The following is a 225,648-nucleotide window of genomic DNA, read 5'->3' on the forward strand; positions in this document are numbered from 1 at the left end:
GACAGGCAGTGTGGTGTACTGGATACAACATGGGTCTCCTAGCAAGTTATTCAGCTTTCTGTAGGAATATTGGGTGAAAGTCTCTGGCCTGTGCTATGTTTGATGATCAGAATGTTCCTTTCTAGCCTTAAATCTGTAGCAGGATTCTGTCCCCAGCCTTATCCAAAACTTCTTATGTACTTCTTTTCCAAGGAATTTATATTTTCATAGAATATCAGGGTTGGAAGGGACCTCAGGAGGTCATCTAGTCCAACCCTCTGCTCAAAGCAGGACCAATCCCCAATTTTTGCCCCAGATCCCTAAATGGCCCCCTCAAGGATTGAACTCACAACCCTGAGTTTACCAGGCCAATGCTCAAACCACTGAGTTATCCCTACCCCCAAAAAAGTTCCCCAGTACGTATTACCCATAGGTGAAGGGGGCACTTTGGCCAGAAAGGCAGGAAGAGTTGCCCTAGGGTGCAGTCCTGGCCCCACCTTAGTCAAGGGAAAAATCTCTATTGATCTCAAAAAGGCCAGAATTTTCCCATTGATGTTTCCTCTCACTTTTGAGGAGTAACCTGGGCTAGTTCAGAGGTTGACAGTGAAAATTCTCAATCACGAAGTTTTTTCTCCTTGGTTTCACTGACAGACACTAATGTCTAGTTTTCAAATAATGGCAATTTTGTAAACATTTACTATTCCTAACATTGAAAACTGCCTCTTGCTTCAGCCCCTGTCAAGATCTACTTATGTTTCACACTCGCGGTACATTGTCCCTCTCTTGGCCCAGCATGATTACACAGACACAACAGACACGCTCCACACATTACAAAAAGGAGGCACTTCAAATTACGTAAATCTCAAGAAGCCCTTACTCAGTTTACTCAAAAACTTTAGAAAATATTCTATTGTCACTGACATTCCACCCTATAAATGTGAAAACAAGATGGTTTGTCTTTTTAACCCCCTTCTTTCTTGTCTAACAAAAGGGATCAAAGTCAGCTTTCTAATGCGTTGTAACCTTACCTATGAAGAGGCTGTATCAGGGGTGGGCAAACTACGGCCCAGGGATCGTATCCAGCCCTCCAGACGTTTTAATCCAGCCCTCAAGTTCCTGCCGGGGAGAGGGGTCCAGGGCTTGCCCCGCTCAGCTCCCAGAAGCAGCGGCATGTCCCTCCTCCAGCTCCTACACGGAGGGGCAGCCAGAGAGCTCCACACGGGACACGCAGACAATGGGAGCTGCAGGGGTGGCGCCTGTGGACAGGGCAGCGTACAGAACTGCCTGGGCGTGCCTCCACATAGGATCCGGAGAAGGAACATGCCACTGCTTCTGGGAGCTGCTTGAGGTAAGCGCTGCCCAGAACTTGCACCCCTCATCCCCTCATCCGCTCCTGCACCCCAACCCCCTGCCCCAGCCCTGATCCCCCCTGCCCTCCGAACCCCTCCGTCCCAGCCCGGAGCAACTTCCTGCACCCCCAACCCCTCATCCCCAGCCCCACCCCAGAGCCCACACCTCCAGCCAGAGCCCTCACCCCCACCCCCAATTTCGTGAGCATTCATGGCCTACCATACATACCCAGATGTGGCCCAAAAAAAAGTTTGCCCACCCCTGGGCTATATCCTCACAGTTACAAACCACACAGGGTGCAGAAGGTGGATCCAGAACCCTGATCTTGAAGCTCTAAACTCAGTCCAAACTTGAAGTCAAAGAAAGCTATGCTTAGCTCTCAGATATAGAAGGAACCTTATATTCTTTCTAAACTGTAACCCACCAATGGAGATCAACTTACTCACACACACACCTATAGTATCTGGTCCTGTTCCCACGGCAGTCAATAACCAAAAACAAACAAACAAACAAACAAAAAAACCCAATGCTTAGGAATGGGAACATACTTAGGAATGGGAACAGAACTGGGTCCCAGCAAAAAACATTAATAAAGTTTGCTTAATTACATCTATTTTCTCCCAACAGAGCCAAGGCATGTGTTTTCCAGGAAATTTAACTCTATGAAAATTTGAAGGATAACAAACAAGTCTTTTTGTGAGCTAAAGGGACCCAAAGAAAATGTTAGACATGCCTAGTTTCACATGGGGTATTTTTTTAAATGATCTGTATCTCAAAAACTGTTTTATTCATTTTCTTCAAACTTTGCAGAAATATTTTCCTTTGCCTTCAGAGCAAATCTGGTAACTTTCATACCAAATCAATTTTCAAAGCCAAAATTCTTGGTGGATTAACATAGGACTTTATAATAGAAGCTCGTTGCAACAACCTTAATTTTGGAGCTCTGTATTAACACAAACACAAAACAGTAACAGGTGCTGATGTTTTTTATTTTGGATGACAGGTGAGATCCAGGTGGACAGAGGATCTGGAAAAAAATGAAAATACATACATCAGGTTAGGAGATAGCAGCAGTGTGTTCTAGGTAACATCCATATAATGAAAAGGAGGACTTGTGGCACCTTAGAGACTAACAAATTTATTTGAGCATAAGCTTTTGTGAGCTACAGCTCACTTCATCGGATGGGACAGGGGCTGTCATTTACTAGGTTTACACAGTGCGACAAGATCCTGACCTGGTTGGCCTCTAGATGCTATAGCAATATAGGGTCCCTATATGCCTTGAGCCAGCTGCGAATCAGTGTAGCATGGACATGCTCCACCCTGGGCACCACCCCACACCAGGGCAGGGTGGGGAGTATTTGGTGTCTGCGTTAACTATGCTATGCTGGGAAAATCCTGAGGGCCAGATTCAGCTTCTCTGTGCCAACTGGGTGGTGCAAAGGGGCTGGAACCGGGGCAGAAAAATCGGGCCCAAGGTACTTAGAACAGGAAGAAGGGACATCCTCTCTTGGACTGAAACAGAGTTTTACTTAGAGCGCCTCCTGAAGGGCTGGGAGATCCACAGATAAAAGGCCCTGGCCAGAGACCATATAAACTATTATCGCCACGAACAGGCCCTGAGTTGGGGCAGTGTCCCTGTGACATTAGCGTATTGCAGTGTAAGAGCCCCTGCCTTATAAGCATCAGAGGGGTAGCCGTGTTAGTCTGGATCTGTAAAAGCGGCAAAGAGTCCTGTGGCACCTGATAGGATAAGGAGGTTAGTTCAATCAGGGAGGATGAGGCCTTCTTCTAGCAGTTGAGGTGTGAACACCAAGCGAGGAGAAACTGGTGTTCACCTCCCTTGGTGTTCACACTTCAACTGCTAGGAGAGGGCCTCATCCTCCCTGATTGAACTAACCTAGTTATCCCTAGCCTGATTCTTGCTTGCATATTTATACCTGCCCCAGCACCTCCTGCCCGCCGGAAGCCCTGCTGATCAGCTCCTCCCCCTCCCTTCCAGTGCCTCCCACGCACCGCAATCAGCTGTTCCAGGGTGTGCAGGAGGCTCTGGGGGAGAGGGAGCAGGAAGAGGCGGGGTGGGGGAGGCAGTGGCAGGAAGAGCCAAGGCAGAGGTGGGGGCTTGTGGAAAGGGGTGGAGAAGGGGCGGGGCCCAGAGCAGTGTGAGGTCAAACACCCCCTGGGAACCAAAAAGTCGGTGCCTATGAGTGATGCTACAAATGCAATTAGTTATGGATGCCAAAGTCTAATGAACTGCTAAGCATATTTTACTTAGAATACAGTGTGAGTCACTTAACCAGCTTCCATCTGGCATACAGACTATGTTAGACAAATGGGTTTACTAATGAGACATCGCTGTGGACAGATTCGTTTTCTAATGGCTAAATGTAACTTGGCAGAGTAGAGTCAAAGGACACCCACCTGTGGGCAGGGAGCAGGCTCGATGGGACCCCAGTCTCAGGTGTGAGTATTCATGTACTGGCTTCCAATAATACCAGCGCACGCCACACAGAGCGCCCCCAGGACTTTGAAGAGGGTGGCTCGTGAAACCCAAACAGCATCTTCTGGCAAAGAAAATGTTATGAAAAACTGTAAAAAGGTTACATATTTAGGAGCCTAAGTTCCAGTTTTAGGTGCTACGGCAATGCACAAAACCCCTGCTCAGCTGCCACCTAACCCCATAGGTGTCTAAAATCACTCAGTGCCTACATTTCTGCTGTACAAGTTCCCTAGGCACCTAAATTCCTGCCTCTGGGCATGAACACTGCTGCCTCCCTCTGGGGGTTAAGGTGCCTATCTCCCACCTGATTCCCCACAGCAACCCCCGACCTGACAGAAGACAGGCGTAGGAGCACCCAACTCATCTGTGGGGCCCAATCTAGCAGGCATGCTCAGAGACCGCTTACTGGATCATGTCCCACTCGAAAGCTGGCCAGAGGAAGAGGCTTCAACAAGAGAGATTCAGGGAGCCCCACATCAGAATATCCCAAAGCCCAGTAGTTAGCACATCTCCTGAGAGGTGGTAGACACTTGTTCAAATCTTTTCTCTGCATCAAGCATGGGGGGAATGGAACCCAGGTCTCCCACATCCCAGGTGAGTGCTCTTACCACTGGGCTAAAAGTGATAAGGGTAGAACTCCCACTGCTTCCTCCTTTTCTGGCCATTGTGTGTGGAGTCAGGCAGGTGACTAATTAATTCTCACATGAAACAACTTGCGTCCTTGAGTCGCTGGACTCCAGAGAGGGGTTCCCAGTGGCGGATCACAAGCAGAGATAGGTAGTTCCCTACAGCCTGGATGCCAGGTGCTCCCTGAGAGGGCTTAGAACACACCCTCTCCTCAGTATCTTCCCCTAGCTAGCTTATGCAAGTCCCTGCACAGTGTGCTGGCTTTTGGGGATCCCAGTCTTAGATGTCTAACCCTCCCCACTCATTGTATAGGGAGCCTAGGTGCCTAATTCAGACTCTGGGAATCTCTATGTATTCCTGTGATTTTCTAGGTTCTTAAGTCCTTTGTGGAGCCAGGCCCTAGAGCAGGGATTCTCAAACTGGGGGTTGGGACCCTTGAGGGAGTCGCGAGGTTATTACATGGGGGGTCACGAGCGTCAGCCGCCACCCCAAACTCCACTTTGCATCCAGCATTTATAAAGATGTTAAATATATTAAAAAGTGTTTTTAATTTATAAGGGGAGTTGCACTCAAAGGCTTGCTATGTGAAAGGGGTCATTAGTACAAAAGTTTGAGAACTACTGCCCTAGAGCTTTATAGTTTAAAACAAACTCCACAAGTAAAGAATAAAACACTCAGTGAAGAGCCAGGACTCCCGATATGAAGCTCCACCAAAAATCCAGGCAGCCAAATTCAGCACCAGTTTCATTTTCCAGGTTTCCTTAGGAGACAGCCCCACGAAGACCATGTTACAGCAGCCTGGTGCAGATGCAAGCAGCAAGTTCCCTTCATCCAAAAGAAATGGTCACACTCATCTTGCCAGGCGTAGTTGGAAGAAACACTCTTAGCACAGGTTTCAGAGGGGTAGCTGTATTAGTCTGTATCAGCAAAAACAACGAGGAGTCCTTGTGGCACCTTAGAGACTAACAAATGTATCTGGGAATAAGCTTTCGTGGGCTAGTACCCACTTCATCAGATGCATGGAGTGGAAAATACAGGAGCAGGTATAAATACATGAAAAGATGTGAATTGCCTTACCAAGTCCTCCGTGGATCACTATATTCCTCTGGCCCAATGGAGCTCTCTACAATAAGGGTAAAGCTTGCCTGAGTGGGAGATGGAGCTTTCTCAGGGCTGGTCCGAGGCTGTGGAATTAACTTTTCCAGGAACTAAGGACCATCCCAGCCCTCCCCACCTTCTGCTCACAGTACAAGGAAAATGTCTTTGACTTTGCCTTCTCTAACATCAATGTCTAGCCACACGGGTATATATTTAGTAATACAAAAACTCAAAACTAAAATCCACTAGTGCACACCCTTCTCCCTGTCAGGGGATGACAGAATGGACATGTGATAGATGTAGGTCATGTAATTTAATGTGCAATTCGAAGGTGCTCAGATACTACTGTGATAAGTGACTAGCCCTCGTCCCAAACCCCAGCCTCCTGCACACATGGGGCCTTTTGTTCTACGGCTCCACTGGGATTCAAAGTTACATTCAATTTATCAACTAGTCAGCGCATCTTGCTCTGAACACTTATGGTGTCAAGCACAAGGACAGCAGAATGCTTCCCACTCTACGAGGCTTGGCATTATTAGTTATTTGTACTGCGATAACACCTAGGGGCTAGAATTAAAGACCAAGGTCCCACTGGGCTGGTAGGTGCCAAACCCAGAACGGAATGACAGACCTGCCCCAAGGAGTGAACCCTTTATATACCCATGTGAACACAAAGATGACACTGTACAACGCCAGGCAGTTCGCTCATGTCAGGCAGCCACAAAATGTTAAAGCCAGCAACGTTTCCGTGGCTCAGGGCTCATGGGACAGCTCATCCTCCTTGCTGCAGTCAGGCAGGTTATGAAGAGATCAGCCTTCATTGGTACTATCAGCTCCACCCCTTCCTGCCTCCAGTCAGTTTCCTTTCTGCCTCTGCAGCTGGAGGTGGCTGCCTGTACTGCAGTGAACATTGTCCTCTGAGCAATAGACTTCTAGCACCTAAATCATTGTGGAACTTGGGCTCCTAAGTCACATGGATACTTCTGAAAACGTTACCACAGATTAACGACAGGAGTTGTTCTCAAAAACTTTTCAGGTCTAGCCCCTGACCTTCCCTCCTCCATCTGCTAACCTCCCTGAAAGCACAAACAGCCCAGAGACAGATTCCTCATTCGTTTCCTTCCTCAGGCCTATCAGTCTGACAGAAACATCCCTGTCTCCCACATTTTCCACTTCTGAACCAGCCTCTCCCAATTCTAAGCAGGGCACTCAGAGGACCAAGAGTTTCCTTTTTCAGCAAACGTGGGCAGCCACGACACAGGGCAAATGGGTTACTCAATTGTCTCACGGACTCTGGCGCCTCCTCCTTCTCCCAAACTAATATTTTCTTCCCTTTCTTCCTGTGCTGAGCAGCAGCTTTCTCAGCTGCAGTAAAGGCCATAGGCCACGTGCCAGGGCAGCGGCTGCGTACAGGAACATGTTCAAGAGAATTCTCAGGGGCCATGTAGCCATGAGGATGCATTCAGCACTAGACCTAAAATGCCAACTTCTTTAGCTAATACAGTGTATCGGACATGTGCTGATGCAGAGCTCAGAATCTGGTTTCATGTCCAGCAGTGAGCAGTCTGGGTGACCTTTCAGCCTGGACAGATTTAAAGGAGGTCTGTTTACATATCCATGACATCCTACGATTCACCCGACAGCTCCATCCTTTTTTACCCAATCTGGTTATGGCTCTCCAGCCTTCGGAAGGCGATGGTGACGGTGGCAGTGGCTGTTTCCATGCCGCTGTTCCTATTAGAAACTTGACGCTCTCCCAACCATCCAGAAGTGGAGCTGTCCCCTCCTTCAGGCATCCAAATGCATAAGGCAGAAAGAACATGCTGAAGAGTTATCTCCTGATGGCTTAATATCACTAAGGACTCATCTTCTGGAATGGGGATTCCTATACACAACCTACAGCTCAAGCAATGTGATTGTCTGTGGACAGCCTCTCTGGCACTAAGGGCTGTCAGAAGCCATCAAGCCAAAGGTCCCCTCAAATTCATGGTCAATACGTCCTGGTAAGATTGGACAATCCAGCCGTAGTGCTGGATCTCAACTGGCGCAAACCTCAAAGAAGCCACAAAATCCTTTGTGTGGGTAGAATGCACTTTGTGGGCTGAAGGAACCTTTTTCATCCCACAATCCAAAGGCAGGCTAGCTAAGCAGGTCATTGGGGAGGAGTCACTCAGCCTCCAAATTAAAGCCTCGTACTTTGCCCGTGTGGGCTCCATCCAGCCCGCTGCCCTCCTCACAAATTCAAAGTCAGTGTGTAAAATCTGCAACTGTTACCCTGAACCCACCAGGCCTGGGCACACAAGTCCAAGGGAACTTTCCCCATGTGTCTTCAATGCTCCTCCAATACCTCACTGCAGACAAGTTCTAAAAAAGGCAGGGCAGAGCGAAGGAGGTCCTGCAGGCCGGAAGCGGTCTCAGAAGGTCCTGCTACAAAGCAGCTCCAGTTTGCACTGGCACGTCCAATCAGGTTGCTTGTGTTTCCAGGCCTTCTGAGCGCAACACACCATCTCCCACCCAGACCCCAAGACAGCTCAGTCAGTCAGCCCACCCCGCAAACTGCTCCTCAGGCAGGGTTATCACCACACCCTTGGTCTCCTGGAGAGCAGGCACCACGATGCCTATTACAGTGGGGATTCTTTACATCATGGCTCAGGGAGAGGAAAATAAGGCTAGGGGGCTCTTCGGTTCCTGCCTTCTTCAATCTGGATGTGATAAATGCTTATCCCCAGGTTCTTTCAGGGTGCAAGTGGCCACGTTAGGGTCTCTCAGGGATCTGTAAATGGGATCACCCAGGAGTTCCCCCCCCAGTTTCTCGGTCTTTTCTCAGGCCTGTGGCAGGATCTCCTGTTTCTCCCTGGAAACTTAACATGGTGCTTCACTAGCTTTCATCTCACTCCATCTGAAATCCTGCTAACAGCTGTCCCACCTTTACCCTGCAGTTTGGAAGGTGGCCTTGTTGGAGTCCTTTACATTCCTGAGCCTGAAGGAAGAATCTGCTGCCCTTGCATCTCTTTTCCTACCGAATTTTCTATCCAGTCTAAGTAGCTTGTAGTCTTGGGGCATTTTCCCAAGGCCATTTCCAGTTTCCACAAGAATCAAGCCAGTTTCCTCCCCAGCAGTTTTGTCCTTGACTCAAACTGAGGACATGCTGTCACTCCCTTGGCATGAGCAGAGCTTTCAAAGTGTACTTAACTCAAACCGTCCTCTCAAGGAACATCAAACACGATACAGTTCTGCGGTGATCTGGAAGCCTACTTTTGCCCTCTCCAACTCAAAGAATACTTTCAAGATAACACTGAACAGCACACTGATACACAGATACCCTCCCACAAACAGCACAAGAAGAACTCCACATGGACTCCTCCTGAGGGTCAAAATGACAGTCTTGACCTACACATAGGATGCTTCCGCCGACGTGCACAGGCAGAAATTGCAGAAAAACAACATAACTTGCCTCATAACCTAAGTCGTGCAGAACACAATGCCATCCACAGCCTCAGAAACAACCCTGACATTATAATCAAAGAGGCTGATAAAGGAGGTGCTGTTATCATCATGAACAGGTCTGACTACCAAAAGGAGACTGCCAGACAACTCTCCAATACCAAATTCTACAGGCCACTTTCCTCAGATCCCACTGAGGAATACACTAAGAAACTGCACCATCTACTCAGGACAATCACTACACTAACACAGGAACAAATGAACATACCCTTAGAGCCCTGACCGGGGTTATTTTATCTACTACCCAAGATCCGAAATCCTGGACGCCCCATCATCTTGGGCATTGGCACTCTCACTGAAGGACTGTCTGGATATGTGGACTCTCTACTCAGACCCTATGCCACCAGCACTCCCAGCTATCTCTGTGACATCACTGATTTCCTGAGAAAACTACAGTGCATTGGTGATCTTCCAGAAAACTACAAGATCTTCACCAAGCATTCTCAAAACTACGATACCCACACAAGGAAATAAGGAAACAGATCAACAGAGCCAGACGTGTACCCAGAAGCCTCCTGATGCAAGACAAGCCCAAGAAACAAACCAACAGAACTCCACTGGCCATCACATACAGTCCTCAGCTAAAACCTCTCCAACGCATCATCAGTGATCTACAACCCATCCTGGATAACGATCCCTCACTTTCACAGGTGTTGGGGACACTAGGCATGGCCACTAGGTAACTCGAGGGGATGGAAGACCATGAGTGTCGATGAAGCCCCCTCACACTAGGCCCAAGTGTCCTTGGTGCCCCCGCCTGGAGGCACTCGCAGCAGTTATGCGTACTAGGCCCAAGTGTCCTTGGCCCCCCCGCCTGGAGGCACTCGCAGCAGTTATACTGAGGATCTGCAACAAGATGTTGCAAAGTCAGACTGCCTGAAACTAAACAAGGCCAAACAGGGCAGATATGGAAGAACAATGCTGAATAAAGCAGCTTTATGTATGGTTTAACAGATGGTACAGAGAACAAGGGAACTAGCTGGTAACTGGATTGGCTGGCTATATGGATACTTAGCGCAGCTTGCTATTGGATAAGTATGCTGAAGAAAGGATGTATAAAAGCCTGTGTAACTTCCTGCTCTGTGTGCAGGATTTGAGATTCTATTCTCCCTGTACCTTGTTGCAGCTGCAAATAAACTTTTCTGCTTCTCCACCCCATTGTGACTATTGGGTGACGCACACCGGGCAACGAACCTTGCTGTTGTTCGCCTCTGGCACTGGGTGCCGGCAACAGCTTTTGGCGTCCCTGGGTGAGCGATGAGGCTGCTATTTAGTCTTGGTCGGACCCCTCCTGGAGGTCGAGGATTGCGGCGAGAACCGACACCCAGCGCGCACCGGTGAGTTCATCGGGGCCCTCGGAGGAGACGCGATTTGATCGACCCCGGAGGGCACAACGGTGCAACGCACTCATATTGTGGAGAAGCAGCTGTGGGCAACGGTGAGGAACCGGTCCCTTGGACATAGGGGAGGAGCAGCTGCGGGCGACGGTGGAGAACCGGTCCCTTGGATAAGGTAGGGACCTTTTGAAATCCGGATTGTATGCTCTGTTGGAAACTGGGGACGCCCAGAGTTACCCTGTAGGTATGGGACAGGGACAGAGCTCGGGGGATAGGGCACGGTGTACGCCCCTAGAATGCATTCTAGCAAACTGGAAGGTATTTGGTGCGGATCCGCTGACTAAGAGTCAATTAAAACGATTCTGTACAGTTGACTGGCCTCAATATCAACTAGAGGACCAGGAGTGGTGGCCACCAGGAGGATCAATTAATTACAACACGATCTTCCAGTTACTCCTGTTCTGTCAGAAAACAAGGAAATGGAATGAACATATGTATGCGCATTTGTTTTTGGCTTTCTGTACTCGACTAGATATTTTACAGCAATGTAATCTGCCTCCGACTGGTTCGGTAACAGCTAATGTTAGTCCCCAGACCCCCACCCCCACTGTAATGGCAGAGCCGGTGTCCCCTTCAGCCCCTACACCCACACCTTGTAAGTCCGCAATGGTTGGCTTATACCCCTTAATCACCGAAACTAAAGTCGCCCGGTCTGGATCGGACAGGCGTCCGGCCACGACTATGCAGATCTATACTCATGTGCCCTTTAACCCTGTGGATTTGGCTGCTTTCAAAGCACAGGCAGGAGAGTTTTCCACCAACCCAAGCAGGTTTATTTCAGTTTTTGAGGGATGTCTTAGCAGCCACAAGCCGGACTGGGATGATTGTAAGATCCTCCTGCGAACCTTATTGTCTGAGGTTGAAAGACAACAGGTTGTGTCCAAGGCAAGGGAGGAGGTGCAGAAATGGTACGACCGGGATCGTATTAATGTCCCTGACCCGGATGCACAAGTCCCCCAAGCAGACCGCAAATAATCCTGGGGATATGACCCGCCTTACCTCCTATAAGGAGTTGCTTTTGCATGGACTCCGTCACTCGGCTGTCCGACATAATAATTGGGCAAAGCCATATGAAGTAACGCAGGATTTAAAAGAAAGCCCAGGGGCCTTTCTACAGCGTATTCGGGACACGATTCGACAGAACACTAATGCAGACCCCGATGATCAGGCAACTGAGTCAATTATTAAGGGAATTTTTACGAGCAGAGCAGCCCCTGATATTAAGAGAAAGTTACAAAAAAAGGAGGATTTAATGGGCATGACCATGGCACAAATCTTAGAGACTGCAAACCGAGCTTATAGTCTGAGAGAGACAGAGAAGGAGAGAAAGCAAGTGAGACTGATGGTAACAGTGGTACAGGCCGGCACTAAGGGAAGTGGCCGGAGAGGAAGGGGCCGTGGACGCGAACGTCCGGGCTCGCAGGAAAGACGACTGGGTCGCAACCAGTGTGCCCTGTGTCGACAGGAGGGACACTGGAAAAATGAGTGCCCAAAGAGGAAAGAAAAGGGGGGCACCTCTATGATGGCGATGGCGGAGCAGGAATAGGGATGTCAGGGAAGACGGACCACCCTACCCTCAGAACCCCGAGTAAAGATGCGGGTGGGAAGCTCAGAAATAGATTTTTCAGTGGACTCTGGAGCGGCATGAACTGCCGTAAATCGACCTCTTCAGTTGCCAGTAGCAGATTCCCTTACCGTGGTGGGAGCCACAGGCAGAGACACCAAGTGCCCAGTGTATGCCCCAGTGGAATGCGCTTTGGGAAACAGGACTATATCCCACAAGCTGGTATACCTCCCTGAGTGTCCAACACCTCTGCTGGGACGGGATCTGCTTTGTCGCCCCGGTGCCACCCTGCATTTTACTGAGGATGAAATAACCCTTACCTTACCCCCTGAGAATGCATGGATCATGACCCTTGCAGTTGAGCCCTCAGCTATGCAAGCCCCAGAATGGAGCCCGTGGGAAGACCAGGTGTACCCCCTCGTGTTGGCATCAGGGATTCCAGGAAAGGCCACCCACCAGACCCCCATTACTATTCAGCTCATACCAGGGAAAGGCCCAGTGCAAGTAAAACAGTATCCAATCAAGAGGGAAGCCAGAGAAGGTTTACAGGAAACTACAGATCGATTCCTAATGTATGGTATTCTCCAGGAATGTCAGTCAGCCTGGAACACTCCCATTCTACCCGTACAGAAGCCTGATGGCACGTATCGGCTGGTACAGGACCTAAGGGCAGTCAATGAACGGGTTAAGGCTCTGCACCCTCTTGTCCCTAACCCGTATACCTTATTGGCTTCTATAGGGGGACAGTATACCCATTTTTCAGTCCTCGATCTGAAAGATGCTTTCTTTACCATCCCAGTTGCCACCCCGTCACAGGAGATCTTCTCCTTCGAGTGGGAGGACCGAAATAGGGTTAAAAAGCAACTTTGCTGGAGAGTGTTGGCCCAGGGATTTAAAAACTCCCCCACCCTCTTTGGCCAGGCTCTGGCCAGGGACCTAGAGGAGTGGGATAATGAGGAGGCCCTCCTTCTGCAGTATGTAGATGATCTGTTAATTGCCACTGTGGGCCAAACCCCCTGCTTTAAAGCCACCGTGAGCCTCCTGAATTTCATCGGACTCCGGGGATATCGGGTAGCACGAAGTAAGGCTCAAATCGCCCTCCCAGAGGTACGGAACCTCAGGTTTCACTTACGGCAAGGGGAGCGTCAGCTTTCAAACGAAAGGAAGGAAGCTATATGCCAGGTTCCTACCGCAAGTAATCGTAAATGGCTCAGGGCATTTCTGGGTATGGCAGGCTTTTCCAGGATATGGATCCCAGAGTTTGGACTGTGGGCTAAACCCCTGTACGACTGTGTAAAAGGAGCAGATCGTGACCCCTTCTATTGGACCCCAGAGGCTGACAGGGCATTTAAAATCTTGAAAAGGAAGTTGATGGAAGCTGGCTCTGGGCCTGCCGGATCTCTCTAAGCCGTTTCAGTTGTATGTACATGAACAAAAGGGGGTGGCCCTAGGAGTGCTCACACAGCTGTTAGGAGCATGGAGACGTCCCGTGGCGTATTTTTCTAAGCAATTGGATCAGGTTGCAAAGGGTTGGCCGGCATGTTTACGGGAGGTCGCAGCGACTGCCCTAGCACTTCAGGAAGCTGAGAAGCTAACATTGGGAGGGGTTATGCAAATCTATACTCCCCATATGGTCCGAGCCTTATTGGATGCAAAGGGAGGGCTCTGGCTCACCCAGGGTCGGATTGCTCGGTACCAGGCTAAGCTGTTAGAGAACTCTGAAGTCACCTTACAGCCTTGCCCCTCCCTTAACCCAGCCACCCTCTTGGCAGAAACAGAGGAACAGGAACATGACTGTTTAGAGATCATAGATGCCCAGTACTCCAGCCGTCGGGATTTAAAGGATGTACCCCTCCCAAATGCAGATTATGAGTGGTACACTGATGGTAGCAGTACTGTAATAGATGGGCAAAGGAGGGCGGGTTATGCTGTTGTGACCTTCCATGACACTGTGGAAGCTGAAGGTTTGCCTGCTGGGACCTCTGCCCAGCTGGCCGAACTAATAGCCCTGACCCGTGCATTTGAATTGTCAAAAGGAAAACGGGTCAACATTTTTACTGATTCAGAGTATGCTTTTGGGGTGCTGCATGCTCATGCTGGCCTATGGAAGCAAAGGGGAATGCTGACAGCCCAAGGCTCCCCAGTCAAGTACGGGCCCCAAATCCTCCGGCTCCTAGAAGCCGTACAACTTCCCTCGGAAGTGGCGGTGGTACACTGTAAAGCCCATCAAAGGGAAGATCAAGACGTGGCCAGAGGTAACGCCCGGGCAGATAGAGAGGCTAAGCATGCTGCCACCCTGCCATCCCCTCAGACTGAGAACGCCCATATGCATGCCCCTATCCCATCAGTAGGGGAGCTTCCAACCCCTCAGTACTCTTGGGAGGAGAGACAGCTAATTGACAAACTTGGTCTCCGGGAAAAGGAGGGATGGCTCCATTCCCCGCAAGGGAAGGTCCTCCTACCAAAGGGCCTGATCCGGCCGGTGCTGCAGAAACTACATCAAACCACTCATGCTGGCAGGGAAGCACTTATCCAACTAATGGAAAAATACTTTATCACATCCGGACTCCGATCCCTGGCTGCCCAGGTACAAGTGGACTGCTTAATCTGCCAAAAGAATAACCCCCGACCGGGACATCCTGTGCCACCAACTGCCCTAGAGCCCACTCCGGGCCCCGGACGGGTGTGGCAAATAGACTTTAATGAATTTTCCCGGACCCAAGGGTTCAAATATCTCCTTGTCATAGTGGATCGGTTCAGCGGATGGCCAGAAGCCTTCCCATGCCGTAATTGCACTGCCAGAACAGTGGCCCTCAAGTTTGTTAAGGAGATCATTCCTCGCTTTGGACTCCCCCAGTGGATGGAATCTGACAACGGGACACACTTCACGTCAAAAATCATTCAAAGCATCTCACATGCCTTACAGATCCCCTGGAAACTCCATACGCCCTGGAGACCGCAAGCCAGTGGTGTAGTGGAGCGTACCAATCAGACCCTTAAACGGCATCTCTCAAAAGTGTGCCAAGAAGGCTCACTGCGATGGCCTGATGCTTTGCCCCTCGTCCTGCTCCGTATCCGCGTTCTCCCAAAGGGTAGATTAGGGCTTAGTCCCTTTGAAATTATGTTTGGAAGGGCATGGCCTATGAATGGCACCCTGGTTCTGTCAGGGGAATGGGAGTTGGGTAATGGTTTTTTATCTCAGTATATGTGTTCCCTGTCTGCTGTTCTCTTGTCTCTTCACAGGTATACCAAGGATTCCCAGCCTCTCCCCTTGGACTCTCCCGTCCACTCCTTACAGCCCGGCGACTCTGTGCTTGTTCGTACCTGGAAAGACGAGCCCCTCCAGGAAAAGTGGAAAGGACCCTATACCGTCCTGCTGATCTCCCATACAGCGGCAAAGATCGAGGGACACAAGAACTGGATCCATCACTCTCGTCTGAAGGCAGGACCCGCCCCCTCGTCAGCAGAACAGTGGACCGTCCAACCTGCTGACTCCTCATCTAGTGACGATCTCGGGCTAAAGCTACTGTTTAAGAGACACAAATAGTGGGCACCTTAACGCCAAAATGGGCCCACCCAGGTACTGGAGACCCTGGGTTAAAAAGACTCTGGTAATAATTAATTGGGTAACATTGTTATTCTCTGTATTGGTATTTCCAAATTGTGCATATCGGGAGCATAACTCCTTTGTTTCGCTTGCGCACCATGTTGCTACTTTAACAAACCAGACTGATTGCTGGGTATGTGCTCCGACTCCACGGTTCCCCAAAACAGGAAAGCCCCTTGACATGCTGCCCCTGACCCTAGCAGAATTAGCTGCCACCAAAGAGCAGGAAAGAACGGACTCGCCGTTCTGGAACAAGACCTCTTTACAGCAGGCCACCTATCAGGACCAGGAGTATTCAGTTGCAGTACTCACTGAGGGAGTGTTATGTTTTACCTGAAACCAATCTGATCACTATGGGCGTCCTGTGAGGAAAAGCTCCTGTGTTATTACACAGTGGGCTGATGGGTATTGGATAAAGACCAAGAGGGGAGGTCAGCAGTGTGGGTGTAATGGTTCCTCCCCTTCTGGGGAAACTCTTACGGATAATCTTACTACAAAAGGAGGGTTTGGAAATATAACTTGCCGTCCAGTTAATATCTCCCATGTAGCAGGCCAATGGTGGGTTTCCAGTTGTCCCTATGGCGAATGTAATTTGAACGGCACAATTAGAAACACCCCCACTTGTACCCAATCAGTAGGATGGGATGCCCCCTTAGGGGCATATGAACTGTTTGGAAAAGCAGCCTTAAATATCCCAGGAATCCCCTTAAGAAACAGTCCTTACGGGGCCCCACAGGGTCACTATTTTGTATGTGGCCGAAAGGCTTACAAGGTGCTGCCAGCCAACTGGACAGGTAGCTGTTATATAGCTCATGGATCAGAGTAACAGCCGTGTTAGTCTGTATTCGCAAAAAGAAAAGGAGTACTTGTGGCACCTTAGAGACTAACCAATTTATTTGAGCATGAGCTTTCGTGAGCTACAGCTCAGTTCATCGGATGCAACCGATGAAGTGAGCTGTAGCTCACGAAAGCTCATGCTCAAATAAATTGGTTAGTCTCTAAGGTGCCACAAGTACTCCTTTTCTTATAGCTCATGGAGTTCCTCATCTATCAATAACTGCCACACTGCCCAAAGGAAAGATTAGAAATGCCTGAGATACCTCTGTTGAGTCACAAGAAAAGACCCTGCGGCGACTGACTACGGCATTGGAGGGCAATATAAAGAATTCCCTCACAACCGAGAAGGTTGTAGGGTGCTCTGTACTGGGAATAGCGCCACTGTTCACCGGGCCAGCCATGGCATGCATAGGCCGCTATACTGTAAGGCTGCAAATGGTACTTGAGAAAGTTGCCTTAGAGTTAGAGGACTCGGTTAGTGATTTAGGGTCAGCAGTAAAAACATTAAATAAAGCGGTACAGCAGCTCAGGACCTTTTCCCTCCAAAACAGGCTGGCTTTGGACTTTGGCATCCCAAGGGGGCGTTTGTGCCCTCTTCGGGCCCCGATGTTGTGTATATGTAAATAAGAGCAGTTATGAGAGCTATGAAAAGGTGATACAGGCTGAGGCCCATGCCCGAGCCGGAGCACAGGTTGCCTATACTGCCCCTGAGAGCGATTGGTTGCAAACCTTGTTTTCAGGCTGGGGTTTGTCGTCTTGGCTTGCTGGTTTATTTAGCCTGTTATTGAAACTTCTCTTTCCTGTATTGCTTGTATTAATGGTATTATGCTGTGCAGTATCATGTGTCAGGACCCTTTTGCAAAAGTTAATAAGTCATTCTTTTCAAGGCTATCACAAAGTGCTTATGCAAAGTCCTATTGTAAAGAAATAAGTAGCCCAAGTGAGAAAACTCAGAGCCAAGGCTGTTGAGTGTTCTCAAAGGAGGGAGTTCTTGGGGACACTGGGCATGGCCACTAGGTAACTCGAGGGGATGGAAGACCACGAGTGTCGATGAAGCCCCCTCGCACTAGGCCCAGGTGTCCTTGGCGCTCCCCCCCCACCTGGAGGCACTCGCAGCAGTTATGCGTACTAGGCCCAAGTGTCCTTGGCCCCCCCGCCTGGAGGCACTCGCAGCAGTTATACTGAGGATCTGCAACAAGATGTTGCAAAGTCAGACTGCCTGAAACTAAACAAGGCCAAACAGGGCAGATATGGAAGAACAATGCTGAATAAAGCAGCTTTATGTATGGTTTAACAGATGGTACAGAGAACAAGGGAACTAGCTGGTAACTGGATTGGCTGGCTATATGGACACTTACGGCAGCTTGCTATTGGATAAGTATGCTGAAGAAAGGATGTATAAAAGCCTGTGTAACTTCCTGCTCTGTGTGCAGGATTTGAGATTCTATTCTCCCTGTACCTTGTTGCAGCTGCAAATAAACTTTTCTGCTTCTCCACCCCGTTGTGATTATTGGGTGACGCACACCAGGCAACGAACCTTGCTGTTTTTCGCCTCTGGCACTGGGTGCCGGCAACACAGGCTTGGGAGGCAGGCCAGTCCTTGCCCACAGACAACCCGCCAACCTGAAGCATATTCTCACCAGCAACTACACACCGCACCATAGTAACTCTAACGCTAACTCTAACACCATGCAACAAACCTCGATGCCAACTCTGCCCACATATCTACACCAGCGACACCATCACAGGACCTAGCCAGATCCGCCACACCATCACCGGTTCATTCACCTGCACGTCCACCAATGTAATCTACGCCATCATGTGCCAGCAATGCCCCTCTGCTATGTACATCGGCCAAACTGGACAGTCCCTACGTAAAAGGACAAATGGACACAAATCAGATATTAGGAATGGCAATATACAAAAACCTGTAGGAGAACACTTCAACCTCCCTGGACACACAATAGCAGATGTAAAGGCAGCTGTCCTGCAGCAGAAAAACTTCAGGACCAGACTTCAAAGAGAAACTGCTGAGCTTCAGTTCATTTGCAAATTGGACACCATCAGCTCACGATAAAACACAGACTGTGACTGGCTCACCAACGACAAAAACAGCGTCTCCTCCCGTGGTGTTCACACCTCAACTGCTAGAAGAGGGCCTCATCCTCCCTGATTGAACTAACCTCGTTATCCTCAGCCTGATTCTTGCTTGCATATTTATACCTGCCTCTGGAAATTTCCACTACCTGCATCCGACGAAGTGGGTATTCACTCACGAAAGCTTATGCTCCAATACGTCTGTTAGTCTATAAAGTGCCACAGGACTCTGCCGCTTTTACAAATCCAGACTAACACGCCTACCCCTCTGATAATTGATCTCTTTATCCTTCCTGAAAGACAAAAAAGGGGCATGGCAGCCTGTAGATGTGTCACCACTAAATCTCCCAGGTCCTGCATTGCACTGTCTATATGGGTACCAGTCCCCCACCTGCTTAAAATGAAATCTCTTCCCACCTGAGCTGGGACAGCCTCCTGCACAGGAAGAGGACAGAGCCTTCTACACATGCATGTCCTTAGCGAACACTGATGGGTCAGGAGTAGCAGGGCACAAAGCAGCTTTTAGATGCCAGTACTTAGGGCCATACAACTTGACACTACTGCTCAAGAAGGGGCTGTTCCGCAGTTAGCACTTGCTCCTCCACACTGTTCTTAGTGTAACTGAGAACTGCTACGTGAGACCCCATGAGTCTACCCCAAGGTTGATGGGCCACAGATAGAAATGAACTGGTGGGCAACTCTCCTTCGTAAGAAGAGAGAACAACCTGGAACAGTCCCTCTTCCCCCTTTTGAGCCACCCGCCGGGCCCTGAATGTCCCTCCCAAGGCAGAAAACGCAATAATAATGGGGGATTTCAACCATCCCCATACTGACTGGGCATATGTCATTTTAGGAATGGATGCAGAGATAAAATTTCTAGACATCATTTCTTGGAGCAGCTAGTCCTGGACCCCACAATATGATAGACAATTCTTCATTTAGTCCTAAGTGGCACACGGTATCTGGTCCAAGAGGTGATATAGCTCAGTAATAGTGACTATAATGTAATTAAATTTAACATCCTTGTAGGGGGAAAAATGCCAAAGAAACCCATTGCAGCAGCATTTAATTTCACAAAGGGGAACTACACAAAAATGAGGAAGCCAGTTAAACGGAAATTAAAAGGTACAGTCACAAGGGTGCAAAGCCTGCAAACTGCATGGAGATTATTTTAAAATAGCATAATAGAGGTTCAAACTAAATGTATACCCCACATCAAAAAAAGCAGTAAGAGGACCAAAAAAATGCCACCATGGCTAAACAGTAGAGTAAAAGAGGCAGTTAGAGACAAAAAGACATGCCTCCTTTAAAAACTGGAAGTCAAATCCTAGTGAGGAAAATAGAAAGGAGCATAAACTCTGGCATGTCAAGTGTAAAAGTATAATAAGGCAGGCCAAGAGAGAATCTAAGAGCAACTAGCTAAATACACAAACACTAACAGCAAAAAAATGTAAGGACATCAGAAATAGACAAGCCAATGTGGAGATGCTAAATGAATTGTTTGCATCGATCTTCACTGCACATGATATGGAGGGGATCCTCACATGTGAGCCATTATTTTTCAGTGACAAATCTGAGGAACTGGCCCAGACTGAGGTATGAATAGAGGAGGTTTGGGAACAAACTGATAAATTAAAAAGTAGTAGGTCACCAGGACCAGATAGTATTCACCCAAGAGTTCTGAAGGAGTTTAAATATGAAATTGCAGAATTACTAACTGTGTTATAAGAAAAGGAGGACTTGTGGCACCTTAGAGACGAACAAATTTGAGCATAAGCTTTCATGAGCTAGAGCTCACTTCATCGGATGCAAATTAAATTAGGCTTGAATGAAGACTGGGAGTGGATGTGTCATTACACAAAATAAAACTATTTCCCCATGTTTTTTCCCCCCTTCTGTTCCTCGCACGTTCTTGTCAACTGCCGGAAATGGCCCACCTTGATTATCACCACAAAAGGTTTTTTTTTCCTTTTTCTTTTCTCTCCTGCTGGTAATAGCTCATCTTACCTGATCACTCTCGTTACAGTGTGTATGGTAACACCCATTGTTTCATGTTCTCTGTGTATATAAAATCCTCCTATTGTATTTTTCACTGCATGCATCCGATGAAGTGAGCTGTAGCTCACGAAAGCTTATGCTCAAATATATTTGTTAGTCTCTAAGGTGCCACAAGTCCTCCTTTTCTAATTGTGTTATATAACCTTTTGCTTAAATCAGCTTCTGTATCAGATGATTGGAGGGTAACTAATGGAATGCCAATTTCTAAAAAATGCTCCAGAGCAATCCTGACAATTACAGGCCAGTAAACCTAACATTGGTACCAAGCAAATGGGGTGTCAAAAAACATGGTCAAGGGTGATCCAGTGGATATAGTATACTTGGAGTTTCAGGAAGCCTTTTACAAGGTCCCTCACCAAAGACTCTTAAGCAAAGTAAGCAGTCATGAGATAGGAGGGGAGAGGGATAGCTCAGTGCTTTGAGCATTGGCCTGCCAAACCCAGGGTTGTCAGCTCAATCCTTGAGGGGGCCATTTAGGGATCTGGGCCAAAAACTGGGGATTGGTTCTGCTTTGAGCAGGGGGTTGAACTAGATGACTTCCTGAGATTTTATTATTCTCTCATGGATCAGTAACTGGTTAAAAAGTAGGAATAAATGGTCCATTTTCATAGTGAAGAGAGGTAAATAGTGGGGTCCCCTAAGGATCTGTACTGGGACTGTGCTATTCAACATATTCATAAATGATCTGGTAAAGGGGGTGTCAGGGTTCCCCCACACTCTGAACTCTAGGGTGCAGATGTGGGGACCCGAATGAAAAACCCCTTAAGTTTATATTCTACCAGTTTAGGTTAAAACTTCCCCAAGCTACAAATTCCTTTCCTTGTCCTTGGACAGTATTGCTATCACCACAAAGTGATTGACACAAAAATTCAGGGAAGGGAATCCCTATCCCCCCCAAGTCCCTTCAGGCTTGAGAATAATAACCAACCAGTTGCCTTAGCAATGTGAGCACAGACCAGACCCTTTGTCTTCAGGATACTGAAATCAATCAGGTTCTTAAAAGAAGAACTTTATTTATAAAGAAAAAAATAAAAGAATCACACCTGTAAAATCAGGATGGAAGGTAACTTTACAGGGTAATAAAAAGATTTAAAACACAGAGGATTCCCCTCTCTGCTCAGCTTCACAGTTACAAAAACGGGAAAAAAACTACCTCTGTAGCTTACAAAAATTCACAAGCCAAAACAAAAGATAACCTAACACATTTCCTTGCCTTACTCACAGTTTCTGTGATTTCAGATGGATTATTCCAGGTATATTTGCAGGAGATATTGTACCTGCTTGGCTTCTCCCTCTCTCCGGAGAGGGAACAACACACAGAACAAAAAAACAAATCCTTCCCCCACCCCAGATTTGAAAGTATCTTCTTTCTTCATTGGTCCTTCTGGTCAGGTGCCAACTAGGTTATTTGAACTGCTTAACCCCTTACAGATAAGGCAATCCAGTACAGCTGCCAAGGAGGGATTTTATGATACTGCATACATAAAGGTTGCTACCATTCTCCCCATAGTCATGACAGGGGGTGAACACAGAGGTGCCAAATTTGAGGTCAACATTAAATTACTGAATAGTTAAGTCCAAAGCTGACTGCAAAGAGTTACAAAAGAATCTCACTAAACTGGGTGACGGGGCAAGAAAATGGCAGATGAAATTCAATGTTGACAAGTAATGCACATTGACAAAAATAATTCCCACCATAGCTATAAAATAATGGGGTCAAGAAAGAGATATTGGAGAGATTGTGGATAGTTCTCTGAAAATATTTGGTCAGTGTGTAGCTGAAGTGAAAAAAAAAAAGCTAACAGGTTATTAGGTACCATCAGGAAAGGTGGAAAATATCATAACTCCATTATATAAATCCATGGTATGCCCACTCCTTGAATACTGCATGAAGTTCTGGTCGTCCCATCTCAAAAAGGATATATCAGAATTGGGAAAGGTAGAGAGAAGGGAACAAAAATGATCAGGGTCTGGAACAGCTTCCATATGACGAGAGATTAAAAAGAGTGGGACTGTTCAATTTAGAAAAGAGACAACTAAGGGGAGATATGATAGAGGTCAAAAAATCATGACTGGTGTAGAGAGCGTAACAAGGAAGTGTTATTTACCCCTTCACATAACAAAAGAACTCTGGGTCACCTGATGAAATTAATAGGCAGCAGGTTTAAAACAAACAAACGGAAGTACTTCAACAGACAATGCACAGTCAACCTGTGGAACTCTTTGCCAAGGGATGTTGTGAAGGCCAAAAGTATAACTGGGTTCAGAAAAAAATGAGATACGTTAATGGAGAATAGGTCCATTAACGGCTATTAACCAAGATGGCCAGGGACACAACCCCATGCTCCAGGCATTCCTAAATCTCCAACTGCCAGAAGCTGGGACTAGACAACAAGGGAAATTTCGAGTGATCATCCCCGTTCTGTTCATTCCCTCAGAAGCATCTGGCACTGGCCACTCTCAGAAGACAGGACACTGGGCCAGATGGACTATTGGTCTGACCCAATATGGCCGTTCTTATGTTCTCCATCCCTTGCTCAAACCCCAAACAGCCCCTCCTCATGCTCCAACCCAGCAGGCACCAAACAGCGTATTGCCAACAGCCCCGCACTCAGCAGCAAATCCTACATTAACAGAGCAGTGGACCTGTGAGGTGAGGGACTATATGACCCAGTTCCAGGGGCTTACAGCACATGCAGCAATGGTGGGGAGGGGAAGACAGGGAAGCTATGAAGGCTGCCTCAGCAGATACAGTAGAACCTCAGTTACGAACACCAGAGTTACAAACCAGAACTGGAAGTACACAATCAGGCAGCAGCAGAGACCAAAAAAAAAGGAAAAAAGGTGAATACAGTACAGTACCGTGTTAAACGTAAACTACTAAAAAAATAAAGGGACAGCAGCATTTTTCTTCTGCACAGTAAAATTTCAAAGCTGTATTAAGTCAATGTTCAGTTGTAAACTTTTGAAAGAACCAAAATGTTTTGTTCAGAGTTACGCACAACCTCCATTCCCGAGGTGTTTGTAACTCAGGGGTTCTACCGAACATTCAGAGCAATGAGAACTGACTTTAGAGCACCATGACAGGCCTGTGACGTTCTGTACCTCATGGGAACACCCATGTTCATCCTTATAAAATGATTTTGTGGTATCCAATGCAAAGTTTGTCATGTCGGGTGTCTTCAGAAGGCTCATGATGCACTGCGCATAGTTGTTATAGTAATTGTTGTTACAGTAATGTTACAGGTTATAATTTCATGTATATAGTTATGAAGCTGACAATGTGTCCTCATGGCTTAAAGCAAGCCCAGGCAAAAACTCTCTAAGAGCAGAGGGGCAGTTCACACCTCATCAAGGCATGTATGGAAGAAACCCAGCCCAGCCTCACCGGAACAAAGGACGCTGGCCTAGGCAGCAACAAAGGATCTCTTGGACTCTCGAGTGAGTCACTCCCCTTCCTTTGGTCAGTTTGGGACTGCGATGAGGTAATGTTCACCTGACTGTGAAGGGAGGGGGGGCAAAGCCAAGAGGGAAGAAAGAACATGATAAAAGGGAGAGACGTTTGCCATGCTCTTCCTCTCTCTTCCACCTCCATCTACAGACACCACCACCAAGCAACTGAAGCGCTGATCAAAGGGGAGGGCAGTCAGCCAGCCTGTGGTGAGAAGCATCTAAGTTTGTCAGGGCACTAGAAGTGTTAAGATCTGCTTAGAATGCGTTTTGCTTTTATTTCATTCAACCAAATCTGACTTCTTGTGTTTTGACTTATAATCACTTAAAATCTATCTTTGTCGTTAATAAATCTGTTTGTTTATTCTACCTGAAGCAGTGCGTTTGGTTTGAAGCGTGTCAGAGACTCCTCTTGGGATAACAAGCCTGGTACATATAAATTTCTTTGTTAAATTGACGAACTCATATAAGCTTGCAGCGTCCAGCAGGCATGACCGGACACTGCAAGACGGAGGTTTCTAGGGTTGTGTCTGGGAACAGAGATATTGGCTAGTGTCATTCGGTTGCACAATCCAAGCAGCAGCTGGCCAAAAGTGCTCACTCACGTAGCTGGGAGCAGCTTACATGCTAGAGGCTGTGCGTGAACAGCCCAGGAGTGGGGGTTCTCACAGCAGAGCAGGGTAAGGCTGGCTCCCAGAGTCAAGGATTGGAGTGACCTAGCAGATCTCCAGTCCAGATAACACCAGGGGAACGTCACAAGGCCCCAGCCTCCTGTTGCATTATCAATACCAAAGCAGCAGCAAGATGCCTTCTGAAGCAGAAGGTTCTTTGCCAGACCCACTGTTCTGGTCTAACCATGGCAGAATCCAGACTGTTCTCCCAAGGGAGAGTGGGAGTCCCGTCCCTTGAATCATTTCTCTCTGAGGGGGCACACAGCTCCCAAAGTGGCCTAGAGCCTAGGTGGTGTGGCAGGATCATTATTATTTACATGGCACCTGAAAATGTGCTGGGCGCTTTACAGACCCTGACCCAAGCAGCCCACAGTGGCATGCTGGGAACACCTACCCCACACATTAATCAGCTATAGAAGAGCTATAAAGAGCCCACATTTATTATTCACATAGCGCTCTCCCCCATCTTCAGTCAGTTAAAAAACAACAACAACAACCAACAATAAAATGGTCGTGACCTGAGGCCCCAAATGCCCAGCTTCCTCGTCCTGCCATCCAATGTCTCCCCACTTGCACACTATGTACTTCACTCCTCCATCCACTGCCCCCGCGTGCTCCCTGGCTTCCCCCCCATCCGTCCATACCATCCCGCTTCACATCTGCGGATGTGCGCTGCTGCAGGGCCTCAGAAGCTCGGCAGGCGGCTTTCATGATGGCCAGTTTCCCCCGTGGCCGGCCTGGAATGAAAACTTCCACCTCCACCTGCACCTCCTCCAGCTCCAGCGCCTGGCCCCGCTTCCTACCGCGCTTGTCCCGTTTATGCGGCTGTCTAGGAAAGGCACCCTGGAGCACGCTCTCCATCAGCTTCCGGGCCTCTGTCTCCTCTTCCTTCTTGGGCTGCACGATGACTCCCACCAAGGCAGCTGGGGCTCTGCGGCTAAACTTCTTCACTTCCTTCAAGATCTTCTGGACCTCGGCCTGCTTGCCCCGCAGGGAGGAAGCTCGGCACAGGAAGAAGATGAGCTGGGATTGACTGTTGCTAGCACCAGGCTTGGCCTCTGACTGTGTCTGTGTCACAGCCATTGCTGGACTGACTCCTGGTTTGCAGGCATCCGGGAACAATTCTTGGACAAAAGCTGCCATCAGAGCCCGAGTGTCTTTTCCCTCCTGAGACTCTCCAACCAGCAGCACCTCTGGCTTCCCCCCAACCTTCTCTATCAGAACCTGGAAATCCTTTAGGATCTGCTCGCCAGTGGCAGCAGCAGGGGAGTTCTCTGACATCTGCACCTCACTGTCCATGTCCTGTTAGCATGAACTCTCCTGCCCTCTGCTTGCCTAATACTGAAGGAATCACAAATTACACTTTCTTGCTATGTCACAATACACCACCTTGCCTCACCTCACCCTGGTGCACAGCCCCCCTCCATGGCCTAGAGCTGGGACACAGCCCATTATATTGTAAGGGAGTATACATATATTCAGTGGATGTTTCAGTACTCAGCTGTAATACAAATACACCAACAACTGGCAAGCATATGTAACATGCTTAAAAAGCACATATAGTTAAAAAGCCATTGCCAACTAGACAGAAGGCAGCCCTGCTTCACATCTATGCGGTCAACAAAGGAGTCTAAATTCCTCTGGTGCCAACATGCTTCTCCTACCAGTTGTGACACTCCTTTAAACTGTGTGCAAATTAACGACAGCCAAATCTGGGATGTCTCATTTACCCCAGTCACAGTCCCGCTCAGTAAGAATGAGAGTTGGTCACGACAGTGGTAAACCCCAATATAAAAGGTCTTGTGGGAAAATTAGAAATAAAACTCAGTAAAATTAGGGGGCTGCAAAGAGACGTTTCAGTTTCATCGTGAATTTCGGGCACAGGACTACATAATAATTTTGAATAATATGTATATTTGGAGTCTGGAAAAATCAAGGCTTGCCTGCAGTCTAGCAATCAAGCTTTTGATAGTATTCCTATGACCTCGCTCCAACCTTACTAACTGAGTGACCTCTAATGTCACAATCTCAGACTCCCCATCACTATCTTGAAATCAAACCAAACACTGCCTGAAAGACCATGAACAAAGAGCAATGATAAAAGGGACAGTATTCAGTTAGGAGTTGGGGTTTATGGCGGTGCCAGAGGCTTGGGTGTTTAACTTCTTCATTAATGACATGGGGAAAGGGGCAGAGCATAATAAATGGGGAGCTGGTAGGCCAGGACCACGTCCCGGTGGTGACATTCCTACACAAAGGACACAGCTTGAGTAAACAGGCTCTTGCTCAGCCATATTCTCATGGGTCCGAGGAACAGAATCCTCACATCCCAGTTCACAGCAGCCAGAACACATCTCCTGAGTAGTCACTACATCAGGGTATGGGGCAGGAGGAGAGGCCAAGGACCTGCTTCCCCTCATGGGCCAATAGATACGTGCAGTCCATGGACCCACTGGCCACACCCTTCTCCTCTACCCATCACACTCCCTCAGGGTTTGTCATCACTAGGAAGCGTCACTCGGTTCACACACCATTGTAGCAATCGAACTAGGTAAAATGCTGAGCATGGCAGTGGGCAGCACAGACAAGGAGGCCAAGTTGTGTTCAGCAGCTTGTCAGGTGGTGGGGGGTTAGTTAACCTAGCTCTTCGTGGAGTACAGCCACGACAAGATGGCAGGATACTCAACAACCTGTTCTAGTCTACACTGATCACTCAGCATCACGTCAGCTACCTTGGCGCTTAAGACTCAAGCCGAAATACGATTCGATTACCCAATGAAAACCGGCCCTTGTTCTAGGAATCGCAGCATCCCAGAGATTCAGCCTGGCTGAGCTCTTGGCTGTTACACGGTGGGGAAACAAACAAACAGCAGATCCTGCAAGGCAGCCCTACTGAGAGACTAGGGGGTGCCAGCAGAGAGCAGTGATGGGGTAGTAAGTCCAGTGGGATTTTCAGTTCCGTGTCCAGGTTCCACTGGCACAAGTCTCAAGCACTTCCCTCAGCCCGGGGTCACAGTCACTCTTCGTCACTAGGAAGGAGAGGTCTTGGGGGAATCAGGGCTTTCTCTGAAGACGAAATTGGCTACAGTGATAATACTCCGCCCTTCCCAGCACCTTCCACCGAAGGGCATGTCTACACTTCAGCTGCTACAGGGCCACAACTACCACGCTGCAGCTGGGCCACCGGGGCACCACAGCGTAGCTGCTTCCTCCGTCCCCTAAAGGCTTCTTCCATGGATGTCGATAATCCATCTCTCTGCGGAAGTAGGGAGTCGATGGGTGAACTCTTCCCTCCACCCAGCCCTGTCTACACTGGGTTGGGTCGACCCCAGGACCCCGCTCAGGGCATCTCATTTTTCACAGCCCTGAGCAACACGCGGCCACGCTGGTCTAGTTTTTATGTGTCCAGCTGGCCTGAGAGCGCGTCCCAAAGGGGCCTCAGAGCCGGGCTCGGGGGCACGACCAGGGAGAGGCCCCAGCCCCGCGCCCCAGGTCCCCGCCCCACCCTCTGCGCGCCAGCCCCGGCAGCGCCCCGGCCCCTGCCGCCCGAGCTCCCGCCGCACCTGGCTCTTCCCTCAGGGCCTCGCAAGCGGCTTTCTTGACCTCCAGGGCCCCCTCGGGCCGGCCGGGGCGGAACACGGCCGTGTGCACCTCGACCCGCGGCGCGGCGCCCGGCCCCGACTCCGGCGGCTGGAAGACCTCGAGGAGCAGCTCCTCCAGGCGGCGCCGCGCCTCCGCCTCCTCCTCCGGCCGGGGCTGCACGATCACCCCCACCAGGGCGGCGGGCGCGCCGCGGCTCTGCTCCCGCACGCCCCGCAGCACCTCCCGCAGCCGCGCGGCCCGGCCCCGCAGCGACGGGGCGCGGCACAGGAAGAAGACGAGCTGCCCGGCCGGCGGCGCGCTGGGCGGCGCGGGGCTGGCGGCGCGGCGGGCCACGGGCAGCACCTCGTGGGCGAAGGAGCTGAGCGCGGCCCGGGCGCGGTCCGCCTCCCACGTCTCGCCGGCCAGCAGCAGCACCTGCGTCCGCTGCACCACGGCCTGGAACTGCGCCTCCGGGCTCTCCCCGGGCTCGGCGGCGCCCGCCGGCCCCGACTGCTCCTGCCGCTCCATGGCCGCCCGCCGCTGGGCTGGGGCCGCGGGGCCACGAGCTGCGCCCCCGGCCATGTCACAATCGCACCCGGGAGGGGCGCGGCCGCTTGCCAAGGGCTCAGACTCTTCCCCTGGGGCCCCTCCATTCCCCGAGTGAAGAACACGGTCCCATTCTAACAGACAGCCCCTCTCCTACAACCCCCTTTCCCCCGTCGACCAGGTCATAGTCCCCTGCCAGTTACCTGCCCTTGGATCCCGCGGGATGGTGTGGAGCCCAGTAACTAGCCAGCTGGTGCTGCTCGGGAGCAACATAGGACAGGTCCCTCCCCATGTCCTCAGCGAGAGACTGACCTTGGATCCCCAGCTCATCACCAGGGCAGCCCCCTTTACAGTCCCTACCCTAGGAGTGATTTAACACCAGTCCCCTGTCCTACAGGCTCCGGCCTGTACAGCTTCCCAAGAGAAGACACATTTGGGCAAGAGGCTGTGACACGATTATTAAATGTGTTAAAAAGGAAAACTTTCCACCCTAGAGATTTTCTGTCGCACTGGAGCCTAAGCCCTGCACAAAACTAAAGTGGACAAAAACCCCAAAGAAACCGGGGATTTTCCTCTCTCCAGCTGGTGCTACCCCAAAGGTACTGCAGCTTTACCCCTTAGCTTCGGCTCAGTCTGATCTCTTTGGAGAATGAGCTCCTGCCACTGAGAATACTTTGTTCCCCAGCCTGACTCGGGAAGCACAGCTGTCCTGGGGAGTTGTGAAGCCTGAGGTGATCTCTGACGTAATCAAGCCCCTGTTCACGGGGAGCAGCAGCTGAGCTCTGCTCTGACATGAACAGGGACTGGAGTCCAGCCCAGTGTTCACCTCAGTCTTTGTTGCTAATGCTATAAGCAGCCTTGTTGCACAGGTAGGTGAGCTACAATGCTACCGGTTTTACCACAGAGCCCAAGAGCCCTAGTCAAGGAGCAGCCCCCCGTGCTAGGCCTGGTGCAAACACACAGCAAAAGAGCAGCTAAATCGGGGTTCTCAACCTTTTCCTTACCGAGCCCCCCCGCTATAAAAGCTCCCCAGCCCAGCTGTGCCACACCCTGTTTTTCTGCATATAAAAGCCAGGACCGGCGTTAAAGGGTAGCAAGCAGGGCAGTTGCCCGGAGCCTCATGACACAGGGGCCACCGCAAAGCTAAGTTGTTCAGGCTTCAGCTTCAACCTTCGGTGGAGGGGCTCAGGACCATGGGCTGCAGTCCTGCACCGTGGGGCTTTGGCTTTCTGCCCTGGGCCCTAGCAAGTCTAATGCCAGCCACGCTTGGCAGACCCCCTGAAACCTGCCCCCAGCCCCCTGGTTGAGATCCACTGAGCTAAATCATCCTGTGAAAGGATTGGGTGAAGCCCCTTGGCCAGGCGAAAATTATCTGTTCCCCTCTGCTGCAGCAATCTGCTTATCCGGGGGGGGGGCTTAGACTAGCAAGACTCCAAGGTTTTGCACCACCTTTACCATCTGTGGTCTGATGCCCTCAGTCATTGCCAATTTCCTCAAAATGTTTCCACTTTTCTACTATCAGCACCACTTCTGCCTTTCCCAGATTGAGCTGGCCACTGTGTTTTATCCATCAGCTGCTTTCTTCCCAGCACTGGGATAGCCTGCATTGGTGTAGACTGTATCAGCAGAGAAGAGGTGTCAATCTCTCCAATCTCTTATGTGGATCTTGGCTAGGATGGGAGAGAGCACTGCGTCATGTGGGACTCCCTGTGGTCAGGGTTTTGGTGGTAGGGAGTGTGGGTCCCCTCAGTATCAATGCCTGCAGTGGGGTCTAGCAGAATCAGCTGAGAGGCAGGTTTGCTGTCAGTAGCCAGAAGAAGGTTTTCCATCAGCAAGGCCAGTTGTGTGCTGTGTCCTGGCCTGAAACATGGTGATGTCTAGAATGTTGGCAGAGAACACCATGGCCCCAGTAACCACGGAGAAAGTGGTCTTTAGACCTGGAGCAGTAATTGGAAAGATCTTTGATGCGTGTAGGCTTCTAGGACTGCATTCTTGGTATCTGGTAACTCCTTTGATGGACATGGATCTCAATTATGAAGAGGACCAGCCAGGTGTCCTTTGCCGGACTTCGCCAGACATTCCTTCTTCAGGGTCTCCACAGACTCTGAATGGGTAACTGGCCCAAACACCACCAGAAAAGTCTTGGGCAACTTAAATACAAGGGGGTTGCTGCTCTTCCAATATTACATACATGTGATTCAACACACAGAGGTGCCTGTGTCTGCAGTTATCTAGAGACCACGACACACATTCATCAACCAGCAGACACAGACTTAGCTTCATTTATCCCTACACACTCACCTGCACGCCCACACCTCCGAAAGGGCATCCGCCTGTTCTCGGCCGCCCCCAGTCCGGCCTGCGGTGCAGACTCTGCCCTGGGCAGTGGGGGAACAACCCTTCCAGCAGGAGGCAGAGCGGCTCGGGGGCTGCCGCCGGCAGGAGGCACCAATAACCCCTGCGAGCCTGCAGCAGCTCGGAGCTATTGGGAGCCGACCCGGCCGGGCAGGAGCTGGCTGCCCTGGGCTCGCCCGCCGGAGGCAGCGCGGCCGGAGCCACCCTGCAGACTGGGGCCGCGCCCCTCCCGGGTGCGATTGTGACATGGCCGGGGGCGCAGCTCGTGGCCCCGCGGCCCCAGCCCAGCGGCGGGCGGCCATGGAGCGGCAGGAGCAGTCGGGGCCGGCGGGCGCCGCCGAGCCCGGGGAGAGCCCGGAGGCGCAGTTCCAGGCCGTGGTGCAGCGGACGCAGGTGCTGCTGCTGGCCGGCGAGACGTGGGAGGCGGACCGCGCCCGGGCCGCGCTCAGCTCCTTCGCCCACGAGGTGCTGCCCGTGGCCCGCCGCGCCGCCAGCCCCGCGCCGCCCAGCGCGCCGCCGGCCGGGCAGCTCGTCTTCTTCCTGTGCCGCGCCCCGTCGCTGCGGGGCCGGGCCGCGCGGCTGCGGGAGGTGCTGCGGGGCGTGCGGGAGCAGAGCCGCGGCGCGCCCGCCGCCCTGGTGGGGGTGATCGTGCAGCCCCGGCCGGAGGAGGAGGCGGAGGCGCGGCGCCGCCTGGAGGAGCTGCTCCTCGAGGTCTTCCAGCCGCCGGAGTCGGGGCCGGGCGCCGCGCCGCGGGTCGAGGTGCACACGGCCGTGTTCCGCCCCGGCCGGCCCGAGGGGGCCCTGGAGGTCAAGAAAGCCGCTTGCGAGGCCCTGAGGGAAGAGCCAGGTGCGGCGGGAGCTCGGGCGGCAGGGGCCGGGGCTGGGCCTGGCCTGGGCTGGGCTGGCGCGCAGAGGGTGGGGCGGGGACCTGGGGCGCGGGGCTGGGGCCTCTCCCTGGTCGTGCCCCCAAGCCCGGCTCTGAGGCCCCTTTGGGACGCGCTCTCAGGCCAGCTCGACACATAAAAACTAGACCAGCGTGGCCGCGTGTTGCTCAGGGCTGTGAAAAATGAGATGCCCTGAGCGGGGTCCTGGGGTCGACCCAACCCAGTGTAGACAGGGCTGGGTGGAGGGAAGAGTTCACCCATCGACTCCCTACTTCCGCAGAGAGATGGATTATCGACATCCATGGAAGAAGCCTTTAGGGGACGGAGGAAGCAGCTACGCTGTGGTGCCCCGGTGGCCCAGCTGCAGCGTGGTAGTTGTGGCCCTGTAGCAGCTGAAGTGTAGACATGCCCTTCGGTGGAAGGTGCTGGGAAGGGCGGAGTATTATCACTGTAGCCAATTTCGTCTTCAGAGAAAGCCCTGATTCCCCCAAGACCTCTCCTTCCTAGCGACGAAGAGTGACTGTGACCCCGGGCTGAGGGAAGTGCTTGAGACTTGTGCCAGTGGAACCTGGACACGGAACTGAAAATCCCCTGGACTTACTACCCCATCACTGCTCTCTGCTGGCACCCCCTCGTCTCTCAGTAGGGCTGCCTTGCAGGATCTGCTGTTTGTTTCTTTCCCCACTGTGTAACAGCCAAGAGCTCAGCCAGGCTGAATCTCTGGGATGCTGCGATTCCTAGAACAAGGGCCGGTTTTCATTGGGTAATCGAATCGTATTTCGGCTTGAGTCTTAAGCGCCAAGGTAGCTGACGTGATGCTGAGTGATCAGTGTAGACTAGAACAGGTTGTTGAGTATCCTGTCATCTTGTCGTGGCTGTACTCCACGAAGAGCTAGGTTAACTAACCCCCCACCACCTGACAAGCTGCTGAACACAACTTGGCCTCCTTGTCTGTGCTGCCCACTGCCACGCTCAGCATTTTACCTAGTTCGATTGCTACAATGGTGTGTGACCCGAGTGACGCTTCCTAGTGATGACAAACCCTGAGGGAGTGTGATGGGTAGAGGAGAAGGATGTGGCCAGTGGGTCCATGGACTGCATGTATCGGCCCATGAGGGGAAGCAGGTCCTTGGCTTCTACTCTTGCCCCATGCCCTGAGGTAGGGACCATTCAGGAGATGTATGAGGAGTCTGTTCCTGAGACCTGAAGAATGGCTCTGTGTAATCTTCAAAGCTTGTCTCGCTCCCCAGCACAAGTTGGTCCACTAAAAGCGATTCCCTTACCTTTCATTGTCTGTCTCAGACCATGAGAATATGGCTGCGCAAGAGCCTGTTTACTCAGACTGTGTCCTTTGTGTAGGAATGTCACCATTATTAGGAGGTGGCCCTGGCTTCTTCAGCTCCCTGTTTAATACGCTTTGCATGTTTAATAAATGGAGAGTTTACCCCTTTCCCTAGGTCATTAGTGAAGATGTCAAATAAATTGGGCAAAACACCTATGCCTCCTCCACTGCCATAAACAAGAACTCCTAACTGAATACTTTTCAGAGTGACAGCCGTGTTAGTCTGTATTCGCAAAAAGAAAAGGAGTACTTGTGGCACCTTAGAGACTAACCAATTTATTTGAGCATAAGCTTTCGTGAGCTACAGCTACTCACGAAAGCTTATGCTCAAATAAATTGGTTAGTCTCTAAGGTGCCACAAGTACTCCTTTTCTTTTAACTGAATACTGTCCCTTTTATTTGCACTCTGTCCACGATCCTTCAGGCAGTGTTTGGTTTGATTTCCAGACAGTGATGAGATTGTGGTGTTAGAGGTTACTCAGCCAGCCATTGTAAAGTTGGAGGAAGGTCATTGGACTATTCCCATGAACTTGATTTCAAGATTCAAGCCAAATTCTGCTTTTCCAGCCTCCAAATACATGAATTATTCAAGTTTGTGTAGAACTGTGCCTGAAATTTATGATGAAATTGCAATTTCTTTTTACAATTCTGTGATTTTTATTGATTTTTTTAGCCCAGTTATCCCACAATTATTGGGATTTACCAGTATTGTGACCAACTCTTATTCTTAGAGAGTGGGACTGCACAGACAATCCCCTTAATAATTAATTTGTGCAAATTAATGTGCAAAGGCTGCCTGCATGCTAGCATGCTGGGTCTGAAGATCTGCATCTTCCACTCACCGTGGAGTTGATCTTCCTCCTCCATCTGCCAGTCTCCCTGAAAGTACCTGCACCAGAGGCCGTTGTGGGTCCACAACAAGCAGTGCGCCCATGGCCGACTGTTGGCCATCGCCCTTGACCCTAGTGCGAATTTGTAAGTATGAAAGTGCTGCCCAAACCAATCACAAGGAAAGGACCTGTGAATAGGGTTGCCACATGTCCAGTGTTCGACTGGAACACCCAGTCAAAAAGGGACCCTGGTGGCTCTGGTCAGCACTGCTGACCAGGCTGTTAAAAGTCCAGTTGGCAGCGCAGGAGAGCTGGTAGGCTCCCTGTCCATCTCCGTGGGGCTCCTGGAAGCGGCCAGCATGTTCAGCTCCTAGGTGGAGAGGGGGCTATGGGGGCTTTGCGCGCTGCCCCTGCCCCAAGCATTGGCCGGGAACCACAAGTGATGGAGGGAGGGGGAATGAAGTCTGCGGGAGCGGGACCTAGTAGAAGGGGTGGAGCAGGTTTGAGGCCTTGGGGAAGGAGCAGGGGGAGGGACAAGGTTGTTCGGTTTTCTGCAATTAGAAAGTTGGCAACCCTACCTGTGAATAGGAGAATGTTCGGTGCAGTACAGACAGCCACCTCCTGCCCTCCTGCTGCAGAAGCAGGAAGGGGTGGAGCTGATAGTACCAATGAAGGCTGCTCTCTTCATAACCTGCCTGACTGCAGCAAGGAGGACGAGCTGCCCCATCAGCCCTGAGCCACGGAAACGTTGCTGGCTTTAACATTTTGTGGCTGACTGACACGAGCGAACTGCCTGGCGTTGTACAGTGTCATCTTTGTGTTCACATGGGTTTATAAAGGGTTCACTCCTTGGGGCAGGTCTGTCGTTCTGTTCTGGGTTTGGCAGCTACCAGCCCAGTGGGACTTGGGTCTTTAATTCTAGCCCCTAGGTGTTATTGCAATACAAATAACTAATAATGCCAAGCCTTGTAGAGTGGGAAGCATTTCTGCTGTCCTTGTGTTTGACACCATAAGTGTTCACAGCAAGATGCACTGACCGGTTGATAAATTGGATGTAACTTCGAATCCTAGTGGAGCCGAAGAACGAAAGGCCCCATGTGTGCAGGAGGTTGGGGTTTGGGACGAGGGCTAGTCACTTATCACAGTAGTATCTGAGCTCCTTCCAGTTGCACATTAAACCACATGACCTACATCTATCACATGTCCATTCTCTCATCCCCTGTCAGGGAGAAGGGTGTGTAGTAGTGGGCTTTAGTTTGGAGTTTTTGTATTACTGAATATATACCCATGTGGCTAGACGTTGACGTTAGAGAAGGCAAAGTCAAAGACATTTTCCTTGTACTGTGAGCAGAAGGTGGAGAGGGCTGGGGTGGTCCTTAGTTCCTGGAAAAGTTAATTCCACAGCCTCGGACCAGCCCTGAGAAAGCTCCATCTCCTGCTCAGGCAAGGTTTACCCTTATTGTAGAGAGCTCCATTGGGACAGAGGAGTACAGTGGTCCATGGAGGCTCTATTGGATGCTTGGGGAAGCAATAGGAGGAAGTGGAGAGGCTTATGTCAGCCCTGCTGATTGAGGGTGTGTGTCTGTCATTTGTGAAGTGAGGTCATAACTTAAGAGGCCATGTTAGAGCTTTGGCTGCTAATGGATTCCCAGGGAGCTGCTGTGCTAAGAGTGTTTCTTCCAACTATGCCTGGCAAGATGCGGGTGAGCATTTCTTTTGGATGAAGAGACCACGGCCATTATCTGTACCTTTGTGATCTCTAGATTAGGCTGCTGTAACATGCTCTTTGTGGGGCTGCCTCCTAAGGAAACGTGGAAGCTGAAACTGGTGCTAGACATTGCTGCCAGATTGTTTGTAGTGGAGCTTCATACCAAGGGGATAGAACACTAAGCTCTGGGTTCTCAACAGGCTGCTTGATGCTTTACACATGCAGATTGAGGAGCTGGTTTTCAGCTCTAAAGCTCTGAGTGGTTTTGGACCCAGTTACCTGAGGCTTCTTTCCTCATGTGATCATGATGGTGTTGCAGTCAACAGCCACGCTGCAGCAGGAGTTCCCTGGCTTTTGATGCGGGCAGGTGGCTGGCAGGGCATGCTCAGCAAGGGCTCCTTGACTCTGGAGATTGCTTCTCTCTTGCTGCACCAGATCCCGGCTTTGTTAATCTTCCCCACATGTTGCCAAGCCCCTTCTCTTTCCCCAGGCAGCGAGAAGAAGGGGTGAGCTGAGAGCTCCTGGTACTGAGACTTTGGGCAGGCTATTAGTTTGGGTGGCAATCTGTGTGGTTCTGTTTGTTGATTATATCTGAGAATGGGAATTGACTGTAAAGGTACAATGGACTTGAGGTGGGGCCTTTCCTTATACACTGAAAAAAATATATGTATAGAATTTTTTTTTTTTTACAATTTTTCATAACATTTTCTTTGCCAGAAGACGCTGTTTGGGTTTCACGAGCCACCCTCTTCAAAGCCCTGGGGGCGCTCTGTGTGGCGTGCGCTGGTATTATTGGAAGCCAGTACATGAATACTCACACCTGAGACTGGGGTCCCATCAGGCCTGCTCCCTGCCCACAGGTGGGTGTCCTTTGACTCTACACTGCCAAGTTACATTTAGCCATTAGCAAACGAATCTGTCCACAGCAACGTCCCATTAGTAAACCCATTTGTCTAATATAGTCTGTATGCCAGATGGAAGCTGGTTAAGTGACTCGCGCTGTATTCTAAGTAAAATATGCTTAGCAGTTCATTAGATTTTGGCATCCGTAACTAATTACATTTGTTGCATCACTCTTATGGCAGGGACTCTTATACTGCAATACGCTAATGTCACAGGGACACTGCCCCAATGCAGGGCCCATTCGTGGCGATAATAGTTTATATGGTCTCTGGCCAGTGCCTTTTATCTATGGATCTCCCAGCCCTTCACAGCATCCCTGTGGGGTGATAAAGTAAAACTTTGTTCCAGTCAGAGAGAGGATGTCTCTCTTCCTGTTCTAAGTACCTAGGGCCTGATTCAAGCCCCTTTGAACCACCCAGGTGGCACAAAGGAGCTGAATCTGGCCCTGAGGATTCCCTGGGCATAGCATAGCCAACTCAGACACCAAATACCCACAGTCTACTGTGCCCTAGAGGTGGTGCCCATGGTGGAGCATGCCCATGCGATACCCAGGTAGTGTAATGTCCTGTGTACCATTTATATTGCTGTAAGGGCTAGAGTCCAGTTGGGTCAGGGCCGCATTGTGCTCTTCACTGAACAAACATACAGTACGTGACAGTCCCTGCCCCAAAGACCTTACAAACCACACCTGGTCGGTGGGTCTAAGCTAGAGCAGTACACATGAATCATGAGATTCATGGAGGTGCAGTTTGCTCCCATAAGCAGTGCCAAGCATCTCTTGCTATAAGAGAAAGTTTGTCACTGGATTTCGAGGGAGGGAAGGTCTTAAATCCACATCGTCATTGCCCGGACACGCCAGCCCCCACATCTGTGGCTTGTAGAAGCAGCCTTGTTATGGGTTCACTCTGCTGCCCTCCAACGGGTGCCCCGACCTGTTTTTGCTGGAGCTGGGCTGACGTTCTCCAGGCCTCTGTACAAAGTTTGGGGCAGGGGGATTGTTTGTGCCAGATGGAAATGCTCACCCCTGCTTACCAAAGCCAAGAGAGAAATGACTCTCGGGTTGAAAGCAAGGAGGTGCGGGCCGGTACGGAGTACTGGTAAAAAGGAGCCGCCAGTATTGGCCCTACCGTTGACTTTAAAGCGCTTTAAGGGCCCTGCTTAAAGTGCTGCCGCAGCAGCACTTTAACATTCCTGCCCCTTTTGCGCCCCCCCATTGGCGGCCCTTACCGGCAGGGCCGCCGGTGAGGGGTGCAAAAGGGGCAGCGACGACCCAGCAGGGCCGCCGATGGGGGGTGCAAAAGGGGCAGCGACGACCCAGCAGGGCCGCCGATGGGGGGTGCAAAAGGGACAGCGACGTTAAAGCACTGCTGCGGCAGCGCTTTAATGTCGTTGCCCCTTTTGCCCCCCCGGCTGCCCACGGGGGGAAAGGGGGAAGGAGCAAAAGAAGTAGCTGCCCAGGGCCTCAATTTAAAAGGGCCCAAGGCTCCGGCCGCCGCTGCCGCAGCCCCAGGCCCTTTAAATTGCTGCTGGAGCCCTGGGCGACGCGGGCCAGGCAGCGCAGATGGGCTGGCTGGGGGATGCTGATCCCAGCCCCGCCTCTTCCGCCCGAGGCCCCGCCCCTTCCGGGGGAGCCAGAGCTGGCCCCGTACTGGTAAGAGCTCCATTTTACTTTCAACCCTGACAACTCTTATACTCAAGCTACGCGAGGGGTTTTCCATGGAGTGGAGAGTAAACCAGTTATAACCAAAATAAAACACGTACTGAAGTGCTTTTTCCCTTCAGGCAAAACATAAGAATTAACATTAGTGACTAGGCAGCTGGCTCCTCTGTAAACGTGTGATGTGTTTTTCTTTAATGGTGTGGTCTGAATCACTGTCACGTAGGGAGTGTACAACCATATGGTTACTAATATATGCATGTTACCTACAGTTCACGGCTGCTGTCTCCTAACTTGATGTTTGTGTCCCACCCCCCTTCTTTTTTCTTCAGGCCTCCTCCATCTGGATCTTAACTACCATCCAAAATAAACATCATCGTCATGTAATATTTGTGTGTCCATACCTTTACATTTAAAATTAAAACATTTTTCACACTTTAAAACTTGAATATGCAGCAGTCACGTTTTAGGTCTTACTCCTCGGAACAAATATGTTTGCTATCAGAAAAATGGAAACATGTTTCAGACTATTCTGATATTTCCACTATTTTTCACTTTTTAAATGTCAATTTTTAGTCCTGTGGTTTTCTCCAATTAGCACACTAGCCAATCTTGATACATGCCATTACCGGCTTCAACATAAAACAGGGCAGATCAACTAGACTGGTTCAGTAAGTGATCATCGTGTTGTCACTGCGGATCAGGACTGGGGTTACTATGAACGCATCACTGAAAGAAGTACAGCTTTATACTGTGAAGACTAGTTAGTGCAAAAATAAAGTGTGATTTATGCTCATGTGTAAAGATCCAGTTGAATTTTACAGGTGAATAACAAATGAATCTTAACATTTATTAAAATTAGTCTATCACTTCTGAGATCACTTCTGAATATTATTTTAACTAATTGACCTTTCTACCTCTGTTCAGACTCCTCCATCTGTTATTCCTTCATCAGACATCTCAACATGAGTCAACAGTGCAATGCTAGTAGCAAAAAAAGCAAATGCAGTCTTGGGTTGCATTAACAGAGGGATAGCATGCAACATAGACACTCTTTTGTTTTTGCCTGTGGGTGCTTTTGAAGAGGTGTGTGTGTGTTTCGGGGCGGGGGGGTGCTCTGCCAGTTTGGGGCAGTTTTCAGCATATTTATACACTTCTTTCATATTCTAGTGCTTGAATGTGTCTGTCATTGGTACCTTTATTTTAATAATGATTAAATTGTTATGAATTACGTAATTACATTATGAATTACAGTATATTAAAATAATTGCAATCACCTACAAGCTGTCTTCATTAACGTCCCAGTTTAAAAACATTGTCTCACTGTAGCTTTCTGGATGAAGCTATCAGCAATCTTATTTACATCTAGTTCCCGGGTATGATCTACATCAGGGGTGGGCAAACTTTTTGGCCCGAAGGCCACACTGGTGTGTGAAACTGTATGGAGGGCTGGGTAGAGAAGGCTGTGCCCCCCAAACAGCCTGGCCCCTGCCCCCTATTCACCCCCTTCCACTTCCCACCCCCTGATTGTCCCCCTCAGAACCCCCGACCCATCCAACCCCCCCTGCTCCTTGTCCCCTGACCGCCCCCTCCTGGGACCCCTCTGCCCCAAACTGTCCCCCCCGGAATCCCACCCCTTATCTAACCGCCCCCCCGCTCCCTGTACCCTGACTGCCCCAACCTATCCACACCCCCGCCCCCTGACAGGCCCCCCGGGTCTCCCACGCCCTATCCAACCCTCCCTGTTCCCCGACCCTGACTGCCCCAGAACCTCTGCCCCATCCAACCGCCCCCAGGCTCCCTGTCCCCTGACTGCCCCCCAGAACTCCCTGCCCCTAACAGCCCCCTGTCCCCTGAGTGCCCCCCAGGACCCTCCCCCACCGCCACCCCCTTACCATGCCGCTCAGAGCGGCAGGAGCTCGCAGTCCCGCTGCCCGCGTGGCAGCCTGACTGTGTGCGAGGAAGAACAGTGTGGGAGGGGCTGGGGGCAAGCCTCCTGGGCCAGGAGCTCAGGGGCTGGGCAGGATAGTCCTGCGGGCCAGATGTGGCCCACTGGCCATAGTTTGCCCACCTCTGGTCTAGATACATGTTAAGGACAGCTACACTATTCAGTTGTGTCTGTCCCATTGATGACTGGAGATCATTTTTAAGACTCCTGAAGCTGGAGAATCAGCATTCTGCAGTTCAGGATGATACAGGCACAGTGAGAAGGATTTTTATACATTTGCAGTACAGCTTCCAGAGTACTGCAAGTGACTCAAAGATCTCTTTCTTCATGGGTAACAGCTAATTTAGGCCCCATCATTTTGTATGTATAGTTGGGATTATATTTTGCCACGTGCATTTAACATTGAATTTCATCTGCCATTTTATTGCCCAGTCACCCAGTTTTGTGAGATCCCTTTGTAACTCTTCGCAATCTGGCTGGGACTTAACTATCTTGAGTAATTTTGTATCATCTGCAAATTTTGCCACCTCACTGTTTACCCCTTTTTCCAGATCATTTATGAATATGTTGAATAGGACTGGACCCAGTACAGACCCCTGGGGGACATTACCATTTACCTCTCTCCATTCTGAAAACGGACCATTTAGTCCTACCCTTTGTTTCCTGTCTTTTAACCAGTTACTGATCCATGAGGCGACCTTCCCTCTTATCCCATGACTGCTTACTTTGCCTAAGAGTCTTTGCTGACTTGCAATTGCTGCTGCTCCAGGTTGCTGCAGGCTGGGATATGGCTGCAGACGCTGGAACTGAGAGCAGGGTGACTGCTGGGCCAGGCATGGAGAAGGAAGCCACTATACTTAAATGCAGAGAAGACAAAAGCTGGACCTAGGGAGGGGAGGGATAGTTCAGTGGTTTGAGCATTGGCCTGCAAAACCCAGGGTTGTGCGTTCAATCCTTGAGGGGGCCATTTAGGGATCTGGGGCAAAAATGGGGATTGGTCCTGCTCTGAGCAGGGGGTTGGACTAGATGATCTCCTGAGGTCCCTTCCAACCCTGATATTCTATGATCTGGGGGGTGGATTGGGACAAGGAGCCTCTGGGGGATGGGAAAAAGACTGCAACTGGGAGTTGGGGGAGGGGAAGTGTAGGACTGGCAGTCCAAGGGAAATGGGGGGTACTGTGGGGGAGAGGATGCCAGTCTGATGAGTTTTTTGGGGAGAACTGGGGCTGGCTGGACAAAGAGACTGGGACAAGGAGGATGGAGTCTGAGATTTGAAGAGGAACCTGGGCAGGACCCTGGAATTGGAAGCCAGTGTGGTGTGGAAATGGGGGTGAAAGGGAAAGACGACTGGGAACGAGGAGCCAGGGATGGGGAGACTAAAACTGGCTGGGCAAGGAGACTGGGCCTGGGATGAGAAGCCTAAGGAGTGGAGACTGGGATGGTGTAGGCAAAAAGAATGGGACTGGAATGAAGACGTAGGAGACAGGGACAGGTTGGAGGGGATGGGGCAGAAGGGATCAAGCTTGAGGGGTCTGTTACCACAAGAACACTCTCATCCAGAGGCTGAAGTGGAACCCACCATTCCTCTGTTGCCGGCAGTATCTGTGAAACCCACTGCCAAAATCCCATACCCCTCTAGTGCTGGTCCACATAGAGGATGACAGCCTACTACTGCTACCAGTTACTCTGTTATCTCAAGTGGCAGAGGTCTTTGCAGTGGATCTAGAGGTCCCTGCTGATAACCCATGTGGGGGCTGGTATGATGGCACATGGTGGAATTTCTGTTTTTTCAGATTGCTTTTTAAAAAAACCTAGGAAATTACACACACAAACTACATTCAAAGCACATTAAGGTCACAAAGTCATGCACTCAAAAGTTAGGAAAGGCCAGAATTAAGGTTGCCAGTGCAACCTGAATTTGGTCCCCTTGTGTGTATGTACTTGTCACGGAGCCACAAGATCAGTGCTATGCCCCCAGCTTTTGAAGTCTCTTGGAGGAACTCCTTCAGTGTGCCAGACTCCCAAGGGATCTCACTCTTCCTTCAGGGTAGGCCCTGCAGTCTCACTGCCTCCTAGACTGAGCTACAGGGGCTTCAGCACTGCTGCTTCACGCTGAGAGCTCTGCCCAGTGAGTCCAACGGAGCCAGACCCTGGCAGACTTGTCCACTCTTCAGGAGCTAATGCTCCCCAGCCAGGATTTGTAGTGCTGCCGGTTTTCAAAGCCAAGTAGGATTTATTAGTCATAGAAGGGTAGGACTGGAAGGGACCCCAAGAGCTAGTCTAGTCCAGTCCCCTGCACTCAAAGCAGGATTAAGTATTATCTAGACCATCCCTGACAGGTGTTTGTCCCACCTGCTCTTAAAAATCTCCAATGATGGAGATTCCACAACCTCCCTAGGCAATTTATTCCAGTGCTTAGCCACTGTGATGGTTAGGAAGTTTTCCGGATGTCCAACCTAAACCTTCCTTGATGCAATTTAAACCCATTGCTTTTATCCTCAAAGGTTAAGAAGAACAATTTTTCTCCTTCCTCCTTGTAACAACATTTTATGTATTTGAAACTTATCATGTCGTCTCCCCTCTCCGCCCCCCTTCTCTTCTCCAGACTAAACAAACCCATTTTCTTTCAATCCTCCCTCATAGGTCATGTTTTCTAGACCTTTAATCATTTTTGTTGCTCTTCTCTGGACTCTCTCCAATTTGTCCACATCTTTCCTGAAATGTGGCACCCAGAACTGGACACAATACTCCAATTGAGGCCTAATCAGCATGGAGTAGAGCAGAAGAATTACTTTTTGTGTCTTGCTTACAACACTCCTGCTAATACATCCCAGAATTATGTTTGCTTTTTTTGCCACAGTGTTACACTGTTGACTCATATTTAGCTTGTGATCCCCTGTGACCCCCAGATTTCTTTCCACAGTACTCCTTCCTAGACAGTTATTTCCCATTTTGTATGTGTGGAACTGATTGTTCTTTCGTAAGCAGAGTACTTTGCATTTGTCCTTATTGAATGTCATCCTATTTACTTCAGATCATTTCTCCAGTTTGCCCAGATCATTTTGAATTTTAATCCTGTCCTCCAAAGCACTTGCAACCCCTCCCAGCACGGTATCATCTGCAAACTTTATAAGTGTACTTTCTATGCAATTATCCAAATCATTGAAGATACTGACCAGAACCAGACCCAGGACCAATCCCTGCAGGACCCCTCTCGATATGCCCTTCCAGCTTATCTGTGAACCACTCTCTGGGAACAGGTTTCAGAGTAACAGCCGTGTTAGTCTGTATTCGCAAAAAGAAAAGGAGTACTTGTGGCACCTTAGAGACTAACCAATTTATTTGAGCATAAGCTTTCGTGAGCTACAGCTCACTTCATCAGATGGGAACAGTTTTCTAACCAGTTATACACCCACATTATAGTAGGTCCATCTAGGCTATATTTCCCTAGTTTATTTATGAGAAGGGCATGCAAGACAGTAACAAAAGCCTTACTAAAGGCAAGATATACCACATCTATGGCTTCCCCCTATTCAGGAGGCTTGTTACCCTGTCAAAGAAAGTTATTAGGTTGGTTTGACATGATCTGTTCTTGACAAACCCATGCTGACGGTTACTTATCACCTTATTATCTTCTCGGAGTTTGAAAATTGATTTGATTATTTGCTCCATTATCTTTCCGGGTACAGAAGTTAAGCTGACTGGTCTGTAATTCCCCGGGTTGTCCTTATTCCCCTTTTTATAGATGGGCACTAGATTTGCCCTCTTCCATTCCCTTGGGATCTCTCCCATCTTCCGTGAGTTTTCAAAGATAATCACTAATGGCTCAGCTTTCTCCTCAGTCAGCTCCTTGAGTATTCTAGGATGTATTTAATCAGGCCCTGGTGACTTGAAGACCTCTAACTTGTCTCTTGTTCTTTCCCTATTTTAGCCTCAGAGCCTACCTCATTTTCATGGGCATTCACTCTGTTAGGTGTCTGATCGCTGCTAAACTTTTTGGTGAAAACTGAAACAAAAAAGTCATTTCGCACCTCTGCCATTTCCACATTTTCTGTTACTGTTTTCCCCCCACCCCTCATTTAGTAATTGGCCCACTCTGTCCTTAGTCTTCCTCTTGCTTCTAATGTAGTTGTAGAATGTTTTCTTGTTACCCTTAGCTTAATCTCATTTTGTGCCTTGGCCTTGCTAATTTTGTCTCTGTGTGCTTGTGTTGTTTGTTTATATTCATCCTTTGTAATTTGACCCATTTCCCCCTTTTTGTAGGACTCTTTTTTGAGCTTTAAATCATTGAAGATCGCCTGGTGGTCTCTTGCCAGACTTCCTATCTTTCCTACACAGTGAAATAGTTTGCTCTTGTGCCCTTCACAATCTGACCTGAACTGTTTCTATAACTCATCTGTATCATCATCATCACCACTAAAGCAGGGGGATCAAACTCATTCACTGATGAGGACCAGATGACCCTTTCACAGAGGGTTAGTAGACTGTATTTTCTGCCCACATTTCATGCTTGATCATTGTCTGTTCTCCACTGCAACCCCTTCCACATCTAAATCCCTTCTGCCCTTCATACAGAGGGATGTCAGTTAGGCTCGGCCTGTGTCCTGCTGCATTGATCCCTCTAGCCGGTTTCACATTGCAGCTGGCTCTGTGCAAGCTAGTGAGATGCTGGGATGTTGCTCTGGCCGCGGCTGTGCTTACCATAATTGAAAGAGACGGGGATATTTTCAAGTGTCCAAAGGTTTTATAAGCAACAGAATAAACAGGCTTTTAAAAATGCTAATTATTATTACATAGTGGCTCTTGTAAACAAGCCAGACCCTTAAACTTTGATCGTTAACTAGCAGATGTATCGGAAGCACAAAGTCTGTTTGTTTTTTATACTGCAATTTGCATGGATATCTGAGGCTATTGCTAGGAGCCGAACCATGGAGTCTCGGTGTTCTGGTCATGGGCAAGCACAGTCTTTTTATGATTAACTTTCATTAAACCGGCAGAGAGTCCGGTGGCACCTTAGAGACTAACAGACGTATGGGAGCAGGCGCTTCCATGGGTGAATACCCACTTCCTCGGATGCAGGTAGTGGAAATTTCCAGAGGCAGGTATAAGTATGCAAGCAAGAATCAGGCTGAGGATAACGAGGTTAGTTCAATCAGGGAGGATGAGGCCCTCTTCTAGCAGTTGTGGTGTGAACACCATGGGAGGAGACGCTGTTTTTGTCGTTGGTGAGCCAGTCACAGTCTGTGTTTAATCCTGAGCTGATGGTGTCCAATTTGCAAATGAACTGAAGCTCAGCAGTTTCTCTTTGAAGTCTGGTCCTGAAGTTTTTCTGCTGCAGGACGGCTGCCTTTACATCTGCTATTGTGTGTCCAGGGAGGCTGAAGTGTTCCCCTACAGGTTTTTGTATATTGCCATTCCTAATATCTGATTTGTGTCCATTTGTCCTTTTACGTAGGGACTGTCCAGTTTGGCCGATGTACATAGCAGAGGGGCATTGCTGGCACATGATGGCGTAGATTACATTGGTGGACGTGCAGGTGAATGAACCGGTGATGGTGTGGCGGATCTGGCTAGGTCCTGTGATGGTGTCGCTGGTGTAGATACGTGGGCAGAGTTGGCATCGAGGTTTGTTGCATGGTGTTAGAGTTAGCGTTAGAGTTACTATGGTGCGGTGTGTAGTTGCTGGTGAGAATATGCTTCAGGTTGGTGGGTTGTCTGTGGGCAAGGACTGGCCTGCCTCCCAAGGCCTGTGAAAGTGAGGGATCATTGTCCAGGATGGGTTGTAGATCACTGATGATGCGTTGGAGAGGTTTTAGCTGAGGACTGTATGTGATGGCCAGTGGAGTTCTGTTGGTTTCTTTCTTGGGCTTGTCTTGCAGCAGGAGGCTTCTGGGTACACGTCTGGCTCTGTTGATCTGTTTCCTTATTTCCTTGTGTGGGTATCATAGTTTTGAGAATGCTTGGTGAAGATCCTGTAGGTGTTGGTCTCTGTCTGAGGGGTTGGAGCAAATGCGGTTGTACCTCAGTGCTTGGCTGTAGACAATGGATCGTGTGGTGTGTCCGGGATGGAAGCTGGAGGCATGAAGGTAGGCAAAGCGGTAGGTGGGTTGTCACTAAACTGTGTCTGTTTCCTCTTAACATAATCTTTTGGCTTTCTTGTCATTCTACCAATTCTGCACCCAAGATCTAAATTCTGGAAAATAAAAAAGAAACATATTCAAGATCCTGGGAGGATCCTGGGAACTACAGGCTAGTCAGCCTCACCTCAGTCCCTGGAAAAATCATGGAGCAGGTCCTCAAGAAATCAATTCTGAAGCACTTAGAGGAGAGGAAAGTGATCAGGAACAGTCAGCATGGATTCACCAAGGGCAAGTCATGCCTGACTAATCTAATTGCCTTCTATGACGAGATAACTGTGGATGAGGGGAAAGCAGTGGATTTGTTGTTCCTTGACTTTAGCAAAGCTTTTGACACTGTCTACCACAGTATTCTTGCCAGCAAATTAAAGAAGTATAGGCTGGATGAATGGACTATAAGGTGGATAGAAAGTTGACTAGATTGTTGGGCTCAACGGGTAGTGATCAATGGCTCCATGTCTAGTTGGCAGCCGATATCAAGTGGAGTGCCCCAAGGGTCGGTCCTGGGGCCGGATTTGTTCAATATCTTCATAAATGATCTGGAGGATGGTGTGGATTGCACCCTCAGCAAGTTTGCAGATGACACTAAACTGGGAGGAGAGGTAGATACGCTGGAAGGTAGGGATAGGATACAGAGGGCCCTAGACAAATTAGAGGATTGGGCCAAAAGAAATCTGATGAGGTTCAACAAGGACAAGTGCAGAATCCTGCACTTAGGACGGAAGAATCCCATGCACCGCTACAGACTAGGGACCGAATGGCTCGGCAGCAGTTCTGCAGAAAAGGACCTAGGGGTTACAGTGGACGAGAAGCTGGATATGAGTCAACAGTGTGCCCTTGTTGCCAAGAAGGCCAATGGCATTTTGGGATGTATATGTCGGGGCATTGCCAGCAGATCGAGGGACGTGATCGTTCCCCTCTGTTCAACATTGGTGAGGCCTCATCTGGAGTAGTGTGTCCAGTTTTGGGCCCCACACTACAAGAAGGATGTGGAAAAATTGGAAAGAGTCCAGCGGAGGGCAACAAAAATGATTAGGGGACTGGAACACATGATTTATTAGGAGAGGCTGAGGGAACTGGGATTGTTTAGTCTGCGGAAGAGAAAAATGAGGAGGGATTTGATAGCTGCTTTCAACTACCTGAGAGGTGGTTCCAGAGAGGATGGTTCTAGACAGTTCTCAGTGGTAGCTGATGACAGAACAAGGAGTAATGGTCTCAAGTTGCAGTGGGGGAGATTTAGGTTGGATATTAGGAAAAACTTTTTCACGAGGAGGGTGGTGAAACACTGGAATGCGTTACCTAGGGAGGTGGTGGAATCTCCTTCCTTAGAAGTTTTTAAGGTCAGGCTTGACAAAGCCCTGGCTGGGATGATTTAGTTGGGGATTGGTCGTGCTTTGAGCAGGGAGTTGGACTAGATGACCTCCTGAGGTCCCTTCCAACCCTGATTCTTGGTTCTATGATTCTAAGATTCAGTCTATATTTTTGTGTATATCTATGGTAACAAAACAGTTGTTATTTCTTGTTATGACAAAATTAAATGATTGACCATATGCAGCTTTCACTCTTTAAATATTGCACAGTGATATGTCCTGTGTTAAAACACACTGTGACTTAGATATTGAATTTTAAACCACTTCATAGCAAATGTCTGTACTATGGGAAAAGGACTTACCGATATTTGGATATTTTAAAATTTGTTTAAACATAACTTGCTTCATTTTCAGAACAGAAAAAACAAATTCCGGTTTTGTTGATTCCAATGCCAATTTCCAGCAATGAGAAAAGTAGCAGATAAATATTTCAGACAAATGATACTGGTCCAGCCAACAGCACCAGAGTTCAGCGCATGAGCTAATGAGAACACAAGAGCAAAGAAAGTACAAAATTATGCCACAGAAGCAAAGGAGCAATGCAAACGGAAGCTCAAATTTGGGCTGGAGCAGTGAGGCTCCCGCGAGTCCCTTATCAGTAAGCAATAAACCAAGTCCCAAAGTGACTAAACTGGCCACTTTGTCCTCAGCTGGGACGACATCCACAGAGACCAGCAGAACCAGAGCCGGGAAAGGCTGCCCCTGCCTCATGCTTTGAGTGCGCCTGTCTCACACTCACAGCACATGCTGCAGCAATGAACTGCAGCCACTAGGGGTCAGCCTGTCACTGCAGGCAGCAATACAGACTGCTCTTCCAGGATGGGATCCCCAGTGCCCACGCTGAGCTCCTGGCAGGATCTGGGCTCAGGCTACTTTCCCTCCCACACGCCAGCTCCCCCATCCGGCACCGCATCCCAAGGTACAAGGCAAGGAGTTTTTCCAGAAAAGCACACAAAGAGAGTGGGAATTGCCAGCCTGGCTGTGACCAAGGTCCACCTGGGCCAGTGACCATCTCAGATAGCAACCAGCACTGCTTGCTGCACAGGAAGGGGTGAGAACCCCACAGGAGCAGATGTGGAATGATCTGCCCCACCCTAGGCCCTTTAATTAGAGCTGGGTAATGCCCTGACACAGGAGGAGCAGGGGAAAAGCCAGATCAGAGCTGAGCTGGGATCCTTCTCATGTCTGACCACAGCCAGTACCTGATGCTGCAAAGGAAGGTACAGGGAGGTCCTACCCAGTAGCTAGAGACCAGCTAACGCCCCGGAGCTGGCAGGTCAATGTCTCTTCCAGGACATGCAGCAGTAACGCCTCTAACCCTGGAGGTTCTGGCTGTGCACACAAAGGTCTAATCCCTTATTGAGCCTGGCTGTGTTCCTGGCCTCGGGGGCTCCTGCGGGTGATGAGTTCCACACAAATGCCACGAGAGGCTCAGATGAACAGTCCAAGGACCAGCTGCTGTGGTTGTCTGGATTGCAACAGTGAGCCAGGCTAGGACGTCGATCCCAGATTCTAGACGCTCTGGCCTTCAAGTGCAACACAAAACCCAGGGTAAATACCGAACTGCAGCACATCTGTCTGTATGTCCAGGCTTTGATCAGGGTGCCCACCAACCTATTATCTGATACTGCCTCCCCCGCTACAGTCCCCAGGCAGTGGAAGGAAGAAAGAAAACTGCAAATAAAGCACAACTCTGCCACCCCTAATCTCCCAAAATAGACTCCACCAACCACCCCCCACAACTCCCTCCTGCCTCAGACCTCCCTGAATGCTGTGCATATAGACAGGCTTCACAAAGGGCTGGGAAGGGCGACCCATCTGTGACCAAGAGGGGAGGGAGTTGCAAAGCAGAGGCACTTTACACTGTAAACTTTAATATCACCAGGACATACAAATCTCACGTTTGGCTGCTAGAGACCAGGCAGGTGATGAACCAGCTGGCACCCCATCTCTGGGACTCATTGGAGAGGATGAGCCTGAACGTGTCTGGGGCACTTGGTGGCTTTTCCTGACCATGCAGGGATCAGCTGTGGGCCAGGCAGAGAAACAGGGGCCTGGGGAAGCTGGCAGTGGCAGGGTGCATCTGCAGTAGGGACCTGGAGCCAAGCGTCCAGGGTGCTGGGAGCCCGTGGCTCATGCTGGGGCCTGACTGCGTGGGGCTTGTAACACACGACTTCTGGGGTCTGGAGGCCCATAGGGGATGGGCAGTGGCGCTTCTGTGGGCTGGACTGTGCAGCTCAAGTTTTGTTTTTAAACAAACGGCTTTATTTAAGGCACACAGCAAGACAACATCCTTCAGCCTGTTAGAACCTGTCAGCTACGGCCTGGGGAGCAACAAAACGCAGCTGTTTGCCGGCATTTGTCACACATGTGGCCTGTTCGAGTCACACATTGGCAGGATTCAGAGTAGCAGCCGTGTTAGTCTGTATTCGCAAAAAGAAAAGGAGTACTTTTGGCACCTTAGAGACTAACCAATTTATTTGAGCATAAGCTTTCGTGAGCTACTGCTCACTTCATCGAATGCATTCAGTGGAAAATACAGTGAGGAGATTTATGTACCCACAGAACATGAAAAAATGGGTATTTATCATGCACACTGTAAGGAGAGTGATCACTTAAGATGAGCTATTGCCAGCAGGAGAGTGGGGGGGGGGGCGGGAGAAAACCTTTTGTAGTGATAATCAAGGTGGGCCATTTCCAGCAGTTAACAAGAACACCTGAGGAACAGTGGGGGTGTGTGGGGGGAATGTGGTTGAAGGGAAAGCAGTGGACGTGTTGTTCCTTGACTTTAGCAAAGCTTTTGACACTGTCTCCCACAGTATTCTTGTCAGCAAGTTAAAGAAGTATGGGCTGGATGAATGGACTATAAGGTGGATAGAAAGCTGGCTAGATTGTCGGGCTCAACGGGTAGTGATCAATGGCTCCATATCTAGTTGGCAGCCGGTGTCAAGTGGAGTGCCCCAGGGGTTGGTCCTGGGGCCGGTTTTGTTCAATATCTTCATTAATGATCTGGAGGATGGTGTGGATTGCACCCTCAGCAAGTTTGCAGATGACACTAAACTGGGAGGAGTGGTAGATACGCTGGAGGGTAGGGATAGGATACAGAGGGCCCTAGACAAATTGGAGGATTGAGCCAAAAGAAATCTGATGAGATTCAACAAGGACAAGTGCAGAGTCCTGCACTTAGGACGGAAGAATCCAATGCACCGCTACAGACTAGGGACCGAATGGCTCGGCAGCAGTTCTTCAGAAAAGGACCTAGGGGTTACAGTGGATGAGAAGCTGAATATGAGTCAGCAGTGTGCCCTTGTTGCCAAGAAGGCCAATGGCATTTTGGGATGTATAAGTAGGGGCATTGCCAGCAGATCGAGGGACATGATCGTTCCCCTCTATTGTGAGGCCTCATCTGGAGTACTGTGTCCAGTTTTGGGCCCCACACTACAAGAAGGATGTGGAAAAATTGGAGAGAGTCCAGCGGAGGGCAAGAAAAATGATTAGGGGACTAGAACATATGAGTTATGAGAAGAGGCTGAGGGAACTGGGGATCTTTTGTCTATGGAAGAGAAGAATGAGGGGGGATTTGATAGCTGCTTTCAACTACCTGAAAGGGGGTTCCAAAGAGGATGGATCTAGACTGTTCTCAGTACGAGCTGATGACAGAACAATGAGTAATGGTCTCAAGTTGCAGTGGGAGATTTAGGTTGGATATTAGGAAAAACTTTTTCACGAGGAGGGTGGTGAAACACTGGAATGCATTACCTAGGGAGGTGGTGGAATCTTCTTCCTTAGAAGTTTTTAAGGTCAGGCTTGACAAAGCCCTGGCTGGGATGATTTAATTGGGGATCGGTCCTGCTTTGAGGAGGGGGTTGGACTAGATGACCTCCTGAAGTCCCTTCCAACCCTGATATTCTATGAATAAACAAGGGGAAATAGTTTTACTTTGTGTAATGACTCATCCACTCCCAGTCTCTATTCAAGCCTAAGTTAATTGTATCCAGTTTGCAAATTAATTCCAATTCAGCAGTCTCTCGTTGGAGTCTGTTTTTGAAGTCTCTTTGTTGAAGAATAGCCACTTTTAGGTCAGAAATCGAGTGACCAGAGAGATTGAAGTGTTCTCCGACTGGTTTATGAATGTTATAATTCTTGACATCTGATTTGTGTCCATTTATTCTTTTATGTAGAGACTGTCCAGTTTGACCAATGTACATGGCAGAGGGACATTGCTGGCACATGATGGCATATATCACATTGGTAGATGTGCAGGTGAACGAGCCTCTGATAGTGTGGCTGATGTGATTAGGCCCTATGATGGTGTCCCCTGAATAGATATGTGGACACAGTTGGCAACAGGCTTTGTTACAAGGATAGGTTCCTGGGTTAGTGGTTCTGTTGTGTGGTCTGTGGTTGCTGGTGAGTATTTGCTTCAGGTTGGGGGGCTGTCTGTAGGCAAGGACTGGCCTGTCTCCCAACGTTTGTGAGAGCGATGGGTCATCCTTCAAGATAAGTTGTAGATCCTTGATGATGCGTTGGAGAGGTTTTAGTTGGGGGCTGAAGGTGATGGCTAGTGGCGTTCTGTTATTTTCTTTGTTGGGCCTGTCCTATAGTAGGTGACTTCTGGGGACTCTTCTGGCTCTGTCAATCTGTTTCTTCACTTCAGCAGGTGGGTATTATGGTTGTAAGAATGCTTGATAGAGATCTTGTAGGCGTTTGTCTCTGTCTGAGGGGTTGGAGCAAATGCAGTTGTATCGTAGAGCTTGGTTGTAGACAAGGGATCGTGTGGTGTGGTCTGGGTGAAAGCTGGAGGCACGTAGGTAGGAATAGCGGTCAGTAGGTTTCCGGGATAGGTTTCTGCTTATGACCACCGTAGTGTCCAGGAAGTGGATCTCTTGTGTGGACTGGTCCAGGCTGAGGTTGATGGTGGGATGGAAATTGTTGAAATCATGGTGGAATTCCTCAAGGGCTTCTTTTCCATGGGTCCAGATGATGAAGATGTCATCAATATCGCGCAAGTAGAGTAGGAGCATTAGGGGACAAGAGCTGAGGAAGCGTTGTTCTAAGTCAGCCATAAAAATGTTGGCATACTGTGGGGCCATGTGGGTACCCATAGCAGTGCCGCTGACTTGAAGGTATATATTGTCCACAAATGTGAAATAGTTATGGGTGAGGACAAAGTCCAGCCACCAGGTTTTCCGTGACATTATTGGGGATAGTGTTCCTGACGGCTTGTAGTCCATCTTTGTGTGGAATGTTGGTGTAGAGGGCTTCTACATCCATAGTGGCCAGGATGGTGTTTTCAGGAAGATCACCGATGGATTGTAGTTTCCTCAGGAAGTCAGTGGTGTCTCGAAGATAGCTGGGAGTGCTGGTAGCGTAGGGCCTGAGGAGGGAGTCTACATAGCCAGACAATCCTGCTGTCAGGGTGCCAATGCCTGAGATGATGGGGCGCCCAGGATTTGCAGGTTTATGGATCTTGGGTAGCAGATAGAATACCCCAGGTCGGGGTTCCAGGGGTGTGTCTGTGCGGATTTGTTCTTGTGCTTTTTCAGGGAGTTTCTTGAGCAAATGCTGTAGTTTCTTTTGGTAACCCTCAGTGGGATCAGAGGGTAATGGCTTGTAGAAAGTGGTGTTGGAGAGCTGCCGAGCAGCCTCTTGTTCATATTCCGACCTATTCATGATGACAACAGCACCTCCTTTGTCAGACTTTTTGATTATGATGTCAGAGTTGTTTCTGAGGCTGTGGATGGCATTGTGTTCTGCACGACTGAGGTTATGGGGCAAGTGATGCTGCTTTTCCACAATTTCAGCCCGTGCATGTTGGCGGAAGCACTCTATGTAGAAGTCCAGTCTGTTGTTTCGACCTTCAGGAGGAGTCCACCTAGAATCCTTCTTTTTGTAGGGTTGGTAGGAAGGTCTCTGTGGATTAGTATGTTGTTCAGAGGTGTGTTGGAAATATTCCTTGAGTCGGAGACGTCGAAAATAGGATTCTAGGTCACCACAGAACTGTATCATGTTTGTGGGGGTGGAGGGGCAGAAGGAGAGGCCCCGAGATAGGACAGATTCTTCTGCTGGGCTAAGAGTATATAGTTGGATAGATTAACAATATTGCTGGGTGGGTTAAGGGAACCATTGCTGTGGCCTCTTGTGGCATGCAGTAGTTTAGATAGTTTAGTGTCCTTTTTCTTTTGTAGAGAAGCAAAGTGTGTGTTGTAAATGGCTTGTCTAGTTTTTGTAAAGTCCAGCCATGAGGAAGTTTGTGTGGAAGGTTGTTTTTTTATGAGAGTATCCATTTTTGAGAGCTCATTCTTAATCTTTCCCTGTTTGCTGTAGAGGATGTTGATCAGGTGATTCCGCAGTTTCTTTGAGAGCGTGTGCACAAGCTGTCAGCATAGTCTGAGTGGTATGTAGATTGTAATGGATTTTTTACCTTCAGTCCTTTTGGTACGATGTCCATCTGTTTGCATTTGGAAAGGAAGATGGTGTCTGTCTGTATCTGTACGAGTTTTTTCATGAAGTTGATAGATTTCCACTCCATGCGGCTAAATGCAGTGCCTTGCATAATGACAGGTTTCAGAGTAGCAGAATGGATTTTTTACTTCAGTCCTTTTGGTACACATTGGCAGGAATAATGGTTGAGTGGTAGGGCCTTGGCCTGGCCCAGACGCTACCCGCCCAGAGTTCTGCCCTGCCCTGGCTGCCCCGTGTGTTACCTCGGAGGGAATCGTTCCAGGTCCAGGGAAGAGCCTTATCTGGGGGGAGGCTGTACCAGACCCGCCCGACCAGGCAGGCTCCCAGGTACTCTCTGCTCGGGCTGATAAGGCTCCTTAGCACAGTTTCTCTCCAAACAAATTCCAGTTCAAGACACCTGACAGCTCCACAGCAGGGCAGCATCCCCAGCGCGCAGCAGGACAGGGGTTGGGGGAGCAGTCCGTAGCAGCGCCTGCCCCTCCTTCGGCAGGAGCTATAAGTGCCAGCCACGTGCTGCCTCCATCTAGACGGCCTATCTGCACAGAGCAGCAGCTTTCAGCCTGGGACAGCCGTGCTGCGGGGAGGCGATGGGTAAGAGTGGGCTCAGAGAGCCAGAGGGTCTGTGGGGCAGCACAGGGCCCTTCTGCTCCGCACTCGGGCTGAGTGGGCGTGTTCAGCTGGGATTGGAACCCACCAGCACTTGTGGGTCCGAATGTGGGGCTGGAACTCAACGCGGGGCGCTCCCACCTCGCCCGGGGGCGACTAGGGGGAAGGGCAGAGAGACACCTGGGCTGAGACTCAGAGGAGCAGAGACACCAGCTCCAGGGAGACAGAGTCTACGGCAGCTGGGTTAAACTCCCCGGCTGTGTGACAGGCCCCCCACCCCGGTATGTCACAGCAGGGCAATGTGGCCTACTGAACGGCAGGGGTTGCCAGAGACCAGCTGGGTTAGAGGCCTTTGGGGATGGAGGAAGCAGCACTAACGTCCATGCCAACCGCCCTATAGAGGAGGGGCCGTGCCCTGCAGGCGTGGGGCAGGGAGCTGGGACACTGCGCCGGGGGTCGTTGTCTGGCCCAGGCCCTTCCGAGCAGGAGGCAGAGGCCGAGGCATTTCCTGCAGGTCACCTTCCGCTGCAGCTTGGCCATGGGCCCCCCTAGCCACTAGCCCAGCCAGGGATCCCAACTGGCGAATGTCATGGGGGGCTCCTCCCTGCCGCCAACAGCTCTTCACTGCCAGGGAATTCCTGAAATCCTGTGCGCCCTTCCCCCACCCACCTCCTGGGGCTCTGAGTGCCCCTGGCCAGTCTCCCCCCCTCAGCCCCACCTCCCGGGGCGGTGAGTGTCCACCTAGCCCCTCCACCCCCATGATCCTCCTCCCTGGGACGCTCAGTGCCTCCCCAGTGCCCACCCTATAGGGCCCCCCTCCCCCGGAGTGCTCAGTGCCCCCCCCGGATATCCATTTTCCCTTTTTCTCACCTACTCTCCCGGTTATTTCCATGGTACAGGGGTGTCTCTGTGCGGCAAGCAGAGTGGGAACATTTCTCCAGGGCGAATCCCAAGCTCCCTTGGATCCGCCCCCCTCCTGGGTGTTTCTGTCCCAATGGGGCCAGTTCCTAGTGTCTCCTCTCTGCCCCGTGCATGCCTGGCCAATGGCCGGCTGCCCAGCCAGACTGACAGGCGAGGGCGGCGGTGCCAGTCTGCGCTGGGCGAGGCAGGAGGTTCCAGCAGTCCCAGCTCTGGGTTGTGCTGTTCCCTGGCAGAGGGAACTGGGAGTCACGGCTCCTAAATGGCGGGTTCGTGTTCCCAGCTTCTCGCCAGCTCTTCCCTTTTGCAGCTGCCCGGAGCCCTCGTCTCCTGCTCCTCACTGGCCTGCTGGCCCTGTCAGCCCCAGTTTTTACCCTGGAAATACACAATCTGAACATCTTAAAGGGACCCACCCGTGCAATCCGGAACATCTACCCAAAGGACCTGAAGGCAGGTGTGTCATGTGTCTGCTTTTAAAGCTCTCACCCCGGGCCCTAGGGGTCCTGCCAGCCCTGGGGCCCCAGAACGTCACTCACTGGCTACCTGGAGATTATGGAGGCCTGAAGCTACTGGGAGAAATTACATCCAACCGTAGCTCTATATTCAAACCACGCTGAGCATTTTGGCGGTTGGAGGAGGGAGGGAGGGAGGTTGGGGGGCGCGCAGGGGCTGGGCCATTGCAGTGCAGGGAGCAGCAGGACAAAGCCAGGAGGTGCTGGTTGCCTTGGGCAGCAGAGGGGCATGGAGGAGTGGAATTGGTGCAGCGCGGGCCCGAGCGGGGCAGGGGGCAGACGGGATGAGATGGGGGTGCTCAGGCAGCAGCGTGACTGGTGCAGTATTAACACAGAGCTCGAGCTAAGCAGGGCAGGGCTGTGCAGCGCTCGAAGGGAGGTGCAGGAGCTGGAAGCTGCTGCAGGAGGAGCTGTGCAGCCAGGGAAGGGACTGGAAGCCACAAGGTGGTGGGGGCAGAGCCACAGGAGCCGGCGGGGAGGTTGGTGGCTACATTTGGGCCAGACTGGAGGGGAGCAGACGGGAGCCAGGTAGAGCAGCCAGGGGGAGCCTGGGTTAGTCTAAGGTGTGACATCCTCACTAGACGGATCAGCTGGCTCTGCCTTTGTAGCCCTGATTAGCTACACAGGATGGGCACACAGGAGAAGCTGACCTCCCGCCCTGTCCCTTAGAGCCCTGGCTGGCTGGAGAGCTGGCAGGAAATCCTGCCTCTGCCGCCTGCTGCCAGCCCTTCTCCTGCCCTTCAAGAAGGGGTGATCGGAGAGACATGTGCTGCCCCGCAGGGACACGGGGAGCTGGGAGACGGGCTCAGGAACCAGGGAGCTGCACTGTGCATGTGCGTGTAACCCTTCTGCCCGTCAGAGTTGGCAGCAACAAGGGCCGGGTTCAATATCTAGGGGATCCATTCCAATAAGACAATGCAAACCGGCTCGAGCCCCCACCCAGTGACCTGGGACAAATATATACCACCCCCGCTGGGCGCCTCCAAGAGACACTACGTCCCCTCTCGCAAGCACAGAGTCTGAGTGTAGCAAAAAGCCTTTTAATAACAGAGAAACAATGTGGCATTATGTTGGGGAAACACCACCAACAGGATTCATAACACAACCCATGAGCAAAAAACCCACCCCAAGCAAATTGGGGCATGTCCTTTCCCTTTGGTTCTTGAGTCCAGTGACCCAAAATCACCCAAAGTCCCAAAAGTCCAACGACCCAAAAGTCTCTGTCCCTGGTCAGGGCAGCCCCAGAGTTCGAAAGTTTATCTGCAGAGCTTTACCTCCCAACCTGGGTGGAGATTCGGGGGCGGGGGAGGGTTTAAGAGGCACCTTATGTGGTCCAGAGCTGATTGCCCCACCTCTCCGTGGGGCTCCGCTCTGCCAGCCACCCCATGAGCTGCTCTAGGCATCCGACAAACTGCTCCGCTCCACCATCTATCTTCAGGCTCCCCCACTACTTAACGCAACACTCAAAGATTTCAGCTCTTAGTCAGTTTAGCTCCTTTGCAATTTCAGCTTGTAGTAGGGGAGCCTCAGGGCTGGTGCATTATTAGCCCAAAGTGAAATCAGCTCAGCAGCCTGTAACGAGACTCCTAATGGAATCAAAATTAGCTCTGACATTCCACAGTGGAGAGAGGAGGAAGTGCAATTAACATGTAAGGCACTCATCGGGGGGGGGGGGGGGGGGGGGGGGGGGCATGCCACCAAGTATTAATACCTGTCCCCAGCCTCTCTCAATTCACAGAGAATTGGAACCCATGTCCCTTGCCTAGCGATTGTTACGTAGTTGATGGCGAGTCCCTCCATCATAACAAAAGGCCAAGTACAGTTCCACTGTCCTTGATTCCCATAATCAGGGTAATAACAATTTATTCTTCCTGCCCCAATAACAGAGACACTGGGGATCCCACAGCAGCCAAAGTGACCATTTGGGCAGCTATGGGCGTATGCTAAGCGGGGTGGGTGTGCCTATGCAAATGAGATCAGCCCCTGAAGTTCTTTTCCACAGCTCGTCACACCTCACCACCAGGTCTCAGGTTGGAGCTCATCCTGACTCTGCTTACATGCAAATGGGCCCTGGCCCAAAGGGAAGGAGCCTGTTGGTGCCTGATGCAGGCAGAGCCTATCAGGCCTCTGGGATTGGTGCCCGGCCCCCACATGCTGATGGTTCTTGGCAGTGACGCGGGGCTGTGGCCAGGCTGAGGGGGGTACCAGGCTAGGTCTCTGCTCTGGAGGGATTCTGGGTGAATTCCTGCCTCTCTGCGGGTGTCAGAGTTTGGAGCAATCCAGCAGGGAGAGGAGCCCCAGTGCCCAGCATATAACTGAGGCCTACAGCTGGGCCAGCAGAGGGACAGGGAGGCGAATGCACTGAGAATACTCCCAGCTGTGGAGCTGGGAATATCCTCTGTAAACCCCTCACATCGCTTGAATTTCTCCTCCCCCCACAGATCAAGGGAAAGGGAGCCTCTGGTGTAGCAGAGCCAGTGACATGCAGGTAGCCCAGGGTAAGTTGTAAGTGTATCCCGCTCTGCATGGTTGCCTCTCACAGGGGTGAGAGCCAAGAACATGCCAGGGGTTGTTCACACAACTGCTGGCGCATGCAGGTAGCTTGGACACACACACACACACCCACCCACCCTCTGAGTGCCAGAGGTGAGACTTCCCACACACACACACACACACACACACACACACCTCTGAGTGCCAGAGGTGAGACTTCCCTCAGGCACAGCTATGGGGACATCAGTCTGGTGCGAGGCAGCCCAGAGCAGAAGAGGCTAGAGACCAGAGCTCACCTCCAGGACCCCTCCACCCAGCCTGATCTGGCCAAGATGCAGGCTGCTATTCCTCGGTGGAGGAGTTGGGAAGGAGGCCAAGGAAAGGTTTTATGGAAACTCCATTGTGATCATAACTCTGAGCTGAGTCTATGGGGTTTTGTTCTCTACAACTTGTCTCGTTTTGCCCACAGCCTGGCCCAAGGACTGCAGCGAGATAACCTGGAACAGGGTCAGTGGCGTCTTCGTCATCCAGCCCACAGGACTCCATCAATTCGAGGTCTACTGTGACTTGAACAGCACCAGCGAGGGCTGGACGGTCCTCCAGCGGAACCGGCATGACACACAGATCACCTGGGCTGAGTCCTGGAGCACCTACAAGTACGGCTTTGGCAACGTGCACAATGACTACTGGCTGGGGACGGAGTACATCTATCAGATCGCCAAGCAGAAGGTCTACCAGGTCAGGTTTGTCATCCATGATTCATCCGGCACCATGAAATACGCTGACTACAACCTCTTCGGTCTGGAAGACGAGTCCAAAGGCTACAGGCTGAGGCTGGGCTCTTACACTGGGACTGCAGGGGATGCCATGACTTCAAACAATCCTAGCACTGTGCATGACAACATGAAGTTCTCCACTAAAGACCTGGATCAGGACACTTACAGTGGGAACTGTGCATCTAGCTATGGTGGGGGCTGGTGGTACTCGGCTTGTTATTCTGCTCAACTGAACACTAAAGGGAGCATCACTTGGGGTAGTGTCTGTAGTGGGAACTGCCAAGCCTCCGCCATCCTCATCAAACCAGCAACTTACTGTTAGTGACCCCTTCCCCACCCTCCTGTCTGCAGTGAGGCCAACCCCTGCTCCATGAAGGGATGGAAAAGGGTCTGAGTGTGTCATGGCCAAACCTCCTGCCTGCCCTCACAGGCCTTGCTTGGGGGAAGTATCAGGGTTACCCAGGAAACGAGGCCACTTTCCTTCTCCTCTCCCTCCCTGCAGACTTTCCGAGCTCTTCTCCGCTGGGCTTTTCTCCGCTGGGCTGACTCCCGTGCACCAGCATTCAGCCTGGAGTGACTCTTCTGGGTCATTTTAGCTCAGTGATGCAATGAGCAGGCCTAGAGATCGCTGGAAAGGCAAAATCCCAAGCATGGCGGGAGCTTCACAAACACCCTCTGCATGGCCCTGCCTGGGGATCCAGGCTTTGGAATAAACACACACTTCTAAGCAGTGAGGTCTGCAGCTGGTAACTCTGTGCCCCACTGTCACTATCTCTCTGGGTGCTCCCATGGGCATCACACTGCTGGAGAACATGCCTGGCATTACCAGATTCACAGACAGGGCGTGCAGGGCTGCTGGGATGGGCCCTTTGCTCCCCGCTTCACCAAGAGTAAGTCTCCAGGCCACCAGCCCTTCTGTTTTGGGGGTGGGGGACGGAAGGAGAGACTGGGGCCAGAGGGATTTTTGGGGGGAGGAGAAAGAGATGTGAGGGGGAGGACAGACTTGGGCCCTTAGTTCTGGGAGAGAGGAGTCCTTGGGCCCCCTGCCCTCCGGACCACATCCAGAGAGCTTGTGGGGCAGAGGCAGCGTCCATCCCACTCCCACCGCAGGCGGAGCCGCTCCTCAGCCTGAGACTGAAGGCTCTGCCCGCAGCTCTGCCTGGCCAAGTGCAGACCCCTGGGCACTGGGACTGCTGGAGCAGGAGCACAGTGCTTGCCTCACACCAGGGCATCCCGTGGCAGCCCCCATCTATGGGGTATCACACTAGGCCTAAATGCTGTGGCCAGGTCCCTGGACTCTGCAGCACTTCGTTTAAATTAAAGAATGGTCCCCAGGGGCTGGTGCCGAGGGCATCTTCGTGGGGTAGGACCCTGCTGGCCGGAGCCATGTGGCAGCTGGGACTGGGTGGGGAGGCCCTAGACCACTGGGCTGGATGCACCCCATTGCTTGTGTGGTAAGATGCAGCCTATTTCCCCAGCTAGCACATGCTCCCATGGCAGCTTGCACACTAGTTAGCTAGGAGTCTGGCCGCACCCCTTGGCAGAGGACAATGCCCCTGTGATGGCCCGCAGGCTTGGTGCAAGGACTGGTCCTTTTCCCTAGTGCTGTCTGGGGCCCAACATAGGAACCCTGCCCCACTCCTGCACAGACAGGCGGAGGGGGGGAAGAGGCTCCTGGTGCTCCCATGCCACCTGGCACAGGGCCTGGCTCTTCATCTCTACATCTGTCCTGCCCCCGCAGTCAGCAGGGCCAGTTCTCTGAAGGGGTCGGTACCCCCTCCCTCGGCATCACCGTGGAGCTGCTCCATGTGACACCATCATTCAGCTTGTGCCGATCAATCATTTCACAGGAAACATTTGAAAATGCTCTGGTTTGAAGCTCCCCAGCTCACTTCCAGTGCAGGGCTCCTGGCTGGCCCCTGCCTGTTGCCACGGGCAGCTTCTCACACTCCCCTCAGCCCACAAGGGGGGGGATTGGGACCTGGGACGTTAGACATAGTGGTCTGGCCAGCGAAATCCCTGCTCTTTGTTCCCAAGCCGCACCCAGCACTGATGCCAGTCACATTCCCAGGCCGCGAGGTTACACGCAAGCTGCCAATGGAAAAGGGGCACGTTCATCTTCCCACTTCAGCAGCACTGTCTGATAACCTCTGTGTCCTGCAGAGCCACTGGGGCCAGGGGTGCTGGCTGGGCAGCACGGGGCCTGGGCTGGGCCCTGGGAGACAGGCCATGGGCGGAGCAGGGATGGGGGCAGACAGGGTTAAGCAGGGCTCTGGAAATCTGGGAGGAGGATGTCTGTGTGAGGGGGATGGATGGGGGTGCCTAACTGTGGGATTGGCCTGATCTGGGAGTCTGGGCTGGGCAACAGTGACTGTCTCCACAGCAAGGCAACTAGGGCTTCCCATGGGGCTGTGCCAGCAAACAGGCTGCAGCTTCAAGCACCCATGCACGGGGCTCCCCAGAACCACAGGCTGCCCCCACAGCCCTGGTCCAGTCCCCCAGACACCCCTCCTAATACTCTTCTCTTCCATAATCCCCCTTACCCTGATCACCACCTTGCCCCCACATTCCCGGTCACCCCGCCCAGCTCCCCAGCACCCCTGCTCCCCTCCCCTCTGTGCTGCTGTGACCGTGGCACAGCAGAGTGTGCTCTTAGCTGGCTGCTCCATGGGGTTGACATAACTATAAAGGGAGGGGTAACCACCTGTCTGCATACAGGGCTACAAAATCCCCCTGGCCAGAGGCAACACCCTTTCACCTGTAAAGGGTTAAGAAGCTAAGGTAACCCTGCTGGCACCTGACCCAAATGACCAATGAGAGGACAAGATACTTTCAAATCTGGAGGGGGGGGGGGAACAAAGGGTTCTTCCATCTGTGTGATGCTTTTGCCAGGAACAGATCAGGAATGCAGCCTTACAACTCCTGTTAACTTAGTAAGTAATCTAGCTAGAAATGCGTTAGATTTCCTTTTGTTTAATGGCTTGTACAATAAGCTGTGCTGGAGGGAATGTATATTCCTGTTTTTGTGTCTTTTTGTTACTTAAGGTTTTGTCTAGAGGGATTCTCTATGTTTTGAATCTGATTACCCTGTAAGGTATTTACCATCCTGATTTTACAGAGGTGATTCTTTTTACTTTTTCTTCTACTAAAATTCTTCTTTTAAGAAACTGAATTCTTTTTCATTATTCTTAAGATCCAAGGGTTTGGGTCTGTGTTCACCTGTACAAATTGGTGAGGATTCTTATCAAGCCTTCCCCAGGAAAGGGGGTGAAGGGCTTGGGGGGATATTTTGGGGGAAAAACATCTCCAAGTGGGCTCTTTCCCTGTTCTTTGTTTAAAACGCTTGGTGGTGGCAGCATACGGTTCAAGGACAAGGCAAAGTTTGTACCTTGAGGAAGTTTTTAACCTCAGCTGGTAAGAATAAGTTTAGGGGGTCTATCATGCAGGTCCCCACATCTCTATGCTAGAGTTCAGAGTGGGGAAGGAACCTTGACAGGGGCACTGTCCTGCAGGGAGCTTTGCCCAGCTGGCAGACGGTTTGTGGCTCCCACACGCTGTCTCTGTGTCTCACACGACATCATTCATCTAGCAGGGACGAGGAGCAGCTTGTGGCTGTGGTCAACATGTGATTATGCTTCAGTGCCCCATTGGCCTGTGGTTTGGGGTCCAGCCCTGCCAGCATCTCCTGAAAACTTACAGGAGCCAAACTCCCTCCAGGCCAACCATCTTTGTGGGGTCTGTCCCCTCGGGGGAGGGGGGGAAGGACAGGCCAGGATCGCTGGGCCATGAGGCTGGGGTCAAGTCAGAACATTGGTTATATGCCCAGTGCTCGTCCCTCGGCTGACAGATCCAGGGTGTGCCCAGAGCAGGGTGGGTCCAGGGATGGGCTCCATGGGGACAGGAGATCACATGCGCATGTGTCCCTGGCACTGGTCACACAGAAGCTGAACTTTCCGAGGATAACAAACTTGCAGGAGTCCAACCCTGGGCTCAGCAGAGGGGCCATTGGACCCTGTGGGACACAAGCAAATCCACAGCATGGACCCACCCAAAGGCCAGAGGGCAGATAATGATAACACGACTCAGACAGTAATAACAGCAATTCATGACATCTTCCTACTGCAGCATTACCCGGAGGCCCCAGTGTCACGGAGTGTGGAGGAGCCAGGGCCCTGCACCCGCCACTTCCTGCAATTCACGGTGACTCTCAACTAGCCAGTAAAACAGAAGGTTTATTGGATGACAGGAACACAATCCAAAACAGAGCTTGTAGGTACAGAAAACAGGACCCCCCAGTCAGGTCCATCTTGGGGGGTAGGGAGCCCAGACCCCGGTGCTGGGCCTCCCTCTGTTTCCCCAGTCAGATCCAAACTGAAACTCCCTCCGGTCCCTTCCTCTGGTCTTTGTCTCTTTCCTGGGCAAGGAGGCCACCTGATCTTTGTTCTCCAACACCTTCAGCTGTCACCTTGCAGGGGAGGGGCCCAGGCCATCAGTTGCCAGGAGACAGGGTATCGGCCATTCTCTGTGCAGACCCCTGCACACCCCTGCCCTCTAGGGCTCTGCAACAATCACACCCTTATCCCATCACCTAGATACTTAAGAAATGCATAGGTGTAAACTGAGGCACCCACACAGTATTCAGAGAAACCATGAAGAACATTCTCACTTTGTCACACCCAGTCTGGAGGCAGGGTGCCTAGGACTGGGCACTGCACCCCCAGGGACAAGAAGGGAACTCACGATCTAGGGGTCACAACACCCCACACCGGGCAGATGAAGCAGGTAAGAGGGGTGGGGATGGTGATGGGGTGCAGGGAAAGGTTAAGGAAGCTCATTTAGCACAGGAGGCTGGAGTCTTAGCTCACTCACAAATCAGGGCCTTTGAGACAGCGTTGCCAGGTGTCTGGTTTTCGACCAGAACGCCCACTCGAAAAGGGACCCTGGCAGCTCCAGTCAGCACCACCTACTGGGCCACTAAAAGTCCAGTCGATCGGTGGGGCAGCGGCACTAAGGCAGGCTCCCTGCCTGCCCTGGCTCTGCGCAGCTCCCAGGAGCGGCCAGCACGTCGCTGCAGCCCCTAAGGGCAGGGCTGATCAGGGAAGCTCGCGTGCTGACCTCACCCCAAGTGCTGGCTCTGCAGCTCCCATTGGCCGGGAACTGTGGCCAGTGGGAGCTGCAGGGGCAGGGCCTGCGGGCACAGGCAGCACACAATGCTGCCTGGCCATGCCTCCTCCTAGGGGCTGCAGGGACATGCCAGCCGCTTCCAGGAGCCACGCAGAGCCAGGGCAGGCAGGGAGCCTGCCTTAGCGCCGCTGCGCCATGGACCGGGAGCTGGCGGAGGTAAGTGCCGCCGGGCGAGAGCCCGCACCCAGAGACCCTGCCCCAGGTCGGAACCCCCTCCCGCACCCTACCTCCATCCCAGACCTCACACCCCCACCCGCACCCCAATCCCCTGTCCCAGCCCTGAGTTCCCGCCCATACCCTGAACCCCTCATTTGTGGCCCCACCCCAGAGCCAGCACCCCCCAGCTGGAGCCCTCACCCCCTCCCGCATTCCAACCCCCCGCCCCAGCCCAGTGAAAGTGAGTGAGGGGGTGAGAGAGCGAGTGACTGAGGGAGGTGGGCTGGAGTGAGTGGGGGCGGGGCCTCGGTGAAGGGGCAGGGCCTCGGTGAAGGGGAAGGGGCATGACAGGGGTTGGGTCAAGGGTGTTTGGTTTTGTGCGATTAGAAAGTGGGCAACCCTACTTAGAGACCTTTGAAAAGCCTCCTTAGCACCGCTCCTGATACCAAGGGCCAAGGTGCCCCTGGACATGATAACAACAATAGGCCAGAGGAAAACACTGCGTGAGAAATCAGAGCTCAGGCTGCCAAGTGAATGATAGCTGATAGACAAGAGATGCAAGAATTAAGGTTGTGCCTTCAGCCAGCAATTGGTGTTCCTCTGTTTGCACCACACACACAGCTGTAGCCAGGGCCACTGTTTCCTTGTCTGTCTGCCTGTTTAACTTCTCTAGGTCCTTACTGTGCCCATCGCCGTGGAATCTGAGTGGCAAACCAAGGGTTTGACGTGTGCATATGAAACTGCCTGACTGGAAGGACGTGGTTTGGTGTCGCTCAGTGACCGCTGGGGCGACTGGTGGCAGAAGTGGGTTTCACTTTTCCTCCTGAAGGATCTGAGGGCCTGGCTCATTCCAACCTGGCTCATTCTGACGGCTTCTACAGCTGAGAGCTGCCAGGTCTCCTGCCTGGGTGCGATACAAACCAGGAAGTACAGGACCACGGTTAAAAAGAGCAGCTAAGAAAACCATTTTCGCTGAGCCCAGCCCTGCACAGATTTCCAGCTCAGGTTTGCATTTTTAGCAAAAGTTCTTGCTGATTATTTTCTTCAACCACTTCGTGCCTCCGTAATAGGCAGCCATCCCGTCAGTTGCATCCTGGGGAGCTCCAGGGACAGTGTGTGCGCATCTGGGTGTACATGTGTAAGTATGTATGTGTACATGTGTGTGAATGTATATGTGTACGTGCGTGCGCACATGTGAGTGTGCACATGTGTGTGCACGTGTGAGTGTGCGCATGTGAGTGTACGTGTACCCCAGTCACATGTATACATCTGGATTTCCTTTGAAAGACATTTCCAAATTGAGCTGATCAAGTGCAATGGCCACAGCACCCAATTCCTCTGCCCCCCAACTTTCTTCGCTGCTTTAACGTACAACCACAACCTGCTCTGCTGGCACCTCTGACTCCTGAAAGCCCTAACGCTCCAGGGGAGCAGGCCGTGCCCTGCCCTGGCTGCCCCGTGTGTTACCTCGGAGGGAATCGTTCCAGGTCCAGGGAAGAGCCTTATCTGGGGGGAGGCTGTACCAGACCCGCCCGACCAGGCAGGCGCCCAGGTACATTCTGCTCGGGCTGATAAGGCTCCTTAGCACAGTTTCTCTCCAAACAAATTCCAGTTCAAGACACCTGACAGCTCCACAGCAGGGCAGCATCCCCAGCGCGCAGCAGGACAGGGGTTGGGGGAGCAGTCCGTAGCAGCTCCTGCCCCTCCTTCGGCAGGAGCTATAAGTGCCAGCCACGTGCTGCCTCCATCCCCAGAGGCCAGATGAGAGTGAATTCCCACGTCCCCGCACGGTTGGTTCCGGCGAGTGATGTCCCCTCACTCTTCTACACTTACATTTGATTTCCAATTTCAATGTTTCTAACATCAGCTTCACTAGCTCTCGTTACTCCTTTGTCTGCTAGAGCAAAAACCTGAAATGCAGGCTACCTCCTCCTGCTCGGTGATTACAGACCTCTGAACTGCTCTTAGTCAAGCTGACTAGCTGCAGCCCCTCCGGTCACCTGCTCGAAGGCGTGCTGGCCAGGCCACAAGTCATTTTCGTGCCTCTTCCCTGCTCCTTCTCAGTGTTTTAACATCATTTTACTAGTGTGAACAACAGCCTATGCTGGGGAGAGCCCAGGGTGAGAGATGGTCACTAGACCCTGGTTATACAGTGCTCTGTCATGGCTCTGAGGTGCAATTAATTTCATTTGCTGCAGAAGGAACCAGTCCCAGAATCTGAACCAATTGTCCATCAGTGAGAATTTGACGCCTTCTGTCCAGGATGGGGGAATTGGGATTCTTGGCCCCTGCATTTGTGTTTTCAGCTTCACTCTGGCTCATCCCTTTTCAGCTGCCCCGCGCGCTCATCTCCTGCTCCTCACCTGCCTGCTGGCCCTGACAGCCCCAGTTCTCACCACAGACACACGAAACCCACCCATCTGAACGGGACTCATACATGCAATCAGGAACGTCCACCCAAAGGACCTGAAGGCTGGTGTGTCATACATCTGCTCCTCTATCCCTCACTCCATCCCTGGAGCTCCCCAGGATGCGACTGACAGGATGGCTGGCTATTATGGAGGCACGAAGGGTTTGGGAGAAAATAATCAACATGAACTTTTGCTAAAAATTCAAACCTAAGCCGGAAATCTGTGCAGAGCTGGGCTCAGTGAAAATTATCTTTGGAGCTGCTCTTATGAACCGTGGTCCTGTACTTCCTGGTTCGTAGCATGGGGCTTTCTCCCAGGGTTTCCATTAAGGCCAAACTGCAGATACGCCAGGTTACAAGGGCTGACCTTACACAATTTCCAGCCCAACCACGCCTACTTATCTTGAAATAAGTATCAACGTTTTGGACGCCTGTCCTGGCTGAACCTCTGTGCTATGGAAATTCAGCATCAGCAGGGCTGGAGTGCTGGGCCACACTTATTGACTCGTGCCCAAAACAGTGCTGAGTGATTCCTGCAAGGAGCTGAGCACCCTCACCTCCCACCAAAGTCACTGAAGCTAGTAGGATTTAAGGGTGCTCAGCAATGCACAGGCTTGGTGCCATTGGGAGGAACATGCTGAGATGGCAGAGAAGGAATAAAGCAGGTGCAGGGGCCCTGGGGGTGTTGCAGAGGGGAGGGAAGATGCCCCATGGCAGGAGCAGCTGAAGAGTCTTTACCAGGTAGATTTTTGAAAATCCTGTTATTTGGCGTCATCTGGGGCATTCCAAAGGCAACAGCAACCCCCTTTGATGGGGTGTTTAAACCCCACCCTGGGCCAGACAGGCTTCAGGAGCAGTTCTGGGCCACATGAGCACCCTGCTGCACCAGCAGAGTTCATCTCTCGCTAACCACAAACTGCCACTCTGAGCCCTCTCTCTGCCCCCCCGCTGCTGTGTCCCATCCCCCCTGGAAAACCCTGAACAGGGCAGGGCTGGCCTGGAGCCTGAATGTTCACCCTGGTACTGGCAACGAAGCTCCTGTTCTGTCTCCGGCCTCAGGCGGCGTTGCTGGGTAACAACTTCCCCGCCGAGAATTGCTGTGGCTTTATAAACGAGCGTCAGAAGAAGGGGGGTGGGGGGGCAGGAAATAGTTCTGATGCTCAATCCCCTGGCTCCTGAAAGAGAAGTATAGACCTGTGGGGCTCGATGGGTCCTGGAGACGTCGTCTAGTCCAGTTCCCTGCACTGAGGCAGGCCCAAGTAAAGCTCAAGCGTCCAACCTGTCCTTAAACACCTCCAGCGACGGGGACTCCACCGCCTCCCTTGGCGACCTGTTTGACACGTCCCTGTCCTTAGAGTTACAGAGTTCCCCAATATCGAGCCTAAGCCTCCTCTGCTGCAGATTCAGCCCATTATTTCTTGTCCTGCCTTCTGTGGCCATGGAGAACACCCGGTCCCCCTCCTCCTTCCAACAGCCCTGACTGTGTCTGCAGATCGTTGTCGGGTTCCCCCTCAGCCTGCTTTTCTTGGGACTAAACATGTCCAGTCTTTTTAACCTTTCCTCACAGGGCCTTTGATCAGTTTTGTTGCTCTCCTCTGGACTCTCTCCACAGACCCCCGAATAACCCCCCTTCTCAGCCCAGAGCCAACCCCCAAAAACAGACCCCCCAACCCCTCCTCAGCCCACACCCAACCCCGCACAGACCCCCAATTAACCCCCCTCCTCAGTGCACACCCAACCCCCCACCATGGGCCCCCAAATGGCCCACTCCCTCCGCCCCCAGTCAACCCCTGCTATAGTCCCCCAACCCACCTGCCCAACTCCCACTCACCTCTGCTTAAACCCCCTCCCACCACCCCATCTAATCCCCAAAGAACCCCCCAGCCACCCACTTCAATCCATCCAACCCTGCCACCCCTCTCTAACTAAACTCACCCCAAAACCCCAAATAAATCCAACCCCCCCAAACCTCCTGTCAGACCCCCTCCCTCCCATCACATCTCCTCACCACTCCAACCCCAGCTCCCTGAAAAACCCACCCATTGCACAATCCCCCAAACACCCCCATAAAACATCACCTTGCCCAGACCCTCCCCCACTCACCAAAGTCTCACAGCCCCCCCTGCCCTATTCCCCAATAACCCCACCTCTTAACCCTCCCACTTCTTACCATCCCCAGCCACTTCCTTCCCCTCACCCCCTTCTTCACCCCTGCCCTGTGCCCCCTGCCACTCCACCACCCCTTGTGCCCCCAAGGCTCTTCTGCTGCCCCCAACACCCATGTCCATTTACGCTACTGAGCAGCCCAAAGGCTCCCAGCTCCACCAACCCCCTTCTTCCGTCCTCAATTGCTCCACTCCCCTATGGCTCCCCCAGGAACAAGCCCCCCTCCACCCCCCAGGGCCCCTCACCCCTTTGGCCCTGGCAGCAACATCCCATCTGCACTTTAGAGTGTTACTCAGGGCTGGGGACCCCCCAATGTCCCTTCCCCCTTGTCTTCTTGGAGTGATCGGATGGCTCCCCCCCCGCCCCGCCCATTCAGAGTAACCCACCACATCAACTCTTCAAGCCGCAAGCGCCAGCGGCTGGAGCGGGCCCATCCCTGCAGGACAGGAGCCGCTGCTTCAGGGTGCGAGGGGAGCTCACCCTCCGATCCCCCCACTCCTGAGGCCTCTCCTCCACCCCGGGCTGGGACAAAAACAGCGACCCATGCACACGGGGCAGCAGAGCCTGGCCGTTTCCTCCTTCCCGCCCCCAGTGTATTCACTGGCCACCTATGAGGGCTGAGGAGCCTGGAGCATATGGGGCGGGGGTGGGGGGAGGGAGAGGGCAGGTGGGGAAAGTCCCAGGCTGGGGCACTATACACTGTAGACCCACAGCCCTGCTCATCAGCCTGTTCTCCTCCAGGGGCTTACAAAGGGGCGTGTTCTCTACGTTGGGTCAGTATCTTCCGAGGCCTCGAAGTTGGGCTGACTGGTCTGTAATTCCCAGCACCTGTTCCCTTGCAGAGCCAGGGGCCACAAAAGCCCTGACCTCACCCCCCAGCTCGAGCCAAAGCAGGGGCACTGGGGGAGGTGGCTGAGGTCCCTTGGTGCTGCCCGTCCCCAGTGGCAGGAGCAGCACATTCCGCTCAGCCCTGGAATTGCCACAGCGCCAGGGCCTGGTTCTCCTGCAGCTCCCTCCAGCTGGGGAGAGACAGGGCAGAGAAAGGAGCAGACCCTGTTACCCCAGTCACAGCTGGGGTCCAGCCCCAGAGAGCGCCAGCCTGGCCCTGGGGCAGTGGGGGTGACACCGAGAGCAGTTTGGTCCAATATGGAGGGTACTGCTGACAGGTGGCTCATGGGGAGGAGGAGCAGATGGGCTGTGGCTATAAAAAGTTCAGGGTGTTTTGGAAGGAGAGGGGTAGCCATGGGGGGAGTTAGGGTGTGGGTGGGACCCCAAGCTGTGGGGAATGGTGCAGGGGAACCCTGGGTTTGGCAGGGGAGCCCCCAGTCAGCAAAATGGCTGAGCGAGCCGGCTGCCCGGGGTCAGGCTGAGGATGCCCCTGCTGGCAGTGTCATGCTCCAGCCTGGAGACGACGGCTGGCTGGGGAGGGCACCGAGCGCAGCCTGTAATGGGCAGGGTGGGGGTAGCTCCCAGCATAGACAGCAGAGATGGGAGGCAGGAAGGGGAGAGGTCAGTGCCCTGGGGAGGGGGATACCCCGATCCCTCACTGCAAAACAGCACAGCCCCCCCTCACCACCAGCAACTGAGATGGAGGGGACAGCTCAGTGCATGGGGAGGGGTCCCTGATACTCCCAACTGCAAAATAGCAACCCCCTCCCCGCCATCTGCACATCAGATGCTTCCAGCTTCCCTCCTCCCAAACCTGCCCCACAAATACCCCCCTACGCACACTCTCCATGCAGGCTTTGTCAGGAAGGCCAAGTAGACAGGGCTGTGTGTCCTGGGGCTGCACTGAAGGGATATGGTCAGGAGGGGAATGGAAAGATACAGTTTGCGGGGGGTCAGACAACGCCCCTTCACATGCCCCCATCTTCACCCCTGCCAGTGGCCCATCTTTGGGCTGCAGCCCACAATTTGGGAGCCCTGCCCTAGGGTGAACTTCATCAGGCCCAGCTGACTTGAATATATCTAGCTATTCTTTAGCCCATCCTTTCCCTGTTCGGGGTGGTGTGCCTGCCCCTGGCTGTTAGCGTTAATGGTGTTCAGCATCTGGTCACAATTAACTTTTATTAAAGTGAAGACTGAAGCCACACAGGCAGGAAGTGCTCAGAGATGCTGAGAGGCTGTCAGCCTGACAGATCAACACATTGCTAGGAGCTGGATTATACCTTGTTATGGGTGGAGTTAGAATCTCAGTGACAGGGCTGTGAGGATGCACTCTTCATTTAAGACAGCTGAAAGCAACAGGTAAGGGGGCCTCATGTAGAACAAGCCATGATGGCGTGTGCCCAGAAACTAGCACCAGGTGGGTAGAGGATGCCACCAAGTATCGTTCTGACCAGGTGTGTGTGTGAAAAAGACAAGATGGCCAGTGCAGCCAAGGGATGGAGACAGAGCAGGAAAGCCGACCAGAGCCTGTAAGCAGGGTGTCATCTTGGGAGGAGCATAGAGAGCTTTTGGGCCAGGTGCTGGCTAAAGAAGCTTGGAGCTGAAAGCAGGGAGGCTCTTCTCTGTTACTGCCACCCGCTGTGTTTGGAGAAGCAGGACTCTGTGTGTGCCTTGTAAATAAACAAGACATCAAAGAAATTACCAGACTCTATTGCCAATGTCTGCTCCCCACTGGAACATCCCGAGGCCCCAAACTTTGACTAGCCTCTTGGGTTGATGAGAGACACCAATATCTTTATCTCATGGTTTCGTTGCATGTCTAGCTAATCTGTCAGTGGTTTATCAGCAATTAATTACTGTTGCAATGTTTTCTCATGTAATAACCATATTTATTAAAAAGACAGAGGCCAGGTTTTTGAACCCAAACTCAGCACCCCTAATACATGCAAGATTCAGATGTAAAGTCCTGGCAGGGTCAGCTCTCAGAGTTTATTACAGGGGATTTACCATGCAGAAGCCAACAGGGAACGGGGTGAGCAGAATGGAGGCATTGCAGGGCCTGCACTGATTAGGTGGGAGATAGAGCTCCGTGTCTGATCTAATATTGTCTCCTCTTCTCAGCGGCGCCGGCTCCCAGGGAGGATGGGCTCCTTCTGCCAGACCCAGCACACATCTGTTGGCTTAACCAGGATGAGGGAAGACTTGCACTCCCCGCTCTTACAGAACCCTGCCCAGTAGATGTAGCCTTTCCCATTGAGCAGGATGTTCTGACACTTGTCGTACCACCAGCCTCCATAGCTACTTGCGCAATTCCCACTGGCCTGGTCCTGATCCTTGTCAGTTGTGCTGAACTTCATGTTGTCGTGTATGCCCCCCAGGCCGGAGTGGTAGGTGGTGAGATAGTCCTCGCCATCCCCAGAGTACCTGCCCAGCCTCAGCGGGTACCCGCTGGGCTCATCCTCAACGCTGAAGATGTCGTACTCCGCGTAGCGGGTGTTGTTGGATTTGTCCTCCACGACAAAGCGGACCTTGTAGGTGTTCTGCCGCGTGAGCAGGGACAGGTACTCGTTGCCCAGCCAGTAATCCTCCTGCACGTTCCCAAAGCCGTACTTGTAGGTGCTCCAGGATTCCTTCCAGGTGATCTCTGTGTTGTAAGAATTTCTCTGGACAACGGTCCAGCCTTTGCCTTCAGTGTCCATGTCACACCACACCACCCGAGGGGGAGAGCCTGCCGGCTGGATGACATGGATCCCACTGGGGCTGTCCCTGGGAATGTAGCTGCAGTCTCTGGGGAACCCTGCAATACCATATACAGCAGGTTAAGGGAGCCGGGGGAGTGGGGGGAGAGAGAGAGAGAGAGTACACTAGCTAGCTCGAGCAAATCAGCCAGGGGTAACTGGAGCCTGGGTTTTTAGAGGCAGGTCCTGTGTATTTCACAATTCCACAGCCACAGAATCTGCCCCGGCCGTTCCTGGCCACAGAATCCGGCTTCAGATCTTACACTTTCATTTTACCAAAAAAATAAAATAAAATAAAAATAATAGTTTCTTGCTCTGCTGGTTTTGAAGAAACCTTGAAGAGATGAATCAAGTGGAAACCAAAGCTCTGTATCGTTCCTGAGTCCGTACTGCTGAAGAAATAGTTTGGGGAGGGTGGGAGAGACGCTGCCAGATCCATCTCAGCGAATGTTAATTATGAAACCCATAGGTGACCATTTAAATGGGATTTTTCAAAGAGCCTAAGGGAGTTTGACACCCGACTGCAATTGGAATTCAGTGGGATTTAGGCACCCAACTCCCTGTGGTGCCTCTGAAAATTCCAGACAACATCCTATCGAGGGGCTTATCTTTGGGGGGGAAATTGTCCTGAACTATCCTGGTAGAATGATAGCATTGTGGTTATACTGGTATAACTGCCCCTCCCCTCCCCAGAGTCCTCCCTTGAGCCTGAGTCCCTCAGCTCCCATACCCACCAGCCAATCCCCCTGTGTGCCCCACCAGCTCTGGCCCCCTCCCCCATAGCTAAGCCTCCTTCCTGAGCCGAGAGGAGGAGCTGCTGAGCACTGCAGGGGGCAGGGGCTCAGTGCCACCTCTGGAGCGGGCTCAGCCCCCGGCCTGCCTGGGAAAGCCCCTGGGCAGCTCTCAGAGCCGATGGAGGTGTGGGGAGAAGGGAATGAAAACCCCTAACAGGGAGGAACTGGCGCTCAGTGCTGCCTGGACTCTGGGGCAAGGCTTCTAGGCATGAGCAAGAGATCCCCAGCTGTGAGCCTGGGCTAGCCCTAACGGACAGAGAGAGCTTGCTTAGCACAGAAGTTGGTGAGATTTAAGTGTAGAACTCCCAGCCAATTTGGAGTGTGTGCCTGGTTCCCACACTCTGCCCTGTGGTTGGTACCAACGCTCTTCAGTCTCTGCCGGCGGCTTGGCAGCCTTTACTGGAGAAAGGGATAATGAAGCTGTGTAAAGCAAACAGCCAGTTGAGCAGCACCTCCCCCACCCCGCTGGCCCATCCCCAGCGCTGGAGGCCTCCGAATGGGAGTACAGTAATGAGCTCACTGGGCCAGGCCGGCCTTGCTGACCCTTCGGAGAACTCGGTGTCTCTCTGGGCCCAGTGCTGGCAGAGGGGGTGGCTGGAAGGTGCATTCAGTGGATAAGTGGATATGGGGGTGACACTGGCATGGGGGAGAGGAGCAGAATCAGGCCCACGATACCCTGATCTCGAATATGGCAGATGATAGAAGCTCTCTGACGGGTTCTCTACTCACCCCTCTCGACCTTCCTGTGGGCCAGGGTCCCGTTGCCCTGCATGGGGGCTACAGAAAGGAGCGCCATCGTGGACAGGACAGACAGAAGCAGGAGAGAGCTGGACTGGAACCCTGCTGGGGACAGAAACCGCTGGACATGAGACCAGGAGAGAGTTTCACAAGTGCCTAAATCCCACTACAAGTCACCAGGATTTAGACATTTAAGTGACTTAGCCACTCTTGAAAATGTTACCCAGAATTTTCAGAGGGCTCAACAACTGGACCAGATTTTCACAAGAGCTCAGCTCCCAGGTACGCACTGCAGGAAATGATTGGATGTTCAAAGGGGCTCAGCCTCGGGGGTACTGGCCCAAGTCTCTGGAGACAGGGTGAAGCCCACCATTCACTTTGCCCACACACACCTCTCCCCTGGCCCAGCCACTGTCTCCGTCTCTGCAGTAGGCCCAATTAGCACACAGCTGGGACCCAGCTGAATGCTAAAAAACATTCAAAGGTTGCGGCTCCGATTCCCTGGCTCCCGGGTCCCAGGCAGGGCCGGCTGGAGTGCTCCCTGCCAGCAGGGCAGGCGAAGCAGCCCCCTGTGGTGGGGAAAGAGCTCAGCCAGCAGCCAGCTGCCTCCTCTCTCTCCACGCTGCAGGGACACACTCAGAGCACCACTGCAAGGGGAGTGCTGCCTCCTCCCTGCTGGGCGTCCACGCCCGAGGCATCCGGAGCAATGGGGGGACATGCCCCCCACTAGCCTCTGAGGGGGATGAGCATAGTCCAGGCTGCGTGCGCCCTGGGCTGCCTGCAGCAGACAGCACCCGCCTGCCCGTTGCCGCTGGCCAGGACCCAGAGCTCACAGCCAGAGCAGGAGGCTGCCCTGGAAGTCACTGCATTACATTTGTACCATTATTTGTACGCAACAGCTGGTGCAAGGTGGAAATTTGTCCCACGGGCAGGTTCCCAACCAGGGTCTCCCATGGCTTTGGGGAGTGGGATCTACCCTGCCCGTCTGGGAGCTGGCATGGAGGGACACATGCCTGACGGGGCAGTCACAGCAGGCAGGGTGGGGAGCAGCCCTCTCCCCGTCCCGTGCACTCTCTGCTCCAGGGCTCCAGTGACCTCCGCAGCAGTGACCCTCACTGGCCTGGAGAGGCCCCAGTGTTAAGCCCCACGTATGGCTGAGTGCATGCTCCTGGTGCCTGCTGCACTGAGCGAAGCTTGGAGCAACCCCCTCTGTCCCAGCTGCACCCTGTCCACAGTCACTACCACCAGCCGGAGGGCAGGGCCCGCTCACCCACGCACAGAGACAGCAGCTGGGCAGGCTCCAGCAGGGCTCTGCCCCCAGGTGAGAGGTGCCCAGGGCACAGAGCTGCTGTGTGCCACACACCAGGCATGCTGCCCCCTGCACTGCAGCCCAGCAGCCCAGAGGGGGACATGCTGCTGACACTGCAGCTGTTCTGTGTGCCCAGCTCAAGCCAGGCTTAAAGTTGGCAGAGTCGCCGGGGGCCACCATCCCAGCCAAAAAGAGTTAAAAATGGAGCCAGCTCACTGAGGGGTGCACTGTAAGAGCTGCCCTACCAAGTGCATGGCCATTTATTTCAGCTGAGATTATCATAGAACCCCCCCTCCCTGCACGTGCTTTTCCCAGGCCACTTTCAGCACTGAGCGCAGGGATTCACAATGAACTTGCAGGGATCAGCAGCCCAGAGTCATCCAGATTCTTGGAGAGAAACTGGTTGCTTCACCCCGCAGGCCCCCGCCAAGTATACCTATCGTGGGCCCTGGTATTACATATTGTGTGGCCACAGCCCACATAACATAGAGAGCTGCATATGCAGCCCCCAATGGCAAATGGGTTGAGAACCCAACAGCAGAGGCTTATGTGTTAAGCTCCAGAGGTCCCAAGTTTCATCAGGGCTGCTGCTGGCCCATTACAGTTGCAAAATGGCAGTTTTTTTGTTGGGTGAGGCAGGGCAGGTGCGGGGAGGGGTGGGGGGTCAAACCAGAACAGGCTAAAGCCACACCGGAGTCTGGCACAGTGCTTTCTGTTAGTCACCATTGTATTCATGTGGTGTTGCAAAGTTAGAAAGTCCACAACTAACCCCACAAGTGATCAAACTAACCCCACACATGACCGTGATACAAACATGCAAATGAATAAGAGAGAGAACAAAGTGTAAACAACAAGCAGAAAAACACTGTTCCAATGGAAACACTTTACCCAGAAAGAAAAGGAGTACTTGTGGCACCTTAGAGACTAACAAATTTATTTGAGCATGAAATAAACTTCACGAAACTTCATGAAAAAACTCATACAGATACAGACAGACATCATCTTCCTTTCCAAATGCAAACAGATGGACATCATACCAAAAGGACTGAAGGTAAAAAATCCATTACAATCTACATATCACACAGACTATGCTGACAGCTTGTATGCTCAAATAAATTTGTTAGTCTCTAAGGTGCCACAAGTCTTCCTTTTCTTTTTGCAGATACAGACTAACACGGCTGCTACTCTGAAACCTGTCACTTTGTCCAGACATGATCCACAGACAGATTTAATCGGAAACACCTTCTTTCTGGAGATGGAATCCAAATTCTTCAGACAATGTCACAGCCCAAGTGACATGCTGCTAGCAATCTCAGGTATCATTGTGAGAAAGAAGAGAGATGCGTAACCCCATGGTAGGCAAAGGGTTAAAGCTTTAGCGGAGAAGGATTTCAGTGAGTCTGATAAGCCAGAATTACGTTTGGAATTGAAGTGAAATAACAATCTGGAGTCACTCATCCTTGAAAACACGCCTCACCTACTCCTGACGACCCAGAGGAGAGGGGACGCTACCAGCTAGCAATCGTTAACACAGTGTAATAGTAGACGGGCAGTGCAGTGTGGTGGGAGGGGAGGGATGCTGGTCTAAGACACAGAGGGCCTGAGTTCTACCTGTGCCTTGGAAACCTCATTACACTGCTCCATGGCTCAGTTTCCCCATTTTTAAAACATGGCTTATGTTAGTTCCTTTTTGTTCTAAAGTACTTTGGCCCCAATGCCCAAAGGTACCTGGGGCATGGAGAGAGAATTCCTGCCTAGGGTCCAGCAGAGTGCTGAGCAAGGGATCCCTGCCAGGCTCCTGGTACCCCATAACCCCAGGGGCACTCTTTACCAACCAGGAGGCACTGCCAGACTCCTAGCTAGCCAGGCTCATGCTGCAGCATGCACTTGCTGGGGGAAATGCTGCTCCATTTCAAAAGAAAAGCAGCGTGTACTTCACTGCGCCCCGTCCCTTGTGCCTTGGCCAGCCAGGGTCGGGAAAGCAGAGGATGCACCAGGACTCCCCTCCCCCTTGTGCACCTGCCCGGGCTCAGGGGCGGCACCGAGAGGAGTGCAGGCTGCCCCTTTCTGTGCAGTAGTTACTGCGTCTGTATGGGTACGTTCCTTCCTGTGCCCAGGCACTCAGGGCACATGGTGTCCCACAGGGGCAGGACAGAATGCCCTGCCCACTGCACCTCCCCCACATGCCCACACCGCCTGGCCCTCTGGTGCCCGCCACCGGGCTCTGGCCCTATATCTCCAGGCTGCGTGAAATGCTGGGCATTTCAATAAAACTCACCCATCCCGAGGCTGCAGCTGAGTGGACGAGTTAGCAATCTGAAGCGTCCCACTTCCACATCAGAAACCAGAGCCAGGGCTCCATCCCTTTATGGAGAAAGCGCCACTCCACACCCAGCTTATCTTGCTTTTTTAGCTGCTGGCCTCAAGCCTGGCCTGTGGGCAGGGAGGGAGCCCCAACGGAACGTCTGCCCATTCTTTATTTACTGCAGATACCAGACTTCTTGGGCTCCCTCCCTCCTTCCTGAGAATGCCAACATTTCTGAAGTTGGGCAGGTGTGAGCCAGGGATTTAATTTATCAGCAGGACTCTGCATCGGCCTTCCAGACAAAGGACGCACTAAATGGAGAGGATCAGGCCAGAGGAAATGGCAGGAACGGGGGTTGTGCAGAACGTGATGGGGGTGTAACGCTTGTGCCAGGTGGTATTGGCAGCGACAAGGACTGGAGTCAGGATCTCGGGGCTCCTCTTAGCATTGCAAACCAGAACCAGCTGGACCGCCCCACCCAGAAATCTGGGAAACTGACCACCACGCCCCTAACAGGCAGCTCTTCCCGCATCGCAAGATCTGAGTCTGTGTCTAACACATGAGAACTTTTATTTAGAGGAGAAAGAAACGCAGCATGAATTGGCGAAACCACCACAAGAATGACTCAGCAGTCTGTGAACTGAGTGAAACACCTGCCCTACAATACATTGGGCAGCAGCCCCTTGCCTCAGTTTCCCACCTTGGGGTGAGAGTCCAATGGACAAATGTCCCTTTGGCGCACCACTTCCATTTTCCCTCTGCTGTCCCCACACCCGGTTTACTGGCCAAGCTCAACAGAGTTTGAGAATCCAGGGGGTGTTGTGGGGGGGGGTTCGCCAGGGAGAGAAGGGGCAGGCCAGGGATGCCTCTGCCTCTGCTCAGCACCGCTGCTGCTCCATGCTCTGCGATGCCATGCTCTGAGGGGCCTCCAGCCCGGAGTGAGTCCAGCTCTGAGTGACTTCACTGGCTAGGGGGAAACCTCGCTGCTGCTGCCCCCTGTACGCTGTCTTTCACCACCCACAGCACCGACGCCAGTTTCACAGTGTTTTCAGCTCTAGGGAGAAGAACCCAGGACTTCCAGCTCTGTCTTTAAGCCCTGGGCAGGTCCAATGTTTTGTAGGTGCCTTTCAGCAAACCCACACACCAGGTGGGAACCCCCCTCCCCGCCCCCCTCGGACTTTCAGTTCCATTTGGTATCACTAACCCCTGCTTTGCATGTGGGGTTACAGAGACTGAACACACTCCCTCCCCTGCCCCCCCGCCCCTGCAATTGTCCCTACAGGTCACAGCCAGGTGAGGAGATACCTGAGTGGGGTAGGCTGGAGCGATACTGTGCTGTTGCTGCATCTGGACCACAGGGAAGAGGATCAAACTGGATTCATTCAGTGACTGTCAAGGCAGTTGCTTTCTGTGTCCCAGCTCTCTGGCTGGGATGCAGGGGGCAGGAACTGGTGCATTCGAGGGACCAGCTCCATGTCCATATAGTTCTGGAAAAAAGCACCCAGACGGTTCACCTGGATGCACACCTCTCAACCTTGCAACCTGCCAGCACAGGGCACAATCCATTGAAATGTGCGACAAAGGACACGAGATGGGACACCTTTATTTCGTTGCATGTCGCACCAGTTTGCTTAGTGCGATGTGCTCCAATCTGATCATTTGGGGACCAGGTTTTGGGGTGAGGGGGAGTTTGTGCCCTCAAGCAAACAACAAACGACTCTCCCGCGTGCAATTCATGCTGCCCCCTTCCCCCGCCCGCACACCTTGAATGCCAGCTGCAGCCTGCCCCATTAATTCTGGCTGCCCCACCAAACAAGTAAAGCAGCTTCCAATGGATTCTGGCTGATTGCCCTGTCAACGCATCGCCCCCCCAGTGAGACCCAGCCAGCTCCCAGGCCCGCTTCTCTGCAGAGAGCTGTTGGCTGAGCAGGGGACACACGCCTGCTGCTGCTGCTGGGCTCCTGGGCCCTCCATGCCTGCCCCTCGGGGCATGGAGACAGAGCCCTGGGCCAGGAGCGGCCAGGAGATGGGGGGTGAGCTGGGCGTGCTGGGCCGACCACATGCACAGCAGGGGCAGCAGCGGCCGCCCTCGCGCTCTGATGGTGACTCGGGATTGTGGGGGCTTCTCACCTGTCCCATGGAAACATGGCCAAAGGTGCCAACTCACCAATTGTCCCTTCATCAAAACGGCCGCCATCTCCCACTGCTGCCAGGGGGCTGAGGCCTGCACAAGGGCCGCCACATCCCCATGCTCTGTCTGCATGAGGCAGGCAGGCTACCCTCCTGACGCTGGCTGCCACCTCACGCGGGGCTCGAGGAGGCTGAAGCTGAGCCCACAGGCAGCCTGGCTGATGCCATGGTTCAGGGGGCTGGACGGCACATGGGGACTAGGAACTGCGAGGGGATGTGGCCGGGGGGAGACTGAGGGGTTTGTAGGTGATCGTGGGGGACATGAGAGTGGCTTAGGGAGTTGCAGGGGCATGTGGGGGCAGGGGAATGTGGGGGAAGGTTGAGGGGGCAGGGAGTATGGGGGGCCAAGGGAGGCTGAGGGGGTACAGGGGGATGGGGACAGGAAGGAGGCTAAGAGGGGCAGGAGGGAGGCTCAGAAGGATGTTGGAGGCTGGGGTTTGTGCACAGGGGACAGTGCAGATGGGGCGGGGAGGGGATCATGGCAGCTCCGTGTGAGAGCCCCAGGGTCTGAGGGCACAGACCTCCCCTCATATCTGGTCCCATAGCAGAGAGGATCCCAGAGCACGGGATGTGGGACCTCAGCAGAGGAGAGGGCAGCAGGAAGCAGAGGAGTGTTGCTGCTGGATGCAGAGAGTAACAAGCAGTGGCTGGCAGTTCCCCTGCCTTACGGGGAGGAGAGGGGAAGTGGAGTCTCCATCGGAGCAGCCAGCAGGACCCGGGCATTCCAGGCTGACCTTTTACACCCACTGGCTGGGGAGTCAAAAGTCAAATGTGAAAACATGCTCTGATTTTTTTCTTTTTAGAAGAAGGAGCCCACCAGTGTGACTGTTCCTTCTCCCCCCTCTGGTGAACACTGGGTCAGCCCCACGGCCAGGGCAGTCTGCAGCCTTGCTTCAGGGCTTAGTTTCTTCTTCAGCTGAGGACCAAGGAACCATGGAACAGCAACGGAACGTCCCAGTCCTGTTCCCCACCTGTTCTGTGGGGTCTTCTGGCCTTTAGAGCTACTGGTCAGGCCCTCCCCCAATTGGAGAGGGACCACAGGGCCTGGTGGCCTCCTCACAGCCTCTGCTGCAGCTACAGGAGAGAGGCCTCTTCAGTTTGCAGAAAGAAAGACATCTCTGGGGTGAGCACACGGTAGGTGTCTGTTTTTTTCCAGGGCAAGATGCTGCCACCTAGTCACTGGCAGGGCCTGTGTGAACTCTGACCACACATGAGGGAGGACGCCCAGCCTAGCTAGACAGATTCTTTTGTGGCATGGCTGGGGACAGAAGCCTGCAGCTAAAGCTCACGCTGCTGGAAACAACCCGCAGAGGCCTTTCATTTCCCCAGGGTCAGACGTCACCACGAGGAGAATGTGAGCGCCAGGACACTGGGGGAGCTGGCCTGAGATGGCGTCCCAGAGTACAAACGCCTGTGTCAAGTCCGTTCTGATTCCACACTCAGCAAACATGCAGGGGCAGCTCTGCGGTCGGGAGAAGCGCTGGTCAGAATGTGCCAGTGGAGCCGTTTTTGCCTCAGAAGTTGGCAGCGTGTCAAAATCCAAATGTTTCGCGGGAACACGTCGATTTGGACAAACCTTCAGAGGGAAAGCAGGCAGGTTTCGCATGGAAAGCTGCCGGGGTTGCTGCCAGCTCACCCGCCTGCCCACCTCTCCAACAGGCTGATGGGTCACCCGGGCTTCCAGGCTGCTGAGAGAAGCCCTGGCTCCAAGGCGCCCAGGGCTCCCAAAACCCTCTCCCCCTGGGGCGATGTTCTGGTTACTGCACAGCTCTAGGAGGAAGGGGGGTATCCGATGCCCCACAAGCCACCAATCCTCCCTGCCAAGGTCACAGTAACTACAACAGCCTGTGAGAACATCCTAATCTTTGGGGCACTTTCCCTGCCAGGTGAAAGGGTGCGAGCTGGACCCCTCCCCGCCAGCAGAGTCCAGCACTGCCAAGAAAGCCAAGTGTGGACTAAACTAACCCCCTGGTTAACCCTTTTCCAGAGGAATCCAGAAGCCACTGACAATTGCAGGCTACATGGAGACCTCTCTCCCAGCTCACTCCCCCATCCTGGAATAGGGGTCCATGAGTCCTGGCCGAACACCCTACAGCTGGGAACATGCTCCCTCTCCCAGCGCCAAGGACTACATGAGATGGGGGTATTGAGCACTCCATGGATAAAAGGGACAGTGACTTCTGCCTCCAAACAGGCCCCAGGCGTGAGGGGACCACAGCACCCAATTCCTCTGCCCCCCAACTTTCTTCGCTGCTTTAACATACAACCACAACCTGCTCCACTGGCATCTCTGACTCCTGAAAGCCCTAACGCTCCAGGGGAGCAGGCCGTGCCCTGCCCTGGCTGCCCCGTGTGTTACCTCGGAGGGAATCGTTCCAGGTCCAGGGAAGAGCCTTATCTGGGGGGAGGCTGTACCAGACCCGCCCGACCAGGCAGGATCCCAGGTACTCTCTGCTCGGGCTGATAAGGCTCCTTAGCACAGTTTCTCTCCAAACAAATTCCAGTTCAAGACACCTGACAGCTCCACAGCAGGGCAGCATCCCCAGCGCGCAGCAGGACAGGGGTTGGGGGAGCAGTCCGTAGCAGCGCCTGCCCCTCCTTCGGCAGGAGCTATAAGTGCCAGCCACGTGCTGCCTCCATCTAGACGGCCTATCTGCACAGAGCAGCAGCTTTCAGCCTGGGACAGCCGTGCTGCGGGGAGGCGATGGGTAAGAGTGGGCTCAGAGAGCCAGAGGGTCTGTGGGGCAGCACAGGGCCCTTCTGCTCCGCACTCGGGCTGAGTGGGCGTGTTCAGCTGGGATTGGAACCCACCAGCACTTGTGGGTCCGAATGTGGGGCTGGAACTCAACGCGGGGCGCTCCCACCTCGCCCGGGGGCGACTAGGGGGAAGAGCAGAGAGACACCTGGGCTGAGACTCAGAGGAGCAGAGACACCAGCTCCAGGGAGACAGAGTCTACGGCAGCCGGGTTAAACTCCCCGGCTGTGTGACAGGCCCCCCACCCCGGTATGTCACAGCAGGGCAATGTGGCCTACTGAACGGCAGGGGTTGCCAGAGACCAGCTGGGTTAGAGGCCTTTGGGGATGGAGGAAGCAGCACTAACGTCCATGCCAACCGCCCTATAGAGGAGGGGCCGTGCCCTGCAGGCGCGGGGCAGGGAGCTGGGACACTGTGCCGGGGGTCGTTGTCTGGCCCAGGCCCTTCCGAGCAGGAGGCAGAGGCCGAGGCATTTCCTGCAGGTCACCTTCCGCTGCAGCTTGGCCATGGGCCCCCCTAGCCACTAGCCCAGCCAGGGATCCCAACTGGCGAATGTCATGGCTGGCTCCTCCCTGCCGCCAACAGCTCTTCACTGCCAGGGAATTCCTGAAATCCTGTGCGCCCTTCCCCCACCCACCTCCTGGGGCTCTGAGTGCCCCTGGCCAGTCTCCCCCCCTCAGCCCCACCTCCCGGGGCGGTGAGTGTCCACCTAGCCCCTCCACCCCCATGATCCTCCTCCCTGGGACGCTCAGTGCCTCCCCAGTGCCCACCCTATAGGGCCCCCCTCCCCCGATCCCCATTTTCCCTTTTTCTCACCTACTCTCCCGGTCATTTCCATCGTGCAGGGGTGTCTCTATGCGGCAAGCAGAGTGGGAACATTTCTCCAGGGCGAATCCCAAGCCCCCTTGGATCTGCCCCCCTCCTGGGTGTTTCTGTCCCAATGGGGCCAGTTCCTAGTGTCTCCTCTCTGCCCCGTGCATGCCTGGCCAATGGCCGGCTGCCCAGCCAGACTGACAGGCGAGGGCGGCGGTGCCAGTCTGCGCTGGGCGAGGCAGGAGACTCCAGCAGTCCCAGCTCTGGGTTGTGCCATTCCCTGGCAGAGGGAACTGGGAGTCACGGCTCCTAAACGGCGGGTTTGTGTTCCCAGCTTCTCGCCAGCTCTTCCCTTTTGCAGCTGCCCGGTGCCCTCGTCTCCTGCTCCTCACTGGCCTGCTGGCCCTGTCAGCCCCAGTTTTCACCCTGGATATACACAATCTGAACATCTTAAAGGGACCCACCCATGCAATCCGGAACATCTACCCAAAGGACCTGAAGGCAGGTGTGTCATGTGTCTGCTTTTAAAGCTCTCACCCCGGGCCCTAGGGGTCCTGCCAGCCCTGGGGCCCCAGAACTTCACTCACTGTCTGCCTGGGGATTATGGAGGCCTGAAAGAGAGAGAGAAACTGGGAGAAATTACATCCAACCGTAGCTGTACATTCAAACCACGCTGAGGTCTTTGGCAGTTGGAGGGGGGAGGCAGGTTGGGGGGCGCGCAGGGGCTGGGCCGTTGCAGTGCAGGGAGCAGCAGGACAAAGCCAGGAGGTGCTGGTTGCCTTGGCAGCAGAGGGGCATGGAGGAGTGGAACTGGTGCAGCGCAGGCCCGAGCGGGGCAGGGGGCGGGCGGGATGAGAAGGGGAGCCAAATGCACTGCTAACACTCTCCACTGTGGAGCTGGTGCTCAGGAGAGTCTCTGAAAACCCCTCATGTCACTCAGATCTCCCAATTCCTGTCCCTACAGATCAGCGGAAAGGGAGCCTGCGGCACAGCCGAGACAGTGACCTGCAGTTACCAGAGGCCCACGGTAAGAGTATCCCCCACTTTACCTGTCCACGGCCCGCAGAAATGAGATGCAAGAACAACAAGAGTTATTCACACAGCTTCTACCTGCAGGGCATACCAAGGCATGGGGATGCACTGTCTGAGGGATTATACAGGCCCCTGGGGGCAGAAACTCTGATGGCAGATTTCAGTGGGGGGTGGGGGAAGGGCTTGATACCCACAGGCTGTAACGTGTCCTGCAGAGGAGAAGCTTTGGATCATGATCTTTCTGCAGGAAAAGTGGCACCACTGTAGGGGATCCAGGACCGAGGGCTGTGACCCATTGGGCTGTGTCCCTCACTACTACAGGTGTGGGGAGTTTACAGCCAAAATTTGAAGTCAAGATCCCTTGACGCCACAGACCCCTCCTTTCCCTGGCAGCTGGTGTCCGTGGCCTCAGCACACAGGCCGTGTCGAAGAGCCCTTGGCACAGCAGTTTGCTGAGAGCTGAGGGGTACAGAACCCGCTGCTGTAAGACACAGTCACCCCACAGGTCACACGGTGCTGTTAGCTTGCAGTGTCCCACACATCGTGGCTGCCGTGTTAAACACCTCCCCAAAAGCCCCTGCAGAGTATGAACAGGGGCCTGTTTGTCTCCTGGGAAACCTATGTGTGCACGTGTAAAGTAGCTAGTTAGAGAGTAAACTGCCCTGGAGTGTGTGGCAGGACCTAACGCCAGGGCTGTGCCAGCAGATTTGGGCTCAGCGTCTGCATCCAGTGTTGAAGCCTCTTTGACAATGGCTGGCAAAGCATGCGGGTGTCAGTGCAGACGCTGCTGTCTATGACACACCGGAGGGGTCCTTTCTTACTGACCCAGGGTGGGAAGAGCTGAGCAGGGTTCTGTTCCACGGGGTTCACTGAAAGCGATCTCTCTCTTGTGCACAGTCTGGCCCAAGGACTGCAGCGAGATAACCTGGAACAGGGTCAGCGGCATCTTCGTCATCCAGCCCACAGGACTCCACAAGATTGTCGTTTACTGTGACTTGAACAGCACCAGCGAGGGCTGGACGGTCCTCCAGCGGAACCGGCATGACACACAGATCACCTGGGCTGAGTCCTGGAGCACCTACAAGTACGGCTTTGGCAACGTGCACAATGACTACTGGCTGGGGACGGAGTACATCTATCAGATCGCCAAGCAGAAGGTCTACCAGGTCAGGTTTGTCATCCATGATTCATCCGGCACCATGAAATACGCAGACTACAACCTCTTCGGTCTGGAAGACGAGTCCAAAGGCTACAGGCTGAGGCTGGGCTCTTACACTGGGACTGCAGGGGATGCCATGACTTCAAACAATCCTAGCACTGTGCATGACAACATGAAGTTCACGGCTAAAGACCTGGATCAAGACACTTATGGTGGGAATTGTGCATCTAGCTATGGTGGGGGCTGGTGGTACTCGGCTTGTTATTCTGCTCGACTGAACGTCAAAGGGAGCATCACTTGGGGTAGTTTCTGTAATGGAAACTGCCAAGCCTCTGCCATCCTCATCAAACCAGCAACTTACTGTTAGTCACCCCTTCCCCACCCTCCTGTCTGCAGTGAGGCCAAACCCTGCTCCACTAAGGGAGGGAAAAGGGTCTGAGTGTGTCATGGCCAAACCTCACACCCAACTCGGAGGGGGAAGTATCATGTTTATCCAAAATAGGACAACTTCCTCTTTTCTTTTTTTCCATGCACTTTCTGAGCTAATCTCTGCTAGGCACTCGTGCTTTGTGTTGACTTTATTTAGTTATATTCATAATCAGAACAATCATTTGCAAAATCTGCAGTATCCAGATGTAGCAGCTCCGGGGAGAATAAATGCCTCAGATCCATATTAACTTTTCAGTGTCTTTTGCTCTTAGACTCATGCACAGTTCCAGAGGTCAGAGAGTTGGAGAAATTCAGAAGGATTTTTATAAACACCCACTCTACTGCTCATTAGCAGGGATTAAAGCTTTGGAGTAAAAAGGCATATTAAAAAGTGGTGGCCCCGGTTGGTAACTTTCTGTTCTGTGCCACTTACTCTCTGCTGTGCTCTCATGGGCACCGTACTGTGTAGATCCATTCCCAGTATTCTCAGCCTTCCTGCCTTGGGGGAGTTGGGCTGCCAGACCTGGCCTGGTTCATTGCCCCACAGTCTTAGAGGTCTGCAGGTTCCTATGAGGGAATTTTCGGCAATGGCCTAGCAGGATTTAAAAGCCAGGCCTGCATGTCTGAAGACATCTGGGTAGCTGCAGCAATGGCCTGAGGGGCCCTTTAATCAGTACCTTGGATTACTGTCCACATGTGCAAGTAGGTCCTAGTCCAAAGCCAGTTGATAACAGACAATCTTCCATTGACTTCAGTGGGTGTTGGATCAGGGCCCTAGTGTAGGGTTGTTGGCATGGGCCCATTGCTGTCAAGTGCACCAAAAATAACTCTTTGGGCCACCAGTCCTTTCTCATGTTTCGTGGCGGAGACTATGGGCTACCTGCTATTGATACAATACCCAGAGAGAGCCTGTGGGGCAGATACGGGGTCTATTCCGCTCCCACAGCAGGCGAAGCCACTCCTCAGCCTGAGAATCAGGGCTCTGCCCCCAGCTCTCCCTGGCCACGTGCTTTGGTGAAGAGGACACAGACCCAGGGCTGTCTCCTTTAAGGGCTGTTGCTTGCTGGACTGCAGTCAGACAGTCACATGGAAATAAGCAAAAATGTGGGGGAGGGATCTTCCAAAGATCACAAGTTTCTTCGGAGCACAGAGCTCATTGAAAGTCAGTGAGCAGGGCTGGATTTGTGGGTGGGCAACCGCCCAGGGTGCAATGGTCAGGGTGGCTCCATGGTCAGGGGGCTGTCCATGCCCATGGGATCCATGTGTGGGGAGGAGGATTGGGCACTCGGAGGGTGGCGGCTGCTGGCCAGGCACCCAGCTCTGAAGGCAGAGCCACCACCAGCAGCAGCACAGAAGGAAGGGTGGCATGGTAGGGTGTCTTGTCACCCTTCTGCAGGGAGCAGAGCTGGGGCAGCTGCGGAAGGCAGCTCAAGCATGTTCACCTCAGCCAATCTCCGGCTGAGCCGGGAGCCAGACCAGTTTGGCCCCTTCCCTGCCCTCCTCAGCCCGGTGCTCCAGAGAGCAGCGACCCCCAGCCATAGCAGGAGCCTCAGCGGGAGTTGACCTGACAGAGATGCTGCCTGCTCCCCCAGGGCTGCTGCTGCTGTAGAGGGAGCTCACCCCCTCCCCCGCCCCGCCGGGGTCTGTCTGCCCACCTCACACATGGCGGTAGCAAACGAGTCCATCCCCAGCGCGAGCCCCCGGACCACCAAGGAGAGCGAGAGCCCACCTGCCTCCTCCAGGAGGAAGGAGCTGAAGGTCTTGATTGTGGGGGATGCAGGTTGCAGGAAAACATCTCTGTGCATGATGTACATGAAGAGAACCTTTCTGGAGCTGAGTGCTGGGGCCTCCCACCTCCCTGAGCTGCCCCCCTAATCCAGCCTCTCCATGCTAACCAGCCCCTCACCCCGTCACGGCACCCTGAGTGCTGTAGGATAACAGCCCTTTGGGGTCAGGTGGGGAAGAGGCTCACTGTCAATCTCTTGGACCCCACCCCCCCACGCCCTGCTAAATTCGCCTAGGGCGCCATTTTCCCTAATGCTGGCCCTGTCAATGAGATTCATGCTCCCGAGATACACCTGCACTCTCTAGAACCTCAACCAAGAATGTGTATTACTTATTTCCAGGAGGGACCAGGTGAACCAAGGAAATTGCTCCAGCTGGTCAAAACTTTTCCTATCAGAAATATGGTTTCAGGGAAAGCAAAATTTTCTGTGGGAAAAAGTCAACTTTGTTGAAATGGCAAATACTGCAGGAGAGGGGACAGCACAAGAGATGAACAAGCCGTTTGCTCATGTACACACAGCACAAGAGAGAAACACAGGAGAATGGAGCTGCTCTGCTCTGGGCTGAGGATTGTTTTGTTCGTTCTCTAGAGAAGGGAATCTAAACTGTTCAGCAATCCCTCACCACAACCCATAAGAAGAGTTAATGCTGAAAGTGTGTCAGGGGATCCATCTACTGTCCAAAGCAATTACTACATTTTCTGTACAAAACAATAAGACCTTTAGACACCGAACGTGAGGAAGTCTGGAGATGGACAATCATAAAATCATACAATATCAGGGTTGGCAGGGACTGCAGGAGATCATCTAGTCCAACCCCCTGCTCAAAGGAGGACCAATCCCCAACTAAATCATCCCAGCCAGGGCTTTGTCAAGCCGGGCCTTAAAAACCTCTAAGGAAGGAGATTCCACCACCTCCCTAGGTAACCCATTCCAGTGCTTCACCACTCCCCTAGTGAAAAAGTTTTTCCTAATATCCAACCTAAACCTCCCGCACTGCAACTTGAGACCATTACTCCTTGTTCTGTCAATGAAAGGAACCCGGCACTGCCCCACTGGTCTAGGACCTTCCACTCCAACAGTCTGAGGCTGGCCACTCAACTTTGTCCCCTGAAACTGACAACACGTCCAGCTAGTTTCCAGATGTAGAACGGCACCTTGCCTCAACTCCCATTGCACTGCAACCTGCCCTGCAGATCTTCTTAAAGACGTCCCTTGTCCAACCTTGCATCCCACCCTGTTTCCAGGGCTGTTCACAGGCCAATGGGCAGTCTGGCCAGGGGCAGAGCTAAGGCAGAACAGTCAGGCTAAGCCTGTGGAGTGACAGCGGTGATATGACCAGGGAGAACTGACCGAATCCCTGAACTGTCCATTTCCAGACTTTGTGCAATTTGGGGCTTGGGAAGCTGCAGTAGTTCTGTGCAGAAAGTGCATTTAAGGGCCGTTAATGAAACTGTTCTGCATTTATGCCCACACAACCCCTCCTTCTGTGCACTACCCTCCCCTCGTCCCTCCAGGCTCCTGCCGCGATGTGACTTTCTAAGAACATTTGGTCTCCCCCACTCTCCTCGCCAGGGGCCCCCATCCCCTGTTCCTCCCCTTCCCCCAAGGCGCCACCCCTGACCTGGCCAGAAGCTGGCCCATGATAAGAGCTGCCCAGGGAGCCTGGGCTGCAGTGGGCTGAGCCAGGAGACAGGTAGAGCAGCCAGGGGGAGCCTGGGTTAGTCTAAGGTGTAACACCCCCAGTAGACAGACCAACAGCAGTACTCTGAGGCTGGCCCTGCCTTCATAGCCCTGATTAGCCGGGGACGGGCACACAGAAGCTGACCTCCTGCCCTGTCCCCCAGAGCCCTGGCTGGCTGTAGAGCTGGCAGAAAATCCTGCCTCTGCCAGCTGCTGCCACCCCTTCTGCCACCCTTCGAGAAGGGGCTGTTGGGGAGACATGTGCTGCTCCCGTAGGGACACAGCAGGGCCCAGGGGAGCCCGACCTCAGGGCTGGGAGCTTGACCCAGGGAGATGCCCTGTGCACGTGCGAATGGGCCCTGGCCAAGCAGAAGGATCCTCTTGATGCCCGATGCATTCAGCAGGCCTTGCCTCCGCCCAGGACTCCCGCTGGTTCCATACCCCACTCTGAGAACTCCAGTCGCAGGCACTAACAGAGTTCGCAGCCGGGGTTTCTCTCTCGCTAACCACAAACTGCCACTCTGAGCCCTCTCTCTGCCCCCCGCTGCCGCCTCCCATCCCCCCTGGAAAACCCTGAACAGGGCAGGGCTGGCCTGGAGCCTGAACGTTCACCCTGGTACTGGCAACGAAGCTCCTGTTCTGTCCCCGGCCTCAGGCGGCCGCCGAGAATTGCTGTGGCTTTATAAACGAGCGTCAGACGAAGGGGGGGGGGGGCAGGAAACGGTTGCCATGGTTCGCACTGTATCAACTCCCGGGCTCCTGACATAGAAGAGCGGGACAATTAACTCCCACGCCTTGGATCTTGCGCCCCAGAAGGATATTGGCCTTTCCCGCAGCGGCCTGGCACCGCTGGCGCACATCCACCCCGCGAACCGGCGTAACCCCAGACTCAGCCCGCCACTGCCCAGGGTGGGGCGCGGGGGACACACGGGCCCGCGTGGGACTCCTCTCGCTACAGGCCCCAGCGTGACTGCAAGCCCGACACCGATTCTTGGCGTCTGGTCCGCGAAACCGGGGCCCGCCTTCGGCCACTTCATCTAGGCCCCCTGCCCCGGCTTGCTGAAGAGAAGGGCACGCAGCGCGCCTCACGCCGGGCTCGGGTGACGTACCGAGCGAGCACGGCTCTCGTTTCCGGCCGGGGAGAGCTCGGGTGACGTACCGAGCGAGCACGGCTCTCGTTTCCGGCCGGGGAGGGTTTGGGTGACTTACCGAGCGAGAACGGCTCTCGTTTCCGGCCGGGGAGGGTTTGGGTGACGTACCGAGCGAGCAGGGCTCTCGTTTCCGGCCGGGGAGGGTTTGGGTGACGTACCGAGCGAGCACGGCTCTCGTTTCCGGCCGGGGGAGGGGTTAGGGGCCGCACGGCAAGTTGGGGAGTTTTGTTCCCTTCTGCGGCGTTGAAATGGCTGGAAAACCTCTGAGAGTGTGAGGCGGGGGCGCGGCGCTGCTGTCGCGCTGCGGGGGGAGCGGGCGCGTGTCTGCCAGGCGCCGCGGCGGGGCCGGACTCGGGGGGTCTCTGGGCCTGTGGGGCCCCTGCTCCCAGCCCGGCGCCGGGCCCTCGATCGAGCTGCAGCGTCGCCGCTGGGGCCGGGCCTGTCTGGGCGGGACGGGGGCGAGCTGGGCCGTGGCTCGGGCCCCGCTTGTGCTGCCTGCTGCCGAGCCGCGCGGCCCGGTCTTCGCGCGCTGTGACGCGTTTTCTTCTCACTCGAGTGGCTGAGGCCGCGGGCTGGAGGGCTGAGAGCTGGCCCGCGCGCTGCAGGGGCTTTAATGGAAATCGTGTTGCGATTTCCACCGTGCTCCTCTAGGGTAATAACTAGAGTGGTGGTGACCTCTGTCAAGAGCTAAAGTTGTCTGAGTGCTTCCAATCTTAACCCTGATTTTGGTATCTGAAAAGCTCGTTCAGTGTTTTGTTTTTTAATAGCTCTTAGAAAATTGCAGTGTGCATTGCTAATGTAATTTTACTGTTTTTAGGGCTGTTAGGTTCTTAGCTCTGGATCAAGCCTGAAGGTGTTTTAAGGGCTCCATAGCTCGTGGTGGAAATGGTGTGCAGAAGTGGTATCTCACACTTTTTTCTATTTTTTAAAATAAGACTAAAAATGTAGGACATTTCAGAAAAAAATGGTAAAGAGAGCATTAGTATTCCATGGTTTAAACAAATAAAAGTCAATAAATGCTTGCTTTAGCTGCCCATGCAATCCTAACTCAGCCTTTTGTGTGTGCATTTCATTACAAGTTTTAATTACATGGTCTTATGTATCATGTAGTACAATATAAAATACTGTAGAAAAATACTATCAGTTATGGAGAGATGTGCATAAGGCAGCACTTGTTTTTTCCCAGTCCTTAGAGGTTGCAGGCCATCTGTCTCCTGGTAAGTCCTAAAACACATTTTCCCAGAACAGGAATCTGAGTTAAACAGTATTTAGACAGTAGTTATATTTTAGGCAGGATTTTCCACAACCTCATGGGTGAAGTGTGTGTATGAATCCTTGGCTGTAAGAAAGATAGGGTCCCAATTTTTCATGTTACCAATTCAAAAATTAAAGATACACAAACTCATTATGGGTGTTGTCATGTCCTTATTTCTCTCCCTAGACTGGCCTGTGGGGATGTTGAAGGAAAATTTGATATGTTGTTCAATAGAGTGCAAGCTGTTCAGAAGAAAAGTGGAGAATTTGATGTAAGATTTATATTTCTGCTTCTGCACCGTGGTCTGTTAGATTAGAAGTGTTTCATTGTATAATGCCTCCCACTGGCAAGTGAAAAAAATTGACCTATGGTAATGTTAAATGAAGTCAAATGCTCATTGTTAGACTCCTCTAAATGTTATGTGAAAAGAATATTTGTACATAATGTGAATTAGAAGCACAGTGTTAAGTATTTACATAGTGCTTTGCATCTTTAAAACATTGAACAAATACTAATACTCACAACATCTCTTTAAAGTTGGTACCACAGATAAGTCTTCTTATCCTTATATTTACAGGTGGGAAACTGAAGCAAAGAGATGCAGTGACTTGCTCAAAGTGTCTCACTGAGGGTATGTCTACACTACGGAGACTATCCCAGCATAGCTATGGCACTGTTGCTATGCTGGCATAACCCTGTAGTATAGACATAGCCTATGCTGGCGAAAGGGTATTTCCTTTGTTGTAAGAAAACTACCTCCCCAAGCAACATCTACACCGGGGATTAGGTAGGCATAGCTATGGCACTCAGGGGATAGGGGTGGATTTTTTACACCCCTGAGTGACATAGGTATGTCAACCTAAATTTTAAGTGTAGACCAGGCCTCAATGAGTGGCAGAGCCAGAAATAGAACCAGGAATTCTGGCTTTTAGCCCCATGCTCATTGTACATTAATCAAAATGTAGAACTTGGATTATTTTACCAAAATTGATTTTTGATTTCTGACTGAAAATTGATACAAAGATACCAGGGAAACTATTTTTCTTAAAACCTAGACATTTCTGAGTTTTTAAAAAATTCTCTGAATTGAAGAGGGTGAAAGCAAGCTGGTCTTTACTGGAAAACATTTTATAAGTTACATTTGTTATTTAAAAAAGTGAGCTAACTGACAAGTGGTGGTACCTGCAGCATTATAGCCGTGTTGGTCCCAGGATGTTAGAGAGAGAAGGTAGGTGAGGTAATATCTTTTATTGGACCAACTTCTGTTGGTGAGAGAAACAAGCTTTCAAGCTTACACAGACCCTTTCTTCAGGCCTGGGAAACTTAGGCCAGGTGTTCACTACGTACTTACTTAGGTATAACTGTGTTGCTCAGGGTGTGAAAAATCCACATCACTGAGCAACTTAGTTATACCGACCTTAAACCCCGTGTAGACCGTGCTGTGTTGGTGGGAGAGCTTCCACCAACATAGCTGTCAACTCTCGCAGAGGTGGAATTATTAAGCTGACAGGAGAGTTGTCTGCCATGGACTTAGAGCATCTTCACCAGAGGTTTGTAGAGTAGACCTGCCCTTATTCAGTGTGTCACATCTAAATACAAGGTGTGACAGATTGAATGATCCCTTCAAATATATGTTAACTACTTACGTTAAACAAAGTGAAGTGGCCAGTGAACTCCTCTCCAGTCATAGGAAAGGATGGAGAAGCAGCTGAGGGAGAAGTTGTTAGTGCGTTATTGATTGTTGTAATAAGCCACGAATCTAGTGTCTAGCAAAGTTATGAATTTACGCTTTCAGGTTTGTCTTTTGAAAGTGTCGTGGAGTTTTCCTATGAGATTGAGGACTGATAGGTCAGATATGGAGTGATTGCTCTGTGAAAAGTGTTCACCCACTGGTGATATGGTGATTTCGTTTTTCATCGTTTTTCTGTGAGTTCATTCAAGAGCATCGTGATGATCTGGTTTCATCTACATAGTTGTTACTGGAGCATTTAATACACTGGATGAGGTCCGCCACATGTTGTGATAATCATGTATAGGACCCATGGATCTTGAAAGATGTGTTGTGGGTGGGTATTGATCATTGTAGCAGTGGAGATATGTCTGCATGTTTTGCATCTTCTGTTCTGGCAGGGTCTGGTGCTGCTTCGAGTTGAGGTGTCCTGGTCTATGAGGAGCTTGCTTCTGACGATGCGCTTGGAGAGACTGGGGGGTTATCTGAAGGCCAGAAGTCAGGAAAGACTTTTCACAATGGGGTCCCCATTCTATATGGGTTGTGCTTGTTTGATGATACTCTGTATAGGTAGCAGTGTGGGGTGATAGGTGACAACTAGGAGTGTTTAGTTGGTGTGGGTTTACTTCTGTACTGAAGCAGGTTTTCTTGAGGTATTTGGGTGACTCGTTCCATTATGTGATCTACTTCTCTGATGGAGTGTCCTTGTTTGGTGAAGGTGGTTTTAAGTGTATGATAGTGTTTATTCTGGACTTTCTCTTCGGAGAGTATTCTGTCGTATCTGAGTGCCTGGTTGTAGATAACAGATGTCTTGGTGTGTTTGTGATGGCTACAGGATCTGTGAAGGTAGGTGTGCTGATCCCTGGGTTTCTTGTATATAGTCTGTAGGGGTTCATTGCTGAAGCTGCTTGTGGTGTCTAGGAAGTTCATGCTACTGTGGGAGTTCTCCAGAGAGTTTAACGGTGGTTGTTGAAGTTGTGATGGAAATCTGAGAAAGTTTAAGCTGCCTCTGCCAATGCATCTGATCCTTGGCTGCATTTTTGCCTCCCACAGCTTTTGCTAGTTTTGCTTTGGAGAGTGGAAAGTTGAAACCAGAGGATTGAAGTCAGGCGCTTAAGACGTATGCCTTTAGTTGACTGCAGTTAAGTTGCTGGACAAGAGACGAAAGCTGCCTTTTCCTATCTCTCTTGCTGTTCTTTTCACTCTTCTTTTATGTGAATGTCTTGGGGAAACACAGTATGAGATTTTAAAAGAACCTGAGAGCTCAGACTGATGCTGTTATAATGGAGTCTAAGGTGTTTTAAAACCCTTAATTAGTGTTATAACAGTAAACTGTTAAATGTGGTCTGGAGTTCAGGTAGAATAGGTTCTGGCCTTTTTTTCTGTTGTAACAACCACCATTAAAATACACCAGGAAAACTGTTGAAAAAATGATAGTAGATCCTGAGGTCCCAGCAGGTGGTGGTAGCTCTGATGGTGAAGCTCCCTCTGTCCCTCCCCTGCAAACTGTCCAGGCTGCAAGCTCAAGCCAGTAGCCAAGTGATATTGCCCCTCCAGAAAAGGAATGCCTTGCCCCCATCAAAATGAACCAAACAAATACACTTCTGGTGGATTGCAGTTATCAGCACTTCATGGTGTCCTAGCAACTCTTAATTTTTTGTTATAACAACTTTATGCACTCTCCAGGAGTCTTTTGAGACTCCTTATCACAGTTCGATTAAACACACTCAGTTTGTACCACTCTCTTTGATTCTAACTTTCACTTAATTTCATGTAACAGGTCATGGCAAAGTTCTGTAACCTTTCTCCCACTCTGTGCATCTTGTGATATTGGTCTCTGCACATCATGACTTAAAAGGATGCTTGCAACAATGGTGGGATGCTATTGGAGAGGTTGCTAGGAAGTGTTTTCTCCTGGAAAAGACTTTGTACATAGAGAAGGAATAAGGGAGTTTCTCACAATGAAGATGTACTTGATCTTGTAATTTCAGCTGTTTTTCCCTGGATTTTTTTTGTGTGTGTGTGCGCTTAATAACTGCTAAGGAATTTCTCGTTTTACATACATCAAATGAAACTAAATCTCAGACAAAAAACCACTGAACCCAAATCACTGTTAATGCTGTGACAGTAAGAAAGTAATGAAAAGGACAGCCTAGGTATTTTTACATCGTAAACCTTTCCCCCTTCTTACAATGGTTCTCTTGTGTTTTTTTTTTTAATGATTTTAGCTGCTTTTGTGTGTTGGGAACTTCTTTGGCTCTACTCCAGAGACAGAGTGGGAGGAATACCGGACATGTGCCAAGAAAGGTAAGGAAAGGGCCTGTATATTAGATGACTATAACCCAGTGGGATGTGGCTGCATACGTGGCTTTGAATTTGATGAACAATATCTTCACCACACATCTCCTTCCTGTGTTGCTTTATTAAGTTTTTCAGTGTACGATCCTGAACTGAACAGAGGGATGGCTAGGGCAAGGGCTGTGGTGAGTGTCAGAGCCATTCAGCTATGTTTTATGGAAGCTGAAGGCAATGTGCTCAGCACTGCTTGCTGCTGCTGGTACAAAAAGGATCAGTGTGTGCCTTTTGGTGCCTGCTGCAAATGTCTGTGTGTATGGAAAGGGCTTGTAAGCTGTCTGTGGATTACAATGAGTAATATTATATTAACTAGGCCCTGCTGCTTAGCACTCAATGGAGTGTTAGGTCTGTATGATGTGCAGCTTGCTGCTATCTGTGTAATTTCTCCAGTAATGTACAATACTGGGTTGTCTCCTCTCTGCCATTGATCTGGGGGCAGCTCAAGCTGTTAATTATCAACTCATGTAGTTGATCACATCTATTCCCTGTTGCCCCATCTTTTCCCTCTCGAAGCTGCACCAGACAGCAACAGTGATCTGTCCTTTGAAAATTAATGAACAAGCAGTGAAAAGAATTAGTGTTAAAGCCCTTTCCTCTTGGCCTTCCAATCTTGAGATGTGTTCATTGGGGTATTTCACTTGCACAGGTTTCTGTCATGGCCAGGAGTGCATAATAAAGGGCCAAGAGCACTTTGAATGCTCTGTGCCCAGAACAGAGGCACAAGAGGATTCTGTTTCCATGCAGCTGTTCTACCAAGATATTTCGAAGTATGCCTTGTGACTTACTGAGCATGGGCTTCTCTTTGAGCCTCTCATTAATCCAGCATAGACCCCTTCTCCACCTGTGTAGGAGAAATTATCCATTCCCTTATTCCCCGGTCTCTCTCCCTGCTCCTCTCAGGTCCCATCACCACATTTATGAGAGAAGCTTATCTGTGAAAATCTGTAAAGCTGCCACCTTACCTTGTTTTTTCTTCGAGTATGTCTGTACTTCAGGCTGGGGGTGCAATTCCCAGCTTGTAGACACAATCTGCATTAGCTCTGATTAAGCAAGCTCACTAAAAATATAGATGATGTAATGTGATTAGCAGGAGGGGCTATGTACCTGCCTGAGACGTTGGGCACCAGGGTGTATTGATTTAAAATCACCAATTTTTTGTCAGCAAACAGGAAATCTTGATTTAAATCATGGATTTTAATGGTGTTTTACATTTGTACTTTTTAGTTATTTTCCAAAAGAAACATTGATTCCCAGTGGTTGGTAACTATTAAAACATGTTGACTTTCAACTAAGTATAGCCTATTGTGATGGGTTCCCCCCCAGGATGCTACTTGGAACTGGGATACCACTGAGCCTGCCTGTCCCACTAGCCTGGGTTCCCTTTACTCTGTACTGCTGTGACAGGCTCTCAAGCTCCCTTCAAGCACACACGCAGGTAGAGACATACCCAGCTGCAGCTATATTCACACAGATACTGAGGCCAGCTCTGCATGGGAGAACTCAGCTAAGGAATTGCCCAGCACACCAGTGCACAACCCCTCTGGAGTGTAAACCCCAAACTGTATTGTCTTGTGCTGCACAGAGAACTATACAGCGGAAGCTCATAAAATTCACCCTCTCCCTCAATGTGGAGAGAGATGTGCAACATATGCTACCTATAGAGGTAGCCAGCCAGTCAGGCAGCGGCACAGGAGCCAGCACACAGAGCTGTAAACAGGGGAGTCTGTGGGGAAGACTAAGAGCCAGGCAGAGGAGCAGACGGGCTAGTGAAGGGAGTCTGGGGTGGTCTGGCCGTGTTGTGGTGCCTGTTGGGGGTTGTTTATGCTGTGGGTGGGGGTTTTGGTTTGTTTTGTTTTTCCCAGACTGACAGGACTTAGGTGAGAAGGCGATGACAGACACAGAGGCAGCAGTGGTAGTGACCCAAGTAGTGGAAGACACTATGAAGATGACTGGATGTAGAAGCAGTGGCATGTACATGATCCTAGAGGGGGTACCTGTAAAGAATTTCGTCTGCATGAAGTGTCGCCTGGTAGAGCTGGTGGAAGAGAAGATCCTTGGATTGGAGATGCAGGTGGAGACTCTAGTCGAGTTTAGAAGGGGGTTCGAGCGGATAATGGAGCAAAGACATGAGGAGGCTGAAGGGAAAAGCTCAGACTTGCAGATGGAAGCAGGACCGAAGAACTCTGAGGGGAAGCTGCTGGGTGAGGAAAGTGGACAGTGGAAGCATGTGACTAGGAGAACCAGGCAGAGGAAAAGACAGGGCAGTGAAGGAGAAATAGAGCTCAGGAACAGGTTTGCAGAGTTGGAAAACGAAGAAGGGGCACAGCAGGTGATCAGTGAAGGTGAGAGGGCAAGGAAAAAGAGAAGACCAGCTAGTCCTATTGGAAGAGGGCAAGAGTCAATGGAGATAACACCAAAGATGAGCCCCAGGAGGATATGGGATAGGTTGTAGAGGATTTCAAGGGACGACAGGAATCGTGGCCAGATGGAACAGGGGATAGACTGGAGAATCGCACCATCGCCAGGAAAAGGCAGGTCTACGTGATTGGGGACTCATTACTGTGCAGAATAGACCGGCCTGTAACAAGCGCTGATCCAGAGGTCAGAAGGGTGTGCTGTCTACCGGGTGCTAAGATACGGGATGTGGACCTGAGGCTGAAGAGGATCCTAACAGGAGCGGGAAAGAATCCATTGATTATCCTTCATGTGGGAACAAATGATACGGTTAGATTCTTGCTGGAACGTATCAAGGGAGATTATGCCAGGCTGGGGAAGACGCTAAAGGAAATCGAGGCTCAGGTGATCTTCTGTGGGATTCTGCCTGTTCCTAGAGAAGGGCAACAAAGGTGTGACAAGATTATGATGCTCAACAGATGACTCAGGCAGTGGTGCTATAAGGAGGGCTTTGAGATGTATGGCCACTGGGAAGCATTCTTGGACAGAGGACTGTTCTCTCGGGATGGACTTCACCTGAGTAAGGAGGGAAATAGACTTCTAGGATGGAGGATGGCACAACTGATCAAGAGCTTTAAACTAGGAGTTCGGGGGAGATGGTTGGGAGATGTTCAGGTTATCTCCACGCCAGTTATTCTCTTTGAGAGGGAAGAAAATGAAGTAAGAAAGGATATACAGCCGTGGGTAGGAGAATGGACATAAGGAGGAAGGGCAGTGTACATACCAATCTAATAGGTAATATTGGCGGTAGAATGTCTGTGCCCAATTGGGTAAAGAATGTGAGCAAACGGCAAAAATTAAGATGTTTGTACACTAATGCGAGGAGCCTAGGTAATAAAATGGAGGAACTAGAGCTACTGGTGCAGGAAGTGAAACCAGATATTGTAGGGATATCAAAAACATGGTGGAATAGTAGTCATGACTTGACTACGGGTATTGAAGGGGTATGTGCTGTTTAGGAAAGACCGAAATAAAGGTAAAGGTGGTGGAGTAGCATTGTATATCAACGATGAGGTAGACTGTAAATAAATAAGAAGTGATGGAATGGATAAGACTGAGTCTGTCTGGGCAAAAATCACATTGGGGAAGAAAGCTACTAGAGCCTGCCCTGGGATAGTGCTTGGGGTGTGCTATAGACCGCCAGGATCCAATGTGGATATGGATAGAGACCTCTTTAAAGTCTCCCATGATCGCACAATTGCCATTAGTATTTACTTCTTTAAAAACATTAACTTCCCAGATATAGACTGGAGGACGAGTGCTAGTAATAATAATAGGGCTCAGATTTTCCTGGATGCGATAGCTGATGGATTCCTTCACCAAGTAGTTGCTGAACCAACAAGAGGGGATGCCATTTTTTGATTTGGTTTTGGTGAGCAGTGAGGACCTCATAGAAGAAATGATTGTAGGGGGACAACCTTGATTCCAGCGATCATGAGCTAATTCAGTTCAAACTAAATGGAAGAATAAAGAAAAATATATCTGTGTCTAGGGTTTTTTATTTCAAAAAGGCTAACTTTAAAAAATTAAGGAAATTAGTTAGGGAAGTGGATTGGATTGAAAAACTTGTGGATCTAAAGGCGGAGGAGGCCTGGAATTACTTCAAGTCAAAGTTGCAGAAACTATCAGAAGCCTGCATCCCAAGAAAGGGGAAAAAATTCATAGGCAGGAGTTGTAGACCAAGCTGGATGAGCAAGCATCTCAGAGAGGTGATTAAGAAAAAGCAGAAAGCCTACAAGGAGTGGAATATGGGAGGGATTAGCAAGGAAAGCTATCTTACTGAGGTCAGAACATGTAGGGATAAAGTGAGAGAGGCCAAAAGCCATGTAGAGTTGGACCTTGCAAAGGGAATTAAAAGCAATAGTAAAAGGTTCTATAGCCATATAAATAAGAAAACAAAGAAAGACGTGGGACCGCTGAAGACTGAGGATGGAGTGGAGGTTAAGGATAATCTAGGCATGGCCCAATATCTAAACAAATACTTTGCCTCAGTCTTTAACGAGGCTAATGAGGAGCTTAGGGATAATGGTAGGATGACAAATGGGAATGAGGAAATGGAGGTAGATATTACCACATCTGAGGTAGAAACCGAACTCGAACAGTTTAATGGGACTAAATCGGGGGGCCCGGATAATCTTCATCCAAGAATATTAATGGAACTGGCACAAGAAATTGCAAGCCCGTTAGCAAGAATTTTTAATGAATCTGTAAACTCAGGGGTTGTACCGTATGACTGGAGAATTGCTAACATAGTTCCTATTTTTAAGAAAAGTAAAAAAAGCGGTCCGGGTAACTACAGGCCTGTTAGTTTGACATCTGTAGTATGCAAGGTCTTGGAAAAAATTTTGAAGGAGAAAGTAGTTAAGGACATTGAGGTCAATGGTAAATGGGACAAAATACAACATGACTTTACAAAAGGTAGACCGTGTCAGACCAACCTGATCTCTTTCTTTGAGAAGGTAACAGATTTGTTAGACAAAAAGAGAACGCAATAGATCGATTTCAGTAAGGCATTTGATACGGTTCCACATGGAGAATTATTAGCTAAATTGGAAAAGATGGGGTTCAATATGAAAATTGAAAGGTGGATAATGAACTTTTTATTACTGACCTTGGCAGAAAAAGTGGGAATGTGCTAATGAAGTTTGCGAATGACAAAAAGCTGGGCAGTATTGCCAATACAGAGAAGGACCGGGATATCATACAGGAAGGTCTGGATGACCTTGTAAACTGGAATAATAGTAATAGGATGAAATTTAATAGTGAAAAGTGCAAGGTCATGCATTTAGTGATTAATAACAAGAATTTCCGTTATAAACTGGGGATGCATTACTTGGAAGTAACAGAGGAGGAGAAGGACCTCGGAGTATTGGTCGATCACAGGATGACTATGAGCTGCCAATGTGATATGGCTGTCAAAAAAGCTAATGCGGTCTTGGGATGCATCAGGTGAGGTATTTCCAGTAGAGATAAGGAGGTGTTAGTACCTTTATACAAGGCACTGGTGAGACCTCAACTGGAATACTGTGTGCAGTTCTGGTCTCCCATTTTTAAGAAGGATGAATTCAAACTGGAACAGGTACAGAGAAGGGCTACTAGGATGATCCGAGGAATGGAAAACCTGTCTTATGAAAGGAGACTCAAGGAGTTTGGCTTGTTTAGCCTAACTAAAAGAAGGTTGAGGGGAGATATGATTGCTATCTATAAATATATCAGAGGGATAAATACCATGGAGGGAGAAGAATTATTTAAACTCAGTACCAATCTGGACACAAGAACAAATGGATATAAACTGGCCATCAGGAAGTTTAGACTTGATATTAGACGAAGGTTTCTAACCATCAGAGGAGTGAAGTTCTGGAACAGCCTTCCAAGGGAAGCAGTGGGGGCAAACGACATATCTGGCTTCAAGACAAAGCTTGATAGGTTTATGGAGAAGGTGATATGATGGGATAGCCTAATTTTGGCAATTAATTGGTCTGTGACTACTAGCAGTAGATATGCCCAATGGCCTGTGATGGATGTTAGATGGGGTGGGATCTGAGTTACTACAGAGAATTCTTTCCTGGGTGTCTGGCTGGTGAGTCTTGCCCGCATGCTTAGGGTTTAGCTGAACCACCATATTTGGGGTCGGGAAGAAATTTCCCCCCAGGGCAGATTGGCAGAGGCCCTGGGGGGTTTTCGCCTTCCTCTGCAGCATGGGGCATGGGTCACTTGCTGGAGGATTCTCTGCACCTTGAAGTCTTTAAACCACGATTTGAGGACTTCAGTAGCTCAGACATACATTAGGGGTTTTTTACAGGAGTTGGTGGGTGAGATTCCATGACCTGCGTTGAGCAGGAGGTCAGACTAGATGGTCATAATGGTCCCTTCTGACCTTAAAGTCTATGATTCTATGATTAACAGCTTTCCGCCCCAAATATGAGTTCCACACTGGTTTAAGAGACAAAACAAATTTACTAACTACAAAAGATAGACTTTAAGTGATTAGAAGTGATAGCAAACAGATCGAAGCAGATTACCTTAGTAAATTAACAAAAACCGCAAACTGAGTTTAACACATTAGATAGGTAGGATATAAATTAGCAAATTTTCACCCTGAGTGATAAACAGACTGGCAGATTCTTAAGGTACAAGTTGCCTTGGCTTTCCCGGGTTTTCACACACAGGCTAAAAATCCTTCTAGCTTGGGACCATCACTTCCCACAGTTCAGTCTTTGTTCCTCAGGTGTTTCCGGGTGTGTGGTTGCGGGGAGAGTGAGGTCCCCCAGTGATGTCATTTACCCCCTTTTATATCTTCTTCCCACTTCCTGGAAAGCTCTCTTGCTGTGACCTGGGTCAAACAGTTTCCATTGTGTAGTGCTATCTCTTGAGAGGTTTCTATTGTACACAGTTCCTAGGGTAATCCGTGTGCTTGTGTGCATTTCCTCAATAAGCCATTAACATTGTTTGGCCTTTTTACTGTCGTATCTGAAAGGCTGCTTGTTGGTGTTTTCAACCTCATGACATGTTCCAGTAACACATACTAGCCAAACGTAATAACTTCACATACGACGATAGCACACACAATCCAATGAGATTACTGTCTAGCAGATCAAGACTTTTAGAATGACACCTCCCAAGGCATACTTTGTATAAGGCATATCCTCATTACATGGCAGTGGTGAATAGTGGGGTGTCACACCTATGCAATTGTATAGCCTAACTTACATTTATTCAAGTTTTTACATTTCTTTTGTTTGTTTTGTTAGAAGATGGTGATTTTTTTTAACTTGTGATTTGTCAATCTCTGTGTGGATTGAAATTCAGATTAAATTAGAAATTCACAAAAACTGCATATTTTTTTTATTAAATAAAACTACCTGAAACTTGCTGAATATGTACAAAAATTGTCAGAACATGTTTTGCATTCAAAACTGATTATACAAAGGAAGAATTATAAGTAGTTATTGAATGGAACTGATTATTTCTGGTCAGTTTGTCCTTCAAGATTTTGGAACTGGTAGTTCTCATCCTCTCACATCTACGTAGTTTTTATTAATAGATTGGAAGAGGGGAAACAAGCTTTTCTGCTTTTTCATCTCCCAGTAGGTTTCATTGAACTTGTCATTGAATTGAGCTATTTGAATGAACTGAAATGAAGAAAATATTCTCTCTGCACCTGCAGAAGAGGCTACTGTTGTGAGAAGCTGATTTAGCATTTTAGCAAACTCTAGTTCCAGGTGCTTAGCCAGTGACTCCCACCAGTTCAGTGGTTTAATGTTCTTTATAATTTGGGGGAAATTATGCACTGCTTATTTTTGGTATTTAATTTAAATTATTTTAACAGATTGATAAATTTTGACCTTAACATAGGCTGTCAATTTCAGATTTAATTTTAATCTGATTTAAATAAAATTCAGTTTATTTTTTTAAAGTGGCTATCCACCTTGTTATGCATGTACAGTATAAGCTTTTTTATGCAGGATGTTGCAGGAATGGGGCATGCCAGTAAGTGAAAAATGCCAGTTAACTAAGGGGGAGGGAGTTTGGGTGTGGGAGAGGGCTCAGGGCAGGAGGTTGGGCAGGAGTTTCAGGGTGCTGCATCCGGGGGGGAGGGGCAGGGGCGACCTGTCCGGGGTGCTCCTCGGCGGAGGCGCGGCAGATGGCTCTGTGTGCTGCCCCCGCCCCAAGTGCTGGCTCCGCTGCTCCTATTGGCTGAGACAGCTGAGAGTTTTTTGCCTTCCAGCTAAACTTTGTTCTGTTGTTACCTCATTTCCTTGATCCAGCCCCACTCTGTTCTGCTTCATCTCTCTGTCCTGTCTAGTGTGTAAGTTGTAGTCTCTGGAGTAGGAACTCTCTTCTTAAGGCTTGTACAGGCAAGTAACAATCACAAAGGGGTTTGTTCTTGATTGGATTTCCTGGGTGCTTCCATAATATATTGATCATTTTTTCTAAGCAGGGAAAGATGGTGAGTGACCCTTTTCACATCAAACCTTGCTAAAGAGGTTAGCAGCAGTATTGGAAGAGCTTGAGTCTTCACCATTCACATGTTATGGAGAGATTAAACTCAGTCTTCTGAGGGCAGGGAGATCTCAGCAGAGGAACCTCAGATCTGGACTGACTTACCCCCATTCACTCTTAGACCTGGCCAACACACACAGTTGTGTGGATATAAGTAAAGGTGTCATTTTATTTTCATTAGGTGAAGTGACGCAACTTTGTTCACTCTGGACACTTACAGTGGTTTAAACCTGGTTTATCTGTTTAGCTTATGGCGGTACATTTTTATAGGTGAAAGCTAAACTGATGAGTCCACACACAAATTGCACTGTTTTTAACTAAACAAATGTAAGTGAAACTGGTGCAAGTTGTGTGTATAGGCAAGCTTTTAGTTCTTCAGGGCCAAAGCTTAATGAGCTCCTAGGTGTCATGCAAGTCTTGATTATTTACACTGGCTTTTCTTGATGGGGGAGATTACAGTTGATGGGGGAAGGGATTTGAGAATCATTTAATCTTGTTGGCAGTATCCGTGAAAATGTTCTTAATGGACACAGTCAACTTGAAATCTACCCCATTTAAAAAAAAAAATCTGTACTTAAATATACTCTACTAGTATGTACTATAATGTTCAATTTAGGTGTTTGCTTTTTTGTTTGTTTTTTTAACTGGTGATTAATAAATTTCAGTGAAACGGGCAGGACCTAATAAACTCAATTTCTGGGTCCAAAACTATCGTACATTTCCTCTGTAGTGAGTCTTTACTTCATAATAGTAAATACAGAATTGAATAAATGTCACAGTTCTGAAACAAGTGAACTAATTGTGTGTGTTTCTTCTCCAGCTCCTATTCCAACGTATGTCTTGGGTGCCAATAACCCGGAAACGGTACATTATTTTCCAGATGTCAATGGCTGTGAACTAGCCGAGAACATTACATACTTAGGTAATGGTATAGATTTTATTTCTGTGTTGTGAATCCGATGTGCTCTTTATGGGAGTATTAAAATGTTGCTGTAGTGGTGCCTTAATTTAGGTTGTGATGGCCCTTTCATTCCAAACTTCACTTGTTCATTTCTTCACTTGTTGATACCTTCCTTCAGAAATCATTTCAGCGAATCTCTCGTACTGAGTCTCAGGCCCAAGATGAATTGTTTTTGAAACCTTAGTAAAATCTATTCTGCTTTTTTTTTAGATGAGCAACATAAAAAGACATCTTTTGTACTTTTACAACATTTTCAACTTTTTATGAGCTCAACAGAGCTGTTTGGGTTGTCAACCTGAGCTTGTTGGGCAAGTTTCAATGAAGTCGTCAACTTTGGGGAAAAAATTGTTGGGAAACAAGTTAATGGCAAAAGAACAGTATGCATTGCATTTATGCAGTATGAATTCTCCTTCCTAATTCAGCTGTGCATTTATTGTGTGTTCATGCAACAGAACTGTGCAAGAGTTAGTCTACCTCAGCTAGCATGAATCCAGCTAGTGTGAACTACAACACCTGTGAAGACAATGCAGCATAGACTTCAGAGTGGGCTAGCAGTCAGGCTACTCACCTCGGGCCAAACTGGGCTTGTACTGTCTGTACTGGAGCTTGCCCTGCACTGTTTTCACTGCTGTTGTTACCCAGGCTAGCTGGATTCAAGCTAGTTCAGGTAGGCTAGTCCATATACAGAAGATAAGAATGGCCATACTGGGTAATACTGTGGCCAGTGCCAGATGCTTTAGAGGGAATGAACAGACCAGGACAATTATTGAGTGATCTATCCACCGTTGTCCAGTTCAAGCATCTACCAGTCAGAGGCTTAGAGATACCCAGAACATGGGGTTGCGTCCCTGATCGTCTTGGCTAATAGCCATTGGCGGATTTATCATCCGTGAATTTACCTAATTCTTTTTTGAACCGAGTTATACTTTTGGCTTTCTCAACATCCTCTGACCCCTGTTCTTGTGTTATGTGAAGGTGTCATAAATATAAAGGGAAGGGTAAGCCCCTTTAAAATCCCTCCTGGCCAGAGGAAAAATCCTCTCACCTGTAAAGGGTTAAGAAGCTAAAGGTAACCTCGCTGGCACCTGACCAAAATGACCAATGAGGAGACAAGATACTTTCAAAAGCTGGGAGGAGGGAGAGAAACAAAGGGTCTGTGTCTGTCTGTATGCCGCTTTTGCCGGGTATAGAACAGGAATGGAGTCTTAGAACTTTAGTAAGTAATCTAGCTAGGTACGTGTTAGATTATGATTTCTTTAAATGGCTGAGAAAGAACTGTGCTGAATAGAATGACTATTCCTGTCTGTGTGTCTTTTTTGTAACTTAAGGTTTTGCCTAGAGGGATTCTCTATGTTTTGAATCTAATTACCCTGTAAGGTATCTACCATCCTGATCTTACAGAGGTGATTTCTTTACTTCTATTAAAAGTCTTCTTGTAAGAAAACTGAATGCTTTTTCATTGTTCTTAGATCCAAGGGTTTGGGTCTGTAGTCACCTATGCAAATTGGTGAGGATTTTTACCAAACCTTCCCCAGGAAGTGGGGTGCAAGGGTTGGGAGGATTTTGGGGGGGAAAGACGTGTCCAAACTACGTTTCCCAGTAAACCCAGTTAGAGTTTGGCGGTGGCCGTGGAGATCCAGGGACAAAGGATAAAATTAATTTGTACCTTGGGGAAGTTTTAACCTAAGCTGGTGAAAGTAAGCTTAGGAGGTTTTCATGCAGGTCCCCACATCTGTACCCTAGAGTTCAGAGTGGGGGAGGAACCTTGACATGGTGGCAGAGTGGTGGGATTAACCTGAAATCATTTTGAGATCAATTTGAGATTTTTTTGAACTAGAAATAGATTTTAAAAAGGAAAAAAAATTTTTTTCCTTTGGGGCTGCTGGAAAGGAGGTCCAACTGAAAGCAGCTAGTTTTTTCTCTGCTTTGGGGCCAGAGCAGAGACAAAAGGGGATTATCTTTGTGAATTGCAGGTTTTCTTTGCCTGGAGGCAGGGTACTTAACTCCTGCAGGGAAATTCACAGTCTTCCAAACCAGAGATTTTTTTTCCCCTAAAAGTAAATTGGCCGGGGGGGGGGGGGCGTGTTCTACCCATTTGCCTGGAGACAAAAGTGGTAAGTTGTTTTTTTTTTTAGGATTTTGATTTTTTTTTTGTTTTACAAGGAGCACAAGTTTGAAAAGGAATTTTTTTCCTTTGGGCTGCTGGTAAGCAGGTTTCCAAGTAGTTGGAGGTTTTTTGCTTTGATTTGGGGCCAGAGCAGAGACAAAGGGAATTGTCTTTTTCTGTAGGCTGACAATCACTATCAGAGAATAGGTATCCTATTCTAGCACAGCAAAATTTTACAGGCAAGTTTTGTTTGTTTATTTCTAAACCTCAGGTGTAAACTTAGTTAAAAACAGAGAGGTTAGGATGACAAAATCCACGGCTCAACAAAAGCTGGACTTAGCCAGATTTCAGGCTGAGGAAAAATAAAAGGAACATGAAAGATAGATAGAACTCCTGCGGCTGGAGAAGGAGGTACAGGACGCTGCCCACAAGAGGGAAATGGAGGCAAGGAAGCATGTGGAGGAGGAGAAGGAAAAAGAGAGGAAGCATGTGGAGGAGGAGGAGGAGGAGGAGAAGGAAAAAGAGAGGAAGCATGCACTGGAGATGGAGAAGGTAAAGGCTCAGCAGAATATACCAACAAACCCTAGCAATCCTTCTCCAGGTACCACTCCCCATCCCAGAAAGTTCCCCACCTACAAGGCAGGCGATGATACTGAGGCCTTCTTAGAAAACTTCGAAAGGGCCTGCCTTGGGTACAGCATCTCTACCGACCAATACATGGTAGAGCTGAGGCCGCAGCTCAGTGGACCCTTAGCTGAGGTGGCAGCTGAAATGCCTAAAGAACACATGAACAAGTGTGAACTGTTTAAATCCAAGGCGAGAGTCAGAATGGGGCTAACACCCGAGCATTCTCGTCGGAGGTTCAGAGCCCTAAGGCGGAAACCAGACGTGTCATTTACCCAACATGCCTGCCACATTGTGAAACATTGGGATGTCTGGATATCAGGAGCCAGTGTTGAATCTCCAGTAAATTTGCCCTTCCTAATGCAAATGGAACAATTCTTAGAGGGTGTTCCTGAGGAAATAGAAAGATACATTCTAGATGGGAAGCCCAAAACTGTAATCGAGGCAGGAGAGATTGGAGCCAGATGGGTGGAGGTGGCAGAGAAGAAGAAAACTGGTCGCAGTTGGAGCGGAGACCAGAAGGGACAACCCCAGACCACACCCTATTACCGGGGGCCGCCTAAAGCCCCACCTACCTCCCAAAGAACCCTCCAGACCCCTTATCGTCCCACCACCCCATTCTGCAGCAACCCACCTTGCCCCAGTGACCCGTCAGCTGGACGATGTTTTAAATGTAACGAGCTGGGACATGTAAAGGCCAACTGCCCCAAGAACCCCAATAGATTACAGTTCATTGCACCGGAATCACATCAGAGGTCCGCAGGCCCAGATACCTCCCAGATACCCTTGGAGCGGAGGGAAACTGTGAGTGTGGGCGGGAAGAAGGTCACCGTGTGGAGGGACACCGGAGCACAAGTGTCAGCTATCCATGCTTCCTTAGTGGACCCCAATTTAATCAACCCAGAGATCCAAGTGACGATTCAACCCTTCAAGTCCAACTCTTTCGATTTGCCTACAGCCAAGTTGTCTGTCCAGTACCAGGGCTGGTCAGGAACGTGGACTTTTGCAGTCTATGATGATTATCCCATCCCCATGCTGTTGGGGGAAGACTTGGCCAATCATGTGAAGCGGGCCAAGAGGGTGGGAATGGTCACCCGCAGCCAGGCTAAACAAGCCATGAGGCCTAGCTCTGTTCCGGAAACTTCTATCAGGACCCGGTCAGAGGTGATGGACCCGGACCCCAGGCTAATGTCTGCAACAGCAGTAGTGGATCCAGTCCCAGAGACCCAGACGGAACCAGTCCCAGAACCGGAACCAGTCGAACAACCCACACCAGACCCATTGCCAGCACTGAATCCAGTACTTCCATCCTCAACACCAGAGGGCCCCACCGAACCTGAACCGGCAGCAGCCCATAACGCTACACAAGAGGCTCAGCCGGAGCCTGAACCCCAACAGAGTGCACCAGCGGAGAGCGGTTCACAGTCCACGGAAACAGCCCCATCCCCTACATCGCTTCCAGAGGGACCAAGCATAGGTCCACAATCCAATGAGGAACTGATGTCTCCAGCATCAAGGGAACAGTTCCAGACCGAACAGGAAGCAGATGAAAGTCTCCAGAGAGCTTGGACGGCGGCACGGAGCAACCCACCGCCTCTCAGCTCTTCTAATCGATCCAGGTTTGTTGTAGAAAGAGGACTTTTAGACAAGGAAACTCTTTCTGGTGGACACCAGGAAGACTGGCATCCTCAGAGACAGTGGGTAGTTCCAACTAAATACCAGGCCAAGCTCTTGAGCTTAGCCCACGATCACCCTAGTGGCCATGCTGGGGTGAACAGGACCAAAGACCGTTTGTGGGGGGGTCATTCCACTGGGAGGGAATGGGCAAGGATGTTTCTACCTATGTCCAGTCTTGTGAGGTGTGCCAAAGAGTGGGAAAACCCCAAGACCAGGTCAAAGCCCCTTTCCAGCCACTCCCCATCATTGAAGTTCCATTTCAGCGAGTAGCTGTGGATATTCTGGGTCCTTTTCCGAAAAAGACACCCAGAGGAAAGCAGTACATACTGACTTTCATGGATTTTTGCCACCCGATGGCCGGAAGCAGTAGCTCTAAGCAACACCAGGGCTAAAAGTGTGTGCCAAGCGCTAGCAGACATTTTTGCCAGGGTAGGTTGGCCCTCCGACATCCTCACAGATGCAGGAACTAATTTCCTGGCAGGAACTATGGAAAGCCTTTGGGAAGCTCATGGGGTAAATCACTTGGTTGCCACTCCTTACCACCATCAAACAAATGGCCTGGTGGAGAAGTTTAATGGAACTTTGGGGGCCATGATACGTAAATTCGTAAATGAGCACTCCAGTGATTGGGACCTAGTGTTGCAGCAGTTGCTCTTTGCCTACAGAGCTGTACCACACCCCAGTTTAGGGTTTTCCCCATTTGAACTTGTATATGGCCGTGAGGTTAAGGGGCCATTACAGTTGGTGAAGCAGCAATGGGAGGGATATACACCTTCTCCAGGAACTAACATTCTGGACTTTGTAACCAACCTACAAAACACCCTCCGAACCTCTTTAGTCCTTGCTAAAGAAAACTTATAAGATGCTCAAAAAGAGCAAAAAGCCTGGTATGATAAACATGTCAGAGAGCGTTCCTTCAAAGTAGGGGACCAGGTCATGGTCTTAAAGGCGCTCCAAGCCCATAAAATGGAAGCATCGTGGGAAGGGCCATTCACGGTCCAAGAGCACCTGGGAGCTGTTAATTATCTCATAGCATTCCCCACCTCCAACCAAAAGCCTAAGGTATACCATATTAATTCTCTAAAGCCCTCTTATTCCAGAGAATTAAAGTTTGTCAGTTTACAGCCCAGGGAGGAGAGGACGCTGAGTGGCCTGAAGGTGTCTACTACGAAGGGAAAAGTGCTGGTGGCGTGGAAGAGGTGAACTCTCCATGACCCTTGGGCATATGCAGCGACAGCAGATCCAGGAGCTGTGCACTAGCTACGTGCCAACGTTCTCAGCCACCCCAGGACTGACTGAACGGGCATACCACTCCATTGACACAGGTAATGCTCACCCAATTAAAGTCCAGCCTTACCGGGTGTCTCCTCAAGCTAAAACTGCTATAGAAGGGGAGATCCAGGATATGTTACAGATGGGTGTAATCCGCCCCTCTGGAAGTGCATGGGCATCTCCAGTGGTTCTAGTTCCCAAACCAGATGGGGAAATACTTTTTTGCGTGGACTACCGTAAGCTAAATGCTGTAACTCGCCCAGACAACTATCCAATGCCACGCACAGATGAACTATTAGAGAAACTGGGACGGGCCGAGTTCATCTCTACCTTGGACTTAACCAAGGGGTACTGGCAGGTACTGCTAGATGAATCTGCCAAGGAAAGGTCAGCCTTCACCACGCATCTCGGGCTGTATGAATTTAATGTACTCCCTTTCGGGCTGCGAAATGCAACCGCCACCTTCCAAAGACTTGTAGATGGTCTCCTAGCGGGATTAGGAGAATATGCAGTCGCCTACCTTGATGATGTGGCCATATTTTCGGATTCCTGGGCAGAACACCTGGAACATCTACAAAAAGTCCTTGAGCGCATAAGGGAGGCAGGACTAACTGTTAAGGCTAAGAAGTGTCAAATAGGCCTAAACAGAGTGACTTACCTTGGACACCAGGTGGGTCAAGGAACTATCAGCCCTCTACAGGCCAAAGTGGATGCTATCCAAAAGTGGCCTGTCCCAAAGTCAAAGAAACAGGTTCAATCCTTCTTAGGCTTGGCCGGTTATTACAGACGATTTGTATCGCAATACAGCCAAATCGCTGCCCCACTGATAGACCTAACCAAAAAGAAACAGCCAAATGCCGTTCAGTGGACCGAAAAGTGTCAGAAGGCCTTTAACAAGCTTAAAGCGACACTCATGTCTGACCCTGTACTAAGGGCCCCAGACTTTGACAAACCGTTCCTAGTAACCACAGATGCGTCCGAGCGTGGTGTGGGAGCAGTTTTAATGCAGAAAGGACCTGATCAAGAATACCACCCTGTAGTGTTTCTCAGCAAAAAACTGTCTGAGAGGGAAAGCAACTGGTCAGTCAGTGAAAAAGAATATTACGCCATTGTCTACGCTCTGGAAAAGCTATGCCCATATGTTTGGGGACGGCGTTTCCACCTGCAAACCGACCATGCTGCACTACATTGGCTTCATACCACCATGGGAAATAACAAAAAACTTCTTCGGTGGAGTTTAGCTCTCCAAGATTTTGATTTTGACATCCAACACATCTCAGGAGCTTCTAACAAAGTGGCTGATGCACTCTCCCGTGAAAGTTTCCCAGAATCAACTGGTTAAAATCGTCCTTGAGATGTGGAAAATATTGTTAGTCTTTATGTACTTGGTAGTATATTTAGAGGTGCATGTGTCTTATTAACTCTGTTTTTCCTAGAGCTCCAGGAAGAAATCAGAGCCAGCGTTTCACCCTAGCTGAGATTTGGGGGGCGTGTCATAAATATAAAGGGAAGGGTAAGCCCCTTTAAAATCCCTCCTGGCCAGAGGAAAAATCCTCTCACCTGTAAAGGGTTAAGAAGCTAAAGGTAACATCGCTGGCACCTGACCAAAATGACCAATGAGGAGACAAGTTACTTTCAAAAGCTGGGAGGAGGGAGAGAAACAAAGGGTCTGTGTCTGTCTGTATGCTGCTTTTGCCGGGGATAGAACAGGAATGGAGTTTTAGAACTTTAGTAAGTAATCTAGCTAGGTACGTGTTAGATTATGATTTCTTTAAATGGCTGAGAAAGAACTGTGCTGAATAGAATGACTATTCCTGTCTGTGTGTCTTTTTTGTAACTTAAGGTTTTGCCTAGAGGGATTCTCTATGTTTTGAATCTAATTACCCTGTAAGGTATCTACCATCCTGATCTTACAGAGGTGATTTCTTTACTTCTATTAAAAGTCTTCTTGTAAGAAAACTGAATGCTTTTTCATTGTTCTTAGATCCAAGGGTTTGGGTCTGTAGTCACCTATGCAAATTGGTGAGGATTTTTACCAAACCTTCCCCAGGAAGTGGGGTGCAAGGGTTGGGAGGATTTTGGGGGGGAAAGACGTGTCCAAACTACGTTTCCCAGTAAACCCAGTTAGAGTTTGGCGGTGGCCGTGGAGATCCAGGGACAAAGGATAAAATTAATTTGTACCTTGGGGAAGTTTTAACCTAAGCTGGTGAAAGTAAGCTTAGGAGGTTTTCATGCAGGTCCCCACATCCTGTACCCTAGAGTTCAGAGTGGGGAAGGAACCTTGACAGAAGGGTAAATAACATTTCCTTTTTCACTTTCTCCGCACCACTCATGATTTAATAAACCTCTATAATATCACCCCTTAGTTGTCTCTTTTCCAATCTGAACAATACCAGTTTTTTTAATCTCTGCTTATATGGAACCCGTTCCACACCCTTAATCATTCTTGTTCCTTTTCTATGTACCGTTTCCAATTCTAATATATATTTTTTGAGAGGGGACAACCAGAACTGTATGCAGTATTCAGGGTATGGGCGTTCCATGGCTTTATATAGTGGTGGTATGACATTTTCTGTCTCTTATCTATCCATTTCCTAATGTTTCCAAACATTCTGTTAGCTTTTTTTTAACTGAGGCTGCGCATTGAGCAAATGTTTTCAGAGAACTATGCACAGTGACTCCAATATCTCTTTCCTGAGGGGTAACAGCTAATTTATACCCCATCATTTTGTTTGCATAGTTGGGATTATGTTTTCCAAAGTGCATTAGTTTGCATTTATCAACACTGAAGTTCATCTGCCATTTTGTTGCCCAGTCACCTAGTCTTATGTGATCCCTTTGTAATTCTTCACTGTCTGCTTTGGACCTGATTACCTTGGGTAATTTTGTATCTTCTGCAAACTTTGCCACCTTATGTTTACCTCTTGTTCCAGAACATTTATGAATATGTTGAACAGCACTGGTCTCAGTACAGACCCTTGGGAACCCCTCTATTTATCTCTTGCCACTGTGAAAACTGATTATTGCTACCCTTTTGTTTGCTGTCTTTTAACCAATCCAGGAGAGGACCTTCCTTCTTATCCCAAGACTGCTTACTTTGCTTATGAGCCTTTGTTGAGAATCTTGTCAAAGACTTTTTCTAAGCCAAGTATACTATATCCACTGGATTACCTTTCTCCACATGTTTGACCCCCTCAAACAATTCTAATAGATTGGTGAGGCATGATTTTCCTTTACAAAAGCTGTGTTGACTTTCCCCAGCAAATCATGTTTATCTGTGTGACTGATATTTCTGTTGTTTTAGTATGGTTTCAATCAATTTGCCCAGTACTGAAGTTAGGCTTACCGGTCTATGTAACTGCAAGGATCCACCTCTGGAGCCTTTTAAAAACAGTTGGCATTACATTAGCTACTCTCCAGTCATCTTGTACAGAGGATGATTTAAGCAATAGGTTACATACCAAAGCTAATATTGTAGTTCTACAATTTCATATTTGAGTTTCTTCAGAACTCTTGGGTGAATACCTTTTGGTCCTGGTGACTTATTACTGCCGAATTTATCATTCGTTCCAAAACCTCTTGGATCAGATCCCATGTGCTTCTTAGGACTGTATCATGAATTGCCTCTCCCCTTGTGGGTTCCAGAACTAGCTGCTCCAAGAAGCAGTCATTGATGGTGTCTAGAAATTTTATCTCTGCATCCCATCCTAAGCTGACATATACTACATGGGTATGGGGGTTGTTGGAATCCCTCATTGTTATTGTGTTTTCTATTTTTGTCACCTCTTTAATCCCCCTGAGCATTTTAAATGGGAAGGGTTTCTAGTCATTGAGCCAAATCCTGGAGTCCTGACTGCAATTAATGCATTACCAGAGCCAGTCAGTTTCCTCATAAAGACTGAATAAATAAGCAAGGACTGCAAAACTTGGCCTCCTGTTAGCATGACGCATTTTAGTAGTTTCTTACAATACTTAATTTCATTTGTGTTTTACTACAGGTCGTAAGGGTATTTTCAGTGGCACCTCAGGATTGCAGATTGCCTACCTGAGTGGTACAGAATCCCTGAGTGAGCCAGCTCCTGCCTACAGTTTCAGCTTCAAGGATGTGTCAGAACTGAAAATATCTTTATTATCTACTCCAAAATTCAAAGGTGTTGATATCTTGCTGACATCCCCCTGGTCCAGAGGTGTAGGGAATTTTGGAAATAAACCTGTAAGTATTCAAATTCAGTTGAAATGGGTTAAATGTGAAGTTAACTAATACTCTGACTTCCACTCACTGTAGCTGTTTGTAGACTGAAAAAAAAACAACTTTAAAAATGGTTTGTCTGACTGGTTTCTGTTCTTAGGATGCTTATCTTGGCTCTTGAATTGGGTAAGTAGGGCCCATAGTGTGTTCTTGAGTTCAGACAATAAGCTGTCCATCTTTCCCGTGAACTGATTGTTTTCCACACTAGGATTGTTTGTGGTACAAATTTGAGCCATTTTTAATTCCAATTAATCCTTTGAATCTTTTACTAGCTGACTTGCAGATCTTGTAATTGCTTTACTTTCATGTGTCTGAAATATGCTGAATAATCTGATTTCACCCACAGGCCTCTTTCAGACTCCTTGTAACAGCAGCTTACCTTTCCCTAGTGATGAGGCACATCTGCTACCTCAGTTTCTCCACTATCAGTGGTCTTCTATGGGCAACATTGCTGTGGTGCTCTTGACCCCCTGGTTAAAAGTTAGTCTCTTTTCTTGGGACAGCCAAAAGTCCAACTAAACAAATAAGACCTTCCAGCCCTCTCTGGGCTCTGAATAGTTCTTTGCCTCCTCCAAGAGCTCAATAGTCCCTTATCCTTCTTAGGGCACTTTTGACTTTTTGTCGTCAGTGCAGGAGTATATACCCACCACCCACAGGTAGGACTCTTCTGCTCTGGGTTGTGGCCCTAACCACCTGCTTCACTTTCCCTCAGCCGTTTCCTGCATGACCTGTTGTTTGTCAGTCTGCTGCCTCTGGAGAGTCTCACTCTGCTCTCTCTCAGCACCTCCTGCTCCCATGGTCTCTTCTCTGCTGTGTGGAGGTCAGTGGAGTCTCTGTTGGTCCTTTCCCAGGCCCCACTTCCTGGAGAACCAGCTAGCATAGTGCTGCTCCTGCTAGCTTTCTTTTCGCTGAGCACAAGCTGCCTTTTATAAGTCCCAGCAGGCCTGGCTGTCAATCACATGGTCTCTGGACACTGTCCAATGATCTGGGTGGTAAACTAGGCACAGGTGAGGCTGGACACAAAGACTCTTAAAGGGCTAGCTCACCCTGTGATACTACTGAAGTTTATATACCTCTTACCCTGAGTAAAGGTCATTAATTGTCACTCAACACGTTTTTCCTGCCCTACTGACTTTTCTGTTACATGTCTGTAGTCAATGCAGGAAGCATCCACTATAGAGTTGAGTTCCAACTTCCAGTCAAGCTCCCATTTTCAGTTGCTGTTGTTGTTTTCAAACACATTTTGGTGGGGGAAATTTCATGGTTGGTGTTGGATAAAGAATGGGTGTGGTGATGGAGGCTATTGGAAGTGGGGGACGAACATTTGAGCAAAAGTGTTCAGATTTGTATTAAGTGAACATGGGGAAAATAATTTCTCCCATATGTTCTAAACACAGATTTTTCTCTCTGAACACTTAGTCTAAAACCAGAAACTTTGTACTTGTTCTATTTGGAGGTCTCGTTTATATTAACAAAGTAACGAAGGTTTGAAGAAATAGTTTGATTTACTATTTTTAAAAGTTTGCATTTTTAATCTGTGGTCCCACAAATGGTTTGCTGGCAGAGAGTCCCAGCCTGACTTACCTAGATGGTTATTTGGGCTGATGCTTGTCGTAGTGATGGGGAGGGCATGGGGCGAGGGCATTTGTGGGGGCTGCGGAGCTCTCATGGATGAGGATAAGAAGGGGGAGCATAGATATTCCCCAGTCTCTTGTTTGTTCATGGAGGGTGTCCAATGGAGAACAGGGCTGAGTGGGGGAAGAGAGGAGGGGCTGGGGGGCAGCTAACTAGGGGGGATATGGAAGAGTGTGTGTATCTGGAGATTATATCTAGCCACTCACTGCCAGGGCTTCTGAGATCTGTGCCAGAGCTTTCCCTGTGTTTAAAAAGTACGATCTCTGGTAGCGGGAAGAGCTGGCTCAGTAGCTGAGCTTTTGAAGCCCCACTGCAAGCAATATCTATGGGAGAACTCTGGCTTGAACGTGCTGCTGTTCAGCAGAGGTACAAAGCACTAAATTTCTGAAATACACAGAACGAAGGAACTCTGTGCTGAACCATTTTTCTCTGCATTGCAAACCCACAGGATTTTAGAATAATGCTTTATTTGCATTTCATAGGGAGAAATGGATACTGAGAGATGTGGATCTGTGTTAATATCTAATCTAGCCACAAGTCTGAAGCCAAGATATCATTTTGCTGCATTGGAGAAGACCTATTATGAAAGACTTCCTTATAGGTATGTAGGACCTTGAGTAACCACTCTTTTATTTTATAAGAAAGTTTGGTTTTCTAGTGCATATGGGAAGGAATTCTAAAATTATAATGTACTAAACCCGCATTATAGTTTGTAAATACCTTAATTTATTCCAGTGTACACCCTGACTTCATCTCAAGCATATTTTGTGGCCATAACTGCCATCTGCACTAGGAAGTTGACCCATTGCTGATAATAGATGTCAGCAGTACATCCTCACAAACTTATGTTGCAAATAGAATAACTGCTACTGTGGATTTCACAAAACACGTTTCCTCACCAAAAGGTCACGGCAGCATTCTACATGGTTGGAGACAGATGAAGTTAGGTAGACTGGCCACTACAGGGAAGAGAAGCAGAAGGAATTCCACACACCTGGAAGTTTCCTATCGATACCAGGTCCTCATTGGACCTGCTGGAATTTCCACAAAGGGAAGGGAGAGATGTATTCAGCACTGGTGAGGCCATATCTGGAGTATTGCATCCAGTTTTGGGCCCCCCACTACAGAAAGGATGTGGATAAATTGGAGAGAGTCCAGTGGAGGGCAATGAAAATGATTAGGGGGATGGGGCACATGACTTATTAGGAGAGGCTGAGGGAACTGGGCTTATTTAGTCTGCAGAAGAGAAGAGTGAGGAGGGATTTGAGAGTAGCCTTCAACTACCTGAAGCGGGGTTCCAAAGAGGTTGGAGCTAGGCTGTTCAAAGTGGTGGCAGATGACAGAATAAGGAGTAATGATCTCAAGTTGTAGTGGGGGAGGTCTATGTTGGATATTAGGAAAAACTATTTCGCTAGGAAGGTGGTGAAACACTGGAATGCGTTACCTAGGGAGGTGGTGGAATCTCCATCCTTAGCGGTTTTTAAGGCCCAGTTTGACAAAGCCCTGGCTGGGATGATTTAGTTGGTGTTGGTCCTGCTTTGAGCAGGGGGGTTGGACTAGATGACCTCCTGAGGTCTCTTCCAACCCTAATCTTCTATGATTCTATGTATGGGACATATGTATGGGTGGCAGCTCGGCCCAACCTATGAGAAAATCAAGCTTACCTGCAGAGTGTTCTCCAGTTTTCCAAGGAAGACAGACAATCCTTGTTGGGGATTCAATACTAAGAAGAACTGAAATAGTGTTCTGCAAAGGACAGGAGGACAACCGAAATGTGTGCTACTTTTCCAGAGCCAAGACATGAGATGTTTCAGAGTAGCAGCCGTGTTAGTCTGTATTCGCAAAAAGAAAAGGAGTACTTGTGGCACCTTAGAGACTAACAAATGTATTTGAGCATAAGCTTTCGTGAGCTACAACTCACTTCATCGGATGCATTCAGTGAAAAATACAGTGGGGAGATTTATATACATAGAGAACATGAAACAATGGGTGTTACTATACACACTATAACAACAGCAGTCACTTAAGGTGAGCTATTACCAGCAGGAGAGTGGCGGGCGGGGTGTCACATAAACACCACCCTATACTGGAAACCTGCTGACCGCTATTCCTACCTACATGCCTCCAGCTTTCACCCAGACCACACCACACGATCCATTGTCTACAGCCAAGCTCTACGATAGAACCGCATTTGCTCCAACCCCTCAGAGACAGACAGCTACAAGATCTCTATCAAGCATTCTTACAACTACAGTACCCACCTGCTGAAGTGAAGAAACAGATTGACAGAGCCAGAAGAGTCCCCAGAAGTCACCTACTGCAGGACAGACCCAACAAAGAAAATAACAGAACACCACTAGCCGTCACCTTCCGCCCCCAACTAAAACCTCTCCAACGCATCATCAAGGATCTACAACCTATCCTGAAGGATGACCCATCACTCTCACAAATCTTGGGAGACAGGCCAGTCCTTGCCTACAGACAGCCCCCCAACCTGAAGCAAATACTCAACAGCAACCACACACCACACAACAAAAACACTAACCCAGGAACCTATCCTTGCAACAAAGCCTGTTGCCAACTGTGTCCACATATCTATTCAGGGGACACCATCATAGGGCCTAATCACATCAGCCACACTATCAGAGGCTCGTTCACCTGCACATCTACCAATGTGATGTATGCCATCATGTACCAGCAATGGCCCTCTGCCATGTACATTGGTCAAACTGGACAGTCTCTACGTAAAAGAATAAATGGACACAAATCAGATGTCAAGAATTATAACATTCAAAAACCAGTCGGAGAACACTTCAGTCTCTTTAGTCACTCGATTACAGACCTAAAAGTTGCAATTCTTCAACAAAAAAATTTCAAAAACAGACTCCAACGAGAAACTACTGAATTGGAATTAATTTGCAAACTGGATACTATTAACTTAGGCTTGAATAGAGACTGGGAGTGCATGGGTCATTACACAAAGTAAAACTATTTCCTCATGTTTATTCCCCCCCTACCCTCCACTGTTCCTGAGACGTTCTTGTCAACTGCTGGAAATGGCCCACCTTGATTATCACTACAAAAGGTCCGCCCGCCCCCCCCCCCCCGGCTCTCCTGCTGGTAGTAGCTCACCTTAAGTGATCACTCTCGTTACAGTGTGTATGGTAACACCCATTGTTTCATGTTCTCTATGTATATAAATCTCCCCACTATATTTTCCACTGCATGCATCCGATGAAGTGAGCTGTAGCTCACGAAAGCTTATGCTCAAATAAATTTGTTAGTCTCTACGGTGCCACAAGTACTCTTTTTTTCTTTTTAAGACATGAGATGTTAATCCAAGATTGAATAAGCTTTTTAAGTCTATGGGGAAGGATCCATTGGTGATGATTCAAATTGGCAGTAACAGCACAGTGTTGGGAGATATCTCGGAGGTGGTAGATGAACTCAGTGAACTCGAAGCATGCTGAAGAAGAGTGTCCAAACAATCTTCTTTGAGATCCTTCATGTCCCATGAGCAAAGGAAGGCAGAAGAGTCTGGATGTGAATTGCTGGGTAGGAGGGCTTTGGTTTTGTGGAATGTTGGTCCATGTTCTACGGGTAGAGGGATCTGTGTATTTTGTATAGCCTTCACCTCCAATCTCCTGGAGGGTTGGGTTGGCTAAGTAACCAGGAGGGAGTTAAACTAATAGTAAAAGGGGATGGTAAAAAGATGGAACATATGAGTGCTTAAAAACTGAGATGTTGAGAATAAAATTAGGCAAGGATCCAAATGACATGAAGAGGAGAAATTTTTGAGTTGAATTCTTGAAATTCTTCTAATTCTTGGAGCCTGAGTAACACACAAGAGGAACTGGGATTGCTCATTTATGAGCATAAATTTGATCTAGCTGATATAAATGAAACCTGGTTGGATGATTCCCAAAATGGAATGTTAAAACCAGTGGTTGTAACCTATTTGGGAGGATCGTGCGAACAAAAGGGGAAAGCGAGTAGCACTCGGGGGGGTGGGGAGGTGGGAATGGCATAACCTTTTTCTGCATCACTGATCACTCAGAAGGAAAAGATCTTGATTGCTTATGGATCTATGTCCTAATAGATAAAGAACAAGACGGGGTACTAGTTCGTCTCTGCTACAGGCCACCAAATCACACATGGAACAAGATGATTGGTCCATGAGGAAGCAATCTATAATGTGTAAAGAGAAGAGAAAAATATGTGATTATGGGGGACTTCAGTTTGAGTGACATATGCTGGAGGTCTCATGCTACCAATACTAAAATGTCCTTGGATTTTGTAAACATTACAAATAACTAGGGCATCGATTAATTTCAGTTAACTCACACGATTAATTTTTTAAAATTAATCGTGTTGAATCGCAGTTTTAATCACACTGTTAAACAATAGAATACCAATTGAAATTTATTAAATATTTTGGATGTTTTTTACATTTTCACATTTATTGTATTCTGTGGTGTAATTGAAATCAAAGGTATATTTTTGATTACAAATATTTGCACTGTAAAAATGATAAACAAAAGAAATAGTATTTTTTCAATTCACCTCATACAAGTACTGTAGTGCAATCGCTTTGTTGTGAAAGTCCAACTTACAAATGGTATATTTTTTTTTGTTACATAACTGCACTCAAAAAGAAAACAATGTAAAACTTCAGAGCCTACAAGCCCACTCAGTCCTACTTCTTGTTCAGCAAATCATTAAGACAAACAAGTTTGTTTAAATTTACAGGAGATAATACTGCCCACTTCTTATTAACAGTGTCACCAAAAAGTGAGAACTGGCATTTGCATGGCACTTTTGTAGCCAGCATTGCAATGTATTTACGTGCCAGATATGCTAAACATTCGTATGCGCCTTAGAAATTTGGTTGCTAAAGATAATAGTGTTGACATCATACACTTTACACTTCTCTAAGGTGTTTGACTTGGTACTGCACTACATTTTGATTTAAAAAAATTAGAGTGATATAAAATTAATATGGCACACGTTAAATGGATTAAAAACTGTTTAACTGATAAGGTCTCAGAATGTAACAGTAAATGGGGAATGGTCATCGAGCACGTTTGTGTGCAGCAGAGTCCCTAGAGATTGGGTTTTCGCCCTATGCTATTTAACACTTTTGTCGGTGACCTGGAAGAAAACAAAATCATTACTGATCAAGTTTGCAGATGGCACAAAAATTGGTGGAGTGGCACGTAATGAAGAAGACTCTGAAAATGATTTGGCGGTTGTGGGAGACAATCAGCTCAAGATGAGCTCCTGATGTGATGATGTGTCCAAAAGAACGAATTCAATCCTGGGATACATGAACTAGGGAATCTTGAGCAGGAATAGAGAGGTCCAGTTTTGGTGCCCAAAATTCAAGAAGGATGCTGATAAATTGGTGAGGGTTCAGAGAATAACTAGAAGACTGATTAAGGATTAGAAAACATTCCTGATAGTGATTGACTCAGGAGCTCAGTTCATTTAGCTTAATGAAGAGAAGTTTAAGGGGTGACTTGATTATAGTCTATAAGTACCTACAAGAGGGAACAAATATTTAATAATGAGCTTTTCAATCTAGCAGACAATGGTATAACACAATGCAATGGTTGGAAGCTGAATCTAAACAAATTCAGACTGGAATAAGTCATACACTTTTCATGGTGAGAGTAATCACTGGAACAATTTACCCAGGGTCGTGGTGGATTCTCTGTCACTGAAAATTTTTAAATCAAAATTGGGTGTTTTTCTGTGGCCTGGACACAGGACGTCAGACTAGATGATCACAATGGGCCTTCCTGGCCTTAGAATCTACGAACCATTACAGAAACCCTGAGTCAGAATTGTTTTAATAATTATAATTAATAATGAAACAATATTTGAGGCTGTTTTCTGTCTCCAGTGTAATAATTGGACCTGTAAATAAAAATGAAGCAAAGTCTAAGGCCAATGTGTTTGCCCAGGATTGAGTTATTGCCAAACCAGCAGGAAGCATCCTCAAGTTGTAGGTTTTAAAATACTTAAATATCCTTTATTTCTGCACTCAAAAGTGGCTTTTATTAAAATGTTCAGGTCTGATTAGCTTCTGCCATCAGAACTTCTCATCTGTGGACTCAGGTTTAATTCTGTAGCATGCTAAGCATTTTGGCCCTAATCCAGCACAGCATTTAAGAATGTGCTTAACTTTAACCATGTGAGTAATTTCATTGATGCCAGTGGAAGTATGCTTAACTTTAAGCACAGGCATAAGTACTTTGCTGAGCATTTTCACTCTGATCCAACACTATGTAGAATTGAGCTCCACATACCCACATCTTTATGCCATTACTCAGGCAACTTACTTTGAAGAAAATCCAGCAACAGTTGCAACAAGCGGTATATTTGATTCCCTGCCTGGTTTACTCCTGAGGGCATTCTGTGCCAAAAGATTAAAAATTCTGCGCACAGTATTTTAAAATTCTGCAAATTTTATTTGTCAAATAAATGCAGAGGCTCCAGCATGGCATTGTGGAGCACAGGCCACTGGCTGCACAGAGATGCGAGATCACTGTGTAGCTCCTCCCCAGGACACAGACTTAGCTGTGAGGCTGCACCCAACCCTGACACGGCACAAGGACCCGGCCTGCCCTAGAAACACCCCAGGGCCCTGCCCCTCTGTGTGGGCAGGCAGGCTCAGCAAGGCAGAATCCAAGTGTGGAGAGGCTTAATGTGTGGGAATCCGTGTGTGGGTTGAGAGGGTTCTGTGTGGGGTAATCTGGGTGTGGGCAGCTCAGTGTGGGGTGCAGGGAGGATCTGGATGCACAGGGGCTTGTCGGGGGGCTTCTGAGTGCAACGGTAATGGGATTCTGCAGGGGGATCCAGGTGAAAGTAGTTGGGGCTCTGTGCAGGGGGGTCTGGGTGTGGGGGGCTAAGTGTGGGGTCCAGATGCTGGGGGAGTGGGGTGGGGATCCAGGTGCGGGTGGCTCATCTGGGTGGTCCAGATGCAAGGGGAGTGGAGCTCATCAGAGGGTTTCTGGGGGGGAGTGGGGGAGGCTCGGCAGGAAGGTCTGAGTATGAGGGGGTCTGGATGCATGGGGGTGGGTTGGGTGGATGGGGGAGCAGATCCCTCCCCCTGCAGTTGAGAAACAATGGGTGCGGAAAGGGGGGGGCGGGTTTCTGTGCTTCCTGCAGCCGGGGGAGAAATCTGGGGGTGGGTCTGACCCAGCCCCAGATGCCATGCTGGGAAAGAGGAAGTCCTGTCCCCCCTAGCCACCCAGGACTAGCAGATGAGCCTGGCGCAGGGTAGGAGCCACTGGCTGGGTCTTCCCTAGTCCTGCCTCCTGCCCCACAGTGATTTACCTCTCTGCTGGCTGCCCTGGGCACGTGAAACGTAGTGCTGGGGAGGGTTGCATGACCGCTCTTGTGGATTCCCTTTGCTTCCCCATCAGAAAGTCATTTTTCTGTGGGGAAGCAAATAAATCTGTGGGGGACATAAATTCTGTGTATGCACAGTGTTCCCTCAGGAGTACTGGTTCTTAGTGATAGTGGTCAGCAAACAGTAGCTTCTGCTGTAATAACTTTGTCAAAAATATATTTAAAATCTTTGTTTTTCCAAAGAAACCATGTGGTCCTACAGGAGAATGCACAGCATGTGAGCAGATTTATAGCTCTTGCCAATGTTGGCAATACAAGCAAGAAAAAGGTAATGACAAATGCTTGGTTATTTTCTTCTATCAAATATAGATATTGTGGAAACAAGCATGTCTTAGGACACCTAATTTACTTTTAGAGTGTGGTTGGGGTCGCTGATTGGCTTATGGGGGCTTTCTGATGTCACAGCTACATACAGACTTGCAACAGAGCAAAGTTGGAATCTCATCACTCAAGTAATATCCCGTAATGTTTGATAGGTGAGGGTAAAAACAGAGAATTTTTTTTAAAATCATGTCTGCTTCCCTCTGTGTCATACCCAGGGTACAATCCGTATTAGTGAGTACCTTTGTCATCCTGTCCTCTAACCTGGGTGCCCTTTACATTGCTTTGTTGCTGTAGCCTGCAGTCCTGAACTGCTTACCAACAGCCTTTAGCATGTAAGTCACTCTCAGTTTGGTCTGTGTGTGAGCTGCAGCCAGCGCACATCTAGGCTCTTACCAGCCATGTTTATACCCAGCTTATTCCCAGTCTTAGATTTCCCCCCAGAAATGTATATCTTGTACTGCCTGGCCCTCTCTGGGACAATACCAGCTTATATAAAGTATGTCATTTGATGAATTGAAATGATATGCACATAACTTGCTACCCCAAATGGAGTTTCCGAAACACTTCAGTTCAAACACACTGAATGACGTAAAAAAAAACTACTTCTTTGTAGTTAATAAATTTGTAAGTGGGGAAAAAAAAAAGATAAAACTTAACAAACGATGGTAAGCTCAAGAGTAAAGTTTTTCTCACCACATGCTCTCAACAGTCTTACTGGCCAAACTTCTTAGGCCAGGACCCCTTTTTCTGTTTAATGACTGATTCCTTTGTTCCTTTTCGTGCAGTGAATTGATTGCGGGGGGAGGGGAGTGTTTCTGCCCCTTCTTTTTATAGTCTTGTCTTCCCTTTCAGAAGCATTTCCAGCTGGGAGCATGGTGATAGGCAGATGGTGTGGATGGGAACTCCCTTCTATTTCTTTACTAAAATGTAGATTTTCTCCCCTGCCCCCTTTACTGCTAAAGAATAGCCACTTGGCAGGTAAATGACCTATTGACCTTGTTTACACCTGGCTAAGGTGGCAGCTTGCCCTTTGTCTCTGAAAAACTGGCTTGGCCACTCCCCAGACTACTTGGAACAAGTTTTAGTAACAGGATATACTGGAATCTTGTAACTTTAACAATGTTGCTACACATATTTTACAAGGACACTAATGACCAGCAAATAGAGTTTTCAAATGATATCTCACAAAACATACCTTGTACACAGATTATTACAATAGTGGGCTGGGGTGAATACAGGGGTACAGTTTGTCACACGCTCCCACAAGGTTAAAGTAATTTTAAAAAAAATTCTTAAATATTTTAGTGGGAAAGACGGTTAATTGTAACCTACTTCCTCTGCCGTATTGCCTCTCATCCCTGCCTTCCTCACATCTACTTTCCACTTTTGCCCTCCTGAAGTCCAGCTTCTTTATGAACTGAAATGTCATGGAAACCCTTACAATTCACTGAAAATATTGTGGGCTTTCTGGTTGTTTGTGGGGGGCAGAAGGAGGAAAGCTAGAGAATAGAAATTTGATGAAACCATCTGCAGTAAAAGCATCTGGATAGATTTTTCAGAAGTGCTCAGTGCAACTGAGTCAGAGTTGAGCAGTCCCTATTGTATTGTGTGGTGCTTGCACAACTGTCATTGAATTGTAAATCCCTTGTTTACTATTCCCCTACTGGTCAATGACCGGTGATGATTGTTCAACACCTGCCCGGGTATTGGTTACCTCCTTTGTCGTTGTCATTGGAGAATTTACAACATATTTCAGCCATACAGCAACATCTCACAACTTCATACACACTAATGATATACATATTTTGACAGAAAAATGGGTTTCAGCAGATCATGATCTTTCATATGATATCCTACGTGGCATGCTTTGTATGAAATATATCATCATTATATGATGGGGTAAATCTAGGGTTCCAGAATGCTGCTTTAAGGTACAGAGTGCCACAATGGCACCAGTTAAAAAATAATTCTCCAATTTTCCAAACTACCCTCTGTAGTTTTGTTAATGAAGCTCATTGTGGAGGCTGAAGTGCAGAGAGGCAATGGGTGGGGAAGAGTGAGGGCCTTCAGCAGAGGTGGTGGTTTGAGACTGCCTTCTGCCCAAAGTACCAACCTGCTGTATATTGGTCTTCCTCCCAGATTAGCCTCATCTTTCCTGTGGCCAAAGCTAAGTGGGGAGCTGGTTGATATTCCAAATATTGTTTTCATAAAAGAGTGAATTAAAACTTGCTACTGGGAACAAATTGCTGCTGAAAGAGTAGTTGGTCTTTTGGAGGTGTTGGGACCTGGGGTTCAAGGAACCTTAGGGAGGGAAAATTTTAGGGGGGTGAAGGGTGGAATTGTGAACAAGTGTCGTCAGAATAATAGAAGAAAGAGATTTATCACTTTTCACTGTTATTTTCTCTAATCCATTTAATGGGCACTACTTCCAGATATGCTGCTGCTTTTCAAAAAGGTCCTAAAAAACGGAAGCGTAAAATGAATTGAATTCTTGTGAAGCTAGTTGTTCATTTTCAGAGTTAGCGTCTCAGTGCCTCTTGGGTTGCTGAATCTGAGTCATTGAGTCATTTTTGTTTTTTCCAGTATCTCTATGCATTTAGTATTCTCCCAATGCGCTCAATGGACCCTGCAGAGCTAGTGAAACAGCCACAGGATGTCACTGAAAACCCATATCAGAAATCTGGGAAAGAGGCACATAAGCCAAAGATGCTCTCAGGTGCAGAGGTACAATATGTTCAGCCTTTGTGTGTGTGTGTGAGAGCTGCTTCTTTCTTCTGCAGCATAAAACAGTCCTTGGGTTTGTAACCGTGAGTGTTTCCATCCACAGTGCTTTGAATTTCTGAGGGATGGTTTGGGTTGATGGACAATCTCAGGAACAGCCTTGGTGTGGTCAGTGGTATTCTGTAGTGTAGGACATAGCTGCTGCCTGCCTTTAACAGTGTGTAGATACTTCAGGCCATGCTCCAAATCAATCGGAGTGACTAGGCTGCTTGTTGGGACCTATTCTCCATGGGCTTCTTTGCATGCTGGGCCATGTAGGGCAGGCCTCCACAGTTAAGTTAGAGTGACTGCGGCTAGCTTGGTTTTTATGTCAGTTAGGATATAGCCCTTAGAGTCCTGGTAAATTGTCAGTGCAGCCCTGCACTCTACCAGTTCCATTTCCTCCATGCACTCTCTTTCCTTCTCCCATAAGTGCTTCTGTGCCTTCTGAATAATTCATAAAACGCAACAGCTCTGAAAGTAAGAGGGGCAGTTTAATAGGGAAGGGGGATAACTGTTCTAGACAAGTCTCCCAGGCTGGGGATGTGGTTAATGGGCAGATGGGCTTCATTGCATTAGTAGCAGAGAAGATCAAACCATTACGTCACTTATCTGCTGAGTAACAAACAGCCTTTTCAGAAGGACCTCTTTGTACATTAGGTGGGGCTTCATCATATAGACAGAGAACAATTGACTTTGGTTTTATTTTTCTGACCAGGAAGAACCAGCTTGTCAGTTTTTCTTTGATTTGAGCAAACGGCATGGAAAGAAGCGGCCATCAGATGGAAAGGGGGGACAGCATTCCCAACTCAAGCAGCCTAAGAAAATCCGTGAGTACCAGGCCATTGGTGCTTTTGGTGAACTCCCTGGAAGCTACCCGAGAAAAATAAGACAGCAAAATATTCCTGAGTAGTAGCTGTAGTTGTTGTTGTTCTTTGAGTAGTGTCCCTATCGGTGCACCACTGTAGGTGTATCTGTGTCCCTGCGTCTCTAATCAGAGATTATAGGTAGCAGTGTCTGTTCGGCCCCCAAATGCGCTCTTCTTCCCTCATGGTCTGCCTCAAGGCTATGTAGCGCTGTGCGAGCAAACCGCACTCAGTTGCTTCTCAACTGCCTTTGGTCATGAACGGAAAGTATAGCAGTTCTGTTGTCTACTTCGCTGCATCATAGTGTTAGTATAAACTATTGGATATATTACACACTTCCTCCTCTTCTAGAATCACCATCCCAGTCACTGAGGTTCCTCTGGACCTGGCTAAGGTCATATGGCAGACACCAGCCTCTGTTGCATCAACATCCAAAAGGGCGGATAAAAAGTGTTAACGTTCACCCTAAGGAGGTGGACTTCCTCTTCACCCACCCTCAGCCAAACTCTGTTGTGATGGATGCAGTCAATGCTCGGGGAAAGCAATATCACTCCAAATCAACCCCTTACGATAGAGACTGGAAGAGGCTAGACCTCCTTGGACAAAAGGCATACTTGTCTGTGACACTGCAATTCAGTGCCTGACATGAGGCCCTAATGGCCAAATATGATTTCGTGAACTATTGAAAACTGAGTACTTTTATTGACCACTTACTAGAAGCACAAAAAGAACAATTTCAGGCCATCATCAAAGAGGGCCAATTACTAGTAAGAACAGTGCTACAAACTGCAATGGATGTGGCAGACACAGCAGCCTGCTCAGTCTTGATGGCAGTGGTAGTGAGTCGGGCATCCTGGTCACACCTCTCATGGTTGCCCAAAGAGGTGCAGGCAGTGGTTGAAGATCTCCTGTTCAAAGGGCCCAAACTATTTGCTGACAAGACAGCCATGTCACCCTGAAAGACTTGAGGGCCACACTATGCTTCCTGGATAGTGTCCTGGACACCAAGACAGAAGAGGAAATTTACATCACAACCACCTCACAGATCCTGATTACCCCAGTTCCCTCCATCACAGCACTACTATAAACCACATCACAAGAGAACCCGGATGCAGAGGAGCAAGTCGTCAACTTCCCAGCCCTCCATCTCTCAACTCTTGTCTTCTAAACACCAATTTTGACTCCTTGGTCGAGGCCATGAATGACCACTCCTTGCCATGCCATCAGCTGCCAGATACAATGCTTCTATGCCCATTTGGTAGTTGCCTGACTCATTTCTTATGGAATTGGAAGAACATCACCTCTAACAAATGGGTTTTGGAGATTGTTTCAAAGGGCTACTGCATCTACTTCATGTGCCTCCTCCCTCCCTGTCCCTGTTCAGGGACCCTTTTCACGAGACACTATTGCCTCAGGAAATAGACCACCTGCTCCTCCTAGGGGCCATAGAATCAGTCCCCACTCAGCTCAGGGGCAAGGTTTTTTTACTCCAGGTATTTTCTGATACCCAAGTCAAAGGGAGATTGGAGAGCCATACTAGATCTACAGGCACTAAACAGATATGTGAGAGCTCAGAAGTTCAAGATGGTCACTCTAGCAGCTATTATTCCATCTCTGGAGCAAGGAAATTGGTTTTTGGCCCTTGACCTATAGAATGCCTACTTACATATTTCCATCTAACCATCTCACAGGAGATTTCTTTGATTCACCTTTGGGCAAAACCATTATCCAGTACAGGGTGCTCCCTTTCAGCCACACCTAGGATGGTCTCCAAGGTCCTTGCCATTGTAGCGGCACACCTACAAATGTTGGGTATTGTCATCTACCCATAACTGGATGACTTGCTTCTCTGGGGCTGAACTCGACTTGGTGTAGTGAGAGCATTCCTCCTCTTGCATGGATTCAACACCCTGTTGAGCCTCATAGAGACAGTCCAAGCTGGCCCACAAACAGCCAGGGATTGTCTCCAGCTCCTGGATACATGGTGGCATGTACATTCGTGATGCTAAATGCCTGGCTATTCATGAGATGTCTGCAGATGTGGTTCAGATCTGTCTACTCCCCGAACAGGGATGCGTTAGACAAGCCCCTGTTGATGTCCTCCAGGGTCAAACCTCCACCAATGCTGACCTTAACAACAGACGCCTCCCTGATAGGCCGGGGAGCCCATCTGAACAACCACAAGGTCCAGGGCAAGCGGTCTCCCTCAGAAGTGGTCCTCCACATCAATCTCTTGGAACTAAGAGCTGTCAGAAATGCCTGTGTGCGCTTTCTCCCATTCATCAGGGATACTCACACAAAGGTCATGATGGACAATGTGACCTGCATGTTCTGCACCAAGTGGGCACCAGACCACTCTCCCTTTGTGCAGAAGCACTACAACTTTTTAATTGGTGCTCATCTCAGCTGCTTACTTGCCATGGATACAGAGTGTGACTGCTGACAGCCCTAGTTGAAACTTCTCCCATGATCACAAATGGGAAATGAACCTTGCTGTGCTTCACAACGTATTCAACCTATAGGGGACCCTGACAATAGACCTTTTTAGCACTTGCTGGAACAGGAAAAGTCCTTGCTATTGCTCCAGAGCTGGATTGGGGAGACAGTCCCTGGAGGGCACCCTTGTCTTCCCATGGAGTGGGGATCTACTGTACACCTTTCCTCCATTTCCTCTGTTATCCAGGGTCTTGTTGAAGATACAGAGAGAGAAGGTGAAAGTTACTCTGATTGCCCCCTCCTGGCCGAGACAAGTTTGGTTCCAGTATGTCCTCCGATTCCTCTTCTGCCCCTTCCTCATCTGCTCTCTTAGAACAACGGAAGGGTCCTTCGCCCCAATATGCAGATCCTCTGTCTTCACGCTTGACTCCTTTTTGGTTCCAACACCTAGAGAGTGAATGCTTTGAGTGGGTTAAAGAAATGTTACTGCACAGTAGGAAATCAGCAACTCATCATACCCACCTTCAAAAGTGGAAACAATTCCAAGTTTTGTGTGATTCCAAGCAAGTGGACCAGTCATCTTCCTCCTGTTGATTCTGGACTATATTCTCTAGACCTCAAATGGTCCAGGCTTTTTCTTAATTCACTTAGTTCATCTAGTGACTATAACAGCCTTCCACCATCCGATGGACAGATACTCAGTGTTCGACCATCCAACAACATGCAGATTCATTAAAGGCATGTTTAAAGGCATGGGAATCCTATTCCTGCATATTAGATCACCCACTTCAGCCTGAGATCTAAATCTAGTTCTAAGAACCCTGACCAGATCACGCTTTGAGCTCATGGCTGCTTGCTCCCTATTACACCTATCCATTAAGATGGCATTCCTGGTGGCCATTACTTCACCTCAAAGGGTAGGAGAGAGAGCAGCATTCAAGGCACCTCCGCCATTCACGGTCTTAATTTGAGGACAAAGTCACCTTGAGGACACACCACAAGTTCCTTCCAAAGGTGACCTTGTCCTTCCATATGAATCGGCTAATTCATCTCTGTTTTTTTCCAAAACCACATAATAACAATAGAGAGGCAACGCTACATATGCTGGATGTTAGGAGAGCCCTATCATTCTACTTAGACAGGACTAAAGGAGTATGAGGCACAAGTGGTGTTCTTGTCCATCCTCCCTGTGGAAGGAAAAGGCCCGGGTAGAGACCATCGAACTGTGGAAGTCAAGGAATGGCTACGCAGGTGGTGTCGGAGAGAAGGCTTTGGATTCTTTGACCATGGGATGGTGTTCTAAGAAGGAGGAGTGCTAGGCAGAGACGGGCTCCACCTAACGAAGAGAGGGAAGAGCATCTTCGCAAGCAGGCTGGCTCACCTAGTGAGGAGGGCATTAAACTAGGTTCACCGGGGGAAGGAGACCAAAGTCCTGAGTCAAGTGGGGAAGTGGGATACCGGGAGGAAGCACGAGCAGGAGAGCGTGAGAGGGGAGGGCTTCTGCCTCATACTGAGAAAGAGGGATGATCAGCGAGTTATCTTAAGTGCCTATACACAAATGCAAGAAGCCTGGGAAACAAGCAGGGAGAACTGGAAGTCCTGATATAGTCAAGGAATTATGATGTGATTGGAATAACAGAGACTTAGTGGGATAACTCACAGGACTGGAGTACTGTCATGGATGGATATAAACTGTTCAGGAAGGACAGGCAGGGCAGAAAAGGTGGGGGTGTTGTATGTAAGAGAGCAGTATGACTGCTCCAGAGCTCCGGTATGAAACTGCAGAAAAACCTGAGAGTCTCTGAATTAAGTTTAGAAGCGTGAGCAACAAGGGTGATGTTGTGATGGGAGTCTGCTACAGACCACCAGACCGGGGGGATGAGGTGGACGAGGCTTTCTTCCGGCAACTAACGGTTCTCATGGGAGACTTCAATCACCCTGATATCTGCTGGGAGAGCAATACAGCAGTGCACAGACAATCCAGGAAGGTTTTGGAAAGTGTAGGGGACAATTTCCTGGTGCAAGTGCTGGAGGAACCAACTGGGGGCAGAGCTCTTCTTGACCTGCTGCTCACAAACCGAGAAGAATTAGTAGGGGAAGCAAAAGTGGATGGGAACCTGGGAGGCAGTGACCATGAGATGGTCGAGTTCAGGATCCTGACACAAGGAAGAAAGGAGAGCAGCAGAATACGGACCCTGAACTTCAGAAAAGCAGACTTTGAGTCCCTCAGGGAACTGATGGGCAAGATCCCATGGGAGAATAACATGAGGGAGAAAGGAGTCCAGGAGAGCTGGCTGTATTTTAAAGAATCTTTATTGAGGTTACAGGGACAAACCATCCCGATGTGTAGAAAGAATAGTAAATATGGCAGGCGACCAGGCTGGCTTAACAGTGAAATCCTTGCTGATCTTAAACACAAAAAAGAAGCTTACAAGAAGTGGAAGATTTGGAAAAATGACCAGGGATGAGTATAAAAATATTGCTCGGGCATGCAGGAGTGGAATCAGGAAGGCCAAATCACACCTGGAGTTGCAGCTAGCAAGAGATGTTAAGAGTAACAAGAAGGGTTTCTTCAGGTATGTTAGCAACAGGAAGGAGGTCAGGGAAAGTGTGGGCCCCTTACGGAATGGGGGAGGCAACCTAGTGACAGATGGAAGAATGCAATGCACTTAGGATGGAAGAATCCAATGCACCGCTACAGACTAGGGACCGAATGGCTAGGCAGCAGTTCTGCAGAGAAGGACCTAGTGTTTACAGTGGATGAGAAGCTGGATATGAGCCAACAGTGTGCCCTTGTTGCCAAAAAGGCTAATGGCATTTTGGGATGTATACGTAGGGGCATTGCCAGCAGATCGAGAGATGTGATTGTTCCCCTCTGTTCAACATTGGTGAGGCCTCATCTGGAGTACTGTGTCCAGTTTTGGGCCCCACGCTACAAGAAGGATGTGGAAAAATTGGAAAGCGTCCATTGGAGGGTAATAAAAATTATTAGGGGACTGGAATACATGACTTATGAGGAGAGGCTGAGGGAACTGGGATTGTTTAGTCTGCAGAAGTGAAGAATGAGGGGGGATTTGATAGCTGCTTTCAACTACCTGAAAGGGGGTTCGAAAGAGGATGTATCTAGACTGTTCTCGGTGGTAGGAGATGACAGAATAAGGAGTAATGGTCTCAAGTTGCAGTGGGGGAGGTTTAGGTTGGATATTAGGAAAAACTTTTTCACTTGGAGGGTGATGAAGCACTGGAATGGGTTACCTAGAGAGGTGGTGGAATCTCCTTCATTTGAGGTTTTTAAGGTCAGGCTTGACAAAGCCCTGGCTGGGATGATTTAGTTGGGGATTGGTCCTTGTCAAGGTTCCTTCCCCACTCTGAACTCTAGGGTACAGATGTGGGGACCTACATGAAAACCTCCTAAGCTTACTTTTACCAGCTTAGGTTAAAACTTCCCCAAGGTACAAACTATTTTACCTTTTGCCCTTGGACTTTCGCTGCCACCACCAAACGTCTAACACCGGTTACTGGGAACGAGTCCGTTTGGAAACGTCTTTCCCCCCAAAATCCTCCCTTATCTTACACCCCCTTTCCTGGGAAGGTTTGATAAAAATCCTCACCAATTTGCATAGGTGACCACAGACCCAAACCCTTGGATCTTAAGAACAATGAAAAAGCATTCAGTTTCGTAAAAGAAGTATTTTAATAGAAGAAAAAGTAAAAGAATCACCTCTGTAAAATCAGGATGGTAAATATCTTACAGGGTATTACGGATTCAAAACATAGAGAATCCCTCTAGGCAAAACCTCAAGTTAAAAAAGACACAAAAACAGGAATATCCATTCCATTCAGCACAGCTTATTTTCTCAGCCATTTAAAGAAATCAGAATCTAACGCATATCTAGCTAGATTACTTACTAAGTTCTAAGACTCCATTCCTGTTCTGTCCCCGGCAAAAGCATCACACAGAAAGAGAGAGGCTTTTTTTTTTTCCCTCCCCCCAACTTTTGAAAGTATCTTGTCTCCTCATTGGTCATTTTGGTCAGGTGCCAGCGAGGTTATCCTAGCTTCTTAACCCTTTACAGGTGAAAGGGTTTTTCCTCTGGCCAGGAGGGATTTTAAAGGTGTTTACCCTTCCCTTTATATTTATGACAGTCCTGCTTTGAGCAGGGGGTTGGACTAGATGACCTCCTGAGGTCCCTTCTAACCTGGTTATGCTATGATTCTATGACTAAAGACTTGAGAGTTGATATTGTGGAGCCTTTGAATCTGTCTGCAAATGAAAGGAAGAGCTTGGGAGACTTTCTAAAGACTCTTTAAATGGATCTCCAGTTGCATTATCACTGTTACCGTGCTCAGAACCTGCTGCTCCTGTCAGGAACGTGCACTGTGACAAAGTCAGGCCAGACGGCTGCAAGAGAGCGCTGGAAGATCGATAAGTTAGCCCTAGAATGTTACAGGCCCTTTTTCTTACAAGCTGAGAAGGGGTTACCTCAGGTCAGTTGGGGACACCTGAAGCTATTTAAGGGCTGCCTGAGACCTTTTAAAACCCTTCCTCTGGTGAGAGAAAGAGGGACAAGAAAGAGACAAGCTGCTGCCAGACTAGTGGCAGCAGGGAAATAAGCTTTTCCAGGGTGAGAGGCTGTGCTCCTTCCCATAGGGGAAACAGCCAAACCTGAGTGCCTGCTAGGGGAAGGACTGACACCCCAGTGCAAACAGGACAGCGAGGAGGTAGGAAAAGGTATCCCCCTTTATTTTTGTGTTTGTGAGACTGTTTCCTTTTTGTTTGGTGGAGGATCACTCCTTAGGCAAGCCCCAAGGGCTACCCTGAAAATATGATGAAAGGAGCACAGAGAGGGGAGATAAACACTGCCCAGAGTGGGGCTGATTTACCCCAGGCCTGTCCCCGCCAGAGGGGAAGGTGCTAAGTCTGGCAAGACAAAGGAGATGCCTTTGCCACACATGGTGTGAGAAGTGGGATTTGACTTTGTGGCAAACCAACCTGCTGCAAGGTAAATCACCCCTCTCCACAAAATGGACGCCATAGTGAGGGCACTGGTACAGGCCACGGCAGCACAACAAGAGGCTATTGGGGTCCAGATGGCCACCCAACAGGAGTCAGTACGGCTACAGCAGGAAATGAATCAACTGCTGATGAGCCAGGCACCCCAGATCGAGCCAACCTGCAGGAGGTCGTGAACCAGCAGAAGTTCTGACAAATGGCCATGACAGGACATGATCCCTAATGGCAAGTAGTTACCTACAGAAGATGACAGTGGAAGATGATGTGGAGGCATATCTTCTCGCCTTCGAGAGAATGGCCCGACATGAGGCTTGGCCCAAGACCAGTGGGCCAGCATCCTCGCCCCTTTCCTGTGTCAGGAGGCCCAGAAGGCCTACTATGACATGGCTGCGGAAGCGGCTACAGACTACCCGCAGTTGAAGGCTGAGATCCTGGTGAGGTCTGGGGTGATGATTGCTATAAGGGCCCAGAGGTTCCACAAGTGGGGGTACCGGGATGGCAAAGCACTGAGGTCCCAGTTGTTCGACCTGATCCATCTAATGCGGAAATGGCTGCATCCCGAGATCCACAGTGTGGAGAATATGATGGAAGTCGTAGTGTTGGACAGGTTCATGAGAGGACTACCGCCAGACCTATGAGGATGGGTCCGACAAAATAACCCCTCCTCCTATGACAAGTTCCCCGCCCTCGGGTAGATACCAAAGAATGGCCAAAGAACTTCCTCGGACTACTGCGGAAGAGTTGTGCTGTGTCAAGAGGGTTTATTCTCTACAACTGGGAAGCCCTGGAAAACTAGATGAGAGAGGAAGGCAGACAAAAAGTTGGGAACCAGGATCTTGGCCCAGAACCAAAAGGCTGCACTCATAGGGAAGAAATCTCGTACAACTGGCAGGGGGGCCACTCAGATAGTTGACGAGCCGGAAGCTGGATCCAATTCCATGGAGACCAGTTCTGGGAGGGAAACAGAAATAGGTCCCCTTGAATTTGGGCATATTGGAACTTCCTTTGAGAAGTTTTTGGGCAGGATCAGGCCAATGATCCACTATATGATGATGTTAGAAAAGAGATAGTTGAGGTGAATGAGGTCCCAGTGGAGGGGGAAACCAAAGGCCATACTTCATGATAAAAAGGGACCTATTATATAGAGTAGTCCGAATGCAAGAGGAAGAAGTGGAGCAGCTCTTGGTACCTTGAAGGCACCAGAGGGCAGTGCTGGACCTAGCTCATAGTCATTTGTTTGGAGGACATCTAGGGGTAGATAAGACCCTCAGTCGAATCCTATGGGAGGTTTTTTTGGCCAGGAATTTATATGGAGGTCTGATGATATTGCGCCTTCTGTCCAGAATGCCAGTTACATGGCCCCGACCACCCTTAAGGGTCCCTTTAGTACCTCTGCCAATTATTGAAGTCCCATTCGAGGATAGCCATGGACCTGATAGGCCCACTGGAGAAGGTATCCCGTGGCCATCAGTGTGTGCTCATTGTTCTGGACTACGCCACTTGATACCTAGAAGCTGTACCCCTACAAAACACCATGTCCGAGACGATAGCTAAGGAATTCATTCAAATTTTCTCTAGGGTGGGGATACCCAAAGAGATTTTGACTGATCAAGGAATCCCCTTTGTGTCAAAGTTGATGAGGGACTTGTGTGTGATGCTCCACATACGGACCTAAAAATGTCAGTCTACCAGTCACAGACTGATGGCCTTGTCTAACATCTTAATAGGACATTGAAGAACAGATATGGAAAGTGGTGAGCCAGAATGGGAAAAATTGGGTTATCTTACTACCTTACCTGATGTTTGCTATAAGGGAGGTTCCCCAGTCTTCAACCGGCTTTTCCCCTTTTGAGCTCTTAGTTGGTTGCCACCCCCGTGGCATACTGGACATTGCCCAGGAGTGGTAGAAAGAACAGCCTAACCAGGGAAGAAACATCATTGAGCATGTGATGCAGATGAGGGACAGAATAGTCCAAGTCACCTCCATAGTGCGGGAACATATGGGCCCAAAAGACCTATTACAATCGCTGAGCAATGGTCTGGAAATTCCAGGTGGGAGATTGGGTAGTGGTGCAGGTCCCCACAACTAAGAGCAAACTCCTGGCTAGATGGCAGGGACCATATGAAGTGATAGAATCCGTTGGGGAGGTCAACTATAAGGTTTGACAGCCTGATCGCCTGAAGAGATCTACCATGTCAACCTATTGAAGCCCTGGCAAGACAGGGAAGCTCATCTGGTCACCCTAGAGACACCACCCCAAGAAAATAAACGTCAGGGACAGGCTGGAATATCCCCCGAATTGACCCCTGAACAACAAGCAGAAGTTACCAATATGATTGAACAAAACCACCACGTGTTCTCGGAGAAGCCAAGCAGGACTACAGAAGTCCATCATCACAGATCCTGGAGTAAAGGTGAATGTTAAGACATACAAAATCCTAGAGGCAAAAATAGAGGAGATCAGGACAGAAGTTAGGAGAATGCTAGAGCTAGGAGTCATTGAGGAGTCTCATAGTTAATGGTCCAGTCCAATCGTCCTGGTACCTAAGCCAGATGGCAGCATGAGATTCTGCAATGACTTCTGAAAATAAAATGAGGTGTCCCAGTTCAGTGCTTACCCTATACCTCGGATAGACAAGCTAATTGAGTGATTGGGAAAAGCTCGATTTTTGTCCTTGACCTGACCAAAGGTAATTGGCACATTCCTCTGGCCAAGGAAGCCAAAGAGAAGACTGCTTTTTCTACACCAGAAGGATTGTACCAGTACACTGTCCTCCCTTTTGGGTTACGTAGGGCTCTTGTGACCTTCCAGCAGCTCATAGATAAGCTGTTACATCGACATGGCAAGTATGCAACCGCTTACCTTGCTGATGTCGTCATACATAGCCCAGGCTGGGAGACTCATCTAGAAAAGGTGGAAGCAGTATTGGAAAATGAGGAAGGCAGGTTTCACTGTGAATCCCTCCAAATGTGAAATAGGGCTATCAGAAACCGAATACCTCGGGTAAATCATGGGGACGGGCATTGTAAAGCCCGCCCCCAACTGAACAAGTTAGAGGTGATACAAAGTTGGCCCCAACCGATCCGGAAGAACCAGGTCAGAGCATTCCTGGGGCTAGTTGGGTACTACAGGCGAATCATTCCCCACTTTTCTACCAGAGCATTCCCTTTGACGGATCTGATAAAGGCTTAGGGCCCAGACATAGTGAAATGGACCAGCGCAACTGAAGAAGCTTTTGCCGGTCTGAGGACCGGCCTCTGCAGTAATCCAGTACTAGTAGCCCCAGACTTTGAGAAAGAGTTTATACTACAAACCGATGTCTCCAAGGTTGGGTTAGGAGCCGTACTTTCTCAAATCGTAGGAAAGGAAGAATACCCAGTCCTGTTCCTTAATAGGAGGCTCCTACGCAGAGAACAAAAGTATTCTGTGGTAGAGAAGGAATGCCTTATGGTAAAGTGGGCCATGGAAATCCTCCGATACTGCCTAATTTGACGGAGGTTTACCCTCATCACTGACCATGCTTCCCCTGAAATGGATGCACTGGAACAAAGAAAGAAATGCCAGGATGATAATGAGATGGTTCTTGTTACAACCCTTCCACTTCAGAGTGCAACACCTGTCAGGGACCAAGCATGGCAATGCTGAGGCCTGTCAACGATGCACTGTTTTTTGACCCAAGTAGCCCAAGCCCATGGTGTTGAAAGGGGGGAGAATATGTGACAAAGTCAGGCTGGATGGCTTCAAGAGGGTGCTGGAAGGCCGATATGTTAGCCCTAGAATGTTAAAGGCCCTTTTCCCTACAAGTAGAGAAGAGGTTACCTCAGGTCAATTGGGGACACCGGAATCTTTTTAAGGGTTGCCTGAGATCTTTTAAAACCCCTCCTCTGGTGAGAGAAAGGGGGAAGAGAGAGACAAGCTGCTGCCAGGTTAGTGGCAGCAGGGAAATAAGCTTATCCAGGTTGAGAGGCTGTGCTTCTTCCCAGAGGGGAAACAGCCAAACCTGAGTGCCTGCTAGGGAAAGGACTGACACCCCTGGGAAAATAACAGGACAACCCAGCGAGGAGGCAGGGAAAAGTATCCCCCTTTATTTTTGTGTTTGTGAGACTGTTTCCTTTTTGTTCAGTGGAGGATCACCCCTTAGGCCAACCCCGAGAGCTACCCTGAAAATATGATGAAAGGAGCACAGAGAGGGGAGACAAACACTGCCCAGAGTAGGGCTGATTTACCTCAGGCCCGTCACCACCAGAGGAGGAAGTGCTAAATCTGGCGAGATGAAGGAGGTGTCTTGCTGTAGCATGCATTCTACAAGATATGTTTCCACCTCGGTTGTGTTTGTTAAAGATGTCCCTGTGACATACTGTACCTCAAAGTAGCACATTGTAACCCCCATATTCATCATTCGTGTATGGTTGTGATATTTCATTCAAAGCATGCTATGTAAGATCTCATAGGAAAAGTTATGACCTGCTGAAAACCATTGTTCTGTCAAAATGTGTTCTCATTAGTGTGTATAAAGTTATGAGGCTTTGCTGTATGGCTGTTATCGAAATATGTTGTAAGTCTGGGAGTCGTCCATTGCTAGTTCTCCAGTGACAACAAAGGAGGTGACCAACACCCAGGCAGGCGTTAAATGACCATTAATCAGTAGCGGAGTTGTAAACAAGGGATATACAGTTCTGTAAGAGAGTTGCGCAAGCATCACACAATAGGAGGATTACTCAACTCTGTAACTCAGCAAGGCCCACCAGTACATGTCTGGGCTAGTATTTTCCAGGCACATGAACTGAGGGTATAAAATAAGGGATAGTGGCATCATGCTTTTACCTTTCTCCTCCTCCACCTACGCTGAAAGCAACAAGAATGCTGGGAAGACTAAGACCTAAACTGAGGAGACTGGTCCCAGGCTTAAAGGGAAAGCCTGTGTATAAAGGACTGTAACCTACCTACAACCAGGGCCGGATTTCCAGTTAGGCACAGTAGGCACATACCTAAGGGCGCTCGCATTCTAGGAGTGCCTAAAAGTTAAAAGTGGGTTAAAAGTTTCATTTTTTAATGGAAAACACGAAAGCCAGCTGTAGACGGGGTATGTGTGTGTGTGTGTGTGTGTGTGTGTTGTGTGTGTGAAGATGCTATGCTTAAGGGCGCATAAGGTGTCAGTATGGTCCTACCTGCAACATTCAGTGGGGTGAGAAAAACTGCTTAATCCAAATATTGCTTAGTCTAATAAGGTGTAGGATTTAGACTGCGTGCTTACCTTTTATTTTCTTTGGTACTTTTTGGTCCTACCACTTATAATCACTTAAAATCTATCTTTCAGTAGTTAAACTTATTATAATGTTTTATCCTTACCAGTGAGTTTGTCTAAAGAATTTAGGAAATCTGCTTATCTTACAAAGGCTGGTACATGTCCACTTTCCTTTGATGAAGTGGTGAACTAATTAAAAAACTTGCATTGCTCAAGAAAGGGTCTGGAGTGGTGCAAGATGGTATATTCCCAGGGTGCAAAGGCTGGGGCCTTGGGAGATTTGCTGGTGCCTTTCTCTGGGCGATTCATGAGTGGCTCAGGGAGCATTCTTGCAATTAGCTGGGTGTGGGGCTCCACATGCTGTTGTGTTGAGTGATCACAGCAGCACCTGGAGGGGTTTGCTGCTTGTCACTAGCAAACACATTGTGAGAAACAGCCCAGGCTGGAGAGCTAAGGCGGCGCAGCGGTCCCACAGTTCCAGGTTGTACCTTGGGGATCCCGTCACAGTCCCCATCTCTGAAATCTCCAGGGCAGCAGCCTGGGCCTCTGCCCATACTTTCACAGAACACTATGCAATTACCCAAGACTCAGATTCTGACGCTGTCTTCAGCTCCACTGTGCTATCAGTAATAGGCTCCACTCTGAAGCCCCAGCCCTCCATGGGGCATAATGCTGTGGAGTCCTCTACAGTGGAGCACCCATAGGGACACTACAGTAACTCCTTGCTTAACGTTGTAGTTATGGTCCTGAAAAATGCTACTTCAAGCGAAACGATGTTAAGCGAATCCAATTTCCCCATAAGAATTAAGGTAAATGGGGGGTTAGGGGATTTTTTTTCGCCAGATAAGACACCACACACACACACACACACACACACCTACACCCGTATAAATTTTAAACTATTTAATATTGTACACAACAATGATGATTGTGAAGCTTGGTAAAGGTGGTGGAGTCGCAGGGTGGGATATTTCCCAGGGAATACCTTACTGCTAAATGATGAAGTAGCACTCGGCTGACCCCTCCAGGGATAACACGTTGTTAATGTAGCCTCACACTCTACAAGGCAGCACAAATGGAGGGAGGAGACCCAACATGGCAATGGCTGCAAACATTCTCTGTGGAAACTGAACGTGATGATGAACCCACGCTATCCCACTGGAGCGCACCACTCCCTCCGCTTTCCAAAGTTCTGGGGGTGTATGCAAGACAGACACATGCACACAGTGTGTATGAGAGACCAAGAGGGAGAGTGTGTGTGTGTGTGTGAGGGAGAGAGACGCATTTCCCCTTTAAGTATGCTGACCCCACTCTAAGTACACTGCCTTTTTAAGTACTGTAGATAAGCAAGTTGAGACAGCAGCTGCTGCTAGCAAGCTCCCTCTGTCCTGCGCCCTGTCCTGTCGAGCCCTGCTCTGTAGAGCTGGGGGAGGGGGGATACCCTGACATCAGCACCCCTCTTCCCCCCCATCCCCTGCACAGCAAGCAGGAGGCTACTAGGAGCAGTTCCAAGGCAGTGGGCAAGAGCAGTACATGGCAGTGGAGGGAAGGACACCTGAACTGCCCGGCAATTGATAGCCTGCTGGGCGGCTGCCACACAGGGAACTTAGAGGAGCTGATGGGGGCTGCTGGCCCACCCTGGTTCCAAGCCCCCACCAGGGAGCTCCAACAGGCTGCTCTTTCTGCAAGTAGTGGGCAAAGCAGGTGACTGCCAAACAACGTTATAAGGGAGCATTGAGCAACTTTAAACGAGCACGTTCTCTAAGTGATCAGTAACATAACAAAACAACGTTAACCGGGACGATGTTAAGTGAGGAGTTACTGTACTTGAAGAAGAAAAGAAAGTTACTCCCTTGTGTAGTAACGATGGTTCTTCGCAATGTGTGTCCCTATGGTGCTACATAACCTGCCCTCTTCCCCTCTGCTTCGGCATTCCCGTCATGGGACTCTGCAATAGTGAAGGAACTGGTTCCTTTTTGCTGAGGTGGAGGCCATATACAGCCTCATCTCCCCCTACACCCTTACCTACCCAGCATTTCAGTTCCAATGGCTATATGAAGAAAGCTTATTGCTAAAGCTTCTCTTTAAGATGGATTAAATGCTTCTGATTCTGGTGCTTGTTCGGTGGCTACAGGTACTGTAACCATAGTTGATACAATGATAGGGTATGCATTTTGATTTACCACTCTGGTCTTCAGTAATGGACAGTGAAATACTGTCATTTATTTTAGCTCCACAACAGAAAAAACTCCAGGGGAAGTTTTTCAGGAAAAACTTAATTGGTGGTCCCCAGTCTTGGCTAAAATATTTTACTGTCATTAATTATACTGCATGCATTCTGTCTGGCTGGAAGTCTAGCATCATAGGTCCTATTTTTTTAAAAGGGGGACAAAGAATCCTGCTTCATAAAGACCTACTAATATGTTAGATGTGGCAGGGAAAAATTATTCCAGATTTTTGCTATCTAAACTTGAAAATGGGCTTTGGAGGTTATTTTATTACATGAAGGTCAGTCCAGCTTTAGGGCTGGTAGAGCCACAATTGATAATTGTTTTATTCTATATAATTTATAAATACACTGTGGTTAAGGGTACTAGATCATATGCTCCTTTCATAGATCTAAAGATGGCATTTGATTCAATTAGCTGAGACAGTCGTTGGGCAAAATTAAGGATGGGTATTTGGTCTAAGACTTTTGCATGTTTTGGTTGCTCTACTCCAGGGCAATATGGCTAAGGTGAGATCAGAGGTGAGAACAGAGTTGCTCCAGCATTAATAATTTCTAGCCGAAGTTTGGTTTAGGGGCCAAATTTCAGCCTTAGAGATTGTTCAAAATAATTTTTTGAGGAGACTTTTAATTCTCTCAAATTTTACCTTGGCCTTTTTTTTACATGTCAAGGTGAGGGTTTTTTTCTGTAAGAAGTAGAGCTTGTATTGCTTTTCTTAAATATTGGTCTAAGATCTGCGCTCTTCCAAATTATAGATTGCCACATCTTTGCCTTCAGGAAAATGGAAGAATAACCTGTGTATTCCTTATTTCCATGGTATAAAACTCTTCAATTTATTATTGCTACACTGGGTTTTTCTGTTACTTATTGTTGATATATTTAATCAACATAATCAATTACTCAGACGGAAACTGAGATGTTACCCAACAACAAGCTCTGGCTGTGATTCTAAATTTACCTTTTGGTTTTCTACTTTGAAGACAGCTCATGTTTTTGAACTGCATTTGAATGAGTTATCAAATTCTCATTTATGTAGGGCATATACTCACTTAAGATTCCAAACTATGGAAACTGCTGTCCTTCAAGGTAGATGTGGAAAAGTTCCTTCACATCTTTGTTTTTGCCCAATTGTAGAACTGTCTAGCTTCTGAGAGCTAGATTTTGGATTTTACCTCTTTTTTTCTATAAAAAAGAATATCACCATCTCAAAAGATAATGGTTTTGGTATTGTCTCAATCCCCTGTTGTAATTAAATTGGTGGCAATTTTTGGCCTTTTAGTATTGTGCCAAATAAGAAGAGGTTTTATTAGGTTCTGATGGATATTTTAATGTATTATATGGATGCTGCTCTTCTTTTAGATTGTGTATGTTTTTCTTTGCATTCACAAAAGGCAATGTCATATGTGATTTAATAAAATTGAATTGATTTGAAAATACAGATATTGTGATGCAACATTCATGGTTATCTGCCTCAGGTTTACAAAAAGAAGAGCAAGCAACTATTGAATAATTGCCATTTGAGGTTCAGAATCTGCTCAGTAATAAGACTGATTAATCTCAGATCATTGGGTTTATATTCCCCTTATTTCAAAAAGAAATAACTCCATCCTCAATATTCATTGTCCAGATATAGGAATGTTCAGTATTCCTCTTGTTTTTCATAGTATCAACACCAGAGACCACCTGAACAATTTTATATAGCGCTCTAGAGTTCAGAAGAAATCTACTCCACTATGCTGTTCTGTAGCTGCTCAATTGGGTCAGACACAGAAATATAAGCTTTGATGCGATGTTCAAGGATCTGCTTGTATACAGTGATCAATATATACCCTTTTACTCCACACTTTGGTTTCCATCTATCTTATTTCATGGAGGCTTGGATGGCAAGCACCAGAAAACGATGGGTCCTTCAAGTAATCAGACATGGTTATGCCATTCACTTTCAATCCTAACAGAATGTTAGGAACCAATAGGAAAGAGCTATTTTTTGTTTTATTATCTATCATAGTGCTGCTGTATAAATCCATGATTCACCCACAGCTTGAATACTGGTTGCAGTTCTGGTCATCCCATCTCAAAAAAGATACATGAGAATTGGAGAAGGTGCGGAGAAGGGCAACGCAAACGATGAGAAGCGGTTAAAAAGATGGAGACTGTTCAGCTTAGAAGAGCGACGACTAGGGGGGCATATGCTAGAGGGCTATAAAATCCTGACTGGCGCAGAGAAAGTGAACAGGGAAATGTCATTTATCCACTCACATCACACACGAACTAGGGGTCACCTATGAAATTAATAGGCAGCAGGTTTAAAACAAAAGCAATTACATCGTCACACAATGTGCAGTCAGCCCCTGGAACTCCTTGCCAAGGCCAAAAGTATAACTGAGTTAAAAAAAGAATTGGGTACGTTTCTAGAGGATAAGTCCATCAATGGCTTTTAGCCAAAATGGCTGGGGATACAACCCATGTTCTGAGTCACCTTAAACCTTAACCCGCCAGAAGCTGGGACTGGACAAAGATGGATCATTTGAAATTGCCCCGTTTTGTTCATTCCATTTGAAGCATCTGGTTGTGGCCACTGTTAGAAGGCAGGATAGTGCGCTAGATGTATCATAGAATAATATCAGGGTTGGAAGGGACCTCAGGAGGTCATCTAGTCCAAACCCCTGCTCAAAGCAGGACCAATCCCCAATTTTTGCCACAGATCCCTAAATGGCCCCCTCAAGGATTGAACTCACAACCCTGGGTTTAGCAGGCCAATGCTCAAACCACTGAGCTATCCCACCCCCAATGGGGTGGGATGGACTATTGGTAGACCCAGTATGGCTGTTCTGACATTCTTAAAGAGACGGGGCACTGGAAAACATAGCCCTGGCCTTCCAACCAGTTCTTACACCAAAAATAAGTACATTTACATTAACATGCATATGCTGACCTTTGAGTGCTTAGCTGTGATTCTGTTTTCTCTGTGAAAAGAATGTTTATGGTAACAGGGTTTTTTTGTTTGTTTTTTGTTGGTTTTTTTCTCTCAATAAAGATCAGCCAACTGGCCCCTGCTGGTTCTGTCTTTCCAGCCCTGAAGTTGAGAAACATTTGGTTGTTAGTATCGGCACACACGTGAGTACTTCTTAGCACATTCTTCTCATAGAAAAGTGCAATGTTGTATTGATGCTTATAATTTAAAGCCACTTTCTTTTTAACACTTGACTTTAAACTGCAATCAAAAATATCCTAAACTATACAGAAAAGTTTCAGAGTAGCAGCCCTGTTAGTCTGTATCCGCAAAAAGAAAAGGAGGACTTGTGGCACCTTAGAGACTAACAAATTTATTTGAGCATAAGCTTTCATGAGCTACAGCTCACTTCATCGGATGCATTCAGTGGAAAATACAGTGGGGAGATTTATATACACACAGAACATGAAACAATGGGTGTTACCATACACACTGTAACGAGAGTGATCAGGTAAGGTGAGCTATTACCAGCAGGAGAGCGGGGGTGGGGAGGAACCTTTTGTAGTGATAATCAAGGTGGGCCATTTCCAGCAGTTGACAAGAACGTCTGAGGAACAGCAGGGGGAGGGGGAGGGAGAGGAATAAACATGGGGAAATAGTTTTACTTTGTGTAATGACCATTTACTCCCAGTCTCTATTGAAGCCTAGCCATCACCTTCAGCCCCCAACTAAAACCTCTCCAACGCATCATCAAGGACCTACAACCTACTGAAGGACAACCCATCACTCTCACAGATCTTGGGAGACAGGCCAGTCCTTGCTTACAGACAGCCCCCCAACCTGAAGCAAATACTCACCAGCAACCACACACCACAACCACTAACCCAGGAATTATGTGAATCAAACTTAAATCATATCCCTAAGTAGGTAAAAGATCTCCCAGCAGGACAGTTTATTCTACTCTGCAGTTAGATAACTTTTCTTATCTTTCTTTATGCTCAGGGAACAACGGTAAGGCCAGTTCTGCACTAGAAAGATTTGCCAGTATAGTAATGTCAGTTAGGGTGATTTTTCTTTAATGATATTTCTATACCGTCAAAAGCCCTCATATAAATGCAGTTATATTGGCAAAAAAGTGTTTCTACCAGTATGGTTTATTCTGTGTGATAAATCAGTGTAGCTGTATGGACAAAATCACATTGTTGGGTTTTTTGCTAGTATAAGGCATGACCGCATTAGGAGAGTTTGCCATTAGAATTGTGTCACAAATCCACAAAATCAGTGCTACACCCCAGCTTTAGAATAGTCTCTTGGAGGAATCCCTTCAACGTGCCAGAGTCCCAAAGGGGTCTCACTCTTCCTTCAGGGCAGGCTACATGGCCTCACTGCCTCCTGAGACTGAACCTCTAGGTTCAGCACTCACGCTTCACACTGTGAGCTCTGCTTGCCAAGTCCAGCTGAGCGAGACTCTTGGTTAGAGACTTGTACACTCTTCAGGGACTAATGCACTTCACGCAGTATTTGCAGTGACAGTCAAGCAGCATTTTCAAAACAGTAGGCTGTATTAGTCTCAGTCTGCTGGAATATAGCATTGGAATTCCTTAGGTTAGCATAGAGCCATAAACATTAAAGCGTAGTCCATGCTAGTCAACCCAGAGCAATTCACTAGCCAAGCTGTAGGGAACTCCCATTTTCAGGCTCGGTGTCTCTGACTTCCTTCCTTAGGCAGTTCCCAGGTGAAAGAGCCCATGTTTATTCCCCCACCTTATACCCCTCAGTCCTTTGCTCTCAAGCTGGAGGTCTCTGCTCAGCTTAATTCTCCTCCCTTTGGGGCACTGGTTGCTAGATGTCAGTGTCCTGGTGACTGGATTTTCCATTGTCTTCTCAGATTTTCCACTGATACCGGTTGGCCTTGGCCAATCTTTTTAATGACCCGTTAGGTCTGCTCAGACAGCTAGTCTACGCACCCACACACTTATGTCTCTTAGTCTGCCCTGAGAGCAAACTTGGAATCCATTTCCCGCCCACCCGTACCCCGGGTAGCAGAACAAAGTATGAGGGAAACTGCGTCACACATAGGTGTCAAAAAAAATTATTTTTTTATTTATTTTTTTAAAATTCCCAGTTTGTCGTAAGCTACATTAACAAACCTTTTCTGGTGCAGATCTGGTCTAAGACTGTCCTGAGATGGGAACCTACTTCAGCTCTCAGTAAAATTCCAGCTCAAATCATGAGAATCAGATGCATTTCTTAATGATTAAATCTTCTTGTTTATAAGTTTTTGGTGATCTTTTTCTCTGGATAACTTTCTATCTAGTTGGAGACCATTATGTCTTGTGTAAGAACACCTGAGCCCTGATTCAGTGACCTCCTGTGGGTTAAACAGTGTTGATAGTTGGCTGTTCCACTTTGCCTAAAACTGCTGCTGCTGTGGAGTATAACCCAAAATTTAAGCTGATTATGAACTATTATAGGAGCAAATTAATTATTTTTTTATTTTAAACCCAACCATAAATTCCCATGTGGATTTTCTGTCAAGCTGCGTCATATGCAGAAATCCCATTTATTGCCACCTTGACTGAAGCCCAGCTCAACTGTCTCCTTGCTGGTGGCACATTGCCCTGCCTCCAAATTAATTTTTTGCAGTTCCTTACCCTTTTCTAAGTCAGCTGATAATTGACAGCCTGCTACAAAATCTTCTTGAAGTAGAGCCTGGGGTATTTTGTTGATTTTTATCTTTTGAATCTTGCAACTGTGAGCCAGGTTAGCCATGGGGGAGTTATAATGGCAAGGTCTGAGTTAGTTCGCTGTGAATAGCTTCTTATGTATTTTCTGACCTGTTGTTCCGTTCTAGTGCTATCTTGCCCTTGCCAAGGGTGGCTTATCAGATGATCATGTCCTGATTTTACCTGTTGGGCATTACCAGTCAGTGGTTGAACTTTCTTCAGAGGCAATGGAAGAAATAGACAAGTACAAATCTTCACTGAAGAAGTTTTTCAGAAGCAAAGGAAAAAGATATGTGTTGTTTGAAAGAAATTACAGGAGTCAGCACCTACAGTTGCAGGTAGGGTTATAACACACCCGTGGAAGAACACAACCAAAGCTGCTTTGAAAGGGAACAGCTCACATTTCAACCTAAGTGCAGGCCAACTCCCTTCTCTGTTTTTCCATCTTGGCATCCCAAATTGTAAATAATCGTGCGACCAGCCGCTGGGAAGCAGGACAAAGGTAAAACCCCTGTGACCACTTAAATGGCCATTTGAGCATGTTTAATTTTTCCTGTTACAGGAAGTGCTGAGAGCTGAGTTTACTGAAGGCCAGTGTCAATAGACTGGAACATTTATTATCTTCAACTGATAAAGACCAGAAGGCTTTCCTCCTGCTTTGGTTTTAACAGCTCTCGTTGGCATGTGCAGTGGGTTACTGTTCAAGGTACTGAGCTAGACAGGAAAGCTTGTAAGTGTGTGCTGTAACATACAAAGCTTTGGTCAGTGTCTGAAAACATTGATGCTCAGTGACCAGTTTCTGCTGCATGGATTATGGAAGGGTGCATTGGGTGGTTTTCTACCTGGTGGATCTGTGACCGTTTCAGAGTGGCCTTAATCTACCACAAAGAGTATTGGAGGACACTCGTGAAAACGTTTCAAGAACTTTTAGTTTTCAGTTATTCTTCCCGCTCCTACAAGACAGACCTGCCTCATATGTTTAAGTCTATAGAAACAAGTGATCATGTGTCTCACATGATGACAAGCAGTACTGAGAGATGTGCAAACCCCAGTGATGGATTTATTGCCTTATCTAAGTGAATAGTATGGTTTGTGTCTTTTTCTTGTGTCCACCATCTCCAGGTGATTCCTGTACCACTCAGCTGTTGTGCTACTGAAGACATTAAAGAGTCCTTTATTTTACAAGCACAAGAACAGGAGATTGAATTATTAGAAATCCCAGAGCACTCGGATATCAAGCAAGTATGAGAAAAGACTGTCATCTCTCATTTACTTATCCTTTCTGGTTTGGCATTTCATCCAGCAGTAGCCTTACGTGACCAGATTAAGCAGTCAGGAGTTGTGATACACTGCAGGCCTGATTTACCTCTTGAGGTGAAAATATTGTGAGTTGCAGGTGGTCTGCATCTCTAACATTAAGCTATTAACATTAATAGCTGTAGGCTGACTGTCTGGGGTAGCCTTTAATTAAACATTCCTAATATGACCTCCTGTTCCTTTTATTTGAATAAAACCCCTAAGGTTCCCATAGGTCAGTGCAGTTTTCACTGCAGTTTTCTGCATGATTGAATTTATATAAAAAAACCAAACCCTTTACGTTTTGTAGAGTAGTCCTCTCTCTGTTATAGTGGCTGTAAATAAAGCTCAGAAGCCAGAAATGTCTGAGGTGAGGGGATATAAGAAATAAGTCTCCATCTGGCATGCTAGTAATGTGCGCATGGCTGGCCAAATTCACTGCTGACAAGAGCAGGTGCGGCTCCATTTGCTTCAGTGGAAAAGTGCCAGTTTATGCCAAGTGGTTGACTCTTGGAGCACTTGCCTGGCCAGAGTTTAGAAAGCACTTGCCCTTCTTGCTGGATCAGTGAGTAATAACCAGCAGCAGTCTAGCTTGCTGTGTCCTTTGGGCCCATTACTCTTTGGAAACCACATTTGCAGCCAAAGTAGCAACAAGCCAGAAATTAGGTCCCAACTTTTTCTTTTAACTCTGACACACTGAGATTCATCTCAAGCAAAGCTGAGGCTTTCCTCAGGCTGGCTCAGAGAAAGCTTCTGTTAGGAAATGGGAACAAAACTACTTAACTTTGTAAAGCCGCTAGATGCCATGAATAAAACCAGATCACTTTCCACAAGGAGTATTACGAGCTCTTCTGTATAGCTCTTCATGCTCCAGAGGAGTTGACTGGCTAGCTTCTGGTCAATAAATAACACAGATGTGTTTGTATTACTATGTAAGGCAATGCAAAGGTTTAATAATACCCTGTCTATGTCCAAAAGTATAAGGCCTTGATTTTCAGCATGCTGGGCTGTGGAAATTAGTTATTATTTTAGTTTGGTTTCAACATATAAACATAAAGATGCTTTATGCTGGTCTGTAGGAGCCTTGACAAATTAAAACTACACTCGTTTTCTGCGATCTCTCGAAGTTGAGGTTGATCTTTCACAGGTTTTATTTTTCATGGTTCCTTTGGTGACTGAGGAATCTGATCCTTGAGCACAGGCTCGTTGGCAGACATTGCAAGTAGTGGTGTAAGACAGGATTGGGCCGCAATTGCTGCGTGACAGTTGTAAACTGAGACAAAAGCAACCTTAGCCAAACCAGCTGCCTTGCTGTGCACAAAACCAGACATCAGCATGAGGTGAATGTCTCCTAATTTGGGTCCTGCAGAACCCCAAACACAACATGTGCTTTAAAAATCTCAGCATCCTCCAAATGCTTTTCACCATGCACTAATGGTGAGCTTATTGGGGGGGATTCAGAGCAGAGGGAATGAATTTCTAAGTTGAGGCCTCCTGTCCTACTATCAGCATCCTCTCTGGTAAACCAAAGAGGCCGCACTTTGAGCACTTCCATTGATCTTGTGTCATTATCTCGCAAGGAGAGAGGCATCACAAGCAGGCAAGCCCCAAGCCATGTCGGGCTTCATAAGTCAGAACAGGCGCTGAACCTCCACCCACAAGCTAATGGGCAGCGCAAGTGCAGATCAGAGTATTAGTGTTAGGAGCTACTGGCAAGATACTCTATTTATTTTTCAGCAGCTTTAGTTTCCAAATGGACTTATGGCACTGTAGCCCCGTGTTGCCCTAGTGTAATTTTAACGAGTGGGGTCCCACGGGGATCAGTTCTGGGTCCAGTTCTGTTCAGGATCTTCATCGATGATTTAGATAATGGCATAGAGAGTACACTCATAAAGTTTGTGGACGATACCAAGCTGGGAGGGGTTGCAAGTGCTTTGGAGGATAGGATTATAAATCAAAATGATCAGGACAAACTGGAGAAATGGTCTGAAGTAAATAGGATGACATTCAATAAGGACAAATGCAAAGTACTCCACTTAGGAAGGAACAATCAGTTGCACACATACAAAATGGGAAATGACTGCCTAGGAAGGAGTACTGTGGAAAGGGATCTGGGGGTCATAGTGGACCACAAGCTAAATATGAGTCAACAGTGTAACACTGTTGCAAAAAAAGCAAACATCCTTCTGGGATGTATTAACAGGAGTGTTGTAAGCAAGACACAAAAAGTAATTCGTCCGCTCTACTCTGCGCCGATTAGGCCTCAGCTGGAGTTTTGTGTCCAGTTCTGGGCGCCACATTTCAGGAAAGATGTGGAGAAATTGGAGAAAGTCCAGAGAAGAGCAACAAAAATGATTAAAGGTCTGGAAAACTTGATTTATGAGGGAAGATTGAAAAAATGTAGTTTGTTTAGTCTGGAGAAGAGAAGACAGAGAGGGGACGTGATAACAGTTTTCAAGTACATAAAAGGTTGTTACACGGAGGAGGGAGAAAAATTGTTGTTCCTAACCTCTGGGGATAGGACAAGAAGCAATGGACTTAAATTGCAGCAAGGGAGGTTTAGGTTGGACATTAGGAAAAAGTTCCTGTCAGGATGGTTAAGCACTGGAATAAATTGCTTAGGGAGGTTGTGGAATCTCCATCATTGGAGATTTTAAAGAAAAGGTTAGATAGACACCTGTCACCTGGGAATCATCAAGAAAGGGATAGATAAGAAGACAGAAAATATCATATTGCCTCTATATAAATCCATGGTATGCCCACACCTTGAATACTGCATGCAGATGTGGTCGCCCCATCTCAAAAAAGATATATTGGAATTGGAAAAGGTTCAGATAAGGGCAACAAAAATAATTAGGGGTATGGAACGGCTTCTGTATGAGGAGAGATTAATAAGACTGGGACTTTTCAGCTGGGAAAAGAGGAGACTAAGGGGGGATATGATAGAGGTCTATAAAATCATGAGTGGTATAGAGAAGGTAAATAAGGAAGTGTTATTTACTCCTCATAATACAAGAACAAAGGGCCACCAAATGAAATCAATAGGTAGCAGGTTTAAAACAAAAACAAGAAAGTATTTTTTCACGCAACGCACTGTCAACCTCTGGAACTCCTTGCCAGAGGGTGTTGTGAAGACCAGTACTATAACAGGGTTCAAAAGGGAGCTAGATAGATTCATTGCCAGAAACTGGGATTGGGTGACAAGGCATGGATCACGTGATGATAACCTGTCTGTTCATTCCCTTTGGGCACCTGCCTTTGGCCACTGTTAGAGGACAGGATATTGGACTCGATGGACCTTTGGTCTGACCCTGACAGACCTTTGGCTGTTCTTATGGGCTAGATCAGGGATGGGCAAACTATGGCCCATGGGCTGGATCCGGCTCATCAGGGCTTTGGATCTGGACCGTGGGATTGCCTCCCGTGGTGCTGCAGGCCCCACACCGCTCTCAGAAGCAGCTGGCACCACGTCCCTGGGGCCCTGCGGGGTTGGGTGGGTGGGCAGAGGGCTCCTTGCGTTGTCCTTGCCTCCGGGCACCACCCCCTTGCAGCTCCCATTTGCTAGGAACAGGGAACGGGGCCAGTGGGAGCTTCGGGGGAGGTACCTGGAGGGTGGCAAGGGCAGCGTGCGGAGCCCTGTGTTCCCCCTCCCCTAGGGGCCACGCAGGGATGTGGTTCCGGCAGCTTCCCGGAGCGCCGTGGCATGGGGCCAGGGCAGGCAGGCAGGGAGCCTGTCCTGGCCCCAGTGCGAGCCGCTGCCACCCTGGAGCCGCTTTAGGTAAGCAGCGTTGGGCCGGAGCCCGAACCCCTCCTGCACTCCGCCCCCCCAACTCCTTGCCCTAAGCCCCCTGCCTGCACCTCGCACCCCAACTCCCTGCCCTGAGCCCCCTGCTGCACCCTGCACCCCCATGTACCCCAATCCCCTGCCCTGAACTCCCTCCCACAGTCTGCACCCCTGCCCTGAGCCCCCTCCTGCACTCTGCACCTCTCCTGGACCCCAACCCGCTTCCCTGAGCCCACTCATACACTCCGCACCCCTCCTCTGCCCCAATCCCGTGCCCTGAGCCTGTTCCTGCACACCGCAACCCCTCCCACACTCCGCACTCCCTCCCACACCCCAACCTCCTGCCCTGGCCCTGCATACAATTTCCCCACCCAGATGTGGCCCTTGGCCCAAAAAGTTTGCCCACCCCTGGGCTAGATAATACTTCGTCCTGCCATGAGTGCGGGGGACTGGACTAGATGACCTCTTGAGGTCTCTCCCAGTCCTATGATTTTATGAATCGTGAAATGATGAAGGCCTGCATGACAGAAGCCACCCAACTTGGGGCTTGACATACATGTATAGTACGCTAGCTGCCTGTCTCGCTGTGTGTGTGCAGAAAGTGGGGGTGTGCGTGCAAAGTATTCATGTGAATGTACTGGAAAACAGGCCCAATGAGTTGGTAACACGTTTCAGATGTACACTGTTTTCCCTTCAGTGTTCTATAAATCCATCATCTTCATCCTCCTCATCAAATGCACATAGTGTACTAAGAACCATTGCTCCAGCCAGAGTGACAATGGATGATGGCATCGTACCAGACATCACAGAGTGACGTTCCCAGATCTGGCTCAGTCCTGCAAATCTATGAATCTCTAGGCAGACCCTCAGGCAATGCCAGGTTGGGTCAAGTGTGGCACCCTTTGCACATCAGCCTGAGAGCACAGTGAGCTGGGTGTTTTTGTCCTTCCTAGTGACATGGCTGAAGAGCACGCACTGCCCCTTTTGAATGTAGTGAGCAATTGGAGGAAGGCCAAATCACTGCACGATTATGCCATTTCACACAAACAGTTTTATGCTCAGGATTTGGCGATGATGGCGCATGTGGAATGCCTCTAGTTGCTCCAAGTCTGCTTGTAGGAAGGTCCAGGTTTCTGACCCATATAGCAGTGTACACAGTACACAGATCTGATAGATCCTGAACTTTGTCTTCGCACAGAGACGTTTTTGCGTCCATAGGAGAGACATGGACTTCATGCAGGAGACAACGAGACCTATTCTTCAGAAGATGACCGGTTTGCTGCAACCATTTGAATTCATCAGTGCTCTCCAGAGCGCTCATCCCCACCTGCACCAGGGTTCTGGTGACCCAACTTCAAGGTTCTGGACCTTGGTCTTCTTCCAGGAGACATTCAATCCCATTGTGTGGGTGCATTGTGGAAACTTGGAAGGGCAGGGCTAAAAATCTTTGGCTTCTCCACAGTGTCATAGGCATACTCTTTATCAGTGAACACCTCTTGACCAACCTTGTTTCTGACATGTGGAGCCACAAAGTCCTTGTTCCCAGTTGATAGCTTGACGGGGTAGTGCAGTGGTGAGAATACAAACCTTGCTGCACACCTGAGGTTGTACAGAAACGTTGAAAGCTATGAATGTAGGCCCAAATTGGCCTAAGCAAACTCCATTTTGTCTTGTGTTACTACCTTAGCTTCTGCTAGTCAGGTGTGTGGTCTTCTAAGGGAAAAGAACACATGGTACTACTATAGTATATGTATTCCCTCAATCTGGACACACACAAACTAGACTTGTGTTACACATCAACAGACAGATGTTTAAAGTTAAACCAAATATCACAGATTTTCAATCAAAAACTTCAGTTAAGTCTCTTTTCGCATGTGCTGATGGCTGGCAGAGATTGTTGCTCCCAGTGTGTTTTGTAGGACTTCTAATTTCCAGCCTAGTCACTAATTCCCCATGCTGTGGCACGAGATGACAAAAGTGAAGATAAAAGCAGCTATGCTTCTGCCCTTGAACATTTTTTCTACAATAACAAGTTGAGTTAACCCAGAACTTAATTTGCTGGCTTTTGTTGATCGATTTCACAATGTTAGGCATACAGAAACGTAAGGTCTGTATCAGTGTTATCTTGAGTGCACAGTGTATCCCAGCAGTAGAAGACACTTGACCCCACATTGGCAAAGTTATGCTGGTCCCCCCCCACTGGCTGGCAGTTGCAACAAAATCACTTATGTTACAAGCTGTTTCTAGGTTTTCAGTTCTTTTGTGGGGATTTTATATCTGAACATTTTACACTGTATGTATTTAGAAATCAGCTGCTCTGCTCACTTTCTGCAAATGATTAATAGTCACATTATTGTGCTTTTCAGACTTGGCTCAGGGAATCCAGGTTTTCCCACTATGTGAAATGCTGGTTAATGTTTCAGCATCACCTTTATTCCCCCTCTTCTAGATTGCACAGCCGGGGACACCTTATTTTTACGTTGAACTGGATACGGGAGAGAAGCTCTTTCACCGTATTAAGAAAAAATTTCCCTTGCAGTTTGGAAGGTTTGTTTTTCCTCCTATTTAATTTTATCATGTTTAGTAGAATAAAATATACACTATACAATATAAAAGATGCTGCCCTACAGCAGTTCAGAGGGGAGCTGAGGGTACTTAGGCTAATGACCTAGAAAGGCGAGGAATTATTACCATCGTAAAATGAAATAACCCTAAACTTCTTAAGAACTTATTTCATCTGTAGAGCTCAGTCACTTACAAAAGAGGAATAAGTATTTAAAGATGGGGAAAGTGAGAGACAGAGATATGAAGTCATTTGTGTAAGGCCATGCAGCAGCATGGTGGCAGAACAAAGAATAGAATGTGCTTTAACCAGACGGCCCACCATCCTTTCTCTTCTCTGTTTGAGGAATGAGGAATGGAGTCTGGAGTTTCATACTTGTTTGTAAAGATTCCATGTGTCTCCAGTTAGTTATGTGCTACTAGCTCCAGAGCTAGTGTGTCCAAATTCCTACCCACCTTCAGATCATAAAGTCATAGGACTTCAAATGAAGAGGTTAATGTAGTGACGCAAAATCATGTATGTATGACATCCCTTATAAAGTCATTCTCTGTGGTTTACATTTCGTTTTCCATAGTAAAATGCCTTTTTAAAACATGAAAGATGGGTGGCTCATCTGAGTAGCAGCTTACTGAAGTTTTTGGCTAGGAATTCTGTCTGTTTATAAGTAGGCGTGGTAAAATTTGATTTTTATTTTTTTTAGTAATGACAGACATCAATGTTTATTTTTAAATGTTTGTAATTTTTTTATCTATTTAAATTTTTAGTTTCAGGAAATTATGGGGTGAGGGTTCAGACAGTTGTTTAATGCCAGTAGATATAAATTCAAAAAGTACTTTAAAACTATTAAAATACAAATTGTCAACATCACATGTCAAAATATACAAAGTAAATATCCTGAAATAAAACTCAAGCAGCATTTTTCTTTCTTTTCTTATCTGTAATTTTTGATAATAACTGATGGAAATGTTTTTTCATAGCTTTGTGTGTAATTCGTGAAATTGACATTTACCAATAAAAATCAAATCCAAGGTTATGTATGAGTGTGACTTAGTAGATCTACTCCCTTTGAATTCAACGGGAGTTTTCCTGCTGTATTCAGCACGAACAGAGCTTGTGCTTTGATATAACAAAGCCTCTGTGACAGCAGAGTTTATATGCCAAATCTGTAACCTCATTATTTCAAGTAATCTATTTGCAATTTAAAATATTCCAGGCATTGACTCGGGGTATGCTGTGTTTTGATTTTCTGGCAGGGAAGTGTTGGCAAGCGAAGCCATTCTGAATGTTCCAGGGCGAGTGGACTGGCAACAGTGTACGGCCAGCCGGGATGAGGCAGAGGCCGCTGCTAAGGCCTTCAGGGAAGACTTCCAGCCTTTTGATTTTTCTGAGCTGTAGTAATGCTGCGGACCCTGCAGACTCACGGACCCTTCTTCCTGCTTCGTCAGCGCAGCTGCCCTTGCCCTGGGCCTGGGCACGCAGCCGAACTCAATCCATGCTGGGGCAAGGGGCCAGGCAGGGCGCATGCACCTTTACCCCTGCAATAAACTTTCTACTTTTCTGTGTCACTGATTTAGTGCTTTGCAAGGGAGAGCCTGGTCTGAGGGAGGTGGGGGGCAAGGACTGGTCTGAATGGGGGCAGCTCTGCCTGGAAGCAGTAAGCATGGTGGGAGTGGGGTTGTTGGTTGCAGCACACACTACACCCCTGCGGTTTGCAGGGAGGGAGGGGGAGAGGGGGTTATGTTCCCAACCAGCCTTGCCCTGAGTCTTGTGGGAAGAGATGTGAACGAGTTCATGGGCCTTGTGGGGGTTGCTGAAGGTCCCATCATGGTGTGGAGCGACCCCAGTGGGTACAGTGCTGCAGGGACAGTCCAGGGGCAGCTGAGACTCCTGCAGATGCAGGAGTAGCTGGGAGCTAGCAGCTTTGGCAACATCTGTCTGTACAAGCACCAGGCCCCGATAACTAGCCATGGCTAAGCTCCACTGCCAACTGACCTTCTGAGTAACCCCCCAAACCCATGGCTAAGCTGTGCTCCCAACTGATGCCTGGTCAGTTGTTAAGGTTCCTTCCCCACTCTGAACTCTAGGGTACAGATGTGGGGACCTGCATGAAAACCTCCTAAGCTTACTTTCAGCAGCTTAGGTTAAAACTTCCCCAAGGTACAAATTAATTTTATCCTTTGCCCCTGGATATCCACAGCCACCACCAAACTTTAACTGGGTTTACTGGGAAACGTAGTTTGGACACATCTTTCCCCCCCAAACTCTCCCAACCCTTGCACCCCACTTCCTGGGGAAGGTTTGGTAAAAATCCTCACCAATTTGCATAGGTGACCTTGGATCTTAGAACAATGAAAAAGCATTCAGTTTTCTTGCAAGAAGACTTTTAATAGAAGTAAGGGAATCACCTCTGTAAAATCAGGATGGTAGATACCTTACAGGGTAATTAGATTCAAAACATAAGAGAATCCCTCTAGGCAAAACCTTAAGTTACAAAAAAGACACACAGACAGAAATAGTCATTCTATTCAGCACAGTTCTTTTCTTAGCCATTTAAAGAAATCATAATCTAACACATACCTAGCTAGATTACTTGCTAAAAGTTCTAAGACTCCATTCCTGTTCTATCCCCGGCAAAAGCAGCATACAGACAGACACAGACCCTCTGTTTCTCTCCCTCCTCCCAGCTTTTGAAAGTATCTTGTCTCCTCATTGGTCATTTTGGTCAGGTGTCAGCGAGGTTACCTTTAGCTTCTTAACCCTTTACAGGTGAGAGGATTTTTCCTCTGGCCAGGAGGGATTTTAAAGGGGTTTACCCTTCCTTTTATATTTATGACAGCTGTGTTCCCCACCTCTGGGTAACTGCCCTGCCACTTGAGCCCCTGGGTAATTCCCCAAATGTGGATACCCCTCCGGCTGAGAATCACCCTCCCCTAGTGTCCCACCATCCCCCATGCCTAGGTAACTTCACCAAACCCCACTGACCCCTGGGTAATACCCCTGCTGATAATTCCCTCCCTTGGGTAACCCCCTACGCCACCAAGTCCCCTGCCTAGGTAACGTCGCCAAACCACACCGACCCCTAGGTGCCCACTGCTGATAATTCCCTCCCTTGGGTAACTCACCGTCAAGTAACCCTCCCTGGACTCCCACTAAACCCTGACAACCCCACTCCACTGCTAATACACCCAGACCCCTGATAGCAGCCCCCAGTAATACTCCCAAGGACTCCAGTAACCCTGACCATCAGTGCAAACAGCTCCAGAACCCCCAATAACCCCCCAGACCCCGACTGCTAACAGCCTGGTAAACTCCCCTGCACCCCAATGCTGTTGTCTTGATAACCCCCTACGGCTGCTAACAGCTCCCCATTGACCTAATTCTGGCTCCACACATACCTCCTTGGTAAGCTCCCATTGTGCCCCCCCCCCCAGCATTCCCTATCTCCGTGATTGCAGTGACCCCCTGACTACTCTGACCACCTCTGAACCCCTAATAACTGCCCCCAGACCAAAGAGGCCACTGATAAATCATAGTGCTCTCCAGCATCATGACCTGCTTTTAAACCCATCCCACTCCTTCCCCGAGCCCTCCAGGGAGGGCCATTATCTTTGAAAACTCATGGCGACTGGGGGAAGTCCCGGATGACTGGAAAAAGGCTAATGTAGTGCCCATCCTTAAAAAAGGGAAGAAGGAGGATCCTGGGAAATAGAGGCCAGTCAGCCTCACCTCAGTCCCTGGAAAAATCATGTAGCAGGTCCTCAAGGAATCAATTCTGAAGCACTTAGAGGAGAGGAAAGTGATCAGGAACAGTCAGCCAAGGGCAAGTCATGCCTGACTAATCTAATGGCCTTCTATGGCGAGATAACTGGTTCTGTAGATGAAGGGAAAGGAGTGGACGTGTTGTTCCTTCACTTTAGCAAAGCTTTTGACCATCTCCTACAGTATTCTTGCCAGCATGTTAAAGAAGTATGGGGCTGGATGAATGGACTATTAGGTGGATAGAAAGCTGCCTACATTCTCGGGCTCAACGAGTAGTGATCAATGACTCTATGTCTAGTTGGGAGCTGCTATCAAGTAGAGTGTCCCAAGGGTCGGTCCTTGGGCCAGTTTTGTTCAATATCTTAATAAATGATCTGGAGGATGGTGTGGATTGCACCCTCAGCAAGTTTGCAGAAGATACTAAACTGGGAAGGAGGGGTAGATACCTTTGAGGGTAGGGCGAGGATCCAGAGGGCCCTAGACAAATTAGAGGTTTGGGCCAAAAGAAAACTGATAAGGTTCAACAAGGACAAGTGCAGAGTCCTGTATTAGGACGGAAGAATCCCATGCACTGCTACAGACTAGGGACTAAATGGCTAGGCAGAAAGTAATGAGAAAGTAATGCCTTCTCTGGGCTTCTAATAAATTTCTCATGGAGTCATCCGAGAAAGCGATGAGGATTCTCACCTGAAGATTTGGTGAATATCGGTCAGTGAAACTTACTACAAAGGAGCCAATTATTACTGAAAAGTGCAAGTAATTAGTACCTCATGGAATCATCCTCCAAAGACCTTTTAGATACTCTCCTGGTCATTTGGTTGAAATAGTTTGTGTAAATTCCTAAAATTGAGACAGTCATTACTAATCCGCTATAGCCATAGATGTCTCATGCACTCTTCATGGAAAAGCCACTGGGATTCTCTCCTGATCCTTTGGTAGAGATCGCTTCCTGAAAATTACTAAAATTGAGAGAGTTATTACTGATGACTACTAGTCATTAACTCCATCTGGAATTACCCTCCCAAATCCTTTCAGATTTGCTTCTGGTGATTTGTTAGAGATCGAGTCTCGAAAATTCCGAAAAATGGGAAAGTCTTAAGGCCTTAGTGGTAGTCATTCCTTCCTCACATAATGATCCTCCTTAGTACCTTCCAATTCGCTCCTGTTGACTTGGAAGAAATCAGTTCCTGAAATCTACTCAACATGAGAAATTCATCTTTGATGTGTGCGACAGAAACATTTGAGAAGGAATCTCCCTGAAAGCCCCGAGGATGCACTTCTCGCCACATGGTACAGAGCAGTTCGTGAAAATTACTCAAGATGAGAAAGTCCTTCGTAATCAGGTATCTTGATCTATGTCTCATGGAACCATCCACCCAAACCCAAGTCTCTTATCTCTTCGGCATTTGGTAGAGATTTATGGTGAAAATGGCTAAAAATGAGAAAGTTATAACTGGTCAATGCTATAAATCAATTACAAATGGAATCATCCTCCAAAAGCCTTTCAGATTCGCTCCTTGTGATTTGGTAGATATCAGTTCATGATTGGGTGGCAATTACTAAAAATGAGACTCTTATTACCGATCAATGTTGGTAATTAATTACACATGGATTCATCCTCCGAAATCCTTTGATAATTAGCTCCTGGTGATTTCGAACAAAATCGGTTGGTGAAAATGACTAGGAATGAGAAAATTCATTCCTCATCCGTCTTCTGATGCATTTCCCAGGGAATCATCCACCAGAAAAGCAATTACATTCTCTCTTGGTGCGTTGGAACAGATCAGTTCGTGCAAATTACTCAAAGTAAGAAAATCATGATTTACAAGTACCTAGTGGTAAAGACTCCAGCAATCCAGATTCTCTCCTGGTGAGTTTGTAGAGGTTGGTTCATGAAAATTACTAAAAAAATCACACACTTAGTACTGATCACTGCTAGTAATTAGTACATCATGGAATCATCCTCCAAAGACCTTTTAGATACTCTCCTGGTCATTTGGTTGAAATAGTTTGTGTAAATTACTAAAAATGAAACAGTCATTACTAATCTGCTATAGCCATAGATGTCTCATGCACTCTTCATTGAAAAGCCATTGGGATTCTCTCATGATCCTTTGGTAGAGATCGGTTCAAGAAAATTACTAAAATTGAGAGAGTTATTACTGATCACTGCTAGTCATTAACTCCATATGGAATTATCCTCCAAAATCCTTTCAGATATGCTTCTGGTGATTTGTTAGAGATCGAGTCTCGAAAATTCTGAAAAATGGGAAAGTCTTAAGTCCTTAGTGGTAGTCATTTGTTCCTCACAGAATGATCCTCCTTAGTACCTTCCAATTTGCTCCTGTTGACTTGGAAGAAATCAGTTCCTGAAATATACTCAACATGAGAAATTCATCTTTGATGTGTGCGACAGATACATTTGAGAAGGAATCTCCCTGAAAGCCCCGAGGATGCAGTTCTCGCCATATGGTACAGAGCAGTTCGTGAAAATTACTCAAGATGAAAAAGTCCTTCGTAATCAGGTATCCTGATCTATTTCTCATAGAACCATCCAGCCAAACCCAAGTCTATTATCTCTTCGGCATTTGGTAGAGATTTATCGTGAAAATTGCTAAAAATGAGAAAGTTAATAACTGATCAATGCTATAAATCAATTACAAATGGAATCATCCTCCAAAAGCCTTTCAGATTCGCTCCTTGTGATTTGGTAGATATCAGTTCATGATTTGGTGGAAATTATTAAAAATGAGAGTCTTATTACTGATCAATTGTTAGTAATTAATTATACATGGAATCATCCTCCGAAATCCTTTGATAATGAGCTCCTGGTGATTTCGAATAAAATCAGTTGGTGAAAATTACTAGGCATGAGAAAATTCATTCCTCATCTGTCTTCTGATGCATTTCCCATGGAATCATCTACCAGAAAAGCAATTGCATTCCCTCTTGGTGCGTTGGAACAGATCAGTTCGTGCAAATTACTCAAAGTAAGAAAATCATGATTTACGAGTACCTAGTGGTAAAGACTCCAGCAATCCAGATTCTCTCCTGGTGAATTTGTAGAGGTTGGTTGATGAAAATTACTAAAAAATCAAACCCTTATTACTGATCACTGCTAGTAATTAAAAGGAGTACTTGTGGCACCTTAGAGACTAACCAGTTTATTTGAACATGAGCTTTCGTGAGCTACAGCTCACTTCATCGGATGCATAGCATATCGTGGAAACTGCAGAAGACATTATATACACACAGAGACCATGAAACAAAACTTCCTCCCACCCCACTCCCCCGCTGGCAACAGCTTATCTAAAGTGATCATCAGGTAGAGCCATTTCCAGCACAAATCCAGGTTTTCTCACCCTTTCCCCGCCCCCCCACACACACATACAAACTCACTCTCCTGCTGGTAAGTCATTATGCAAGGTAGCCTGTCTCCCCTTGTTTTTTTCCTGCAAAACCCCCCCCCAAGACGTTCTGGTTAAACTTGGATTATTGCTGTGCACATTGTAAGATGAGCTGTTGCCAGCAGGAGAATGAGTTTGTGTGTGTGGTTTTTGGAAGGGGTGTGTGTGTGGGGGGGGTGAGAAAACCTGGACAGCAGGAGAGTGAGTTTGTATGTGTGTGTGTGTGGGGGGGGGAAGGGTGAGAAAACCTGGATTTGTGCTGGAAATGGCTCTACTTGATGATCACTTTAGATAAGCTGTTGCCAGCGGGGGAGTGGGGTGGGAGGAAGTTTTGTTTCATGGTCTCTGTGTGTATATAATGTCTTCTGCAGTTTCCACGATATGCTATGCATCCGATGAAGTGAGCTGTAGCTCACGAAAGCTCATGCTCAAATAAACTGGTTAGTCTCTAAGGTGCCACAAGTACTCCTTTTCTTTTTACGAATACAGACTAACACGGCTGTTAGTCTGAAACCTGCTAGTAATTAGTACCTCATGGAATCATCCTCCAAAGACCTTTTAGATACTCTCCTGGTCATTTGGTTGAAATAGTTTGTGTAAATTACTAAAAATGAGACAGTCATCCGCTATAGCCATAGATGTCTCATGCACACTTCATGGAAAAGCCATTGGGATTCTCTCCTGATCCTTTGGTAGAGATCGGTTCATGAAAATTACTAAAATTGAGAGAGTTATTACTGATGACTACTAGTCATTAACTCCATCTGGAATTACCCTCCAAAATCCTTCAGATTTGCTTCTGGTGATTTGTTGGAGATCGAGTCTCAAAAATTCCGAAAAATGGGAAATTCTTAAAGGCTTATTGGTAGTCATTCATTCCTCACAGAATGATCCTCCTTGGTACATTCCAATTCGCTCCTGTTGACTTGTAAGAAATCAGTTCCTGAAATATACTCAACATGAGAAATTCATCTTTGATGTGTGTGACAGATAAATTTGAGAAGGAATCTCCCTGAAAGCCCCGTGGATGCACTTCTCGCCATATGGTACAGAGCAGTTCGTGAAAATTACTCAAGATGAGAAAGTCCTTCGTAATCAGGTATCCTGATCCATTTCTCATGGAACCATCTACCCAAAACCAAGTCTTTTATCTCTTCGGCATTTGGTAGAGATTTATGGTAAAAATTGCTAAAAATGAGACAGTTATAACTGATCAGTGCTATAAATCAATTACAAATGGAATCATCCTCCAAAAGCCTTTCAGATTCGCTCCTTCTGGCTGAAGTACAAAGGGCTTCGCAAAGTAGAGGTGAAATAGGACTGGTGACCTAGTTAGTCAGTTCTTTGGGTCTTGGAAGGCTCTCTCACATTCTGCTAACCAGATCTTTGGGGGTTGGGAGCTCTTAGTTAGGTCTGACAAGGGTGAAGTGAGTGTTGCAAAATCTGGCACAAAGAGGTGGAAGTACCCTGTCACGCCCAAGAATTTACGTACCTGTCTCTTCATCGTGTGCATTTGGCAGCCCAGCAGAACTTGTACATTGTCCACAAGTGGATGTAGGGTTTTTCACCCCATGGTATATTCCAGGAACGTTACTTCTTGTCATCCGAGATGACATTTGGCCCATTTACCATGAGTCCGGCTTTCCCGAGGCTTGTAGCATGGCCTTGCGGTGCCATAAGGGTTCCTTGCACTAATGCGTGTACACCACTATATCGTCCATGTAGGCTGCTGCATATTGGCGGTGGGGTTGCCATAGGTGACCCATGAGTCATTGGAATGTAGCAGCAGCCCCAGGTAGACCAAAAGGCATGGTAACGAAGTGGTATAATCCAAATTCAGTAGGAAAAGCTGTCTTCTCATGGGGAGCCGGGATCAAAGGGATCTGCCAATACCCCTTTGTCAGGTGCAGGGTTGAGATGAAATTGGCATTTCTCAGCCACTCAAATAACTCGTCTACCCATGGCATGGCATAAGCATCTAATCGAAGGATCACATTCACTTTTCAAAAGTCTATGAAAAATCGTATGGTCTCATCTGCCTTCAGAACCAGCACAATCGGACTTCTCCGCTTGTGCTGTGATTCTTCTACTCCTCCCAAGTCCAGCAGATCAGAGGGCTCTTTTCGGACCGCACCCCACGTCTTCGGCAGAGGCCACTGGTTGTCATGGACATTTTGTCCTGGGAGGGTGGCGATGTGGTGACATACTCGTCTAGTTTGTCCTGGAGGGGGTCAATAACATGGTGGGGAAGGCCTGAACTAGTTGCTGCAACTAGTACTGGGGTTCCCGAAAGAGTTGGAACCAAGTGAAATTGAGAAGAGCCTAGATTAATCAGAAATACTGGGGAGAGTGAAGGTCCACACCCGCATTTACAGCTGCAAAGTGAAGAGCATGGTAGCAGTACATACTCACTCCAAGGAAGCAAATATTGATAAGGTGCCCAAAGAGATGCAAGTGGGAGGTACTCCCTGAACAACTCTGGGGCCAGAGCAGTCCCGTACTTAGGGCTGCGAACCCTCCCGTATTGGCTGGGAGTCTCCTGGAATCGGGCTCGATCTCTCAGAGGCTATTGACACCAATCCAGGAGATTTTATGCAGCTAAAAGTCTGGTGGTGCAGCGGGGCTAAGGCAGGCAGGATCTCTGCACACTGCCCCGCCCCAAGCACAACTCTGCATCTCCCATTGGCTGGGAATAGGGGCCTGGGAGCCAATGGGAGCTGAGGGGGTGGTGCTTGCAGGCAATGGCAGTGTGCAGAGGCACCTGGCCACCCATGAGCCTAGGACTTCCTGCCGGACATGCTGTCACTTCCGGGAGCTGCCTGAGGTAATCGCCTGGCCAGAGCCTGCATCCCCAACCCCCTCTCCCCCCCACCAACCCCCTGTCCCAGCCCCCTCCCACACCTAAACTCCCTCCCAGAGCCAGCACCCCAAGCCCCCTCCTGCACCCCAACGCCCTGCCCCAGGCCCTGAGCCCCCTCCCGCACCCTCCTGGATTCTGCATTCTGAACCCCTTGACCCCACTTGCCCAGCCCAGCCCACAACCCAGTCCACACCCCAATCCCCTGCCCCAGCCCGGTGAAAATGAGTGAGGGTGGGGGAGCACGAGCAAAGGAGGGAGGAGGGCTGGAGTGAATGGGGTGGGGCCTTGGAAAAGAGGGGGCTGGGGAAGGGCCGGGGGGGCAAGGGTGTTTGGATTTGTGCAATTAGATGGTTGGATACCCTATCCCTACTAGTCTGCCAGTGTCACTTGAGATGGATTCATTACAGCAGAAACTGCATGTTCTGATGGTGAATCAGAAGCGGACATGAAAGGAATTAATTTTAGCATTAGGAGGGGCTCCATCACCTGCAGCACCCAGCCTGGTGGAGTGGGCCAAAGAGCTGGAAAAAGCTCAAAAATGCATTGAATCCAGCATATGAAAGTGCACCATACAAACGGTTACAGTCTTTCTTGAAGGTGTCACCCATACCCTCCGGGAAGGATGATTATGAGATCTGGAGGAATTTTGCGGGGCCCCTAGTCCAAGAGTGGGACTGCTCTGATGCTAAGAACCAGAAACCTGCTCGAGAATCTGAGGGGACTGCCGTATGAATGGTCTGAGCCCTGAAAGACTCCCAACCAGCTGCTATTTAGCCGCTCTTGAGAGTGTCTACAGTGCTACTGATCGAGGTGAAAACGTGTATTATCATTTCTGCCATACCTATCAGGAACCCCAAGAATGATTGTCAGATTTCATCAGGAGACTAGAGGATTTGCTATAGCAGGTAGTGAGGAATGAAGAAATCCCCACCAAGCGCATTGATTGTGCTAGGTTGAACCAGATCCTTTGGGGGCACCCGAGAAGATGGGTTGATGTAGTAGCAACTACAGCTGAGGGAGTGGGCCTAAAGCCCCCCCATATCATGATCTCATTCAACAGATACATGACAAGGAGGAGCAGTTTTTGCAGTAGACCCAGTGGTGCAGCCGAAGAAGGCAGGGAGTTACACCATCACAGTGCTCAGAGAGATGGAAGAGGCCCCGTCAGTGGCATCGGCGCTGAGAGATTTGGCCGAAGTGGCCATGATGAAGGCTTAGGGACAGACTGTGCCATCCGCAAGAGGGCAGAGTAGCAGGAGGGGTGATAGCCTGTGAGAAGGTTTCTGGTACAACTGTAGGAGAGATGGAAACTATGCCTTGGACGGCCAAAACAAGACAAACCTTGCAAGGGTATCTTGGACCTTGCAGCAACCCATTAGGGAGCTTCAGGGAACCATCAAGGGGGCTTGGGGAACGAGCAACCCAAGACCCTAAAATTCCAAGGCTCCCCAACAAGAACCACAAACAGGGGTCACCTGGTAGATCCCTAGGCTGTAGTATCCATTTGTATAGAAGGACGATTGTGTGAGGCATTGCTGGACAGCAGATCGCAGGTCACCATACTTTATAAATCGAAGAACACCTGCGCCATTTACCCTTGCGTCCCCTGTCCACCCTGACAATCTGGGAAATTGGCTGACTCCTGCCCTTATTGGGGATATATCCTGTTGAAAGTCCAGTTTCCAGAGAACGTTGCAGGGGTAACCCAGAAACTAAAAACATTGGCGGTGCACTCCCCAGATGCACAGCTGTTCCAGAGATTGGCACAATAGTGATGTGAGATGGCAGAAAACAACTTTCTGCAGGAGTTGCCAATGTATGCTTTCTGTAAAGCCTCCTACCAGCAAGTGACGGGCCCCCATCCCAAGAGGAGACCAAGGCTAGACCTTTTGGGAGGGATAGTTTCCAGTTTGGGGAGTCCCCCATTCCTGCCGAGTGGAAGGACCACATGCATGAGAAGTTAGTCATGAGGAAGACTGTTTTCTCTACGCACAAGGGGGAAGTTGGGTGTGCTCACAATGTGGCAAACCATATCAAAATGCGGGACGGTCAGCCTTTCGGCCTTTTTGACAGAGGTCATGACATTTAGTCCCTGCTGATATTGAAGATGTGAGGCAGCACCTACAGCAACTGGCTCAAGCCCCTACGCATCACCGATCCTTGTAGTAAGAAAGAAAAGTGGCAATGTGCGAATGTGCATCGACTATCACACGCTGAACCGGCGAACGATCCCCAACCAATACACAATGCCCTGGGTGAATGATGACTTGGATAGCCTGAATGGCAGCTGCTGGTTCTCTGTCCTTGATCTCCACAGTGAATACTATCAAGTACCCATGGCACAAAAGGACCCGGAGAAGACAGCGTTCATCTGCCCTTTGGGGTTTTACCAATTTAATCGCATGCCCCAAGGAGTGTCTGGGGCTCCAGCCAGATTTCAGCGACCCCTGGAGTGGGTGATAGGGGACATCCACCTGTTAAAGTGTCTGCTGTACCTGGATGACATTGTGGTGTTCGAGCGCACTTTAAAAAACCATGAGATTCAGTTACGCAAATTCCTGGATCATTTACAAGAGGCTGGCCTCAAGTTATCCTTAGACAAGTGCATCTTCTGCCAGACATCCACGCGGTATGTGGACCACATAGTGTCTGCAGGTGGTATACCTACAGACCCAGAGAGGGTGAAGGCGCTAACCATCTCTCCGAGGCCCACAAGTCTCAAGGAATTACAGTCATATCTGGGCTTCTACAGCTATCAACGCAGGTTCATAAAGAATTTTTCACACATCATGCATGCACTCACAGAGTTCACCAATGGATAGCCCACCCCAAAAATAAGAAAAAGGGAAAGCCACCCCGGCATCAGTACTTTATTGTGGGTTCACCTTTAGAAAAGCGGTGGACTGCTGAGTGTGAAGAAACTTTCGTTAAAGTCATTCAACATTTCACTCAAGCACCTGCTTTGGTGTATGCCGATCCCACCGAGCCATATGAACTTCACGTCAAGGACACTACACTGGTGTAGGAGCCAAGAGCATGAGGGCAACCAGTAGCTTTTGCAAGTCGAGGCCTCACGCAACCTAAGAGAAACTACCCTGCCTATCAAGTTGAGTTTCTGGTATTAAAGTGGGCTCTGACAAAGAGGTTCCATGACTACCTCGATGGAGCCAAGTTCACTGTAAAGACTAATAATAACCTTTTGATGTACTGCAAGACGACAGCAAAATTAACCGTAGCAGGATATTTTTCCTCAGGTGGGACGTGCTGATTGTTCCAGAATGAGGAAGTGCTGTTGGGAGGGGGAGCACAGAGAGCGGGGAGAGCAATAGGGGTGTATGTCTGGCGCTCCAGACAGAAGGGCTGCAGAGAGCAGGCCCTCACAAAGTGAAGCAGCCAAGAACCTGCCCGAAGCCTGGCAGGCACAGAGTGGCTGACCGGGGACACCCCCTCGCCAGGAACCAGGACGAGCACTGTGGCAGGGAGGAATCAACCGAGAAGGACAAACCAGAGCTGGACCCAGTGTCACTGCTGCCAGAGCTGCATGGGCCTGTGAGGACTGGGGCTTGTGACTTTGCATTGGGAATAAGGAGGAGGCTGTTAGCTAGTTACGTGGGGAGGTGGTCGCTCTCCATGGCTTTGCAGACAGCGTCAGAAGAAGGCACAGGAGGAGTTTGTTGGAGAAAGTTTACTGATGCTGAAGATGGCCAGGGGCCTACAAGACTCACCACTTGACTGGAACTTTGCCCAGGATTCCTGAACGCTGTGTGCAGGCACATTGCTCAGTGTCTGCCCTTTCAGACTGTGTTACCAGTGGGACCTGTGGGGCCTTGTGTTGAAAGCTACCTTGTTTTACCACTCCCCCTTTATTTCCCCCTGTTGTTTTTCTCCTTTCACCCCTGTGTAAATAAATATTTCCCTTTCCTATATTGATTATACTTTTCCGGTGTGTTTGTGTTTACTCTGGGGGGGGCGGGGGACAGGGTTGGAACAGGTGCCACTGGCATGAAAGGAACTTTCCCTGCCACATTCCTGAATGCGCCTGCTCTTGGCCAGATGTGCCTGGAGAGCGGATTCCATCTTGGCCACACGTGCACTAAAGTTACAAATGAAATTAAGAGAAGGAAGCCTGAGGTAAAATAAGGCAATATCAGAGTGACAAATTTACAGCTAGGGCTCTGGTGGAACAGGACAGTTATGCTGCCCAACAACAAATGCAGGAGCTTAGTTTTTATGAGGTGGGTGGAGTTTGGAGACTTATGAATCCAGGAGATTTCTGAGCTGTGACACTGGAAGCTAGAACAGGATATTGGTAATTTCCAGCAACCAGTGAAAATGAGGGAACTTCACAGCATAGTAAGAATGTGCATTTGTAATTACTACCAGGGAATGGCATGGAAGAGGAGCAGTTAATAGGTGCAATATTACAGCAGGATGGAATTAATCCTGGAAATCTTAGAATCGTAGGACTAGAAGGGAATGGAGTAGGAGGAGAAAGGCGGGGTGGGAAAGTTTCAACAAAATAAAGACATCTCTAACAGATGATGAACTGCCCATGATGAAAGGAAAGAACTGTTTAACTCCACTGTTCTGACAGCAGTAATATATGGAGTGAAAAGCTGGTCAGCAGTGAAAACGGACAAAGAAAACTTTGCTGTCACCCAGAGAGGAATGGGAAGGCGAACGTGCAAGATATCGCTCTGTGATCATATACTAAATGAAGCGATCAGAAGGCATAGAGAGGTGACCGATGTAGTGCAGGCGATGTACGACACAAAGCAGGGAAGGACGGGTCATGTATTCTGCAGACAAGAAAATAGGAGGACAACGCGCATCAGTGACTGGATCCCGAGGGATCACCCTGGGCCGATCCCAGGACAAAACTCTTTGGCCAGAAATGGAAAGGACGTGCTCGCAACAAAACAGAATGGTGTGGCATTGATGGAGGAATGGACGAGGACAAGCCAGACTGTGGTGACAAAAGTGATCTTAAAGTGACCTTCAGGCATGCAACTTCCTGTCTGTGATGCAAGGGTAGTGAAAGAGGATGGTAGGAATGTCCTTCATGGAGATAAGGCTCATTAGCTAATACGTCCAGCTAAGACTTGAGACAGCAGCTCTTTTCCAATCTATCCTAATGGGGACCAATCATAATTTTTCATCTCTTTCACAGATATCAATTAGATCTTTCACCCACTACCACAGTCATGCCAAACCTAGCAATTCATTCATGACTAGCTTAGTGGATGAATTCTTACAGTCAACCATAATTTCCGCCATGATTATCGAAAAGAATGAGTGGTGTTCAAAAACAAAAGGTGCAACAGGTCTGTGGGGAAAAAAGGCCAGAAAAACAAGTGTTCTACAAATTTTCTTGAAACATACAAAGTTCAACTATGTTCCCGGTGAACAATCTGTGGATGATTCTGTCACTCTCACTTCTGAGCCTTCCTTAACTACTGAGGACATTGATTTGGGTGTGTTAGGCTTTTTGGGTGCCGGAGTCTCTTATTCCGGGACAGAAAGTTGCCCTTGGTTGCTATTGCAACTGTTAAAGATGTGGATGCTGAAAGCAATTCCATTATTGAAAGCGTGGGGCAGAATTTTGACTTTGACAGGACAGATCCAGCTATTTGGACCCAAAGGATGAATTCTGTTGACTGTTGTTTCTCAGTGGTTTGTCTCTGATCTTATCTGGTTTCCTTTTGCTGTCCACACTCCTATCCTCTGGTATTCTCTCACCCATTATTACGTCCTCGTTTACCTGATTTTCCTTTTCCTATGCAGTAAAACCAGGCATGAAGATTGCATTAATGTTTGCCAACCTTCTCCCCCACATTTCCCCCTAGTTTAAAGCTCTTCTTAATCAGTCATGTCAGCCTCAGTACCAGAGGGTTAGTATCCCAGGTACTCAGGTGGATTCCACCCAGGGGGAAGAGTCGTGTTTCCAAATATCCTGAAACCTTCCACTTAGCACCAATCCTTGAGCTATCTGTCGATTTTCATTATCTTGTCCCATCTCCACCCTCCTTCTCTAGGAAGCAGAAGAATTCCACTGAAGATCATGTGAACTTTGTCTTCTTTGAGCATCTTCCCCAGTCTGGTGTAGAACGTTCTTGATTTGACCCAAAGGGGGTCTGGCAGTATCATTTGTCCCAACATGAAGAACACTCAGAGGATTTGCTCCTGTTCCCATTAGGATCCTTTTTAGACTCAGGTTCCCATCTTTTATCCTTGCCCATGAGAGACAGAACATCCTTCTGTTCTTCGGATCCACTCTGGTGACAGACCTGTCAAGTCTTCTTAATAAGGAGTTCCCAGTGAAACAGACTTGGCTCTTTCTGCTGTTGGCATTACACTCAACTCCCCTCCCATTTGTTCTTTCTTCAGCACACAGATCTGTCTTCTGTTCTCCCTTGCCGTCCCCTATACATCTTCATCATCTTTTCTAGGGCTATGCTCCCTGGCTATCTCCATTAACTCTTTTCTTCTGTGACTAGCTTCCCTTTTATTTTTTCTTACCATCACCTCTTCTGCTGGCTTCTCCTCCTCATTCTCCAGTGAAGCAAATCTGTTCCTCATCCCTATTTCTCCTTCATTAGCTAGTCTCTTCCTCTGCCTTGTCCTGGTGGTCACGTTCTTTCCTCTTAATCCTTTCCTCTTAATCCTGTCCTCTTGGTTGGCACCAGGTGGGGAGGGGGAAGGAGAGAATGGAGCCTGAGCAACTGGGCTCTTCGGCCCCCTTCTTCCTTACCCCGACCTGGGAGAATAGTAGCAGGTTGCTGAGGGAAAGTGGAGAGAGTGCGTCCTGCCTCCTGCAGCAGCTCTGATTGTCTATTCTTCCTCAGAAGGTGGATCAGTAGGGAAAGCAACCAATCAGAAGGTGTTTTCCCAGAGACAGAGTTAAAATTCATGAAAATGCTCGAGTTTCTTCTGCCATTACCAGACAGGCTCCAGCCCTGACCAAACTCACGTGGCTCATGAAGAAATCACAAGAATTAGCAACACTGCCTTTCCCCAAAGCTGTCCATGCTGCCTGTAAGGCTCAGATCCTCAAAGGTGCACAGGTGCGGCTCCACTCAGCACTGCAACACCTAGCCCTTAGGCAGCCAGCTGCCCAGTGGACCCTCTGCCCCTCGCAAGGCCTGGGGAGTGGGGAGTGGGGAGCCCCTTAAGCTAACCAGTAGGAAATGCCAAAGAGAGGGGCAGAGAGAAGTGATGGGACTAGGCACCTAAGCAGCTGATTTGATGCATGACATTGTTGGGCCAGAGAAAGACATCTCCCTCCACTTGGGATCCTCAATTGTGAACCCTCCTGGAGTTAGGTGTCCAAGCCAGGTCAACTCCTTAGCTAGCCCCTGCTCCAGCAGTTTAAGCTCTTTTGGATGAAACTGAGACCTGTAGACATTTTTCACAAAAATACACCGAGAGAGAGCGCAACCAGAATAGCCCAAACCCTGGTGGTTGGAGCGCACACCTCGGGCATGGGAGGCCTGGGCTCACCTCCCTTGTCTGAAAGAGGCACAGGAGGGATTTGGACTTGACTCTCCCACATCCCAGGTGAATGCCCTAATCGCCGGGGGACACACACATTGAAATATACCCTGCCTGCTCACTCCTGGGTGCTATGCTGCCCTTCACCTATTAGGGGGCCGTCATTTGGCCATCCTGACATAGGGTCTGACAGGTAACAGGTGTAACATGTGCTCAGAGCATGGCTGTAGGCTTGGGCCCAGCTGCTGAGATAGGCTTTCCCCTGCCTAGTTTGAGAATCCAGCATCAGGGCTGCTAGGGCACTGAGAGTTTTCCTAACTATAGGGCAGAGCCAGTGCTTGGAGTGCTTGGTGAATTCAGGCCAGTGGAGTCCGAGGCGTGTATAGGGTTAGGTGGCAGCTAAATGCTGGTTTTGAGAATGTCAGTGGTACCAAAATAGTGACCTTACGTACCTAAATATCTTTCTTGAGCTGGACCTAAACTGTCTGTTGCTGTTTGTTTGTACAGCACCTAGCGCAATATCGGCAGGCTGTCCCATAGGTGCAACTGTAATACAAACAATAAACTAAAAAATATAAGAAAATAGAAATACCCCACCGCTGCCTTTGACCGTTCAGAGTCACAACAAAATTCATTCTTTAATTAGTAACATTCCTAGAGCAAAAGTGATTAATAAATCCAATTAGAATATAAAAAGATCCAGGATGACTAGATTTAGTAATAGAGTGGGTGCTCAGAAGCAGCTTCGATGTTTGAAGCTTACTTCCAGTTTCCATTCAATCATTATTTCTGGAAAAACACCAACAAAAAATGTGCACAAGGTCATGCTCTGAAAACTCGACCTGTACTTTGACTCATCGTAATATTTGCCCTGGTTTAACAGAGGTGCCTAGCCTATTGGCCTCACTCCTTATATCCGCTTCCTCATTAATTTCTCTGTATTTCCTTCATTTCATCATATCAATAAAGGTATTTGATTAGTAGGTGGTTGGGAAAGCCTGGCTTGTCAGTTCAGAGTAGCACACATCAATCACACACTATCTCAATGACAGTTTCGCTCTTTCCTGTTTACACAGAGTTGGATCATATAACCGTAAAAGGCCTAAGGCAAACAATGCTGAACATCCAGGTTACTTGCCAACCCGTCTTGTTACTGGATACTGGGTGGAAGAAAGTGAAACCCTTCCCTGGTGTTTAGACTTTATACATTTTCTTATGACTCAAAATTAAAATGTCACTGTCCAGAATCACAGAACCAAACGAGAACTGCCAGACGGGGTCAGACCCAGGGTTCATCTAGTCCAGTATCGTGTCTCTGATTTTTTTGTTACATAACTGCACTCAAAAACTTTAGAGCCTTTTAAATCCGCTCAGTCCGACTTCTTATTCAGCCAATCACGAAGACAAACAAGAGAAACAATTTTATTTACATTTATGTTTCTTATTTACACTACAGTACTTGTATTAGGTGAGAGCGGGGGCAGGGGAAGCTTTTTGTAGTGATAATCAAGGTGGGCCATTTCCAGCAGTTGACAAGAACATGTGAGGAAGAGTGTGTGTGTGGGGGGGGGCGGCTAAACATGGGGAAATAGTTTTACTTTGTGTAATGACCCATCCACTCCCAGTCTTTATTGAAGCCTAAGTTAATTGTATCCAGTTTGCAAATTAATTCCAATTCAGCAGTCTCTCGTTGGAGTCTGTTTTTGAAGTTTTTTTGTTGAAGTACACAAAGTAAAACTATTTCCCCATGTTTATTCCCCCCCCCCACCATTCTTCCTCACATGTTTTTGTCAACTGCTGGAAATGGCCCACCTTGATTATCACTACAAAAAGCTTCCCCCCCGGTCTCCTGCTGGAAATAGCTCACCTCATCTGATCACTCTCATTACAGCGTGTATGGTAACAGCCATTGTTTCATGTTCTCTATGTATATAAATCTCCCCACTGTATTTGCCACTGCATACATCCGATGAAGTGAGCTGTAGCTCACGAAAGCTTATGCTCAAATAAATTTGTTAGTCTTTAACATGTCACAAGTCCTCCTTTTCTTTTTGTATATGTAGAAACCATCCAAAATATCTAAATAAATGGTATTCTATTATTGTTTAACAGCACGATTAATCGCAATTTTTTAAATCACTTGACAGTCCTAAGAAATGTTTTTGCCATTTAATTTTTGTTTTTTGCAAGTTGATCTTCAAATTCTTTTTTGTCCTGCCTAATTATACTTTTACACTTGAATTTCCAGAGTTTATACTCCCTTCTATTTTCCTTAGTAAGATTTGACTTCTAATGTTCAAAGAAAATATCTTTTCCCCTCTTTCATACTGTTGTTTACCCATTATTAGTAGCTGTTAGTAAATAGTAATACTTTGTTATTTCTTTTCGTATATTTGATTCATTTATATATTAACTAGTCTTTAGTATCTTTATCTTCAGCGACGAATGTGTCTGAATTCTAACACCCAGGTCATTTCCTGATATGTAAACCTATTCAGGAATTTATCTATTATGCAGTATTTTAACAATCTTGGGCACCTTCCTGTCTGTAGTACTCCAGCTATTCATGGAAGCCATCTCCTTAAGGATATATAGACTTGGGAAACTAAAAAGGGATTATTGTAATAGCAGATGTTTCCTGTTGGGGAATCAACAAAGAAAAATGATTGTGAGATAAGAATGACCATTGAGAGATGTTATCTTGAAGAAGTGTTATTTCTCCCCGCTGTAAATGATCATGTCTTCACACATGAATCAGGTAAACTGCGAATTTATAAAAATGACACCAGAACAATATGTTTCTGGGAGATTATTCTTGACAAAGATATTTGGGAATTAAAACTGTGTGTCCCTTCCAGATGCAGGAGAAACACAGATCCAGTTCTTAGTCTGACACCAAAGAGTGGTAGTGTATGTATTTCTTTCTGAATTCTAGATAGTGTTGTACTAATCTCTGATTGATAATCTTAGATTGAATAATTCCAATTTACCTTGTTCTTTCAACAATCCTGACTCATTAACTCAGATACGCAACAAAATTGATGACCCACAACGTGACGTCAATAATGGTTTAAATTGGACTCAGATTAGTTGGGATGAGACCTACATTTTCTGGTAAAGGCAAGGAACAGTTTATAGGGGCGGTTTGTCCACTGTTCTAAAGCCTGAATGCACAGCACATTCCAACACTCAGCACTAAAAGGATCCCGGAGAAAAGAATGAAGTAAGTTTAAGATAATAAAGAAAATCATGAAATAGGTTAAATTAGAAAAAAGTCTACAGACCAGGGGAAAACCCTAGAGATTTTATAATAAACTATGTTACTGAACCACTTTATTTGCATTAAAAGCAATCGATAAAAGTGATCCTTGGAAATATGTGTGCAAGTTGTTTGAAGAAGAGATCGAGGGGAAAGATAGAATAAGGAAAGAGAAACAGTTAAAAAGCATGGCTATACAAGGTCTGTATGTCACCTCCATGGCTTGTAATAATATGGTTAGTAAAATGAAGAAAATGAGGAATTGGAATACAATTTGGCAGCAGAAAAGGAGCAAAACAAGGAAGTAAAATAACAACTGGATGATGTCAGTAGTTTTAACACCGTCTTTGTCTTGTAATTTGCAGGAGGGAAAGGATAAAATTGGGGAATTCTGTAAAAAAATCAGCCAGCAGAAAAAGGAGAAATTACGGTGGAAATCACAAGGAGCAGATTTAAAAAGCTCATATAGTATAGTGCAGTCAGGTTGCAGCAGCAAGACTCTGGAGTGTGCAAGATCACAGTCAGTGTAAGTTGAGAGAGAAGGATTTAAAGGAACAGGTCACAGCTTTCAGGGGGCAGATATCAGCTTTAGAATCATAGAATATCAGGGTTGGAAGAGACCTCATCCAACCCCCTGCTCAAAGCAGGACCAATCCCCAATTAAGTCATGCCAGCCAGGGCTTTGTCAAGCTTGATCTTAAAAATATCTAAGGAAGGAGATTCTACCACCTCTCTGGGTAATGCATTCCAGTGCTTCACCACCCTCCTAGTGAAAAAGTTTTTCCTAATATCCAACCTAAACCTCCCCCACTGCAACTTGAGACCATTGCTCCTTGTTCTGTCATCTGCTACCACTGAGAACAGCCGAGCTCCATCCTATTTGGAACCCCCTTTCAGGTAGTTGAAAGCAGCTATCAAATCCCCCTCATTCATCCCAGTTCCCTCAACCTCTCCTCATAACTCATGTGTTCCAGTCCCCTAATCATTTTTGTTGCCCTTCGCTGGACTCTTTCCAATTTTTGCACATCCTTCTTGTAGTGTGGGGCCCAAAACTGGACACAGTACTCCAGATGAGGCCTCACCAATGTCGAATAGAGGGGAACAATCATGTCCCTCGATCTGCTGGCAATGCCCCTACTTATTCAGTCCAGAATGCCACTGGCCTTCTTGGCAACAAGGGCACACTGTTGACTCATATCCAGCTTCTCGTCCACTGTAACCCCTAGGTCCTTTTCTGCAGAACTGCTGCCTAGCCATTCGGTCCCTAGTCTGTAGCGGTGCATGGGATTCGTCCGTCCTAAATGCAGGACTCTGTATTTGTCCTTGTTGAACCTCATCAGATTTCTTTTGTCCCAATTCTCTAATTTGTCTACGTCCCGCTGTATCCTATCCCTACCATCCAGAGTATCTACCTCTCCTCCCAGTTTAGTGTCATCTGCAGACTTGCTGAGGGTGCAGTCCACGCCATCCTCCAGATCATTAATGAAGATATTGAACAAAACCGGCCGCAGGACTGACCCTTGGGGCACTCCGCTTGATACTGGCTGCCAACTAGACATGGAGCCATTGATCACAAAGTCTGCTTATCTGAAGTCCAGGGTCCGTATTCTGCTCTTCTCCTTTCGTCCTTGTGTCAGGATCCTGAACTCGACCATCTCATGGTCCCTGCCTCCCAGGTTCCCATCCACTTTTGCTTTCCCTACTAATTCTTCCCGGTTTGTGAGCAGCAGGTCAAGAAGAGCTCTGCCCCTAGTTGGTTGCTCTTAGCACTTGCACCAGGAAATTGTCCCCTACACTTTCAAAAAACTTCCTGGATTGTCTGTGCACTGTTGTATTGCTCTCCCAGCAGATATCGGGGTGATTAATGTCCCCCAGGAGAACAAGGGCCTGTGATCTAGTAACTTCTTTTAGTTACCTGAAGAAAGCCTCCTCAACCTCATCCCCCTGGTCCGGTGGTCTATAGCAGACTCCCATCACGACATTACCCTTGTTGCTCACACTTCTAAACTTAATCCAGAGACACACAGATTTTTCTGCAGTTTTATACATGAGCTCTGAGCAGTCATACAGCTCCCTTACATACAGTGCAACCCCCCACCTTTTCTGCCCTGCCTGTCCTTCCTGAACAGTTTATATCCATCCATGACAGTCCTCCAGTCATGTGAGTTATCCCACCAAGTCTCTGTTATGCTGATCACATCATAATTCCTTGTCTGTGCCAGGACTTCCAGTTCTCCCTGCTTGTTTCCCAGGCTTCTTGCATTTGTGTTTAGGCACTTAAGATAACTCGCTGATCGTCCTTCTTTCTCAGTAGTCTCAGAATTCTCATGGAAGAATTCACACACCATTTAAGTAATATTTGTTTCCTGCCTGTCATTATAGAACCAATGCAATGAATGCTCTTGTTTACACTCGTGCCTGAACGCCAAAATATACTTGTGTAACTCTTCTGCCCCACCCCCACACTTAACAGAGCTCTCAGCAATTCCAGCTCTTTCATGATTTCAGCTTTCAGTGATTTTTAGCTACTAGTAAGGGGAGCCTTAGTGCTGGTGCACCACCCACCCATGGTAGATCTAATGCTTAGACCTAGGTATCAGTGATTTCAGGTCTGCAGCATGTAACAAGAATCCTAATGGAACCAAAATTAGCTCTATTACACTACAAAGAGAGGATGGGTCTAAGTCATATTTAGGGCACCCAGAAGAGGACCCACACTGCCAGGTACACATACCTATCCCCAGCCTCTCTCAATTTACTGGGTTTTGGAACACATATCCCTTGCCTAATGAGTGTTCCTTAGTTGAGGGTGAGTCCCTCTGTCATAAAATGCCAAGTACAGTTCTACTGTCCTTGATTCACATAACCAGGATAACAATGCTTTATTACTCCTGCCCCAATAACAGAGAAACTGGGGATCCCACAGCAGCCAAAGTGACCATTTGGGTAAGCAGTCCAACATGCTAGGCAGGGTGGGTGTGCCCATGCAAACGAGATCAGCCCCTGAAGTCCTTTTCCACAGCTCACCACCAGATGTCAGGGTAGAGCCCATTCTGACTCTGCTTACACTTGATTCTGATTTGTGGTTCAATATGGGTGCAGAGTTGATCTTACTAATTATCTGTTGTGTGCAATTACTGGATCTTTCTGTTAAATGTATCCGGTTCTCATGCCTGATTCTTATGCCATTGCTGTGATCAAGAAACCTGCACAATATAACTTGTCAGCAATTCATGAGACTCACCTTTTGAGGGATATTCTGGAACTTTTAGGGGAAGCAAATGTTTCAGCTTTTGCTCAACACAAACATGACTGTGGCAGGATGGCTGTTACTGTAACAATTGCAAGGCCAGATCCACCCCCTCAAAGCCAATATCCTTATCCAGATGAAGCAAAACCACGTAGTGTAAGAACTATTGCTTCCTTGGTACAGCAGGATGTCCTCTGCCCCTGCACTTCCACAAAAAACTCTCCTATTTGGCCAGTAGTTAAACCTGATGGGTCTTGGAGACTCACAATTGATTATCGCAACTGAATCAGGTTACCCATGCATGTTTTCTTACTGTAGTCACAACACCTGATTTACTGAAATCTTTTTCTCCAACTATGCAGTGGTTCTCTTTGCTATTTCTAATGGGTATTGGGCCATCCCTTTGGATCCCAAATGTCAATATGAACTGGCTTTTATCTTTCAATTTACATGGAATTGTTTATCACAAAGACTTCAAAATGCTCCCTCTATCTTTCACAGGCAAATTAAACGTGTATTGTCACCTTTAGCTGAACTATCTAGTCTTTTTTAGTATGTTGATGACTGGTGCCTTCCTTCAGAAGGAACATCTCCAGCAGCTAAATGAACTTCTCAAACTAGTACATCAGATGGGTCTAAAATATCATCCAACCAAGGCTCGCCTGCTAACTCAATTCATTTTAGGAATCACTCTGTCTAAGGAGACACCATTGCAAAAAAAGATAGACCTAATTTTGTGTTTGCCTCTACCTGCTCTTATCTACAGTAAGATCTCTTCTAGGTCTTACTGGCTACCACAGAGATTCCTTACCTGATTTTGCCCCAATCACTGCTCCATTGTACCACCTTCTTAGGAAGGAAGTGCAATGGTGCAGGACAGAGGAACATACAAAGTCAGTAACTGCTTTGAAACAAAGTGTTTTGTTTGAACTCAGCTCCAGTTCTGGCAACACTTGACCAGGCCAAACCCTTTCATTTGGAAGTTGCCACAAGAGAAACAGCGCTCTCTGCTGTTCTCTCTCAAGAAATTCATGACAAAATAAGGCCTATTGCTTACACCCCTAAAGTACTTTCACCAGAGGAACTGAAGTATACTGTCTGTGAACATAACTATTTAGTTACTTATTGGGCAATCAAACATTTCACCTTTTTAATTGGTCTCTCTCCCATAATTTTACATAAGCCACACACACCTTCTAATTTGCGTCTTTCTGATTAGGTCAAGGACGGACAGCTTTCCAATGCTCCATTACCGCCTGGTCACTGCTGTTGCAGGAGAAGGACATAACTATCTGTCCTTTGTCTAAACCTTCATCTCTCCATTTTGCACTTTTGTATGACGGTACCCCTCATGAGTGTCCTATGCTGACACCTTCATGTTGTCGACATCAGTTTTTCAAACCATTACCTCCTTCCTGTGACATTTCTTCATTCCTGTGTATTTTCATGGATGGATCAAGTTTCTACAAAGATGGGGAACATTTTATTGGTTTCGGCCTCTACGTTCTTTCTCTATCTGATTCTCCTCTTTCTTTTTCATGTCTACCCCACTATGCTGAACTCACTGCTGTGGCATGTGCATTGGGACATTTTGCTTCCTCTGCTTTCCAATGTTTTTCCTACCTGATTCTGCAGGTGGTCTATAATGTTCTTACAGAATGTCTTACTTTTTGGCATACTCACAGCTTGTATCCTCCAATGGATCTCCTTTGGCTTATGTCTCACTACTTTCTTACATTGCTTCCCTTTTATCCTCCCCCTTCCTTTATTTCAAGTTGAAAAGCCAGAGTAAAACAGCTCCTTTTCACTTGGAAAATTCCATCAGTGACTCTCTTTGAGGTACTCAAGGGAGTGAGAGGTAGACAGATTCCTACAAAATCATGAGCACCCCACATCCTACAGTTAATACTGCAGAAACTCTGCCTGTGTCAGTAGTCAGCACCACAGAGACAGTGACTGACTTACCAGAGTCGTATAAGGGGCTACCATCAATCAAATGTTGGCCTCAACCCCTGACCTCTCAGGCCCCATCCACCAGTCACCCTAAGATTCGCCCCCCTGGGGGTATTACTTCTGGGGTGAAGTTGGACACATGACCGGAAGTAATGTCATGTAACCCCTCTAAGAACTCCCCCAACTGCCCTCTATCAATCAAGATGGGTTTCAGCCACAGAGGCCCTCCCCGAGAGCAGGTTTGACCAAATAAGGCAGGTTCTGGGGCAGGATGATGACCAGCCCAGAAGTTGGTCTTGTGACCCCCTCTAAGAGCTCACCCCACCACCCTCTACCCATTGGAGCAGGTTTCAGCCTCCTTAGGCCATCCCAGAAGGGAAACATGTATCAGTCGGAATAGGTGTAGTGCACGGGTCTAGGCTGGAACCCCCACTGATCTGTGGATCTTGATGGTTGACTGGCAACACTGCCCCCAGAAGTTCCAGCGACATGAGGAAGAGACCGTCTCATTGCAAGAATGCGTGTTTTAAAAATCATGGAAATGCTGAGAGGAAACATGGAGTCCTTCACCACCCTTGTGAGAACTTCAGACTTTGTTTTAGATCTAAGGGTCTTCAACTGCCTGTGGAGAAATGTTACATTAGTGACAGTTCTGAGGAGGAGGAGGCGGCGGCCGACGGGAGCCCCTTGATGGATACACTGGAACCCGAGCCTGAAACCCAAGTACTTGTGAGGCAGCCCGATGACCAGAACATAGCTGGAATGTGACATATCTCAAAAGGAAAATCCTGAAAAGGACAAAATTGAAGAATGAACCTGCACAGACGCCCTAATGGTAGGAGTCATAGTGTCCATTTTCACAGGTGTGTTAAACCAGGCGATTACTAAAACTTGTTTAAATTTGTCAGTGTAAATGTGTCCCCTCCATAGTCGTTAGTAAAAGATGGTACAAGTAACAGTCATGTTTACGCAGATGGCTCCATTAAAGAAAGTACATTACACCTCTGGGGAAGTTGGGAGCTTCGGTGGGGTGAACCCTCTTTTTCAAGCAGCCAAAAAGCATTGTAAAACTTATGCTGTAAACAAACAGGCTCAAATACGTTTTAAAAGAAATAAGACCATTGTTTCAGGTATAGATGCGCAGTTGCAGGCAGATTTGGTGGATATGCACCGGTTCTCCAACCACAACAGCGGTTTTATATCTTAACAGTGCTAGACATTCTATCCAAATATGTCTGGGCCTTAGGCCTAAAAGACAAGAAGGGCAGTAAGGTATCCAAGGCCTTTAAACCTATTTTCAGTGAAGGTCGCGTGCTTCAAAAATTACAAACTGTTCCGGGGAAAGAATTTTTAAACAAACCTTTTACCAGATTGCTAAAGTGGCATGGCGTTCACCATTCTGTTACTAATAATGAAGTCAAAGCAGGGGTTGTGGAGCAATTTAACAGAATTTTAAAATCTAGAATATGGAGATAGTTTACAGCCCATAACACCTTTCACTACATTGACGTGTTACCTGAGTTTATAGTTACAACCAGAGCTTTCACAGAACGATACATACCAGACCCGCTGATATTAACTCTTCAGATTCTCTGAAGGCATGGAAAACAGTTTATGGAGAGTGTAAAATAAAACCGGTTGTTGCCCCTTTTAAAAAAGGCAACCACTTGAGACTATCTAAAACCAAAGGAGCTTTTGAAAAAAAGGTTATGAACAGACATTTACTGATGAGATATTCCTAGTGGATGAAGCCTTAACCAGGGGCCAGAGACCTGTATACCAATTCAAAGATTATGAGGCTAAGACAGTTACGAGACAGGATTTACAGGATTGAAAAAGTTCTAGCGGAGAAAGGAAAAGGGAGAAAAAAGCAGCTACTGGTGAAATGGTTGGGGTGGCCAGATAAGTTTAGCAGATGGGTGGAAGCTTCTCAACTCTGTGACATTTAGATGAGAAAAAAACCGATTCCTCCTACAAAGAGAGACAGAAAAAGAAAATGAGCAACAGTGGGTTTTACATTACTTTGTTCAGCAATGCCAGCTTTGGGGTTTTTTCCCCCCAAAATACCAGCTCAAACTTTGCAATACAGCTAATTAAGCCTTTGGATCTCCTGAGTGCCTGGGAAGTGGGGTTAGAGGAAATGCAATACTCACACAGCTGGAACACTATTAGTGAAGACACCTGTCATGGGTATAGCCTTGCATAAAAGACTTCCTAAACTTATTTCTACCAGCTTAGGTTAAAACTTCCCCAAGGCACAAATTCTTTGCCTTTGGATGGTACGATGCCACCATCAAGTGATTTAACAAAGAATCATGGAAAGGACCATTTGGAGTTCCTCTTCTCCCCAAATATCCCCCCAAGCCCTTACACCCCCTTTCCTGGAGGGGCTTGAGAATAATATCCTAACCAATTGGTTACAAAGTCATCACAGATGCAACCCCTGGGTCTTTGGACAATAGAGAAATCAGTTTTCAGAGTAACAGCCGTGTTAGTCTGTATTCGCAAAAAGAAAAGGAGTACTTGTGGCACCTTAGAGACTAACCAATTTATTTGAGCATAAGCTCTCGTGAGTTACAGTATGCATCCGATGAAGTGAGCTGTAGCTCACGAAAGCTTATGCTCAAATAAATTGGTTAGTCTCTAAGGTGCCACAAGTACTCCTTTCCTTTTAGAGAAATCAGTCAGATTCTTAAAAGAGGGATTTTATTTAAAAAAAAGGTAAAAATCACAACTTTAAAATCAGGGTAGAAAATAACTTTACAGGGTAATAAAAGATTCAAAAACACAGCAGAACTTCCCCTAGATTAGTTTCAAAGTTATAAAAACAGGAATAAACCTCCCTCCAGCAAAGGAAAAATTCACACGCAGAACAAAAGATAATCTAACACGCCTTGTCTGGCTTTTACTTACAATTTTTGTAATATGAGAGACTTTTACGATGGTTTTCGGAGGAGTTTTCTGACTCGATGCTTCTCTGCTTCCCAAAAGAACACACAAAACAAAGCTTTCCCCCCGAAGATTTGAAAGTATCTTCTTTCCCCATTGGTCCTTTTGGTCAGGTGCCAACCAGGTTATTTGAGCTTCCTAAACCCTTACGGGTAAGGAGGAATTCTAGTCTATCCTAAGTTGTATGGTTATGACAAAATCACCTTTGGAGATATGATGTGGAGTTTTATCCTACGACAAGGTTATTACTCCTCCATACCCGAATTACTGGATCATATGAGCAGTACCGTGGCTTGTCACCCCTGAGCTGGTCACAAACGATGACCTTGAGGGTAGAAAAGTTAGACTTAAATCCACCGATTTTACTTGTGTGTTTTCTACCGGTGGGGAGCAAGCTAACATTCTGGGTTTGGGCCCCAAACGCAGAGTCCAAAAAATCCCCTTCTTGGCAGGGGGTTTCAACTCCTTGTATCTAGTGTGACAGGGTCGGGCCAGGTGGCTATAGGAGAGTAATTTTTTTTTTTGAAGCAAAAAAGAATTTTATTTGCATAACACTTACAAAGAATCACCAAAAAGGAAAAAACAAAACTATGCAACAAAACGAAAGCAAACGCAAGGTATAACACAGCAGCCTTCAGGAGGGAGAAGTGTTCAGGCTAGCCTGGGCCCAGAAGGGGGGCTTCCTCGACACTCATGGTCTTCCACCCTCCTGAGTTACCTGGTGGCCTAGAGCGGGGGCTTCCTCGACACTCGTGGTCTTCCACCCTCCTGAGTTACCTGGTGGCCTAGAGCGGGGGGGGGGGGGGGGCTTCCTCAACACTCATGGTCTTCCACCCCCTCGAGTTACCTAGTGCCATGCCCAGCATCACCGATTATTCCTCTCCTGAGAGTGCCCGACAAGATGGGCACAGCTGCGGGGTGGGCAGTTTGGGGGGGGGAGATGTACACCCACATGTGATAGGATCCTTTCTAGGTGACGGTGACGATGGTATCCACAGCTGCAATGGCTGAAGCTGTGGTCTCTCGCTCTTCCCCTCAATCAAAGGGTCAGACAGAGGGAACCGGATGGGGTCACCTCGGACAGGCATCAAGGGAGTCGGTGGATGCCACCCTCACCTACCGCCAGTCCCCCACCGCCAAGCCAGAGCTCTTGACCCAGTTGACTTGGGCGGAGGTGGCTGCTGAATAGATGGCCGGGCAAGCCTCCACCCGCGCCAAACCGCCAGGGTCCTGGACCACGAGGAGCACGTCGTCAGTGTACGCCGACAGGACCAGCCGCAGCTCCGGCTCCCGCAGCACCAACCCTGTCAACCTCCTGCGGAGGAGACAGAGGAAAGGCTCGATCGCCAGAGAGTACAGCTGGCCCAAGAGGGGGCACCCCTGCCGCACTCCTCGTCCGAAGCTGACCGGTTCAGTCAGGGTCCAGTTGAGCCTAACCAGACACTCTGCGGAGGCGTACAGCACCTGGATAAAACTCACAAACTGAGGTCCGAATCCAAACGCCTGCAGAGTGCTCAGGAGGTACCCATGGTCTACTCTATCGAACGCCTTCTCCTGATCAAGAGACAGGAGGGCGAACGACAGACCGTCTCTACGCCCGAGGTCCAAAAGGTCTCGGACTAGAAATAGGATGTCAAAAATGCTGCGACCCGGGACAGTATAGATCTGGTCTGGGTGGATCATGTACGCCATCACGGACCCTAGCTGCAGCGAGATTGCTTTCGCTACGATTTTGTAATCCGTGCTAAGGAGCGAGATGGGACGCCAGTTTCGTAAATCACGGAGGTCCCCCTTCTTCGGCAACAAGGCGAGCACCGCTCGCCTGCACGAAAGAGGGAGGACCCCGCCCTGCAAAGACTCGGCCCAGACAGTGGCTTGGTCTGGGCCAAGGATGTCCCAGAACGCGCGGTAGAACTCCACGGTCAGCCCGTCCATGCCCGGAGATTTATTGGTGGGCATGCGACGGAGGGCTTCCAAGAACTCGGCCAGGGTGAGAGGCAGCTCTAGTCAGTTTCGGTCGCCCACGCTGACCTTGGGGAGTTCCTCCCAGAGCACCCTGTAAGCGCCTGGGGAGAAAAGGCTTGTGTAGAAGTCACGGGCCCTCCCACACATCTCCACCGGATCCGTGAGGGGGGTACCATCTTCTGTTAGAAGGCAGGTGACGTGTTTCTTGGCCCCCCTCATTTTCTCCAGGGTGTAGAAGAAACGGGAGCCGCGGTCCATCTCCCGAAGGAGGCGGATGCGGGATCGAACAAAGGCACCTCGGGCGCGATGGTCCTCGAGAGCCCGGAGCTCCTCCCGCTTCTCCCGGCATGCTCCGCAGAGGAATGGGTCCTCGGGGCTGGCGGCCAGATGCCTCTCCATCTCTATGACGTCCCGTTCCAACTGCTCTATCGCTTCATTTCTCCGTCGGCTGGTGCCCCGAGTGTAGTCACGGTAGAAGAGCTTAGCGCGCACCTTCCCTAGATCCCACCATCGTCGCACCGAGGGAAAGGCACGCCGCTGCTCTCACCAGGCCAACCAAAACTCCTGGAAGGACATCACGAAGCCCTCATCCTCCAACAGGCTGTTGTTAAAATGCCAATAGGCTGGCCCCGGCCTCTCTGCATGCAGGGAGGCTGTTATGGTGGCTAGATGATGGTCGGAGAATGGGGCCGGCCGAATGTTGGAGGAGTGAGCTTGTGAAAGATGGAAACAGGATAAATAAATACGGTCCAACGAAGAGTGGTGTGACCGATAGGCCTCCACCCAGACAAAGGTGAACGTGGAAATGTCATCTGGGTGGTGGTCATGCCAGATGTCCAATAGGGAGTGATGTTCGACTATTCCTCAGAGAATGTTCACAGCGGCTGGGCTCAGCTCGGCCCCTGAGCGGTCCTGTTCCTCGAGCGTGGTGTTAAAGTCCCCTCCCAGGACTAGGCACTCGTGAGAATCTAGGGTGCCGAGGAAGTCAGACACCAGCTGATAGAATTGCGGCCGCTTCGGGCTCGTTGTCGGGGTGTAGATGTTAATGTGGTTGATCATGAGCCTCTCCATACGGACTTGGAGATGCAGCAGGTCACCCGGCACGGCCTCAGTGACCCCTAGCACCTTGGGCCGTAGGTTGGGGGAGAACAGGGTCGCCACTCCAGCTTGCCAAATCATGAAGTGGCTAAAGTAGACCCCGTCCCCCCACTCCAGCCGCCAGCTGTCCTCGGCTGTCGGATCCGTATGGGTCTCCTGCAGGAAAACTACAGAGTACCTCCCTTCCCGAAGGAAAGAGAGCACCTGGGACCTGCGGACAGCCATCCTACAGCCCCTGGTGTTCAAAGTTGCGATAATGAGAGGCGTCATGTGGAGGGCTGGGGGGGTGGGGGTTCCTTATTGGCGGGGGTGTTTGCAGCCCCCGGCGGGTCGCACAGCAATCCATGACCTGTCCCATAAGTGAGTAAATGATCACGGAAGCCGCGGGCCCGCCTGTAGGCCGCAGCACCGTGCCTTCCTTTCCCTCTACCCTCCTTTATAAGGGCCCCTGTGGCCTGGAGGAGTTGATCAAAGTCCCCCCATAGCTGGAGAGCCAGCTGTACCCTGTTGTGGGAGCCACGGATGTTTTCTAAAAACTCCCACAACGCTTTTCGCAGCTCACAGGGGGGTGGGGTTGCGATTTCCAGGTTATTCCCTGGTGGGGCTCTTGGTGCAGCCTCGTGGTCCGCTGAGGCGGGCAGGCAGGGTGCGGACCACCGACGGGGCATCTGACAGGCTAAAGTTATTAGGTCCATCTCACGCCTTGGGGTAGAAGGGGATGGCGGAGGGAAAATTGCAGCTCCTAATGGGTCGCGGCAGGAAAATGCAAAGGCTGCTCTTTGGGGGGAATCCGCAGAAAACGGGAAAGAAATAACCTCAGGGGCAGCAATAGCATTGCAGGAGGAAGTGAATTGGGCAGGGACAGGGGTGGGGGCAGGGGCAGGGGCAGAGGCAAGGCTCTGGGCTTCGGGAGGCAAGCAGTTAAGAGGTGGTGTCTTCTGAGCAGATTCGAGGGTTGAGGGGTGAGGGAGGGGCCTCCCAGTGTTGCTAGGCGCAGGCTCTGTGGTGGATTTGGTGGCCATGGCATCAGGTGGTGGACCACCTTCTGTAGGGTGCTTGCCTGGGAAGGCGGTTAGGGGGAGGGAGCATGGGGAAAGGGGGACTGGAGTGAGGTTGCCCAGATCGAGGCCAGCCGGCAGTAGGTCATCCTCTCCCTGGGTGACCGGGGTCAAACCTAGGGCCTCGATCTCCTCATACATGGAGAAGAGGTCGTCTTCTGCTACCCCGGGGGCCTCTCCTCTGGGGCCCGCCCCGACAGTCGCCTTGGGGTTCGCGGGGGGTTCGGGTGGTATCCGGGCAGAAGGGGCTTCCTCAGGGGTCTCGGAGGGGAGGGTCTCCCGTGGAGGGGAGATTCTACCTTCCAATGCTATTCTGTCTTCCCCTCCCGACACCGGCGGATGGATCTCACTCGTGGGCATAGCGGAAGGCTCAGTGTCAGTGCCTCCCTTCCTGGTCTTCCGGGGGGCCTCCGCATCGGATGGGTGCAGCGGAGCTCGAGCCTTCCGCTTGCCTCGCTTCCCCTGGACTAGGGTCCAGTCCTCCATAGCGTTGTCTGGGGGTTGGTTAGCAGAGGTCATGTCGGTGGGCAGAGGCTATGGTTCAGGGGTTCGGGGGGCTAATGGTGAGGCAGCATGAGGCGCGGGGGGTTCTCCTTGGGGCGGGCCCTCTCCTATACCCGGTAATATCTTTGCTGCACCCTCCTCCATAGGCTCTGCTGGATTGTTAACAGCAACGGCAGGGGTTCCCTCGCTCATCTGGGCATTGTAGGGGAGGTGTCTCTTGGGCCCGGATGGGAGCAGTGGTGGATCGAGCAGGAGGAGAGGTGGTTTCAGGTGCCAGGCGGCCAGGGGCGTCGGCAACGACGGAGCCAATGTCCTGCCGGGTCTCAGGGGTCTCGGGTGCCCCTCCCCGCTGGGCCAAGGGGCAGTCTCTTCGGACATGCCCCGCTGATCGGCAGAGGTAGCACCGGGCCTCTCCCGTGGAGTAAAAGACCCGATAGCAGGCTCCCTGGTAGGGGACTAGGAAGGACCCCTCGAGCGCCTCTCCGTCACGCGCCATCGCCGGCGGTAGAAGCTGCAGTTGCTGACGGAACGAGAGGACGTGACGGAGGGTGGGATCCTTGCAGCCCAACAGGAGAGGGCTGATGACAGAAACGAGTTTCCCCAGGGTGGAGAGAGCGGGTAACAGGGTGGCATTGGGCAGAAAGGGAGGGACGGAGGTGAGGACTAGGCGAACGCTAGCGGCTCCAGGGGGACAAACACCCCCCCCACCACCAGGCCCTTCTCCACCGCCTGGGCGGCAGCCTCCAATGCTAAGAAAAAGATGACCTTCCCGTACATTTTGGAGGCTGCCACAATAGCCGTGGGTCCTACCACCCTCGCCAACGCCTGCACGTATGTCTCCACATGAGGCGAGGTGGGCACCAGGAGGCAACGGACGCCGTGCTTCCTTGTCATGGTGGGAAAGGGGCCCCGGCCGCTATTGATGGCCCCTGGGGCACTCCACTTGACACCAGCTGACAACTAGACATGGAGCCATTGATCACTACCCCCAGTTGAGCCCGACAATCTAGCCAACTTTCTACCCACCTTATAGTGCATTCATCCAGCCCATACTTCTTTAACTTGCTGACAAGAATACTGTGGGAGACTGTGTCAAAAGCTTTGCTAAAGTCAAGAAACAATACATCCACTGCTTTCCCTTCATCCACAGAACCAGTAATCTCATCATAGAAGGCGATTAGATTAGTCAGGCATGACCTTCCCTTGGTGAATCCATGCTGACTGTTCCTGATCACTTTCCTCTCATGTAAGTGCTTCAGGATTGATTCTTTGAGGACCTGCTCCATGATTTTTCTGGGGACTGAGGTGAGGCTGACTGGCCTGTAGTTCCCAGGATCCTCCTTCTTCCCTTTTTTAAAGATTGGCACTACATTAGCCTTTTTCCAGTCATCCAGGACTTCCCCCATTTGCCACGAGTTTTCAAAGATAATGGCCAATGGCTCTGCAATCACAGCCGCCAATTCCTTTAGCACTCTCAGATGCAACGCATCCAGCCCCATGGACTTGTGCACGTCCAGCTTTTCTAAATAGTCCCTAACCACCTCTTTTTCCACAGAGGGCTGGCCATCTACTCCCCATGCTGTGATGCCCAGTGCAGCAGTCCGGGAGCTGACCTTGTTCATGAAGACAGAGGCAAAAAAAGCATTGAGTACATTAGCTTTTTCCACATCCTCTGTCACTAGGTTGCCTCCCTCATTCAGTAAGGGACCCACACTTTCCTTGGCTTTCTTCTTGTTGCCAACATACCTGAAGAAACCCTTCTTGTTACTCTTAACATCTCTTACTAGCTGCAGCTCCAGGTGCGATTTGGCCCTCCTGATTTCATTCCTACATGCCCGAGCAATATTTTTATACTCTTCCCTGGTCATATGTCCAACCTTCCACTTCTTGTAAGCTTCTTTTTTATGTTTAAGATCCGCTAGGATTTCACCGTTAAGCCAAGCTGGTCGCCTGCCATATTTACTATTCTTTCGACTCATCGGGATGGTTTGTCCCTGTAACCTCAACAGGGATTCCTTGAAATACAGCCAGCTCTCCTGGACTCCTTTCCCCTTCATGTTAGTCCCCCAGGGGATCCTACCCATCCGTTCCCTGAGGGAGTCGAAGTCTGCTTTCCTGAAATCCAGGGTCCGTATTTGGCTGCTTACCTTTCTTCCCTGTGTCAGGATCCTGAACTCAACCAACTCATGGTCACTGCCTCTCAGATTCCCATCCACTTTTGCTTCCCCCACTAATTCTTCCCTGTTTGTGAGCAGCAGGTCAAGAAAAGCTCCCCTGCTAGTTGGCTCGTCTAGCACTTGCACCAGGAAATTGTCCCCTACATTTTCCAAAAACTTCCTGGAATGTCTATGCGCCGCTGTATTGCTCTCCCAGCAAATATCAGGAAAATTAAAGTCACCCATGAGAACCAGGACGTGCGATCTAGTAGCTTCTGCGAGTTGCTAGAAGAAAGCCTCATCCACCTCATCCCCCTGGTCCGGTGGTCTATAGCAGACTCCCACCACTACATCACTCTTGTTGCTCACACTTCTAAACTTAATCCAGAGACACTCAGGTTTTTCTGCAGTTTCGTACCGGAGCTCTGAGCAGTCATACTGCTCCCTTACATACAGTGCTACTCCCCCACCTTTTCTGCCCTGCCTGTCCTTCCTGAACAGTTTATAACCATCCATGACAGTACTCCAGTCATGTGAGTTATCCCACCAAGTCTCTGTTATTCCAATCATGTCATAATTCCTTGACATCACCAGGACCTCCAGTTCTCCCTGCTTGGTTCCAAGGCTTTGTGCATTTGTATATAAGCACTTGAGATAATCTGCTGATCGCCCCTCATTCTCAGTATGAGGCAGGAGCCCTCCCCTCATAGACATTCCTGCCTGTGCTTCTTCCCGGTATCCCGCTTTCCCACTTACCTCAGGGCTTTGGTCTCCTTCCCCTGGTGAACCTAGTTTAAAGCCCTCCTCGCTAGGTTAGCCAGCCTGCTCGCAAAGATGCTCTTCCCTCTCTTCGTAAGATGGAGCCCGTCTCTGCCCAGCACTCCTCCTTCATGGAACACCATCCCATGGTCAAAGAATCCAAAGCCTTCTCTCTGACACCACCTGCGTAGCCATTCGTTGACTTCCACAATTCGACGGTCCCTACCCAGGCCTTTTCCTTCCACGGGGAGGATGGACGAGAACACCACTTGCCCCTCAAACTCCTTTATCTTTCTTCCCAGAGCCACGTAGTCCGCAGTGATCCGCTCAAGGTCATTCTTGGCAGTATCATTGGTGCCCACGTGGAGAAGCAGGAAGGGGTAGCGATCTGAGGGCTTGATGAGTCTCGGCAGTCTCTCCGTCACATCGCGAATCTTAGCCCCTGGCAAGCAGCAGACTTCTCGGTTTTCCCAGTCAGGGCGGCAGATAGATGACTCAGTCCCCCGGAGGAGAGAGTCCCCGACCACCACCACCCGCCTCCTTCTCTTGGGAGTGGTAGTCGTGGAACCCCCAACCTCAGGACAGTGCATCTCATGCCTTCCAACCAGCGGAGTCTCCTTCTGCTTTCTCCCCCCAGACGTATCATCTGGTCCACTCTCCGCAATGGTACCTGTGGAGAGAACATGAAAGCGGTTAGTTACCTGTGTCCGCGTTGCTGGAACCCGGACATTCCCCCTTCTTCTTCTGGAGGTCACATGTTGCCAAGCTTCTTCACTGGCCTCTTGGCTCTGCTGTGCAACCTGCTCTAAATCTTTAGAGCTTTGTGCCCGTAGAAGCATATCCTGACTTTTGTCCAGAAAATCCTCAGATTCTCATATGCAAAGCAGGGTCGTTATCTGTTGCTCCAGACCTTCAATCTTCTCTTCCAATATGGAGACCAGCTTGCACTTTGTACAGACAAAGTCGCTTCTGTCCTGTGGAAGAAAGACAAACATGGCACATCCAGTGCAGGTCACAATAGCTGAACCCCCCCCTTCCATATCACCTTCCTACTATGACCTTCCTCAGAGAAGTTGGCAAGATGTAAGCCTCACTTGGCTCACTCCAGGCGAACTCCCAGGCAAACTCCTGCTGTGTGCTGCTCTGCTGTTCCCTGCTGCTCAGCTGGTTCGCCGCCGCTCAGCTGGTTCACGGAGCTCTGGCTATTTTTAAACAGATATCTTCATAAATATCTTTTAAACAAATATCTTCATAAATGATCTGGAGGATGGTGTGGATTGCACTCTCAGCAAATTTGCGGATGATACTAAACTAGGAGGAGTGGTAGATACGGTGGCAGGTAGGGATAGGATACAGAGGGACCTAGACAAATTGGAGGATTGGCCCAAAAGAAATCTGATGAGGTTCAACAAGGATAAGTGCAGGGTCCTGCACTTAGGACGGAAGAATCCAATGCACCGCTACAGACTAGGGACCGAATGGCTAGGCAGCAGTTCTGCGGAAAAGGACCTGGGGTGACAGTGGACAAGAAGCTGGATATGAGTCAACAGTGTGCCCTTGTTGCCAAAAAGGCCAATGGCATTTTGGGATGTATAAGTAGGGGCATAGCGAGCAGATCGAGGGACGTGATCATTCCCCTCTATTCGACATTGGTGAGGCCTCATCTGGAGTACTGTGTCCAGTTTTGGGCCCCACACTACAAGAAGGATGTGGATAAATTGGAGAGAGTCCAGCGAAGGGCAACAAAAATGATTAGGGGTCTGGAACACATGACTTATGAGGAGAGGCTGAGGGAACTGGGATTGTTTAATCTGTGGAAGAGAAGAATGAGGGGGGATTTGATAGCTGCTTTCAACTACCTGAGAGGTGCTTCCAAAGAGGATGGTTCTAGACTATTCTCACTGGTAGAAGAGGACAGGACAAGAAGTAATGGTCTCAAGTTGCAGTGGGGGAGGTTTAGGTTGGATATTAGGAAAAACTTTTTCACGAGGAGGGTGGTGAAACACTGGAATGCGTTACCTAGGGAGGTGGTAGAATCACCTTCCTTAGAAGTTTTTAAGGTCAGGCTTGACAAAGCCCTGGCTGGGATGATTTAATTGGGGATTGGTCCTGCTTTGAGCAGGGGGTTGGACTAGATGACCTACTGAGGTCCGTTCCAACCCTGATATTCCATGATTCTATGATATTCTATTCTATGAGAGACTAGAAGTCAGTGAAAAAAACACGGGGGCTGCAGGTGAACTAGTTGGCTTAGGAGAGCAGCTATCAGACAAGGAGCCGGGGAGAAAGGAGACAGGCTGGGACTGGCTGGACAAGGAGACTGGGCTTAGGAGCAAGTGAGGTGGGAAAAGAGCAGGCCATGGAGAGGAGATCCGATGAGCCGAGGTGCAGGAGAACGGGGACTGGGACCTGGAGCCAGGCAATGAGGTGGGGGAAGGACTGAGGTTGAATGAGGAGCCCAAGGAGGGAGACTAGAATTGGAGAACCGTTTAATTAGTGCCTGGAATGGCCCCCAAAAGAGCAGAGTGCTCTCTTCCTTCTCTCCATCTGCCTAGCTTTGTATCAGAAGAGTCAGTTTCCATGTGGAAAATGACTGTGCAAAAATGCAGTTCTTGCAGCATGCCCTGAATGTAGCAAAACTTCGGTTTAGCTTCCCCTTGAGCTGAAGTATGTTCCACAGCCTTGGATCCTCCACAAGAAAGACCTCCTCATCCTGGGGTACTCTGGCAGCCGGAGCATCCCAGTTAAACACAGCCTCTTGAGAAGCCATCCCGGAGATGTGTGAGTGCCAGCACAGTGAGGGCTTTGTGAAGGAGGGGCTCTTGGTTCCTCCTTCAGGAAGAAAAGTCTGGCGGAAGTGGCAAATGACCAAAATGTGACCAATCCAGTTCAGGAGGTGTCCAGACTCATTTACGATAACGAAGAAATAGTGTGAATCCAATGGCAGACACAATGGCTTTGTTCATCATCACACGTCACTTCTGTACTCCCTTTCATGACATGTGTCACATGGAGTTTCACAGCAACAGTGGAGTTGGTTAGAGTGGAAGTAGTTAGCTCTTTTTTACCCTAATGCTCAGGACTGGTGTCATTCTGCACAAGTTAAAGCTTCTGCTTGCCCTGTATATTCTTTGCAATGGAAAGGGAAGGATATCTCTAGAAACCCGGGCTCCAAGCATCCTAAGTAGGACACCAAGCAGAATGGAATAGTGCAGGTGGGCAGCAAAATGGTCATTTGTGATAGTTCGATACCTGTTTCATACCAGACAAATCCATCACTCTGGCTGATGGTGCTCTCCTGCCTTCCTTTGGAGGGGGTGAAACTAATCTTAAGGCAACACTTTGGTGCTAATAGTGGCTCCTGTTCTGCACCCCCTTTACTCACCAGTCTCCATTCTTCCTCTGAAGAATCCTCTCCATCAGTAGGTTCTAATCTTGCTGTTGATGGCCAAAGAGCACGTGACCATTTCTCTTCCCTATTCCTGAGCTAGCCTTGAAGATTTGCAAAATCCCACCGTGGGACATTTTAGTTCTTGGTTCCCTGAAGCACACTGGGAGTAGGTGGCTTTCCCCTCCTCATTTCATCTTTTAAAATGAATTTAATCCATTCTTGTCTGGAAGAGACTCAGTAGTGACCTAAAGCGCCATCTCGTTCTTATTTTAATGGGAGTAAAACGTTCTAGTCCATACTGTCCTACTGTGTCAGATTAGCTAATAAGAGTTCTGAGGGCAGAGGCCATGGTTGTGTTCTGTCTTTTCACAGCATCTAGTGTAGTGTGGTCATGGGCCATGACTGGGGCTCCAACGTGCAATGACAATACATAAAATACATAATAATATGTCTGCCTGGCTGCATCTGCTGGAGTAGACTTGGAGTGAACTGCTCAAGTCTCTGCTTGATGAAAATCTGTCTTCCCATCTAGGCTTTGAGGCACCTCCTGTCTTGCGTGTGCTCAACGACTGGTGCATGGGCACATGTCAGGAATGTGTGCTCACACGTCGCTATGCATGTGTACCTTCCTTGGATGGGCTTACACCTTTGTCGTTGGGCCCACGCTCAGATTGGGCGCACACGCTTGGACAAACTTGGGCCTCCTTGTACTGACAGCAAGGAGATAACTGAGTGCTCCTGAATCAGTCTGAGGGAGCCCTGTGTCAAATCCCTCCTTTGGAATAGGCCCATTTTTGGACAGGCCCACACCCTCGATGTCTTGACAAATGAGAATTTAGGCTGTGGAAGAGTCACCCAAATTAAAGTAACAAACGGCTGCTCTGCTTTAGAACACTGAAGTTTTTCTCACGTTTTAAGACGTTACATATAAATAATTGGAAAAAGCTTATGTTGGGCAAGTAGTACAGGTGATTTACAGATGGGGAAACTGAGGCTCGGCAGTTTAGTAGTTTGCCTGAAGTCACAAAGTGATTCAGGACCAGAATTGGGACTGGTACTCAGGAATTCTGACTCCCAGTTCCATTCCATTCCACTCTAATCACCAGTCCATCCTACCTTTGAGCCCTTTACATGGTTATAGCTATATTGTATGCATGTAGTTGTGTCAGTCCCAAGATATTAGAGAGACAAGGTGGGTGAGATAAAATCTTTTTGACCCAACTTCTGTTGAAGAAGAGCTCTGTGTAAGCTCAGACGCTGGTCTCTCTCACCAACAGAAGTTGGTCCAATAAAAGATATGGCCTCACCCATCTTGTCGCTCTACTGCTATATTGGCATTAGATGAGCGCTATTTACCAGTTTACTTTTATCAATAGATAATTTTTCAGACAGACCCATTTTAAACCCTTTTAGCAGCTTAGTTTTCCTAACAGTTATATTTTACTCCCACTTAAAACATTTGCTCTTCTGTTGCCGCCAGTGATAATGCTCCATAGCAATACAAATAGCTTGCACAGCATGGCAGGAGAGAGTAAACACTGGGGTGTTTTTTTTTTCTTGGGGGAGCTCCATTTTCCTCTGCACTATATTTGTATTTTGAATATAGAGCACGTTTTTAGTAATGACTTCAAACTGAAATTAATTCTGTGTAGCTTTGCCACTAAGCAGGGTAATATTTTGTCTCTGCAACGTGCCAGTCAATTTGCTAATTATGAAAGAAATTAAGCACCTATTTTTCTCAGCCAAATTAGCAATGGGCCACTGGTTGGAAGGCTACATGGAATATCTTAGTCTACCTGTGCAGGTTCAGAACACCCTCTGGACGAGGGTCTTAGCTCGAGTTTGCTGGACTGGTTCTAGAGTGTACATCACATGCATTGTTTGTTTGAATTATGGGAGCATGCGGAGGCCTCATTGAATACTGGGGACGCTTTGTGCTAGGCTTGGTACAAACACTTAGGCTATTCTGACTCTAGAAACACTGCAGCTGCACTACTATAGCACTGGTTTGTAGGCACTTGTTACAGTGCCAGGAAGGGGTCTTCCACCATTGTAGTAAATCCACCTCTCCGAGACGCAGGAGGCTAGGGGGATGGAAGAATTCCGTTGACCTAGCCGTGTCTACAGCAGGGCTTAGGTTGGTTTAAATACATTGTAGTGTAGACCTGCCCATAGGGCATGTCTACACTTACCGTGGATTGATGCTGCGGCGATCGATCCAACGGGAGTCGATTTAGCGGGTCTGCAGTGAAGAGCCACTAAATTGACCGCAGATCACTCTCCCTTTGATTCCGGTACTCCACCGCAACAAAAAGCATAAAGTATAAAAGCATAAAGACCAAGCACAGTGTAGACACCACAATAAGTCAACCTAAGCTACGTGGACTCCAGCCATGTTATTCACATAGCTGGAGTTGTGTAACTTAGGTTGACTTAACCCAGACCTGCCCATAGGAAGAGAGAGCTCCCCCCTCCCCCCCAAAGAGCTTGAGGTCTAAACAGTAAAGATGGACAGAAGGTGGGAGAAAGGAAGCATTATTCCCACTTTAGAGGTATCAAACTGAGGTACAGAGTGATTGCGACTTACCCAGGATCACACAGGATTTGATCCCCACTCTGCTGAGTGGTCCTGTCCAGTGCCTCAACCACCAAAGTATCCTTCATGTCAGTTAGAATGAGTTTAGAAATATGTATTGTTGAAATCAAGCTCCCGTTTCCCCTTGGCTGGGTGTCAGCAGCTGATCATTAGCGATTTCACAGTCAAGTCTTGCAAAGTGTCTGTTTGATTAATAAAACGAAAAGGAGTAGTTGTCGCCCCTTAGAGACTAACAAATTTATTTGAGCCTAAGCATCCGATGAAGTCAGCTGTAGCTCACGAAAGCTTATGCTCAAATAAATTTGTTAGTATCTAAGGTGCCACAAGTCCTCCTGTTCTTTTTGCGAATACAGACTAACACGGCTGCTACTCTGAAACCTTGTTTGATTAATAGTTCATATCTTTTTTGCAAAACTTCATCTTTTTATGCTGTTCATTTATTACTTACCATTTATATGAGTTGAATATGTTTTACTTTTATGTTAAATATAGCGGACCCATCCTTACAATGAAGTCGTTTTTTTAACAATGCAGCTTCACGATTGGAGAGGGTCACTGGAACTGGAAAATGCAATAGTTGAATAATAATTCTTTGCCATCCCGTCAGCACTGGTCATCAAAGCACTTTGGGAGCATGAATGAATTAAGCCTGAGAACACTTCCTTCAGGCAGAGAGGCATTACTGTACCACTTGTACAGATAGGAAACTGAGACACAGTGGGCCAAATTCAGAGGGTTATGTAAGGATGATTATAAATTACAGACTGATTAAGTTGTTTGAGTGTGATGTTGCAACATACAGACTGAGGAGGGTGGGCAAAGTTATAAGTCAGTAATTGAAATACTCACCTCTGAATTTGACCCTGTGGGTTATGTTACTAGTCCAAGGTCACACAGAGAACCAGTGGCAGAGCTGTGAACAGAACCCGGCAGTCCTTGTGCCCATCACTTGACTACTCTCCCTTCTGATAAATTATTTGCAGAACATTGAACATTGTGGAGCTTTTATAGTACTATAAATGGGGGTTACATGCTATCAGGGTTCACTACAAGAAGCTTCTGCTGTATATGATGAAATAAGGAGTTGCCTGTGAACCTGTAGCTGCTCCCCACACTACCACCACTGCCTTGGCTTGATAGGGTAGCTGGAGAGAGAAAAAGAGAGAGTCAGGGTTGGTTGGTGGTAGAGGGACTTCTCTCCTAGGGGTTCAATTGTTTTTCTTTAGACAAACCATTCTTAGCTAAACCCTTCCCTTGAGTTCAGTTAGTTCATCCAGTCCGTGTACTCTTTTATTCCCTTTTCAATTAAGCATCCTTTTTCAATGACTGCCTACAGCAGGGACAGAGAAACTGCTCTTCATTGTTCCTGCGTGGTTTACAGTGGGAGGTTTGCTGCGGACTAAAACAGAAGTGTTGCAATACCAGCTGCAATCTTCTGTTTGATAAACAGCACCCAGACCATATGTTTGCTGTTGATTTCCAAGGATGCCTTTTCCGTTTCGCCTGCACGCACATGAACAGCTATTGATACATATCCACAGCCATGTAGTCGGGTTCAGTTAGAACCGACATAGGGGTTGTGCCGCTTTGTGTGCTTGCCTGCAAAATAAGAGCTTTGTAAAGGAGAGTTTTGATCTCTACAGGAGAAGAAACCGGCCATCACAAGCTTTGTCAAATTCCTTTGTCACTGCACCTGGGGCTGTTCTCTTGCTGAACTGTGCAGGTTTGAAATGACCTATGAATATGTGTTGATCCTCAGAACCAGAAACCTTTGTCTCTGTTGAGGTGGGTTTTTCTTTTTCATCTCTCAGTGCTGTGAGTGATCGTATATTTAAAAATCCATTAGTGGCTTTTATAGAGAAGAAGACTACCAAAGCAAATGCAACAAAAACACTGGCCTCTTGCTTATTTTGAGATGTGCCTCTCTAATATTTGTCAGGCTCTAACAATAAACTACCATATGATTTCAGTGGTTAGCACAGACCAAGCGTAGAGTACTGTGGAATGGAAGTATCTTGCTATAATGTGTGTGTTACATATTTAGGTAAATAAAACCTGAGCAACTTTTTGCACCAGCTTTTGTCAAATTCTTTTACTCTCTGTTGTTGTTGTTTACCCAAGATCATAGTTAGGGCCCTGCCAAATTCACGGCCATGGAAAAACTAATCCCCTTGTCGGGGGTGGGGTAAGGAAATCGATTTTAAGAGCCCTTTAAGTTGAAAAAAAGGGCTTTGTCGTGCAGATGGGTGCAGGGTTAAATCGATTTAAAGCTGCTAAATTCGACCTCAACTGCTAGTGTAGACCAAGGCTTAAAATGCTACTGGGGTTCTCCCGTCAGCATAAGTAATCCACTTCCCTGAAAGGCAGCAGCGAGGTGGACGGAAGAATTCTTGAGGACTTCAGTTGGTTTAACTGTGGATTTCACAGCCCTGATCAATGTAGTTAAACCAACCTAATTTTCTAGTGTAGACCAGGCCTTAGGCAGCAGCTAAGCGGTGGTTTTGAGAACATCAGTGGAGCTTAAACGGTGGACTTAGGCACATAAGTACCTTTGTTGATCTGGACCTAAACTCATCATGGCAGGGACTGTCTGTTGCTGTTTGTTTGTACAGCACCTAGCACAATGCCCTCAGGTTCTCCAGTAGGTGCAACTGCAGTACAAATAACACATGAAAAATATAAGAAAATAGAAATACACCAAGGCTGCCTCTGAACATTCAGATTCACAAACATTTATTCTTTTATTAGCAACATTTGTAGAGCAACAGTGATTACTAACTCCATTTAGAATGGAAAAAGATCCAGGATGACTAGATTTAGTAGTAGAGTGGGAAGCTTCAATGTTTGAAGCTTACTTCAAGTTTCCATTCAATCATTATTTCTGGAAAAACACCAACAAAAAATATGCACAAGGTCATGCTCTGAAAACTCGACCTGTACTTTGACTCATCGTAATATTTGCCCTGGTTTAACAGAGGTGCCTAGCCTATTGTCCTCACTCCTTATATCTGCTTCCTCATTAATTTCTCTGTATTTCCTTCATTTCATCATATCAATAAAGGTATTTGATTAGTAGGTGGTTGGGAAAGCCTGGCTTATCAGTTCAGAGTAGCACACATCAATCACACACTATCTCAATGACAGTTTCACTCTTTCCTGTTTACACAGAGTTGGATCATTTAACTGTAAAAGGCCTAAGGCAAACAATGCTGAACATCCAGGTTACTTGCCAACCCGTCTTGTTACTGGATACTGGGTGGAAGAAAGTGAAACCCTTCCCTGGTGTTTAGACTTTATACATTTTCTTATGACTCAAAATTAAAATGTCACTGTCCAGAATCACAGAACCAAATGAGAACTGCCAGACGGGGTCAGATCCAGGGTTCATCTAATCCAGTATCGTGTCTCTGACGCTGGCCAGCACCAACCGCTTCAAGGGAAGGAACAAGAAACCCCATAAGAGAATAAACTGGTCACAGGGGCGTTAGGGGTTGGTTTATGCCCTGAAGCATGAAGGTTGAACCTGAACTCTGCTCCCTTTGATCCCCATCATAAGGGGAACCTCAGTCTCCCCCCGGAGATGTGTGGAGGACAGCAGGGAGGGTGAAGAATAGCAGAGCTGGGACAATGCAGAAGAAATTTTACATTTTTAAGGCCATTAGATCCCTTCTCTCAGAGGTCCCTCGGGGAGGGCACTATATCCCCTCATTCAGTCTCTTGGATTCATAAATTATAAGGCCAGAGGGGACCACTGTGAACATAGAATCATAGAATATCAGGGTTGGAAGGCACCTCAGGAGGTCATCTAGTCCAACCCCCTGCTCAAAGCAGGACCAATCCCCAATTTTTGCCCCAGATCCCTAAATGGCCCCCTCAAGGATTGAACTCACAACCCTGGGTTTAGCAGGCCAATGCTCAAACCACTGAGCTATCCCTCCCCCCAACATCCAGTATAACAGAGGCCATAAGACTTTCCTGAATTAATTCCTGTTTGAACTAGAGCAGATCATTTAAAAACATCCAATCTTGATATAAAAATGGTCAGCAATGGAGATTCATCACAAACCTTGAGTAGTTTTCTGAAGGTTAATTACCCTCACCGTTAAAACATTTGCATGTTATTTCCAGACCAAATTTGTTTAGCTTCAATGTCCAGCCCTTGGATCTTGTTAGACCTTTGTGTAGTAGACTGAAGAGCCCATTATCAAAATTCTGTTCCTCATGAGGTATTTATAGATTAGGATCAAGTCACTCGTTAGCCTTGTCTTTATTAAGCTAAACAGATTGTGCTCCTGGAGTCTATCACCTGAAGGCATGTTTTCCAATCCTTTAATCATTTTCATGGTTCTTCTCTCAATCCTTTCCAATTTACCAACATCCAAACTTGTGTTTGTCTAGAGTATATCTTCCAGAAAGGCTTCCAGTCTTGATCTGAAGACATCAAGAGTTTGTAGAATTCATCACTTCTCTTGGTAGTTTTTGAGCCATAGTTCAAAACCGTAGTCATAGCTAAAACTTGGTGCCTTATTTCTAATTCAGTTTGTTTGGCTTTAACTTGCAGACATTGGTTCTTTTTTATGCCATTCTCCACTGGATTAAATAGCTATTTGGTACCTAATATATTTCCCCACTGTAATCTCATTACCCCTCAATCTTCATTCTCATAACGTAGAAGATTGATCTCTTTCAAGGTTATCTTAACTGAAAAGTTTTGCCACACTAACTGTTTTGGTATTCTTAAAGCAGCTAAACTTCCTAGTCTAGGGAGCTCTTTGTTCTATTGGTATAAAATGCTTGTTCCCATTCAGGAAGTGAAGTAAGCTATGGTGGTATAAGGGACCTTTATATCTTTATAGCTATGTTTACTCTAGGGCTTTTATACAGATAATTATTTTAGCAAAGAATCACAGCCATGACCAACATAGTTACACCAGTAACACTTTCAGGTATAGACCAGCCCTAAATCTCAAACTGGAAAGCATTTTTCCAGATCTTAAACTATTTTTAAAAAGAAAAGGAGGACTTGTGGCACCTTAGAGACTAACAAATTTATCAGAGCATAAACTTTCATGAGCTACAGCTCACTTCATCGGATGAAAGCCTTATTTAATATTTTCTATTTCAAATGCTTTAACTGATTTTCCTTCTTTGTTATAATTTTTTATTAAAGATACAGAAAAGTCTAACGGTGTGCTTGCCATGGGACTAAGCAGGCTGGACTCTCTATATACCAAACCCTGAAACTTGTTGAAAACTGTTTATTTTTGGACAGTGACTGGGTTATGTTAGTACCTTTGACTGTTTGGGACTTTTTTTTAATCTAAAGTAATTCAACGCGTCTCACCAATTGCATACACAGCAGTAAAATCACCTCTGTTCTCCAATTGCTACTCCACTATTTATACAGCCAATAGCCCTTTTTGCTATAGCGAGACACAGGAAGCTCATGTTGAGTCGCTTGTCCACTGTGACCCCTGTATCTTTTTCAGAGGGTATGTCTATGTTTCACACTGCAGGTATAAATTCCAGGCCAGCTAGACATGCCCGTGACTGAGCTACTGTGCCAAAAACAGTATAGCCACATTAGTGTGAGCAGCAGAATGGATTAGCCACCCTCAGTCAGATCCCGTCCAAGATGCTAGGCAAATGCTCAGAGTGGCTAGCCCCTCCACTGCCATGGCCTCACTTTTATTTTTAGTATGCAAGTTTGATTGGAGCTAGTGGAAGTGCATCTCCTCGAGTTGGAATTTACACCTCCAGCTCAAAGTGTCACGCTGTCTGGAGTGGCACATGAGCATGAGTGCCAACCTCAGGGTAGACTGTCCAGAAACAGGGCACAAACTCCAAACTGGTTGTTTGTTCTACAATTAGATTTCACCAGCCAAACAACAAGCATAAACTCCACAAGCACTATAACAGAATCACAGGGTTGGAAGGGACCTCAGGAGGTCATCTAGTCCAACCCCCTGCTCAAAGCAGGACCAATCCCCAATTTTTGCCCCAGATCCCTAAATGGCCCCCTCAAGGATTGAACTCACAACCCTGGGTTTAGCAGGCCAATGCTCAAACCACTGAGTTATCCCTCCTTAACATGGAGTCACAGACAGTCCTGTTGGGCACTGTGGTCTATCTTTCCACCCAGGCAAGCTTGTCTTTGTGATAGATGGTTCCTGTCAGGGTTCCCTTCCCACTCTGAACTTTAGGGCACAGATGTGGGGACCCGCATGAAAGACCCCCTAAGCTTATTTCTACCAGCTTAGGTTAAAAGTTCCCCAAGGCACAAATTCTCCCTTGTACCTCAGATTAGGTAAATGCTGCCACCACCAAGTGATTTAACAAAGAATCAGGGAAAGGACCACTTGGAGTCCTATTCCCCCAAAATATCCCCCCAAACCCTATACCCCCCTTTCCTGGGGAGGCTTGAGAATAAACAAGATGAGCACAGACCAGCCTTGGGTTTTTTAGGACACTAAAAAACACAATCAGATTCTAAAAAAACCCCATAACTTTATTAGAAAAGCCTGAGTCTCCTTTAATAAGACAAGTTTTCCATTCCTCGGATCATCCTAGTAGCCCTTCTCTGTACCTGTTCCAGTTTGAATTCATCCTTCTTAAACATGGGAGACCAGAACTGCACACAGTATTCCAGGTGAGGTCTCACCAGTGCCTTGTATAACGGTACTAAAACCTCCTTATCCCTACTGGAAATATCTCGCCTGATGCATCCCAAGACCGCATTAGCTTTTTTCACAGCCATATCACATTGGCGGCTCATAGTCATCCTATGATCAACCAATACTCCAAGGTCCTTTTCCTCCTCCGTTACTTCTAATTGATGCATCCCTAGCTTATAACTAAAATTCTTGTTATTAATCCCTAAATGCATGACCTTACACTTCTCACTATTAAATTTCATCCTATTACTATTACTCCAGTTTACAAGGTCATCCAGATCCTCCTGTAGGGTATCCCTATCCTTCTCTAAATTGGCAATACCTCCCAGCTTTGTATCATCCGCAAACTTTATTAGCACACTCCCATTTTTTGTGCCAAGGTCAGAAATAAAAAGATTAAATAAAATTGGTCCCAAAACCGATCCTTGAGGAACTCCACTGGTAACCTCCCTCTAGCCTGACAGTTCACCTTTCAGTAGGACCCGCTGTAGTCTCCCCTTTAACCAATTCCTTATCCACCTTTCAATTTTCCTATTGATCCCCATCTTATCCAATTTAACTAATAATTCCCCATGTGGCACGGTATCAAATGCCTTACTAAAATCTAGGTAAATTAGATCCAATGCGTTTTCTTTGTCTAAAAATCTGTTACTTTCTCAATAAAGGAGATCAGGTTGCTTTCGCACGATCTACCTTTTGTAAAACCATGTTGTATTTTGTCCCATTTACCATTGACTTCAATGTCCTTAACTACCTTCTCCTTCAAAATTTTTTCCAAGACCTTGCATACTACAGATGTCAAACTAACAGGCCTATAATTACCCGGATCACTTTTTTTCCCTTTTAGGCTTCTTCAGTGCAAGTTATTTGGGTCTGCTGAGTTAAACATGTTTATCCCTACTTGACAGTATTTAAATCCAACTTTTAGATCCTCAAAATTCCTGTGCACCTGCTATCCAGCCCTGTAGGTGCCTAAATTCTGCTGGAGAACATGCACAAAACCATCTAAGTCCTGATATCACTGAACTACTCAGCACCATAGCTGACAATGAAGCCCTATGAGATTCACATCCTAGGCATTCCTCCAGCTATCTTGCCTGCAGGGTCCAATGTGGTAGCTGTCCTCTTCAGTGTGTCTTCTATGAGGCCATGGTCCTGTGGAAAAAATACGATGTGATTATGTAATTACAGACTGTACCATAATGCATACTGGGGCCAAATTAAGGTTCCACATGGTATAAATAAATAGAGTGATTGGAGCAGAGGGAGCAACCCCTGGGTCTCTCATATACTAGGTAGGTGCTCTAGCCACCAACCTATATAACCATTTTCATACTTTTACTCTCACTGGCCCAATGACTCTTAAGTTTTTATCCACAGTGGAACAGTTTCAATGGGAGAGACTGAGGCAGCCGTACATCAGACTATTCCATAGGTCAGTGGTTCAAGCACTCATCTGAGAGGTAGGAGACCTCTCTTCAAATCCTGTCTCCCCCCCAGGTAGAGTGGAGACCTGAACCTGGGTATCCCACGTCTCAGGCAAGTGCTCTAGCCACTGAGCTAAAAGTTAGACGGTGAGCACCACAAACACCTCCTCCACTGGTTGTTTTGTGTAGAGTAGGGCAGGTGTGTAACTAGGATACAGACATTACAGGTAGGATTAATACATGTAGCAACTCACAAGCATTTCATAGGCTAACACTAAATACACTGTTATAAGTCCAATCCCCATCTTAACCATACTAACACAAAGGTGAGATGGAGTGGTTTCCAGAAATGAATTTGTCAATTCTCGGCTGAGGCCTAAAGCCTTGGCAAGAGCTGGAACCTGGTCTGCCAGCAACTTTTGAGGTATGTCTATACCGCAATCTGCTGTGTAACAGAACAGCAATGGGACTGGGTCCCCAGTGTGCTTATACAGCCTGCACTGAAGCCTGTGCCACCAAATATACAATGCTACTTTAGTCATAGTAGGATGGCTAAAGCTATCATGGGTATGTGTACCTAAGCTGCAGTCACACACACAGGTAATCTACAAGAGTGCTCGAGCCAGAAATCTGCATAGTGCTGATATGCCACTGTCAAGGTTCCTTCCCCACTCTGAACTCTAGGGTACAGATGTGGGGACCTGCATGAAAGACCCCCTAAGCTTATTCTTACCAGCTTAGGTTAAAACTTCCTAAAGGTACAAACTTTGCCTTGTCCCTGAACCCTATGCTGCCACCACCAAGCATGTAGGACCAAGAACAGGGAAAAAGCCCATTTGGAGATGTCTTCCCCCCAAAATATCCCCCCAACCCTACACCCCCTTTCCTGGGGAAGGCTTGATAAAAATCCTCACCAATTTGTACCGGAGAACACAGACCCAAACCCTTGGATCTTAAGAACAATGAAAAATCAATCAGGATCTTAAAAGAAGAATTTTAATTAAAGAAAAAGTAAAAGAATCACCTCTGTAAAATCAGGATGGTAAATACCTTACAGGGTAATCAGATTCAAAACACGGAGAATCCCTCTAGGCAAAACCTTAAGTTACAAAAAGACACAAAAACAGGAATATACATTCCATTCAGCACAACCTATTTTACCAGCCATTTAAACAAAAGGAAACCTAACACATTTCTAGCTAGATTACTTACTAACAAGTTCTAATACTCCATTCCTGTTCTGTTCCCGGCAAAAGCATCAAAACACAGACAGACCCTTTGTCCCCGCTCCCTCCAGCTTTGAAAGTATCTTGTCTCCTCATTGGTCATTTTGGTCAGGTGCCAGCAAGGTTATCTTACCTTCTTAACCCTCTACAGGTGAAAGGGTTTTGCCTCTGGCCAGGAGGGATTTTATAGTTCTGTATACAGAAAGGTGGTTACCCTTCCCTTTATATTTATGACAGCCACCAACAACTGAGTCTTACACTTTGTGTACCCAAAATCAGACTAATTTTTGGGTTTTCAGCTTGACATTGGACACTAGATGTCACTGAGGGTATTCCAGAGAAGTAACATTAAAGTAGATTCTCATCCCACATTTCTTCTCTACTTCTCAGCAAAACAAGTGTGATAAGAATCCTTGACATTTTAACAACAGGTTCTTTTGTGGGGAAGTTGAGTATTAGGAATTCCTTGAGCAAACAACCTGAAATGTACACCACAAACTTTATCACAGACCCTGGACTGGCAAATCAACTTTCAGGCCAATCATTCTGCCAATGTTGATTTTAGGACAGATTGAAAATTCAGCTATAAACAAAAACTGGGTTGCAAAACTTAACTCTGGTTTGGCTGCTCGCTGCCCCATAATGTTCTTCTCTTCAAAAGAATGCTCTTGCACAATGCTCTGTTCAGCTTTAGAAAAACAGAGGTGATCTTTGTCTAGTAAAACACATTTCACTTATTGGCTTCTACTTTTTGATTTGCTTAATTTTTCATATGTTCCTGTGTAATGATGCAAAAACTCAGAAGGAAAGTATAAATGCACTGGCATGTATTTGTTTTTTGCTAAAATTAGTGCATTTCACAGTTTATGCTTTTAGTTACGCAGTTTGCCCTCAAAATGTCAATTTAAATGTTGAAGAATAAGTTAAAATATCTGTGCTGATTTGTAGAAACATGGGAGTTGCCATACTGGACCAGATTCAAGGTCCATCTAGTCCATGGCCCTATATCTGACAGAGATCATGAACAAAGGCTTCAGAGGAAGGAACAAGAAACCCTGCAATAGGTAGTTATGAGTACAACTGGTTGGAAAATGGAATTTCCATTCCATGAGAAATTCTGACATTTTGAAACTTGTTTGCATTCTGAATTGGAACATAACATGGAGATTTCTAACATGGTCCTGGAACAGGTTTCAGAGTAGCAGCCGTGTTAGTCTGTATTCACAAAAAGAAAAGGAGTACTTGTGGCACTTAGAGACTAATAAATTTATTTGAGCATAAACTAGCTCATGAAAGCTTATGCTCAAATAAATTTGTTAGTCTCTAAGGTGCCACAAGTACTCCTTTTCTTTTGCATCCTGGAACAGAAATTCTGAAAAAATTATATTTGGAAATATCAATTTTTTTTATAATTTTGAATTGTTTCATTTAGATAATGTCAAAACACTGTAATATAAAATATTAACTCTAATATAGATTAAATAAAATATATTGACATTCATATTTTAATATTATAACAAAGCAAATCAAAATAGTAAAGTCAAAATGACATACTTTTACCTTATTGCAATGAAATGTTTCAACATTATCAAATTGAGACAAGAAAATAAAAAGGATTAATTTTGACATTTTTCTGGAAACAGTATAGTCAAAAATCAACACATTTCCATGAAGCATTTTAGTTTTGATGAAATTGCATTTTCAAGTGGAAAATATTTTATCGTGTAATTATGAGATAATCTTACCCCATGAAGTCCTCATCCTAATCCCTAATAGTTAGAGATTGGTTTAAACCACGAAGCATAAGGTTTTATATCCCTTCCAACATTTTTGTTAGTGTTAACTATTATAACTCATAATAATTAATTATATTTAATTGGAAAAAGATTAATTATAACTGTGAATCATCTAAGAACACCTTACTAAATGCCCCCAAAGCCACAAACTCTTAACCAAGATACAAGACCATGCAGGAAAAACACCAGCCTGGTTTAGAGGGGAAGTGAAGGCAGCAGTAATAAATAAATAAACAAACAAACAAACAACAAATGGAAGAAAGAGGAAGTTGAGGATAATGAATATAAATCAAAAGTTAGGAATTGTAGAAAATTGATAAGGGATGCAAAGGGATATAAGGAGAAAACAATTGTCAGAAGAGTTGAGGACAATAAGGCAGAGGTTTTTTTAAAACTATATTAGGAACAAAAAGAATCCTGACAATGGCATTGGTCCATTATTAAATGGAAATCATAGAATTATCAATAATAATGCAGAAAAGGCAGACTTATTCAATAAATATGTCTGTTCTATATTTGGGGGAAAACAGATGATACAGTGCCATAAAATTCAAAATTCTGTGCCAAAATATTAAAAATTCTGCATCAAAAAATTCAAAATTCTGCAAAATTCTGCATATTTTATTTGTCAAAATAATGCAGTATAATCACACCAGTTTCAATTGTTTTGGTAATTTATTTAAACTACAATACAGAAAAAATTCACAATAACTATTCAGCATTTCCTAAACACCTGAAAGTGAAATTGCAAACACTTTGTAACTAATGCCCTGCATTCCAGTTATAATCCTGGATTTTCATTTAAATTTCATTACTGAAAACTTAACAGAAAAAAAAAGTAGAATGTCATTTTTAATTGCTCAGACTTTCACACATGAAAGTCATACAGTTTTGCTAATCATTGTCCTGGATCTGGCTGGGCACTTTGGGAAGTGCTTGGTTCTGACTGTCCTGACATTTTATTGCCTGCTTGGTAAATGTTTTATTTGCCCTCAAAGTCTTATTTTTTAATGAATAAGTAAAATAAATCCGGAGCTGTAATATAACCCCATTGTGCCACTTTGTCATGGGAAAAAAAGTGAGAAAGCCCATAGATCTTCCTAGCTGAGGATTTATATCCTATCTTCCTAGCTGTCATTTATAATAAGGCTCCTTTACCTCACTCTAGCAATGTAGGGGCCTTAAAACTTTCACAGGTTTTATGCTCCTGGGGGAATTGACTGAGAATGGGAACAGTTAACTAACAATAGGAACATTAACAATGTTACTATGTAGGCAAGATGCTGCATTTCTGTCTCAGAGAATGAGATCAATTAACCGTCAACAACTACTTTAACAACCTTACTACACAGTCAGGCTGCTACATTTGTGCCTCAGAGAATGAGATCAATTAATTCAGGCAGGCTGCTACACTTCTGCCTCTAGCCTGCCTAGTGCATAATAAAAAGCCCTACTCTTCCATACCAGCAAGCTGCAGTCGCAAGAGAGAGGGACAGATTCTCTCTCTCTCTCTCGCTTGTTGTCACGCATGTACGCCCAGCCCCTTGACGGTGATCAACCATGCAGGCACACATGCCCAATCCCCCTCCCCCATCTCTGAGGCTTATCCACGCACACTGGAACAGACACGCTGCCTGGACTGCTGGGGAAGAGGTGCATGTCCCCCAGCAGATATTTTTTGCATTTTTCTGTGCAGGGGCCATATGAGGGAGCACAGAATTCTGTCAGGAGTAGATGATAACACTCTTTCCATTGCACTAGTAGCTCTGGAGGATGTTAAACAGAAGCTATTAAAGTTAGACTTTTTAAAATTGGCAGATCCAAGAGTTTTAGAAGAGCTGGCTAAGGTGTTAATGTTGATTTTCAAAATATCTTGGAGCACTGGGAAGTTCCATAACAGTGGAAAAAAGCTAATGTGCCAATTTGTAAAAATGTAATTGGGATGACCAGGATAATTATAGGCCTGTCAGCCTGACCTTAATCCCGGGCAAGATAATGGAGCAACTCATACAGGACTTGATTAATAAAGAATTAAAGGAAGGTAATGTAATTAATTCGAATCAATATGGGTTTGTGGAAGATACATCCTGTCTAACCTGATATCTTTTTTTTATTACAAGTTTGGTCGATATAGTTAAAAGTGTTGACATAATATACCCGTAAGGTGTTTGACACACTACCACACGACATTTTGATTAAAAAGCTAGAACAATATAGAATAAACAAAGCATACATTAAATGGATTAAAAACTGGCAATTTGATAGGTCTCAAAATGTTACTGTAAACGGGCAATCATCGAGCAGCTGTGTTTCCAATGGGGTTCCACAGGCAGCTGTTCTTAGAATCATAGAAGTTCAGGGCTGCAGGAGACCTCAGGAGGTCATCTAGTCCAATCCCCTGCTCAAAGCAGGACCAATCCCCAACTAAATCATCCCAGCCAGGGCTTTGTCAAGCCGGGCCTTAAAAACCTCTACGGATTGAGATTCCACTACCTCCCTAGGTAACCCATTCCAGTGCTTCACCACCCTCCTAGTGAAATAGTTTTCCTAATATCTAACCTAGAGCTCCCCCACTACAACTTGAGACCATTGCTCTTTGTTCTGTCATCTGCCACCACTGAGAACAGCCAAGCTCCATCCTCTTTGGAACCCCCGTTCAGGTAGTTGAAGGCTGCCATCTTGGACCTATGCTATTTTCACATTTTTATCAGTGAGCTGGAAGAAACATGAAGTCATCACTGATGAAGTTTGCAAATGACAGAAAAATTGGGGGAATGGTAATAATGAAGAAGATCACTGATTCAGAGCAATGTGTATCACTTGGTAAACTGGATGCAAGCAAATATGTGTTTTAATATGGCTAAATGTAAATGTATACATCTAAGAACAATGTAGGCCATACTTACAAGATAGGAGACTTTACACTGGGAAGCAGTAAGTCTGAAAAAGATTTGGAGGTCCTGGTGGATAATCAGCTGAATATGAGATCCCAATGTGACGCTGTGACCATTAGGGCTAATGCTATCCTGGAAGACATAAATGGGGGAATCTTGAGTAGGAGTAGTCAGGTTATTTGACCTCTATATTTGACATTGATGTGACCACTGCTGGAATACTGTGTCCAGTTCTGGATCCCCCAATTCAAGAAAAATGTTAATAAATTGGAGACGGTTCAGAGAAGAGTCATGAGAGTGATTGAAGGATTACAAAGCATGCCTTATAGTGACAGACTCAAGGAGTTCAATCTATTTAGCTTAACAAAGAGAAGGTTAAAGAGGTGACTTGATTATCTCTTTAGTATAGTATCTACATATGGGGGAAAATATTGGGCTCTTCAATCTGGCAGAGAAGGTCTAACATGATCCAATGGCTGGAAGTTGAAGCTAGACAAATTCACAATGGAAATAAGGAATAATTTTAAACTGTGAGAGTACTTGACCTTTGGAACATTTTACCAAGCATCATGGTGGATTCTCCATCACTGACAATTTTAAAACCAATATTGGATGTTTTTCTAAAAGATCTGTTCTAAAAATTATTTTGGGCAAGTTTTATGGCCAGTGTATAGAGAGAAAATGAAGATAAAGATATTACTACATTCACAGTTCATCTAAATGTTAACACCTCCTTTTGATCTCTGAATGAACAGAATACAGCGATAGACAGGAACTGTTTGGTTACATTGTCAACCTCTAACAATATATATGTAAACATACAAAAAATAGAATAATTATCTACTAATATGTCTCTGAAGTTGAATCTGGGTCAATTAGCCTGTTAGTTGTGTAACCCTTTCTGGTCCTGTGTCACAATAACTGTATATATAATGATCTTTTAACTAATACTCTCTCTCTTTTCTAATAAATCTTAGTTTAGTTAATGAGAATTGGCTATAAGTGTGTATTTGGGTAAGATCTGAGATATTCATTAACCTGGTGGGTAATATGTCTAATTCTTTGAGATTGGTAGAACTTTTTATATGATTAACAAGATTTTCAGTAATCCCCATCATATATGATTTGGGTGTCTGGGAGGGAGCTCAAGGCTGGGTGGCTTTAAGGGAGCTGTATTTCTGGCTTCTGGGTAACCCGTAAGGTATTACAGAAGCTGTTTTGTTGCTCACTTGGTGTATCTGAGTATTAGAATAACCACCAGTTTGGGGGATTGTCTGCCCCATTCTTTGAAGTTTGCCTAATTGAGCAATCTCAGCATGGCCCCCCCCGGAATCCCGGTCACAGATATGAATAAAGTTTTTAGGTCAGTTTCATAGGAGAGATAGTGAGCTTCAGAGCTGCAAAAAGTTCTTTCAGAATTAGTTCCATAGAGTATAGTCTAATGTCCAGTATCAGGGTGATCCACACTGGACCTGGAGACCTCAGTCTTGTGACTCAAACTTCCCCTGACAAAGCTGAAGCAGATCTGAGATACAGGATCAGGGCCCAGGAGTTCTTTTTATAGTTCTCTTTGGCAGGCTCTTGACAGTAAACAGAGTAAACAGGTGTTCCTCGGATGAAGCATTGTGGTTTTGAAATAAAACCACCTATTTCCAAAGTACCACTGGTGATTAGCTGCGTAGATTAGCATAAGGTAACTGCCCACTCCCACCCTTTACATGTAGTTTACTACAAACTTCAAAGAGAAATAAAGACAATGATATTACTACATTTACAGTTCAACAGTTCATCTAAATGTTAACATCTCCTTTTGATCTTTGCATTAACAGAATACAGCGACAGACAGGAACCGTTCAGTGATACTGTCAGCCTCTAACAATATATACATAAACACACAAAACCCACAGTCATTATCTACTAATATGTCTCTAAAGGTTGAATCTGGGTCAATTAGCCTGTTAGTTGCTTAACGCTTTTTGGCTCAGTGTCCCACCAGCTGTCACATGGGCCCTGGCAACTGCAACCTTTTAATACCCCATCCTAGGGGCATTCTTGTGATTACAGGTTCATCAGAGCTTCAGTTCAGAACAAGTACCCAGTCTTATGAACCTCAGTAGACCAAGTCCTTCCAATCCTCCCCTAAGGATTGGGGCCCTCCATGGACCAGGGTTCCTGTCCGTTTGTTGGATCAAGAAGCAAGGCCCTGAGTCAGCCTAAACTCATGCTTTTTATCCAAAAAGCATTTTTTTTTGGTCTGTGGATCACTGGAGAATCCACTTTGAAATAGTGGATGCATATCTCCCCAGGAGGGCTTCAAAGGCTGATAACAGAGGAAGTTCCTTAGCATTTCACCTCCATACTAGAGAAGGTAGAACACAAACACAATTTCATTTTTAATACAATGTACCCAAAGGTGTCAATGTAATTCAGTTAAGTTTATCTTAAGTCCATTATGTTTCTTCAGGACACTGTCAATCTGTCACACTCTGCTGTTTAGCTTTTGCCATGATTAAAATTGACTGTATATTCTTAACCTGTGTTTCCTGACTCCTAGTCAGCCTTTGATCCCGGACAATACTTGACAATACCAGGACTACTTAGATTTTTAATAGTCTTTTCTGAGAGATATTGTCAAAGGCCTTCTGAAAGTCTAAATAAATTATCTCAACTTAATTTTCTTTCTGCACTCATTTATTGACACATTCAAATAGTTTTAACAGATTAGTGAGACATGATTTTTCTTTGCAGAAACTGTGCTCGTTAGAGCCTATCCTATCATGATCTTCCAGGTATTTTATTATTCTATTTCCATTATCATTTCAACCAGTTAGGTACAGATGTAAGGCTTAATGATGTAGCTAAATTGTGTGTGTGTGTGTGTGTGAGAGAGAGAGAGAGAGAGAGAGAGAGAGAGATTAGATTTGAATTGTAAGTTTAAGTAGTAAAATATAAGTAGGCTCACACCACAGGGATATGGGACTAAGAAGTAGGTATATTTGAAGTGTATGTAGTAGGCATATAAGTAAGATGAAGCTGTAATGCTAGGCCTACAGACACTAGGTCTGTAAGATATGTAGCCTGAGCATAGAAGGTCTCAGGCCTGAAACAGGCTGTCATGACTTGTTGACCGAGAGATAACACTGTACCAGTAAATGTAAGATTACAGAGTGACATACCAGGGGTACACTCCAGATTAGTGGGGGGTTGTGTCACCCCTGCCCTACAATGTTGGGTGCCTTACAATGCCTTGCTGTATTAGCTCCCCCTTGGGACACTCACGAACAGCCTACCAGGATCTTCCTCCAGAAATGTATGTTGTGTACTGTCCAGCCCTCTCCTGGACAGTACAAATATATTAATTCTATTATTCTTTTAAGGGAATAATATGCCAGTTTCCTATTTTAAATGGAGTACCCAGACACTCCAATTTAAACACACTGGAGTAGATAAAACAGTAAAACAAGTTTATTACCTATAAAGCAAGAGTTTAAGTGAATACAAGTAATGAGGCATAAAAGTCAGAAATGCTTACAAAAAAAATAAAGATAAAATGTTTACTAGTATCTACTTAAGAAACTATCTTAGCTGCAAAGCAAACAGTCTCACCACATGCTCCAGCAGATTACTGACCAAACTGTTCAGGTCAGGACCCCTGCCCCAGCATCCAATGGCTGTTTCCTTTTGTCTTCTCAGCTGCTGACAATGAAGAAGACGGCGGGGGGTGCCTTGAGATGTTTGTCCCTCCTTTTTATATTTTCAGTCACCCTCTTGAAAAACATTTCCAGCTAAGACCCAGGAGACAAAGATTCTATGTGAAAGGATGTTCCCTGCTGGGTTTTTTTACCTGTTTGAACTTCCTTTGTTTTTCCTCCCTACTTGGTGACTCTGTTTACTACTTCCATGCAAGATAAGACGAGCACACATTCCTTTGTTTAGGACAGACCTGTTTGCCCACTTCTGCTTGGGCGGGGTTGTGGGGTTTGGAACATACATTAATAACATCCTACAGGGGACTCTTATAACTTCACATACAATGTTGTCGCATTTTTTATCAGGACAATATTGAGCAGCAAATTGTGAGTTTTCAAATTATATCTTACTAGGCAGATGTTGTACAAAGATTATTACAATCGTGTTAGGTGTATTCTGGGGTGTATTCTGTCACATACAGTAAAAGACGTATTAAGGTTCTCATGTTCTAAAAGATATGCAGCAATAGCTTGTGGAATATATGTCACAAAGTATCAATTAATATCTCAAGATGATAAGTAATTATGTCTTGAGCAATTCTACAATGACTGCTATCACATTCTGGGGTGCAATCAAGACCAAAGAGAAGTTGTCTCTCTCTTTGCCCTGCACCAATGGCTTGCTGATGGAGCACGCAACCTGGGCCTCTCACAAACAGCATTCAGCTCACACTTTGTACAGCTGCAGCCCTGGCCCAGCAGCTCTGACCCCAGCAGCCTGTCAGCTACAAACTAGTCCCACTCTGGCTTTCACCAGCCTTGGTTACTACCTGCAGGGTGAGCCCAACACACTCCCAGTACAGATTTTCCCCACAAACATGTGTTCTGCACTGTCCAGCCCTCTCCTGGACAGTTTAGATATTAGAGGTCCATTGTCAGGGGTCAATGCAGAGGCAACACAGGGGGGTCCACATGCCCCACCCCCAATTTCTACCAGGGAGGGTTCATACCAGAATGCGACCAGCAGCAGCCTTTTGGCACTGTGCAGGGAGGAAGGGATAGGAGCTGCTTCCAGCTGCAGAGGGAGGAGGGGGAAGGGATCCCATGTCTTTGCAGAACTCATCCCTTACTCCCCTCCCCCCGTGGCTGGAAGCAGCTCCCATCCCTTCCTGCCCCTACAGTGTGAAAGGCAGCTAACACCTCCAGGCTGATGCTGGCTACCAACATGACCCAGCTGCCTTCTGTCGCCCAGCTGCAGTGAGGGCAGGAAGGGATTAAGCCCTAAGGAAGAATTGTACACCACTTCCCCAGGAAACCTGACTGTAGGGGCTTCAGTGGCCATGGATACCGGCCAGAGGTGGCTCAGCAGGGAAGGGTGCCTATGGGACAGAGCAGCTCCGTGCTCCCTGGGGCCAGACCCAGAGGGCTGCTGCGGACCCTGCAGATTCAGCTGAAAATCGCTTCCCCTCCCTACTCCAGTGCTTATCTGAGAGGTGGAGGGGCTCCCCCATGCTGGTGTAGTGTTCACCTGGTGCTTTGCGGGGTTCTGGGTGGCTTTGGCATATACAGGGCTCGGCTTCTCATGGGTATAGCCTCGTGCGGGAGAGTTGATCGCCAATCAACTTTGATGACACCTGCCTAAAGGCATCAGCTTGTCTTTTATCTTTGAGAAAAAGGTTTACCCCTCCTCAGACTTGACTGGTAAACACATTTCAGTCATAATTTCAATTTACGTTCATAACTTTACATATAATGTTGCTACACACATTTCACCATGATATTATTGACCAGCAAGTTATTAGTTTTCAAATGATACCTCAAAAGGTCTATTTAGTATAAAGATTATTTCAGTAGTGTGTAAAGTATGAATACAAGGTGCATTCGGTCACATCCACAAGTCACTGTAGTAACTCACTGACATAATGCTAATGAAAGTAAGAGGAATATTAGACATGCTGTGAAACCCCTTTCTGTCCTGCTATATTGTATTGGTTTTGATATTGTTTATCTGCTTAGTAAGAATCTTAATAAAGGGAGGGTTGAGAACTTTAGAATCATAGAATATCAGGGTTTGAAGGGACCTCAGGAGGCCATCTAATCCAACCCCCGCTCAAAGCAGGACCAACACCAACTAAATCATTCAGCCTGACCTTTAAAACCTCTAAGGAAGGAGATTCCACCACTTCCCTAGGTAACGCATTCCAGTGCTTCACCACCCTCCTGTAAAAAAGTTTTTCCTAATATCCAACCTAAATCTCCCCCACTGCAACTTGAGATCATTACTGCTTGTTCTGTCATCTGCTACCACTGAGAAAAGTCTAGATCCATCGTCTTTGGAATCCCCTTTCAGGTAGTTGAAAGCAGCTATCAAATCCCCCCTCATTCTTCTCTTCTGTAGACTAAACAATCCCAGTTCCCTCAGCCTCTCCTCATAAGTCATGTGTTCCAGTCCCTTAATCATTTTTGTTGCCCTCCGCTGGACGCTTTCCAATTTTTCCACATCCTTCTTGTAGTGTGGCCCCCAAAACTGGACGCAGTACTCCAGATGAGGCCTCACCAATGTCGAATAGAGGGGAATGATCACATCCCTCGATCTGCTGGCAATGCCCTTTAAGTACTTCATTTGTGCTCATTGTTCCTCTAGTGCCCCTAGAGTCTCCAAACCTAATGATGATTCTCACACTGCTAATCCTGATACTGTCATATCTCTAAGCCCAGGTGACTGTGATCTAATGTAAAACCAATGTTATATTAATCCAGACATTAATAAGGCTACGCTGCTCTGTAATGCCCCAAGTCACTTCTAGAGTATTTTTTTAAATATAGGGACAACATTTGTTACCTTTCCACCCTCCTGTATAGTAGAGGTTTTCAATGCAAGATTAAAAAAATTTTTAGCAGCTCAACCACCTCACTCTTAAACCTCCTTAGGATTTATTTCTTTTTAAATTATTAATTTATTCAATGCCTTCTTCTGACACCTCAGTTTCTGATGCCCCCCCATTTTTATATTTATAATATAAAGAAGAGAGCAGGTCAGCGACAGATATCTCCCTAACATTCTCTGAAGTGAAGACTGATGCAGAGAAAGCATTTAGACCCAGATCCTAAAAAGTATTAAGGTGCCCTACTTCCATTGATTTCAATGGGAGTTAGGCGCTGCACGTAACCATCTTTGAATAACTGTGCTTTATCTCCTTAGCTATGTCCTTACCTTTTTCTTAATTGCTCCCTTTAGCCCCTGGCAATCCACAGATTGATTCACAGCCCTCCTGTTTCTGATATACTTAAAGAATCTCTTGTTAGTTGCTTTTTAGCTTTTAGCTAACTGCTCTTCAGAATCCAGCTTACACCTCCCAATTTCCCTCTTACATATTAACTGCTGTTTATTGGCTTCACTGGGGATAGATTTCCAAATTCCAAAGGATTTTTGATGAGCATAGATAACCAATAAATAGCAAGCTTGGTTCAAGAGGTTCTCTTTTGCCTTCCTCATTTCTTTTTTGTTTGCATGAGACTCTTTCATTGTTTCTTTAAAATGTAAGGTTCTGATTTCCTTTACTTTTTGACCTTAGGCCCTTTCTGAGCAGCTTCCACATTTTATTCAGCTGTCCCTTTGCAAAGTTTAGTGAAACTGACAGTGTTTGGATATTGAACATATTTACTGAACTGGGGTTAAGGTCGGGGTTACTGAATGGCTCATCTACTGTTAATTATTTAACGCTTGGATTGTCTCTATGAATCTGCAGTCGGGTTTCCAGGACAAGCCTGCTTTTGCCCTTCCTCTAAAATTCACAAAGGAATATTGGTTTCAGAATTGGCAGGTTAAATCTGGGGCTGAGTGTGGCCCCAAATGGGGCAGAGGTGCAGTTAATTCCCAAAATGAGATATGCATGGTTGTCACAAGCATGGGATCTAATGACAGTAGTGAATTTCCAGTAAGTGTCAATGGTAGTGAAAGCAAGTGCTGTAGAAGTAAAAAGCAAAGAGAAACTGTCTCAGTTTGGGGGAAAAAAGAATAGTGAAGAGAGACAGACAGGAAAGAATAGTGAAGAGAGACAGACAGGAAAGATAAGATACAATCAGCTGAAGAAAAGAGAGTTGCTTGGGATATAGAGACAGTGTTGTTGTGGCTGTGTTGGTCCTAGGACAATCAAAGATGTTAATTCACTCGCCTTGTCTCTCATAACTGGAGAGCTACCCCTTTGTCAGAAGCTGACCAAGGCACAGCTGGGTAACCTTCTATACTCTAAGGACCAGAAAAGAAATGATTGTCTAGGACTGTAAGGGATACCCAGAGTATGGGGGTGGCGGGGGAGGGGGAACCTTGGATGGCTCCTTAGATGGAAGTGGGAAAGAACTGGACAGAGGCAGCAACCAGCCTTCACCTAAACAGAATATACTTCTTCAGCCCCAGTTGTGAAAAAGTCAACAGGTAGAGAAGGAGAAGCTGCAGCTGGAGAAAGACAAACTGTGCTTGGAAGCCCAGTAACTTGCAGACCAGGAGAAGCAACATTGTAGAGAAGGGGATCAATATTATATCCCAATATGATAATATATATTATCTGTCAATATTATATCACAATAGCATCATTCTACTTACAACAAGCTAGAGAGTACATGAAACAGGGTCATAGGTCAACAATTTGCATTAAAAATGCCAGTGTTTATGCACTATTGAGGAACTGTAAGTATTTCCATGGTGGACCATAGTCCTCTAGGAACTACCTCCCTAGTGGTGGGTCATTAGGCAAATTCACTCAGGTTGTAACAACTCCAGAGAGAGAGGCTCACACATACTGGTTCAGACTGGATTCTCCAGGGACCAACACACAAAACTAGGAATTTTGGTTAAAAAGCCTGAGTTAAAACTGACTCAGGTCCTTTTTTCTAATCCAGCAAAGAGACAGGCCCTCTGGTCCAAAGGGGGCCCCTAATCCTTACAGAAGGGTCAGAAGGTCTTTGGCCCACTGAGGCCCCTTAAGAGATGGGGGCTAGTTCTGAGCAAAAGCTGTTATGAACCATGTTGGAGTTAGAGGGTGATCTCTGGTAAGCATATTAGCATGCACATAGGTTTTCTCTGTTAGGCTTTTACCTTAATAATAAAAGTGCTTGCTTAGATAGAACTATGTGGTAACTTATAACTGTTGGCAGTTACACTGTCTACCGTCTCTGAGGAGAGAAATGAAGCAGGCCTGCTTAGGCAGTCTGTCTTTTGGGGAATAACAAACACTGCTGTTGTAGGGAACTGTTCAGAATGGAAATACCCCAGTGAGAAGGGAGAGATACGTGGGTATCCCCTGAAGAGAGGTGGCAGTTGAGGAGCCTAGAAACTAGAGTGGGTGCTCTTATTGGACCAGAGAAGGAGAAATACAGGTGCAGGTGTCCTGAACTGTGACACTCATCACAACTCCTGAGATGGAGAGTCCTGCCATTGGGTACGTTATCAAAGAGTTTGTTATCCGGAATGGCCAGATGACACAGAACATCCAACACTCCATCATTTCTCAATGGATTTTTCCCTGTGTCCAGCAGAAAAAAAGAGGAATGTGTAGGTACACTTGCTCAAGGCCACAAAGTCTGGGGACTGTGGTATGGTACAGATAGGAAAACGTGGGGGTCTCAATTAAAAAAGGGGACACAATATGCTTGAAATGTCGGACTCTCATAAATTGCCATTCTTTTGGCACACCAGCCATTTTTGAACCATTTTTTTCCTGTATGACTAAAAACTGCTCAGTAGACTCTTGGGGGGGCTGTGCAGACGCTACATATAGTTTTCATTCAAACTACTTCAGCACATCCAATATTATGAATAAAAAGGCCCCAACTCAGTTATTCCTCCAATAAGCCAGCAAGTAATAACAACCACAATGTAATTAGGTTTAACAGCCAAAGGGAAATAAGGTACAAAAAACTATCAGAGGGATACTAAATATAGAAAAGGGGATTTGAATACAACGAGGAAGCTCTTCAGACTAGGCCTAATGTCAACAGTAAAGGAAGCAACACCCTTTGATTTAGCTACCTAAGACAACAGTAGTAAGCGTATGCAAACTGCTGAGCAAAAAGGGAACCAGGAAGAGAAAAGTAAATGGCAAGGTTCAAGTCTTCAAGAGGTTATCTGAAGTGAGCTGTAGCTCACGAAAGCTTATGCTCAAATAAATAGGTTAGTCTCTAAGGTGTCACAAGTACTCCTTTTCTTTTTGCGGATATAGACTAACGCGGCTGCTACTCTGAAAACTGAGCCAGAGAGAAATTCTTTGGGGTTTGGAAATCCAGCCCACTAAAGCCGTGGTTTTCAAACTGTGGGTCGTGATCCAGTACCGGGTCGTGGCGGCTCTGGTCAGCACCGCCAACCGGGCTGTTACAAGTCCCATTGGCAGTGCTACCCGGCTAATGCAGGCTAGTCCCTACCTGTTCTGACACCACACTGCACCCCGGAAGCGGCCAGCAGCAGGTCCGGTTCCTAGGCCGGGGCGTCACGGGGCTCCGCATGCTTGTCCCACTCCGAGCACTGGCTCCTCACCCCCATTGGCCATGAACCAGCCAATGGGAGCTGGGGGTGGGGGGGCGGTTCCTGCAGGCAAGAGCCGCATGGAGCTGCTTTTGCGCCTCCGCCTAGGAGTCAGACCGGCTGCTGGCTGCTTCTAGGGTGCAGCACAGTCCACAGCCTGTCTTAGATCCCCCAGTGTGTTGCTGACTGGGAGCTGCCCCAGGTAAGCCCATGCCCCAATCCCCTACCCCAGCCCTGAGCCCCCCCAAACCCAGAGCCCCTTCCTGCACCCAAACCCCTCATCGCTGGCCCCACCCCAGAGCCTGCACCCCCAGCCCAGAGCCCCGACCCCCTCCCACACCCCAGCCCTGAGCCCCCCCAAACCCAGAGCCCCTCCGGCACCCCAACCCTCTGCCCCAGCCCTGAGCCCCTCCCATACCCCAAACCCCTGATCACTACCTGTTGAGCCCAATGATCTAGTCAGGTTTCTATCCACCTTATAGTCTCATCAATACTTCTCTAACTTGCTGGCAAGAATACTGTGGGAGACTGTATCAAAAGCTTTGCTAAAGCCAAGGTATATCACGTCCGCCACTTTCCCCACATCCACAGAGCCAGTTGTCTCATCATAGAAGGCAATCAGGTTGGTCAGGCATGACTTGCCCTTGGCGAACCCATGTTGACTGTTCCTCTCCTCCAAGTGCTTCAAAATGGATTCCTTGAGGACCTGCTCTATGATTTTTCCAAGGACAGAGGTGAAGGCTGACTGGCCTGTAGTTCCCCGGATTCTCCTTCTTCCCTTTTTTTAAAGATGGGCACTACATTAGCCTTTTTCCAAATGTCCGGGACCTCCCCCAAAAGCAACGAGTTTTGAAAGATAACGGCCAATGGCTCTGCAATCACATCAGCCAACTCCCTCAGCACCCTAGGATGCAGTGCATCCAGCCTCATGGACTTGTGCATGTCCAGCTTTTCTAAATAGTCCTTAACCTATTCTTTCTCCACAGAGGGCTGGTCACCTCCTCCCCATACTGTGCTGTCCAGTGCAGCAGTCTGGGAGCTGACCTTGTCTGTGAAGACCGAGGCAAAAAAAACATTGAGTACATCAGCTTTTTCCACATCATCTGTCACTAGGTTGCCTCCATCATTCAGTAAGGATGTAATGTGATCCTGCGATGCAGGAAAAGGGGAATCTTGAGGAGGAGTAGAATAGTTATTTTTCCTCTGTATTTGGCACTGGTGGAATATGGTGTCCAGATCTGGTGCCCACAATTCACAAAGGGTGTTGATAAATTGGGGATGGTTCAGAGAAGAGCACTGAGAATGATTCAAAGTTTAGTAAACATGCATTATGGTGAGAGACTCAAAGAGCTCAATCTGTTTAGCTTGACACTGAGAAGGTTATGGGTGACTTGGTCAGTCTGTCAGTACCACATGGGGAACAGAAATTTGACACTAGGATCTTTAAACTAGTAGACAGAGACATAGAAAGATCCAATGACTAGAAGTTGAAGCTAGGCAAATTCAGACAGGAAATAGGGCATGAATTTTTAACTTTGAGAGTACGTAACCATTGGAGTAAGTTACCAGGGGTCATTTTGG

General features: G+C 47.9%; 5 protein-coding genes, 1 long non-coding RNA gene and 1 other non-coding gene across 24 annotated transcripts; 5 read left to right on the forward strand and 2 right to left on the reverse strand.

Annotated features, from left to right (window-relative positions):
- Nucleotides 1-18,844: 18,844 nt before the first annotated feature.
- LOC102940977 lies at nt 18,845-28,973 on the reverse strand. Its single transcript, XM_037880829.2, has 4 exons — nt 28,303-28,973; nt 26,784-26,809; nt 25,325-26,041; nt 18,845-18,853 (listed from the first exon to the last, which is right to left on the reverse strand). Exons 1-4 carry the CDS (start codon nt 28,901-28,903, stop codon nt 18,845-18,847), a joined length of 1,353 nt encoding a protein of 450 aa, XP_037736757.1. The 5' UTR covers nt 28,904-28,973.
- A 2,204-nt stretch (nt 28,974-31,177) lies between these two features.
- LOC102941199 (angiopoietin-related protein 6) lies at nt 31,178-62,932 on the forward strand. Of its 3 annotated transcripts, XM_043531276.1 has the most exons (4): nt 31,178-32,069; nt 56,301-56,444; nt 58,944-59,000; nt 59,465-62,609. In XM_043531276.1, the coding sequence occupies exons 1-4, from the start codon at nt 31,469-31,471 to the stop codon at nt 60,091-60,093; spliced, it is 1,431 nt and encodes a 476-aa protein (XP_043387211.1). In that variant the 5' UTR covers nt 31,178-31,468; the 3' UTR covers nt 60,094-62,609. The 3 variants fall into 3 exon arrangements, with proteins under 3 accessions (XP_043387211.1, XP_037736491.1, XP_037736492.1); XM_037880563.2 differs by lacking the exon at nt 58,944-59,000 and having other exon boundaries at nt 59,465-62,932; XM_037880564.2 differs by lacking the exons at nt 56,301-56,444; nt 58,944-59,000.
- Nucleotides 62,933-72,449: 9,517 nt separating this feature from the next.
- LOC102941426 (fibrinogen-like protein 1-like protein) lies at nt 72,450-91,328 on the reverse strand. 7 transcript variants are annotated; one of them, XM_043531289.1, is made up of 4 exons: nt 84,221-84,244; nt 79,765-79,946; nt 74,837-74,947; nt 72,450-73,372 (listed from the first exon to the last, which is right to left on the reverse strand). In XM_043531289.1, exons 3-4 carry the CDS (start codon nt 74,901-74,903, stop codon nt 72,693-72,695), a joined length of 747 nt encoding a protein of 248 aa, XP_043387224.1. In that variant the 5' UTR covers nt 74,904-74,947; nt 79,765-79,946; nt 84,221-84,244; the 3' UTR covers nt 72,450-72,692. The 7 variants fall into 7 exon arrangements, with proteins under 7 accessions (XP_043387224.1, XP_043387223.1, XP_043387220.1 ...); XM_043531288.1 differs by having other exon boundaries at nt 74,837-74,950; XM_043531285.1 differs by lacking the exons at nt 79,765-79,946; nt 84,221-84,244 and adding an exon at nt 90,917-91,328.
- LOC119563865 (fibrinogen-like protein 1-like protein) lies at nt 82,965-87,079 on the forward strand. The gene is made up of 4 exons (XM_037880126.2): nt 82,965-83,357; nt 84,579-84,722; nt 85,182-85,244; nt 86,147-87,079. The coding sequence occupies exons 1-4, from the start codon at nt 83,354-83,356 to the stop codon at nt 86,773-86,775; spliced, it is 840 nt and encodes a 279-aa protein (XP_037736054.1). The 5' UTR covers nt 82,965-83,353; the 3' UTR covers nt 86,776-87,079.
- A 106-nt stretch (nt 91,329-91,434) lies between the features above and the next one.
- CWF19L1 (CWF19 like cell cycle control factor 1) lies at nt 91,435-158,951 on the forward strand. Of its 10 annotated transcripts, none has more exons than XM_007065454.4 (14): nt 91,437-91,726; nt 92,897-92,981; nt 96,668-96,746; nt 106,072-106,173; nt 115,891-116,105; nt 118,259-118,377; nt 125,376-125,460; nt 128,100-128,240; nt 128,995-129,106; nt 147,105-147,184; nt 149,875-150,084; nt 150,869-150,988; nt 157,276-157,373; nt 158,643-158,951. In XM_007065454.4, the coding sequence occupies exons 1-14, from the start codon at nt 91,704-91,706 to the stop codon at nt 158,782-158,784; spliced, it is 1,611 nt and encodes a 536-aa protein (XP_007065516.2). In that variant the 5' UTR covers nt 91,437-91,703; the 3' UTR covers nt 158,785-158,951. The 10 variants fall into 10 exon arrangements, 9 of the variants coding, with proteins under 9 accessions (XP_043387218.1, XP_007065516.2, XP_043387216.1 ...); XM_043531281.1 differs by having other exon boundaries at nt 91,513-91,665; XM_037880123.2 differs by having other exon boundaries at nt 91,565-91,726; nt 150,869-150,984.
- LOC119563864 lies at nt 134,093-145,910 on the forward strand. Its single transcript, XR_005222590.1, has 2 exons — nt 134,093-134,154; nt 140,718-145,910. It is a non-coding gene; the product is annotated as an uncharacterized LOC119563864 (long non-coding RNA).
- On the forward strand, nt 150,571-150,707 carry LOC114020766. Its single transcript, XR_003565536.1, has one exon. It is a non-coding gene; the product is annotated as a small nucleolar RNA SNORA12 (small nucleolar RNA).
- Nucleotides 158,952-225,648: the final 66,697 nt, after the last annotated feature.

Source organism: Chelonia mydas, chromosome 17 (genome assembly GCF_015237465.2).
Source record: "Chelonia mydas isolate rCheMyd1 chromosome 17, rCheMyd1.pri.v2, whole genome shotgun sequence".
Classification (NCBI taxonomy): Eukaryota; Metazoa; Chordata; order Testudines; family Cheloniidae; genus Chelonia; species Chelonia mydas.

Bases quoted from the DNA above. Each gene is read 5' to 3' on its own strand.
- LOC102940977 (XM_037880829.2), bottom strand. From the start codon at position 28,903: ATGGCCGGGGGCGCAGCTCGTGGCCCCGCGGCCCCAGCCCAGCGGCGG. The intron at 26,810-28,302 runs GTGCGGCGGGAG...ATGGTCTTTCAG, and splicing joins GGCCCTGAGGGAAGAGCCAG to GCAGTGTTTGGTTTGATTTC. The intron at 26,042-26,783 runs GTGATGGGGAGT...TCATGCTAACAG, and splicing joins TTTGGTTTGATTTCAAGATA to GACATGGACAGTGAGGTGCA.
- LOC102941199 (XM_043531276.1), top strand. From the start codon at position 31,469: ATGGCCGGGGGCGCAGCTCGTGGCCCCGCGGCCCCAGCCCAGCGGCGG. The intron at 32,070-56,300 runs GTGCGGCGGGAG...TCCCTTTTGCAG, and splicing joins GGCCCTGAGGGAAGAGCCAG to CTGCCCGGAGCCCTCGTCTC. The intron at 59,001-59,464 runs GTAAGTTGTAAG...TTTTGCCCACAG, and splicing joins TGACATGCAGGTAGCCCAGG to CCTGGCCCAAGGACTGCAGC.
- LOC119563865 (XM_037880126.2), top strand. The intron at 84,723-85,181 runs GTGTGTCATGTG...CTGTCCCTACAG, and splicing joins CCCAAAGGACCTGAAGGCAG to ATCAGCGGAAAGGGAGCCTG. The intron at 85,245-86,146 runs GTAAGAGTATCC...TCTTGTGCACAG, and splicing joins GCAGTTACCAGAGGCCCACG to TCTGGCCCAAGGACTGCAGC.
- LOC102941426 (XM_043531285.1), bottom strand. From the start codon at position 91,070: ATGTCAGGAGCCCGGGAGTTGATACAGTGCGAACCATGGCAACCGTTT. The intron at 74,948-90,916 runs GTGAACGTTCAG...TGTCCCCAGCAG, and splicing joins GCTTCGTTGCCAGTACCAGG to GGTTCCAGTCCAGCTCTCTC. The intron at 73,373-74,836 runs GTGAGTAGAGAA...ATGGTATTGCAG, and splicing joins CCACAGGAAGGTCGAGAGGG to GGTTCCCCAGAGACTGCAGC.
- CWF19L1 (XM_043531277.1), top strand. From the start codon at position 91,704: ATGGCTGGAAAACCTCTGAGAGT. The intron at 92,982-96,667 runs GTAAGATTTATA...TAATGATTTTAG, and splicing joins AGAAAAGTGGAGAATTTGAT to CTGCTTTTGTGTGTTGGGAA. The intron at 150,085-150,868 runs GTAGGGTTATAA...CACCATCTCCAG, and splicing joins GTCAGCACCTACAGTTGCAG to GTGATTCCTGTACCACTCAG.